The 288,358-nt window shown below is 39.0% G+C and overlaps 6 protein-coding genes and 59 non-coding genes across 65 annotated transcripts; 51 read left to right on the top strand and 14 right to left on the bottom strand.

The window, feature by feature from the left end:
* Positions 1 to 3,754: 3,754 nt before the first annotated feature.
* On the bottom strand, positions 3,755 to 24,308 carry LOC117303721 (S-adenosylmethionine synthase-like). The gene is made up of 9 exons (XM_033788019.1): positions 24,131 to 24,308; positions 18,414 to 18,491; positions 17,668 to 17,790; positions 15,493 to 15,605; positions 13,007 to 13,150; positions 11,889 to 12,096; positions 11,124 to 11,317; positions 7,401 to 7,534; positions 3,755 to 6,834 (listed from the first exon to the last, which is right to left on the bottom strand). The coding sequence occupies exons 1-9, from the start codon at positions 24,228 to 24,230 to the stop codon at positions 6,735 to 6,737; spliced, it is 1,194 nt and encodes a 397-aa protein (XP_033643910.1). The 5' UTR covers positions 24,231 to 24,308; the 3' UTR covers positions 3,755 to 6,734.
* A 565-nt stretch (positions 24,309 to 24,873) lies between these two features.
* LOC117303898 (UBX domain-containing protein 8-like) lies at positions 24,874 to 36,116 on the top strand. Its single transcript, XM_033788346.1, has 8 exons — positions 24,874 to 25,060; positions 26,901 to 27,038; positions 28,067 to 28,140; positions 28,498 to 28,617; positions 33,037 to 33,207; positions 33,706 to 33,747; positions 34,025 to 34,099; positions 34,922 to 36,116. Exons 1-8 carry the CDS (start codon positions 24,967 to 24,969, stop codon positions 35,078 to 35,080), a joined length of 873 nt encoding a protein of 290 aa, XP_033644237.1. The 5' UTR covers positions 24,874 to 24,966; the 3' UTR covers positions 35,081 to 36,116.
* Positions 36,117 to 53,602: 17,486 nt separating this feature from the next.
* On the bottom strand, positions 53,603 to 77,919 carry LOC117303794 (MOB kinase activator 1B). Its single transcript, XM_033788156.1, has 5 exons — positions 77,759 to 77,919; positions 61,630 to 61,796; positions 59,797 to 59,890; positions 59,190 to 59,323; positions 53,603 to 57,563 (listed from the first exon to the last, which is right to left on the bottom strand). Exons 1-5 carry the CDS (start codon positions 77,770 to 77,772, stop codon positions 57,325 to 57,327), a joined length of 648 nt encoding a protein of 215 aa, XP_033644047.1. The 5' UTR covers positions 77,773 to 77,919; the 3' UTR covers positions 53,603 to 57,324.
* Positions 77,920 to 80,588: 2,669 nt separating this feature from the next.
* LOC117303641 lies at positions 80,589 to 211,664 on the top strand. The gene is made up of 29 exons (XM_033787871.1): positions 80,589 to 80,775; positions 101,887 to 102,038; positions 103,662 to 103,738; positions 113,931 to 114,035; positions 121,246 to 121,530; positions 122,413 to 122,600; positions 124,458 to 124,779; positions 130,472 to 130,624; positions 139,027 to 139,214; positions 140,527 to 140,602; positions 142,387 to 142,425; positions 143,914 to 143,973; positions 145,067 to 145,105; positions 146,809 to 146,866; positions 147,729 to 147,843; positions 148,285 to 148,331; positions 149,672 to 149,796; positions 153,382 to 158,007; positions 162,811 to 162,954; positions 179,124 to 179,212; positions 179,842 to 180,012; positions 180,640 to 180,689; positions 181,177 to 181,291; positions 183,327 to 183,446; positions 184,212 to 184,326; positions 201,497 to 201,723; positions 203,195 to 203,226; positions 205,187 to 205,352; positions 207,371 to 211,664. Exons 1-29 carry the CDS (start codon positions 80,680 to 80,682, stop codon positions 207,377 to 207,379), a joined length of 7,989 nt encoding a protein of 2,662 aa, XP_033643762.1. The 5' UTR covers positions 80,589 to 80,679; the 3' UTR covers positions 207,380 to 211,664.
* Positions 211,665 to 218,544: 6,880 nt separating this feature from the next.
* On the bottom strand, positions 218,545 to 229,276 carry LOC117303640. Its single transcript, XM_033787870.1, has 2 exons — positions 229,006 to 229,276; positions 218,545 to 221,834 (listed from the first exon to the last, which is right to left on the bottom strand). The coding sequence occupies exon 2, from the start codon at positions 221,777 to 221,779 to the stop codon at positions 220,658 to 220,660; it is 1,122 nt and encodes a 373-aa protein (XP_033643761.1). The 5' UTR covers positions 221,780 to 221,834; positions 229,006 to 229,276; the 3' UTR covers positions 218,545 to 220,657.
* A 4,993-nt stretch (positions 229,277 to 234,269) lies between these two features.
* Positions 234,270 to 250,277, bottom strand: LOC117303976 (synaptopodin-2-like). Its single transcript, XM_033788445.1, has 6 exons — positions 249,954 to 250,277; positions 241,981 to 242,132; positions 241,124 to 241,251; positions 240,414 to 240,485; positions 238,570 to 239,214; positions 234,270 to 237,937 (listed from the first exon to the last, which is right to left on the bottom strand). Exons 1-6 carry the CDS (start codon positions 250,275 to 250,277, stop codon positions 236,622 to 236,624), a joined length of 2,637 nt encoding a protein of 878 aa, XP_033644336.1. The 3' UTR covers positions 234,270 to 236,621.
* A 5,125-nt stretch (positions 250,278 to 255,402) lies between these two features.
* Trnap-ugg lies at positions 255,403 to 255,474 on the top strand. Its single transcript has one exon. It is a non-coding gene; the product is annotated as a tRNA-Pro (tRNA).
* Positions 255,475 to 255,553: 79 nt separating this feature from the next.
* Trnap-ugg lies at positions 255,554 to 255,625 on the top strand. The gene has a single exon. It is a non-coding gene; the product is annotated as a tRNA-Pro (tRNA).
* Positions 255,626 to 255,706: 81 nt separating this feature from the next.
* Positions 255,707 to 255,778, top strand: Trnap-cgg. Its single transcript has one exon. It is a non-coding gene; the product is annotated as a tRNA-Pro (tRNA).
* An 80-nt stretch (positions 255,779 to 255,858) lies between these two features.
* On the top strand, positions 255,859 to 255,930 carry Trnap-ugg. Its single transcript has one exon. It is a non-coding gene; the product is annotated as a tRNA-Pro (tRNA).
* Positions 255,931 to 256,018: 88 nt separating this feature from the next.
* On the top strand, positions 256,019 to 256,090 carry Trnap-agg. The gene has a single exon. It is a non-coding gene; the product is annotated as a tRNA-Pro (tRNA).
* Positions 256,091 to 256,172: 82 nt separating this feature from the next.
* On the top strand, positions 256,173 to 256,244 carry Trnap-agg. The gene has a single exon. It is a non-coding gene; the product is annotated as a tRNA-Pro (tRNA).
* Positions 256,245 to 256,326: 82 nt separating this feature from the next.
* On the top strand, positions 256,327 to 256,398 carry Trnap-cgg. The gene has a single exon. It is a non-coding gene; the product is annotated as a tRNA-Pro (tRNA).
* Positions 256,399 to 256,480: 82 nt separating this feature from the next.
* On the top strand, positions 256,481 to 256,552 carry Trnal-cag. The gene has a single exon. It is a non-coding gene; the product is annotated as a tRNA-Leu (tRNA).
* Positions 256,553 to 256,633: 81 nt separating this feature from the next.
* On the top strand, positions 256,634 to 256,705 carry Trnap-ugg. The gene has a single exon. It is a non-coding gene; the product is annotated as a tRNA-Pro (tRNA).
* Positions 256,706 to 256,782: 77 nt separating this feature from the next.
* Trnap-agg lies at positions 256,783 to 256,854 on the top strand. The gene has a single exon. It is a non-coding gene; the product is annotated as a tRNA-Pro (tRNA).
* An 80-nt stretch (positions 256,855 to 256,934) lies between these two features.
* On the top strand, positions 256,935 to 257,006 carry Trnap-agg. Its single transcript has one exon. It is a non-coding gene; the product is annotated as a tRNA-Pro (tRNA).
* An 88-nt stretch (positions 257,007 to 257,094) lies between these two features.
* On the top strand, positions 257,095 to 257,166 carry Trnap-agg. Its single transcript has one exon. It is a non-coding gene; the product is annotated as a tRNA-Pro (tRNA).
* An 82-nt stretch (positions 257,167 to 257,248) lies between these two features.
* Positions 257,249 to 257,320, top strand: Trnap-agg. Its single transcript has one exon. It is a non-coding gene; the product is annotated as a tRNA-Pro (tRNA).
* Positions 257,321 to 257,402: 82 nt separating this feature from the next.
* Positions 257,403 to 257,474, top strand: Trnap-cgg. The gene has a single exon. It is a non-coding gene; the product is annotated as a tRNA-Pro (tRNA).
* An 82-nt stretch (positions 257,475 to 257,556) lies between these two features.
* Trnal-cag lies at positions 257,557 to 257,628 on the top strand. The gene has a single exon. It is a non-coding gene; the product is annotated as a tRNA-Leu (tRNA).
* An 81-nt stretch (positions 257,629 to 257,709) lies between these two features.
* On the top strand, positions 257,710 to 257,781 carry Trnap-ugg. Its single transcript has one exon. It is a non-coding gene; the product is annotated as a tRNA-Pro (tRNA).
* A 77-nt stretch (positions 257,782 to 257,858) lies between these two features.
* Positions 257,859 to 257,930, top strand: Trnap-agg. Its single transcript has one exon. It is a non-coding gene; the product is annotated as a tRNA-Pro (tRNA).
* An 80-nt stretch (positions 257,931 to 258,010) lies between these two features.
* Positions 258,011 to 258,082, top strand: Trnap-agg. The gene has a single exon. It is a non-coding gene; the product is annotated as a tRNA-Pro (tRNA).
* An 82-nt stretch (positions 258,083 to 258,164) lies between these two features.
* On the top strand, positions 258,165 to 258,236 carry Trnap-cgg. The gene has a single exon. It is a non-coding gene; the product is annotated as a tRNA-Pro (tRNA).
* Positions 258,237 to 258,465: 229 nt separating this feature from the next.
* Positions 258,466 to 258,537, top strand: Trnap-cgg. Its single transcript has one exon. It is a non-coding gene; the product is annotated as a tRNA-Pro (tRNA).
* An 82-nt stretch (positions 258,538 to 258,619) lies between these two features.
* Positions 258,620 to 258,691, top strand: Trnap-agg. The gene has a single exon. It is a non-coding gene; the product is annotated as a tRNA-Pro (tRNA).
* An 89-nt stretch (positions 258,692 to 258,780) lies between these two features.
* Trnap-agg lies at positions 258,781 to 258,852 on the top strand. The gene has a single exon. It is a non-coding gene; the product is annotated as a tRNA-Pro (tRNA).
* An 82-nt stretch (positions 258,853 to 258,934) lies between these two features.
* Trnap-cgg lies at positions 258,935 to 259,006 on the top strand. The gene has a single exon. It is a non-coding gene; the product is annotated as a tRNA-Pro (tRNA).
* Positions 259,007 to 260,177: 1,171 nt separating this feature from the next.
* Positions 260,178 to 260,249, top strand: Trnap-ugg. The gene has a single exon. It is a non-coding gene; the product is annotated as a tRNA-Pro (tRNA).
* A 78-nt stretch (positions 260,250 to 260,327) lies between these two features.
* Positions 260,328 to 260,399, top strand: Trnap-agg. Its single transcript has one exon. It is a non-coding gene; the product is annotated as a tRNA-Pro (tRNA).
* A 239-nt stretch (positions 260,400 to 260,638) lies between these two features.
* On the top strand, positions 260,639 to 260,710 carry Trnap-agg. The gene has a single exon. It is a non-coding gene; the product is annotated as a tRNA-Pro (tRNA).
* Positions 260,711 to 260,790: 80 nt separating this feature from the next.
* Trnap-ugg lies at positions 260,791 to 260,862 on the top strand. Its single transcript has one exon. It is a non-coding gene; the product is annotated as a tRNA-Pro (tRNA).
* An 82-nt stretch (positions 260,863 to 260,944) lies between these two features.
* On the top strand, positions 260,945 to 261,016 carry Trnap-ugg. Its single transcript has one exon. It is a non-coding gene; the product is annotated as a tRNA-Pro (tRNA).
* Positions 261,017 to 261,096: 80 nt separating this feature from the next.
* Trnap-ugg lies at positions 261,097 to 261,168 on the top strand. Its single transcript has one exon. It is a non-coding gene; the product is annotated as a tRNA-Pro (tRNA).
* Positions 261,169 to 261,247: 79 nt separating this feature from the next.
* On the top strand, positions 261,248 to 261,319 carry Trnap-ugg. Its single transcript has one exon. It is a non-coding gene; the product is annotated as a tRNA-Pro (tRNA).
* Positions 261,320 to 261,407: 88 nt separating this feature from the next.
* Positions 261,408 to 261,479, top strand: Trnap-ugg. Its single transcript has one exon. It is a non-coding gene; the product is annotated as a tRNA-Pro (tRNA).
* A 421-nt stretch (positions 261,480 to 261,900) lies between these two features.
* Trnap-agg lies at positions 261,901 to 261,972 on the top strand. The gene has a single exon. It is a non-coding gene; the product is annotated as a tRNA-Pro (tRNA).
* Positions 261,973 to 262,211: 239 nt separating this feature from the next.
* Trnap-agg lies at positions 262,212 to 262,283 on the top strand. Its single transcript has one exon. It is a non-coding gene; the product is annotated as a tRNA-Pro (tRNA).
* Positions 262,284 to 262,363: 80 nt separating this feature from the next.
* Positions 262,364 to 262,435, top strand: Trnap-ugg. Its single transcript has one exon. It is a non-coding gene; the product is annotated as a tRNA-Pro (tRNA).
* Positions 262,436 to 262,517: 82 nt separating this feature from the next.
* Trnap-ugg lies at positions 262,518 to 262,589 on the top strand. Its single transcript has one exon. It is a non-coding gene; the product is annotated as a tRNA-Pro (tRNA).
* Positions 262,590 to 262,669: 80 nt separating this feature from the next.
* Trnap-ugg lies at positions 262,670 to 262,741 on the top strand. The gene has a single exon. It is a non-coding gene; the product is annotated as a tRNA-Pro (tRNA).
* Positions 262,742 to 262,820: 79 nt separating this feature from the next.
* On the top strand, positions 262,821 to 262,892 carry Trnap-ugg. Its single transcript has one exon. It is a non-coding gene; the product is annotated as a tRNA-Pro (tRNA).
* Positions 262,893 to 262,980: 88 nt separating this feature from the next.
* Positions 262,981 to 263,052, top strand: Trnap-ugg. The gene has a single exon. It is a non-coding gene; the product is annotated as a tRNA-Pro (tRNA).
* A 421-nt stretch (positions 263,053 to 263,473) lies between these two features.
* Positions 263,474 to 263,545, top strand: Trnap-agg. The gene has a single exon. It is a non-coding gene; the product is annotated as a tRNA-Pro (tRNA).
* Positions 263,546 to 263,624: 79 nt separating this feature from the next.
* Positions 263,625 to 263,696, top strand: Trnap-ugg. The gene has a single exon. It is a non-coding gene; the product is annotated as a tRNA-Pro (tRNA).
* Positions 263,697 to 263,776: 80 nt separating this feature from the next.
* On the top strand, positions 263,777 to 263,848 carry Trnap-ugg. Its single transcript has one exon. It is a non-coding gene; the product is annotated as a tRNA-Pro (tRNA).
* A 205-nt stretch (positions 263,849 to 264,053) lies between these two features.
* On the top strand, positions 264,054 to 264,125 carry Trnap-ugg. The gene has a single exon. It is a non-coding gene; the product is annotated as a tRNA-Pro (tRNA).
* Positions 264,126 to 264,359: 234 nt separating this feature from the next.
* On the top strand, positions 264,360 to 264,431 carry Trnap-ugg. The gene has a single exon. It is a non-coding gene; the product is annotated as a tRNA-Pro (tRNA).
* A 78-nt stretch (positions 264,432 to 264,509) lies between these two features.
* Positions 264,510 to 264,581, top strand: Trnap-ugg. The gene has a single exon. It is a non-coding gene; the product is annotated as a tRNA-Pro (tRNA).
* A 242-nt stretch (positions 264,582 to 264,823) lies between these two features.
* Trnap-ugg lies at positions 264,824 to 264,895 on the top strand. Its single transcript has one exon. It is a non-coding gene; the product is annotated as a tRNA-Pro (tRNA).
* Positions 264,896 to 264,975: 80 nt separating this feature from the next.
* Trnap-agg lies at positions 264,976 to 265,047 on the top strand. Its single transcript has one exon. It is a non-coding gene; the product is annotated as a tRNA-Pro (tRNA).
* Positions 265,048 to 265,128: 81 nt separating this feature from the next.
* On the top strand, positions 265,129 to 265,200 carry Trnap-cgg. Its single transcript has one exon. It is a non-coding gene; the product is annotated as a tRNA-Pro (tRNA).
* Positions 265,201 to 265,280: 80 nt separating this feature from the next.
* On the top strand, positions 265,281 to 265,352 carry Trnap-ugg. The gene has a single exon. It is a non-coding gene; the product is annotated as a tRNA-Pro (tRNA).
* An 80-nt stretch (positions 265,353 to 265,432) lies between these two features.
* On the top strand, positions 265,433 to 265,504 carry Trnap-agg. The gene has a single exon. It is a non-coding gene; the product is annotated as a tRNA-Pro (tRNA).
* Positions 265,505 to 266,035: 531 nt separating this feature from the next.
* On the bottom strand, positions 266,036 to 266,107 carry Trnap-ugg. The gene has a single exon. It is a non-coding gene; the product is annotated as a tRNA-Pro (tRNA).
* An 81-nt stretch (positions 266,108 to 266,188) lies between these two features.
* Positions 266,189 to 266,260, bottom strand: Trnap-agg. Its single transcript has one exon. It is a non-coding gene; the product is annotated as a tRNA-Pro (tRNA).
* A 93-nt stretch (positions 266,261 to 266,353) lies between these two features.
* Positions 266,354 to 266,425, bottom strand: Trnap-cgg. The gene has a single exon. It is a non-coding gene; the product is annotated as a tRNA-Pro (tRNA).
* Positions 266,426 to 266,661: 236 nt separating this feature from the next.
* Trnap-agg lies at positions 266,662 to 266,733 on the bottom strand. The gene has a single exon. It is a non-coding gene; the product is annotated as a tRNA-Pro (tRNA).
* A 79-nt stretch (positions 266,734 to 266,812) lies between these two features.
* On the bottom strand, positions 266,813 to 266,884 carry Trnap-ugg. Its single transcript has one exon. It is a non-coding gene; the product is annotated as a tRNA-Pro (tRNA).
* Positions 266,885 to 266,964: 80 nt separating this feature from the next.
* Positions 266,965 to 267,036, bottom strand: Trnap-ugg. The gene has a single exon. It is a non-coding gene; the product is annotated as a tRNA-Pro (tRNA).
* A 79-nt stretch (positions 267,037 to 267,115) lies between these two features.
* On the bottom strand, positions 267,116 to 267,187 carry Trnap-ugg. Its single transcript has one exon. It is a non-coding gene; the product is annotated as a tRNA-Pro (tRNA).
* A 78-nt stretch (positions 267,188 to 267,265) lies between these two features.
* Trnap-agg lies at positions 267,266 to 267,337 on the bottom strand. Its single transcript has one exon. It is a non-coding gene; the product is annotated as a tRNA-Pro (tRNA).
* Positions 267,338 to 267,417: 80 nt separating this feature from the next.
* Positions 267,418 to 267,489, bottom strand: Trnap-agg. Its single transcript has one exon. It is a non-coding gene; the product is annotated as a tRNA-Pro (tRNA).
* Positions 267,490 to 267,567: 78 nt separating this feature from the next.
* Positions 267,568 to 267,639, bottom strand: Trnap-agg. The gene has a single exon. It is a non-coding gene; the product is annotated as a tRNA-Pro (tRNA).
* Positions 267,640 to 288,358: the final 20,719 nt, after the last annotated feature.

Genomic DNA, 288,358 nt, shown 5'->3' with positions numbered 1-288,358 from the left:
TGTACTGGGTCAGTGCAGTACTGGGTCAGTGCAGTACTGGGTCAGTGCAGTACTGGGTCAGTGCAGTACTGGGTCAGTGCAGTACTGGGTCAGTGCAGTACTGGGTCAGTGCAGTACTGGGTCAGTGCAGTACTGGGTCAGTGCAGTACTGGGTCAGTGCAGTACTGGGTCAGTGCAGTACTGGGTCAGTGCAGTACTGGGTCAGTGCAGTACTGGGTCAGTGCAGTACTGGGTCAGTGCAGTACTGGGTCAGTGCAGTACTGGGTCAGTGCAGTACTGGGTCAGTGCAGTACTGGGTCAGTGCAGTACTGGGTCAGTGCAGTACTGGGTCAGTGCAGTACTGGGTCAGTGCAGTACTGGGTCAGTGCAGTACTGGGTCAGTGCAGTACTGGGTCAGTACAGTACTGGGTCAGTACAGTACTGGGTCAGTACAGTACTGGGTCAGTACAGTACTGGGTCAGTACAGTACTGGGTCAGTACAGTACTGGGTCAGTACAGTACTGGGTCAGTACAGTACTGGGTCAGTACAGTACTGGGTCAGTACAGTACTGGGTCAGTACAGTACTGGGTCAGTACAGTACTGGGTCAGTCACTTCAGTTCATTCTTTCCCTCGTGTTTGGAGCGGTCTGCCAACAAATATCTGCCAACAAATATCTGCAACTCCCTCACCCTAGATTCATACAATTGTTTTAAAAGATACCTGTGTCAGCACTTCCAGAACCTGTAGAGTTTTTCCAAATTGTTTTTAATTTATCTGTTGATAAAGATTGGCCCTTTTCTTAATTTCTATATTTTTATTTCCTCATTTGTTCATTGTTTTTAGATCAGCTTTTTTTAAACTCAAATGTGCACTTCCAAATAATCTTGCTACATATAAATAGGTTTTTCTTAACATATACATATTTATTTTGTTCTTAATATTTATTATATTTTCCAAAGTTTATCTTTACTGTTTTTAAATGTTTGTTAAAGATTCTATTCCTATTTTAAGATAGGATTGATAGGCTTTCGAGTCACAGTGGTTAGGTTCACTTTTATTAATCCTGGCCATCTTAGAATGGGCTTGTCCTGTCTGTTTTTATAATTGTCTTGCTTGATTGCCAGTGCTCTGTCTCACTCAATCATTGGTTTACAATTGTTCTAGATGTCATAAGTTTACATTCATTTTTTCTTATACTGTTATATTTCTTTATTTATATTTCAATATTGTATCTTGTACTGTTTGTTGAAATCTTGGCCGAATAAATAATAATAATAATAATAATAATAATAATAGTATAACGGAGAGTAATGGCACTGGCCCATTCAGTGTTGTAGGTCTCCCCACTGGTCTCAGTCTCCCCACCGTCTCAAGACCTTTTTGGGGTCTCGGATGGGGAGGTCTCCGGCTTGGTCTCGGACTAGAGGTCTTGACTACAGCTGGCATTATTTGCAGGCATAACCAGACATTTTCAGTGCGGGGGGGGGGGGGGGGGGGGGGGGAGGAGGGAGGGATGACACTCCCGGTTATGCCACTGGTGTGGGGGGAGGGATGTGTGGGGCAGGGTCTACTAGGCGGGAGGGGGATAATTCAGTTTCTTTCTGAAGTCACAAGTGTGCATGGACGCTTCACAACGTTGAATCTTTATGCACAGTGAAGCCTCATTTTAAGTACATGGGCGTACTGTTCTGCCTCACAGCATTATTCACTCTATGTGAAGGAATCACACTGACCTTGGAAAGTATCATCCTAACTTTTATACAGAAATAGTATTATTATATTTATCAACAAGTAGCGCTATCGGTCCTTAATCCCTATATAGTAAATACACAAACAGAAAACAAGTCAATATTTTGCTGTCAAACTGGATCAAGATCTGGCTCAATGAATCTAGCTGATAACAAACATAATAATAATCCATCTCCAAGAAAACATCGGCTTTGTCCTAAATAAGAACAATGGTCCTTAGGGATTATTATGTAACATGAGATAGTGGTAAAACCCTGATATAAAGCTGTAATACCCTGTGGAATGTATTGCATCTGTGTAAACAATGAATGTGCGTATTAAAAAACATTTGAACAAATCAAGCGTAGCATCAATGTTGGAGTTATCGCCCGAGGTCTCAGTTTCGGGAACATATTTTGTCAGGTATGGACAAGTTTGAGGTCTTGTATGAAGGGCTTTTCAATGTGCTTCCAACATTATTACCCCATGTCACTGGGCCTTAAATCATTCATTTAACCATCTCAGCTCCAAGGGGAGCATACAGCCTGTGCAACATGCGCTACTCGGCTAAACCAATCACAAGAACCATCTCTGCCCTCACAGGTACCCATATAACCCTGCGTGGAGAGAAGCAATTATAGTCAAGTGTCCTGCTCAGGGAAACCACGACCGGGATTCGAACCCACACTCTGCTGAACAGAAGCACCATAGCTTGAGTTTGGTGCTCTTATTCCGTCAGCCACGAACCCCTACATATCTGTTCGGAAGGGGGAAGGCAAAGACAGATAGGGTAATTAGTCTTGAAATGTTAAGGTCTTGGTCTACGTCTTGGGCAGAGGTCTCATATCAGGCCACATTGAGAGGACCCCATACATGTATATTATATTCATTCAGACTTTGCAAATCATTCTTCAGTTGTTTAAATTATGAGCCAGACTTACAAACCTGGGCAATTCTTTATTATGAAATACCATCTCATTTATAACATGCAACAAATCAGAAATATTCAGAGGCATTACAAATTCACATCGAGTTTGTATTCATATTTCATAAGAAGAAAAAAAAGTTTCATCACCGAGTAATTGCTTTCTTAATACATAAATTACTAGTACATTTGAAGAAAGAAATATGGAGTTAAACATAAATTAGGTAGGTTTAAACTTGCAGTAAATACCATCTACATATGTATTGTAATTCTATTATTAATAGTACAGAGTATGTCAATAGAAGTTATTAAAGGAATTAAAACTTATACAACCTAAAAAATAATTGAGCGAAATAAGATGCTCATTAGAATGATTTAATTTACATACATTGTTGAGACCTGGGCCTAATTTCATAGAGCTGCTAAGCATAAAAAATTGCTTAGCAGGAAATTTTTCCGTTGATAAAAACAGGATTACCAACAAAATGTCCACGTGATTTTCAGGATAAGCAAACAACAGATGAAAACCAGTAACAAGCAATATGCAACAAGTAAAAACTTGGTTGGCAATCCTGTTTTCATCAAGGAAGAAATTTCGTGCTGAGCAAATTTTTGTGCTCAGCAGCTCTATGAAATTGGACCTTGGGCACAGTTTCATGGTTCAGCTTACCACAGAACTAGCTCTGCAATAGCCAAGAATTTGGGCACAGATCCTCTAATAACAAATTAACAATCATCAGCCTTTTTGTATTAATACAACATTCACCTTTTTAAAATTGTGAAACTTACAAAGTTTCCCCAAGATCAGTTTCTTTTTACTAAATTATTTTATAGTGCTTGTTATTTGTTACCTTGAAAATTGCTTGTACATGTACATGTTTTGAGATACATGTATTGATATTAATGTAAAAGCTTGTAAAGCTGCTATTTTACAACTGCCTTTTACAATGAAGCCTGTAGAGACGCCATTTTATAAAGATAGGACAACACTGTGCACAGGACATCAACTCAATGGTGCATTATCTACAGACATGAAGTAAATGTAATATGTACTTTTTAAAGGTCAAGACTATGCATATTCCGTTTAAATAAAGATAAACATGTACAACATTCAATAAAAAGCCACAAAGCGGTGAAGTTAAATCATTGCATTTTGGTAGCCACAAAAACAATCGGTAAGTACTCCTCAAACATAACTTATTTGCTTTTTAGGTCAACATTCGTAACATTCGTTTTTTAACTGAAATTTCTTTTAAAGAGAATTTATTATTTTAAGACTGAACCTCAATATTTCCTAAAATCAGGAAAAATCGCACACCTTTATTTCACAAGACAAGGTCATGGAGTACAAGTCTGCCATCATTTATGAACTCAATACTGCCAGGGTGTACTGGGTCCAATTTCACAATGCTGATTAACGTCTTTTTGTGCTTACAGCACGTGTTTCCATTTCACATTGCTGCTGACTGTAGGCACTTGGAAAGCATACTCATTGTATGAAAATATTGACTAAACAACGCAAATCTATAAGAACAAGCTAACGAGTGCACACTGGCTGCCAAGTTTTCTTTTCAACCTGTGAAATACACTTGCGCTTCAGCACATTTTTCTGCTATAGCAAGCAGGGAAATTTCCTTACCGTTAAGCAGGGCTATTGGCCCTGATCTCAACACAGCACATTAGGAATGTCATATGGAACGGCACAAAGTCAAACAGAATGAAAGGAAATCAAACCCAAGCAATAATCAAATACTGAAAGAGGCACTACAAACTATTTTTTACATCGTAGGCGATAATTCTCCCACCATATTCATCGATGTTGTAAGCATTTTATTCACAATACAATTTCATGAGGTTCCAATTGTTAACTTGGAATGTTGTTAATTTCATTACTACATCAAGACAAAATTTGTACAGTTTTACAATGTATAAAAATCCCGCCACCATACTTTCGTGTTAGACTAGGCAGCTGGAAAATAAAGGCTTTGAACAATTGACATGGGAAGAAGGATTCAGCTGTTTTCAGTATAGAAGAAAAAATTAGCAATGTAGCATCACTCATCTTCTCTTAAAGGGATTTGCGATAGTGTAACATTTGTTTAGCCCAGTCCCATACTTGGGCCTGGGGTGGTGCAGGGATATTCATTTACCTAAAGTGGATTTCAAACTTGACTTCTCCTTTAACATAATCCTTAACAGCAGTTGACTTACAGGGTACAGAAGGCAAAACAACACATATTTGGTCATGAGTTCGGACAGATTAATACAACAGTAATATCAAACCTAAATCCACTTCTGGGTGCAGAGAAGTAATTATGATGCTCAAGGGCACATGTAGCCAGGAAAGCTTTAAACCAAGATTTGAAACACACATTCCACAACACATCACAACACCAGTTGGATGGCCAAGGCACTTGCGTCACTAAAATGTACAACTAACAATGACTAACCTCTGCTGTCACCAACTCCTTCTAAACAATTGAAATACTAGAAATACTACTCATTGCCTTAGCAATCCACTAGTGTAACTAGATTGCCAACATACACGATTGCCAATCTGATTGTCACCTCCAAATCACATTTGCCTAAAATCTTTTGATTCTATTAAAAATAACACAACCTTCCACCACGTTTTTTTCAAGACTTCAACCTTTGTGCACACTTTTATGGAAAGTAACTCTTCCAAAAGTGGGAAACAAAAACCCCACTAGTTGGTTCAGTCCGCTAAAATTAATGGACAAAAGGGATCAGCATGGTGTACCTTTGGTAATTACTCAAAGATACTAAAGACCGTATGAAACTAACTTGGTAACAACTAACTTGGTAACAAGCACTGCAGCTGCTGATCGTGTATAGCATTTTAGGCACAATTTCCTTCTAAAAGGAATGTGGTTTAAGTAAAAGGGATTCAAAAACATTTCAATCCGCGAAATGTTTCTGCATGAAACATTTCTCAGATTGTTTATTCAAATTATGGAGTATTCTTTTCTGCATGTACTTTTCACTATCCAATCCCAATTCTCGGCCAAATACTCCTTTTAAAATGAAATGTTCACGGGTTAGGTTTATTGTATATATCTACATTTTTATAGGATTAAAACACTGGTTCCAAAAACCAAAGGTATACTTTGCCTACAGTTAGACATGTTTCTAACAATTACTTACAAGTCCCTTACACCCTTGTGCAGATACTTTTTGTTTTCTACCAAGTTGATCAAAACTGTCCTCATTTACATAATTCCAAAGGTAAGTTTAAAAACCACAACTCGGACACCATAAGCTGATTTCACAAAACTTTACGCAACTGCGTAAGTCCACTTGTGCAATGTTTATGGCGCAAGTTGCTCCATAGTTGTTGCGCAAGTGAAACCGACTGCAGCTTGGATAGAACTCAAATGCGTACTTTCGACACCAGTTTTAGAAAAGTCGAGACTTAGCGCCGAAGCTGTGGTTTTTTTTTTACAACCAATGTCCGTACATGTTTCAGAGTCCATTTCTCCATCCAGTTAATAAGTATTTTAGCCTTGAATATAAATTACTCCTGCCACCAACTTTAATATCACAGAATCAGACGTCCATGAATTAGGATTTGCCTGATGTAACATTAGAGGATTTCTTAATTAGATAAGCGATTGTTTGCTTTTGGTGATATGCGCTCAACAGAATAATTCCCCTTTGATAGGGTACAGATCTGCTTTGGTCAATTTAAAAAACAAAAATACCCCTCTTGAGACCTTAATGCTAGTTAATATAACAGAGGCATGTGTGCGAGCTAACAGAATCACCCGTGGGCTCCTGGTACATTAAAACTCACAAAACGGCCAAGAAGGGTAAAGTCTCCAGTTCATGTAGATGTCCCGCAGAGATACGTTTTAGGTCCTCAAGTTAGATCCGTATACAGCAAATAACATGGGATGAGGCTGCTTGAATAGTCCCGCTCTTGTGACCGTCACAAATCTCCACCGAAAGTCTAAAAAGCTGACTGTAAGATATATATTTAGTTTTGTTTCTCAGATTCGGAGAAAGTAAAAAGACTCTTCATGTCATGTCCAATCGTTGAGAAACCAACAGTGTCCAGTTCCTTCAGAGAAGTTGATTATTTACAAGACAAGTTTCTTGGGCACTTCCCATGGGAACCCTTCCTTGAAGTGGCCGTAGGATGCCGTCTTGAAGTAGATTGGGCGACGAAGGTCAAGCTCCCTGATTCATAAGAAACACAATTAATTTATCATTAGAGAGAACTTCAAATTTGTTAAAGTAATACATTTGAAATCTAGAACATTTAATAATGATGAATTTGATCTCCATATTGAATTGGTGCATTTTTCTGACAATGCTCAGGTAAACCAAACAACAAAGTGGCAATGTATTGAAATATGGTTCAAAGCGGGCTCTTACATGTAGGTCAAATTCAGTTTTGTATTCCCTTAAAAGATAAATGGTTTGGACAATTTTTCACCTCTCAAAAATTGGATTTTGAGAAATGACTCATGCATGATACATTTTTTTCTTCTTAAGATTTCTGAGGTTTGTGAATGTTGTGGCCTTGCCTGCCACCAAGCTAAATGTGACTGGATTTGCATTCTTGTGAAAATACAGGTAGACAGTTTTTATTTGTCGTTTTCTCAGAGGCACTGTATTCAGCTGAACACATTAACAGCCGACTTTACTGCATCTTTCTTGATTATGTTGCTTGTATATAAGCATTGCGTTGACAAAAACCAATGTATGACCCTCCTTTAAGCTTCTAAACTAATTATTCTTACTTGATGATGGCGCCAGGGCGCAGATCAAAATTGTCATTGATGATTTTAAGTAGCTCCTTCTCCGACTTGTCAGACGTTCCGTATGAACTCACAAAGATTGAAAGAGGTTCCGAGACACCAATTGCGTAGGAAACCTTGAGAAACAAAATCACAAGAATATTCTTTAGTTTAACAAGTACATGTATTTCACACAAATGCAAGGGAAATGACAAAAACAAATATTTCTTGATGTTCAGGACTCGGAAAGTTTTTTCTTGTTTTGATTATGGTCTTGTACAAACATTTCAGTTCAAGTAATTAATTTTTGCTTTAAAAAAAAAGCTTGTGGACTTTCCCTCAAATTTAAGCCCTGCCTAATGTATTTTTCCAATCCTAACCCTAACCCATACCCATGAGGGTTTATCGGAACATAGAGCAGTCATTTGAGAAATCAGAAAAAAAGTATCTAAACAAAAACCTTTAAAGGTGAAGAAGAAAAAAACACTGCCACTGGTAGTGCTAGTTCATTTCTACGAATCCAGGAACAGATTTGTGTTCACAAGTTTTGACAACTTAATCATAATATCACAACAACCGTTCTAATCTGACCAAGCAGATGATCTCAGATTTCTCATGAACTCTGTCAGTTTCTTGAACTGACACATGGAAACTGCAAACAATTTCAACAATAGCATTCTGCTGGTGCCAATTTGCACACATAGTAAAAGGTGCACTCTACACTTCAAGAGATTATTTCATGAGAAAGAGCTTTTTTTAAGGTTTGTTTTCTAATCAGGGAGTATCTGATGTTAAGCAACAACCACCCATCAATTAAATAAATTTAAAAAAGTTTTGTTGTTTGTTAAAATAGAAGTTCTTCAAAAGCGCTACCCAAAGACTTGATATTTGACCAGGAAAATTGCAGGCTAGTCAACGAAACCAAGCAGTGGCTCAAAGAAGAATTTTGAATTAGAACGCAGGAGCAAGACACTAACAACATGGACAGGGAGTGGGGGGTTGCAAACAACCAGAATTCCTGGGCCAACTTAATGGCACCTTTATGTACATTTTGAAGGTTTTAGTCAATACTATTGTAGTTTACTGTGTATACCCAAAACATACTCGATGTACATAGTAAGACACCAAGTAACAATGGGTAGAGGGGTGGCTTGTGCCTACTTGAACTTTGGAGTGTTTTATTGACACTGGCCAGAATCTTATCAACTGATTAGGCAACATGCACCCACACAAACAGATGCCTTGATAGATTGATCAAATAAATAGTGATGGTGTTATGACATGTAGGAGGCGTGTCACAATTGAGTGGTGGACAGAGTTTGCATTAAACCCAAACAGGTTAAAAGTTGGGTGTCTGTAGTGTGTTGCATACGGTCCAATTCTCTAGTTTTGGCTTGCAAAAAGAACCATTTCTGAGACTCAGGAATTCTTAACGACCCTTTAAAGACACTGGACACTATTGGTAATTTTCAAAGACCCGTCTTCTCACTTGGTGTATCTCTACACACATGTATATGCATAAAACAACGAACCTCAAAAGTGAGCTCAACTAGTTGTCGATGTTGCGAGATAATATTGAAAGAAAAAACACCATTGTCACACAAAATTGTGTGCTTTCAGACATGTCAGATGCTTGATTTCGAAACCTCAAAATCTAATCCGAGGTCTTGAAATCAAATTCGTGGAAAATTACTTCTTTCTCGAAAACTACAATACTTCAGAGGGAGCTGTTTCTCACAATGTTTTAAACTATCAACAGCTCCCCATTACTCACTATCAAGTAGGGTTTTGCAATACTTATAGTTATTGTTCATTTAAGTCCATGATTTAGTACACGATTGGTTGCGATTTGTACTATTTGTGTACAATCTTACGAGGTCACAATCCGCTCTCAACTTTTGAACTTAGGAACAGCTGTTTTTTTCTTCTTCCATTTATCCTTTTTAATGGCATAAATTTGACTTTATTTTGTCCTCGTCAAGAGCATCAGCTGATGCACAACAAATATTCCCATTGTTAGAGTTGTGAGAACCAGTTCTGACCAGCTTACACCAGTTTCTGTGTGCGCACAAGATCAGTCTTGTCTAAATTATTTACCTTTGTACTTATTTGCGCCATCGTTTGTTATTTGTTGTGCCTAGTTCTTTGTGCGATAGAGTGCAGTTGCATGTTGGTCCCATTAAATAATATTCTCGTTGAGTTTAGCATTGACGAGCTGTGTCAATGTTATCGCTGTATGAACCTCATTTCATTGATTATACTTTGATTGTACACAAGTAGGTCTTGACAAATGTATGAATGAACTAACCCTTGCTTTGCAATGGAACTGGATGTAACCAGATTTTTTTCTATTTTAGGGTAGGTTAGGGGAAAACACTCCGGTGCTTGCATGACCGAGTCAATCGTTTTTCATGTAAGTTTATTCACCTGTCATATAAAGGTTCACAGTGTTGAAGGATTTGCACGGAGATTGGTGTTTTTTTTTTAGTGCAGCAGGATCTTACTCAAATTCAATGATTTGCATCAACTCCCAAACGAAGCAAACATTATTTTACAGTGATTCTATTCATATTGCTATGAGAAAGAGATTTGGAGAGCGCTATTTCATTTTATTATATATCCAGAACCGCCTAAGTTTACTAATTATTTTCAGGAGCAGTTCTCCTAAACTTATCAATAATACAGCATTTGCTCTTAGCACAAGCCGTACACACATTGCCTAAAAAATTGCCCTGTAAACCATCTAAAACTGTGCGACCTTCTTGTTCATAATGTCCATAGTCCTTGGGTTTGAATCCCACCCGAGTAAAATGCCTGTGATTTTTTTCACAGGACTCGGGAAAGTACTGAGTATACAATGCTACACACATCGGTGTATATGGGTAAAAGACCAAAAATTAATTTTCTTTATCCCCGATGCAAATTTACAGCTATTAAGTCCATAGGCCCATTTCTTCCTTTTCAGATAGGAATAATAAACTTTGCCTGTGAATTGAACTTGATAAAACTAATAAACTGGTTGTAACTGCTTCCATTACAAAGATAAAGATATGATTAAAATGTTTAAAACTAGGGCAGATTTTAGGGAGCATGTATAGTTTATGAGCTGTGGGCTTTTTTTTTTCAACAAGTTTCAGTGCATGTTGTAGCACAGTGTAAATTAGCGGAAGACTTTTAGAAAATAAAACAACTTATACCAGTTAGTTGTGCATGTTCTAATGAAATAAAATTGTCAGTAATTTTTTCCACAATACCAATACTCCATTTCCAATGATGCATTGCAGGATGTATTTTAGGAAGGTGCTTCTGCAAATGGGTTACATTTATTTTCTGTTACCAGCAAAGTGTCTCTTGACACTTCGCTCTTGTAAGGGGCACAGCAATTTTCCTCTGGTAAGGAAAACCTCTATGGAGAAAATGTAGTTCATATTGGAACCTTGCAGGGGGGCACCACAACAAAAGCACAGGGCACCACAGCAATTACTGTTGGTGCCGTGGTTTATTTCAATGCCTGTTGACATTTTGGAAAACAGGACTTACTCTAAAGCCCAGTTCACACTGCCTGCAAATTTTGACGTCACAAATTTGCAGCGAATAATTTGCATCGGTATAAAAGTGCTCAACTCCTGCGAAACATTTGCTGCGAAAACAGCCCTGTGGCGTAACAATTTGCCTTGCATTTGCATTCACAAGAAGTATGAAAAGCGATTGAGATTGAACTCTTACCTGTACAAGAACCCTTTTACACAGCTTAGCGGCTACCAGTGACTTGGCGACCCAGCGAGCAGCGTAGGCAGCGGACCGATCCACCTTACTGACGTCCTTGCCAGAGAAAGCACCTCCACCGTGGGCACCCCACCCACCGTACGTATCTACAATAATCTTACGCCCTGTTAGACCAGCATCACCCTTAGGACCACCTGGGATAAAAGATGGGTTTGGGAGAAGTGGACAAAGAAATGTCTTTATAGCGTTTGGAATATTACACACAAGGTTCATCGATTCAAAACATGAGATGTTCATCAATGCAAAGTGACAACCATGTCTCTGTTTTCAGTGGTCTCCCTTAACAGTGGTCCGATGGCATTTTTAACTGTGAATTTTTATTTATGAGACCGAACATCACAAGGTCTAATGACCACTTTAAGGCGAGGACTACGCTGATTTGGGCTTATGACCAAAATCGAATGACACCAGAGGCATGTTGCAACCTACTCGGGAGCTACCCCCTTCACAGTCTGCAAGGGGGTAGGCATGGGTATCATCAAGTAGGAGCTTGGCTGGAAGAACAGAATGCAATACCTTCCCACCTTTTAAAACACCCAAAGACCAGTCGAGGTTAGAATTTTAAAAGTGATTCCTATCATACTCTCCCTTAAATTGCTTTCAATGTCAACTTCCTTCCCTTAAACCTTAAGTAAAGGAAGCTACCTCGTCATGCCAAGACTCATCCGATTTCGTTTTAATTACAAGTCATGAATGTTGACGTACCAATGACAAAACTTCCCGATGGGTTAAGATGATACACTGTGTTGTCGTCAAGATACTTGGCTGGAATGACGGAGTCAATGACCTTGTCTTTCAACGCCTTCTGTAGCTGCTCTTGGGAGATGTCGGGGTCGTGCTGTGTGGAGATGACCACTGTGTGTACACGTAGGGCTTCTAGGTGACCCTTAATTGTCTTGTATTCAACGGTGACCTGCAGGAATGAAACAGGGAACATGTTATTATTGAATCACATTGAATTGGGGTTGACCAAAGACAAATTTATGACAGTGTGATTTGAATCAACAAACACCCGATTAATGTTCCAGCGCCCTACCAACTGAGCTATCAGTTTTTTGGGATGACCCCTAAATTTATTTATTTATTTATTTCTTCATTATCATGGGAAATCCATTCAGTAAGAAAAACTCATTGATCTCCCATGGATCCCAGCTAATAACAATCTACAGAAAATTTACACAGAAAAACATTGCACATTCATTTATAAAACAATTTAAAAAAACAAAAACAAAAAACACTAGATCCAAGCACACATTAACTACAAAAAACACATTTTCAAATAGGATGAAGAAAAATTAAAGGGAAAAACTACACATCCAAATCAGTGTAACTGCTTTCATTACAGAATACAAAAACAATTCCGTCCGAATTAAACTCGCACAAAGTGGTTCAATGACTGTCAAATCTGTCTGTGTGAGCATTGACAAACTTGTTCTACACAAAAATGAACACTCCCGTGGCCACACGCTCGATAGCCATCAGACTGCTGGAATCCTAAACCGGTCCAATAGGAGACTTTCCAACGCTAGGTGGCAGCAGACATACCGGGTAAATTTCCATTGTTTACGTAGTTCTGAACATGCGCATAATTCTGAGAACAATGGATTTACCCGGTAAGTCTGCTGCCCTCTATCGTCCCAGAAAGTCTCCCATTAACAATAATACTAAAGACCTTTAATACGCACATATAAACCCTTCAGGGTGTTCAAGGCACAGTAACTAGAACGTTCTCACTATTCCATTAATACAATTGGAAGTTTACAATTTCTGAATAATACAATAAATACTGGAAGTTTTTTAGGTTATTATTTCCCTGACCTTACCTGTGATTTACTGTCGGGCCTCAAGAAGGGTAGAGTTTTGTTTTTTCTGAGTTCAGCCATCTTTCTCGTCAACCCATGTGCGAGTACAACAGTCAGGGGCATTAGCTCTTCTGTCTCGTCCGTGGCATAGCCAAACATTAAACCCTAAATCACGGAGAAGGAAGAGAGAGAAAGAGAAACAAAAATTAAAGGCGAGTCAAAGATTCACAATAGCTTAAAGGGAAGGTACACGTTTGGTAATTACTCAAAACAAATATTAACTTAAAACTTACTCGGTAACGAGCAATGGAGAGCTGTTGATAGTATAAAACATTGTGGGAAACGGCTCCCTCTGAAGTAGCATAGATTTTGAGAAAGAGGTTATTTCTCACTCAAATAATAAAATACTGTCAGCCAGAAGTCTTTTATTCCTATCTGAAAGCACAAAAACTTGTCCAACAAGGGTGTTTTTTCTCTCACCATTTTCTCGCAACTTCGATGACAAATTTACCCAAATTTTCACAGGCTTGTTATTTTATAATGCTTATGTTGGGATACACCAAGTGAGAAGACTGGTCTTTGACAATTACCAAACATGTACCTTCCCTTTAACAAGAAAGATTTGAAACTTTGCATGGTAGAAATATTTTAACTAACAGAGGTTAGCTGTAACATGATGAGTAGTCAACCACCGGTTCTTTGAAGAACCAGAACTCGGTTCTTTTAAGAACCAGCACTACTCAAAAGAGATATTCACATGATGTTACTGCCAACCTCTCTTAGTTAATAACTTAACAAATGAAAATGAAAGCAAACAAATCTTCATGAAGTTCACCAATTTATCACTTATGCAAACTTATGTTTGGGTCATTTTCCTTTGCGTACATTTCGACTCAAAAGTTGGAGACAGGATAGGCACATGTAGTGCAATGTGCCTTGTGCAAGAGGTCACCACCCTAAACCTTTGTCAAAGTGGGACTTCCCTACTTATGTTACATACTTCCTGCAACTTACAAGGAAATGTAAAATAATACTCTCTTTGTTTATATGTACGATCTAAAAAACTGATAACAAATAAACCAAAACCTACAGGTTTCGGTTTAACTCATTACAGGTTTCGTTTTAACTCATCTACAAAAATCCCCAGAATTTTTCTAGTTGCAAAGGGAGAAAAACAGAGGCATTTGCTTTAAAGAGTTGCTGTATGGGAATGTTGGGATACACCAAGTGAGAAGACTGGTCTTTGACAATTACCAAACATGTACCTTCCCTTTAACAAGAAAGATTTGAAACTTTGCATGGTAGAAATATTTTAACTAACAGAGGTTAGCTGTAACATGATGAGTAGTCAACCACCGGTTCTTTGAAGAACCAGAACTCGGTTCTTTTAAGAACCAGCACTACTCAAAAGAGATATTCACATGATGTTACTGCCAACCTCTCTTAGTTAATAACTTAACAAATGAAAATGAAAGCAAACAAATCTTCATGAAGTTCACCAATTTATCACTTATGCAAACTTATGTTTGGGTCATTTTCCTTTGCGTACATTTCGACTCAAAAGTTGGAGACAGGATAGGCACATGTAGTGCAATGTGCCTTGTGCAAGAGGTCACCACCCTAAACCTTTGTCAAAGTGGGACTTCCCTACTTATGTTACATACTTCCTGCAACTTACAAGGAAATGTAAAATAATACTCTCTTTGTTTATATGTACGATCTAAAAAACTGATAACAAATAAACCAAAACCTACAGGTTTCGGTTTAACTCATTACAGGTTTCGTTTTAACTCATCTACAAAAATCCCCAGAATTTTTCTAGTTGCAAAGGGAGAAAAACAGAGGCATTTGCTTTAAAGAGTTGCTGTATGGGAATGTTGTACAGCAGACTACAAAGTAAAGAAATTTCATGCAAGTGGATCAATTTTGGAGAAAACTCCATGCACCCAATATTAAAATTTTATAAATTTATCGGCAAACACTAGATTCTTCTCAAAACCCTTCATCAATATGTTTGTATTAAGTCTCATCATCAAATTGAGTGCCATGCAGAAAGAAGCTTGAGCCTGCCCAGTAATTTTTGTCCAGATGTTTCGATGTAATAAGTCTGGATTCCTTTTATTTAGCAGACATCTTGCATGTAAGCCAACAATCTATTACTCAGAAAAACCATGAAAGCTTAAGGGTAAAATGGTAGAGGTGGCAGACGACATAATCTATCAATCAGAGATGAGAGTCATTACTTAACGAAAAAGTCTGAAACTTGGATACAAATTCAAAGGTATGTTGAAATGTTGGCATTTCTACTGTTTGGTAACCCCTGGGGTTATAGATTCCAAGGAGCTTTTGGAAACAGTATCCAAAGCACTAGAGAAGTAGACCAATGAGCAGGTTTCTTAATTTGTGGAAACAAATATTGTCTATTTTTCTTCACCAGGCCGACATATAAAGTCTAAATTCAGCCAAAAGTCTGAACAATCTCATCCCTGATCTATGTTCCCACTTACTTGATCTCCGGCACCAATGTCTTCCTCAGCTTTGTTGATGTGAACTGATTCGGCGATTTCTCTGGACTGTTGCTCGATAGCTACCAGCACGTTGCACGTCTCAGAGTCGAAACCTGGTTTAAAGATACAGTGCTGTTTATTAACAATTCATGTTCTCATAGAAACCAGTTTATGATGTCTACTGCAGCCCTTAAAGTTCATTCATAAATACCTCTGACAGTTTCGCTATTCCTATCGGTGGAGTGCGCGCCACATGGGGGTGTTTAAATGGTTGATAGTGACCAGCTGGAGCTCTGTTTATAACCTAGTCTTGGGGCAAGATGTTTCTTGTTCAAAACGTTTCTTGTTCAAAACGTTTCTTGTTTCGGGCGATGCGGGCGCTGTCGGTGAGTTGGCCGCGCTGTGTGTGAAGGAAAACGAGAACGTCTTGCACCTAGACTCTAGGGCCTACGTGAACGAAATGAATCCGGAAACTATCAGAAATAGGCGTCTTAGTCATAACAATGCAATACACGGACGTACAGAGCTTAAGCACATCGGAAACGGATAAGTTTTACATAGTTTCTTACTTTATCCCGCCTTTTAACCAAAAAAGCATTTATAAATGGGAATAAAAGAGTAGTAACTTGTTCTTTAACGGCTGTTTTAAACCTTGTCGTGTGGATAAAGGCCCCCGCCTTTGGCTCAAGCCTTTATCACACGGCAACGACCATGCCTGTTTTGAACGGCCGTTAAAAAACTCGTTGCTACCCTTTTATTTCCTTATTCTTGAAGGGGCACAGCAGTTCTTCTGTGGTGCGCCTTTGCAAAGGGCACCACAGAAAAAGCCCAGGGCACCATGTAAAATGTTGGGGGTTCCGAGGATTATTTTGAGGCATGCTTCTGCCTATAGCTTTCCTGTTGGATCAAAGTGTACCCGACCATGCATGATCAGTGATGCAAATCAAAGATTTGGGTGAAACAGTGAGCTCTACAATGTTAACGCATGGAGCTGGCCTAGAGACACATTACATGGAATAATAGACGCAACACAAGTAGGGGGTACTTCACACAGGCTTGGTTGGCTACGGCCACGTGAGAAAGAATGCAAACCACGCACATTTTAAATTGTTAACAACTTTAGTGCAACTCACGTGACAGCAATTTAACTTGGGTCCCTTGCTTAATTTTAGTATGGTTGTAAAATGTGACAAGATTTTGCAAAAAAACTTTGACAGTACACAAAATTGTTGACCTTTCACACAAGGGACCCTTGCTACATTTCTCTCATGTGAAAGGGGCTTATCAAGAAATAAAAAACTCTGCAAATTTTGTATGAGTTTCTCAACTTCGTTGGTGCCAGTTTGTGTTGAGTTTAGTCTAGTCAGTTTCAAATGGAATATTGGGTGCTTAATTTAATAGGTCTATACAGCAGAAACAAGATTTGCTGAATGTGAAAACCCCTGCTTATGGATTGGGGTTCCTCCCTTATTCTAGACCGAAAACCTCCAATAAAACAATTCATGAGGTTTACAGACCATGTGCATCACCAGAAATACACAACCACAGCTCTACACACAAGGTGGACTATTTCTTTGTACCATTTGGTAAACTGCTTCTAAAACTTCTTTCAAGAAATCTTGAAGGCTCAATCAGACTTTGATCAAATCCTGACATCAACAAAAATCATCACAAGGCTGATACAGGCTTCTATTTCTCTGAAATCGGGAAAGAAAAACCTCGGGAGAAAAAAACCTTGGGAAATCCAATGCCCGTAGAACTGGCCAATAAACTGTTGTTGATAATTGTGTATACACACTACCAAAATATGAACCCACACAATGCAATCTCTGTCACGAAGTAATCACATTATGCACATTAAATATAAACCGATAACAATATCAAACCAGTTGGTACAAGTTCCATAAGATAAGCAGTTTAAACAGATAACACCAAACTCCAAACAAATAAACCAGCAAGTCAATAAATCAAATAACTATTATAATGGAGTACAACCACTCGTTGTATTTTAGAGGTATTGTCCCCTCGAAATTGAAAGAAGATGACACCAAATTTCAGACCAACCTTTCCCCACCATCTTTGCACAAACAACATCAATTGAAGAACTATTGCTATGTCAAGACCACGCTTTGTCTCACCAATAAAAATGCTTGGCGACCATTTGATGATTCTTACCTTTTTCAGAGCTGTCATAGCCAATGTGCTTGACGGTGTCTCTGACAATTTTCTGGTAATCAACAACGGCATTCGATGAGATCTCTCCCAAAATCATGATCATTCCCGTTTTGGTGGCCGTTTCTGAGAGGGAGGAATTGAAAATAAAGTCAACATGTATTAAAACCATCTAATGTGGAAACTACTTTTTACCTGCTTTGGAAAGAGAATTTGTTTGGCTCGCGGGTCATATTGGGTAGTTAAATAATCCCTGAAAAATACTTTGAAAACAATAATCTCAAGCATGAAACTTAACGGAGTAAGGCAGGTGATTGGCTCCGTGCCCCCTTGGTCGTTGCCTTGATGCCGTTGAAAAGCTCCAGTAGAAATTTATAATTTCTTCAGGGTGCCCTATACCAAGGAGAAAATGCCCAAGTCCCCTTGCCCTTTCAAAAATGAAGCATACATGCCAGTGAATCTGTTAGTTAGTTAGTCACCTGTCTTCGTTTGAGGACAACGCACAGAAAAAAATAAACAAGAATAAAACAATACACTGTACAGTATATTTTCAAGATATTTGACTCTCCCTCCTCTGTACAAAAAAACTTCATTGTTTTCTACCAGTAAGTCTGTCACGCACCCTCTTCAAGGCCAGGCAAACTGTTATCAACAGGGAGTGCAAAGCAATTTTCACTCATGCCGGACGTTCAGTCATATGAATCTAATTGAAGATTACTTAAAAAATAACTTGAATTGACAGTGCTTACCACAGGCTACCTTGGCCATGGGATCACCGGCCAAGTGGGCATCCAGTACAGCATCGCTGACTTGGTCACATATCTTATCTGTGTACAAAAAAGAAAGGGTAGAGAAAATACATTATTTTCATATTCTTGCAACTGTTTACCAATGTTTTTTGTGTTCTTTTTGCTTCTGGGAGGAAGAAGATCTGCACATTTGCAACCTTGAAGCCACAATAGGTAGACTTGCCCGACTGGCCAGCCTGGAACTAAAGAATTTTGCCCAACACTCAGAGCAAAATACACTGTGCCACCCAGTACAGTTTTAATTGCACATCCACAATGACGACACCATAATTAAACATGAATTTTGTTGATCTGCTTGCGCTTGATGGACTTTAAAAAAAATTGATTCCAAGTCCACCACTCAAATTGGTCTAGCAACAACCCCAGCATACATTATTGGCAACAGAAACTGATGCATAAATCCTTTAAAAACACTTTTTCATTTGTACCAATATTGCGCACACCCTTTTAAAGCCATTGGACCCTTTCGGTTCAGAAAAAAAAAAAAGTTCACAGATTTACAAATAACTTACAGGGTTTACAGAAGGCAATGGTGAAAGGCTTCTCTTGAAATATTATTCCATGAAATGCTTTACTTTTTGAGAATACAGCAAAACAATATAAATTCTCGTTAACGAGAATTACGGATTTATTTGAAACACATGTCATGACACGGCGAAACGCGCGGAAACAAGGGTGGGTTTTTCCGTTGTTTTCTCCCGACTCCGATGACCGATTGAGCCTAAATTTTAACAGGTTTGTTATTTGATATAGAAGTTGTGGTACACTAAGTGTGGGCCTTGGACAACACTGTTTACCGAAAGGGTCCAATGGCTTTAAATAATTGAAAACTAATAACGAACCAATACGTAACGGCTGCTTTAAAAACCTGTCTGGGCAGTTTACTATCTCGGTGAGCTATAGAGCTAAAGCACTTGTAAGCATTTCCAGTGCTCTATGCAGTGTCTTCATTGATTCTTTACAGGATTTATCAGGGATTCTTAACATGATTTAATGGGGGAGGGGTACACATAATTTACTTCTGTGTACAACAAGTGTGTTAAGCTAGTGGGATTTGAAACTTTGCATGGTGGAAGTAAATTTAAGAGAGGTTAAGGGTTGATAGTATAAAACATTGTGAGAAACGGCTCCCTCTGAAGCAATGTAGTTTTAAGAAAGAAGTCATTTTCCAAAAATTTGATTTTGAGACCTCAGATTTAGAATTTGAGGTCTCGAAATCAAGCATCTGAAAGCACACAACTTTGTGTGACAAAGATGCTTTTTCTTTCATTATTATCTCGCAACTTCGGCGACCAGTTGAGCTCAAATTTTCACAGGTTTGTTATTTTATGCATATGTTGAATACACACTGTGAAGACTTAAAACTGACTAGTCTTTGACAATATACCAATAGTGTCCAGTGTCTTTAAACTGGAGGTCATTGGTTCAAGTCCTGCTCTAACAGTAAAGTTTTCCTAAGTTCAAACCATGTACTGCCAACATGAATGGAACAATTAGAAAGATCCTGGTGTATCATGACGCAACTGTATCAAATTATCAGGATGAAATGACAGCGTACCATCATGTGCAATTTTGGGGGGGAAAGTCCTGATCGGAAATACGGTGTCCAATGGTGTTGACAAACTACTCATAAATCACGATTTTACTTTCACTTCTATTTTGCAATAAATAACAGATCCCATGCAATCAGAATATCCTGCAGGCCTGATACTTCTAGGAAGTGCATTGTCGCAATAACTCCCCCAAAAATATGTTATTGCACATTGAATGCGCACACACTCTAATTGGTTGGCAAAAAAGGAGGCAACGACGTAAACACTATTATGCCTACCCCTAGTGCACAACCCATAGTGTCTGAACGCATGAAAGGAATGTAATTAGCATTATTTCATGGAAAGAGCCAATTGTCTCCATGCCCAGGAGTCTGGCCTTGGTGCCTCTTGAAATACTCAAATTTACATTTCTCTCATCCACTGATATAGGAAAACACCTTGCCCCTACAGGAGTAGAGTACATTGGGCTAGAGTAAATTGTTAATTGTAACACAAGATACAATGTACATCACACTCAAAAGTCAATACAGTGAACATCCACCAAACCAGAATTCACCATTTAACCAGCATGATGAAGCATCTGTTTATCACCAGGGCCCAATTTCATGGCTCTGCTTACCGCAAGCACAGAATCCGCACTTACGGAAGCAGGAAATTCTGTGCTTATGGCAAGCCTATTTCACGGGTTAGCAGCAAATTTTGGCTTCTGCGTGTGCGTACTCCACGTTACTAGGCATTCTACGCTTACAAGGCTAGCGTGGAAATTCAACGCTTGCAAGTAAGCGAGGAATCGTGATCGTAAGCGCAGAATTCGGCGGTAAGCAGGGCCATGAAATTGGGCCCTGTATGGTAGGCTGTCAGCGGTGCTGGGCGGGCCTGCAAAGAACTAACCAACTTCGCCAAGCACTCTGAGCAAATTACACTGTGCTGCCCAGCACAGGATTCCCAAAGCTTGCACATTTAGCCCCATATCTAATCATGAATTATTTTGTGAAACCCTCGCCCTTGCCGGACTAAATTAAATTTAAAGCCCAACACTAAAATTGGTCTAGCTACAACACTGATTATCATCAATATATCAGAAAAGCACAACTTTGAATCATACATGCGTGATTCAGACAAACCATTGTATTCATAAAGTTCACAAAGCTGTTATGTAATATTTATGAACAAGGGTGCGTGTCACTCGGGTTTAAGCTGGTTTGGTTGATAGATTGATCCGGTTTTTGTTTGGAGTAGGGGCTCAAAGGTCAAATAACTTTTGCGATCCACTCATTTTCCGAGTCCCCACAAAAGTGGGGGAAAAGTCTCCAACATCAAGTTAAATTGGTCTTAAATTAAATTTTTTCTTTGATACCCTTTCAGCGAAATTTGAAACATGACATTCGTTCGGACGTCAATAACAAATAGGTAAAAACATGGGGGCAACCCCAACCACCTCCCCTCAAAGAAATATAAATTTTACAAATAAATCTAGCTATAAAACTGTTACCAGGTAGAACTTTTGTTTCACAAATTTGTGAACAAGCGTAGTACGTTTCGCACATATTTATTTCCATCAAGAACAGAATAATCACCTTCTAAAGCCAAAAGGCAACACAAAATTTGCAAAGTCATGTCCCATTTTAAATGCCACTCCCAGGGTAGTAGGCCTACTGTTCTATAAGCCGTTAGAGTTTCCATACTGTACAAACAGAGGATCCTATGCAAACATTGAATGCTTTAAAGGGAAGGTACACGCTTGGTAATTGTCAAAGACCAGTCTTCTCACTTGGTTTATCCCATCATAACCATAAAATATCAAGCCTGTGAAAATGTGGGCTAAATTGGTCATCAACGTTGCAAGGAAATTAAGAGAAAAACACCCTTGCCTTATTTTAGTGAGAAATTACCTCTTTCTCGAAAAATAAGTTACTTCAAAGGGAGTCATTTCCCACAATGTTTTATACTATCAACAGCTCCCCAATGCTTATTACCAAGTCAGTTTTTAAGTTAATATTTGTTTTGAGTAACTACCAAACGTGTACCCTCCCTTTAAGTATTGAATAGAGCAAGAGCAATTCCCTCAAGCCAAATGGAAAACATATTCTACCTTTTTTTCACAGAAAAGGTAGAAAATGCAGACCCTGATGATATCAGCTCAGCAAATGTTAAGCTAACCATTACTCTTCCTGTTTAAGGGTGACTGGGTGTTTTCTCCATCATAACGTGGTTCTACTGGATGGCCTCGCAAGCAATAATGTATACCCAAATCATGTCCTTGACCCGAAATGCAGTGAGGAAGGGACTCAAATAGTGATATTATGGGGATTATTTTATGGACAACACAACGTCACACAACGACTGCTTTTTATTGTTACATCAGCAATGATAATGGGCAGGGTTTACCTTTAACTTTTTAAGTGACTGCACGGCACGATTAGCATTTTATTTCCCAAGTCCATCAGCTTTTTCTAAAGAAATAGGGCTGCTTTCCTACATTGAACTAGTTACTCTATTAATTATTTCCCTCTCCCTTTGGTGATTGCTTACAACTTAACAAGAATTTGCAGACTGAAGGGGGTTTGAAGAAAATCGTGACAAACGCCAACTGACATGATGTTTTTTTTAAGAGTTGCATTCAGATCTGCAATTTTTTTGAGGGGACAAAATGGGTGTGTTTCATTTAAGTCAGAGTAGAAGGCTCTCCCATTGTCAGTGCATGATAAAAGTTGTGCCAGTCATTGATTGTTTGTAGTTTCTAAGCAGGCCTATTCTACATGGAGATTATGCATGAATGCAACATGTAGTTGATTATGTTAAAGCCATTAGGCCCCTATACACTTTTGGAACAGAAAAAAATAAAAATTCACAGATTTACAAATAACTTACAGGGTTTACAGAAGGTAATGGTAAAAGACTTCTCTTGAAATATTATTCCATGAAATACTTTCCTTTTTGAGAAAACATTAAAACAATTATCAATTCTCGACAACGAGAACTACGGATTTAAAGTAAACACATGTCATGACACGGCGAAACGTTCGGAAACAAGGGTGGGTTTTCCCGTTATTTTCTCTCGACTCCAATGACCGATTGAGCCTAAATTTTCTTAGGTTTGTTATTTTATATGTTGTGATACACGTGTGGGCCTTGGACAACACTGTTTACCGAAAGTGTCCACTGGCTCTAAGCCCAACTACGCCTACTTAAAAAATGAATAGAGATTATAGAAGCAGCAAAATGCACTATTTGCTCTCAGTAATTTACACGTGTGCACACAACATTGCCACTTCTCAGATAATAATTTTCCACTGTAAACAAGTTGGTTAACAGTTCATGTTAAGGGACTGCTATGGGATTCCCCTCTTTTCGTCAAGGGTTCAAACAACATTAACCCTTTAAAAAAAAATGGTTTTGACAAACTGCAGTTTGGGAAAAATTTCTGCATCGGACTGCCATCTCATTTGGGTAAACAAGATAGTTTTTTACATTATGATGAATTCAACGTGGCAGTTGCATCAGGACATTTTACACTAGGTTCATAGTTGAGAAAAAAATTACCAACAATTTCAAGTTTGCAAGAATTCAAAAACTGTTCTTCTGTCATCGGATAACTTTCCGTATGGCGCCACCACTTTTTCACTCATTTTTACAAAAAGGGATATATCAATGAGGTAAATTAGATACTATATTATTTCATATCGGATGAAAAAGTGGTGGCGCCATGCGGAAACTTTTCCCTGTCATCATGTCTCTGCTCATTTGGACACGCCTCACTGATCAGTAATCTTCTTGCAGTGTATTCCAAGCAAATACAAACAGTTGGTCAGCAAACAACAGTACATACTCAAAATACCAACTGCAAGTGCAACAATTGTGGTTCATCAATGATGTGTTGTTTCATTTACAGTTAAAACAACACACATTGCACGCACGGAATGCATGCTCTCTAGACTTCAAGTGAGTTCACACATCATCAAATGACAATCACAAATGATGCAACTCAACTCGACACCCCGGATAGTAAAGAACTTCGCCCACTTTTTCACACGAAATAAAACGATACAGTTCCATTAAGAAAATGGACCCAGCAAATCCTTAAAGTTTAATTTGCTTGCTTACCAGGGTGTCCTTCACCAACAGATTCAGAGGTGAACAGGAAGGTGTTTGCGTCGTCTTCATTCATGTCGACGTTGTTGTGGTTGTTCTCAAGCATAGGCATTTGGACGTTTGTTGTGTTGTGTTGAACGCAACGAGCGTTGTCTCTTTTCCACGTGTGTATCGGCTGCGACCCGCTCACCAAAAGAATGATTGTCTGAGAACGGTCGATTTTTGTGGCCATGTAAAATGGGTCAGGTGCAACACGACGACGTCTCTGATTGGTCAAACGCCACACGGCGAAATTATGTTTATTTTATATTTTTATTTTCAGTATAAATAATAATAATTTAATAAATTTATCTTTAAAATATTAAAAAAATACAAAAAAATACTTTTATAATTTTGATTACAATTTAATTTTACTTATTTTTATGAATAAAGTGGTCCAACTGACTTTAAATTGTAGAAAAAGACTGGCGAAATAAATGGAAGATTCCATTATGTGACATGTGTGGAAATTTGAACACGCAGTTCTATTAAAAAACAAACTGTATTTAGCACGTGATTGTTTCAATGTAATTATAACACAAAGTTTTGGAAGTTATTTTTATAAATTAAGTTTGTCTTTTAAAACTTTTATACAGATATTTGAATAACTACTATCACACTTGTTTTATTTATCTCCCTACTTATTTCGATTATTCCTTCAATTGCAATAACAATGCAATACATTGTTTTTTTTTTATATGAGATGGTCAAGAAGAAGCACCCATCCCATCATCAGTCCACGAATAGATTGACATGCTATTTAGAATAAAAACAGTGGTAAAAGTGGTCTGTATAAAAACAAATCAGAAATGGCCCGACCTAGAAATCGACAACACGATGACGGCTGGAAGTTACTCTGCTCCTTTTCTGCAGTGATGTTCGTTTTGGTTTTGGTAAAGCTAGGTAGGTATGGTGGATTCGTGCATGTTGATGGAGGAACTCCCCCCCCCCCCCCCCCGGCCTAGCTAGGTAGTGTAGTTGCGATAACGTTATCGCAACTAGTCTTGCCCCACCCCCTCCCAACAGTCCCATCCATGAGCCATATTAAATGCATGGATTGTGCATGTTGATAGTGGGGAACATTATTAACAATCAATGGGATCAACGCTCAATTAAAACAGGTTAACCCTTTCCCTTTGCATTCATATACTAGTTACTAGTTAGTTTGTGTGCGTGGACGCACACTATTTCCTGCCGTCTTTTTGTTCTATCAAAAAAATTCAATGAATTGTGTGTGTGATGGAGGAATTTATGGTGATACTGTGAAGAAATTATTATATTCATGCAAATGCAAAATAAGACAAATGTTACATTCTGGCAAGAGTTACTATTACCTAGTACTAGTTTGAACAGAATTGAAATTGAATGATAATTTATAAAATTCACGCTTAACCTAAAGCATGCCGAAAAACATCCCAAACACCTTGGACTGTTCAACCCTCCTTGCATATAGGAACGATTCCATCTCCATCATCGAATTCGTCTCCATCATCAATAGATAATTATTGTCTGATAATATCTTGTCAAATGTCAATAGACCCTATATTATTGCCACTATCGCCTCACAAAACATCGTGAAACTCTGATTTTCCAAAGTTAGAATCTGCGAAAATATTCATTTGTTTCTTAATTATAAAAATAGAGATGCCAAAGAAAGACATTTGGAATCAGCTGATTATCACCCAGCCCTCTTTGAAGTTGAATGGCTATGAAATTGACAGACATTCTTTAATTGCAGGGTGCTGTGGCCGTGCGGTTGATAATCAATCATGGAAATAAATTCATTGAACTCAACTAGTTCCAAGAGAGGGCGCTATTCAGAATGTATACCTTGCAAGTTACTACAGCGGTCTGGGTTTGAGTCCTGGCCTTGCGAGATAACTATGGAAGGAAAAATACCCTTGTCACACGAAGTTGTGTGATTTCAGAATCTTGATTTCGAGACCTCAAGTTCTAAATTAATTTGAGGTCTCGAAATCAAATTCGTGGAAAATTACTTTTTTCTCAAAAACTAAGTCACTTTAGAGGGAGCAGTTTCCACAATGTTTTATACTATCAATCTTTCCCCATTACTCATTACCATGCATGGTTTTATGCTACTGCCTTTACTGCCTTTAAAGGCAGTGGACACTATTGGTAATTGTCAAAGACTAGCCTTCACAGTTGGTGTATCTCAACATATGCATAAAATAACAAACCTGTAAAATTTGAGCTCAATCGGTCATCGAACTTGCAAGATAATAATGAAAGAAATGCACGCGAAGTTGTGTGCGTTTAGATGGTTGATTTCGAGACCTCAAGTTCTAAGCCTGAGGTCTCGAAATCAAATTCGTGGAAAATTACTTTTTTCATGAAAACTATGGCACTTCAGAGGGAGCCGTTTCTCACAATGTTTTATACCATCAACCTCTCCACATTACTCGTCACCAAGAAAGTTTTATGCTAATAAATATTTTGAGTAATTACCAATAGTGTCCACTGCCTTTAAGGTGAGGACTACGCAGATTTTGGCGTCGAATGACACCAGAGGCATGTTGCAACCTACTCGGGGGCTACCCCCTTACAGTCCGCAACCTCTCCCTATTACTCAATACCAAGTAAGGTTTTATGCTAATAATTATTTTGAGTAATTACCAATAGTGTCCACTGCCTTTTAAACCCGATACCAAACCGGCGTGATGAGACGTATTTAGCTCGGGACGACTTCACTTTTTACTTTAATTTAAGTGCGTTTGTTCTTCAGATTTTCGCTACTTAATACGGATGGTAACACTATGTTTGCTTGTCTTGGGGTTCTTCACCTTCTTCTTGTACCTGGTTGGAGACAAACTACAGATGCTTTGGAGCTTCTTTGTGTCCAGCAATAACACACAGGGACAAGGTAATGGAGCAAATAACAGGCCTCGAAATAATTACCCATGGCTCTAAAGCAATTGCCGTGGTGCTTAGTGCTTTTGCTGTGGTGCCCTCAGCAAGTTTCCAATATAAACTTACACGGTAGTGCCCTTTACCAGAGGAAAACTAATATGTCCCTTCAAGAGCGAAGATTCAAATTCACAAGAATCATCAAGATAAAACCACAAAGAATGCCCCAAGTAGCACAGTAGAGTTTTTTAAACCAAAGATAACCACAAAGTAAAAGAGAGGACCTCATGTGATGGTCAAGTGTTCAAGCAGAGACTGAAGCTCTGGTGTTTCATGATTGGCAATGTGGGTGTCTTAGACATTTGTGTTCTAGAAGCAGGGAACACTCGACCAATATTGGGTTGCCTCCTTGGACATACCATAGATATAGAAATATGAATATAATACATAGATCGGCTGCCGCACATACATATGCGGGTTCTGGCATGGGGGCAGGTATTGGCCCATTCTCCAACGTTCATCTTCTACCAGCACGTGACTTTTAGCGCATCCATTGTGGTTAATTCCTATCTCCCATGTTCATAGTCTGTGCGTTACCAGCAGCACATGACTTTTTATTGCGTGCCGTCCATGAAAAAATAGAAATGTTTTGGTACAACATATGGCGCGTATGTACGCGTATGTACGCGCGGCCGATCTAGGTAATAAATTCTACATCTTTGGGACATATATGTACATGTAAATCCTTAGGTTTCTACTGTTGGTGTGTAATGCAAGTAAAAGTACCCAGTCACATCACCTTGTAATCGTTACATTGTTCTCTGAAAACAACTATGGGTCTTATATTTTTAACATAGCTCTGTAACTGCCCACATTGTAGTATGGGGGGAAAATGACTACATTGAGTCGCCCTCAGGTTCCATAAAGCCCTCCACAAGAACTGCGTATTATTACCATTATTCCTAGTACATGTAACTCCACTGAAGAGGGGTTTTCTGACACTCCAAGTTAATCATATTATTGTGTGATTCCCCAAACCCCCAGAATTATCAGATAAAGAGAAGGAGACTGAAAGAAGGAAAGCTCGAGAGAAGATCCAGAATGAGTACACAGAAAAGGTGTGGTATTAAGGTTTAGCTATTCCCATATTTCATTTTTTTTTTGACAGAAGCTAAGTAGTTACCTAAGAAAAAAGAAATTGTCCAAAGTAGCTTTGTATTTCTAATGATGACGATGCTTTACTTTGAGGCCAAGTGAGAACTATTCGTTGAAACTGACTGAATGCCACAATGCCTAAGTATTTTTGTATTGTTGGTGATATTATTGGGGTGTTTTTGTTTTTTGTTGGGTGGTGGGGGGTGGCATTGATACAAGAATCATTGTAAGATTAGTGAGTTAATTAGCCATGTACAATGGCTTACTATTACCAGCTCTCACTTCAAGATTTTAAAGCAACATTTTTCCTGAAATTTCAGGGCGCCAGATATGAAGAAGAAGTTCTGAAACCAAGGGAAGAGGCTGAAAAGGCTCGTTTAGAGGAAGAGTTCAACAAGTTTGCTGGACCTGCCTGGAAGGGTAAATCCAATCGGCTTGGGGTAAGTAATAATGGCCAATTTATAAATCTCACCTATAGCAACTGTAGGTTTTTCTACTCAAGAGTCTTTCCCCCAAATTACAAATTGTAGAGTGTCATGGCCGTGTGGTTGAGAGGTTCAAATTCAAATTCTGGTGGTTCTAATTATTGGAGTGTGGGTTGGTATCCTGGTCATGACACTTGTGTCTTGGAGCAAGATGCTTTGCTTCTCTTCACCCACGGGTATGGGTACCTGCGAGGGTAGTGATTGATATTGGGTCTAAAAAAGCCACTAGCACCATGGAAGCTCAGGGTTGTATACTCCACAGGGAGCTGAGAAAGATTAAAGGATTGTTATTGGTCCAATGACCAGGGCACTAATGTAAAGGGCATTGAGACGTTATTGTGACATGTGTAATATAGGACCTAGTTTTTATCATTATTAAAGAAAAATTTAACCAGGCAAAACCGTTTTTGTGATAGTCAGTGATTTAATACAACTGAAATGGGACAGGACTAAAATCATGCACATGTCATGCAAATGTTTCCCAACTTAGTGGAATGACCCAATTCCATGTACAGCCACAGACCCGCTTTGATCATGATGATACAGCCCCTTTAAAGACACTGGACAACTTTGGTAAATTTGTCAAAGACCAGTCTTGTATCTCATCAACATATGCACAAAATAACAAACCTGTGAAAAATTTGAGCTCAATTGGTCGTCGAAGTTGTGTTCTTTCAGTATGCTTGATTTTGGGACCTCAAAATCTAATTCTGAGGTCTAAAAATAAAAAATTACTTCTTTCTCAAAAACTATGTTACTTCAGAGGGAGCCATTTCTCACAATATTTTATACTATCAACAACTCCCCATTGCTTGTTACCAAGTAAGTTTTTATGCTAACAACTACTTTGAGTAATTACCAGTGGTGTCCAGAGCCTTTAAAGTGTTTTGCACTCAACAACACGCTTTGGAACAGAACCCACACTATCACAACACCATAGACTTGTTACGCTTAACAAAGCACACTATACAAAGAAATTATTCTGAAATAGATGCATGATTGTTTTCATGACTTAAAGGCACTGGACACAATTGGTAATTACTCAAAATACATTTTAGCATAAAAACCTACTTGGTAACGAGCAATGGAGAGTTGTTGATAGTTTCAAACATTGTGACAAACAACTCCCTCTTAACATAGTTTTTGAGAAAGAGGTAATTCCTCAATCAAATATTTGAATCTGATACAGATTTCAGGCCTGAATCTTTTCTCAGGCATCTGAAAGCACTCACATTTGTGCAATAAGGGTGTTATTCTTTTGTTATTTTCTTAGACTTTAGATGACCAATTGAGCCCAAATTATCATATGTTTGTTATTTTATGCATATTTTAGGATACACCAGGTGAGAATACTGGTCTTTGGTATTTACCAAAGATGTCCGGTACCTTTAATATGACAATCTTTATTGATTTTTGATATTTAGATCAGCAAAGGTAAAATCTAAGCCAGATGGTGGGGAAATGTTCAAATGTTTCTATTGATTTTAATTGTGAGAAAAAGAAAACAAAGTTGGTAAAAACAGGTGTTAGTCCAGGCCTGATATTTCACGAAGGCAAGGAATTAATAATAAATGTTTTTAACGGAAAACACTCAAATTCACTGTATTACGGTTGAAATGCTATTTGAATGAACAACATAATTTTGTTAAAGGCAGTGGACACTATTGGTAATTACTCAAAATAATTATGAGCGTAAAACCTTATTTGGTGACGAGTAATGGGGGAAGGTGGATAGTATAAAACATTTTGAGAAACGGCTCCCTCTGAAGTGACATGGTTTCCGAGAAAGAAGTAATTTTCCACGAATTTGATTTCAAGACTTCAAGTTTAGAATTTGAAGTCTTGAAATCAACCATCTAAACACACACAACTTTGTGTGACGAGGGTGTGTTTTCTTTCATTATTACCTCGCAACTTTGACGACCAATTGAGCTCAAATTTTCACAGGTTTGTTATTTTATGCATAAATATGTTGAGATACACCAAGTGAGAAAACTGGTCTTTGACAATTACCAATAGTGTCCACAGCCTTGAAGTTCAATCGTTTAAATATAAATAATAATTGTTATTAATTCATTTACAGTAAAAGTGAACCGTTAATTTTGAGAGGCTTTGTGACCATATGTTCCCAGACCTGGATTTTTAATTGTTAATTTGTTTTTTCAATTACCGTCTAAAGATAACCCCTGAGAAAATGTTATTAGTATGCCTTTAGATTTGGATTTCAATTAGAGAATGCCATTATTTATCATTGTTCAACATAAATCCTATAATTTAGCAGCAGGTACCGCAACAATGTATTTTTAAAAAGGGTATAACCAAAATTAATATACTTTGTCAGGCCTGGAATTTCATCTTTGAAAGAGCAAGGCCATTTTCATTTTGCAAAGGGCACTTCCATTGGAAAATCTTAAAATTTGAAACTTTTGAAGGGGCACCAAGGCCAAGACTAGGGGCATCATTATGCCATGGCCTTCGTGGCCTGAAGGGGCACCAAGGCCAAGACCAGGGGCAACATTATGCCATGGCCTTCGTGGCCTGAAGGGGCACCAAGGCCAAGACCAGGGGCAACATTATGCCATGGCCTTCGTGGCCTGAAGGGGCACCAAGGCCAAGACCAGGGGCAACATTATGCCATGGCCTTCGTGGCCTGAAGGGGCACCAAGGCCAAGACCAGGGGCAACATTATGCCATGGCCTTCGTGGCATGAAGGGGCACCAAGGCCAAGACCAGGGGCAACATTATGCCATGGCCTTCGTGGCCTGAAAGGGCACCAAGGCCAAGACCAGGGGCAACATTATGCCATGGCCTTCGTGGCCTGAAGGGGCACCAAGGCCAAGACCAGGGGCAACATTATGCCATGGCCTTCGTGGCCTGAAGGGGCACCAAGGCCAAGACCAGGGGCAACATTATGCCATGGCCTTCGTGGCCTGAAGGGGCACCAAGGCCAAGACCAGGGGCAACATTATGCCATGGCCTTCGTGGCCTGAAGGGGCACCAAGGCCAAGACCAGGGGCAACATTATGCCATGGCCTTCGTGGCCTTCCTCTAATTCCAGGCCTGCTTTATCCCTGAGGCAATTTTAACCTCTATCAAATTAAATGTTTTTCGTCTTTTTAATCTCATCTTTGCTGATAGACCCCATGTTTGTATTAGAATGGTTTATTTTCCAAAATTGCTAATATGCAACCGCATGCTGAATTGGACTTCAATTAACAATCTACAACCTTACCTTTAACTCAAATTGCAGACAACCACAATAGAGACGCTTTGTGCATTGTTAATGTTGACTATTTTATCATGAATGCACTGTACACTGCTGTGCAAATACAGAAATTGATTTTGTTATTAGAAACATCTGTTCGGGTAGAAAGTCAATTTTATTTAATTGTAAAAGGGTTATTGAGTGAAATTTTTTTATTAATATCTTTTGAAACCAATAACTTCAAAAATGGTTGGGATTCGGATGTTTCTACAGTGTGAGGACATCCTTGCTTTGCTTTCGTCTATAAACAAAAAAAATATTGATGTCACTAAAAAAGTTACAAATTTTGGGAAAACAGAGAGATGTTCTTGATTTACAGGGTCCACAAACATGGAAATGTGTATATTATTTGGTCACCACCCCTAAAACTAATGTCAATAAAATTACAGGAGATTTCGATCTGTAAAAAGTATTTGATAATAATTTCACTTCAAAGTGTGTTGTTATGGATACAGATGTTTTTATCCCCAAAAATAAACGTTACTGTCAGATACGATTCTCAGATTGTGTATTCCATGCAAATAATTCTTCCTGAGTACTAAATCCCACAGGATTTTCAGCGATAATATTAAAAAAACGGTACCACCTTTTGAAGAATTTTCCACTTTTATTGTGGAGTTTATATACAACCAACACTTATATCAGATAAAAGCAGTTGAATAGTTCTAAAACAAAGGTAGCCTATCTGTTCCCTTTAGTCGTTATTTGAACACAAAGTGGCATAAATATCTCCCTAATTGTTGTACAAAATCTCCCTGAGTTCAAAATGCAAGTGTAGGCAGCTCTGCTGTGTGTTTAGATCCCCCATGAACTGTTCAGGGATTACATGTATATTTTGGGCGTATAAACCGCATTAAAATTAACTGTAGTTTAATTTCAGTTGGAGCATTATGTTATTGATTTCTGTTGTGAACCAGCTGTTACATTTTCTTTTAAAACATTTTTGCTTATAGAATTATTATGATAACAAATAACCACGTTCAACAGATTTTGGGGAATTGGTTTTATGAACTAAATTGTATTTTTCAACTGGCTGTGAACAGGTGAAGGTGCAAGTCTCGTGCGTATTTGAACTTCCGCAAAAAAATAACCATCCTTTTTGTCTTTAGGATGGCAAAGAGCCAAACGAGGATGAAAGACCGGTAACTGATTCAGGAAAGCCAGTGCTAAGGAAACGAGTGCAGGGTACCAGCAAGGATGCATCAGCTGTTAGGAAGCTTCCCGAGTCCGTAACCAGACCGCCTCCTGTCGAACCAGACCAACCTAAACCACAAAAAAGGGTAAAGTGTCTTTCACTTTCTTTTTGCACCAGGAATAATTCAATATTCAGAGTTTACCCTTAGTGACAAAGCAGCTGAACTAATTAGTATGTTGAAGTTGTTGTTTGACAAGCCCATCTGCCTTTATAGTTGACCATATCCTTTTAAATAGGGATGCTTTTCAACATTGAACAATCCAGTCACAGTTAATTTGTACTAGCCCTTGAGTACCTAAACACTAGTATGACACTGGTGTGCAAATATAGTGCAATCAAAAACCTTAAAACTCCTTCATACCATACTCTGTCCATCTGCTCAATGATCAGCCCAGACGTTAATTACTTCCAACTAAGATGTTGTTAATTGACCTGATGTAAAATTCAGTATACTTTTATTTGTGTTAAATAATTTTGTATAGCATGTGTGCATGGACATTTTCCTCCATGGTAGAGCCAAAATGAACTGAATTGAATGCTCAGGCAGTTAGAGGAGAAATGTATTTTTGTTTGGATTACACAGGTAGTTATACTTCCGGAGGAGCCTAATTCAAATGAAAAAGAGGTGAGAATTTAACAGTTTATAAATTCAACTTAATTACAACAATAATCTGTCATGCTTTTTAACTACCACCCGGCCGGAAGGTATAGAAAATAGACTTGGACTACTACTTTAGTTTTTATATAGGATCGTAATTAACTGCACTGCCATGGAGTGAGTTCTTGGGTTGTCTCAACGTTTTGACTAGCTTGCTCTAGTTATTGTCAGGAGACTGTAACATTTACATGATAATAGTGGTGCTCATGCTGTTTACTCTCGTTTCCCCTTGTTTGTCCAACAGTGTATAACAATTCGCATGAGGGGTTTGCAAAGTACAATTAGGACAAGAAGATTCCTGTATATTAACAAAGTTCAGGTAAGAAACCCTTTAGAGACCATAGCGGCCACGAGTGGCTAGTCCCAAAATGCTCATAGTGGTCGCAAACGGCTGAAAGGTTTGATATACACTTCCAGTCACAGCAGGAGGTCAAATTGAAAGTCATGTCCAGAATTTACATTTTCCAAATTTTGACATGTTTGCATTTATATTTGTTATAACCACAAAGGGAATTGACTGGATAAACCTTTGAATAATTTGTTGTCGAAAACAAAGACAAAGTTACAAGAGCCGAATTTGAATCTCCAGTTTAATGTGCCAGCACTAAATGTAAGAGTCTCTACATCCTGCCGGGCACCCGGCAACACAATAGTTTGAACTCAATAATTTTGGCCCCATTCTTCTGATATCATCATCAAAATAGTCTGGGCATTGCTATTTTGAGAGTCAATGTCTCCATGGGTTATACAGTGTAGTGTACATTACAGGATCTCCCCTCAAACATACACTTTAGAAATTATATGATTCTGTGGGAAAAGGTTTATATGTAAGGATAGCTTCCAATTGTAAGATGTACATGTAGTCCCTTTGGAGCTTAATTCCTGCGCAACCTAATGTTCATACCCTTTACAAAAGTGAGCAGTGCTCACCCAAGCATGAATTATTTTCAGCCTTTTTGGTGTCATGTGAAGGTTGAGTCCATAAGCTATCCATACATAACTTTTTCTCCAAGAATCATATTCGCAGCCATTTCAAAAGTGTATAGTTTTTTTTTAGACACCAGTATAGGCACAGCATTTATGAGCTAATTCCCACAATGATAAATTCATTCTTATTACCTTTTCTCTCTCCAATGTGAAGGTTCTTTTGGACTGGATGACCAAGCAAGGATACCACCCTCAACTTTACACAGTCTGCACAACGTTCCCACGGATGGACCTGTCTGAACACGTTGACAAGACACTGGAAGATATTGAACTCTGTCGGGATGTGACGCTTATTATCGAGGAGAAACTATGACAAGTTTATGTAAGCCCAACTGTATGCCAGTCAATTGGTTATGTTAAGGAGAATGGACGCGAAAGTGTAGATTCGTGGATAGAATGTACGAACCGAAGGCGTGTACATTGTAGTCACGAATCTACACTTTAGAGTCTATTCTCTGACTTTGTCTCTGACTTAAACTATTTCCCAAAAACTTTGTACTGTGTCAAACGGCGTTTGGTCACACATTTTTTTGTTCGGTCACACATTTTATTATTCTATATTTTTTGCCGAATTTGACGAAGCATATTTGATAATGCTTGCAACAATATTGGGTATGCCTTGATGCCTTACAACGTTATGTACAATGTTTTGATCAGTATACAACTATGTTTTTACTAAAGTAAATGTTTTTGGAAATTTAAATACAACATGTTTTCAGCTGCATGTGTTTTGCACATCATGTTAATATTCAATTTGGGAAGAAAGTCATTTCAATTTGAACTATCCCTTGAGATTGTAGTAAATCTCCAAGTGAGTGTGGATTTGTTACGAATCTACAGTAACATGCAAGTGTAGATTTGTAAAAACAATCTACACTTTTATTAATAGAGTGGCGTCACAGAAATAGTTTAAGTATGATAAAGGCACTTTGATACTCTTTTAATGTACACTTCTCCAGACATACAAAGCTTTAACCAATGTAGGCAAAAGCCTTGCACAAAATTGCATGCTCTTGTCATCTTCAGGATACTAAATAGTGTGAGACATATTGGTATGTATATAAGAACTCACACCGCTGCAGTGAGGTTAATAATGATAAGCCCCCTCAAGCCACAAAAGTGAAAGTTTCCTACCCTCTAAGCAGGACAGTTCTTTTCAGCATATAATGTCTCCCAAATTCCGAAATCAACTCCGCCGCAGTAGAATAAATAGTGAGACAAATTCTCAAAGAACAAAGATCTACATGTACACAGCAAAGAAGATATGGTAACCAGTGACCTCGGCACCCACAAACACGGCACCCACAAACACGGCACCCACAAACTCGGCACCCACAAACTCAGCACCCACAAACTCAGCACCCACAAACTCGGCACCCACAAACACGGCACCCACAAACTCAGCACCCACAAACTCGGCACCCACAAACTCAGCACCCACAAACTCGGCACCCACAAACACGGCACCCACAAACTCAGCACCCACAAACTCAGCACCCACAAACTCGGCACCCACAAACACGGCACCCACAAACTCAGCACCCACAAACTCGGCACCCACAAACTCGGCACCCACAAACTCGGCACCCACAAACACGGCACCCACAAACTCAGCACCCACAAACTCGGCACCCACAAACACGGCACCCACAAACTCAGCACCCACAAACTCGGCACCCACAAACACGGCACCCACAAACACGGCACCCACAAACTCGGCACCCACAAACTCAGCACCCACAAACTCGGCACCCACAAACTCGGCACCCACAAACTCAGCACCCACAAACTCGGCACCCACAAACACGGCACCCACAAACTCAGCACCCACAAACTCGGCACCCACAAACTCGGCACCCACAAACTCAGCACCCACAAACTCGGCACCCACAAACACGGCACCCACAAACTCAGCACCCACAAACTCGGCACCCACAAACTCGGCACCCACAAACTCGGCACCCACAAACTCGGCACCCACAAACACGGCACCCACAAACTCAGCACCCACAAACTCGGCACCCACAAACACGGCACCCACAAACTCAGCACCCACAAACTCGGCACCCACAAACACGGCACCCACAAACTCAGCACCCACAAACTCGGCACCCACAAACACGGCACCCACAAACTCAGCACCCACAAACTCAGCACCCACAAACTCGGCACCCACAAACTCGGCACCCACAAACTCGGCACCCACAAACACGGCACCCACAAACTCAGCACCCACAAACTCGGCACCCACAAACTCGGCACCCACAAACTCGGCACCCACAAACTCGGCACCCACAAACACGGCACCCACAAACTCAGCACCCACAAACTCGGCACCCACAAACTCGGCACCCACAAACTCGGCTGCTACAATCTTGGTAAATGCACTTGTAAACACAAATTTGGCACCCCAACAAAAACGACCAAATAACAACTGGGTGGTACATGTAAACATGGAGGTAATTTCAGTTAAGTTCCACATGCCCATGTATACAATATATATGGGCTTCCCAATCCATTTGGGTAGCTGAAACTGCTGAACTGGATGCCATTTTGATACGGTATTACTGCATGTAGGTATAGCGGTGTGTAGAATGTTCATTATTACAACTCGGTAACTGTGAAGTTAGATTGGTCGAGAACCAATCACGTGCCCTGCAACAAATACGCATGTACCATGGCTGAGTGATGTTCACCATTGTACATTACCTTGATCGTTCCCACTGTTGGTCGATTCCTAGCTCAGTACGAAACAACAAAACAAAAAGCGATGTGGAAAACGAGCGATACGAAACATGCCAAAAAGGCTGTGGTTGAAAAACAAATTAAATACAAAATTAACAAATAAATTTGTTTTATTAGACTGTTAAACAAAACAAATTACTATGTAAACAAAATGTTATTGTTAAAACAAATATATAAATAAAACAATTATTTTATTTTAACAAAACCAAAGAAATAAATCAAATGATAACAAACATGACACATGTAGGTATCAACAACAAAATAACAAGTTCATAACATGTACTTCAGAAATACAGTTCATTTTATTACTCTTTGGTCTGTGTGCTGCAGAGCAAACACTCAATTACTCTTTGGTCTGTGTGCTGCAGAGCAAACACTCAATTACTCTTTGGTCTGTGTGCTGCAGAGCAAACACTCAATTACTCTTTGGTCCGTGTGCTGCAGAGCAAACACTCAATTACTCTTTGGTCTGTGTGCTGCAGAGCAAACACTCAATTACTCTTTGGTCTGTGTGCTGCAGAGCAAACACTCAATTACTCTTTGGTCTGTGCTGTGTGCTGCAGAGCAAACACTCAATTACTCTTTGGTCTGTGTGCTGCAGAGCAAACACTCAATTACTCTTTGGTCTGTGTGCTGCAGAGCAAACACTCAATTACTCTTTGGTCTGTGTGCTGCAGCGCAAATAACTCAATTACTCTTTGGTCTGTGTGCTGCAGAGCAAACACTCAATTACTCTTTGGTCTGTGTGCTGCAGAGCAAACACTCAATTACTCTTTGGTCTGTGTGCTGCAGAGCAAACACTCAATTACTCTTTGGTCTGTGTGCTGCAGAGCAAACACTCAATTACTCTTTGGTCTGTGTGCTGCAGAGCAAACACTCAATTACTCTTTGGTCTGTGTGCTGCAGAGCAAACACTCAATTACTCTTTGGTCTGTGTGCTGCAGAGCAAACACTCAATTACTCTTTGGTCTGTGTGCTGCAGAGCAAACACTCAATTACTCTTTAGACTCCTCTTATTCATCCTAAAATTTAAACAGGTGGCCCTGTAGGGATTTATACACTTTCCTCTGGTTTCGCGCCGGGTACTATTTGTATGATACAAAACACAAACCTCTACACATAACATTAAAACCTACACAATTTAAAGATAATGATAGAAGAAAACTTCCCTTAAAATATTAGTTGGTGAGGTGCTATAGTTCGTCCGCCTCCTTTGCCCCAAGACTGGCATGTCTTTCTGTGGGAAGTTTTCTGGAATGAAGTCTTGTCGCATGTCAAAGTTCAAGTCTTTCAGATCCCTTGGGCAATATGCGGACACGATTAGCAGCTCTAGCTAAGTTGTCTGGATTCAATCAATAAATGATGCTCTACTCTGCCTCGAACTATGTCTTTCTTAGGAAGTTTTCCGGAGTGAACTCTTCTCCCATGTCAAAGTTCATGTCTTGTGGATCTTTAGGGCACATGTTCTTGCGAACACGTTTAGCAGCTCTAACTAAGTTCTCTGGATTTGGAGGAGATGACAACAGCTGTGTCCCGACATTCTCAATAAGAACATTCTCTACAATGTTTGGAGCTGGTTCAAAGAGATCTTTTGTACATTTCGAAGCACTTATACTGCAGCTGCAGTAAAGGAACTTGAATTCTTCTTTGAATTCTGTGTCTTATGGCAAACTGCCTGTGTTCCATAATGTCTTATGCCAAACTGCCTGTGTTCCATAATGTCTTATGCCAAACTGCCTGTGTTCCATAATGTCTTATGGCAAACTGCCTGTGTTCCATAATGTCTTATGGCAAACTGCCTGTGTTCCATAATGTCTTATGGCAAACTGCCTGTGTTCCATAATGTCTGATGGCAAACTGCCTGTGTTCCATAATGTCTGATGGCAAACTGCCTGTGTTCCATAATGTCTGATGGCAAACTGCCTGTTTTCCATAATGTCTTATGCCAAACTGCCTGTGTTGCATAATGTCTGATGCCAAACTGCCTGTGTTCTAGTGGAGCACACATCAGAAGCATTGTACTCCCGGGAATACAATTGGGATTGAGGTCCAGACTGCAGCCCAGATTGAGGGGTTGTTGTCTTAGTCGTGACTTAAAGCTTTCTTGCAGCTCTTGCTTCAGCTCTGGTGATTCTTTTCTCGTCGTCAGAGCCATTCAAGCTCGTTGGTTTCATACTCTTTGATTGTTGATCAACAACTTGATGAACAACAAATAGGTATCGCGCCGTCGACTCGATGGCACACCAGAAGGAGACAGATCATGAGTCAACGTATGTATTCTTCTTCTTGAACACAACTCAATGAGATACTAGATAATATACTAGATGAACACTAATAAACGGATAAAGCACCGTCGACTCGGTGGTGCACCTGAGGGAGACAGACCATGAGTCAACATTGAATATGCTTTAATACTAAACTTATTACAAAACTTCCACCATGGTTGAACGTTATAGTAATAACTATAATAATAACTGTTATTCTAAAGCACCAAATTGTCAAAGAATACAAGAATTGAGGACTGCATTATGGCAATCTCTGAAATCTAGAAACCTGACCTGACTAAGGTTGCGGATATGCCAATTAAGTGTCCCACAGAGTTGAGTTATAATAGCCGACTTTGTCTTGTTGCGGTCAAATACAACACGTAAGTTTCCGACAGATAATAATTTTAAAAAACATTTATACAGCGCCTTATGCAACGCCTCAAAGCGCTGTACACAAATATAAAAATACATATTAAATTACAAAGAGAAAACGCTGACAAAAACTTACAATGAGCAGATAAGCAAAATACATACTATTAACAAATAGGAATTAAAAAAGAGACGATATAAAAAAATACAAGAGGAGAGAACAGCACGATTCACCCTCGGCCAAGATCCTCAGCATCTGGTTATATTATTTACAATTAAAACGATACAGCTGGGCTTACCAATATATAAACATTATGGAGAGGAACGGCCAGGTACACATAAGCGTGCTACTCACTTTACGTTCTCTGTTCTCTGTTGTCTCAACTTCTTTGCAACATATACAGTTTGTCCAGCGTTACTTCAACTGCATCTCTGCCATAATATTCTCTGTATTGAAGATATGCTGTTGCAAACACTCCTGGGTGAAGGCAGATTGTATCGAACAAGTCATGGATGGTTGGGCACTGGTTAGGATCATCAATGTTCATGTCTGGCTGTCGCATCATGCTCTCTGTTGACTCAGCTTCTTTGCAACATAAACAGTTTGTCCAGCGTTACTGTAACTGCATCTCTGGGTATGTTTAGCAGCGTACTAACTTAGACCCGAACCGGTTTAGCTTTTACGAGCAGCGGGGGGTGGTCGTAAAAATAAAAAACCCTTGCGTTCAGACAGCACTGAGTTAAACCCGATTCGGTTTATCTTCGGTTTTAAGAGGTCAAAGTAGACGCGACCCCATTGCTCTAACATCCGGTTTTATTCATCAGATTCACGTACCGAGATATTGAGTGCACTGGACCTGGACGATCAACAGAACATGTTATATATTGGATAAAAATGGCTCAATCGAACGCGAAAAACAGTTCTACCGTTGGGAGGATACGGGCACTTAAAACAAACATGAACACGACTCTTAAACAAATAATTAATACAAACAAAATATTGATACAAACAGCTGAAAAAACTCACCAAAAAATTATCCATATTTAATTCCATGTATCAGAACACGTTTTTTTTGTGTTTTATACCATCGGTTTTGATTTAATAAAAGTTTGTACCTCAATCGATTGGAAAAAGCTGGTGCCGCGATATTTATTCCGATTCGTTTACACAGCTACACACGTGCAAGTTACGTAAATATTCAGTTTTTTCCCAACCTTCCAAACAACGTGGTTATTGCTGGCCAAGGGGAATTTCCCCTAAACACAGCCTCGCACCCACGGAAGTTCATTCTCCTAATTTGAAAGTACAGCTCGCTAGTAACGGTGACGGCAATAGAAAAGCACATCCACGGGATCGGTGATGGATAACTATGGGATATCAGAGAGTGATCACTATGGGATGGCAGCGCTGTGCTGGGGAGAAGCATTACAAAATATCCATGCTTCTTCGCTGCGCTCGCAGAGTATACGCATGAAACCAGATATGCTGTTGCAAGCACTCCTTGGAGGAGGCAGATTGCATCGAACCAGTCATGGATGGTAAGGCACTTGTTAGGATCATCTATCTGCATGTCTGGCTGTCGCATCATGCTCTCTGTTGACTCAAATTCTTTGCAATATATGCAGTTTGTCCAGCGCTACTGTAACTGCATCTCTGCCATAGTATGCTCTGTATTGAAGGTATGCTGTTGCAAGCACTCCTGGGTGAAGGCAGATTGCATCGAACCAGTCATGGGGCACTGGTTAGGATCATCTATGTTCATGTCTGGCTGCCGCATCATGTTCTCTGTTGTCTCAACTTCTTTGCAACATATACAGTTTGGTAGCAAAGGCTGAATGACACAATGTCCACACTCAGTGTCTTAGCCAGGAATTTAGAAAGTGGGAGTGCAAACTGAAAAAGTGGGAGTGCAACTAAAAATCAAATTAAAAAATTTTGTGCGAAGCACACAACACGAGCGCGCAGCGCAAAGTCTTTCTCGGCCGGGTCCAGGGCTTGCTCAAGGGCCCTGGGAGCTCTGTCTATTGTAGATGCTCTCTGGTGGTTTCTGGTGCATTTCTGGGACCTATTTCTCTGGTAAATGTGTGCTATTTTGTTTAGATTTTTTCTTTTTTGAAATGTAACAAGAGACGTTATACAGCAAAAATAGATTGCAAAGATAAAAGACGTCCACTATTTTTGCTCTGTGATTGCAATAATGAACATTGTTAAAACTTACAAGGAAGAAGCAAACAATGACACATGAATCATTTCAACAGGTTACAACAAAGTCTGTTTTATTGTTAGTTGTTCTTCAACAAAGACTTTATACACAGTTAAATGTACATCAACACGATCAACACTGATGTACATTAAGCCAATCCTCAGTCAATCACTTTTTTAGTTGGATTTGGTTGGATGAACTAAAAAAAAACACAAATATAATATAAAAAACATAAATATTACTATATAAAATGTTTTCAACATAAAAATAAATAAATATAATATTAACCACTATAAAATGTTTTCAACATGTTTAAGGCAAGCCTTGCAAGGTGAAGTATATCTTTGAAATGGAAGGACAAGGTGAATTATTTTGAAATAATGATGAGCACTAAAGCTTGGTTTATAGACAATGGCCACCCTTTTGGTTCAGTGGTTAGCTTTGTGGTAAGGGTATATGTACATTATCAGACAACTCATATCATTTGTTTTTGTTTAGTGATCTCTTTACAATTAGATATTAGATGCCCTTGAGTTGAAACCATTTATCTACAGTGAAGTTTCTTATTATCACTGTGAAAATAAAAGCTGACTGAAAGTTTTACAGTTACATTAATCTTAAAATAAATTAATGAGAAAAAACTCAGTGAATAAGTGTTGCAAATGGCCACTAGTACCATCTGTGGGGTTGTTGCATGTAAATATCCAATGCACGGGCGAATGGGAATGCTGGCATTGTCTTCTTGCAGTAGGAGATACGAATAAGTTGGTCCAGTCGAGAGATTGAAAGCCTTGTCCTCAATTTGGTCTTGATCCTATTTTGTACACTAAATTCCCTCTCAGCTTCCGCATTGGATGGCATTATGGTTAGTGACAGCAGCATCAACTTGTGCATCTCTGAGGAAGGAAGTGTAATACAAACCAAAGCATTAAAGCAATTGCATTAAAGAAAAAACTATGGCATGTAAAATTAAGCAACAAAAGAGTTACATAAAGAGTTACCTCTGAATATTCTTCGGTTCTGCTGATTGGCCCCACAGAATATGACCTTGTATAACTCATCAGGATGGTTGAACTGATTAGCATCAGGGTTGGTTGCATGCTTGTTCTGATCAACCAGACGCTTGAACATCAGAAACTCGCCTCTTGCTCCATCAGCATCAACCAAAGGGTCTACCATCCTGGTTGTTGATGCCTTGCGCTGGCCATAATGAGTCAGTAGAACTTCCAGTTCATCAAGCCCCCAATAATTCAATGGTCCTTCCGGATAGGCTGCTGGCTCAAATATCTACAAAAATAAGTTATAGTTCTACATTACAATCTTACAATGGGCTTACATGTACCATGTTGTGCATCATTTGTGTGTTTGTTTTATAAATAACTAGTTTTTATTATTAAAAAAACTATAAAAAAAACTGTAAGTGTAATGAATCGATCACTCACCTTCATAGCATCTAGCATGTCCAGTTGAGGAAACCGTCCTCGGATATGTTTGATTATCTCTGTGATGATAATATGTCTATCTTCATTGAACTGCTCTTTCTTGTCCCGTTGTTGACGTCCCATAGCTCTGGTTTTCAGCTGCACAAAGTAGAAGTCACTGTTCTCGGTCTGTTCAAGGAAAGGCCTGAGAAATCATCCGTCTGTGTGACGAAACTCTTCCAAGCTGTCAACAACAGCTTGGATCTGGAATAAAAACCCAAGAAAATAAATTACTAGTAAATTCACCTTGTACTTAAAAAAAAACTGCCCAAAAGTAATTCTCATTGTTATTGAGATAACAAGTTTTACTATTACCTGGTGCTTGATGCTGTGGTAGGATATGTTGCGCTGTTGGAATGTCTTGTTCAGTTGGTTGGTCACATCCAAAACGTCACCGATGAAGTGAAGTAAAGCAACCATTCTGTAGTTGGTCAACTGTGTTAAGAGACCAATTGAAATCGGGTTGCTTTCAGGCTCAGCAGCCGCCTCCTCAAGCAGCAATACCAAAGGGTGGTAGTTCTGAATGACTGCCCTTACAGTCTCTCCCATGCACAGCCATCGGATCTCAAACAACTGAAGCGAAAAAGGGCAAAAATGTGCTTAAATAGCAGCTATGGTCCAACTCACTGCAGAAATGTTAGACAGAGAATATGCACCAAGAAGGTTTGTTTCCCTTTTTTACATAATAAGCATCGCACTTTACATTATTAATGTGAAAATAGGTCAAAGTACCTTCTTAAACTTCAAAAAGGGGTATGACGGGAGGCCAACCTCATTGTCAGCATCATCTTCAGCTTGATCACCCACTTCATTAGTTGCTTTCAAGATGGATGCGAGGTTTTTGAATTTGTCAAGGCGATTCGGGGAGTTATTGATATGCTGATAGATAGTTGAGAGAAGTGTCTGTATCTGGTTGGCACCTTGTACCTCCTTGGTTGCGTGGCTCATAGCTAAGTTCAGCCTATGGCACACACAATGTACCACAACACAGAAGGGGTTACTACGTTGTAGTAGCCCAGCTACACCATTCTGCTTGCTCAACATCACATTGGCGCATCAACACCTAATCCTTGAATCTGAAGTAAGTAATAACAGATAAAGATAAAATCAGCACATTAGTAGGTAGTATAAGGGCTACAATATTATCAAACATTTTGCCAGATTTAGATTGTCTGTTTTACCTTATTTGTTGGTATACCATATCCATTAAAAACAGCTTGCAAGGTGTTGCACACTGTTTGTGCTTTGCCATCAGGGATGGCCTCTGCCTTGAGATACGTTGTTTTGATTCCTTCAACAGAGCCGTAGCGCACTATGAACACAACATGTTTCTCAGAGGGTGCCATTTGCCACAGAGGGTGTACAAAACCCATGGACCCCAGTCACAGCGTGCAACAATTGTTTTGTTATACCTTTGTATTATTGTTATTATTATTATTATTATTATTATTATTATTATTATTATTTATTCGGCCAGTGTCAAAAACAAATACATACAAGTAAAACAAAGGATAATAAGACTTCAAAAAAGGTAACTTAAATACAGGGTAACTAGAGGAGCGGTATTAGACAAAAGGGTACAGGACAGGTACGGGATGTGGAGGAAGGAAGAGGAAGGGACAACAATCCATTCTAAGACGGCCAGGATAAACAAAAGCGTACTACTACACTATGACTCAAAAGCCTGCTTATCCAATCCTCGAATAGAGTATAAATAAAAAAATCACTATGATAAACACTTAGATACTATAAAATAAACAAATATAAATATATACTTTGAGTAAAACTAAAAAAAAATTTGAAGCACTAGATAGATATTTGATAGATTAAGAGCTGCTAAAAAACTCGACAACAATTGAAGCTATTTAAACAAGTTATTTAAAAAGAAAAACAGAATAGATAAATAATAAATACTTACATTAATACATGAATGAATGAATAGATAGATAGATAGATAGATAGATAGGAAAATAAAGAAAGAAATAAAGGAAGGGAGGAAGGAGGGAGAGGAGGAGAGAAAGAAAGAATTAATTAAAGAAAGAAAGAAATAAGTAAATAAATAAATAAATAAATGAAAAAGTAATTGAGTAAATCAATAAATAAATAAAGGAAGTTCCATTGTATCTTCAAACATTATGACGACGGACTATTCGTTGTTTAATTAGCAGACGAACAAGAAACAATTCCCTTTCGTACACAGCGCTAAATCGACCAACACTGGGAACGATCAAGGTATCACTTTTCATGTCACTCGGCTCGTAGAGCCATGTTACATGTGTTTTTGTTGCGCGTCACGTGATTGGTTCTCGACCAATCAAACTTCACAGTTTGTTACCAAGGGATAGCAAGTATCTGTGAAGGGTGATGCACCGTATTGGACACTACAAGAGCCTCGATAGACCTTTTCGCAAATACTGGGGCGCGCGCAAAGCTTGGAATCAGGTGCATTGTGATCTAGTTGGTGTCCAAATTTGATCCATATCTATCCCACAATGCACCTCATTCAACAGTTTGCGCTTGCGCAATGGTATTTGCGAAAAGGTTGTGATACTGAATGTACCATCGATGTACCATCGCTTTGCCTGAGACAGCAACTGCAATTGATTGTCAGATGCCATCAAATAAATGTCGCTGTCTGCCGCGAACAATGTCTGAGGCCTAATGATAACAATAATATTAATGACACAGTACTTATTTACATTGTAGCATATCACACAAAATTCTCATATAACAATTAATAAAGCATACAAGCAGGTAACTTTTAAGTTGTGATTTAAAAACAGTTTATGTTCTTGCAGTTTTGGTGGGATGTGGTAGTGCGTTCCATAGAGAAGGGGATGAAATCACGTATGGCCGTTGTCTGGTGGCGAGTTTGTGGGTGCCGAGTTAGCGAGGTACCGAAGTGTCCGGTATTCGTAGTCATACACAGGGTGTCAGCGCGAACCGAACATGCAAAATTAAAACTATTTGTAGAAAAGGTATTTATTTTTTAAGCAGTAGGCCTTTTCTCTGCTGAAGCAGCTCATTGAGCTTGGGCCCCCCAAAAAATTGTATCAGTTATGACATTTAAGTGCCTTTTTTACAATGTATCAATATAGATATGTGTTTATACTCGGATTATTTACATTTAAAAATATTTTTTCAAAGAAAAATTGACTAGAGTGGGGTTTGAACCAATGACTCCGGTTTAAGGTGCCGCAATCTGCCAAGTGATTTATCTAGCCCGTTGTTGGAAGTCTCCCTATTGTGTGAATATATCTTTGTTCTTGGGGTTCAACCCCTAATCATTTATACAGTACTATATTTGTGTTATCTTACAAAATTGTCAGTCTGTGAGTGCCACATACATGTAGTCTTATTTTTACACGGTGTTATGTTAAGGAGAATGGACGAGAAGGTGTAGATTCGTGAATGGAATGTACAAGCCTAAGGCAACTACATTGTTTTCATGAATCTACACTTTAGAGTCTATTCTCTGACTTCAACTTTTTCCCCCAATGGTTGTGTAAAAGCTCAATGAATTGGATTTCTCAAAAGTAACAACTAATTAGTCTATCTAATGTCATAAAGGCCTACATTATCAAACAACATTGGTCACATTTAATTATTATTATACAAAATATATAGGAATTAAACTATAAAGTGCTGGCAACTTTATTGAGTTTGATGTCAGTTTGCTCAGTTAACAATAAATTGTATACCAAAAGTGATTTTTCTAAACTGGAAAATGTTTTGTTAAGTTGAAAGATTTTGTTGCACTTCATGCTAACTTTCAGTTTGGAAAGTCCAAGTTATCTCCTTAAGAAGAATCAGTATTAAAATTGCTTAGTCGTTGACCAGCAATTCTACACAGACCCACCACATCTCACTGATATGGTAATACTAGTTTAACATAAAGTCATTAGAAATCACCAGAGCGTGAGTCCCGTGTCCTTATTCGCTCGCACACGACACGCCACAAATTATAAGAAGTTGGTGTTACTGCAGTGTTACTGCAGATAATTTGTCTAGATTATTCTCACACCATGAACAGTTTAAAAGCTCACTAATATTTTTATAATAAAACTGAAATATAATTTGACTCAGGTTTTTGTTTGTCAGTTTGTTGGTTTATTGTTTACTCTTTTTGGTTCATTAACTCAAAGCCCACAACCCATCAAAATGTAACTACAAATGTTGTTTCTGTTTTCCTGTTTTTCTGCCAACTGATTATGATTGCCTAGTTTGGATGGCGAATTTACCATATGGTGTTGGATTTAGTTAGAGTGCAGAAGCTATCAAGTTAGTATCAAGTGAATTGTGTACATGTAACATGTACATGAAGAATGGTTCCCGTCTTGATTACCGGTCTTATAATGGGAACACACCTTAGGTTTCTGGAACCATTAGATTGTTAACCCTATGAACACACCTTAGGTTTCTGGAACCATTAGATTGGTGTCCTACTACTTGCCGTCAACTCGCCGTCAACTCACTTGCGCCGTCAACTCCTCCAATATACATTTAAAATCCACAAAAGAAGCATAGAACTGTAAAGTATCAGCTCAAAGAGAATTCGCGAAAGTTTTAGGTCATATTTCGGAATAAAAATTGAGTTTTTTTCTCGTGAAAAAATTATCTCGAAACAGCAAAACCGTCGGCCGCCATCTTGCTTTTTCACATTGATTAGTCTTGGTCCAAGATGTCAATGATTGGTACTTTTTTTCTATCAACACAAAGTCGTTTTTGTGAATGATTTATTACCGAAAACCATGAGAAATATGTAGTTTAGCCCAGACTTAACACTTCCGTGTCCCATTTATAAATTTTTCATGTAAATTTAATGAGTTGACGGCACGAAAATGAGTTGACGGCGAGTTGACGGCAAGTCGGCGAGTTGACGGCAAGTAGTAGAACCGTTAGATTGTTAACCCTATACAAGTAGAAGGCGATTATGTCCATGCAGGAAAAACAATCCATACACAATCTGAGAAATGTATCTGACAGTAACGTTTCTCAGATTCAAATTTTTGTTTCAAAATCTTTATCCATTACTCTGAAGTGAAATGATTCTCAACAATGCTTTATACTATTGAAAGTAAGTTTTTATTGCCATTTTAATAGTGATAACAAAACCTGTACCTTCCCCTGGAGGCCCAAGATTTCAAGTTCAACTTGTGTCATAACCCCAAATTATTTCAAGTTTACCCAATCAGGTTCCCTGAAAATGTTATGAAAGTATTTTTAAAAAGGAAATATTTGTTTATATGTAATGACTTTAGAGAAAGAAACAATCGAGTACAAAATGTTTCTAGTTTTCTAATTCATTTATTTAATGATCCTTAATTACTGTTAATTACTGTGATAAAGGACTAGCAAGGTGGAACATGCATCAACACTCTCTGGTTAAACACCAACTATCCACAGAGTTTTTCAAAACACTTTTTTTCCAAGAGGTGGTGCAGAGTCTTAAAAATATAAGTAATAATGGAATAGTCTTATTTAAAAACAAATTAACTTTTTTTCTCTTTGCAAAAACACAATTTATGCTACTTTACAATAAAATAAATACCCACAAACAAATCTGTCACGGTTTCCACAACCTTCAAGCTTAGCAGTACTTGCTCGAATAAAATCTATAGCAACATATATACAAACAAACATTTCATAACACAACATAATATAAACATTATGCCACTTTTACCCCAAGTGAATACACATCTATAAACCTCTACAAAGTTTTCTGCCTGTGGCTGACCAAGGTCAAAGGTCATCATAAACTGACCACATTTAACGATTTATACATTATTGGTTTTGGAAGAGTATATTCATTCTTATTATCTTGCTTGTCAATAAATACACCAAACAACAACCGACATGTGAAATTTTGTTAACAGTGAGTGGTCAAACTTAAGGTAAACAATTTTGTACACATTTATGAACCAATTTGGCAAACCAAAATGAGCACTTGAGAGACAGTTTTCCCGCATGCACTGTCATAATTTCACAAGGAATATTTCTAAGGACAATTGCTACTGGTGCCAAATTACAAATGGTAAACTTTCATATTTACAATCCTCTATACATAGATACCATGTAGTTCACACTTGACATCACACAGTGTAGAGTGGGCCATATTCAAGGGCAATGACAGATCATGTTTTGAATGCACAACTATGCGTTAAGCGTGGTTCATACTTCTTGGAATTTTGGTGACGCAATTCAAATCGCACGAAGCAATCGCAGGAAGGATGAACCGGGCTTGACGCATGCGGAGTTCCCTAAAATCTCTTGCATGATTGGTAAGTGAACCACTTGGCTGTGTAGACAATTCAGTTTGCTTGACGCATCTCACAGCAGAAACCTAAGTTATCCATAAAGATGGAGTGTTTCGGGATCTATCTACACTGTCTATATTTCATGACTTTGCTTACCGAGGAATTCTGTGCTTACTGTGCCCTGTAAAGCACCAATTTAACGAGCAGTAAGCGCAGAATTCTGTCAGCCGACTTGGCCCATATTATTTGGCCCTGGTTTCGATCGTTAATAATCCTGCAGTATAGCATTTTCCACCAGTACAAGAGTTGACAGTTATCATGCTGGCTCCATCTTGGTTCCATGTATCCAAATAGGAACTAGACTAGTTTGTTTTTCCAGCCTCGGTTCCGTATTATTGACATCAGATCATTGATATGGGAGAAGTTCAAGATGGCTGCACCATGATAGAGGTCAATTGTCAAATTCAGACAGCTGGTTTCACATTTTGTATACCACAACACATGATCAAAATACACTCAATATTTGAAACCTGTACAGGTCAAAATGACATGTCAGAAAGGGGGGGGGGGTGGGGCTAAATGTAGATGTTCTGCACACAATAGCGACACATGGATGGGGATGTACCTGGGCCAAATTTCATGGCTCTGCTTACCGTAAGCACAGAATGGGCGCTTACAGAAGCAGGGAATTCCATACTTACACCAAGCATATTTCACAAGTTAGCGAGGAATTTTGGCTTTGCGTGTGCGTACTCCGCGTCACTAGGTATTCTACCCATACAAGGCTAGCGCGCAAGCGTAGAATGGTGATCGTAAGAGCAGATTTCGGCAGTAAGCAGAGTCATGAAAGAGTCATGCACCACAAGTAACTTGGGCCTTTTATACACAATCAAACTTTACATCCCTGGAAAAAAAATCTTGTTCTACAATATGTTTTTTTCCAGCACAGCTAAAAAATTATATATATTCACCATTAAGTAACCACTTAAAGCCATTGGACCCTATTGGACCCTTTCGGTTCAGAAAAAAAAAAAAAAAGTTCACAGATTTACAAATAACTTACAGGGTTTACAGAAGGCAATGGTGAAAGACTTCTCTTGAAATTTTATTCCATGAAATGCTTTACTTTTTGAGAAAACAGCAAAACAATATAAATTCTCGTTAACGAGAATTACAGATTTATTTTAAACACATGTCATGACACGGCGAAACGCGCGGAAACAAGGGTGGGATTTTCCGTTGTTTTCTCCCGACTTCGATGACCGATTGAGCCTAAATTTTCACAGGTTTGTTATTTGATATAGAAGTTGTGGTACACAAAGTGTGGGCCTTGGACAACACTGTTTACCGAAAGGGTCCAATGGCTTTAAATTGAATGGCAATTTGCAAGGATTTTATTCTAATCTTACCAGCTTAAATTCACAATAAATAATTAAAAACTCAACACAATTAAATTTTTAATTTGTTTGTTGCGAATCATGCGGGAAAAAGTATTGTCTAATTTGTTGACCCTCTTGCTTAACTGGTACCCCATGTGTATTCAAAGGCAAACATTACAGCTTATCACAGACAATGAACATACGGGTATACATAGGCTGTAGGTTAAGCGATCACATCAACATTTCAAAGCACAGACGGAAGACATTCAAAAATATTCAAAAGTTGATGATCCTTAACCAGCAGCTGCACTGGGGAAAAAATTCAATTATTTCATTTTCTCCCCTTTCAATTAAATGAGCATAATTGAAACTGGTTATCTTTGATAACTAGCACAAATTCTACAGTTTGTAGAACTCTGTAATCTAATAACCATGGTTATATCGGTAAAAGATAGAATTGAAAGGTATCGGTTTAAAATTGCGATAGTTATATGAGCAAGCAAATATAGACCCTTTGCATTACGCAAAAAGCTACACTGGCGCGCACCTTTTCACGCACAAAGAACAACTATTCTCGATCATTTATTTGCCTCCTTTCACCCCAGTGAGGGCACTTTTTGAGTGTAGTGTGACGTCACATGCAAGGGGTCTATTGAACAATTCAACTCCTGATTTCATGGCTCTGCTTACCGTGGAATTCTGCAATTTCTGGCCATAAAATTATATGTTTCATAGAGCACCATGAATGCAGAATTCTGCAGTAAGTACATGTAGAGCCATGAATTTGAAATATTTTCTAAAAACATGTGCACCTTACCAGAGAAAAACCAGTGTGTCTATTCATGAGCGAAGTTCAAGGCATGATAGATCAAGTCAGCATATTATTGATTTCACAAGCTTCACATTTGGCAATTATCATTTTAACACACTAACAATCACTTGGAAATTTGCTGTGTACGTGATTATCAAATCAGACATGATTTACATAAGTCATGTGCATAATTAGTTTTACCCAACTCTTTGAATGACAAGTAAGAACTTTGTCCCTTTTCGAAACCATGGCTTTGGCTTTGGAATCGGCTCAAGATAGCTTGGCTCCACAGTTGTTTTGACAATTGTGTGTGCTTTGCGCATATGCCCTCAGTGCTTCAGACGAGAGGACGGAGCCTGAAGCCGAATCCAAAGCAGAAACCGTGGTTTTGAAAAGGGTCTATATGCATGGTGGACGTCTGGCACCATGTCTACCCTTGGAAAGAGAAAGATAAAATAGCATCTTTTATTTTCTACATTTTTCTTATTGATTGAGGTTGGAAATGAACAATTTTAAAAAGAGGGGAAAACAAGTGGAATAATTTTGTTTTAAAGATAAAACACATTTTTGTTTCTTTAAAACAAAAATGGCTACAGTGACACATTGTTAAGCATACCCTGATTCAAGCATAAAAACATACAAAGCAAATCATCACACACATTTTGATTATGGACGATTGGGTTCCTACAAAAACACACTTTTTAAATTATACTGTTGGCTGAACTTGTCTTAAAAGGCACTTTTAGGATTGCATTTAGTTCTTTTAAAACAACACACTTGGTGCGACTTAACAAAGATCTTTTGAGCTACAGTCAATATTTGTGCACATAGTGAAAGTTACGGATCTCTAAGATTTAGCTTTGTGCCACACACATACAAAATGAGTCCCCAGAAAAATTTAGATCTCAAATCTAGCTAATGAGTTGGTTAACACCGATGACTTAATCAGGGCCAGATATCATAAAACTGCTTAAGCAGAAAATATTGCTTAACAGTTTTCTACTAAGCAGACATGAGCAGCATACCAGTCACAAATTGTACATGTGACATGGTTATATATGGTTATGTATTGCTGTGCGCATGCAATACAATGCAAAAAGATATGCAGTACCAGAAATGCATGCTGTATAGACCAATCCGACGTGCACCGGGCGCGCAAGTGTAGAGCACCAGGCGCCATTTGCTGGGGTGTATTCAATGCCGAGATTGTGCACAAAAAGACACCGCAGTAATTTTCAATAGAGGGCACTACCAATTTTGTTAAGTCGGATTGGTCTATACAACCAAAAAACACGCTCAGTTTGTTTATTTATTTGTTGTTGTTTTTTTAACGCTCAGTGACGTGCCATGACAAGGTGTAAATAATCAATGCTGCATGACATCTAATCCTCCAATCAAATGACAAGAATTTAACATTGACAAAAACAAATCTATGACCCTATCTTTAAGGCCCGTGTAGCTCCTAAATTCATAGAGCTGTTTAAATGCATAAACTAATGTATACCAGTTTGTATACTACCCTACGTCTTCCAGAGCCCATGATCCATACATATAGCATGGATGCCAGCCATTAACAAACTATGGCATCCGAAGGGGAGTTTCACACGTTGGCTGGCCAACTAACAGGGTACAAGCCACTACCAAAATACAATGAAATGGTTTCATTTGCCAGTTTTAAATTCTGCTTAGCGCAAGTGCAGAAACTTGTTAATCAGTTCATTATCCAATGAATGAGGACCCTACAAATTTATAACTTTTTTTGCAATGAACAGTTTATGAATATTCTTTGAAACTCTCTTACCAGTTACTACATTTCAAAATTGACGTTAACTGAAAAAGCAAACTACACTCTTGGGGACGTACTGCTTCCACGTCAAACAAAAACGTTCCAAGTAGAAGCGAAAAATAAAACCATGGGAAAGAAAGCTTAAGGCGTATTTACTATTTCAAAATCTGCTACTACATTGAATGTTTTGCGCAAGGTTTAAAAAACAACTACCAGCCAATACTGCATCTATTCGGGAAAAAAAAAGAGAAAATGCTAAACATAGTCTCTACGTAAAAGCTTATAATTTATCAGAATTATAAAAATGTCTAATTCAATTTACAATGGCAGTGCGTTTAGCGTCACCCTGTACACAGTGTATTATTATCTGTCTCACAGTGAATCATGTTAATACCTAGTTGGTTTTTGGAACAGTTCAATTGCTTCATACAATGAAACTAACCTGTCAAAACTTCATTTCAAGTTTTTGAGATATTGCTGAAAATCTGAAGTGGCCAGGAAGCATAATCCATAATTGGAATAAACAAACTGAGAGACATCACTGTCAGTACTGCTTCTCACATTCAGAATTTCGGGGATAAAAACTGATATTTTTTCCCATAACCACTTAAGTGAAATGACTCTCAAAATGCCTTATACTATCAAAAGCTGATGTACTTCTCACCAAAGTTTTTACTGCCATTAATTTTAAGAGTGATTACCAAATGTATACCTTCCCTTCAAGGACATCACAAACTGTCCAATGATTTTAGATCAATGAAGAATAACCAACTATAGAGGGCACTGTTCGTGTTCTTCATAGCATCATATGAGGGCCACTTCATCATTTTTCATAAATCATCAAGGCTGTTGGGGCAGGAGATTTTGTTTTTGCATTAAGGAGAAGGGATGAAGAATAGTATTGGTTTCTTTACCCGGAATGGCGTAGTGGTATAACTTGCAGATGGTAGTACGTTTTACCTACGGGGGTCGGGGCTTACATGGGTATACAGGGTTGCTCAAAACTTTGCCACAGCTTGCAAAGTGAAAATAGCTAGAAGTTAAGGGGCTTTACATGTATATGTATAGATAAAGAGTAGGTCCAACGGGTGATTTTACAACCAGCTAAGGGGTCTCCCATGAGTGACGAAATGTGTTACTGAATAAATGCACGTCTGCCAGCAGTCAGGGCCTTGCTATATATAGAGCATCAAGAAGTTATAAAGACAATAGAGCTTTGTTACAACACGAAAGCATGCCAACCTTCCTCACAGTAATCAAGAGAGATTTCTTTTAAAAACAATATATACAGCAGAAAATCTTGATTTACATTTTAAATATTAAATATAGTCGGTTAAATCACCAACAATTAGAAAACAAAGGGAAAACTTTCTGTATCCTGCCACACATTTTTCATTCGTTTTGAAATAAATTAGTATCTAATTTACTCAAATGAGATATTCCTTTTGGTAAAAATAAGTGGTGGCAGGATAAGGACAATTTTCCAAACAAAGTCTACAGTACGCCTTTTCCCTGTCAATGGCCGTTGGATATTCCTGTACGGAGTCTATGACAATCAGAATGAGGCTAGAGGTAAGTTAGACTGGTGCCTTTGATTCTACAACTCACGCTATTGCCACTGCGTGGCCATTACAGAGTACCAAACATAAATAAGTTATTGAGGGGTGGGGGATCTGAACCTAGCAAAAGACATTCTTGTTTTAAACTTTGCTTGTTCTGTCCCTCCCCGCCAGCTAATGGAACATTCCAACTTGTCAATCACATTGAGATGGATTGACGATTTAAACCACACCTTCTTCAACAACTCTCACAATGCTACATGCAACTCACTCAAAGCCCTGTGAAGCCCTTTTCACACGTTATCTCTTACTTCTGTGGAATACAGCCCTGGTGAAGCCCTGGTAAGTTTTTCACATCCCAAGGTTCAGCCCGGTTCATACTTCCTGCGAATGCGAATGCAAATGCGATGCGAATTTGACGTCACAACTCTGTATTCGCAGGGATATTTGCAAGAGAGTTAAGCGCAACTTAACTGCTGCGAATTTTTCATTGCCAATATTATGTGACGTCAACATTCGTATTGCATTCGCTTTCACAGGAAGTATACACCGGGCTTCACTCCGGCGCACTTTCACAATGCCCTGCATACGTCACTATTCCACAGGGTTTTGGTTGCACGTTTTTAGAATACCCCAGGGTTTTGTCGCTTACCCCTATTCCAGAGCAGGGGTGGCTATGCCCAGGGTATACTCATCTACCAGGGTAGAGCGATCCAAGTGTGAAAAGGACCGTACAGTATTCCCCCGGGTTGCCCTGGGGAATAGACAGTATTGAATAACCCCATTTTTTCTATGAAAGTCGCCATTTTGTAGGGCAAGCAATATGCGCATCCAAACGCGTACATCTATGAAGCAAGCGGGATTCAGTTTGATTTCTACTGCACATGCATGCACACACGCTCGCACACACGCACAGACGCCATGTTGTAGGGCAGATATTTGAACGGAGACATCATATTCAATACGGTCTATAGATTAGTGTGAAAAGGGCTAGAGACATCATGATAATACATGATGTACCAAGTAGTTTCATCGAATATCTCAGAATCGTAAAAGACAGGCAGCTGGACTAAAAGCCAAGGACCAGATTAAGAGAGCTGCAAATCAGAAAAATATTGCTTAACAAAATTACTTGCCAAGCGGTAATAACCATGCAGCCAGTCACAACAAAAGTTATGGTCGTGACCCGCAGCCAATTTCATAACAAGTAAGCAGACGTTTTCTGATTACGGAGTGGTACTTAGCAGAATGTCCATTTCATAATCTGTGCAGACAAAGCAAAAGGCATGCTTACTTGCCGACAGTTCTTGTAAGCAGAGCAAAGGACGGTTCTTGTAAAGCAGATTTGCAACAAAACAAATCCATACTTATCGCAGACAAGCACAGCCAAATCTTCTTTATCACTCATGAAACACACCCTGTCTGCTAAAGTGTATAGAAATGGCTGAACCATAACCAACTTGTATTAGTGGCCTCAGGTTTTCGCAATTTTGTGTTCTTGTCGCTTTACAAATTTGGCCCCCAATGGAGGGAAAGTGTATTTTACACGGATATTTTATGTAAATTCTGTCTAACAAATAACATCAAACTCTCCTGAAACCACAACTTGAGTTGTTCAAAAAAAGCAAATTTCTGCCAAATGTAACTTGCTCGGTACTAAAAAAAAGACATACCTTTAAAAATGTACAAATAAAAAGAACTATGGTTTGCCATTAAATAATGTGATTAGATCTTGCAGTGGAGCAAGTTCCTTGGACTCAATAAGGTTAAATTCCTGGACAAAGTAAATGAAATGTTTGAAGGACGTGTTGAGATGCGCCTCTTCCCTGAGCTTGACGATCTCTGAGAAGTGCTGATGGTAAACGTGGGCGTAGACCCGGAACAGACGCTTGAGTATCGTCTTGGCAATGGTGGAGAAATTCTTGGGGAAACTTACGCCTGGTTTGAAAGAGAGGATTCAATATTTTTATTGGTTTTAAATCTTTGGAACATCAATTCAAGAGTATATGAAAGGAAATAATGCCTGGCGTAATCTTGGGGAAGGAGGCATGCGTTTGCAGTAAAACTTGGTGCATAGTGCTCTAGATAATTTTGTCATTTCTGGACCAGCAAGCACCTAGTTTAAAGGCTGAAAGGAACACGTTGCCTTGGATCGGACGAGTTGGTCTAACACAAGCGTTTGAAACCGTTTGTTATAAAATGCATATGGTTGGAAAGATGTTTTAAAAGTAGAATTCAATGATCCACACAAATTTGCCTCGAAATTGCATGGTTTTCCTTTTGCTTTGCGAACTAACACGGTCGGCCATTTATGGGAGTAAAAAATTTACATGTGTAAATGGCCGACCGTGTTAGTCAACGAGGTAAAGGGAAAACTGTGCAATTTCGAGGCATGTTTGTGTGGATCATTGTATTCTACTTTTTAAACATCTTTCCAACCATATTAATTTTATAACAAACGGTTACAAACGCTTTTCAAAGACCAACTCGACCGGTCAAAGGCAACTTGTTCCTTAAAGGCCGAGTCACACTGCATCGATAACGAAAACGATAACGATCACAACGCAAAGAGAAAGCATTGTTTTGGTTGAATTGCTCCACGCAGAATAAGCACACGCTCATTCAACCAATAGAATGCATTCTCTTTGCGTCGTGATCGTTATCGCATGCGCAAAATATTTTGCAACCTAATCTACATGTATGTAAACCCTTGTCCTCTGAAGTAACATGTATTAGATTCTCTATGGAAAGCTACTAAGGAAGACTGCAGCCAAGGCAAAAGTGCCATGACTGAGACACGAACACACATTCTGACAAAACCAGGGCCCAATTTCATAGAGCTGCTTAAGCTTAAGCACCAAATTTCGCTTAAAGATGCTATGTCAGATTTTTTGCCGATTTTACCAAAAATTTTGATTTAAAATTCAATAGGTATTTTGATGGGGGTCGAGAAAGTTACAAGCTTTCATTTGAGCCATTGCTCGAAAAAGTCCGCCAATTATTAGAGGCAGTGAAATAAACTGCTCAAAATTAGTTTTTGTCGGGATTTCGACAATATATCACATGACCAATTCTTATGTGTTTTATAAGAAACGTTTTAAATTTTTGTCATGGTTCCTGACCATTAAAAGTAAAAGTTAACCTTTTTTTTGTTAGAGCGAGTGATACTCTTTGAAATACCATTCACTCAAAAAAATCTATTTTTTAATGTTTGGGGCAAAAAATCCGACATAGCATCTTTAAGTAAAAAACTCGTTGCCTAGTAAAATCAAATTACCGGCCAAGACTCCACTCAACTGTTATGCTAAGTAAACAACAGCTAAATACCAGTCACAAGTAACGTATATGGCATGAAATATTTGCCAGTAACATGTGTAAAATAGGCGAGCTATTTTCGTGCTTAACCAAATGTTTTGCTTAAGCAGCTCTATGAACTTGGCCCAAGAGCATGAGCTCGACCCACTTAACCCACAAAGCTTGTACACTGTAGCTCAGAATATTTACGAGACCAAAATTGTTTTTACAAGAACAGAATCAATATGAGAAACTACTCATGCTACATACCAATCTTTGATGGGAATATCATCTCGTCATCCAGCTGGTCTTGTACCCATGTCATTAAGTAATCGATATATTTAGGCGCTGAGCATTTGATGGGTTTCTTGACTGTTTGCCCATCAGCCCAATGGTACTCATATCTAAAGATGAAGAAACAATGTTGGGTAACAGTGACAAACATATCAATTGTTAACGTTTCCTCAAGTAACAACACTTTTCCTAAAATCATACACAAAGCTATAGACCATGTGAACTTTGTTTAATATGTGACCTTGTAAATTCTTTGAGTATTCTGGCAGGCAAGATACTGCACAGGTCCTATGGGAGAGTTGACATTTTGTGTAATAATTTCCACAAAACTCCAAGAATTATGAAAGTAAAAGCTGGACAAGTTTTGAGATGTGCCCCCTTTCATCATATCAAAAGTTGATAAGAATTAGACAGTGTAATCTCCATAAAATATAAGATTTTATGTTTTCTTCCTTTAGGATGTGTACAAATCGTGCCTGCAGGAAGTCCAGGCTCTGTGGCTCTTTTGTAAACATGTGATGTCACATCGTCTATACACATGAACATTTCATTTGTGTGTACACACAAGTCAAACCATACTCACTTTGGACCAGCCGACATAACAGGACATGATTCTGCTGTACAGAACTCTGTGATGGTACCGTAAAGCATGTTGATTTGATTGAAGAAGTCAACCGCTACAAGGAGATGTCAAGAAAAAGAAAATCACATATTGAAACCAGAGTAAAAGTACTCCCAGGGGAAAAAGATTGAAACTGTCAATTGTAAGATCTAACCAATTCATGCCATGAAACCCTCACTGTAAGTTTTACAATTACATGCAAGTGTAAAACTATTTTACTCCTTCATATGAAGTGTGGACCTGAGAACAAGAGGTCCCCATAATGTAGGGACTTGAAACACTCTGTGGACTTACATGGGTACACACATCCACACAGTGTTTTTTACAGTGTTGAAGAATATGATTTTCCTTGAGTGTACAGACCAAAGGAGTGTCAACACTATATGAAGTGTGGACCTGAGAACAAGAGGTCCACATAATGTAGGGACTTGAAACACTCTGTGGACTTACATGGGTACACACATCCACACAGTGTTTTTTACAGTGTTGAAGAATATGATTTTCCTTAAGTGTACAGACCAAAGGAGTGTCAACACTATATGAAGTGTGGACCTGAGAACAAGAGGTCCACATAATGTAGGGACTTGAAACACTCTGTGGACTTACATGGGTACACACATCCACACAGTGTTTTTTACAGTGTTGAAGAATATGATTTTCCTTAAGTGTACAGACCAAAGGAGTGTAAACACTATATGAAGTGTGGACCTGAGAACAAGAGGTCCACATAATGTAGGGACTTGAAACACTCTGTGGACTTACATGGGTACACACATCCACACAGTGTTTTTTACAGTGTTGAAGAATATGATTTTCCTTAAGTGTACAGACCAAAGGAGTGTCAACACTAAATGAAGTGTGAACCTGAGCACAAAAGAGGTCCCCATAATGTAGGGACTTGAAACACTCTGTGGACTTACACAAATCAACACCGTGTTTTTGTACGGTGTTAGAGAATAGGATTTTCCTTACATAGGAACATTACAGAATTGGTTTGGCTAGCCAAAACGTTGTTGTCAGTGTAAGCACTTTATGTAATCCACCATATACATAAACTGACAAACCTGTAGAAGTTTGAGATCAATCGGCCATCTGGGTCACAAGAAAAAAGTGACAAAAGCGATTACAAATTTTGCATTGCATCGATGCCAAAACAACAATGAATAAAACGCTCACTGAGCGATAAACTCCCCAAACGCGAAGTTAGATTATTTATTTATTATCAAATACGACATTGCAGACAGAAATATTTCAAGGGATGTTTTCTACTATTATCATCATTAGACCGTGCAAGTTTTATGTAAATCTGTGATCGATTTTTGTTTCTCACCAACTCTGTAACGTTCCTTCAAGTGTACAGAGCAATGAAATGCCCACAGAGTGACTGCAGCACAGAGCTAGCTGGGTGTGTGGATTTGTGTTTTACTTCACGTCCCTACAATGTGTGGACCTCTTTTGTTCACAGGTCCACACTTTGTCAAGCCTTACAACACAAACAGTAATCCAGTGAAAGTTTTGGTCCAGTGAAAGTTGAGTTCTAAGTGAAAAAATGTTGATCTTTCGGCACAATAGACCGTATCGAATAACCCCTTTGCTGCTATGAAAGTTGCCATCTTGTAGGTCTACACGCGTACATCAAAGAAACACGCCGCACGCAGCGTTCCTGGTTTGATTTCTTCGAAACAAGCACGCACACCCACACGCTCGCAGACGCCATCTTGTAGGGCAAATATTTGAACGGTGACTTCATATATTCAATATGGTCTATAATGCCACTGTCTGCAGGATACTTACTATTAACAGCGACCCATTCATTTTGGTCTTCACCATCTGGTAGGACTACTGCCAGTCTAAGGTTACCACTGCCTAGTGTGGCTTCTGCATGTTTCATCAACTCATACTGATGTGTTCCTTCTGGAATGTTCTTTTTGGGTTTGAAAGTCTTCGTCGACCGACTCCCACTGTAGTAGAGAGTAAGAGAATAAAAAGGACAGGTTTTATGATAAGTCAACAAGTGGAAAAGGTGTTGTTTGTAGTAGGGTAGTAAATTGGGTTGTTGTTCAGTGGTTTGTGCATGAAGCAATTGATGTATGTAAAATGCTTGCCATTTAAGCAGGCAATCTAACATTACAGCTTCATGCCTTTGCTGTTCAAGCATGCCTTTTACCATCACCTGAGGCAATTTATGACAACCAGTTCCAACCAATCTGAAAGAATAACGAACAGTCCAAAAATCGCAACCCATCAAAAGGTGATCACTCTGCCCTTGCTTCCCAGGTTGTGATCATAAACTTGGATGCCTCTACATGTAGCTACCTGCCAAGCTTGGGACGTGTAGCGGGCCTGGAATTTCATCTTTAGAAGGGCAAGGCCATTTTCAATTTGAAAAGGGCAACCATTAAAAATCAATGGGAAACTTTGCGTCAAGGCAAAGACCAAGGCAAATTAAAGCCTTGATGTACTCTAGTGATGATACACTGTGACATCTGCTCAAGAATGACAACGGTTGTGGGTTCGATTCCCACCCGAGTAATATGCTTTTGGATTTATTTCACACGACTCGGTGCAAGAGTGCATCACACATCAGTGTATAATGTTAAACACCAATAGCACACGTATGCACAATTTACAGTTAAAAGTACATTACCCTCTAAAGCACATACAAGTACTTGTGACAAGTTATCTAGCAGTTAATCTAAATCTATGTTTTGTTTGTTTGTGTACAAACAAAAAATGATTAAAATTGAGGGTTGAAGGTCAATTATTAGTATTTAGGTTGTGTTTGCAACCAGCAAAGTTTCGGATTTGCATGATTCAAAAAACATTTTGTTTACTTATTTTTCAAGCTAAAATATTTTCCACCATGGCAATCTTAACATCATGTTTGTAATCCACACATTGTAATCACAATCATGTGCACACCCTTTATAAATACCGCTGGTAATTTTTTCAAAAAACTAATGACCATAAAAAAACTTGCTCTTTGAGAGCTATTAATATTAAAAACATTGTAAGAAACGACCCCCTTCGAAGATATGTAGTTTTAAAAAATAAGAAGTATTCCCAGCCAAATATTTGAAATTGAGTTCTAAGACATTCGTGGCATGAAGCCTCTCATACGCATCTGAAGCAACTCGAAAGAGTTTTTTTCTTTCATTATTTTTTTTTGCAACTTTGATGAAAAATTTAGCCCAAATTTTTACAGGTTTGTTATTTCGCATGTATGTTGAAATACACAAAGTTCACCTAGTAAGGATACTGGTCTTTACAATTACCAAAAGTATATACCTTGCCTTTAAAGGCACTGGACACGTTTGGTAATTACTCAATATGTATGTTACTATTACATGTTGCATTTAAGAAGTTACTTGATAGCAAGCAACAGAGAGTAGTTGATAGTATAAAAGGTTTTTAGAAACAACTTCCTTTAAAGTAATGTATGTAGTTTTTTGAGAAAGAGGTAACTTCTCACTAAGTTTGAATTTTAGGAAGACTACAAGCCTAAAGCCTTTCTCATGCGTCTAAAAGCACACTGATTTTGCGCAACAAGGGTGTATTATCTTTCACTTTTTTCTTGCAACTTTAATGACCAATGAGCCCAAACTTCCACAGCTTAATGCATAAATTGGAGTACGCCAAGAGAGGACCCTGGTCTTTGACAATTACCAAAAGTATACCCTGCCTTTAAAGGTGAGAGAAGTTCATGAAATCAAAACTCTTTTGTAAGCTTAAAATACCAACAGGTGACCTGTATTGATTGCTTTCAGGGTATTCTAGTATTGGTTTGTGATCTTGACCCTCCAAGGGAGGTCCAATTGGTGGTAATTCAACCTGTCATCAGGAAGAAAGGTACTAGAGGCAAAGTCAATGTCATTAGAGTTATAATTGGCATTTCTACATCTTAATTATTTCCATAGGTAGGAGCAAGAGTTGAGTTAATGTAGGACCGTTTCCTATTGTGTAGGATGTGGTCTGAATAGTATCAACAAAAAATCCTAACTAAAGATAAGACAAAAACCTTGTTACTTCTGACATGAGGGAAATCAAAACTTGCCTACATGTAGATTCAAACAGTACAGACAAAAACACACAAATTTAGACGATAAACAAACTGACAGATTGAACCCATAAAAAGAAAGAATGAATACATGTACCAGAAGAAATCACTCAGGGTAGCTAGACCAATTTTAGTGGTGGGCTGCAATTATTTGTTTTTTCCGAAGTCCACGACGACGGTGAGCGGATCAACACAATTATTTATGTTTAATTATGGGGCCATCATTGCTGAAGAGCAAGCTTCAGGCATGATGCTAGGTTTCCAAACTGTTCATGTTTTGGAGGCCTTTTGACTGGGTGTTCTTTCTCTGTGACACTTGATACTCCTTTCATAAACTGAGTCTCAGATCAATGCACAGTGAAAAATATTTTGATTTGTTCTTGGGGAAATCTGTGCTGGGCGACACAATGTATTTTGCTCAGAGTTCTGAGCAAGCCTGCCCAGCACCGCCCACGATGGCTACAACACTGAATGCACTACCTTCTCAACTTTTCTCAAAGCAATCATGATTTAGTGCTTTGTCATGGGGCACAGGTGTCATGACTGGGATTCGAACCCACACTCATTCAAACCACAAATTCACATACTTTGCAAGAGCTTGAAATAAGCACAGAACCACTGGCCAGACTCTTAGCACTAGGCCAGTGCTCCTGGTTAACCCAAGACCAAAAAAAGTCTTAATAATTTTGAAGATTTGGATCAACACTTTTGGTATTGTCAAAGACCAGTATCCTCATATTGGTGTTTCATATAAGTTCAGCCATTGTTCAGCCACCATTATTTCCTTTCTTTTTTTCTCATTTTTTTTTATCGCGGATGGTCTGTTGAAATAAACACTTAGCTACACCTATGGGATATTATGCTTGTTTTTTACGGAGCACTCCTTAAAAAATTAAATTAAAAAAACATACAAAAACAAAGAGAAATGTTTTAGGTCTGGTAAAAAAAGTGTTTGTGGTCAAATGAACATTCTAAAGTACTGTAGTGTTTATGTCTAATGTAGGGTTCTTGTAATTTGAGCCCAGTGTACGCACACAATTTATATAATGGCGAGGTTCTTTTAGGAATGGTTTTGTGTCTGTGCTGTCTCCTGCTGAGTTTAAAATGTCATGACGTCTCAATCTTTTACACTCACTGGTTACTTTTGTAAACCACCTATTAATAACATGAAACCTCAACATATTTGAGCCTAAAAATACAAATTGTATCTACAACTTTTAGATTGTTCATGTTTTTGTTTTTTTTTCAATAAAAAAAACAATTTTGTTTCTTTTGTTTACATCTTGAATTGTGAAAGATACTTCTTGCCCCGAAAACAAGTCTGACCTAAAAATGTATGGCCTACAAGGCTTGTGGTCTAGTCCAGCATTTCTTGCAATTAAATCATTATTTCTGTATGCCATGCAGAGCTCAAATTTGGGATAAAATCTCACACGACTGTAGGGCTTGTATATTAGCTCAAAGAACCAGAATTTATTGTACAAGATGAAAAAACGAAACACTGCTGGACTTGTACGGTCATGAGTTTACTGGCGTTATACTAAAATATGTGGCCCACAGTAAATTTAGAGCATGTTAACAAAAAGCAGCAAGTAAAACTTCACAACAAAATCAAGCAATTGTGCAAACCGTTCCTTTAAGAGAGGAGTAGGGAACTGAATGAAAGGCTTCTTATCATGGGATAATACTGCAAGGTATAAAGGTTAGGAGTGGGCAGGTACACAATGTACAATACTCTCCTCTGTTTCCTTTTTCCTTCATTAGTAGAACCATGGAGGTAGCAATTTGGTAGATCCGTGTGGACTATGCAATCCATGAGTTCGGCCCGAGTAGTGTCAACTACAATATATGATTAGATGATTGGGGTGAATACACTGACCGCCATCATGTATGACAGCATTGTGAATTTGATAATTTGTATGATTCTAATTTTTGTAGTAACAAGGCAGGAAAAAAAAGGATGGTCCCTAGCATTGACCAAGTAGAAGTATTAGATGAAAGGTTTGCAAGGGAGCAGCGCAAAATTCCATGTGACTCTGCTTTTAATAGAGCACATAAAGTACATTGTAACTAAGCACAACAACATTATGCTTACCAGAATAAGATTACCAGCTAAACGACCATGTTAAATGTATGTATTAATGTACTGCTCAGCATAAAATGAGTAAGCAATATTTTCTGCTACAGCAGCTCTTTGAATTTCATAGAGCCTGTAAACAAAAACACTTTTGCTTAGCAAAAATAGGTTACCAGCAAGAATGCCAGACAGTAACCATTGCTGCTACTGGTACCCCAGTCACTTCTTGCTTAGCCAAGAAATTTAATAAGCAGAATTTTCTGCTTTAGAAGCAGCTCTGTGAAATTGGGCCCAGGTAGGTCAGGCACATTAGGCAGTCAGCCATTATAGGATATCTATTTCTTAGGTTCTTTGTCAACGTGTTTCCCTGGGTATTGCATTGCATCTTTGCTGCATGCTTGGCTTGGCAACAAAAGGTGATGGGATTTTATTTATTTTTGCTGTGTGAAATTCGGCCTAATCCTGCTGTTCATGCATTATTGTGAGTTTAGACACACAATAATTTACAGACGTTTTGTATAATTGCAGTGATTTGTAAGCACTGGTTAGTCTCTCACTCGGTTCTTCTCTGTACATGCCGCTTTATGGCACATCAATTGTGAAAGAATTTTATTCATTCTGATCTAGTCAAACTATTGTTGTTGTAATGCGTATGAAACAAGTTATGTAATTCGGAAATTTGCCAGAATGAGTTTTCCCACATAGTTTTGTCTTCGTCTTCATATTTTGTGTTTCGTTGCTCTTTATTCACTACTACTTCCACCCTCGAAGAGAGTGATAACGTGTTACATTTTGAGAATCAAAGGAATGTGGTTTTAGAGAAAGGGATCTCAAAACATATTCAATCTGGGAAACGTTTCATAATGCAGAAACATTTCTCCAGTATTCCAATTACATACTATTTTTCCTGCATGGACATTTATAACCACTCTAGATTTCCGGCAATATCTCAAAAATGCTACCACAATTTCAATTTTTTTTTTTTTTCAGGTTAGTTTTTCAGTTTTATCTACATCCGTATAGGATTAAAACATTTGAACCATTTTAACAAACAAAAGTTTACTTTGCTTTCAAATTCCCTTTCTAAATTTGCATATACTACTGAAATAAATGCGCGTTTGAATTATGAATAATGCATAAAACATGCACAACAAAAAAATCCAGATAAGATCCATGCACAATGCAGTACATTCACGTGTAACACATCTGGGACACACGCTGACAGTGACACACACATGTACTTTTCCTTCTAATAATATATAAAGATCAAATTGTCTGAAGCACGTATCAAAACAATGGCAAGCTTTAAGCCCCAGCTCAAACATGGAATGGAATGTCATAATTATGCACGATGATGACGAGTCTATAACTAAATAACACACCAAGGTTGGGCGATGATGCTACAAGATTAATCATTCACCGTGTGGCATAGGAAAAACAACCACACCCACATTTTAATTTTAGTTAAAGGGAAGGTATACGTTTGGTAATCACTCTTAAAATTGATAGCAATAAAAACCATTGATTAGAAGCTTACAGCAGCATTTGATCTGTTTCAAGCTTTTTGAGAAACATTTAACTTCAAAGTAATGTGATTATAATGTAAAAACTGTATTCCTCAGATATTATGCCATCTGTGTGGATCTACTCGCTGTGGGGTTTTTTTCTCGGAAATATCTCAAAAACGTGACCACCTTTTGAAATGAAATTCTAACAGGCTAACTCTCTACACATCTCTAGATTTATAAAGGATTAAAACAATAGACTGTGCAAGTTTGGCGCGCACCGGAGCGAGAAAACACGACAACTGAAGAACTTTATTTTTTATGAATCAAATCTTTGCTTTAATTTATTCTTAATGCCGAATCTGAACAACAAAAGTACCCTATAGAGCTTGTTTAAATTAGTTTCAGCTTTTTAAACAAAATACACAACTATCGGTTAAAGTCTATGTATAGACAAAAGTAAAACTCTGGGACAAGGATGTTTGTTTGATCTTAAATTTGTTGAAACCCCTTTTGTAAATCTACGCCCGAATGTGAAACTACTCAAAGCTGGTTTATACGCGGACGCACGATGGTCGCAAGGGCGTTAGATAAACGCGTGACGCAGTTTAAAGAAGAAGCCGACGCCTAAACGACCAATGAAAAGGCTTTTCACCCCGCGCGACAAAAACAAGCGTCTGCGTAAGTTTTGTGATCGGAGATGGGCACAAATTCTTAATTTTTACCAAGTAACCTGACCTGAGGTCAAGTTTAAATATCGGTTTTTCTTCGTTATTATGTTGACTTTGTTTTTCTTTTATATATGATGTTAATTAGTATTACATTTTTAACAACATATGTCATTTTTATAGTCATAAACTACATTAAACTAAAGTAATGGACGAAACAAAATCTCCCCAACGTAAAACTCCATAAGGTTGGGACCACAATGGTCCCGGATGTTCAAATCCGCGCGAGACTTGCACAGTCTATTGAGCCGTTCAAAAAAACAAAGTATTGATGTACTTTGCCTTTAAAGCAATCGCACAACATCGGTAAACAGTGTTGTCCAAGGCCCACACTTTGTGTATCACAACTTATATAAAATAACAAACCTGTGAAAATTTAGGCTCAATCGGTCATCAGAGTCAGGAGAAAATTAAGGGAAAACCCACCCTTGTTTCCGCACGTTTCGCCGTGTCGAATGACATGTGTTTAAAATAAATCCGTTACTCTCGATATCGAGAATTGATAATTGTTTTAATGTTTTCTCAAAAAGTAAAGCATTTCATGGAATAAAATTTCAAGGGAAGTCTTTCACCATTCGATCTGTAACCCCTGTAAGTTATTTGTAAATCTGTGAACTTTTAATTTTTGTTCTGTTCAGAAAGTGTCCAATGGCTTTAACTAAAAACTATCCATTTTCATTCTGGCTCTACATTTTACCACAAGCCAATATGAAATGCATTGAGCTAGCATTTCAGACTATTGAGTAAATACAATTTTGGGCAAAACAAAAGACAAATTTACAAGAACAGGACATGAACTTGTGACCTCCCGGCGCTCTACCAACTTAGAAATCTAGCCCTAATGTTGTCGGTCTCCCTTTTTTTGTAAAAATATTGACTGGGTGCCACTAGCAATGAGTTATAAATGCATTATTCGGGCAACCAAACTCACTTGCAGGCAACCTGCTTTTTCAGTTGCTGGGTGCCCTTGCCATAGAGCAAGATTAAACAAGCAAATTCTCTAAATTTCTCAACCTGCTTTCCTTACAAAAGAAGACTTCAATAGACTGCACTTAAGCCCACCTTATCATTGGCTGGTACTCAACCACGATCCCACACAAAAAAAACACTCAAGCCCAAACACTTGGCCTTTGACAATGTTTTACCATGGTTTTACAATATAATAAGTTTTGTGTACCATGTTTACTGACCATAACAAAGTTTACAGTGATTATAAAGAGAAGGCTCTGATCTTTCAAAGGGTGCCGAATAAAAAACATCCATGTAGGGTTTGTTGCTTTTATCCAATTCTCTAAAATGGAGTGGATTTTTTCCAAAAAGCCACACACCTAGGGAGCACCTTCTGTTCGTGTACAGTGGTTTACATGTAATTTACAGATTACACTGATAAATGATCAGGAAACTTCATTTATTGACCGTTCTCAATAATTTTGGGGTTGTGTAAGGGACTTCAATAATCAAGCTTAATTTTAATACTTATTTTGCTCTAAAATAAAATATTTAGAGTCACCTGGAAGTGGTATTTTTTCAAAATAAAGCTTTTGTCACTAATATATGTGTTTTGATGAGTGGAATGTGAATAAACAGTTAACTAAGGTTTTAAAAAATCAGTTCTTATGTTATTTACAAATTTAAGAGTAGACCCCAACCCGAGAGGGCGCTGTTCGTGACGTCAATCGAGGCAGACTTTGCCTGTAATGCGTAGAGTAAACACAATTGCAAAGTACATGTACGGACCAAGTCGTGAGTTTGTACGTTTTAAAAAAAAAAAAAAATGTTTTTTTCCGGCAATGCCGACCAGGTGTATTGCTGCTGAATGCAGAAAAACACTTTTTGAAATGTACCAACTCACGACTTGGACGTACATGTACTTTGCACGTGTGTTTACTATACGCATTGCAGGCAAAGTCTGCCTCGATTGACGTCACAAAAGGGGGTAGGCGGAGTCAGCCCTCCAAACAACTTTACATATTTTTTAAACATATAAATCGTGACAAACAATTACTAAAAAAATTGTTTTATTGTTCGTAAGCAATATACTCTTATGTTTGAAAGAAAAAAAATCTATTTCCAGGTGACTTTAGGGTAATGATTAGGGTGTTTTGTATTTGCCTCAGAACATGAGCCTTACGCTGTGTGAGAATGTCTGCTTAATGAATGGTCAAACAATTTAAACTGGCTGTTCATGTCTAAACAATGAGTTCAAAAAGCAGGTTTGTGGAAATGTATGCCTTAGGTTTTCACCCTTGTCACACAAAGTTGTGTGCGTTCAGATGCTTGATTTCGAGACCTCAAATTCTAAACTTGAGGTCGCGAAATCAAATTTGTGGAAAATTAATCCTTTCTTGAAAAAACGTCAGTTCAGAGGGAGCCGGTTCTATCAACCTCTCCCCATTCTTGTTACCAGGTAAGGTTTTTTGCTAATAATTATTTAAAGTAATTACCAATAGTGTCAACTGCCGTTAAACACACAGAGCTTATTTTAATTCGTTGAAGTGCTGTCATTATCTTTATTTAGACTTGATGGACTTATATAAGTGAGTTGATTATGACTCCACACAAAATGAATTAAAAACCAGGCAAGTCAGAATTGTTGCTGGTTGGTTTATACATGTATACAAACAAACGACGGACAAGCCAAATGGGCTGGGCCCATTTCCATAGAGCAACTGAAGTGCAAAAAGACGCTATCACAACATAACTTTGCTGACCAGAATAAGGTTACCAGCAAAAATACCTTGTCACATGTGCAATACGTGACCGGTATCCTTCTTATTGTTGCTTAGCAGATAAAGTTAATATTTTTTGCTTTTTTGACAACCCGTACAACACCTGAGTAACCAACTAACCATCCCTTTATGATAAACACTGAACTTTATGGATTTCCTGTTATTAATAGCATTCGAGTTATCAATAATGCATTTCAAAGATGGCTTTATAATTTGCATTGCCTGTGTGCACAGAGTGAATTCCAAATAAGAACGTCTATGAGCATTTATTAATATAAAACAAATTGACAATTCATGTTAACTTTGAAAAGCTGTAGAATGTGGGGGAAATGGAATAAGTTTATCAAGTACTAGGGCTAACCATGGGCTTACCTGCATAGTGTAGATTTTTTTGATAGACTTTTCAGGCTAACTAATCACAATTTTAAAGATTTTTTTCAAAACGGGTGATCACATTTTGTAACTCATAAATCTTTACATTTTTTACATTTTTTTATAGGAGGAATTGACAATTAAAATTGTGCCCTTTTTGTTTCAGTCTTCTGCATTGATACCACAAGATATACCACATAATATACTGAATTGTTGTTTTGCAAAATATAGATGCATATTCAATATAAATTGTAATGCTGAGTTAATCTATAATGGTCAATGTCCTTCCTCATCGCATGACCACACTATGCTACATTAGAGCACATTCTTGCATTGCGTCAAGTGTCAAGTGAATGACTTGTCATTCTTGTCTATTTTTAATCCATTGCATCCCAAAGACCTTTAGTACAAAGGTCAACGACCCTCAAGGAGAGCATCTTCACTGTACTTGTGCAAATTCTACCTCACTAGTGACCTGTAGGGATGGGTGTTTTTCTTAACCAGCTTAAATAGGGGGGTATTATAGATCATGTTGTCTAATGTGCATGTCATTTTGTATATATTGTAAGTTTTGTAAACCGTTTATACTATACATATTCCATGTTTTCTACTGTTGTTTTTCCACTTTCACTGTTGTCTTTGTGTTACTCAAAAGTGTGATCAAGTTTCCCAATTTGCACTAAGTTGTAATCTATTGTTTGAGCAGTAAAGGAACATCTTTGCTATACTCTAAACTAAATGTTGAACTTATATAGGCCTATGCAATGTAGACTGAACCAACAGAAAGTCTAAACTCAGATAAAAGTCAGAGATTTATCATCCCTGTGTTTTGTGTTGTGCTGGGACAGAGTTAAAATTCTATAAATTTTGCCAACTTCCAACTGTGAAACAAGATACCCCTTGATTTGTTTGGGGTTCAACATACTAAATTCCAAACTGCTGAAGGCATAATGTATGCACATAAATGTACTCCAAATTGGAAACACGTTTAGCTGTGTTTGCTGAGTTAATCATTTATGTAGCAAGATCTGTGGAGACATGGGTCAACAGATCAAAAAAGGTAACAATTTGACGCACCAAAGAATTGATAATAGGAAAAACAGCAGACTATGAGCTGCACCTCTTCCACATTCGGTCTTGGAATTTCACGTTTAAGCGGGCAAGGCCATTTTGATTTTGCAAAGGGCAATTTCAATCTATGGGAGCTTTTGGACGGGCACTATTGAATAAATTAAAGCAATGGTTACAAAATTCCAAAATTTCCTTCCTAATGATTTTAAAGAAGACCCCATTTTAACGGTAAAAACTCAAGGAAGTAGGCTATTTCTTTTAATTATTCCCTATTCGTATTATTACCCTTTCTTGGTGAGAATGGGCTATGAGAACTTGGTGAGAAAAATATATGAGAAAATATAATAAGCTGTTGCAAACTGCTTACCAACCAAAATGGGAAAAAAAGTTACAAACAGGCCTGATTTTTCCCACTCAACATGTAGCTCAGAGTCTTGGCTAATAAAAGAGAGAGATGTTGGACAATTCTCCGATAACAACTTGTGATATTGACGCAGGTGTAGATCCACAAACTAATTTGTTTTTCTTTGTCAGTTGGGTGGCTTAGCAGCTTTGGATTAAGTTTACAGGGGGGGGTCAAACCTGCTCTGTATCCCTACTGGATTCAATACATACAGTTACAGATTGTAAACTTCTAATTCATAAACCTTATTGTCATTTAAAACAGTGTTGATCTTAGATCAGCTCATACCAGGAAAAACATGAGATAACATGGTGTCAGGAGATTCCATAACAAAGCAATGTTTGTATCTGTTGTGTACAGAATTAATGTCTACAGTGCATGGTTTGCCCTAAAAGTAGGTAGTGACATTTCACTGGTCTGTCTGTGTTCCCCCTGGTCCATATTTGAAAGTTTTCTTTCAATGTTATCATTAGCACGCCATGGGATTTGTAATTGAACTAAATGTGAAGTGGTTTACAAGTAGCAATGAGACTTCAGCAGGACTACATGTAGTCAGGCAGAATGTTGTCTGGTCTTTGGGTGTTCTTGGCCAGTGGACACTATTGGTAATTACTCAAAATAATTATCAGCATAAAACCTCACTTGGTAACAAGTAATGTGGAGAGGTTGATAGTTAAAAACATTGTGAGAAACGGCTTCCTCTGAAGTGACGTAGTTTTCGAGAAAGAAGTAATTTTCCACAAATTTGATTTCAAGTTTAGAATTTGAGGTCTCCAAATCAAGCATCTGAAAGCACACGACTTTGTGTGACAAGGGAGTTTTTTTCTTTCATTATTATCTCGCAGCTCCGACGACCAATCGAGCTCAAATTTTTACAGGTTTGTAATTTTATGCATGTTGTTGAGATACACCAAGTGAGAAGACTGGTCTTTGACAATTACCAATAGTGTCCACTGTCTTCAAGAGAGAACACTGGTTTTCATGAATGGAGAAACATTACAAGTTTTGAAAAAAACAGACATGATGCAATGTTTAGTGGGTTTCCAAATAATTACTGTTTTAAAATTAACATTTTCAAATACAGTAAGAAAAGTAGACGTGTAAGACACAGGGTGAGATATTAATTGGCAACTTTCAATATTCTATGGAACTTAATATTATTGCAAAAATTATATTTTCATGCATCTGCAGATTTAAGTAGGCTGACATGGCAGGTTCACTTTTCAATTGAACAAAACATTCAAGGGCAAGTCCACTTTTCAGGTGCAAACAAAATATTAAAAGGGCAGCCTGGCCACTTCTCAAAGGCAGGGCCACTTTTTATGTGAACAAAAAATATTCAAGGGGCACAGCCACTTTTCAAGTGAGCAAAATATTGAAGGGCCCTCGAGACATCTTTTTCAAGTGAAAAAAAATATTCAAAGGGCAGGGCCACGTTTCAAATTAACAAAATCTTCAAAGGGTAGGGCCACGTTTGAAGCGATCAAAATACTCTCAAATTATTCATAATTCAAGGAGCAGTGCCACTCAATCACATGCTCCAGGATCACATTATGAAGCAGTTCAGTTGATTTCCCTTCGATCAGTTTACTGAACGACAACTACGTGACAATATTACCGTATACAATTAAGAGATAGAGGTATTCTAAAAGCTTGTAGAGTAGATTGCTACAGGGAAATTTTGGTCACCCTGGTCAGTCAGAAGTCATCTGTCAACAACAGACAGGAATACACTACACCTGTCATTACTTGAGTTCCAATGGATGACATTAGGAACATGGCCTGGTCAAGTACATTGCCAGCTGCGGTACTATCTCTTTAAAGGTCCTCTCTTTTAAAGGCACTGGACACCTCTTGTAATTACTCAACATAATTTTAGCATGAAAACTTACTTGGTAACAAGCATTAGAGAGCTGTTGAAAGTACAAAACGTTGTGAGAAACGGCTACCCCTGAAGTAATGTAATATTTGAGAAAGAGGTAATTTCACACTCAGTTATCGAATAGTATGTTCAACTAGCTGTGTATTTTTAACATGTAACTATTTTTGTATGTAATCTATTTTTTGTATTACATACCATGTAGGCCTATTGTAATTGTTACTGTTATCTGGCCATTGGCCACGAATGTAAAAAGGAATAAACTATCATCTATCTATCTATCTAGTATCAGGCCTGAAGCCTTTCATGAGGTATCTGAAAGCACACTTGTGCAACAAGGGTGTTTTTTCTTTCATTATTCTCTTGCAACTTTGATGACCGATTGAGTCCAAATTTTCACAGATTTGTTATTTAAATGCATGTTGGGGTACTCCAAGGGAGAGACCTAGTCTTTGACAATTACCAAAGGTATCCAGTGCCTTTAACATTAGAGCAAGCTGAACTCTAATTTAGAGCTAAGACCTTTAAGAGCAGTATCATACCAGATGTTAGTAACTGATGGACAATGTGAGTGTTGCATCAAAGAGAAAGGACTTCATCTTTAAGCCATAAGCCAGAAGTAGCTTTAAACGGTCTACATGTACTTTTTCCTAACACAAAACACAATGTCCACAGATTTATTTTAAACTTACAAGTTTGAAGATTATGATAGTAGAAAGCTTACCTTGAAATTTCACCTACTGAGGTGCTGTAGTTTTTGAGAAATGAGTAAAACAAATAATTTTCTTCTCAGTTTTAGAATGTAAAAACGTATTAACCAGTTATGCTACGGTTTTGGTATAATATGGTTAATGGGATTTTCGTCTTCCTGAGACGAAAATTATTTTATGCCTTGTTTTACTCATTTCCCCAAAACTACACGAACCTCAGCTAGTAATATTCGAAGGGAAGCTTTCCACTATCATTATCTTAAAACCCTGAAAATTTAATGTAAAAAAAAAAATGTGGACATTTTGAAATCGTACCCGAATCCTTTAAATTGCACCTCTACTGCACCAAACACAGAACAGTAATTTTTGAAGTATTTTTACCAGGCCTGGAATTTCATCTTTGAGAGGGCCAAGGCCATGTTCTATTTTGCAAAGGGCACTTTGCTAGCCTTGTTGAGGTCAAGTGGACACTAGGCCCATATGTCATGACTGTACTGTATGGTTTGGGTAATTATGCACTACATTGTAGATGCAGACAAATTTACCCAAAACTAGACCATGTGAACTTTGTTTACAATAAGTGTGACCGTGTACATTCTTTCAGTATTCTGGCAGGCACAGTACAGCACAGGGAGACTTTTGAAGGGGCACCAAGGCAAAGACCTGGGGCGGATTGCACCAAGCAGTCTTAAACAGGTCTATACGCTATAGCCGGCTAACTTGAAACGCGCTTAGACAGTCTTTAATTATAGACCAATTGCAATAGCGTGGTCTATTATAGCCAGTCTTAAATCTTAAGCCTGCTCTGAGCTGGCTTTAATCGGTCTTTGTTTTGTTTTTTAAAGATGCCGCTGCATTTGTTAGTTGTAGATGATTTTATACAAAGAGCTCTACGATGAGATTTTATTTTAGAAATAGATTACACTCATGAGAGGCATTATGATGATAATACATTGTATCGTAAATGTATAATGTTCCCAAGAGTAAAAAGATGATACAACTCACAGATTGGATATCCGATGATTCAAACCAAAGCAATAAGAACAATGCCATACCACCAGGTGCCTGCAGAGTTCTAGGTATTATGGGACATTTGTTCGTAAAATTGCATTACTTTTCGCCGACTTATCTAAGACCGGCTTATTGCAACAGGCTTAATAACTGACTAAGCTAAGACCGTCTCAGGCCGATAGCCGACTACAACTGACTGGTCTTAGACTGCTGACTAAGACCATTTTATTGCAATCCGCCCCATGTGTCCCTTCTCCTGGTTTAACCCATGGAGGTAGTGACCATGGAGGTAGTGACCAGCTATCGGATGTTATGTAATATAGAAACAAACATGACACTGACAGTTAGTTTAATGCCAGTCGGCTGTCCCAAGATGCATTGGAGTGAATGCTGGGGAAGTTGGCGTTCGATCAGCTCATTGTCAGGGGCTCTCCCAGATGAACTTACTTGGGTCAACTCAGGAAGCTATTTGAACGCAGGGTGCTCTGCAAAATCTGAATTGATCAAAGTGCGGAATCCTGCTGCCACACGTTCACTTGCTTATGAGTTACGATTGAAAACATGGAAAAGTTTCCATATGGCGCCACCATTTTTTTCATTCAATATGAAATAACATAGTATCTAAATTACCTCAATGAGATATATCCCATTTTGTAAAAATGAGTGAAAAAGTGGTGACGCCATACGAAAAGTTATCCGCAAACATCTTGGTTAGTAAGTTGGATATTTGTGTTGGTCACAATAATGAGAGAAAAGGTGACACTGTCACTGACTAACAATAAGTTTGTCTAACTGACATTTATTAACTAAATTTAATTTGACTTATTTTCCTAAATTCTTCATGTCATCCCCAACAATGTCGTCAGTGTCAACGTCAGTGTCAATGAATTGATAGTTCTCTGGCAAGTACACACAAAAATGTACCGTACAGAGAATTCTAATAAAAAGTAGCCCGAAGAAAGATCATGATTTGTTACTTCTAGAAACTATAAGGCTCCCCCGTGAGTCTTTCTATTAGTATTAGGTAGAATAGAAGTAATGATTTATGAGCTTGAGTTGAGGTCGAGTTAAACTCGATTGAACATGCCGACTGTTAAAAAACATGTAATAATACGGTTACATTTCTGAGAATGAGAGTTCTGTCCTCGCAGGTTGACGGGTCAATCAGGGCAGACCAAACATTATAACATTAGAAAGACTGCAGCGGCGAGTTTACAGCACACTACCTATACCTGTCTAGTGTCTGTTCGTTCACCGATGAGGCTTTACTTTAGCCAGTACCTCATCAACACGGAACACACACACTACATTAAATACACGCAGTCAATTACGAATGAGTCACTACAAAATATCAACTGGTAACTCCCCAATAAATACTTACAAAAGAAAGCTCATTTTCGACGCCACGATTGCTGTTGATGTTGGTCATCTACCCCGTGAAGAAACAGAAAATCGGTCGCAGTTTTCAGGAGAAAACAACAAAAATGATGGTCAGTCAGTCACAATATCGGGTGCACAAGTGCTGTTGATCGTTGATGTAATGTATTCATTTTCTGTTTGCGGTCGATTCAGAAATTCAGGGATGACTTGAGTTTTATGTAGAAAGATTTGCATACCAAGTTCAAAGGGATTTTTCCTGAAGAGTTTTGCTTTTTCTTTATTTAAAATTTTTACATTGTGATTCATATAAGTATGTCGTTGAAAAAATAAGTGATTTAGTTTTTTTTAAATGCGTTTTCAAAAGGTTCACGCATTTATATTTGTTAGCATTGACGAGAGCGTCCCGAACACCCTAAACTTTTGGCGTTGGTGGCGCGCTACTCTGCATGTCAAAAATAATTATTTCAGCTGTTTTCTTTTTAATTGTAGAGGGCGCTTGTTTCGGTACCGGTTGAGTTCGGTCTTCATCTTTTTCTCTCAATATAACAAACCCTGCCTTCCTCACACTCTGATTGTGAAAAACGCCCTTTATATGAATCCAATATATTAATCTAACGAAAGGTTTGTTCTGAACTCCCTTGTTTAGTCGATGCTTATAATGTTGGCCGACTTACCATAATGTGTAGTAGGCGTGTGGTGGGTATCCCCGCCCCCATTTCCACACACACCTTCGTCTTTCTTGCTGCGCCCGAAATAAGAAAAAGAAGGAGAATGGGGAAAATGGAATTCCTTAGATCACTGACAAAATTTACTAGCCTTGCCCTGATTATTTTGGTTTGAAGCATAAAAACAACCGGTTGTCAAAGAATTATTTCAGCTATGTTTTTTGTAAGAAACTCGAAATGGTTTTGCTGTCGGGACATCAACCATGACAGTGCGATTGTATACATTGTGTGTACCGTCCCCGTAACTGCGCCGCGCTCCAGCTGACCGCGCTGAAAGACTGTGGACACTATTGGTAATAATTGTCAAAGACTAGCCTTCACAGTTAGTGTCCCGCCCAAAGAAGGTATTATTAAAGGCAGTGGACACTATTGGTAATTACTCAAAGTAATTATCAGCATAAAACATTTCTTGGTGACGAGTATAATGAGGGGAGAGGTTGGTGGTATAAAACGTTGTGTGTGAGAACGGCTCCCTCTCTAAAGTGCCATAGTTTTCGAGAAAGAAGTAATTTTCTACGAATTTGATTTCGAGACCTCAGATTTAGAACTTGAGGTCTCGAAATCAAGCATCTGAAAGCACACAACTTCGTGTGACGAGGGTATTTTTTCTTTCATTATTATCTCTCGCAACTTCGACGACCGATTGAGCTCAAGTTTTCACAGGTTTGTTATTTATGTATATGTTGAGATACACCAAGTGGGAAGACTGGTCTTTGACAATTACCAATAGTGTCTACTGTCTTTGATAAAAGCCGTATTATGGGAAATTAACCCCACCCCACCCCGACTTAGATCAAGAACTTGTCATAGGGAACTTTGATGTGAGGTAAACTTCCAAGGGAATTTCCTCGGGCGGCAGAAGTCCCGTGAAGTCAAGATGGCAAATTCTCCAGTGGTTAGGGCGCCCTCTTTTGGCCAAGATGTTTTGGCGGACTTGTTGAAGGTTACAAACATAAAGTTATTCCATTTGAGGTATGAGGCATGCATGGATAAAACCATGGAGGTAGAAATAGTTAAACAGTTGGCCCCTCTCTGCTCTTATAATGGTATTATTCCCTTTTGTGCACATTGTAGTAGATATCAACCATGGAGGTAGAAATAGATGCGAGCTGGAAAGTCAATTATTGGGTCACAAAGTTAGACTATTCAGAAAATGGAGGCTAGGTACTGGAACTTAGACAAAAACTGGTCCTCATCTATGAAAATACATCAACAGAATAAAATTGGTTCTGTGTGATTTCTCCAAGTTTGCATTATTTAAAATATAATTTATGCAGGATACTATTTGGACAGTTGAGCACCAATTATTTTGTTATCATTTCGGGGGGGGGGGGGGGGGGGGAGGGGGTGACCGGAGTTGCATGCAATATTGCCTCTATGCAATACTATCCGGAGGACATTATTACATATGCAATAATGTCCGCCGGACGGTTTTGCATATGCAATCGTGTCTGCCCGGACCCTGCTGCATAGTGTGTCTGCCCCCGTGCAAAACCGTCCTTGCAGTAAACGCCCTTGGTCAGTACGGAACACGCTCACCATTTTTTTTTACACAAGCTATTAAGTGCATGTCAGGAATGACATGGGAAATGTTCCGCTGTTGGGTATTCGCTGCAATCATAAAATAATTTTTATGTGAATATTCATGCTGCATAATACGTAGGTTCAGTGCATGCACGCTCGCTTACGCGCGCACATACTGTACATGTACAGTCGGTTTTTGCAAAGCCCCGAACACGATTGCATATGCAAAAGTGTCCGGAGCGGACAGTATTGCATGGCGGACACAATTGCATCTGACAGGCCGGTGGGTTGAGTTGCTGGGAGGGGCTTATGATAACAAATTCACATGGATCATTGTCTGATTATGGTTGGAAATCTATTTGATAGGGTTGAAGTCAAACATTTTCTATGTTCCCATTATTTGACGATACATCATGCAACCCTACCTCCATGATGCACCCATCGATGCACTAGATCACCACACCGCGTCAAACACATTGAGCGACTATGTAAAGTTTAGTTAGTTGACGTGACCTTTGGCCTTCCACCTCTAAAAATAAACGCGCAACATGTTTATTTAGCTCGTTGCTCGCGGTGGTCGTAGAATGCACCGCTGAGTGCTCACCGAGCAAAGTCTTTCGTTGAACAAAATTACACGTTTGTGGACTTTGAAACTGAAACGCATGAGTGAAAAATGGCCAACTACACGGTTGTGTTGGAGGGTGGGTCACCCTGGGGCTTCAGGCTCAAAGGAGGTAGGGGAACAGGAATACCTTTGGTTGTTTCCAAGGTAAGTTTTGCAAAAATCACATTATTTTTTCTGTTCATTCTTCTACTTTTTGTGTGTAATTGTTTTGAGGTAGTGTTTTATGAGGACAATGAGGGCGCACCATCGAAACGGCATTCAATTTTATTGTTTTGTTGATTTGCATTTTCGGTGTTTATTTACTGTTTTATACTGTTTTATGTATTTTTTTATACTACAGTTTGCCAACTTTTGAATAAAATGTAAGGGCAACAACTTTGTGAATGTGAGGATTGCATTTTTGTAAAAAAAAAATTAGTGTGATTATAATTTTTGACAGCAGTTGTGATGAGAAGGGCGCTTCACCGTTTATTTGTCTATTTTTTTCTTATAATAATAAAGTTTGATTTTTGTTACGATTAAATTAAATGTAAGTTTGCCAACTCAATGTTTGGGCAGCAGTTGTATTTGAAACCAAGTAGGCCTACCAAGATTTCTTGCCAAATCCCAATTTGCAACAGTTCAAATATTAACAGTCATCGAAATACAAGTTTACGATTTTTAAAATTATTTTACAAGGTAACTTTTGTACCAGTCCACTGCGAGAAACATTTGAGCAAAGTTGTGATTATCGAACTACTTCCATTCCAACATGTCCAATGTTTGAAATGTAACTCATAAATAATTGAACAGTCGATATCACACAAATGGAAATGGTCTTTCAATTTCATTCTTAGAAGCCAAAATTTAAAAATATCCCCAATTAAAATAAAGAGTAAAAGTGTGTGTCAACCAAGGTTTCAGAGCATTGTGGTGGGTTTTCCTCCTGGCCCCCATCTATGTAAAATGAAACCTTCTCTTCATATACAGACTCAGTGATTTATTAAATTTGCTTTTATGCTTGAAAATGCTTGTCTTCTCTCCATGCGTTCTTGGCCAGACAGTGATTAAGTTGGTTTGTCTGAGTGTCCTTGGCTTCACAGCCACATTAGTCACTAAAGACACTGGACAAGTATTGGTAATTGTCAAAGACCTGTCTTCTTCTTACTTGATGTATGTCAACGTATGCATAAAAAACAAAACTGTTAAAATTTAAAGGTCAATTGGTCGTCGCAGTTGTGAGGATAAAAATGAAAGAAAAAACACCCCTTGTCACACGAAGTTGTATGCTGTCAGATGCTTGATTTTGAGACCTCAAAAGTAGGTCTCGAAATCAAATTCGTGGAAAATTACGATTTTCTTGAAAACTGCGTTATTTCACAGGGATCCATTTCTCACAATAGTTTTATACTGTCAATCTCTCCCCATTATTTGTTACCAAGTAAGGTTTTTGCTAATAATTATTTTGAGTAACTACCAAAAGTGTCCACTGCCTTTAAAACTTTCTCTCTTTTGACGATTCTTTTTAAAACGATTCTCTGTACATTAGTTCGGAACCTGTACACTGGCAGTTCTTGCACTGCAATATTAGATTTAATTTGACCACACAACCAGTTTGATGGAATTCAATTTTGGACGGAAAAACAGGATGTTGCACCATAGCTTTAGTGCGACAGTAGAAAAGGCACAGATTCTGTATTCGGTCTCATAGACAGAGGGTGTGCAATTGGAGAGTGCAAACAACTATTAAACTGAAGAGTACATTGGGATTTGTTTTGTTATCCTTCACATGTTCTGTAAAATAGTTTGAATTTGTACACTGGATACTGGCTCTGTCTCTAAAGTTATCACACAGTAGTGTTTTATGTTGGAATTCGATACAAAAAATAAAAAAAAAAACATAATAAGTGCAAATTACTTGTAAAATAATCCTGTCATGTAGAACTTTCTGTAGAGCGCCGATCCTTACAGACTTATCAATATTAATAAGGGTGTTTAATTTCTCTATAGATCTTTAGAAGGTGGGGTCTTTTGTAACAAAAACACCGTGCTCATATCTGCCAAGTTCAAAGTTCAATGTTACAATTGGCCAGCAGACCACTGTTATGGGAGAAGGCTATTCATGTAATTTGAATGAACATTTTGAAAACAAATTTAACGCTTTATGTATTTACCCTTTTGTGTGATTCGTGTTCCCGCAAAGCATTTTTTGTAAAGCAGCATTTTTGTAATGCAGCAATTTTTGGAATTGATCGTCTGGTAATTTGCAGTGAACACAATACACTGTATCAATGGTCCACCTACACTTGACTGAACGCTTTATTAACAACTAGTGCATGGCCTTTATGACGCGATATTGGCCGTTTGAGATCATTCCAGATTTGTCATTCAAGCAATGAATCAAATATCCCACATGGGGTACAATCAACAATAGGAATTATTCGGGCGAGACCGGTAAAACTTTATCAATAAATTAGACAGAAATAGGCTTACAATGCATTCCATGGCGGAGTATTTTTGAACAACCACCCAATGACCTCATCAAGTTTGACCTCGTTTCAATTGTTTACCGATTCTGAATCAAATTCCCGGCATACGTTGCATAGTTGTGGGTTGATTTTCCACTTCACAAAATACAAAATTTGCTTCTGAGGGAAGGTGCTGAGTGGGCAAAATAAAACAGGTTAATTTCTCTTTTAATTTGACATATTGTTACACTGAAAATGAATGGCAATACAAACTTACATGGTAAGATTTGCTTTTTTAAAATACACGAATATTAGATTTACTTACTGTACCCCCTGGCAATGCCTCAAAACTTGTATTTTAGAACTTATAATGTACGTTGTGTACATTTGATAGTACAAATAGATCTATGACTGTAAAGATCAACAGAGTAAAGTACACATTGCTCAGTTTATGTACATTGTACAGCTCCCTTTTAGTTTACATCTGAGAGTACATTTTGCTGGAGGGTTACGATCTTCAGTAGCATGGATTCATTCAATTAAAAAGAACTTTTCAAAGATCTACAATTAGGGAATAACAGTGCGAGTAACCGGTCTACACTGCGTTGTAATGACCGGGTTGGTGGCTGGCGCTGTTAACGGACCGAGCCGGATCCCATTATTAAATACTTTTTTTTGCGAATGAAACGGCTAAAATTTTCCACATTTTGTGACTTTTCTCTCGGCGGTACATCCAGACATAATCAGGGGCCATATTTGAGCTTTTCATATTTCCCATCTCTTTCGTGCGTTAATCACATGACTGATATTTGAGACCAGTGACTCTTTTAAATAATGATCTGTTCAGCGCCTTCACTGGGGTCAAAGGAGGCAAATGATTGGATGATAGCTGTTCTTTGTGCATTAAAACGCGCACATGAGCTCAGCGTCAGTTTAAACGCGCGCACATGTTACACGCGCGCACTCAAAATTATACATTTTCAGCGCACGTATTAGCAAGTGCGCGAAGTTGCAATGAAACTAACATGTATATAAATAAGTTTACACAATGTACATGTATGCTGATTCAGTGGCCACTTATTCGCTATTTTCCAAAGCCAGTCTTAATAGGACCACCGTTAACACTCCCACACGTGACCGTGTTTTGACCAATCAGAGACTTTAAACCGTCCAAGGTATTTATTAATGTAGATTAAAGGCACTGGACAATATTGTGAATTACTCAAAATAATACTTACTTGGTAATGAGCAATGGAGAGCTGTTGATAGAACTATAAAACATTGTGAGAAATGGCCCCCTCTGAAGAAACATAGTTTTTGAGAAAAAAATTAACTAATTAAAATAATTCAGGCCTTTTGTTATTCATCTGAAAGCACACAAATTTGTGCAACAAGGGTGTTTTTTCTTTCATTATTTTCTTGCAAGTTCGATGAGCTCAAATTTTCACAGATTTGTTATTTTATAATTTATTCCTCCATGATGGGATATACACGAAGTGAGAATACTGGTCTTTGACAATTACCAAAGGTGTCTGGCCCAGTGCCTTTTAAAAAGAGACAGAGAAAACATGTACAATGTATATGTGAATTTCTTCTTCCTTGTCAGCTTGTGGTGATCAATTAGCCGATTAAGTGGGACATTTCGCCCAATCTTTAAAAAGATGACCTTGAAACTATCTTTCACAATGTGTAGTTTCACACCTCTGTATACACCAGGGATGATTTATGGCTTTATAGTTCAATACCACAGTTGTTATGGCTGGCCGCTATCAGCTTTTATTCCAGGCAGCTATTGGCTTTCGTGGTCCCCCTATGGTGAAAACCAACACCAGGCCAGATACCAGAGGAATCAGAAGCGAGATGACAGCTTCTTCGTGGCCTCTCTAGAGCCGACATTCCTGGCAAGTTTGTGGAAGTATTGATCTCCTAATAAATGTTGCTGGCTTTCATGTCATCCCATTCCGATAGCAGCATTGAGGTCCAACAAGGCCTTGATTGTCTATTATTTGTTCGGAATTTGAAGGAATCATTCTCATTAAAATGACGAAACTTTATGGCATATTATATGGCTCAACTTGAAAACTATTATGGACAAGTTTCCCCTAGTGGAAGTTTTTAAATGTTCTGATATTTGAGCTTGTGAATGTGACTGATGTATGGATTTAAATATTTAACATTCAGTGTCTACTAGCTGAGAAAACTGCAAAAAATACACCAGCAAAAAACTGTCATACAGTATTTTAACAAGAAGGTCAAGATCAACAATTTTTAGCAAGGTGCCAGTAGGTACCTACCGCAACTCTGTCTGCAGCGTTCTCGAGAAACAATTCATACCTGAAATGTTTCTCAGTTTTTAAACATTTCTTTTGGTGAATATTATCCATTCTTAAATCACATTCAAGCAGAATGCGGTCTAAAAATAGTTTTAAATGCTATCACCAGCTGTGCAGTGCTTCTTCTCACCAAGAAACATTTTATCTATGACCAAACCCTTTAAAGCCATTGGACACTTTTGGTAAACAGTATTGGCCAAGGCCCACACTTCATGTATCACAACTTGTGTATAAAATCACAATCCTGTGAAAATTTAGGCTCAATCGGTCATCGGAGTTGGGAGAAAATGGGAAAACCCACTCTTGTTTCCGCACATTTCGCCGTGTCATGACATGTTTAAAACAAATCCGTAATTTACGATATCGAGAATTGGTATTGTTTAAAAAAAAAAAAAAAAGCATTCCATGGAATAATATTTCAAGAGAAGTCTATCACCATTACCATCTGTAAATACCTGTAAGTTATTTGTAAATCTGTAAACTTTTAATTTGTTTTCTGTACCGAAAGTGTCCAATGGCTTTAAGCGTGCTCCGTGGAAATTTTTGTTGGTTTTGATGAAGGGGCTTCGAGTGAAGTACAGAAGTGGATACTTACTTACCACTTGTAGAAGTGCACAATTTATCTAGGACTGTAGAGTTGTTAAACTTCTCTTGAATCCGGGCAATAAATAAACATGTTGGAATATAATGTCCTTGAAATTGCTTGTCAGAATGTTGATTTACAAGGCCAGCTGGTCCAAAAGAAACTTTGCTCCGGGGACATTAATGTGTGTGGGTTCTGAAACATGGACGTCATTGAATCTAATTTGCAGTTCATGCTTTGTTGACAAATGAGCCTGGAAGACAAAATGATCTTTGATGGTGTAAAGATATCAATGGAGAAGATATTAATGCATGTGTGAAAACTTTTTAAATTGTCTCATTGTCAGGGGAGTTGCAGTCCCCTGACTTGCAAGTTTTGGTGTCATTCTTATGAAAACATAAAAATCCATCTAAAGTTGAAAATTTGATGATTTTTTTTCTTTCTTGTTAAAATGTCGAAACGAATTGTTGATGAGTATTGCATTCAAAAAAACTGTCTTGTAGTTTTCATCAAGAATGTTGAATCCACATTTTGCAAGGTGACTACGGGTACCAACACACCTCTGGCCCCAGCATTTGTGAACAAAAACCACAAATATTGGAATTTTCATTGTAAACCCTTGGAAGTTGGAGAAACAATGTTTTGGGGTGACAAAATGATCAAAACCATATTAGTTACATACCACATACCTGATGGTTACTTCGAAGGGAATCCCTTCTTAAAATAAAGTAAGTTTTTTATAGACTATTTACAAACCACTGACCCTACCTTTAAAGCCTTGAGCAGTATCTTTACATTGTTGGATTTATTGGTATACTGGTAACTGACATACTTCATTTGCCTGTCTGTAAACTCTGTAGTACAAGTGTTGAACATCCTTCAGTGTAATTGGTTTGAGTGTTCAAGTATGAATTCCATACAATTTCACATGGCAGTAAAAACATCTGTACGTAATTCATCATGTTCATATTAGTTTTAATGTAAGAGATGAAAGACACTGAACTTATATCATTTGGAAAATATATTTGATTGAATCATGACTTGTTCAAGACTAATTAAAAACCAATCACTGTAGAGTTTACTTAATTTATTTATTGCGCTTACAATCACCATTCTCCGCTTGCCATGCAAGTGCCAAATTTTTGCGCTAGCTGTGTAAGCGTAGAATGCCCAGTAACGTGGAGTATACACGCATAGAAGTCAAAATGCCCCGCTAACTTGTGAAACAATCGCAGAATTCCCTTTGTCTGCAAGCAAAAAATCGTACTCCTACTATGGGCGTAGAAACGCTAGTTCTACCTTCCCTGCTCCTACATGTAGCTAGTCTGTGAACTTGGCATCTCTGATTTGTATGGGTTTAAAAAAGCACCTGACGTCCTTCCATAGCTAGAGCATGGAGGAAGAAACCAGAGTGACCTCAGCTTTGTTTAGCTCCATGGTCAACCAACCATTGCCCCATCTTTTTAACTGTATCATTTGAATAAACTTGTCAGAATCCTATTGTAAGACTTGTTGACTTGGCCCAATAACACTAAGACTCTATAACAACATAACTGTGTTTTAGAATCAAAGCACTGGTCCATTTCAACCACACAGTTAAGCCCCTCACAAATTGCTTGTTCATTGCAAAATACAAAAAACTTGCTTTCTTCAAGGGGGAAAGGGAGCAGTCGTTTTAGAAAAGTTTAGTTCAAGCAAAACACTGTTGACCATTATACTGTCATTCTCAACTTGCCAAATTCAAACAACAGAGGGCGCAATCATGTATGCAATTTTGTTTTGAGTTGATATTTTCTGGACTGTACATTTTACTTTATTCACACCAACCGACATCATTTCACACGTATCAACCTACTAGTAGGCCTATACAATTTGTCTGAGTTTACGATACTGTATGAATAAGAAGTGACACATTTTGTGACCAAAGAGACGGATCGCCACTCCACTCCTATTGGTTCATAGCCACCAATATTGTTTCTGAAATAGGAACTTTGATTGGCTGTTATTTTCCCGCTTCTTTCTGGATCCTTTCCTTAATCCCTTTCCCCCTCTCTTTTTCTATAAATGGATATGTATTTGTTTGTACTTGTTTTATGCCTCTGAAGAAGGTCCGGATTGGATCGAAAGCTAAGGCCATCTACCCTATTCATTATATAGTAAAACAGAAGGTACATGTATCCATGTTGTGCTCAAAATGATGAAGATGCAGAACAAAATGAATTTTAGTTTTAAAGTGTTTCGCTTTTTAAATTTTGATTTCTGATGTCAATGGATTGTGTTTTGTTTAGTGAAATCTGAACCAAATAAGTAAACTGTGAAAGTTTCAGCTGAAACCTTTGGTTGTTGAGAAAACAACAACAAACTGTCATCCAGTACAATTCATAAAGACACTGGACACTATTGGTAATTGTCAAAGACTAGTCTTCTTACTTGGTGTATCTCAACATATGCATAAAATAACAAACCTGTGAAAATTCGAGTTCAATCAGTCGTCGAAATTGCGAGATAATAATGAAAGAAAAAACACCCTTGTCACATGAAGTTGTGTGCTTTCAGATGCTTGATTTCGAGACCTCAAATTCTAAATCTGAGGTCTCGAAATCAAATTCGTGGAAAATTACTTCTTTCTCGAAAACTACTCCACTTCAGAGGGAGCCATTTCTCACAATGATTTATACTACCAACCTCTCCCCATTACTCATTACCAAGAAAGGTTTTATGCTAATAAATATTTTGAGGAATTACCAATAGTGTCCACTGCCTTTAAGAACATGGAACCCATCATCTTTTGCGAGGGGACAGCGGGTGCCAACAAATAGACACCGCTGAAATTTGCATATCAAAAATTCACTTTGGGATGAGTTTTTTTGATGATTCAATTTCTGGCATACATAAAGTATTGATTTCTTATCAGCAAAGCATTCCAGCAAAATAATTTCACATGATGCTTAGCCACCATTACAATATTAATAACAAGTAAGCTTTCAAATAAAAGTTACACCCATTTTTTTCCGGGGTCATTACCAAAATATGACCCTACCTTTAAAGAGCTTAAAACAGATCATTTCATTGATGATTGAGCCTATTACTACCCACGCGCCACAACGATTCACCGAGAAACAAGTTTGATTTGCTCAGCCAAGGATAATGTTAAAACCGCTAGCATCCCGAATTCTTCAGAGTAAAAGAGCTGGCATGCCACACATACCAAACTTGTTTTCCATGGTGTATGTGTTATAACAGTCAGTGGAGCAGAGATTCTTCAGGGCATGTTGGTCATCGCCGCCTGCTGGATGATTTGTGTTGAATAATCTGATAACCTCATTCTTGGTTGGTTTATTACATAATCGGCACAATTTCATCTGTTTCTAGAGTAGTAGTGCCAAGATCAGTAAGGCCACACACCACTCACAGTGTGTTTGTGTGCTCTCACAGTACAAGGAAATTGTATGGTTTTGTTGATTGCCTGCTCACAACAAGACAACAATACCCTGTAAAGCCATCAGTGCTTCACTGATGCAAAGCGCTTCCATCTATTCACTCCCTTCTTGGATCACTGTATTAACTTAGCTCACCTTTTGGAACAATTTGTTTTGGGGGCAGCCTCATCTCGGACCTCGGGTTGACGCCCACCTTTTCACAGAGGATCACCTCTTGTTGTAAGTCTCCATGTTTGAAACTCGTCGTCCCTAGTGAAGTGGATTCATCAATGCCTACATGTACATGTAGTAACGCAGGATTGGTGTAAGCAATTTCAAACGTGTAGCTGTGGTGTTTTCTCTGATGCCGACTCAACTCACTGCCGGCTAGGGTCAGTGGTAATTAAAACCAGAGGATTCAATCATACCATCTGCGGTGACATTGAGGCTACTGCTCATTAAGAATACGTGACAGCAGCCGATACTGCATCTGTAGAAGTCCTGGCCTGTGGAATTGTTGTTTTAAAGCGCTTTGTGCGTTAATTATTGGTACCAGGATAATTCTCCGGGATTGGAATTTTTGTTGTGTTGAGCATTGTGTTTGAGTCAGGATAGAGACATTCTTTCTATTTGCCATAATAGGTAAGTACACTTAATAAAATATAAGAGTAAACATGTCTGTCTGTTAGTCTGTGCACTATGACTGTACAGTATTATATCGAACCATTCTCTGTGAATTCTTGGGATGTTCTTGTACTATAGGTTGTGAGTTGGAGATATTAAATTCTTTCAGATGCTCTGTTAAATAATTTCCTCAGAGAAATGGTGGGTCTGTCTGAGCCTGTTAGTTTAAATACTAATTAAACATATTTTATGACATTTTCTCTCTTTTTTATAGTGATGATAAAAATCGCAATGTTTTAGCATGGAGGAGGAAAATCAGATCAAATTTTCTTCCTCCGTGGTGTTAGTGAGTATGGGTAGCGTGGCACAGATAAATCCACCATTTGAGATAAATTCAAAGTCTGCAAATAAAAACAAATAACCAAAATGCCTCCTGCTTCATTTTTGAAAGGGCAAGTTTAGTATTGCATTTTCTCTTGGTAAAGAACGAAAGTATAACAATTTTAACTTCTATTGGAACATTTCATGGGGCATCGTCGCAATGACAAGGGGTATTGGAGGCAATTGCATCACGGTTGCCTCTCTGTGAAGTATACACAAGGCCTGTGCTTGAAAAGCTTACAGTTTGTGTAGGCCCTCTTTATAGGTCAATTAACAAAATAAAGTACCGTTTGTAGAATCCATTTTATATAGCTACATGTGTAGAATGTGAACCTGTAGCATAAACAGGTAAGGTATTCTTACAACTTTGGTTGGCCCTCTAAAAAATTGTGAATAAAAAATAGCCTGAAAAGTGTATTCATTTCAAGCATGGAGGTAACAAGTCAATACCGTATATCCTACATTATCTTGTTCTCAGTCTGTGTACTCAATAGTTGTCCAACCTTTTCCCACATCCAAATATCATCGGATAAAAAACAGACATGTTGCTGGTATAATTGACAGAAATGTCTTTCAGAAGTATGTAATATCAATTGACATCCATTAATTTAGAAATAATTTATTGTTTTGATCCCTACTAGTACAGTGCAAATGTACTTGCACATGTTGTACAGTTAAATCTGTAAATCTTTAGTGAATAAAATACAATGTCCACCAGCACCAATACACTCTGTAAATAAACTGACATTTTTAGTGCTGTAACCCCATGGTTCTCCCCATGCACAAGCTATCGTATTGGGCCGATGCACACCATTTACAGCCTACATGTATACATGTACATGAACATTTCAACAGATGTTAGTTTCTGTTTTTTATATAATTATAAAAAAAAACACCAAAAAACATTAAGAGTTAAATCATGAATGCTCCAGATTGCAAAGTAGGGCTTTTTAGAAACCAAGATAAACACCAAGAAAACATTCCGAAAACCTTATTTCAATTCAGCGTGCTTCAGCCGAACGTGAATCCCGAAATTGTGGGTCCAGAATGCCCCCCAGTTTTGGAAAACCTAGAGAGAACCCTGAGCCTGAATTGTCATTCATATTTCACACATCATTAGGCTTTTAAAAATTATGGAAATCCAACCTTTTAAATGGTGTGCCATGTTTTTCAATGGGAATCGACCCATGTTTTCTTTAATGAGCATTGAAGCATGGACCTCCAGCAGCTCGATCTGCACCATTCAATAGTGCAAGTTGTTCATTTTAGTATCTGTGAAATGTCAAGCGTAGAAAGTGTTTTGACGTGCAATGTAACATGATGTTATGTGGTTGGGTGTGCAAGAGATGGCAGAACTATTAGCTAGATTTGGCAGTAAACCATTTCCCTTGAATAACAGAGCAAAATGCTACGCAAAATGGATCAGGTGCTACTCAAAGATTTATCAACATTTGGGTACTCAATACTAGCATTCAATGTGCACAAAATCTGTTTGTTCTAAATATTTGACCATGGAAAAGTGCTGGATGAAATCATTCCCTCTTAAAATTAATGGCAATAAAAACTAACTTGGTTAGAAGTACAGTAGCTTTCAATAGTAAGCATTTTGAGAATCCATTATTTTGAAGTAATGTGGTTAGTATGAAAAAAATATCAGTTTTTATTTCCCAAAATTTGAAGGTGACAAACGCTACTGTCAGACAGGTTTCTCAGATTGTGTCTTCAAACTACGGAGTTGTTCTTCCTGCGAGGACAAAATCTCTGGATTTTCAGCAATATCTCGAGAACGCTACCGCCATTTTAAAAGAAATTGTATCAAATTCAATATGATTAAGGTCAAAGGTCATGGTTGGACTACATGTTTTAACCAAACATATGACACTTTAGAACAGTACACAAAGTTCACAATTTACTAAATAAACTGGAATATTGATTACAATCACAACATTTAATGCACGCTCCTTATTCTTTGTCAATATGGGCACATGTTCTTGTTGACGTTATTTTTGATTGAAACCATAGCTAACAAAGCAACCTATATTTGTGGAGAATGGCCTACATTTTCACATTGGATTAAATTTAATTAACGCAGAACAGCTGCTTGTTCTGATGCAGGAAAACAGTCAATGATTTCAGACCTCCAAATAACCCGTGGCACCCACAGCAATTGCCATGGTGCCCCATGCTTTTGCTATTGACTAAATTCACCCGGTAAGCAAATTTGCGTGCTTACTGTAGCAGAAAAAATTGCTTAAGACTTAGCATATTTCACAGGTTAGCAGAAAAATTGGGCGGCCATATTGCGTGTTTACCGTGGATTTGCATTGTGACGTCATTTATTTTTGTGCGGTAAGCACCGGAAGGTTAGCATGCCTTTTCGTGTGCTTACGGTTAGCAGCGCTATGAAATAGAAATTGCAAAGTAAGCACAAAATCGGCCGCTAAGCAGCGCTATGAAATTGGGCCCTGACGTCATCTTGAGAATAATCTTGGATGCACCATATTGGTGGGCAATGTCACTGTGCGTTATTTAATATAAAGTGCGCATTTTAGGCGATGCTGCCTTGACACGTAAACCAATTGACCACCAAAATGGTGAGCAAGGCACAGTCAAGAGTGCCTTGTGTAAGGTTCCAATACAAATTAACAACCCCATAGAAGTGCCCCTCTTACCAGGGAGGAAAGTTGCTGTGCCCCTTCAATTCAAGAGCAAAGTTCAAGGCCTTGCATTATGCATGCGCAATGTAACATTGTACATCGGACATTCATGTCACACATTATAATGTCAAAACACTATAGGTTGTGTGTATTTAACCAGGAATGATTTCATCCAGCAGTTTGCATGTAGCACAATATTTACACTGTTGTTTGTGCAAATTGAATGTTTTCTTAGAGCCAAATTATGATTTCCAGCAGGTCACATACAATATTGTGTCACTTTGCTATCATGCAATGCGAGGGAATCGTTCACTCAGTATCCATATTGAATATTTTTGTGTTTGTCTTCATATAATAGGCATACATTGTTGAAAATTGCAGAGAATTATCTTTCCACATTTACATAATGGGTAGGTCCACTTAGCACTTAATGAATTAAGATCCATTAAGATAGGCTTACACACAGTGGCGTACCTATTATACATTTTCATTGGGGGGGGGGGCAAGTAGGGGCAAAGATTAAATTGGGGGGGGGTAAAGAAGTACAAGATTGTCATTAATCATGTTTTACTGATTGTTGATACAAACCAATCAGTTCCAAAACTGTCTACATTGTAGTCTACATGTACATAGTTTGCAGGTAACAAAAAGAAGATTTTTATCCACTTTCAAGCTGCACACCAATTATTTGTCACTGTGCGTTACATGTGTGCCTTGTATTAGATTACTAAAATACTTTGTCAATAAACAAAGTATGCCATTATATTATGTACATTTACACTGTACCTTGCTCACCAAACATTGGTCACTGCTTATGTAAAGTAAGTATAGACGATGTGACCTCTGACGTCACTCGAAAACCATAACATGATTCGCGCGCATACCGCTGGGCAAAACCTTTGTGATTTGGCAGCCAGCTAGAAAGTGTATGCCATCTTACCATGACTACGCATCTTTTTGCCCAGTGAAACATGGCGGACACAGTGTTTTGTCAACAAAGGACCGTTTGAATGTTAACATGGGTCACACCGTCTATACTCAAATACTTTGTAAATAAACACAAGGTATGTCGTGTACATTGTACCATAGACTTCTACGACTGTACTGTACAATACTTAATGGTTTTTTGCAAATACACAAAGTATGCCATTACATTTACATTAAATATCTTATACACTAACGTTGATCACTGCTACAAATGTAAAGTAAGTATACTCAAATACTTTGTCAATAAACACAAGGTATGTTGTGTACATTGTACCATAGACTTCTACGATTGTACTTCTCAAATTCTTTGCAAATAAACAAAGTATGCCCGTTCACAGTGTACAACAACGCCGTGCTATGGTTTACATGGCATCATTCTGTCCCCACCTGCAAGTTTCTCTTTACTAAGCCCACTCAAACGATTTATACAGTCATCATTACCACAGTGCAATATCATAGCCATATTAAGCCAGCCCCTTGCCATATAGATTACACTGGGCCATCCAAGTGCAGTTTGACTCACGGCAGATGCATTGCTCCCTGGCCCGACCTCCAACTGTTCTCCGGTCTCTTTATACAGCAGCTAGAGCAGGATTGTTATATTTTTAACCCTGGTTGAGTTCGATTTAGGTTTGAGAATGGGACTGATTCAGCGATGGGGAATTTATTTATCAGTGTCTGGGGTATCAGTCACACAGACTGTTGCCATTACATGAATGGCATTGTTGACTGGCTGTGACATGAAATGATAAAAGTGTAGAGATTGTGTAAGGAATTTTTTGTTGTTGACTTGGATTTGTATCATGTCTGAGTAAGAAAATACCCAGGGAGGTTAAGGGAAGGCACATTGTGAAAAAATGCTCAATCATCATCATCTACTGTTTTTGGATATATTTGGCAGTTTGCTTTCCTTGTAAGAAACCATGGAGGAAGATGAAACTAACCTTGCATTCTGCTGTTGGCCTTCCTTGCATTTTTAAAAACAGACAAAACAGTCTGGTTTAATCACACAATCACATAAACTATCAAATTTAACTTTTACGGAACATGTACGATTGATCAAGGCTTAAACCAGGATTTGTTTTAAAAGGTGTTAAAACTTGCTGGAATTTTTTTTTTTAAACTGGGTGTCCAATTTGTTCGCTTGTTTCGCCAGTGTACATGTACATATGGTAGTAATGTTTTCCAGTGTATCTTGTCTCAAGCACGTTTTAGTATCGCACTCGCAGTCTGAAGAAAGGAAACGATGAATCGTGGTTCAGTGGGTATTTTGGGCCCAGGTACATGTCTTGTGTGCTTTCCAGTGCTTTATCCTGTCTCAAGCCTGGTTCATACGTGTACTTCCTGCAAATGCGAATGCGATACAAGTATTCGCGTCACAAATTCACAACAAATATTTCGCAACAGATGAGCTCTGTTCAGCTTCTGCGAAACGTTCCTTTCAAAAACTGCCATGTGACGTCAAAATATGCTTCGCGTTCGCATTCGGAGGAAGTCTGAACCAGGCTTCACACCAAATTCACAACAAATATTTCGCAACAGTTGAGCTCTGTTCAACTCCTGCGAAGCATTCATTTCAAAAACTGCCATGTGACGTCAAAATATGCTTCGCGTTCGCATTCGGAGGAAGTCTGAAACAGGCTTCACTCAGAGCCTAAGGCCTTTTCACACTGTCCAAAATCTCAGGGTTGGAACGGTTCCAAACAGGAGATTTTGTTAACCCGTTTCACACTGTACAGTATGTAAACATTTCCAACTCGTAGCATGCTCTAGCCGGATAGAAATCAACCCTGACAGGGAAAATCTCAATTCGTATCGAAATTGCATTTGTTTTTTAACGGTTCACGCATTAGCCGGTTATCGTAAAGACGAGTGTGAATGTTGCTTATCTCTGATCCGTGCTGAAAAGAAGCGAGGCTGAACCGGAGTGGACCCGGGTTTCAACATGGTTCGAAATGGAGGTAGTGTGAAAAGGCCTGTAGAGTAAGGACCTTTTTAAAACTATCCACGTCAATCAGGTTCTGATGATGTTTACATTTTGTCGTCCTGATTCCCTTGATATGTTCCATTGAGTCCAACCACATACTGTAATCATCAGAATTCATGGTCTTTACATTGTAGGTATCAGTTTCAGGTTTGATAGGGGAGGGGGTTGCAGAGAGGGGGGGGGGGGTAGAATGGATGACAATCACTCAGAAATTGCAGAACGCTGATAATTTTTTCTCATAAATTAATCACACATGATGGATTTATCAGCTGTCAGTCAATAAATTAACCTACTTCAAGAAGTGAAGGTCAAATCATTTGGCTATATGTTCATACAAGATAACTGTACACTATGTATTGTGAGTGCCCGTTTACAAGAAAAATCAACACTTAGAGGCACTGGACACTATTGGTAATTGTCGAAGACCAGTAGTCTCACTTGGTGTATCTGAACATAAAATGCATAGCCTAAAATAACAAATATGTGAATTTTTTTACTCATTTGGTCGTCAAAGTTGTGAGAGAATATGAAGAAAAACACCCTTGACGCACAAGACGTGTGCTTTCAAGATGCCTTGAATTTGAAACCTCAGCTGAGGTCTCAAATTCAATTCAAATATTTTAGTGTGAAATTACCCTTTTCTAGTCTTTTTCAAAGGCGCTGGACACTATTGGTAATTACTCAAAATAATTATTAGCATAAAACCTTACTTGGTATTGAGTAATGGAGAGCTGTTGATAGTATAAAACATTGTGAGAAACGGCCATCTCTGAAGTAACATATTTTTTGAGAAATAAGTAATTTCTCACTAAAATATTTGAATTTGATTTCAAGACCTCAGAATTAGATTTTGAGGTCTCGAAATCAAGCATCTGAAAGCACAGAACTTGTGCAACAAGGGCATTTTTTCTTCCATTATTTTCTCGCAACTTCGATGACCAGTTGAGCTCAAATTTTCACAGGTTTGTTATTTTATGCATATGTTGAGATACACCAAGTGAGAAGACTGGTCTTTGACAATTACCAGTAGTTAGGACGAGTTACTCGACCTAGCTTAGGACCCGCCTTAAGTTTTTAATATCTCCTAAACTCTTTGTGAAATCGACCCCGGGCCTGACCTTTTGTAATCCAGTTACTGTCACACACTTGTTTTTAAGTAATAGGATCAGTGTTTTCCCCCATATTGACCAATATCACACTTTTTAATAATAATGTCAGGTAATTTTGAGTACACTATTTCATCCCACTTAGATCATGAAGATTGGGACTCCATCTTTCACATGCAATATGATTTTAGTATCTGTAGTAGATTGAAAAAAAAATGCAAGCAAAACAAAAAAACGTGCCTCAAATTCCACATGGCTCTTTTTACAAGAATGTCCAAATCTGTGAGCGGAGTTATTTTTGTCTCACTCACAAAAATGGAATCAATATTCCGGACAATATTATGATGAATGATAAAAGAGATATGATCAAACTACTGAGGGTCACGTTACACGGTCATTGACCTTTGACCTCTGCCAAAGGCCTGGATGGAATTCCGGGCATGTCACCCATTCCTGTGTACATGTTGTACTTGAGGAGTATCCTTTGCATAGTCTTCGATTCAAGCTGGCGTTATGAATTGCTCTGCAGATGTTTGCTCCAGTTCCCCTGGACCAAGGAGGTTGCACAAATAATTCTAGCCTGGAATTATTTTGTTGCTTCTCTCTCTAGGATGGAAAGGGTACTGGGTCAGCAGTTAGGAAAATGTTGAAGTAAACACTCTATAGAGTTCAGTGTTAGTGCATGACTTTGAGCGGTTGGCGTGTTGATTGAGCAGGCCCTAGGGTCAATAGATTGGATTGAAATTGAGGGCTGGATTTACTTGGTATTGTTAGTTTTTGTTATTGTTGAAGGGCGGGTTATTGGGGAGGATTATGATGATAAAGGAATGCTGAAAACTTTAGTCTGTAAATGACCTCAGGGAAGTCAGACCAAAAGATGAGGAAGTCCTTATAAAAACCCCTGGAGTTTTGGTACTTGAACCCATTGTATATTGTGCCTAAAATGGGGATTTAAATGGAGTCAGAAATGTAACTTACATTTGTACCATGTATCTTAAAGGTTTGTTCTTCAGAATGTTCCCAGTAAGACTCTGTTTACAATTACTTGTATACGTTACAAAGGCAAAACATGGAACTTTCATCCCACTTCTCAATGGTTTCCTGACTTTGTACTGTACATCCTAAGAAGTAATTTCTTTAAATAGTCAACTTGTGAAGTCTTTTTTTTGGAGGGATGTGGATCTAAAAAGAGCCAGTTTAATGGCTCTGCTTACCAAAATCAAAGAATTGGTGCTTACAAAAGCAGGGAATTCTGCGTTTACATCACGTGATTTCATCAGGGGTTAGCAGGGAATGTTTGCTTGTGTGCGTGCATACTCCACACTATCTAATAGGCATTCTTCGCTTACACAGCTAGCGCAGCACAGTAAGCCATTAAACTTGGCCCAGTACTCCCAGCTTGACCCAATTTCATGGGTCTTCTTACGCAAAGAATCAGCGTTTACGGAAGCAGGGAATTATGCGCTTACGACAAGCGTATTTCACAGGTTAGCAGGGAATTTTGGCTTTTGTGCGTGCATACTCCACGTTACTAGGCATTCTACGCTTACAAGAAATTTGGCCCTTTGCCATGCAAGCGGAGAATGGTGATTGTAAGCGCAGAATTCGGCAGTTAGCAGAGCGACATACCCTGATATCAGTCAACTTCCTGATTCGCATTTCTTTTAGGATTTCGATGTGTCAAAATAATTGTGCATGACAGATTGTCGCACATTACACTGTATTTAATTCCAGTATATGAACAGGTGTACAATGTAATACAATGGACTTGCCTCAAATGTATCAGGAATGAATCATTGATGAATAAGGGTAAACTAATTACAAGGTTATTTGTTTTAGTGTTTGCCTATTTGATGATCTCTTTTTATTCTGTATGATTAATTGCTTAATCATTGTTCAGGCCTGAACTTTGGAATAGTGTGCCATATTCTGCTTATTAATTTTGGCCCTCAAAAGTGTTCCTGCTGATTATATGCCCGGGCTGCTCAGGGGCCATTCAGCATAGTAAATTAATGTTCAAAAATGTAAATTTATATTTAGTGGCTTCATACATGTTATATTAATCTCTGACACTGAAGAACAAGGTTATAAATGCCTTAAATTAACCAATTATTTTTCAAAGGTCTCCAACATACAGTTTTCAATGGCTTTTCCTGGCTTAGACCATGGAGGAAAAAATTAGACAAACAACTTTGTTGTGTAATTTAAAGGCAGTGACAATATTGGTAATTGTCAAAGTCTAGCCTTTACAGTTGGTGTATCTCAACATGCATAAAATAACAAACCTGTGAAAATGTGAGCTCAATCGGTCATCAAACTTGCGAGATCATAATGAAGGAAAAAACACCCTTGTCACACAAAGTTGTGTGCGTTTATGGTAACCATTGATTTCAAGACCTCAAGTTCTAAATCTGAGGTCTCAAAATCAAATTCGTGGAAAATTACTTCTTTCTCGAAAACTATGACACTTCAGAGGGAGCCGTGTCTCACAATGTTTTAAACCATCAACCTCTCCCCATTACTCGTCACCAAGAAAGGTTTTATGCTAATAATTATTTCGAGTAATTACCAATAGTGTCTACTGCCTTTAATCAGGGATGAAATTTACTATTTTGCCCAGCTGGGTAGTTTTCTTTTTTGTTTGTGGTTTATTTGTTTTTTAAATAAAAATTGAAGTTTGACCTGCCCAAAACTTCAACATTTTTTTACTATTTCAAATGGACCATTTAATGTTGACATTGTTTAAAGGATTTCGGTACTTTTTGTATATCAAAACACAATGTACACAGATTGACATTAAACTTACACGGTTTGAAGATAATGATGGTAGAAAGCTTACATTAAAATATTACTTGCTGAGGTGCTGTATTTTGTGAGAAATGAGTAAAACAATGTCACAAAAATATGTTTTACATGCTAAAATAATTTCATTAGGGTTAGCACAGATTCTTTCTGTTGATTCTAGGCCTAATGAAGGCAGCACCACAAAACTTGGCCTTGGTTTGCAGAGAAATAGACTAATAAGCTCTGCCAGGCGCCTACCATAGCAACTGTATTTTACCAATGTCCACTGGGGAATGAAGTAAGATACCTGCTTCTTGCCACACACAAAGGGCACAGCGCAATTAATATTTTCACGTCCAATTGACCAATTAAAGTTTGAATTGGGGCATAAGGGTGCACCGTACTAAATAGGGAAAAAACAGCATCGGCCTCATTAATGTTTTGTAGGCCCTTTAAAATGTTCTATTATATCAGCCATTCCATTGTGACTCGCGTGACAATCTCACTGGTTTTTCAACTTTTGAAAGATCTATACTCCAAAATATAACACATGGCTCTCATTTAATTCAATTTATATAAACTTAGTGAAGAGCCCTATAATATACCACAAAAAGGAAAACAAATTGTGTAGGTATCATGTTTTTTAAAGGAGTTCCAAAAATGTGACTCGCGTGACTGCCAAAAAATTAAAGGTGTTTCATCCCTGTATTTTGTTGCCCAGTCGTGAGAACTCAGAGGAACTTTTTAGTTCCGGATCACTTTTTTTTTAAGTACAAGAGAAGCACTATATTATACAATAAAAAGTACAAAATAAAAAGTTAAAACATTTTAGAAAGTTTGTTAAATACAACGTGACTCGCGTGACAGAAATTTGTGACAAGTGAGAAAATATACAATAACTAAACAGGATACTGCATAACAAGAACATTTTATTTCATTCAGAACACCTGAAGCAACATTTAAAGGAAAAATAATCTGAACAGGCTTTGACTAAAACATGGTAAAGTTGGGGTGGTTCTGATAAGAATTGGTGGTTTAACAACACTGTCTGGTCGAAACGTTGAGTTGTTAAACCACCGGTTCTTTTCAGAACCACTCAAACCCATAGAGAGAACCCTTACTAGAAATTATTATACTGTTTTGTGATAGGGGAAAGGACTTTTTTCTGATACAGTGTAAAAATGTTGCCCAATGGTGACCTGGGGTTGTTGACTTTATAGACAGTGGACACTATTGGTAATTGTCAAAGACCAGTCTTCTCACTTAGTGTATCTCAACATATGCATACAAATAACAAACCTGTGAAAATTTGAGCTCAATTGGTCGTCAAAGCTGCGAGATAATAATGAAAGGAAAAGCACCCTTGTCACACGATTTTGTGTGCTTTCATGCTTGATTTCGAGACCTCAAAATCTAATTCTGAGGTGTAGAAATCAAATTCGTAGCAAATAACTTCTTTCTCAAAAACTACCTTACTTTAGAGGGAGCCGATTCTCACAATGTTTTATACTATCAACAGCTACCCATTACTCGTTACCAAGTAAAGTTTTATGCTAATAATTATTTGGAGTTATTACCAATAGTGTCCACTGCCTTTAAAAGATACATCACAGATCTAGCTTACACCAGTGTTTTATTTAGAGGGAGAATAACTTGATGACCCTTGGGACTCCCAACATATAAAATTTCAAGAGTCTCTTAACATTACAATTTCCCCATTACTGTAAAAAGCTGCGAGTAGCTTTGTGTATTTTTGAATATTTATCATTTTGCACTGTTATGCTATGGGAGTTTATTTAGTGGGGCGCACCCTAAACAGGGGTGGAGCTTAATGGAGGATGTAGGCCTATTCGGTGTAAATCCAAACGTTTAAACCAAGTCAAAGTTTCTGGTTGTTTTAGAAAACTTTTCAGAACTAAATTTACTATCTTTGGTTTCTTGTCACAGATCAACCCTGGTAGTAAAGCGGCAGTCGCTAGCATCCACATCGGTGATTCATTAGAGAAGATCAACGGGCAACCAACCTACAAGCTTGACCAGCATGATGCATTGAATCTTATACGCAATACAACCGCACAACTGGCATTAGTTCTTTCAAAGTGAGTGAACCCTTTTTAGTTTTAACATTTTCAGGATTGTAACTTTCCCTTGCTGCATCCTCAAACCTCTCTTGCTCTTTAATATACTATTGGTTAACTTTTAAAAGAGGTTGTGTCATCATGGCACTCCTACATTATCAGTTATTCCTGCAAGATGTTGTGAAGCTCATTTTGAAGTATGATACCTTTACATGTCAAAATACAGCCAACCAAACCAGGGTGAACCCCATATCTTTACGATAAGTGCACTGGGTTACATTGGACCACACACGGAATGTATACAGATTCTTCAGCTTTACATGATGTACGTCATTATCCGAAGGACGAAGCAAAGTAGCATTTTGCTTTTGGACTCAAGTGTCACAACCAGGACTCGAACCCACACTCTGTTGGTCAAAATCATCAGAGAATGAGTCCATTTCGCTTGACCGTTCGGCCATGACACATCGTTGGGTATGGGCTTCAAGTACATGTATTTTGCTATGAACAAGGCCGAGCACCAAAAACGATCTATTCAAATTGTGTTTGATTACGAGTACCAAGTCAGAGTACTACATCACTGGTATTTTCCAACAGTTTAAAGCCCCAAACTATGTAATCTTACTTTTAACATGTATCTTTAAGGGAGTGGACACTATTGGTTGGTAATTATTCGAAATAATTGTTAGCATAAAATCTCACTTGGTATCGAGCAACGGGGAGAGAGGTTTGAAAACATTGTAAGAAACGGGCCCCCTCTGAAGTATCGTAGTTTTTTAGAAAGACATAATTTTCCACGAATTTGATTTCAAAACCTCCGATTTAGAATTTGAGGTTTCAAAATCAAGCATCTGAAAGCACACAACTTTGTGTGACAAGGGAGGTATTTTCTATCATTATTATCTCGCAACTTTGACGACCAATTGAGCTCAAATTTTCACAGATTTGTTATTTTATGTGTATTTTGAAATACACCAACTGTGAAGACTAGTCTTTGACAATTACCAATAGTGTCCATTGTGTTCAAGACTAATGTCAAGAGAATAGTTGAAAGTAGTTAGTCGGTAATTGTGGACACTCCAGCATGTACGTATGAAGCTAACCTTCAGATACTGTATACAAGAAGGACATTTTGTTTTTTTAAGTGTCCTTCTTCATGTGGAAACAAGCCGTAGGATATTGAAAGTATGCGAGGATTTCTGTGAATGTTGTGTTGATAAAGGTATGCCGTTGATGCATTAGGCATATAGTCTGTGGACAATTCACCATCAGAAACATATTGTGACCTGCTTCAGCAAATGAGAGTAAATTATTGCGATATTGAAAATTGAGAGAGATGAATGGTTAGCCATTGTGTTCTAGTAAAATTCCAAATTGATGCAGATTTAAATGTCTGCCATGACTTTACGATTAAAGTACTTTTTGTATTTTAGTACTTTTTGTAACACAACACACAATGCCCACAGATTAATACTACACTTCCACCATTGAAGATAATGATAGTAGAAAGCTTCCCTTTAACTATTACGTGCTGAGGTGATATAGTTATTGAAAAATGATTAAAAAAATGTCACCCTCTAAATAACCCGTCTTTGGAATTACACAAAAACAACCATATCTTTTTCGGGACATTTTTGTTCACAGACCACCTCCATTAAATGGTCCACTAATCATCAACAACAACAACAACATGTCGGCGCAGACCAGTTCAAATGTTACAGGTAAGCCTTGAGAATTACTCTTACTTGTACACCATCGTTCCGAGCAAGGAAACCTTGGTAGACTGTTCAAGGAGAACGTTGCCTTTTAATGAGATTTGAAAATCGTTAGAGATTGGATTGTAATGAGGTCTGTGTACTAATTGGATAATTTGATATTCCTTTACAGATTGGGACCTGGCGAAGTTCCTTTTTCATTAACTTTATTTTATCAATCATGTTGACCATCATTTCATTGTCAAAGCAGCTAAATAACAACTGAGAAATTCTTGAACTTCTTATTCAGGTTTGGTTGATTATGTGTACAGACAAATATTTTATTTGTTCTAAAATTGTACATAGATGCTTGTGTAAAATCAGGTTTCCCAGTTTGTTCTCTCTTTCTTTTCAGCTGGTTTGTGTGATCATCTTTCTTGTCAGCAAATCTTTATAACAATATATTACAGTCTGCCATTTTTGATTTTTTTTTTCAGTTAGTTTGTTTAGAGCTAGTTCAACAACAAAAAAGGTGTTCGTTTTAAAGTGTGGCTGAGCAGCACATGATGTACTCCCATTGAAAAATAAAATCTTGTTTAATAGTTTTGTAATATTTCAGTTTCATATACAGTACACCGATTTCTGATTAGACTGTTTACTCGGTGCTTATCGAGTCCTACAAAACAGATTAAAGGAACACGTTGCCTTGGATCGGTCGAGTTGGTCTTTGAAAAGCGTTTGTAACTGTTTGTTATAAAATGCATAGGATTAGAAAGATATTTTAAAAGTAGAATATAATGATCCACACAAGTATCCTCGAAATTGCGTGGTTTTCCTTTTCAACCTCGTCGACAAACACGGTCGGCTATTTATGGGATTCAAATTTTTGACTCCCATAAATGGCCGACCGTGTGAGTTCGCAAAGTAAAAGGAAAACCAAGCAATTTCGAGGCAAATGTGTGTGGATCATTGTATTCTACTTTTTAAACATCTTTTTAACAATATTTATATGCATTTTATAACTAACGGTTACAAAGGCTTTTTAAAGACCAACTCGACCGATCCAAGGCAACGTGTTCCTTTAAAATCTCTAGACTACATGTACTCACTTAGGTGGGATTAGAACTTCTAACTTGACCATACACAGTGATAAGAGGGAGGCAAGTCAGAATCCTACATGTTTGTTGTGAAAAAGCACTTTTTTTGGTGTCCAGACCAGTCCCATGTACTGTACCATGGAGAATATCCAAATGTTTGGACAATTTAACATACTCTGAGTTTAACCAAAACAGGGCAACAGAGTGTAAATAACTTCACAGTCGATGATGAGACTGTTTCCGTCGATGGAGTAACCTTCCACGGTTTCTCCCCGAGTAACGTATCGGTGACGCGTACGACAACAACTAAAGTTACCAAGACGACAAGAAGTCGTTCCCCCTCACCCTCCAGAGGGCAGAGCGGCTCGTCCGAAAACCTCATCGGCTATCCGAGAAAGATGGCCGTCCGGTACGATTCGGAGCCTGAGAGTGAGGCTCCGGTGAAGTTTATGTCAGGGGTCATGTGGACGCCACCATCCAGCAAAGGTCAGTTGGTATGACCTGTGAACTTTGACCTTTAAAGTGCAGCATGCCAAAAAGAAATGTGACTATACAACATGGTGCCAGCTTAACAATAATACTGGTTATTGCAGGCCTGGAATTTCACCCTTGGTGAGAGGGCAAATCAAATGGTCCCAATTGGGATTTGAACCCAAGACCCCTGACATAACGGGCAGATGCTTTGCTCACTGAGCTTTGAGGCACTATGGTGAACTCCCTCTGGTTTGCTCTTAAATACACATTCCTGTCTCGGTTCTTTGGGAAAACCTGAAGAGTAAACCACTGTGCCTCATAGCTCAGTTGGTAGAGCATCTGCCTGGAGTAGCAGGGGTCTTGGGTTTAAATCCAAATGAGGACTATTTGATTTGTCTTTCATCTCATGTTGGGTTATTTCACTTCTATGATGATCAGGCAACATACCAAATCAAATTTTGTGTTCATGTTAGAGAGTGCAAGGCCATTTCATTTTGCAAAGGGCACTTGCATTGGAAAACCGTGAAGTCTGTGGGAAACTTCTGAAGGGGCACCAAGGCCAAGACCATGGGCAACAAAGGCCACGACTGCTGCGGCCTTAGTGTCATTCCAGGCCTGTTAAAAAGTTTTACTACACTCACAGCTGAGTTGAATGACTTGAAAGTGAATTGGAAGAACAAATCTGCTGTATCTCCAACTCCAACCCCTTTAATAGTGATTGAAATTTTCATCAAGATTTTATTTGAAGCTAGTGATATGTAATTAGAATAAGACTGGATTAGGGCAAAGCCTTTAAGCTGTTTCCCAGATGAGTTAATGGTCCAACTACAGCAAAATCTGGAATCTCCGTTTTACTTGTCATTTTAATATGAAATTTTTTATACTTAGAAATATCTGAGGCCAACAATAGGATGAAAACATATTTTATATCTGAGTCTGGAAAATAGTTTAAACCAAAACAAAGTAAACCAAATCCTGGAGTTAAAATTAATTTGTCATTATTTTTCATAATTGGTTTTGAATCAAATCCATATAACATAAACCATATAATTTATTTTAATACCCATTGATTGACCTCATTAATTTCCTATTACTCTATTTATTTAAATCTGTGCATCGATTACATATTTTCATTTCATCCCTCACCCTCCTCCTAATTTGCATATACAGGGATGTACCATCCACATTCGGTTGTCATCCCTGTCAGATCAAATGGTACGGTCGATTAGCATGAATGCTCGCTTTGAATTCGCTCTATCAATTGCGCCATTATTACCAGAGCCCTGTGTGATTTTGTGTTTTTCTCATTATGAATGGCGTTGATTTGGTTTTAGTTTTCGATTTTTGTATGCAGTTTCACCCGTCATTTTTATTTTCTGCGGTGCATTATAATTTGATATCACTTTTGATTTTGGTTTTGTTTCTTTTGCCTTTTGGTCCTGCATGTCCCTCCCTCCCATCTTGTGACTCTGCTCTTACTTTGCAATCCATTACAATTGTACTCCATCTTTCATTTTCTAACTACCCGGTTTGTTTGATCCTTCATCATTTACATCATGCCCTTTGACCCCTGACCTTTGTTGCCGACCTCTGAACCCCGTCTTTTACCAGCTCAGATAGTTACTGTACATGCGAAGATCAACCTAGGTCATCATCTTCCCCCTCCTTTACCCGTTCAACCCCTAGTCATGTGACCAAAGAGTGTGACCCAATCACATCCCTGCCACCACGCCCAGGGGAACCAGCCACACGACGGGAACCAGCCAATCCAAAACGGCACCGCAGCAGTTTTTTCATTCGACCCAGGTCACGAAGCAGCGATGGTATTTTTTGTTTTCTGTTTTTGAAAAAGTAGTTTACAACTTGCACTTTTCTAAAGTACAAAATCAGAACGGAGTTAGAAGATAAATTTAAGCTTGCCTACAAATTATGTACAATAGAAAACAAATGACTGATGTACATGTACACGTACATCATAGTCGGGGATCAAGTCGGCTGAGAAGCATACACAAAATATTCAAACTGAAAAAATTTACAGTATGTGATTTTAATTTGAATAAAGAGATAAACAATAATAATAATAATAGCTAGTTCTTATAGCACTGCTTTACATATAGTGCCCTGGGCCCAATTTCTTAAAGCCTGTAAGCACAAAAATTTGCTTAGCATGAAATTTCTTCCTTGATAAAAACAGGATTACATGATTTTTAGGATAAGCAATCAACAGCTGAATACCACTAACAAGCAATATGCAACAAATGGAAATTTGTTGGTAATCCTGTTTGTTTCAAGGAATAAATTTCATGCTAAGCAAATTTTTGTGCTTGCAGGCTTTATGAAATTGGGCCCTGATCATTGCGCCAATATCATTCCTTTAATCTTTCTCAGGATTCCCTTCTAAGGGTTGTGGCTCAAGAGAGAGGGATTAAAAAACATTTTCAATCTGAGAAACAAATCTGCATGAAATATTTCTCAAATTGTGTATTCTAATTTCGGAATTATTCTTCCCATTATGTACATACATTAACCGCTCCACATTTTCGGGCAGTATCACAAACCTTTTGAAATGAAATTGTCACAGGTTAGTTTTATTGTTTATAATCTAAATTTCTAGAGGATTAAAACAGTTGCTCTGTTCCAAACCACAAAGGTATATTTTGCCTTTAAATTTCTGCGGCAGCATTTCCCAGAGCATCACTGTATGCTTTTTGAATGAGTTAGACTGCCGCTGACAATTAGGTCAGGTTGGAAGGCTCCCCGAGGAGTACACTTGAAACTTGAGCTTGACCTTTGCCCCCAGCTCTATCAGTATCATCAAAGTCAAGAACAAAAACCCTCCCCTCCAATATCTGGGTGCTAGGGTTTTCTTTCATGCATGCTGTGTGGTTTGAAATTTCATGATTATGAGCATGTTATGTTGCCATGGTAACCATTAGTTGCCCAATTATCACATTCATACCTTTGGCTCGGTTTTTCACTTTCATAGTCTGCAAAACTTTTAAAAAAAATAATATTGCGTAATTTTTTCCTATCAATACTTCAAAAGTTTTTGTGTCAAATATATAAGGAATTAAATTGTATCAATTGAAGCATTGAACAAAATAATGTGATCCGCAAGTCAAATTACAGAATAAATTATTTTGTTTTGTTTGATTGGGAGATGCATGGTTAAAAGTCAGCATACGGTCCCTTAGCAAGTTTTGGTTCATAACATTGCCTAACAGTTTCGTTTAAAATGTTCTCAAAACTACCCCCAAAGTATGTTGTATGCTTTGTCAAACCTGCAAAGAATTCTCCTTTATTCCAATATTCCGATGTGTAATTGACAAATAATGCAAGACACTCAGCACAAGGGCTACTGCAGTTTTCTATATATATAATCGTCTGCATACATGGAATTCATGTCATTATTGTGTGGTGTGTGGAAAGTGGTGCGTTTTCTCTCAGGAGATACATGTATTACTGGGACATCGTTGAGCATTGCGTCACTCTTTTTCATAGAATACTTGTAACACTAGTATTTCTTCATACTTTCTCACTTGTACACATGCTCTTACAGTACTTATGAAAACATTCTTGCCTCTGACTCACAGAAAAAAAATTATTGTACAAGTTTTCTATCATGAAAAATAAAACTGTTTCTTGTAGTCAGGGGAAAATATTCAACAACAAAATTTTCAAACTTAAAAATCACCTTCAACAACCAACTGATGTGTAATTGACAAATAATGCATTCACTCAGCTCAGAGAAACATTTTTCCTTGAGGCTGTTTCAGACTTGGCGGCTCAACTATGATAGGACGTTCATTGCAGCACCCTAAGCAACAGCCATAGGCACTTATAGAGATAGGGCCTTACATGTAGACTTGTGGACAAGTCATTAAATGCAGTGGTAGCGAAATAATTTTTTTCTGCGAATCTCACGCACTGGTGATCATCTCATGATACTGCTGGCTTTTGCAAAACTACTGCTCTTGTGATTACGCGCAGGAGTAGTAGTCAGAGAGCGACAGCAGGGCCCAATTTCATGGCTCTCCTGCTTACCGTAAACAAAGAATCTGCACTTGCGGAAGCAGGGAATTCTGCACTTACTTCAAGCATAATTCATGGGTTAGCAGGTACTCCACTCTATTTTGCATTCTTCGCTTACACAGCTAACGAAGAAATTCAGAAAAGTAAGCAGAGAATGGTGATCTTAAGTGCAGAATTTGGGGGTAAGCAGAGCCATTGGGCCCAGTAGTCTTGGGAGAGCATCCCCAGAGATAATTGCAATTGTTGCAGGAGAGCTGTTTCGCTATCGGCGTGACTAACATTTAACGACTTGTCCACGAGTCTTCTTAACAATCTGTCAAGTGGTGCAAAATGTCATTTTACATTTTGCTTTTTGCGTGAAGTATGAACATAAAGCTGTAAAAGAATTGATGTCACCGATACTGTAAAAATTATGCAAGAAAGCACTTTCTTGGGTGCAAGAAAACACTTTCTTGTTAACTGTTGACTATAGTATGGGTTTCGACGCCTGGGGATCGACAAGCTTTATCCATTATATCATTAGTTGTGGTGGAAATTTAATTGGGCCAGTGGGGATGGCTAATGAAGCTTGAGGTTGGAACTTTTTTGTTAGAAGAGAAATCTTGCTGGACAGAGGGATCTTTGTCGTCTTCATGATTGGAGAGTAGATAACCGAATCATGGATTAGTCTGGTCATGTGTTGTAACGACATCTATGCAAGGTTGAATTGCTACGCAGTCTGGAATATTATACAGAATGGCTGAATGAATTCCACTCTACATACTGCATTTTTAGTCTCCAAGTACACATACAGATGTGATTATATGTAGACATTTTTGCATACAGATGATGTCACTCACAGGGTACGTTTTACACGCATACGCCTCTCGTAATACTTATGCATGACGTCATCATTGTTACCCAAAATGAGGCTATGGGCGCACGTCCCCAATCACTTGCAGTGGCTGCGCCCATCGCCTCGTTTTGAGTTAGCATTGTGACGTACCTCATGCATAAATATTAAGAGAGGCGTAAGAGCCCGCCCACAGGACTGTGTGGTCAGGTTGGCGTAGTGGTAGCTTTCCTCGCCTTCCACCTCTATAAGAGAGGCGTAAGAGCTTGCCCACAGGACTGTGTGGTCAGGTTGGAGTAGTGGTAGCTTTCCTCGCCTTCCACCTCTAGGACCCTGGTTCGAATATGTGGATTGGGTTTCAGTCCCTACCTGACTGTGTGGGTTTTTCCCCGTGGAATAACTCTCTGGGGTTTTCCCCAACATCTAAAACTGAAACTTCCTTCCTTGTCATCTCTCCATTTGTGTTTCTTGACAAGTTAAAGCATAGAGCTCTATGGTCGCAGTGATAAAGTTTGCTCTTCTGAGAATCCGTGGCTTCACAACCAGATTTTTTGTTTTGAAAATATGCATAAAAATGTTGCTATGGGTGTTGCTATGGGTATCTTATGCTGTTACGCGTGTTAGCGATAATCCTATAGATGTAGCTACCAATTCAAAATTGAGCCGAGAGCATTTTGTGGCAGACTAGAATCATTGTATACATGTAATATAATTTTATAAGGTATTGCACCCTTTTCCTCTCATCTACAATAACAATTATTTATGATGAATAACAACAAATTTGTTTTTAGGTCTAAAGGATGAAACTGAAAAAACTAATTCTAAAAAATAATTATTGGATTACAGCTTCTAGGAAAGGCGTATCACCATGGCGACCCGTTGCTTTCCAACCTCGTTCGAAGGACGACACAGCAACCTATGCCTTCTCCTCACCCCCTGTCCCTCCCCCACCCCCAGAGTCCGACACTGAGGATTTCCCCCCTATGGTCCCCCCTAAGCCCAAGGTGGTCCGAAGGAAGCTGTATCTGTCAGCCAATCAGCCGCAGTCTGGTAATTTGCATAAAAAGTATCTGTAATAACTCACCTGCATGTTTGATTTCTTAGGGGACCAATGAGAGATGAGTACGTGTCCCTTATTTGCATGGAGAAGAATACTTGGTGGTGGTGATTGCACGGACTGCCCTGGACTTTATCCAATCAACTGTTAGCATGACACAAGGATGTGCATGCTTGGATGTCTCTCAAAGTTCAATTTTTTTCTTTTTGTGCGAATGTAGTGCATGTATCATTTTCTCCAATCATTTACTTGTGTGATTTGTATTTTTATATTGCACTGCATTTGACGTTCCTTAGTTGATTGATTTGTGTTATGCCTGTTGCATTTTTGTATTAACCTACTTTTCTCCTTCGTAGTTTTTTCATACCTCTATCTGTATTTTTTCAAAAAGCGTTGACATGCTCGAATGTTTGTTTACTGTAAGTAGAAGTGTACTGTTTTCTGACATGTTTGTATACGTGGGTTTCACAACTTCAAATTTGTTCGGCTACAGCATTACATCAGCCAAGATTTGGGTTGCACAGTTTGCAATATTATTATATAGGCCTGTATGCTTTAAAAGCTTTGGAAGGGCAAGGGCACCAATGCATTTTCTCCTTGGTAAGGGCATCCTATGAGGAAATTGTAACTACTGGAGAATTTCAAGGGCACCAAGGCAATGACATGGGGGCATGGAGGCAATCACCATCGTTGCCTCCATGAAGTATCAGCACTGAGTTTACACTGCTTTCCAGTCTGAGTTTATTTTGTTGCCAACCCAATAGAGGAATTGGTACAGATAATAATAGAATAGTTGTTTGTTAGGCCTTCCTGACGAAATGTCCTTCAACATCTCTGTCTGTCTATGGAAATCCTCTTCATGTTGAGGCCATAGAGTTTTAAAAATGCCAGACTAAATCACATGGCTTTCTGAACATACTGTATCCAAAGAGGTAAAGATGTCTGACGCTACACTAAGCAAATCAAAGTGGTTGCGAGTGGTTTATCGTTAATTTAGTCTAAGCTTCTTGCGAACCATACACACTTCTGTTGTCACAAGACCTTATAAATGAACATAAAATATTCAAATGGCATTTGTGATTAGGTGTTAATGATCTAGTGCTCACATTGTACACTAAGTAATGATCTCTCTTTTGCTGAAGGTGTTGCTCTAAAAAGACCAGCCGTCGATTTCACAAAGAGTTAGGACTCGTCTTATCTCGAGTTAGGACGAGTTTAGGATTAATCTTAAGGTCTGCATGCTACAGTGCAGGGTTGGGACTCGTCCTAAGTTGGGACTCGTCCTAAGTCCTAAGATTACTCTTAAGTTAGAAAGAGTTTTGTGAAATCGACGGCTGGGCCCAATCTCATAGAGATGCTTAAAAAAAAAGGTAGAAAGCACAATAATCTAAGGGCTGTAAGCAAGTAAGCACAGCTTTGACATTTGTCAGAGGGCCCAATTTTTGTAAAGCTTTCGAAAAAGCTTCCATGTGGCAAGTCGATACACACACATGGTTTTACCGCAAACCAAAGCTACATGTATATTGACACCACATCATGCAATGCCTCAAATTATAGGCCCCCCTACATGTATATATTATTTTATAAAGCGTTTTAGCAGAAAATGCTGCTCAACAATTTTCTTTGAGGTATGAGTGGGGTATCGGTCGCAACAGTATAAACTAACAGGAATGTTAACTGGTAACCTGTTTTTGCTAAGCAGGATGTTTCTGCTAAGCGTTTTTGTCTGTGCTTAGCAAGATTTTGTGCTTACAGGCATTTTGAAATTGGGCCCTGCTTTTTGAAGAGCTAATACCTCCAAAAAAGAAGACTGTTACATGGTGTACCCAAAAGAACCATGCAACACTATGACACTGTTTCTGCTCAGCTGGATTTTTCTGTGCTAAGCAAGATTTTGTGCTGGGCATGAAACTGGGCACAGCTCAGCTAAAAGAGATAACACCTCAAAAAGAACACCACTCCATAAGATCTAAGAGACTGATTGATAACTCCACCATGCAATGCCTAGCTGTCAATTTTATCCGCAACACATTGACTCTCGTTTAATGTCTGACCTGGTGTAGCCAAGCTGGCAGACTGCCAGTTTTGACGACTCAAAACATTAGTTAGATTCATTTGTATTATGATAATGTCTGGCATAACTTAATTACATGTAGGTACTTGTTCATGTATACACACTGTGTGGCTACAGACAGATGGTTGAGAGTGCAGATCTTTTTTCTTTTTTAATCGTCAAATTTGTTTAAGAGAAATAATGGAACAATTTGATAGCTATGGTTATTAATTTTAATATCAATCACCGACCATCCATTTTAGGATTAGAATCTTGCACTTTTTTCAGGAAGCTGCGACAGCACTATGGGAAAAACTTACTGTTTAAAAGTTGTTCTTGATTAATTTTGTTCAGCAGTGTGAACAAAATTGCTTAAAATTTATAATGTTGTGTGAGAAGTTACCACTTTCAAGTTGTTAACCAAAAGGGAAACTGACTGGGTAATTCTAAAAACAAAGTATACAATTTTATTACTTGGTGGTATCATTCAACGTTAACTTTGTCACTTGTAAAATGTTCCTGTATTTGTACAAATGTGATTTTTTTCATTATGTCTTGTATTTGATAATCTTCCATGAAACATTCCTCTGTATTTTGCACTTTTTCGTTGATGTTATCCCCTCTTTTTTTTCTGCCTGCTCGTTTTGTTTATCTCGCATGTGTGTTGCCTGCAGAAATCCCAGCCAAACCCGTTGGTATTGGCCGGGTGCGTAAATCATCACGAGGGGCGGAGATGTTCTTTGCACGTCAGGCCGAGCAGGGTATTGCGAGGGACCCAGGTATTAATAAGCTTTGCATGTCATGCATGACTGTCATACAGCACTCTCACCAACCCATCACAGAAAAGTTTGTCCTCATCTCTAACCATGTTGGATCACTACGTTGTTACATCATATGTTTTCACCGTTTTAATATTAGTAAATAATTTTGAATAATTGTTTTTATATACATATATCTAACATTAATGAAACTTGAACCATTTTAAATTTGGTTGATCCTGCGAATTTGATACAAGTTTGGATGTTACAAATTTGCAATGAATAATTTGCATCAGTTGACTGTTCTCAACTCCTGCAAAGCGTTCGCTGCAAAAACAGCCCTGTGACGTCAAACTTTGTATTGCATTCGTAGGAAACATGCACTGGGCTTTAGGTGCCATGACTCCTTCTTAGATTTGCTGAAGGCCCCTACAGTGTAACCATAGAGCTATGGGTTTCAATGTACCTGTCTGTACAAATTGTGTAACATATTGTCAGTGTTGGTCACGCCATGAACTGGCGTAGCGATAATAAATCAAAAAATTCTGCAAATTGGTTTTTGTATAAATTGTTGATAAATTCATTACTTTTAACATTTTCATGCTGAATTTCTACGAAGTGGCATCACGATACACCACTTAATCAATTGAAACACGTATAGCACAAGCACAGTGCCAACCATGCATATTATGACTTAAAATAACCTCGCCCCTCCTTTATTCCTAAGGTGTGGGAAATCGGCAAACAAGAACTTGTTTTTAAGTCCACTGTCCATTCTTATGCATGAATTTCTCACCAAGTGGCAAGAAGAAGTCAGAAATAAAAGAAGTTCCGAATCCACATACACAAAAGATCTGACCATGGGACTCATGAACTCATTGCTCTATGGTACTTCTAGATGTAAATCTGCTCCGTCCCAACTTTAGAATTGTCCCAAATTGACTGTTACAGTTGGGACGGCCCAATTACACTTGGGACAATTCTAAGGTTGGGCCAGATGATCTATTTCTACAACTCTTGATGACACATCATCAATAATTTGGCCAGCTTCCATTGTAACACTCAAGTTGGGACGGCCCAACTACACTTCGGACAATTCTAAAGTTGGGACAGAAGATCTATTTCAACACCTCTTGATCACACATCAATCGTTTGCCTACCTCAGGCCCCTTCCATTAAACATGTCATTGAAACCAATGGGCACACATAACTCATGTTTCATGCATGCCTGCTTCCATGTTTCATGCATGCCTACTTCCATGTTTCATGCATGCCTACTTCCATGTTTCATGCATGCCTACTTCCATGTTTCATGCATGCCTACTTCCATGTTTCATGCATGCCTGCTTCCATGTTTCATGCATGCCTACTTCCATGTTTCATGCATGCCTACTTCCATGTTTCATGCATGCCTACTTCCATGTTTCATGCATGCCTACTTCCATGTTTCATGCATGCCTACTTCCATGTTTCATGCATGCCTACTTCCATGTTTCATGCATGCCTGCTTCCATGTTTCATGCATGCCTACTTCCATGTTTCATGCATGCCTACTTCCATGTTTCATGCATGCCTACTTCCATGTTTCATGCATGCCTACTTCCATGTTTCATGCATGCCTACTTCCATGTTTCATGCATGCCTACTTCCATGTTTCATGCATGCCTACATCTATGTTATGTTAGATTAGAGGTGAGAATGTGACATTGGAATACTGTGGCAGAGTGATTTTCCAAGGTTAGTTTCTAACCTGAAAGACTCTGGGCTTCCTCCATGGGTACACCACATCACTACACTCACTAGAAAATGGTTGTCACATTTCAATGTCAAACCTAGTTGAAATGTGGATTTATGAATTGCGGAAATACTTCCAATGTTGATTTTACGTAGTTTGTCCCACTCTACTTATTGCTTCGGAAAAATTTGTACTAAGCAATAACGAAAGTTTTATGAAAAATTATCTTTAACCATATTCCCAGTGTCACAGCCCTACCTCATTAAGTGTCCAAGTCATTAAAAGTTAATTAGTCATAACACCATATGTGAGAAATGTTATTGTTAATTAACATGTTTAGTTCCATGAAACTACTAAAATCTGTTCCATGTGTTTGTTTAGTTACTTAAGCAGTTTAGTTAATAGTCTCACAAAACTACCCAAGTAATTTACCCACAGATAGAAAAAGTGACTCTGATTTGCTGAGTAAAAGCCCCGTTCCTAGTTGCTGCGTATGTTAATCCTGCGTATGTTAACGCTAAGTGCAGTTGACGTCACAAATTTGCACTGAACAATTGTGCTATGCTCAGCTTTTGCAAAACATTCACAGCCAAAACAGAGCTGTGTCATCAACTTTGCAGAAAGAATAAAAGGGCGTTAGTCTGCAAATTTTGGGCACTCGGTAACAATCTAAAGCTCGGTTCATATTTCCTGCGAATGCGTGACGTCACAAAATTTGCATCGAATAATTCCCAACAGTTAAAATGGGCTCAACTCCTGCAAAACGTTCTTTGCAAAAACAGCCATGTGACATCAAAATTCGCTTCACATTTGCATTCGCATACTCAGGAAGTATGAACCAAGGTTAAGACTAGCAAGCTTTCAGTGTAAATAAAAGAAGACCATGGTATATTTCTAGAAATCGAACATAATAATTCTGTCATTTCTTTCTGCTAAAAATTGTGGCCTTCCAAAGCAACAACGACTGGACATTGCAAGGTCACATTCCTTTAAGTTCCTCTGTACTTTCCCCAAGGATAAAAACCAGTCGAGTGTATTCATTGAAAAGCTCATCAGCTGTCCGTCCGTGTTATGAATATCACTTGAGATGAACGTTGGGATTTATTCTTAGATGATGGGCTAGATTAGAGATAGTACACTATGTAAACCTGAAACGGCTGGTCATCCCCACAAGCCAAATACATCTATAATTATCATGCAGTAATATTTTAATCCACATTTTTTGAACTATATTTTTGTTTCTGCTGGTATAAATGAGAGAATTCACAAGTTATCACTTTAAAGGCAGTGGACACATTTGTTATTGTCAAAGACCAGTTTTCTCACTTGGTGTACATGTATATCCCATCATACGTAAGCATAAAATAACAAGCCTGTGCAAATTTGGGCTCAATTGGTCATCGAAGTTGCGAGAAAATGATGAAAGAAAACACACCCTTGCTTGGACGAATTTGTGTGCTTTCAGATAGGAATAAAATACTTCTAGCTAGAAGTCTTTTATTATTTTAGTGAGAAATTACCTCTTTTTCAAAAACTACAATACTTCACAGGGAGTCGTTTCCTACAATGTTTTATACTATCAACAGCTCTCCAATGCTTGTTACCAAGTAAATTTTTAAGTTAATATTTGTTTTGAGTAATTACCAAACTTCCCTTTAAAGGCACTGGACACCTTTGGTAATTGTCAAAGACCAGTTTTCTAACCTGGTGTATCCCAACAATGCATAATATAACAAAGTCTTTGAAAAGTTTGACTCAATTCAACATCAAAACGAAATGCAGCCTGTGAAACTTTCTAATCATTTTGGTTTATTTATGAAAAAATAGACAGATTGATTCTGTGCATGTTTCAATGTTGACAGTGCTCCTTTTACATAAAAAACCCTCAAAAATAGCAACACGTGGGCCAAAATAACTTCTCACTGTGGTTTTATTGGTCGTTATGTCAGTCATGCAAGGTTTTTTGTTGACAATAAAAAGTATTTTGAGTAGAACAGCTGAGCGTTAAAACATTTTTCTTGTGACGTTTTGTTAGAAACATAATATAGAGGGGGCATGTACCACTTAAAAGATCTGATGCATGATGGTTACACTCGATCAAGTTGCACTAACATAATGAGACTGATTATTAAGTGCACTTGTTTTACTGCAAGCATGTATTTCTGTGTTGTTACTTGTTTTAACTCGTATTCAGTTTCTCAAATGTTAACCAATAATTGCTCCATTTTCATTCAGTTGTACCCATCATAACCTTGTACTTAACCAATTTCACTTTTGTTGTTCCTATCTTTGTTGTTACAGGAAATAACCATAGTTTTCTCCTTGTTAAACCATAAACAATTGATCATTTATTGTTATATCTTAATAAGATTCAAGTTGATGTACAAATGTTGCATTTCACCCTGTCAAATACCCTGACTACTTTACTATATGAAACTATTGTTAAAGTGTTAAGGTACCATGCTGAGGCGACCATTTTGTTCGGCATGGTAGAGTGCTCTCCACCGTAGGCGCAAATTGATTCCCATGAAATATAATTTGACACTGTATATGAATACAAAAAAATAATCCTCTGATTTGTGTTCAGTGACAGAGTTTGCTTTCCCTTTGTGGGCAGGAACTCAGCTTCATGGAAGCATATACCTCCACGACCCAAAGCGTTAGCTAGAACTATTATTCATGTTTATCCTTTGTGTATATTTACATGTACCTGTACATTAATCTTAACAAACAGTAATCTAACATAATGAGTTTGTACTAACATTTGTTGAACCTTTTCCCCCATCACTCACAGTTTGACATGTCCATGTTTGTTATGCCACCAGGTTTTCCATCGGAGGTTTAACGTCCTTCATGATGTAACATTTTATTTGACAGGTCAAACAATAACCACTACTATTGTTACTTTTGTGTGATTGTAGCTTTAGTTATAGATCTCATTTTAACATTTATTAACAGAAGCTTTTGACATGCATTTACATGTGAGAGATTTTACAAAACATTCGGCTTTAAGAGAAGTTAAGTAGGATTTGAAACCTTGCATGGTGGAAATACGATATGGAAAGGTTTGCGGTAACACCATATGTAATGACTATCTCTTTGAGTTGGGGTGGTTTCTGAAAAGAACCATTGGTTTCAACTCGAAGTTTAGAGAAGTTGATAATATTACTATTGTGAATTCTATTGTGACACCGCACTTTGCTTTGCATTTAATCAGATTGATATGCGTTGTAGTATGGCCCTCTGTTGTCCTGATATTGGCCTACTTGGCCTTGGTGCCTCTTCTAAAGTATCCCGTAGACTCTCAAATTTCAAATGGACGTGTCCTTTACAAAATGAAAATGGCCTTGCCTGATAATAACTGGTCAAGTTTCTCAGAAGCACAACTACTCAAAAGAGATTTTTACACATAAATCCTTTTTTTTATTATGTCACTAGTCAATACAAACCTCACCTTACCTACATTGTACATATATGTTTATGTCAGGCCTTGAATTTTTTATCTTTGAGAGGGCAAGGCCACATTTTGCAAAGGGCATCATTAGAAAATTGGAAAATCTTGAAAGTCTATGGGAACCTTTAGAAAGGGCATCATGCCGAAGACCTGGGGTCGATTTCACAAACAGTTAAGACTAGTCCTAACTTAAGACTAGTCCTAACTTAGGACTAGTCCTAGGAGATACTAAAAACATATGGCTAGTCCTAAGTTAGGATGAGTAACTCGTCCTAACTCGAGATAAGACTAGTCTTAAAAGAACACGTTGCCTTGGATCGGTCGATTTGGTCTTTGAAAAGCGTTTGTAACCGTTTTTTATAAAATGCATATGGGTAGAAAGATAATGTAAAAGTAGAATACAATGACCCACACAAACATGCCTCGAAATTGCACGGTTTTCCTTTTACCTCATAGACTAACACGGTCGGCCATTTATGGGAGTCAAATTTTTGACTCCCATAAATGGCCGACTGTGTTAGTTCACACAGTAAAAGGAAAACCACCCAATTTGGAGGCAAACTTGTGTGGATCATTGTATTCTACTTTTAAAACATCTTTCCAACCATGCATTTTATAAAAAACGGTTACAAACGCTTTTTATAGACCAACTCGTCCGATCCAAGGCAACGTGTTCCTTTAACTCTTTGTGAAATCTACCCCAGGGGCAACAGAGGCCACCTCCGGCCTTCATGTTATTCCAGGATTAGTTTGTACATGTACGATCTCCTGTGATAGATTTTCCATCGGAGTTCAAAGGTGGCATCTCTTCATGATCGTCCTAAATTAATCAAATCACTGAAGAAAAAAGAAAGAAAAAAAAAAACTCATCAAGAAATGCATCAAATGTACTAATGAAAATATTCACGATTCGGGAAAAGGCCTGTCACGATTAATTGTCCATTGGATTCAATTCAATTAATATCGGAGTCACTCTGCCTTCCCTCTAACCACAGACAGTAATCATGAATCCTGGTTACCGTAGTATGCCTTGCTGAATTAGAAACTCTCTCATTACATGCTTGCTGGGAAGCACTCCAAAACCACTTACATGTATACATTAAAATGTTATATGAGTTATCTGGTAAAGATAGATCGGCCATTTTGTTTACTGTGTATGATGGATCATTGAATCATGAAATCCTCTTTCAAACACAAAGTGCAATTTTGACTGAGGAATTTGTTAAATCACAACTGACTTGAGTGCATTACAGTAGTTTCCGGTGATTAAAATCCAATCTCACTTTATGTTGCAACACATTATATTGGAGTAAAAATGAAACCTGTCAGTCGAAAATTGTTTGGTTTCTTGTCAAATGAGCTCTATCCTAATTTAAACAAACAGACAGAAAACAGCTTTGAAAACCAGTCCTCCAGAGCATGGTACATCATATGGAATCTTTCTGCAGTATTATATCAAACTTCTGCAATCTGATGATGTTATTACTCATCACACACTCGCCCGAGTGGATTACGGAAAACATAGTGCTTCTGTATCCCATATTCAATGAGGCTGAAGGCAGAGTTGGATTGGGGACACAGAAGCGCTATTTTTTGCATTCTACGGGTGCGCATTTACAAACCTAACATCCACTAACATTTTCTAATAAGCCATGTGCGAGTTAGATTTGAAAATTGTCTGGTACAATGACTTACTTATTTACAAGGTACTGCTTACATTTTGATTCCTCAAACCATAAAGACAGTTGCACAGCAAATGGTTCGGGCAGGCGTTTGTATAACAACTTCCAGATGAGCAAACCCTGGTACCATTTTGCCATACACATCCATTCAGAACTGCGTATGGCTGTTAACCGTCTCTTACAGTACTACCAACAGCTTGCCCGAAACATGTGACTGTCTCTGTATTCAGAGGAATTGAAATTAAAGTGGTAACTTTAATCAACCTTATCATTGTACCGGACAATGTTAAAATCTCACACAAATGGCTTTTTGTCACAGACATATTCCTGCAATAACTGAACTTTTTTCTTGTTTGACAGATTCACCCGATGAGCCGCCACCCCCACGGATGTTGACCAACAACAACCAGTACCCTACCTCCCCAACGTCCCCCACCAAGCACCACCCCAACAACAACAACCCTACCTCCCCTAAGCACCAGAACTACTCGCAGTCACCCCCGAAGCAGGACACGTACTACCAGCCGGTGCGGCCGCAGAGAGCAGACTCCGGTCCTGATCAAGATTCCTGGCCGGCACCTCCACCACCGCTGACTAGTATTGACAGTAAACCTCAATATGCTGGGGCACCACCGCCTAATCCAGGTATTACTCTACACTAAGTCCTGTTTCAGTATTTTGCAGCGATGCAACTCTTCCGTGAAAGAAAAAAATGATCGGCGCTAAAAAGAAAAGAAAGAAGAAATTTTATTTTTTTTTTAAATTAATTTTAGATATTTTTTTTAAGCCTAGTATATGCTTGGCAACAACAATGTAAAAAACTACAATAATGTAAAATAAGTCTAGTACATGCTAACAATGCACCTTAGAGCATAATAAACCTCAACATTTTCTAGGGTACCATTGTGGGTCTCATGTCCCGTGGCGTTTTCGAATTTTTTATATTTTTTTTTACGGGCATTTGCATGCCTGATTTTGGGTATAGCGAGTTGTCGTTGCAGGATCAAGTAAAGAAGCTGACTACACTTGAACTTAATGATATTACAGGGATGCCTTTTGGTGGAATTCCCACTTTAAAAAAAAGTCTTTTGTTTTCAGTTCCGACTTTTTAAAAATCTCTTACTTCAGCAAGTTCACTTTTGAGCCTTTCACTCTCCAACATTTAAAGTGACAACAGCGGCGAGTGTTTCATAGTCCGTCGGGCGAGAAAAATTCATACAACAGTTTTGAGTCCTAAAATACAGTTAACACAGGGCTAGTTAAGATGACATTTGCTTCAAGGCATAATTATTGTCAGGTGTTTTCTTATAAAAACAATAGAATTAGCTGTTGGAAACACTAGCTTACCAGCAAAGGGGACCCACGGTATAAATGCAAAATGACAAGTTGGTGGCCTGACATTTCGACCCTAGCAGAGTCTTTCTCTTCAGCCTTCCAGAAAGACTGCTACATGTAGGTTTGAAGCGTCACGCCAATTATTTGTTTTGAGTTTACTAATAATGACAATTATATTATACATGGCTTTAGGTTGGTCACCACCAATGCAGCCCAACCCAGTCCTGTACCAGCCAACAGAGAACAAGAGTCCATCAGCGTGGACCCCAGCCTCACCCAACATCAAGCCGGTCAAGGAGTTCAGACCGGTCAAGTTGGACCTCAATTCAGCTCCTAAACCATGGAAGGCTGCTGGTGCACCTCAGATTGAGAGAACCAATGTAAGTAAAGCATTGTTCCAAGAAGCAGCCTCGTTTCCAGAGGTAATCGCTCTTGCAAAGCCATTTTTCCCCACAATACTCAAGCTTAACCCCTGGAAGTGGTTCATTGAAATCTGCCAAAATCTGGCATATTTGAATAAGACCTGTGGCTGATCTACACTGGGTGCATTTGATTAGCTTCCCTGTGTCGACCCCGCGGTGCTCATTCGGGTGAGCTCCTGACAAGAGCTAATCAAATGATCACTCACCCTATCGTGGTGACGTTGGCACCTCGGGCAAGCCCCAAGTGACCCGTTCCACAGGCAGGGCACTTGGGCCTGACCCGAGTGAGCCCCTGGAATGACGTCAAAGCTATTCGAACGTACCGGGGGCAGATCGGGTCGAGTCAAAGAGCAACTAGTTCCCTCTAGTTCATCATTGGATTTTGTGATGTTTCTAAAGGTACGCAGTTTTGAGTGACCTTGCAAAAAACATGACTCAATTAAAAAGGAATCGCGTCGAAATAATTGCATTTTGACATGCGTGTACTAAGCACCCTACAAACGCTCAAAAGTTGTTGATGCAAAAGCTTGCCCTGAACCAGTCGTACAGGGTAGCAGCACTATCTTTAGTCATTTACACAATACACAGTCCTCTGCTGTCTGACCATTCAATATCAATCAGTGTGGTTTTGAATGATACCCAAACTGTGCCAGCCTGCAATATGACACTATGTGGGGTGGTGATACAAGTTTACAGTACACAGTCATGTACTTGAAACATTTAGTATCAGCTGTGGTTTTCAATGATAGATAAACTAGGCCAGCCTGTGCAATATGATATCATGTGGTCAAAGCATCTGTACACAAGGACAGTCAACTACTGGTTGACCATTCAGTATAATTCACTGGTTTGAAATGATAGCCGAACTATGCCAGCCTGCAATGTGATATCATGTTGTCAAAGCATCTGTACACAAGGACAGTCAACTACTGGTTGACCATTCAGTATAATTCACTGGTTTGAAATGATAGCCGAACTATGCCAGCCTGCAATGTGATATCATGTTGTCAATGCATCTACACAGACAGTCGACTACTGGTTGACCATTCAATATAATTCACTGTGGTTTGAAATGATAGCCGAACTATGCCAGCCTGCAATATAATATCAAGTGGTCAAGGCATCTACTCATCAGACAGTCAACTACTGGTTGACCATTCAATATAATTCACTGTGGTTTGAAATGATAGCCGAACTATGCCAGCCTGCAATGTGATATCATGTTGTCAATGCATCTACACAGACAGTCGACTACTGGTTGACCATTCAATATAATTCACTGTGGTTTGAAATGATAGCTGAACTATGCCAGCCTGCAATGTGATATCATGTTGTCAATGCATCTACACAGACAGTCGACTACTGGTTGACCATTCAATATAATTCACTGTGGTTTGAAATGATAGCCGAACTATGCCAGCCTGCAATATAATATCAAGTGGTCAAGGCATCTACTCATCAGACAGTTGACCATTCAATATAATTCACTGTGGTTTGAAATGATAGCCGAACTATGCCAGCCTGCAATGTGATATCCCGGTCGTGACACTTGTGTCCTTGAGCAAGATACTTTAATAGAATTGCTTCTCCTCACCCAGGGGTATGAATGGGTACCTGCGAGGGTAGAGGTTGATATTGTTTATGAAAAGCCACAAGCGCCTTACAGGCAGCTCAGGGCTGTATACTCCCAAGGGAGCTGAGAAAGATTAAAGGGATGTTATTGGCCCTATGACCAGGGCACTAATGTAAAGCGCATTGATACGTTTAATGTGAAATGTGCTATATAAGAATTTGTTACATGTATTATTATTAAAGGAACCAGCGCCGACCTCCTCAAGCCAACCATCAACCTGGCAATCCCCGCTGCCCCAACGGTCTACCCAGCAGATCGGACCAGTAACAAATGGTGAACTGCACCCTAGTAATGAGGCATTGGGTAGCCCCTATAGGCCAGGCGACCCTCAGCATGACCAGGATAGATACAACCCTGGCTACCGTCCCAATGAACCCCAGCAACGTCAACCCCTTAGCCCCCAGGAGTCCAGGAGGCCCGAGTTTAGACCCGCTCCGGAAGGGTATAGCAGCGGGCTTCCACGGTCAGTCAGTCCAACTGTGACATTACTGCAGTACCAGAGAGGTAGGAACAAAATTGCTCTTGTATATTTGAGAAAACAAAAATTGTTTTCTTCACGTGTGGTTTTCTTGTGTGCAGCACTGTCACGGCAGAAAGAATTTTTATCTCAGCAGCTGTTTCATAAAGCCCGGTTCATACTTCCTGTGAATGCAAAGTGATTTTTGATGTCACATGGCTGTTTTCACAGTAATTGTTTTGCAGGAGTTTCACATAGTTCAACTGTTGCAAATTGGACTTGTGTCCAAAATTTGTATCGCATCGCATTCGCAGGAATTATGAACTAGGCTTAAGTAGTCTTAGAAGTCCATTGAGTGCTTAGAGACTTTCTGTTGGAGGTGTTACTAGGCGCTTTATAAATGCAGTTGTTATTATTATTATTATTATTATTATTATTTCATTTAATCACAGCATGCAAAAGAAAGATCTCATTTTCCTTTGTGCCGGTAACTCCTCGAGCCGGGCTACGTCCCGTAGCCTTAGATCTCAAGGGTCTTTCTCAGGATCCTCGCTGTTCCCAAAAGCGCTGCCTTCTGTAATAGATCTACCCTCACATTTGTCCCTATTTCATCTAGATGTTTCCCCAGTGCTTTGGGAATGGTGCCAAGTGCTCCAACCACCACGGGGACTACTTTTACCTTTACCTGCCAAATCTTACGAAGTTCCCTGGCCAGGTCCTGGTACTTCTCGATCTTTTCCATCTCCTTCGAAGCTACCCTTATATCACCTGGCACCGCTATGTCAATGAGATGACACATCTTCTTCGTCTTATCTAATAGCACAACATCCGGACGCCTATGTTGTATAACATGATCGGTCTGAATGTTAAAGTCCCATAGGATCTTGACCTGGTCGTTCTCTACAACTTTCTCCGGAACATGGTCGTACCATTTCGCAAGTACTTTGACACCATACTTCTTACACAGATCCCAGTGAATCACCTTGGCCAGCTTGTCATGTCTTCCTTTGTACTCCGTCTGGGCCATCTTACTGCATTCGCTAACAATATGAAATACAGTCTCCTCTGCTTTATTGCACATTCTACACATAGGAGAGACGTTTGCTTTCTCTATCCTTGCCTTCATTACATTTGTCCTTAGAGACTGGTCTTGCGCCGCAGTAATCAAGCCCTCTGTTTCCTTCTTTAGTTCTCCACTCTTTAACCAATTCCATGACTTGCTGCTGGCCACTTCCTCAGTACACCTCAAGAACCGGCCATGAAGTGGTTTGTTCCTCCAATCTTGATGTCTTTCCTCCTTCCTTTCCCTCTTGTACTCTTTCGGCCCAACTTCGTCTGCCCTCGTGTACCTTTGTGCAACTTTCAACAAGCTCTCCTCGGTCCTCCTGACATGACAATGCAAGCTTCTGCGCTCGATGTTAACACTGTCCGCCACGCTAAGCAACCCCCTTCCGCCCTCTGACCTCGGAAGATAGAGTCTACTAACATTTGACCGCGGGTGTAGCATGCCATGCATGGTCATTAGTTTTCTTGTCCTCCTGTCAGTGACATCTAGATCTTCCTTAGTCCACTCGACAATACCCGCACTGTACCTCATCAAAGACACGGCCCATGTGTTAATCGCCTTAATCATGTTCCCCCCGTTTAGTTTAGACTTCAAACATTTCTTTACACGCCTGATGTATTCTGCCTTCAGCCTTACCTTTGATTCCTTGTGAAGGACATGGTCCGATTCAAGTACACCAAGATACCGATAACTCTCCTCCTCACCCAAAGCCCTCAACTGTGCACCATCTGGCAGAGCAATGCCATCGGAATGTACCCTCTTCCCCCTCTTCATGGTTATTGAAGCACATTTCTCCAGACCGAACTGCATCCCAATGTCATCACTGAAAATCCTGACGGTCTGCACCAAAGAGTCGATCTCGGCCTCATTCTTCGCAAACAACTTCAAATCGTCCATAAAAAGCAGATGGTTGATCTTACATCCGTCCTTCTTCATTACATAACCTGCACTCACCTTCCTTAGAATCATCGACAGGGGCATCATCGCAAGAACAAACAGCAGCGGAGACAGAGAGTCACCTTGGAAAATACCTCTTCTTATGCATACCTTGCCCAGATTATCATCGTTGGCTGTCAGATTTGTTCGCCACGTCTTCATGCTCTCACCTAAAAGACGTTTTACTGCATCAGCCACTCCAACCATATCCAGACATTCCATTATCCATGTGTGCGATACCATGTCATACGCCTTCTTGTAGTCAATCCACGCCATTGCCAAATTAGTCTTTCTGCTCCTGCAGTCCTTCAGTACAGCCTTATCGATGATAAGTTGATCCTTCGTACCTCTGGACCGCTTCTTACAGCCTTTCTGCTCCTCTGGAAACAACTGCTGGTCATCCATATGGCGATATAGGTCTTCTGCAATCATACTGGTCAAGAGTTTATACATCACAGGTAAGCACGTGATTGGTCTATAATTACTGGCAATGTTACCTTTCTTGACATCCTTCATGATCAGCACTGTTTTTGCCTCAGTCATCCAAGATGGGACCTTACCCTGTACAAGACAGTCTTGCAATTGTAGGGCCATTCGCTCATGCAAACTACGGAAGTTCTTCAACCAGTACCCATGCACATGGTCCATACCCGGGGCTTTCCAATTTGGCACCTTCTTTATCTGTCTCTTAACCTTGTCCACGTCAATCTGGAACCCTTCTTGCTGTTGTACCCCTCTCAATTCATCTTTCACATCTGTTAGCCATTCCGCTTGTCGGTTGTGTTTTACTGGTTTGTCCCAAATACCACCCCAGAAAGTTTTTGCCTCTGTTGGTCTCGGAACCGCTTGCGTGCTGTCGGCCTTCCCATCCAATTCCTTAAACAACTGACGCTGATTGGTGTTAAATAATCTATTCTGGTGAAATTGTCTAACCCTGTCGTCATACCTCTTCACTTTTGCAGCCTTAGCCTTAACCCTTTGCTTAATCTCCTCTATTACAACACTCACACCCTTACGTTTGACGTTGTACTTTGTCATAATTGTATTCCTTAAGTCTGAACTATTCAATAAACCCTTATTCATTTGTTCTATTCTACTGAGATCTCTTCGCAAATCTTTAATTTGACCCTCCAGCCGACGTTTCCACCATGGTGTACTGTTCCCTTGTTGAGACACCTCTACCCCTAACTTTTCCCCTACTACAACTGCCCCTGCAAAAATAAGACGGTTAGTTTCCGATAAATTATCCGTACTTACCGACCCAAGGACTTTACTTACCACGGCTGACATTTCTGTCAGCCTTTTCCTTGGGACCCGGCGCAAAGCTGGAATACTCCACCCGTTTGACCCCTTCGCCGCTTCCATCACCTCTTGAAGCCTAGCCTTAATCTGCACTTCCTCCTCCGTGAACTCTACGCCCTCCTCATCGTCGATGCCATCATCATCCTGACCATTTCGCAACCCTGGCTGGTTCACCTCATCTTCACTCTGTGAGCTAGCAGCAGCCGCCTCCTCCGGTATTTGGTGGTTAACAATATCTGTTCCATCACTTTCAGCTTGTACTATCCTCCTCATCTCCTCAATTTCCACATTGGTTAACCACTGGTTCCGTTTGATAGTACTTATCTGGTCTGCAAGACGCTGCTCACTAATCTCAAACATTCCTTTATCTTGCCATAGGCTTATCATTCTCCTTCTGTATCCTCTCTTGTCCGGTTCACTCTTAATATAACAGTCCATCGCAATTTTGTTATCGTTCTTACTCCATTTTCTCCTGGTTCCACCACGAATCCCGTTGTGAGCAGTTTGGATACGATCTGGTAGCACCTGCTCAGGCATACCAACCAGATCGGGTGAAGGACTTCCTCTCTGGGAGTTTGTCACTCTTTCACCGTTGAATTGATGCTCCATAGCACTCATTATTAACATCACAAAATCGTGAGAAAGTTTATAGTTTCAGGGAGAATTACACACAGCTACGCTGTAGAATATCCAACCCTACGAAGACTTAACACTGGTTGTAATCAAGATGTTCCAAAGGACGCGGATGATGCGCGCGTCCGTTCACTGATTCAATGCACACGGTGCGGTCTACGTTGTAGAAAGTTTTCCGAATACGAAAAAAATCCAACCTTTTTCCACCAAAAATAGCAACAAGGTATTAACTAGTTGCCTTCAAACTTACCCTGCGGTGTCTACCAAGTAGTACCAACAAGGAGTTAACTTTTGGTGCAAAACAAACAGCGGGAAACAATATTTATCTTCTATAGAATCGAGAGCCGATCTGAAGCAGTGTTCCTTGTCTCGTCGCCATTTATTATTATTATTAGTATTATTATTATTATTATTATTATTATTATTATTATTATTATTATTATCATTATCATTACTATTACTATTATTATTATAGATACAGTGAAGAGACAAAATGTGCTGTACAAATTATAGATTAGTTTTTCCAAGCAGACTTGAGAAAACCTGGATGACCAGACCTTGGCCCTTTTTGAAATCACGTCTCACACTTCAGGCTCTAGTTGAGGCTGAGGCTTTGTCTCCTCTCTTTTGGAGCCCCACACTGGAAATGCACATTCACCTTTAGCTGGACTCAAAGCCGAAGCTGTGGTTCCGAAAAGGGCCTATAACTTTGGAAGTTGGAGGATTGTCATTTCTGTCCGTTAGGTTTCAGGAAATGTATTCCATTTAACTAACCTGTAAACATCCGGGCCCAATCTTATAGAGCTGCTTAAGCACAGCAAATTTGCTACGCACAATAAATTCATGCTTACCAGAATAAGGTTACCAGCGAAAGTACCATGCAACGTGTACCATTTGTGACTGGTGTCCTGCTTGTTTTTGCTTAGCAGAAATATTTTCTGCTTAAGTTGTACTGAGAAAAACCAGAAAGCCAATATCATAACTTACATTGTGTGTGAAGGATTCTCTGCTTAGGTGGTTTTTATTGGGACTGCAGAATTTTCTGCTGCCAGTGAGTGAAGTATATGGAATTGGGGGCTGGGCTGGTTCCATTTGAAAATGTTTACCTGTCAAGGTTTTAACCCCCACCGCTCTGTGACTCAATCACCCTGATTGTTCAACAATCATTTGACTCAAACCGCAGAGACTGATGTCTTGTCTCAGGGGACCGATAAAGGCATTGCCCTCCAACCGTAGGTATTTACGGGTGAGTTGAAGTACGACATATGTCTTCCTTCAACCGAGTAATTGCTGTATAAAAAAAAGCATGTTTAGAGGCACTGTAAAAATAGTTTTTATTGGGGATTTGGGTTTAGATTTAGTTGTATCATGGAGGTAGTTTATGAAAAGTTATTCTATCTTTGGCATCATGGACATTTTATGAGGAATTTCACAGGCAAGCAACTTTTTACTCTATTGGCTTAATTCCTTTTTATTTAACCATGACCAAAGAAGAATAAAAAAATTCAGAGGGAAATAAGTTACTTCCGAAACTGCAATTTTTTTCTTTAAATTTATAGAGTTGATAACAAAACAGTGTAAATCATTATGGAAATAGTTTCATCTCACAAAACAATGTAGACCATTTTTGTTATCAACAAATAGTAACCTCAGATAAAAGACTAATTGAGGAAGTCTATATTACTGGAGTTTATTTTACCAGCCATTTAGATTGAAGTTGGTTTTAAAAGCCATCAACCACTGTGTGCTGTGTTAACACATTCTGTATTATTACAACTCAAATCATGGCTGCTCATATGTAGAGCGTGACAAGGATGGACGGAGCCAGGCTGATTACATCCCACCAGATAAATCTCTCATGCCGCCATCATCTTTATTAGCGCCCTCTGCTGTGGCAAAAGAGCCAGCCGTAGCCAAACCCTTGCATGCTGGCTCGATCGTGTCAGTCGTTACTGGTGAGCTGATTGCACAAAACTAATGCATTATTGACCTTTGACCTCCAAATTCATGCATGTCATGGCGGCTTTTGTTTTTGCATGATGGTATGCTGGTTAAGTTCATATTGTATAAATGTATGCTTCATTTGTAATATCTTGTTGCACGTACATGTATCAGGCCTTTCACAATTTTTTTTTCTTGACTAGCACGCCTGGGGGTCGATTTTACAAAGAGTTAGGTTAGGACTAGTCCTAGGAGATATTAAAAACTTAAGGCTAGTCCCAAGCTAGGACAAATAACTACTCGAGATAAGACTAGTCGTAACTTTTTGTGAAATCCACCCCTGGTTAGTCATCTGTATGATTGACCAAATGCACAGACAGTCAAATCATGTTGTCTTGTTAGTGTATACAAATTTGGAAATACGTAAACTGTCAAATAGAATTCTGATACATAGTTATGTACAACTAATTTGTCTGTGCATGCCAATGTGCAAATGTCCCGGGTTGTGAGATAAATGTCGAGTTGCTGGCAGTATGCATATAAAGGAGCATGGTTCATTCTTTTACCCCTGAGGAACAAGTGAAAATTTGTGATAATTGTCACTTTTTAGAGAAAGAAATTGTAGCAGTTTTTGCATATCAGTCAATCAAAATGGTAAATTTTTTATTAATTGGTTATCCAACAGGTGCAAATGAAATGGGAGACAATTCACACAAAAAAAACAAGCTTTGAATTTTTACACATTTGTGTAAAATATATTGGATGATCCTAAGTACTGCATGGACCATGATGGCTGTCTTTCTCTTGGGTTATAGAATGCTAATTTAAATTTGCTGTCAACTACATGTATGGAAGTACAGTATCACTGTTCACCCATGTGCAATGCTTTTCATACTGCACAATAATTTCTTCCTTAGAAAACAATTTTTTTTTCCCCTTGGAAACATTTGTCTGAAAGTAAAGATTCAAGAAAGACATCTGAGATAGAGCCATTTGCAGTCTTGATATTATCATATTTTGATTGGATTTCCGAGAAAAAAAAATCAAAGCCAAGGGCATGTGTTGGGGGGGGGGGGGGAGGCGGCGGAACACATGCCCCCCTGTGCCACCATGTATCTCCTGTGCCCCCATCTTTAGTTATGCCACCGCGCCCCAAAGTGAACGGAGCAAATAGCATTATTTATCCCCAGTGGTAATACTTAATCTGAATAATGAACGGAGCAAATAGCATTATTTATCCTCAGTGGTAATACTTAATCTGAATAGTGAACGGAGCAAATAGCATTATTTATCCTCAGTGGTAATACTTAATCTGAATAGTGAACGGAGCAAATAGCATTATTTATCCCCAGTGGTAATACTTAATCTGAATAATGAACGGAGCAAATAGCATTATTTATCCTCAGTGGTAATACTTAATCTGAATAGTGAACGGAGCAAATAGCATTATTTATCCCCAGTGGTAATACTTAATCTGAATAGTGAACGGAGCAAATAGCATTATTTATCCCTAGTGGTAATACTTAATCTGAATAATGAACGGAGCAAATAGCATTATTTATCCCTAGTGGTAATACTTAATCTGAATAGTGAACGGAGCAAATAGCATTATTTATCCCTAGTGGTAATACTTAATCTGAATAATGAACGGAGCAAATAGCATTATTTATCCCTAGTGGTAATACTTAATCTGAATAGTGAACGGAGCAAATAGCATTATTTATCCCCAGTGGTAATACTTAATCTGAATAATGAACGGAGCAAATAGCATTATTTATCCTCAGTGGTAATACTTAATCTGAATAGTGAACGGAGCAAATAGCATTATTTATCCCTAGTGGTAATACTTAATCTGAATAATGAACGGAGCAAATAGCATTATTTATCCCTAGTGGTAATACTTAATCTGAATAATGAACGGAGCAAATAGCATTATTTATCCCCAGTGGTAATACTTAATCTGAATAGTGAACGGAGCAAATAGCATTATTTATCCCTAGTGGTAATACTTAATCTGAATAGTGAACGGAGCAAATAGCATTATTTATCCTCAGTTGTAATACTTAATCTGAATAATGAACGGAGCAAATAGCATTATTTATCCTCAGTGGTAATACTTAATCTGAATAGTGAACGGAGCAAATAGCATTATTTATCCCCAGTGGTAATACTTAATCTGAATGTGCTCCTTTACAAATGTAGTCAAAGACCAGTCGTCTCACTTGGTATATCTCAACTTATGCATAAAATAACAAACCTATGAAAATTTGACCTCAAATATACCATCACATTGCGCAGTCACGCTTTGGCATGTTTGGTCACGAGACAAAGTGCACATGTTTAACCCATCAGCAAGATTTTCACCATTTTATTTGCGTCGCTGATTTAATTTAAAATCTATGCACACGCCCCATGTGATGCTCATTCAAATTAATTTGTTGTTAGTATTTAATGCACATTATATTCACAAGTTCTTTTTACAGTGTATTGTGCAAGTATCTTTCTGTGATAACATGTATAAAAATTGTTTTGATTTAATTTTGTTTTACATGTAGACCATTGCACACATTTGGCTGATAACCAGTACACATGTAATTGAAAAAAGAGGTCCAATTTCATTAAGTCATTTGGAATTCTTGTTGGTACTACGCAAACCAACTATTACAATTTGGTTGTGTGTGTTGAAGCCACAATACGTTTGGCCATATGCCTAAGAGTTATGTAATATAATTAGAGGGAGCACCCTTGTTAAACGCACGTAACTGCTCTGGCCCACCATGTGAGTTCAAATCCCTATGTCATATGGTTTGTACGCCCTTTTGTTATTTTATATGCTAAATGGATGCCAACTCATGCCAAATGCACAGGTGCCAGTTTAGGATATACCACAATTCATATGTGGAAACTAAGCATGATTGAAGAACTAATCCAAGCTGCCAATGGGGAAGCCATGCTGTTGTTTACATGCACTTACGCCAGGTGTTATATCTGTGTACCGCATTTGCATCAAAATCAGTTTTGCTGATATGTAAACTCGAATCTCACCCAGAATCCTTTGCGCGCCAATCATGCATATTAGTACATATGTATTGGTACATGCATGTTGGCTAGATCAGTCTGCCAACAAGATTTCTTTCTAAAAAGATCTGACAAACATTTATACACAAAAAATGGTTTCATATCAGTCTGTTCCTTAGTCTAGGTTCCTAGACCATTGGTGTTGCGTGGTCACACACAACCAACGTTCCGATTATGCACGGCAAAAACTGTACACGCTTGTAATAAACGAACGCTAGCGGGCGCTTTGTTTCTCTGATTTCCGGATCTCCCCATGTCCTGTGCTCACCAAGGTCTAGGACATTTGCAAATTGAAGGCGTGGCCAGACTATGCAAATGACTCGATTATTCATATCACGTGACGGGTTGAAGATGACTATTCAAACTAGACCGAGTCAAAGGTCAATGTGATCGGCGCGCTATTTTTAATAATCTTTGCTCAAAGAGTAATTCCGTGGTCATTATAGGCCTATTAAAAGGAAAACAGTGAAATTTTAAGTATATACTACCTATTCAGATTACGGATACGTGACGATTTGAAATCGTAAATAATGGTCAAAAATCGAACGTAAGATTAGCATTCAGAGCGTCCGTGTAACGGACGCTTGTAATGGCCCCACGGCGTGGAGCAATCGGAACGTGAAATAAGCCTTGTGGAATATCACGTACCGCCCATGCCGTGTCTCGTGGGGGTTGGAGGTGTTAAATCCCGGGCGCTATGAACTCCCAGCTTGCGGGTGTCGACTCCGTTGTTTCTTATGATCGCAACGTTCCAATATGCTCCATTTTGATTCATGGCCCCCTAATTTCTTTTTGTTATGAGTTTCAGGTAATTTTGATGATGTCAAAACGTAGGATATCGCATCTACCTACATGGTTATATCATGGTTATATTGACAGTGTTATTGTGTGAGTAGCTTAAAAATATTATGAGAATTTTTTATAAAAGGTTGAAATAAAAATAATGCTAAAACAAATTCCCTCAAAGCATAATTTTGTCAAACAAAGTATTATTTTTTAATTCTGTGAATGAAGAGTTATTTTTGAGGTAATGATTAAACTGGGCAACTAGTGGAATTTATGACCTGACTATTCGCCTCAAATAACTGGGAGTTGAATAGCAGTAGTCGCCACCCGACAAGCAATCAAAATTCGCAATTTCTCATGAGTTGTTCCAAAAGATATTGTTACGACTACATTCCAAAAAATATTATATGGTTACGTTCCAAGCTGCGCAGCTACTCGGCTACGTTTACGTTCAAAGATACTCTTAGGTCTACATTCCTTCAAGTTACACTATAATATCAAAAGGTATGTTTTCAAGCCCGAGTCAAGCTACGCTTACATTCCAAGATAGGCAGCTACGTTTACGTTCCAAGATACGCTTAGGTCTACGTTCCTTCAAGTTACACTAAAATATCAAAAGGTACGCTTTCAAGCCCAAGTCAAGCTATGCTTACGTTCAAAGATACGCAGCTACGTTTACGTTCCAAGATACGCTTAGGTCTACGTTCCTTCAAGTTACACTATAATATCAAAAGGTACGCTTTCAAGCCCGAGTCAAGCTATGCTTACGTTCAAAGATACGCAGCTACGTTTATGTTCCAAGATGCTACGCTTCAGTCCAAGATATGCTTACGTTCCAAAAGATGTCAACGTTCCAAGCTACACAGCTACTCAGCTGCGCTTACAGATCTGCTTATGTTCCTTCAAGTTACGCTATAATATCAAAAGGTACGCTTTCAATCCCATGTCAAGTTACGCTTACGTTCCAAGATACGCAGCTACGAATTACGTTCCAAGATACGCAGCTACGAATTACGTTCCAAGATATGCTTACGCTCCAAAAGATACTGTTACGTTTTAAGCTACGCAGCTACTCAGCTACGCTTATACACTCCAAGATACGTTTAGGTTACGCTACAATATCAAAAAGTACGCTTTCAATCCCGAGTCAAGCTACGCTTACATTCCAAGATCTGCAGCTACGGTTACGTTTCAAAATACATTCTCACAAAGACGCTTTTGAATCCCTCAAGATTTCCTTCCCCCAAGATTAAAAAACTTTCACTGTGAATAACACTAGTTAATATCTGTTTGGCAGAAAATACTGTACAAAATTTCTTTACTATCCAAAAATTTAGGTGGGCACTAGGCATAAGTCTACAACATTTCAAATTTAATTAAAAATTGGCTGGTAACCAGTTTCTGCTAAGCAATACTATTTTGTGCTAACTATAAGCAAATTGTTTAGCCAATACAGGCTTCATCAGTGTGGGCCCTGCCACGATCGCATTTCAAGCTGCATCATGGCAATGCAGTAGTCTGGATCTGGATATTATACATAGAAAGGTTTGTGGTGGTACCGCAAACCTTTCTTTATCGTATTTCCACCATGTGGCAAAGTTTCAAATCCTACTGATCTGGACATTATTATACTCCGATAAAAACATATACCCACACACACATGCAGAGTAGTATAGCAAAAGTCATGCAACGCATTACTGCATGCATTTACACTGCATGCACAACACTGATGAATTATTCATGAGCCAACCGCAACGCAGCCTCTGATTGGCTCCACTGGAAAGTCGGGGGAGATTTGCCGAAAAACAATAAAAAAGTTAAGACCCGTCGTTGCAAATGTCCTAGACCTTGGTGAGCACAGGAAATCAGAGAAACAGAGCGCCCGCTAGCGTTCGTTCATTACAAGCGTGTACAGTTTTTGCCGTGCATAATCGGAACGTTGGTTGTGTGTGACCACGCAACACCAATGGTCTAGGAACCTAGACTATCTGGTCCTTTGTACTTTGCCATTGGTCCAATGGGATAACCCGTTAAGACTGATTCCCCGTAGCATTCCCAGAAGTCTCCCATTGCGTTCAGATACAAAGATGTGAACAAATCCCATCCACCCTGGAGACTAGGGTAGAAATACATGAAGAAAAGACACATCAAACAAAATATTCTTTAGTGCAGCTCAAGACAAGACTACCTCCCTTCCCCCACCACCTCAAGCCTTCCCCATGGGTTTCATCATTGCAGTGCCCCCTATTCATTATACCCTTGAACCATTGAGTGCTTTGAGCCCATCAATCATGTATCCATTGATCCTGTTGTGATTAAAAATACTACAGCTTGATGTGGGAACCATTGAATTTGACTTGTCTTTGCCATTTTATATTATAAACGATTAAGAGTTGAGCAAAGACGAATTGAGTAAAGTGGGATTTGAACCAACGACCTCAGGTTCAAAGTGCGGGCACTTTAGCAACTGAGCTATCAAGCTCTATGTTGGTGGTCTCTATAGTTTATTAGCTCAGTTGGTAAAGCGCTTGCTTGTTAAAGGCAGTGGACACTATTGGTAATTGTCAAAGACTAGTCTTCACAGTAGGTGTACATGTATCTCAATATATGCATAAAATAACTAACCTGTGAAAATTTGAGCTCAATCGGTCATTGAAGTTGTGCGATAATAATGAAAGAAAAAAACACCCTTGTCACACGAAGTTGTGTGCGTTTAGATGGTTGATTTCGAGGCCTCAAGTTCTACATTGTAAATCTGAGGTCTCGAAATCAAATTCGTGGAAAATTACTTCTTTCTCGAAAACTACTCCACTTTAGAGGGAGCCATTTCTCACAATGTTTTATACTATTAACCTCTCCCCATTACTCGTCACCAAGAAAGGTTTTATGCTAATAACTATTTTGAGTAATTACCAATAGCTTTTAATCCGGAGGACATTGGTTCAAATCCTGCTCTTATAAATGTTCAACCCCAAATCATGTAAAATTTACCCAGTCAGTTTTCTTTGTGGTTTTATTAAATTTGTGTCATAAACCTATACAAAAGTGATTTGTGTTATACTTAAAAACTGCTCAAAAGCCCAAACTCCCAGCCTCTGAAATGTGTAAATAGTTGTTTCGCACTTCTGCACTGTTAAAGCCCGGTTCATACTTCCTGTGAATGCGAATGCGAATGCGAAGCGAATGTTGACGTCACAAATTCGCAACGAATAATTAGCAGCAGTTCAGTAGTTAGCAAAAGGAGATTTGTGACGTCACATTCATGTCAAACTCGCTCCGCATTCAGATGAAGTATGAAACGGGCTTAATTGTTTACCCAATATTGTAAAAAAAAATGTTCATTGTGCTTCACATTTTCCTTTTTATGTAAATGCTCATTGAATTTCCTGCACTTTTGTAGCACATTCACGGTCGCACTCTCAGGTTTGATACTTTATTCTTTGAGGGCAAGGTAGATTCTTGTGAAAATTGTTACTTATTTTTTAGCCAATCATGTCAGTCATGTGAAAATAACTGTGCTGTTTGTGAACATTGGAAGTTTGCTTGGATGTTTCATCTCAAGCTGTATACTTGCAAAAAATTTGTTCATCAGTGTTGTCAAATTGCTGTCACAACTGTCCCGCCAAATTGGTTTGTGTAGCGTTGCTGTCTGTTAATTTGCACCGTTTAATGTACAAGTTGTAAAATGTACAGTTCGTCGGCTCAGGACTATATTGCAGTTTGTATGAATTTCATAAAATTACTTTTACACAGTTTGGAGCTTCTGGTAAATGGAGTTCATTTATCTTCAAAGTTAGTGATTTGCAAAAAAGAAACATTCATTTTCGAAGAAAAACAGTGTGTGTGCCTCTGCCCTTTTAATCGTAAAGGAAATGAAATTGCAAATAACTGCCATAACACTTACACAACGAAGTATCCTGTTTGTACACCCTTGAAAATTGTGACAAAAACTTCAAAAAGCTGGGTTCAATTTTTTTAGGTTCATCTCGAGATATGTTGTCAATATCACCTTACTGCTTTGTTTTTTTGACATCACGCTTTCCTTCTTGGCAATTAAGATCGATACACATCTAAAAAATCAGTCCGAAACTCTTTTTGAATTTAAGCCATATAATATAAACGTTTAAACAAAAATGTCCACCTCATTACAAACTGTACTTTCAGAGAAATGGTACGGTACACTGATATTTGGTTTTATCTGAACAGGAATTAGTTAAATTGTAAATTTGTAGTGTAGTGGCAATACAGTAGTACATGTATAACAAGGAAAACATAAATCAACAAACCCCAAATTCAGGTTGGAGTACTTAGTCTCAATTTTGACTCTGCTGAATGAACGAGCAGTAGTATAAAAGAGGAAAACAGATCCAAAACCACAAATTCAGTTTGCAGTTTTTGGTCACAATTTTCACTCAGCTGAATGAATCGCTGAAGGTTTTGTTTAAAGATGTTATAACTAATTATTGATTGATTGATTGATTGAGTGATTGATTGATCGATTGATCGATTGATTGGTTGATAGCTTGATTGATTGATTATTGCTTTTCTTCAGATCCCAATGATCTTCCAGAAGGAGCGGTGTACCAGAAGCAGATCGTCGACGGTGACGTCATCCACACGGATACCTACTACCCGGTCAAGACTAGAGAAGTCACCAAGAAGACCACTCATAAAGAAGCACCCCACTATGAGGGCATTGGACCCCAGGATGAATCTGGACTGCCTGTTGGACTCAGAGCGGTAAGGTCAAAGGTCACTCTCTCCCGCTTCAAAACTAACTCGAAAACGCACTTGTTATTAAGTATTAGCTTAAAAGTATCGCCATTAGTAAAGTTCCTTTTTCTATGGGCCAGGAGTGTCTTTCTGATAGACATGGCGCACTACCAATATCAATTATTGTTATTTATATTGGGCAGAGGCAAAAATATATCAGCGTAGTGAATGCTTTCGTAAAAAGTACCCCTATGACAGCAATATTGTGTCAGTTAAAGTTCCCGGAGACAGCAATATTGCTCCAATATTGCTCCATCCTGGCATTTTAACAAGTTTCGCTGGTTCCCATATAGTCAAGAGCTCGCGCTCACTGTTGTTAACCAGTGAACGGAGCTACAGATAATACTCAACAACAATGGCTGCTTCTACTAGCAGCGTGAGATTCACTTCGGTTTCCTATGCGGATTTTGAAGAACGTTTGAAGAACAAAGACGCAGAAAACTCCTTAAGGGCCACAAAACAAGCAGTACATGTTCTTGAACCACTTCTGAATTTTAAATATTTGAACTTAAGTGGAAACTTGTATGTTGTATCAGAAAAAAACATAATAAAATTGAATTTGAAAATCTGGAATCAGGTGAGCCAAAATAGTGTTGCTTTGATCAAGTCCTCAGCCTGAGGGGATACAAGAATATATTGCACTCGCTGTGACAATATATTTTTGTATCCCCCTCAAAGCCATCCAATATTATATAATTATTGTTATTAATACTGGGAAAGATTAAAGGTCACTTATTACCATTCAAGGTCAAAGGTCACTTGTTACTGGTGAAAGATAGTAATATACACATATTGACTGGCAACGAGGTAACTAGTATACATGTACGTCTATTCCCACGAGTGATTTTGAGTGACCAGAAGAGCGACCTACTTCCCGAGGCCGAAGGGCGAGGAAAATAGGCCCCTCTTCTGGTCACTCACGTACACTTACCGAATAATGCCAGTCAATATGTGTTTTATAACACAGCTCGGTCTTAAATGTCAAATAAGAACAGAAAAAGGAATTTTGTAGTTGTTGTTCACGGTTCAAGTAGAGAGAGGACGCTGTTACCGCGGGCACTATATATTCAAAGACTATTGCCCGCTCTGGTACTCCCACAAAACATGCGCGCGCGATCACTAGCCTATATTAGTTCATCCCACGTGACCGTGTTTCAGCCAACCAGAATACAAAACACGCAAGAGGTGTGTTATACAAATATTGACTTTGTTTTGTTAGGGTCAAAACTATTTCTTCTGAGTCTGATGATATTTCATGACATTTTCTCTTTTGTTGCAGCATGTTAAGGAGGAAAACAGGCACGACTGGTATAAAGAGATGTTCAAGACCATCCATAAACAGGATAGGCCAGAGGGTAAGGTCAAAGTTTAAAGGTCAATAAGTAAAGTTCAATTTGCAGTGTTGATTTATACAAACCCTAGTTAGTGTTACTGCATTGCAACACCATTTGGGGTGTTTAGCTGCATACTTTTTTCATTTGAAAAGGGCTGAATGTTATTGCATACGTTCGAAATGTGAAAAGCAAATTCCTGCAGCAAAAACCTTCGCTGGTTACAGCTAGTCAAAAGTGCTAATACTTTCAAAGAAATAAAGCTTTTATTTAGCACAACTGGAAAAGTGCTAAGAGTATACTGCTAAGTACAAAATAACTTTTCAAAAACGATGCAGAAATTGTTGCTGCACATTAGTGTGTATGCTGTGATTTTTTTTGTGTTGAACTTTGTTTTCTATAAAAAGAAATCATAAATAAAATGGATTCATGTTTGTAAGAATAATAAAACAATCCTGAATTTTTTTTAAGATTGAAAGTTGAAACTCTGGAATTGGCAAAACTCTTATCGCTCAATATATTTCAACTTGTTTCAATTGTGATACAAGTTCATTATTTGATAGTTTATGATAGTTTATCTCAAAAGTTGATTGTATTCCACCCAACTGCACATGCATAGTTCTTATACAGAGCAATGTTTGTAAAACTTTAACCAAATTCTGTGTAGCTTGACTAATAACAACCAATTAGCTACTAAGCTGATGCAACAACCAATAAGCTAACACCATTTGCTTGCTGACCACTACAAGTGGGTTTGAAACAATTGCAGTCACATGTTTTAACCGTTAATAACTAGCAGACAAATATAGATCAAATCAGGCTGGAAAAACCACTTGAAGATTAAAATGATGGATCAACAGTCATATGCAATATGAAAGAAACATTTTCATTTTATATTATGGAAACTATTGTATTTCACTTACTGAATGGCCATATCATAAAGCAATATTGTATTTGAAACAAATTATCAGAACTTGCTTAAACTGTAGCAAGTTGTGGTGAAACTTCTTTGTTTATCCAAGTTTGGATTACTGTTCCATTTAAAACACATCAGTAAGTTTGAAGAAAACCAAATCGACTTGCATAAAACTCACCCTGATATTCTGAGAACAGTTTTACAGCCAGAATATATTGGATGCAAAAGTAGATTTCTGTTAAAAGTAACAAAAAAAGGCTTGACACCATGTTGTTAAACTCTCTTTTGGTATTGGTTGATTCCTGGTGACCACACATACTCAAAAGAGAGGTTTAATAACTTCTAGCTGTCAGCACGAATTTCTTAACTTAGAATTAACAACTTGTAGTAATTTTCTTGCATGTTCAAACACACTCAAAATCTGCGCCATGTAACAAATTGCATAATGTTAAAGGGAGGGTACACGCTTGGTAATTGTCAAAGACCAGTCTTCTGAATTGGTGTATCCCATCATAACCTAACCATTAAGTAACAAGCCTGTGAAAATTTGGGCTCAATTGGTCATCAAAGTTGCGAGAAAATGATGAAAGAAAAAACACCCTTGTTGGACGAATATGTGTGCTTTCAGATCAGAATAAAAGACTTCTAGCGAGAAGTCTTTTATTATTTTAGTGAGAAATTACCTCTTTCTCAAAAACTACGTTACTTCAGAGGGAGTCGTTTCCTACAATGTTTTATATTATCAACAGCTCTCCAATGCTCGTTACCAAGTCAGTTTTTAAATTAATTTTTGTTTTGAGTAATTACCAAAGGTGTACCTTCCCTTTAAACCATTACTAACCTTCATTTGTTTTTCCCTTTTTCTTTGTATTTTTCTCTGTTCTTTCATCAGATGATATAGACCTATGTTACATGGATGCCTTGATGAAAGGTTAATCAATCACTGAATTCAATTTTTCGATTTGTTTGTTTCTCTTTCAATACTTACCCCTCACCCTTTATATGGTGCAAATATATTAAAGAGTGCACATGGTGTGGCATTCATTAAGAGGCTACTTTGGCTAGTGTCCTGTTAAATGTTTCCCCCATTGATCAAGAACAAAGTTTAGCTTGATCCGTTCCGAAAAATGCTGTCACCCTGTCATTCTTTGTGGGACATTTCATCGTCCGGGAAACTGACTAAGAAACACAAGGGAAACTGACTGTTCATTTAATTTATACACGTGTAAGCTATGTCTTTTGTTTTAAGTTTGATTATGATGTGTACACTGTAGTTTGTGTTCCCTTGTCTGTCAATCACGTCTTTCATTTCAATTCAGTTCATTGCATAATAATTTATTCAAATCACAGCTAAGACCGAATTCCTCATGAATCACAAATAAAACAGCTACATGTATAGGGGGAATTGCATCAGTTTATGTTTGGTGACCAGAATTCATCAAATGCCAAATCAACTAACATTTGAACCCGGTTATGTGACCAGCCCTGTTTTGCCAGTAGAGTTAGCGACCTTATTTTCACTGAGTCCAAGATTTCAAAGACCTTATCGTAATTACTCGGTATGCGCGCTTTAGGCATTGAATGAGGTACATGCTGGTCTAGCTACAAGTAGCGCTCAAATTTGATCCCTAGCTAGACCGGCATACCCCTCATTCAACAGTAAGCGCTTGCACAATGAGTATTTGCGAAAAGGTCTGTTGTGAAGGCGTCTAATACTGCCCTCTATGCTGCGATATGAAGCCTGTTTGTCGTTAACCTCGTTGTTGTTTGTTATCTTGAAAAGTCTCTTGCTGTTTTGTCAAACTCATAGCATTAATCCCATCCCTAATGGCTAATAAGTCACAATTTGCTTGTTTGGCAAACCTTGACCCTACCCCAGACCCCCTACCTCCCCCTGACCAATCACCCCTTCAATTGGATACTTTGGAACACTAGGTGGCAGCAGACTAACCAGGTAAACTTCCATTGTTTACAAAGTTTTGAGCATGCGCCTGATACCGAGAACAATGGATTTACCTGATAAAGCCCGGTTCATACCTCCTGCGTATGCGATACAAATACTTGCAACGAATAGTTCGCATCAGTTGACTTGTGCTAAACTCCTGCGAAACTTTCGCTGCACAAACAGCGGTGCGACGTCAAAATTCGTATCACACTCTTATCGCAAATGCATGGAATGAGGTGCATGCTGGTCTAGCTAGGGATCCAGCATGTACCTCATTTAACAGTTATAGCAATGGGTATTTGCGAAAAAGGTGTATGAAGCATGAACTGGGCCACATACATGTAGGTTCCTAAAGATCCCCATTAACCATCACCCTGACCAGTACACTGCGGTGTATAACAATTGAGTGTACGTGTCAGCCCCTAATTCCCATACTAACAACCACTTGATCTATTTCTGTGTCTGCCCATGCAGAAGCTAATACGTATGAACCAAGCTACCATTTCCCGGATGAAGTGGCTTGCAAGGACAATGGTAAATAAATAGCTCAAGATGTTTACGTTGATTTTCTGTTGGGGTAGTTTGTACTATTGTAGCGGATGTCCACTTTTTCAGTCATTTTCACATGGCAGCTGCCTTTTTCGCAAAACTTTACACAACTTGCATATAAATAGCGGTCTAGTTCACCAGTCCAAAGCTCTGGTGTTGTTAGCAGCAGAGTGTGGGTTTGAATCCTGGTCATGACGGTTGTTCCCTTAATCAAGGCACTTTTAAAACCAGCTGCCTGTTTCGTGAAACTTTATGCGATTCTGTCATTCCACTTTCGCAACTTGTAGAAGTAATGCACTAACCAAAGAAATCTTGCTCAAATGGACTTAAAGCAGCAGTGTGAATTTTTGTGAAATCGGCTGCAGGAATTGTCTCATACGGGAATGTAATTAAATGACTTAAAGGTGGATTGGCCCATTAATAATATCACTGCATGAAACTTGGAAAATTGTCACCATGCATGATCTTTAGCCAACATTTTGCACGAATCAGTGTAGAAAGATTTGACGCATTGCTTCCAACTGATAAACTATTGATGTTACTTGTAAACAATCTTCAAACTAAAACCTTGCATAACAACTGTGCTAACAAATTGTATCATTCCTTTTTTAATAAACTATTGTTCAACTCCTGCGAAAAACAGCGCGGTGATGTCAAAATGTGCTTCGCATTTGCATTCGCAGACAGTTTGAACCAGGCTAAATGTACTATTTTTTCTGCCAAACTAATCCACTGCCTTCAATAATGTGAGATGAGTCTGTGATACTGTATGTGAATCTGAATTTTTGCATGTAGCCAAACTTAAGTTAATTTAAAAATGAGGGCACTGATTTGTTGATTGCGTTTTGTTGAAAATCTTATTTTAGTTATTTTCTTTGGTTGATTTTCTGTATTTTCTTTTGCTTTCTGCTTTGCATGGCTTTTCTTTCGGCACGGTTTTCCTTTTTTTTTTTTTTCTTCGCTCCGGTTTTCTGCCTGCACCACCAAATCTTGTGCTTGTTCTACTGTGGATTCTGCAATGCCACTCTGCACATGTCTGGTCCCCCGACCCCCCCTCCATATGTATCATCATGTGTAGATGATAATGTCTTTGAAGAAGAGAGACCTCCTGGCAAAGGTAATAAAGACAACAGCGCCCGAGTGGATAAGAGCACCAGACTCAAGCTCTGTTGGTTCTTATCAGCAGAGTGTGGGTGCAGGTCCCTGTTGTGACACTTGAGTCCTTAAGCAAGACACTTAACCATTATTTCTTCGACCTCGTGGGGCGTAAAGCCATATTATGTCCTGTGTGTTGTGTATAATGCACGTAAAAGAGTCCTTTGCATTTATCGTAAAGAGAAAGGTTTGCCCCGTTGTTCTTGGTTTTATTGGCTGCATATTGCGCCACAGCACCTAGTACACCAATGGTGCTATTTTATGGTTTACAAGGTGCTGTGGTGCAATACATGTATGTAGCCAATCAAACCAGGGACAGCGGGGCGAAACCCTTCCTTGAACGATAAGTGCACTGGGTTCTTTTACTTACATTACAGAACACTTGGGACCAATGCCTTTATGCCCTATCAGAAGGACGAATGAAAATCTATTAATGATGTTTTTGGAATACCTTTGCAAGAACCATATCATTAAAGGAACACGTTGCCATGAATCGGTCGAGTTGGTCTTTGAAAAGCGTTTGTAACCGTTTGTTATAAAATGCTTATGGTTAGAAAGATGTTTAAAAAGAAGAATACAATTATCCATTCACATTTGCCTCACAATTGCGTGGTTTTCTTTTTACTTTGCGAACTACATGTAACACGGTTGGTCATTTATGGGAGTCAAAAATTTGACTCCCATAAATGGCCGACCGTGTTTGTCGACGAGGTAAAAGGAAAACCACGCAATTTCGAGTGATACTTGTGTGGATCATTATATTCTACTTTTAAAATATCTTTCTTATCATATGCATTCTATAACAAACGGTTACAACGCTTTTTAAAGACCAACTCGACTGATCCAAGGCAACGTTTTCCTTTAAGAGGCTAGCATCCTTTTGGAGCTTGCTCGCAATTGCAGAGCAGTTCACCAAAAAGTTAAATTCAGCATATATGTTTACAAAGACTTGTCTTCTCATGTTATTGTTTGAAGCTAACATAGATTTTCACTTAAAAGGGCATGATCACTTGCTGTGGGATTGTGAGTAAATTGAGAATGACAGTTATATTATTAGTGCGTTTTACTTCATGTAAATGAGGTGAATTTTGGTGTTTGTTTTTATGCACGAATTGCATGTTTTAAAATTGTTAAAGGAAACCCTCAAGTGTGGTTGAGGTTTAAACAATGTATTTCAAACCCACTTTCTGAGATAGCAGCTCATATGATCGCATCAAAGAATGAAAAATTTCATGTTTCGTTTGTTATTCTTTTGGATACTCAAAAGTTCACGTCTTACTTGACAACGAAGTTCAGCACTATGCTGCAATATGTGGATATAGACCGTATTGAATATGACGCCGCACGGCTCAAATATCTGACCTACAAGATGGCGTCTGTGCGTGTGGGTGCGTGTGTGTGTGCATGTGCCGTAGAAATCAAACCGGGAATGTTGCGTGCTGCGTGTTTCTTTGATGTACGCGTTTAGACGCGCATACGGTTTGCCCTACAAGATGGCGACTTTTCATAGCAAAAAGGGGTGATTCAATACGGTCTATTGTGCAAAGAAGTATCTGCCTCTCAGAAAAAGAAGAAAAAAAAAAAAAGTCTTAAGAGAAAAACCTACTGAATAGCGACTGAAATGTTTGAAATAATATATTCTTCTTTTTAATTTAATTGCTACAGACCAGTGGAGTCATGACCCGACTGTGAATTCATCACCTCCAACATCACCCCCACAAAGGTGAGCCTTTAGTAACAAGACCAAACACATATTCCAAGGCGCATGATCAGCACAAAAAGGATCATGGTTGAAATCCGAGTCCTAGCAACACCGGTAACCATCATGGCGTGGAGATTTGGAAGCAATCCCAGAGTAGTTGACCTGGCACAGTTGCATGTTAAGTACAGCATGACATCAATACTGCCAGCTTGATATATTGTCACCTAATGTCATCATCAGACTAGTCTTGGATGCGCCTTTTGGGTGGTCAATGTTACTGTGCGTTATTCAGTGAAGTGCGCATTTGAGGCGATGCGGCGTTTACGCGTAAACCTATTGACCACCAAAATGGTGAGCGTGACACAGTCGCCACGAGTGACGTGCGTGCAAGGGGTCAATGGACCTTTCTATTGCAACGTCACAGCCCAAGTTCTAAGATGCGCCCCCTTTCTTCATATCAAAAGGTGTCTGAAAACAAACAGTGCCATCTCCATAAAATAAAAGAAACAATGTTTTCTTCCATTGATGTACAAATCATACCTTAAGAAAGTCCTGGCCCTGTTGCTCTGTTGTGAACATCTGATGTCACAGACTGGAAAGTGTGAAAGGGAAGCAAATTTTCTGTACTAGTTCAATCTGGTTGTCTGATTTGTTGGCCTTTAAGCAAAAATTCAGCAAAAGTGTTCTTAAATAATCTAAAAAAGCATTCAAAGCCTATGATACTTTTTTCCAAGAGTCAAATATTATCCCTGAAAAATGACTTTCTTTCGTGAATGGGCATGCATTTTTTTTTAGCTGATTGGCAGATTTTCTGTTTTTTTCTTTGCTTATGCCATACATGCACGTCATGATATCTGTTCTCATTCTGTATGTACATGTACAGACATGTCTCACCAAACACCAGTGCTCGCAATACTATCGATCGTTACCACCAGCAACCTCGCAGCATTATTGACTACGAACCAGGCACTTCATCACTGGCTGAGAGAGATAAATCGGTAAGACCTTGGCCCAATTTCATAGAGCTGCTAAGCACAAAAATTTGCTAAGCATGAAACTTCTTCCTTGATAAAAACAGAATTACATGTACCAACCAAATTTCCATTTGTTGCATAATGCTTGCATAATTGTTGCATAATGCTTGTTACTGGTATTGCTTGCTTATCCCGAAAATCAGGTGAAAATTTGGTCGGTAATCCTATTTAATCAAGGACGAAATTTCATGCTAAGCAACATTTGGTGCTTAGCAGCTCTATGAAAGTATGCGAAACATTGGAAAATGTCAATTCATTTGCGGATATGATGTTCACCACAATGTTTGTGTGGAGCATTTTTAAGCGAGATACGATATTATTGCAAAATCGTGAAACAACGTTTTTGTTTGCACCGTATTTGATGCAACTATTTGATTAAGTTTTGTTGTTTTGTCTCCTTTTCAGCCAACTTCTCACTTGTATAACCCACCAGTAGAACCAATAACTGCTGTGTAAGTACCACATGTCATTGTTTAAAAATAGTTGATATATAAAAGTGTACCGATACAACTTTATAAATTAATTTTCTATAAAACACAGCCAATTACTTACCTAGTTTCGTTTACAGTTTGACTAGTTTCACTAGTCATCCTCAGAACGAAGCACCACTAGTCAGTTAGTGGCGCTGTTTCCTGCTACGGCCACTAGATGGTGGTCTGGCCGCTTGTGTACTCCCCTGGGGTGGTACTTAGGGTATAAGTGGGTCCCATATGGGTTTGGTGTTAACTTTTTTTTAGCAGGACCAGTTAGTTTGTAAGTGCACTAGTCCATCACCTTTTTTCACTTCTCCATATTTCTGATGAAATACGGATGCCTTTCAACACTGAACTAGCCAGCCAATGCTGATAAATACAAATAATTGAAATACACTTTCACTTTCAGTTTGAAAACAAACCCATACTATCATTAAATGTTTTGAAAAGAACATTTTCAGAATGATTGAATCTTTTACAACTATAAACTAAGCTTTGAAGGTGTATTTTGTATTATACCTCGTATCTACATGTAGTTTATCGAACATAATAGAGAGGTTTCGCAAGCGTGCGGATACAGATACAGATACCGTATCCGTTAACGTCAGCCGTGTGTTGGATTTTGTTTCGCAAACTATAGGTATGTTTCACTTGAGTGCGCTCGCATTCATCTTGAGTGTTTTTCTGACAAACATGACCGATAGAGACCCCGTGTTTTATACACTGCATTTTTTCATTGTTTTGCTTGCAATGACTAATCAATCTACATCAAGCATGATACCAGTGAAAGCAATTCCGTGGGAAATGTTTTTGATCAGGGACAAAAATTCAACTAAAAGTCTGCAAAACAGTATTCGTTTTTCTACGACGTATTTGAGCTCCCGTTTTCGTTGCTTACGTGTATGCAAAATACGATAGACCCGGATACGCGTCACGTGAACACACAAAGTGTTGACGTATCAGTATCTGTATCTGTATCCGTACGCTTGCGTAACCTCTCTACTGTTTATATAGTGACATCATAGAGTTATATATAAGAACTAGAGGTCGCACTGGCCTACAGTGTATATACACGCTCCGGCATGCGCGCAGGCGGCCATTTTCTAAGTTGACAAAACTGGCATCTCACAGCGTGTGTTTGTGCGGCCATTTTGTAAGTTGAATAAACAGCATCGCGTGAGCGTTCAATAAAAAAAAAACTCAAACGTGTATTTCATATTCAACGCCCGTGCAAAATGACGCGCTTGTCATCTTGCGGTCCCGTGGCGTTCTTATATATAACTCTATGAGTGACATGGATCTCTTTATCATTTGTCCAGACAAAATACAAAGAGGAGTACCACCTTACCGAGAGATTTTGCTTCCTTTAATCAAGTACCAGCTGAGTCTCCGTCATCGAGACACGCCTCCTACAACGAACCCCCTTCCAGAAGCCCTAAACGAGGTAGGTGACATAGCCTGTATCTGTCTGTGTTAAGGGTGTAGTCCTGTCACTCTAAACCCCTTCCTCCCACAGGTAAAAGCTAGTAGCGGAGTGGCAGACAGTTGCATTAGGGTTTTCCCCTTACTCCCACAGGTAAAAGCTAGTAGCGGAGTGGCAGACAGTTGCATTAGGGTTTTTTCTATTGGAAGAAGATTAACTTGAAGATGAAATGCTGTATTATCCAAGGTGGATCAACAGAGGAAAGACAACCTGATGACACAAAATGCTGCATGGTTGAAACTAGCTAGTCCAACTGGATCAAGCAGGCTCCAGAGAACTGTTTCTCTAGTCAACTAGCAAAGTTTTTATCATGGCAGTTTGGTTATTCAACAAAGAATGTTTTGTTAACATTTTTGCAAGACACAAAAAGTTGATTTAACCATAGCTGGTAACTTTAAATATTAAGATCATACTTATTATAACATTATATTTTGCAAGTAATTTTTTTAAGAGCCAAATACATATTTTTCTGTTTGATATGTCGTTGCCTTGTTAGGTTGCTATGTTTGACGAATTAATTATCAGAATGCGTTTCAGTGAACAACAGACCATGTATGTTTGATTCAATGGCAAATTGACTAAAAGGTTGGCGCTCAAATTGCTCATTGAGTGTGGTTTGCTTAATTAGTTCAGTGTCTGGTTGTTGGAGTTCATATAGTTATTTGTGTGCACAATTCATGGAGACTGTAATGTTGTCATTACATTAAACATAAAGTGGTGACCATGACTGTATGAGTGTGTTTCCAACACTTATGTTTGCAGTGTTTAGTTTTAAGCATTGCAGTGACTTTTACATAACAGGGTGCCAGTTACCATCAAGAGTTACCATCAAACATAGGCCACGAATTTGTGGCTATGGTTAGGCCGAGTAAAAAAAGATACATGATTAGCACCCAGGTTTGTCAAAAAAAGGAAGGAGGAGGGGCTTTTTTTTTTTTTTTCAAGATGGCCGCAATTTTCTTTAAAATGTCAATATATCCATTGTTTTTTCTACTGCTCAAACACAATACATAAATGAAACATGTTGGTCAAGACATTCAGACCAGACATTCAGATTGTTTTAGCTGAGATCGTTTTAAATAACCCTTCCTTTTCTTCATTAAGAAAAAAACAAATGTGCAAAACAAATTTGCAAAACAAATAAAAAATAAATAAAAAAGGAGGCAGCCTCTGAAGAGAAAGCGGGCGGGGACGCTAAACATGTTCCTTTTTTACTTGGCCTTATGCAGCTGGACATCTGCGTCATCATATGTGGAAGTGTTGTTCATCTTTGCAACAACCCTAACAACAGTCGTAACCATAGCTGTAACCACCAATTTGGAAACGGCTGAACATTGTCTGCTTCTCTACTTTTTGGCGGACAATTCTCAAACTCATGAATAGATGTCCGAACTCCAAACTTTTAATATTTTTAGAAGAAAAGTTCATCCTTTCCATGGGAGACTTTGGAACGCTAGGTGGCAGCAGACCTACCAGGTGAAATTTCCATTGTTTACGTTCTGAGTAAAGGTACATTACTGTGAACAATGATTTACCTGGCAAGTCTGCTGCCACCTAGCGTCCCTAAAGTCCCCCATTAAACTGTTTGGGAAATTAAGCACATTAAGTGCTTATTTTTTGTAAGACTTTTTGAAAAAAGATCAACAAATTTAAAAGAAATCTTGTAGGAGTTTGAAACAAAACAATTACCCCACAAGTCAATTCTGTATAATCAAAACAGGGAAATGAAAACTCAAGACAAATTTGCAGAATGCCATTTTCAATCCATTTCTCTACATTTATAATTGTTGCTCACTTCACTTTTCCCCTTTAACATTTCCTCTCACTCTCTTCAGTGTGATCTAAACTGCAGTGTGTGTATTCGATTGAAACATGACACGCTTGAGTGTGTTTTGAGTAGAGGTAACAAAGCATGATAGATCTGCAAGATGATATCTGCTAGAAATGAAAACATAACAAACAGAATGCCATTTGCAAATTCATGACATGGGAGGTTTAGCTACACATATTTACCTGAACATGAATGTTAGCGTGTGAACCAGTTTTCAATTAAGTCAGGTACAAAAATTGCTGCCATATCAAACTTGCCCTTTGTCAGGTCAAAGCGTTTGTGGTTGACTGTACGCAAGCTGGAATGGGCAATAAATATGACGTCATCTGGTACAACCTAAATGCATTCATGTTCACGGTTTTCCTACACTAAGGGTGCAGCTAAACCTCCCTTATGTTACCTGTGAAATATCAAAATGTGTATATACTCATTCTATCGTCATGATCAAGAGTTGACTCAAGACTTCCCAACAAAAGATTAAACAGTTATAATTTTACCGCTACCAAAATCTGTACCGGTTTTAATTTACAAATTTTGGCTGATCAGTCAGTTTTGTTTGATGAAGATACAATGCCAGCCAAAATGATGGCGTAGTGGTGAGTGCACATTAACAATTACTTGTGCAGTCAAATTCACAACATGGCAGTTTTGGATGGCAAGAATAAAACAAAAAGGGATGAGACTTTATAGCAGTCATACTGGTTTTGGAATCCTAGCTCATGGTGGGCAAACTTGAATAAAACAAGCGCCATTAAACTAGAGCTAGGGTAATACAAGTTTAGAAACATTGTGCCCAATTGTTTAAAGGAACACGTTGCCTTCGATCGATCGAGTTTTTGAATCTTTGAATAGCCTTTGTAACCATTTGTTATAATATACATATGGTTAGAAAGATGTTTTAAAAGTAGAATACAATGATCCACACACATTTTCCTCAAAATTGCGTGGTTTTCCTTTTACTTTGCAATCTAACATGGTCGGCCATTTATGGTTGACTCCCATAAATGGCTGACCATGTTTGTCAAGTGATACTTGTGTGGATCATTATATTCTACTATTAAAATATCTTTTTAATCATATGCATTTTATAACAAACGGTTACAAATGCTTTTCAAAGACCAACTCGACCGATCCAAGGCAACGTGTTCTTTTAAAGAATGATGCAAAAGTTTAGGTAGACAATTTTGATAGTTTCCCTCGTTGGAATTTCACAACAGCATCATCAATTTGCAAAGTTTCTGTTTTTAAATGCAATAACGTTAATTTTTTAACTGATCAAAAAGACCTTTTGTGATGATACAATAATGACACATATTACAATATATTTTTATACAAAGAAATGTTTATATTCAAAATAAAAGCAGTTTCAAAAAACCAAAAAGAAAAAATAAGAATATATGTTTTTATAGTATGACGCATTATTGCATTAATTGATTTCACCACAAGGAATAAATTTCTGATTTCATTTTGCCTAAAGAAACTACAGCTCCATTGACACTCTAATTTCAATGAAAAAGATCTACAAATTTGTTTTATAAATTTACACTTCAAGTAATTTTTATCTTAAATCTTTGAATAGAATCTGATTAAAATTCACTATTCATTTCATAGTAGGCGTCATATGTGTCATTACTATATTTTTCAAATAAATTGCTTTCAATTTTGTTTATACTAACCCCATCATTTTCCATCTTTCCTCTGTTTTCTTACAACAGGCACGAACGCAAGCGTTTTCTCTACTAACCCTAACCCTAATAACCAATCTGCATCGGATGATTGCTTATTCAGACTAGGCTATTCAGCCAGTCAGAGCATATTTTCTCGTAGATCTGTACACCATTTACAAAAACCACCCTGTCAGGATTTGGTCTTGGATAGCAACACAGAATTTCCCCCTAAAATGTTTGCTGAACAAAAGATAAATGCTTGTTCAGGTACAGAAACTATTCATACAGGTTTCTTGAACCAATCATCTCAAGTCAACCGAACCCCAAAACAGGAAAAAATCAGAGTGAACACATTCATAGATGAAGGCTATAACTACAAATGTTTCACTGGCACTTCCTCAAAGAGTAATAATGAAATGTCACATTCCAAGCCCTGCTTTAAGCCACCACCTGGCGTCTTCAGAAAGCCCCGTTTAGATTTAGGAGGTGCTCCCACCCCTGTGCGGCCAAATGGAGCAATCCAGTCTGAACCAGAAGCCAACAGCAATGTGTTGAGCCCATGTAGACATTCCATTCAACAGCAGGTAGATAATAATGACAATGAAGGAAGTAACCAGTCGCCTTCAAGGTTTGGTCCTAGAGGAATGGCAGATGGATGCCCAGGGGTTGAGCAGACTATCCATTCTGGAACAGCTTGTGTTGTAAATGATGACAATCAGGTGAAGTGTCTTGACGATGATACTGGAGAGATTGTTCAGTCTCGTTGCCTTCCTCGCCCTACATCATTATTTGAGCCATATTCATTAGAAAGGGAGCAGAAGCGAAGTTCCAACCAACCCTCCTCTGCCTCGCCAAGAAGTGATGGGTTTACTCCCGACCTTTCATCTCGCCCCAGATCGGATGTGAGATCAGCAAGTGATGCAGAGAGGAGTTCATTTTCAATGGACTCTCAGAGTGATCGGTCAGGCCGCTCTGGCGACGATGATGAATGGGGGGCACACAGACCAGGATCCGTAAGCCCAGACCAGCTGGTTGCAGAAGGGGAGCAGAAACACAAGAGAAGTAGAGTGGAAGTCAAGCATCAGAAACTCAAGCACATCAAGAAGCATCGCTCAGAGAGACGTTCACCGAAGGATGATCATGAGGATATGGTTCCATACAGTGAGAGGCCCAATGCCAGGAACTTTGCACCCATGGAGAATAGACGGGCCATCTCGGCTGAGAACCTCTCCATGGCTGTTAAGTCCCCCGCTTTCAACCAGGAGTCATACCAAAAGTACGCCACAGGACTCAAGAAGGCCAGTCAGCAGTCAAAGACCTATGAAGACCTTGTCCAATTCTACTCCAAGATAAAACAGCACCTAGAGAGTGAGGAAAAGGCAAAAGTAGAATCCATGAAAGAAAAATACATGCCTAAACCAGCTCAACTGGAAGTGTTTTACAGAACTCTGCAGTACTACTCAGAGCTGGAGATGGCGATTGAGTGTGGAGAGGATATGACTGATAAGGCAAAGCATGAAAGCTTCCGCTGGAACATGGGAAGCGATGTAGGCCTCAAGAAGAGAGAAAAGGACATCTTTGAGTTGTATGACTTTTATGAGAAGCTAGAGCGTGGTGCAATTGGGACACCTACAGGTGAAGAAAGGTTAGAGCAGATACGAATGAAGACATATCTTCAGAAGGCCAAAGAACTAGAAACAAGACAGCTACGGGTGGGCCAACTCTACAGCTGGTATGAAAATATGGACTCCAAGGGAAGCACTACACCGTCCTTTGCTAACAGTCAAGTTGCATCTCTAAAAGATTTTGATAGCACAGATGGTCAGTCTGAAGAGGTTGGAGGTGGATTACCCACAAGTTACTCTCCCAGCAGCTTTAAAACTAACGTCACAGAAAGTCGAGTGCCAAGCCTAGATCCCAGCTTAGCAGATCTGGAAGCTCTTATTCCCAGGGTTCCTTTAGTTGATCCTCCTTTGGAGAGCTTCCAAAACACACATCAACCACTAGGAAAAGCAAGTACACTGCCGCGCTTGTATTCCAAGAAATCAAATCGCACCTATTCTCCTGTCCCGATGCCGTCTTTTGAGCTGAGCAAGTATGAAAAATCAAAGGCAGATGACCAGATGGACATAACGAACAGCGAGGCAGAAGTGAAAAGGGAGGAGTTTAATTCAAGTCTCTCTGAGCCCCCAAGAAGCTGGGACAAAGGAGATACTCTACCTGGTCGTAAAACTCCACCGTTTATGGTTACCGGTAGACCAACACCAGTCACACGTAGGAAGAGTTTTGACAAGGCAATTGAAGGCAAAGATCAACAGCAAGAGGAAGTCAAGAGGACAGGTATTAATGATGGTCCAAGTAACAGTGTGCGGAAAGGACCAGGACATTTGAGTGATCTTGCAAGTGTACCTGTAAATTCAAGTCATGAGGGTGTAGCAGGCACTCCTCCTGCCTCTCCAAGAGAGGAAGTTGTGAGACCCGGAAGCCCTGAAGCAAGAGCCCCTCCAAAGCTTCCTGAGAGGTCAATGTCTACAGGTGTCCTTGGGATAACACATGTCATTGGCCCAACTTACAACCCAGGCCTTGGAAGACTTCAACGATGGAATAGGGCAGACCTGTCACAGATCGAAGATGAGGACTTAACACCAGTCAAGGAGGTTCCATCACCTGCAGAGTCAAGAAGTAGGGCTCCCCCAATAGGCAAAGTAGGGAAAATGCAGTCGGAATCATCCCTGCCAACGGCTGCTAGAGGTGCTGGGAAATCACTTGCAAAGAACGGCATGAAGAAATTTGCAGAGAGTCAGAATGAGCTGAGTTCAGGGCCTAGTTGGGGAGATTTCAATTCGAGCCCACAGCCGTTTAAGCCTGTGGGTCATTTAGGCTGGCAGCGGGATGACACTGATCGGGAATCTAGTCTGGCTTCCTTTGACCTGGAGCCGATGGACGACCTTACAGAGAATGATGGTGTTGATACCCGTTCTATGACCTTTGACCCCTTTGGTAGAGTTTCTCATCGTGATATGCCGACACCTGAAAGGATTAACACGCATCAATTTCATAGTGCGGCAACATCTGAAACATCTTCTGATCAACAGTTCAAAGGGCAATCTTTGAATGACTCTTCCTCGTTGCTTGACCACAAGTCTAAAATTCAGCTGTTTGAAGAGAAAATTGTTGAGCAGAGCAGTGGAATTGAGCATCAACCCGTACCGACTCGAGAGTTGAGGAATTTTCGCGATGATGTCAAGCCACAACCATCACTAGTTATCCCTATAAGGACCACAAGTGAGAATCAGGTCACTAAGGTGTCCAGCAAGGCACATGGTGGCTTGGTTATTGGAATCTTCAGTAAACCACAGCCTAAACAAGAAGAGCCTAAACAAGAGGAGCCACCAACCATCTGGCCACCGACTCCGTCACCTCAGTTGGGATTTTACACACCTCCTGGAGAGTCCAGTTTGACCCAATCACTGCCCCGGAACTTCCAGTTATGGAGTGATCAGAGCAAGGGCAATAAGATACCCTTGGAGGGTGCAAACCTCCTTCGTAATACCTCAGCCAGTGCTGACTGTGCTGGAGTTGATTGGAGTACAGGCGAATCTTTGAAAGTCATCAAGAGGTACGCCTTCTCAACAGATGAGGTTTACGAGGAGCACACACCTGTTGTGTCAAGAAATGTCAGCCCTGTGCCTCCGAGCATGCTCAGGAATTACTTGGTTAGTGATTCTCTTGACTCGACTGTTAGTGACAGAACCAGAATAGCCTCACCTGATAAACCACACCAGTACACTACAGAGGAGTCTACTTACTACCACAGCAGCCCAGTCAACAGGCACAACAGGGACTCTGAACAAGCTAGGCAAACTCAAAAAGGACAGAATACCCTCTTAATGAATGCACTCCCTCTTCAGAATCTGGATGCGATCAAAGACGATCGCTCTGAGTCAACACAAGATGCTTACACTCCTTCTTGCTCCTACTCGCCAAGTTCTACCCCTAGCCAGGACTACACGGATGAGATCTCCTTCACGCTGAATCAGTTTTACTCTCAGAATGACACCTCACAAGGCAGCACTCAAAGGTCACAGTTAGATGCTACTCCAGGCAACTGGGCAGAGCCAGAATCAGAGAATGTCTTCTTCTGGGATACGTACATTCCTGAGAAGTATGACAGTAAAACAGCATCGCCTAAACGCAGCCAACAGCAGAAAATGAGAAACTTGGATTCTACAGAACATTCACGGACTGGTAACCGCACCCCAACAGGGGATTGGGTGGAGTCTTATAGCACCCTTCAGGCTTTGTCCCCTGAACCACCTGAATGTGAAGATACATCAAGTCCCTACTATCAGCCACACCCTAATCCTACCAAATACTCCAATCACACAACTTCCGAACATCCACAACAAAACAAAAACACCAGGTCAAAAGTGGTTACACACAGGACAGATTCACCTTCCCAAGGGAAAGTGGCCACAATACCCCAGTCAAAAAAAGCCTATCCAGTTCCCCCTCCCAAATATCCACGGGGACACCCTGTAGATAAATGGCACAATCCGGTAGTTGCAAGCGGGTATCAGAGTCCCAGGCCACCTCCATTTTATCAAGGGGACGCTTTGGCCCCTCAAAAGTCTTCAACCTTGCCGCAGCAGAGGAAAAGCCCTAGAATGAAAGGTTAACTACTGATTCATTTTCCAGTCTAATCACATACGTGTTCTCTGTGGTGACGTGTTTCTTTCTCTGTGTAGTGTTTCCTGCTAAAACCGTTAATTTTTTCATTTTGGTTGTCGGTAATTTCCATCCACATTTTCCTTCTATCGCTTTTTGCATGTCCAGTCATATGCTTCATGTACATGCATGATTATATTATATCCGTGTTGTTATTCTGTTGCACGGTTAATTTGCATGGTTATATATTAGAGCTTCTTGTTTCAACTGCAGCAATATTGAGGTAATTGTATTGTCTCCCTTGTCGCCCACTTTATAACTTCAGAGAGAAAAATAATGTACAATGGTGAAATTCACATTCCTCTCACTCAGTTTTAACTTTGTGAATGAAGGTTTTCAAAAGTTGGTTTTGTTATAGAATGTTTTGCCCATAATATATTTTTGGGAGTTTCTTTAAATTGAAAATGAAAGGATACTGATACTTGTCAAGTGAAAGAAGTTGGAAAGTTAAATTTTCACAAACGGATGAAATTCCAAAATGTCCTTACATGCAGTGGGGATTTTGTTTTTGGTAGTTCAATTGAAATTTTTGTATAGAACTGCAAATTGGTCAATCAAGTAAGTACCAAACATAACGTCAAATTAAGATGTTTTATGTAAGGTATTTGTTGCATGTCTTTGTAATCTGCCTGGTTTGGGAGTTAGGTACACCTTGAACTTATACCAAATAGCAAAACTTTTGTTCACCAATTCGGGGTTTGAAACTGTGTTCACGGCCTGAAATTTGTGCAGTTGATGTAGATGATTTATTAACACAAATAAGACAAAGCTACAAATGCTACTGCTACATCTTATCTTAAAGCCCAAACTTGTTGGTACTTTTGTTCAAATTGGGCAGAGTTTCACACTTTTTTTGCGAGTGTGTGGTGTCTGCCTGGTTGCAGGGCAAGTTCTAGTACTTGCTTTAGAAAAGTGAAAAAGCCTTCATGTATACAATGTTTGGGTTTTTGGTGCAGTTTATGGCAATTATGTTCAAATTCTTTTGCTTTGTTGTTAAATGCTGCCGAACTGATGAGTTCTTGAAATATATTGTATAATTATTTTGATTGCTATATTTTACCTTTTTATTTGTAGTTGGGTATTTAAAGGCAGTGGACACTATTGGTAATTACTCAAAATAATTATTGGCATAAAACCTTACTTGGTCACAAGTAATGGGGAGAGGTTGATAGTATAAAACATTGTGAGAAACGGCTCCCTCTGAAGTGACGTAGTTTTCGAGAAAGACGTAATTTTCCACGAATTTCATTTTGAGACCTCAGATTTAGAATTGGAGGTCTCGAAATCAAGCACTCTGAAAGCACACAAGTTTGTGTGACAAGGGTGTTTTTTTCTTTCATTATTATCACGCAACTTAGACGACCAATTGAGCTCAAATCATCATAGGTATGTTATTTTATGCACATGTTGAGATTCACCAAGTGAGAAGACTGGTCTTTGACAATTACCAATAGTGTCCACTGTCTTTAAGCAGCAATGTGCCTTTTATTTTGTTTCATGCCATCTACAAACAGCAACGTTTTCCCAGTCCAATCAATCACACTGATAACCAATGTACACCTTTGGTTTAATCTTATACAAATGTACAGACAACTCTTGTTACAAGATCCCTGGGACTGGCCAAACAAACTCTTTATAACAGAAACCTTGAAAGGGCGGTATAGCATATTGACCCATTTCACCTGACATCATCATCAAACAAATCTTGAATGCGCCATACTGGTGGGCAATATCACTGTGCGTTTTTATTACACGCGCACAGACGCCATCTTGTAGGGCAGATATTTGAACGGTAACGTTTCAATACGGTCTATACAGACCCTTTATGTAGATTTTTAAATTATAAAACTGTAACATTGTTTATGACGGACTTGTTTGTTCGTTGCGTTTGTTTGGGTTGCAGAACTCTTGACAAACTCTGTTTGAAATAGATGGCATGAAACGCTATTATCAATGTGTTATTTTACCATGCATGTTTTCTCCTATTCAGCTGTGTCAGTGTGGGGTCATCTTCTCTCTATCTCATTTGCATGAAACTGTTTCTTGTACCCCAATAATGACTGTTTCTTAGTAACCCCTTATTTTTGAATGTGGGCAAAGTTTTGTGGTATATTGCTATGTGATAATGGATGCATGATATGATTTGACTATTTGATTGTACGATTGACAAACCATGCAAGTGTAGATAGAAACCCAGACGACGTACCTCTTTGAATGCCAAACCAGAACTAGAAAATTCAAACTCAACTTAATTTATTGACGTTTTAAGTTTTTTTATACAAAATGGTAAAAATATTTCTGTTCACATGGAGATGGAATCTCATACATTACAGGAGATTTATTCTCAGGTATAAGAACAAAGTATGTCTAAATTAAAACTGTGGCCAGTCAGTATAAATTGTGGAGGGGCTCTTCGGAAAGGTGTTACGAATGTCGCTTAAAACAGGACGAGCATCAGGCTCACCATTTGTTTTTTAAACAACAAAAATTTAATAAAAACGTTTTGTTTTTTTCACACAGAAATATTATCATTTACATCTTCCTCAAGGGGTGCTCTTAACTGGTGCTCTTGTAAAAGAAATTTTCACAGAATTGTTTTTATCAATTTTGTGAAGTAGTAGCAAACCTATATCATTTCTTTGAGTAGTTGTGTAACTTATCAAGACTCAAATTGAAAAAAAAATGTTGCCTTCCCTGTCATCGAAAATACCTATAGAATGGTTGATTGTTGACAGTCATTTTCTTGGGCAAGTTGACAGTTGTTGGTTACTAGTCACCCCATCTGGTTCATTGCTTGCCCTTTGATCCCAAAGGATTTGGTGTAATTTCTCTCATTTGGTTCAGAGTTTTATTTGTTTTCTCTTCAGTTGTTGCCCTTTTCAATCTTTTCAGTTTGTTAGATATCTGTGTAATTCTCTTCTTACTTGTTAGGGGAGGTACAACATTGGTATTTAAAGACATACATTGGACACTTTTGGTAATTGTCAAAGACCAGTCTTATCACTTGGTTGTTTTCAACTTATGCATAAAATAACAAACCTGTGAAAATTTGAGCTCAATTAGTAGTCGAAGTTGCGAGATAATAAAAAGGGGGGGAAAAAAACCTTGTGACACGAAGTTGTGTGATTTTGAGACCTCAAAATCGAATTCTGAGGTCTCGAAATCAAATTTGTGTAAATTTACTTCTTTCTCAAAAGCTATGTCACCTCAGAGGGAGCCGTTTCTAACAATGTTTTATACCATCAACCTCTCCCCATTACTCACTACCAAGAAAGGTTTTATGCTAATGATAATAATTATTTTGAGTAATTACCAATAGTGTCCACTGCCTTTAATCAGTATCAAAGCCTTTGCAAGCTTTCTGGGACATTTTTTTAAGTTGGGGTTAAATCATGAGAAAGGGAAAGTGTGCACTCCTCACCCAATTGCAAAGTAAAAAAAATAAACTGTTTTGCTGATGATGTTTTTTGTGGAGTGTTTAAAGGCAGTGGACACTTTTGGTAATTACTCAAAATAATGATTAGCATAAAACCTTTCTTAGTGACAAGTAATGGGGAGAGGTTGGTGGTATAAAACATTGTGAGAAACAGCTCCCTCTGAAGTGCCATAGTTTTGGAGAAAGAAGTAATTTTCCACGAATTTGGTTTCGAGACCTCAAGTTTAGAACTTGAGGTCGCGAAATCAACCATCTAAACGCACACAACTTCATGTGACAAGGGTGTTTTCTTCTTTCATTATTATCTCGCAACTTTGATGACCAATTGAGCTCAAATTTTCACAGTTTTGTTATTTTATGCATATCTTGAGATACACCAGCTGTGAAGGCTAGTCTTTGACAATTACCAATAGTGTCCACTGCCTTTTTTGAAAGCCTCTACTCGGCATGTTGCATTCTCCAAAATCTTTGACCAACCAAATTCCTTTTTTGCACAACATTTTACCTTGCTGGCTTTCGGGACATTCACTCTTGTGGACATTTTAATTTGTGTTATAAAAAGTACCAACATTCTTTAACATTTGAGGGGAAAGATTCTATTTTAAGGATTCGTTTTATTTTATGGGAAAAAAAATCCATGAAAATTAAAATGTAGCACTAAGAAATGTGTGACTTCACAGAAAATGTTAGCAAATTAAGTCATGGTTAAACACTGTTTTCACAGGACTAATGTGTCCACTAAGATAATTAAGATAAAAACCATTCTTGGTACTTTTCTTTTGAAACTAGGAAATGGAGACAGATATTCTTCTCTTAATACCAGTTGGTGTACCCTCCCTATCATGCAAGAGGCTTAGATATGATGTTTGAAATCTGTGACTTCCATTATCAGATATTGGACATTTTAAGAGAGTTGAACAAAATAGTTCCAGTGCTGGGAAAGGTCAAAGTGCAAATTAGGAAATATCTACAATATTGATTGGCCATAAGTAACCTCAGGTCTCATAGGGGTTTCTTTATCGTGAAGTCAAAAAGAGCGCAGTCTTTAAAGATGGTGGCATTGCTGGGACATTTGATTTCCTGGGTAGGGTTTGTTAGGGGTCTAAGACTTAGGCATGGTTTGTGAATCAGTAATAAAGTACGACAAACTTTACAAATAGTTTGTATCGACCAGACAGAATACATGTACAGATTAACTCACAAACATTTTAACAAACACACCCGACAGTACAACTCTCTAACAAACATGTAGCTGCATGTAACCAATCACACTCCTCGTTTCATCCTCCTCTCCCATTCTGCATATACAACAGAGGAGCCCATTCGTTCATCTAGCAGGCCACAGTCTTCTACTTTGCCTAGAGCAAAGAGCAAGCCTCGTCCCGATAGTAGCGGTCTATCCGCGGCCGAACGCCTAGGCATCAAGAGTCCACCCCCTCAAAGGACTCAATCAACAGGTGCATATATTTACATCAATTTGCATAAATTTGAATAGCTGAGTGCTTTCTGCTTCTTCTTTTTTTATGGAACCTCGGCTGTGGTTTCGCTTGAAAGCTTATTGACAAAATTTTCTTTTTATCGCTGCTATGGCTAAAAACTCGCCAAATTTCTTTTATGGTTAAGATTCCTTTATACAATAAACCTTGTCAAAAAAAAACTTACAAATTAAATCCCTGAAAACCAAGTTAATTCCTGAGAACCCTTTCAAAAGCCTATCCAAGACCAGCCTGCTAAGTTTCCTTTTCCCTTTTTTCAACCACTGAAATTTTCCTTCCTAACTCTTTCCCTCTTGCAACCTTGATCTTTGAAGATGCCTTGCCCGCTTTCTTGCCTAAATGATGATAGAACTAGGAAGTCGAGGAAGTTACAAACCTTTGAGATACTGAATGAAAAGTTCTTAAAAGAGAAGTAATACTTGATCAAAAGTTACAACCAGGTTTTGAGGGCTCCCATCATTATGTCATACTATATCAGCTATGACAAATAATTTTCTTGTTAAAATTACTTGGTGCATTGTGCACGCACTGCTAAAAAAATGGTCCTTTCTAAACAAAAAACAGTCTTATGTCAAGAAAACTTTTTGTTGTGACTCCATGAAATCTTAATTTAGAAAAAAAATTCCAGTGTGACACCAGAAATGTTTTCCTGAAATAAGGTTCTTTAGCGATGAAAAAAACCCATGTCAAATTGTACTTTTATAAACTGTCATAACCTTAAAACTAAAAACCACCCTCTTTCGATTTTCTAGAATGAGTGTTGAGCTTTCGTTTGGTGTGATGTTCAACAGGGGGTGCTATTGAACCTTTTTGAGAAAAACCGCGGTTGAACTTGTTATTTTTTTGCTTTAAAAAAATGTATTCTGTGTACCAAATGGTTAAGCAGTGTTGCATACGTGGATGTATTTTGAAATAACATCAACTGTCAAAGTTAATTCTAAGAAGAAAAAAAGAAAAAAACATTTTCTTGTTTTGGCAAAATATTAGGCGATGCAACTTCAAACCTACATGTATGTTCACTATTAATTCTGTCTTGTCTAACGCTCATTGCATTTCAAAACGTTTTTCTCCCCAGCAGAATTGAAACAATTAACAAACTTAGAAATTAGTTAGATATTAACTTTGAGAATTAATGATACAGCTTTTTACCTTGGAATTAAATTCAAGCTTAGTAAATCTTAACATTAAGCAGATTTTAGTAGCCCCCTGAAAATGACATTTAGTTTGTTTTTCCCAATGAAAGGGTCTGGCAATTTGCTGAACTAACACACTGTTTGTGACATAAGAATGCTTTGGTATTAAAGAGCATGTAAGGGATGCATTAACCTTCTGTTTCAGTAGAAGTGCATGATGGAGCAGTGACCAGTGTGACATTTCTGTGGGCACTTGTAATTGCTTTATCTATGTCTGGAATGGCACAGAGTTCACGGTTGGCCTTTGGGATGGCCTTTGTTGCCCCATTGTCTTGGTGTCCCTTCAAAAGTTTGTAAGGATGAAATTCCAGGCCTGTTTATATCTACATATGTCAGCCCTGACTGTGACTTTGAAGCTTTTATCCTAAATTGCCGGCTTAAAGGCAGTGGACACTTGGTAATTACTCAAAATAATGATCAGCATAAAACCTTACTTGGTAACGAGTAATGGGGAGAGTTTGATAGTATAAAACATTTGTGAGAAACGGCTCCCTCTGAAGTGACGTAGTTTACGAGAAAGAAGTAATTTTCCACGAATTTGATTTTGAGACCTCAAGTTTAGAATTTCAGGTCTCGAAATCAAGCATCTTAAAGCACACAACTTCGTGTGACAAGGGTGTTTTTTTTTCTTTCATAGTTATCTTGCAACTCCGACGACCAATCGAGTTCAAATTTTCACAGGTTTGTTATTTTAGGCATATGTTGAGATACAGCAAGTGAGAATACTGGTCTTTGAAAATTACCAATAGTGTTCAGTGCCTTTAAATTAGTTGTTATTAATAATAGTAATAATAATACTGGGTTCTTATAGCACTTTATCACACCCCTACATTTAGGGGCAAATCAGAGCGCTCGTTTTTTTCCTGCAAGGTTTACAGTGCTATGGTTTGAAGTATAAGAAATATTCCGTTATATAGCGTCATGCAATGGTTTAGTGCTGTGGCGCAATATGCTGCCAATCAGACCAGGGGCCGATTTCACAAAGCAATAAAATTCATCGCAAGACAAATTTTCAGTATCACCATAGAGATTTGTATTGTGACATCACACTTTACTTAGCAACTACGATTGATTTGAAGTTACGATCAATTTGAGACCTTTGTGAAATCGGCCCCAGGAAAACTGGAGCGAACCCCATCTCTTTACTATAAGTGTACTGGGTTCTTTTATGTGCAATACACATTACTCTTTTGAGAGACATCATGGCCTTGTTTGTCTCTGCCAGTTGAGGGCGGTATTTCACTTGTACCTGAACAATACTGACAAGGGCGAGGTCGACTAGGCAACCCTGAACAGCTTGGAATGCACTGTTCGGTCGCAGTTAAAGGGACAGTGGGATTAAGACTCGCACTTCCTTACTGAAGACAAACAGTTTAAACATTTCTGTAATGTTTTGAAACACCCCAAAGCTGATGAGACATGTTTTATGTGATTACTTGGTTTAGTTTTCAGTCGCTCTGTCATGATGGTGACTGCTATGTTTTGACACCCCTATTTTTGAGACACCCCTATATTCCAACAATCCCTCATGATTTACATCGTCGGTTTGGGGTAAGGGTTGGGGTTAGGGTTGGGGTTAGGGTTGTTGTTAGGGTTCGGAATAGGAAAATACACCATGGGTGTCAGAACATAAGGGTGTAACTGTCATGATTACCCTTTATGCATGAGGACTTGTACTGTGTGCAAAGTTGCAAGTCATACGCAAAAGCTCAAAGATTTTCCACACTGCCAATTAACGAAAGCAACCTGGCAACCAGGACCGAAAAATTTCCACTGCAAATTCTTCGTACTTGGCACTCCCAAGCATTGCGAAAGCTGGAAATTCAAGTGTTACAAACGATAGCTTAACTACATGCAATCATGACTGATAACCTGGAGGTCCTGGATGGTATGTGATTTCACATATTGAGTTTATGTATTGAGGTACCAGGGGTCGATTTCACAAACTTGTCCTATGCCTAGTTAGGACGAGTAACTCATCCTAACTTAGGACGCGTCCTAGGAACGATTTCACAAAAGATAAGGAGGGTTCAATGCCTCTGACCACATAGGCTGGAACTCGTCCTAAATTCTAGGATTGATCCTAAGTTAGGAAGAGTTTTGTGAAATTGACCCCAGAAATACAAAGTTCAGTGTGCAGAAGTCATGGAATGCAATCTGTACGCAATTTTTGCATGCCCAATTCTCGATCTTAAAATGTAGTTATGCAAATTAGCATACATATGGTCAAGCGATTGGCAAGATTCTAGGTGCTGGGTTTAATTTCCTAAGATCATCGGAATGATACGTGAGAGTGGAAATATTTGAAATGGCTTCATTGAATACCAGTGTTCAGCAGAAATGTTTGGTTTGCAAATGAGGCGGCCACATATGCGGTTGGTATGCACTGCCACCTCGCTATTTGTGGATGACTTTGACGTTCTTGTGAAAATATTGTGACAGTTTTTTGTTTGCCTTTTTTTTAGCAGGACACTATTCAGCTGAAACATTCTCATGTTACTTTTATTGGATGTTTCGATATAACAATCAAAGTGGTCAATTATCTTGCAAGTGGTACATGAAATGCACCTTTAAGTTTATGGTTATTTTAATCAGTCATTACTGTGCTTTACCTGTTAGTAGTTTAATTTGTTTAATTTTCCTTATTATGACTGATGCTTATGTTTTTTTAAAGAAAGTTTGTAAATATTTACTGCATTCCAAAATGATTAGCACGGTTTCTAAAGGCACATTGGCCCAATTTCATATTGCCTGTAAGCATGAAAACTGCTTAACATGAAATTTCTTCCTTGATAAAAACAGGATTTACCAACCAAATTTCCAGGTGATTTTTAGGAAAAGCAAACAACAGCTGAATACCAGTAACAAGCAATATACAACAAATGGAATGGTTGGAATGGTTGGTAAGCCTGTTTTTATCAAGGGAGAAATTTCATGCTTAGCAAATTTTCGTGCTTACAGGCTTTATGAAATTGGGCCATGGACAGTGGATAATCCTGCGAGTTGGCATACATGAAATAACTGTTTAATACAGTCTACCTCAGCATACATGAAATAACTGTTTAATACAGTCTACCTCAGCATACCTTACTCAGTTGGGACACTATTATCTCTAGAAATTGAACAGGTCAATGCTATTTTAGAATTGAAGAAGTGGAAAGGTTGAGGATGTAATTGAACTATAATGTGAGTGTTTTGAATTGTTGGATTTTTTTTTTCTATGAGGTCAGGCGTTGAACTTGATTGAGAGCTGTTGAGCAAACCCCTTGTTTTTCTATGGATTTTCTGTAACCTAGTTACAAGTACATCTAATGCCTTGAAGAAGGGTGTTTAAGGCTCTACACCCTTTTACATGTACATATAATGCCTTGAAGAAGGGTGTTTAAGGCTCTACACCCTTTGACATGTACATCTAATGCCTTGAAGAAGGGTGTTTAAGGCTCTACACCCTTTTACATGTACATCTAATGCCTTGAAGAAGGGTGTTTAAGGCTCTACACCCTTTGACATGTACATCTAATGCCTTGAAGAAGGGTGTTTAAGGCTCTACACCCTTTTACCAGACACACAAAGTACCCTTTTCCAAACAGATTTGCATTACTGTATTACATTTTTGTTGCTAAAATTTACCAAAGAGATGTTTTCCTGTTTCATGCAGAACTTAACCTTCCTATTTTTTGTAACACAAAGCACAATATCCACAGATTTAAATTAAACTGACACAGTTTGGAGACAAGAGAGTAGAAAGCTTCCTTAAAATATTACTTGCTGAGGTGCTGTAGTTTTTGAGAAATTAGTAAAACAATGTCACAAAAACATTTTTTGGACATTGTGTTTGGTGTCCTACAAAAAGTACCCAAATTCGTCAATAGTACAACATTCAGTTGGCACATGTCTTTCAGTTGCCACTTATTTATCAGTGAATGCCGTTTTGCATTTGATATCTTAAAGATTGACTGTGGTTAATGGACAATTCATTCCAATCTGGCTTATTTCCACTCAAGAGTGGGGTCACTGACTCCGATAAACCTGTCAAATGATGGAATTCCCCCTTATCGCAATCCACTCCTTACTGAGTGACCCAAAATCCAACCCTGATAAGTCCGTCAAACTCTCTCCTTTTCTTTCATTGTTGCCGTTAATTTGTTTTCTTGTGGAGGTTTAAAAAAAACGCTCGGTCTACGCCGCCGTCAATAGACCACCAACTTTCTCAATTACCAATAGCAACACTCCACCAGCAGGGGCCTAGCATTCTTGAGGTTGATAAAAGCAGTGGCCCCACTGATCTTACCGAGGGTTTAAAAAAAAAGGCCGTTGAGGAATAGAGGTGAACTTTGCTAGGGTGAGAGTTTAAAGTCGCTTGGATTCATTTGTTGATGTGCTAAATCCTCTGGGTGCTTTTAAGGTACTGCACAGTTGTTGAGATGATGGTTTGTGGATTATGTTGTGGAGCTGATACGGACTTAATGCGAACAGCCTAAGGCAATGATGTGGTGTTGACGTCAACTGCCCGTGGCAGATGTGCATGAATGAGGAGAAAAACTCATGATAGAAGGAAGAATTATTTTTAAAAGTGATTCAAGATGTTGCGATTGCATCATGTATAACTCGGTGGGCGTTTATTCTGCTGACGATGAATATTTTTCAAATTAGATTCTTTGCATAAGAAGTGTATTTTGTGAATCAACGTGTCAGCTGGATCGGACTTGGAGTTATCTGAAGTGTGAATTCTTTATTGATGATTTGCTGATTATTTGACACACAATTTGATGCATCATCGGAACTACCAAAGTCAATTGATCATCTGAACTTGGGATCAAGCTGCAAGACGGTCGGTAACTCAACGTACAAAGACGTGAATCTCCAGCATGAGTTGATCTGAACTTTAAAGCCCATACACCATCCTCCGAAAACCAGTTCTTGAATCTGCCCGCGTCCCCAGCGGACTTAATGCACTCGTGATGTCTAGGTTTAGAGTTTGAACTTAAGCTGTTGGCAGACAATAACAACTGTGAAGTCATATGGTGGGATGCAGCCGATGATGCCGATGATAAAACAAGCACTGGATGATGTTAATGTGAAACTGTAAACTACAATACCGTGTGTGTGATGACTTAAGAATATCAAGAAAGACTCTGCTAGGGTCGAAACTTTAGGCCATCATCTATTTTTTTTCCTCTTAAGAATATCATCAACCTTGGGTGTGATGACTGTCTTAAGTTAAACTGTAACTTCGATCAGAAATTAATCTGATTCTTTTGATAGTTTTTACTGTGGTCATCTGAACAAGTTGAAATGCAATCCTGGATGAGGTGTTTTGTAACTGCAAGGAGCTATATAATCTGTAGTTTGGAATTTGTGTGAGATTCCTTTTATTCAAGTATTCCATGGCTGTAATGGAGACGGTGCTTCACCTCAAAACAGTTGCCAGCAAATCTCATATCTAACTTCACTGTCCAGTTCTGATTTTGACAGTATGAATACATTTTGTGGACAAAGAATTCAAACCATCTTTTTTTGTTAATGATTCTTTTGAATGCTGTGTAGAAAGAATAATTGGATAAAAAAGATCCACATGTGAAAATTACTTGACATCTAAATGGCTCAAACCTAATTGGGATTGAAACTAGAGATCTTCTATCTGAATTTTGTGGACAAAGAAATGACACCTTTTGTGGACAATTCTTCTGAATGTAATCGAGAAAGAACTGGAAACTTGTCTGAATTGTTTTGGTTTTAGTCTTGATGAGAAGTTTCTGCACGAGAAGAAAATGCGTACAATGTGTCTTTTTACCTTCAACTTCTCATAGGCAGTGGAGACATGCTTGACCATGCATAGGATTAGCAAATAGAGAATGCACAAATTGCATTAGGTCAATAATCCTGCAAGGCTACCCTGGAAATGAGGTCACGTAACTTCAGCACCTGCACTCTGTACGTGTTGTTTAACTTAATCATCACCTTTGCGGTAACGTTATCGCCACCTTCGGGTTAAGCATTTTGATGTTGATACATGCTTAATACCTGAACGATGTAGTTGTTTGTTTCATCCAGGGAAATATTTCTTTTGAATGTTCATCAAGGACGACTCGGTGCTACTGACCCCAGATAAAGAATTCAATATTGAGGTCAACTTAGTGTCACATTGCAATCAGAGTCGGCCTGGCACACTGACTTGGTATCTGCACTTCTTTTCTACACTGAGGGAGTATTCTCTGTGAAAGTTGTTGTCGGACTCTGCCAGTTCACACGTTAACTCATCGACAGAGGCGGTAGTGTAATTCTCTTATCGCCGACGAACCAATTACTGCGAGGAAATCGCTTATTATGAAATCTTGTCGCAATTGAATTTGTGCGGATTGTGCCCGCAGCGCTATGGATTTACCTGAACAAATCCCAGCTGAGTGGTTCACTCGCTAATGTATAAGTTTAATTCACTTGTACATTCATAGCTAGTTCTTTGTTTTGCTATCAGCTGGAACAAGTAATAAGAACACTGAACTTTCTGGAGGTTAATTTTGTTTTGAAAGTGTTTCTCCTGCATCGACATTGCATTCACCAAAACGTTTTACGAAAAACTTAAAGCTGAGATGGGCAACTTTCTATTCTCCTTGCTTAATATATTTCCCTGTTCTGTGCCTCATTGATTTGTTTGCAAAACCTATTGCGAGACCTAAAAAAAAATGTAAATGTCACCATGTTGTGACCATTTGGATCGCTACTTACCCCCCCAAAAAAAACACAGACTCTTGTCTTAAGTGATCATCAACTAATTCACCTTAACGAATTAACAAGATGCTTATCGTTTGATCGTAGAGCCGCCAAAGAATTTACTGACATTGGTCATCAACATTCTCAGCGTGAATCAACAACAAGTGCTTATAAATCTTCACCGCAAAGCTTCATCAGCTACCGAGATTTCTTAGCCCCTAGATTGATAGGAGGTAAGAATCTTCTAAAGTGGAGCATATAAACTCCTGAACTCTTTTTCCCAAGGACATTATGCTTGGATGATAGTGGTGTAATATCTCCATGTCCAAGGGATAGATATCTGTCAACATATACCGGCTGTTCATTTCTTCAATTGCCCTAGAGCTTGAGTTTCAGGTCAGTTTGGGCAGAGCACACATGCAGATATCAAACAAGTGTGAAGAAGCGGGAACGAGTCGACAAGATGATTTTCATGCCGGATTTGCCGTTCCAAAGGCACAAACGTGGCCTTTTTTGTAACAATCCCAGCTTTGAGATGGTCCAGTATGCTGGAAAGTATCCCAGCACCGAGGACCTTCGATCGCAGAAATCACCAAAGAAGAACAGAAACGAGTGTCGGAACCGTACGGACCCTGATGTGAAAACGCTTGAGAATCTCCTAAAAGATTTGGAAGTTGGGAAATTTGCTGACGCAAAGAAGCAGAAGAGTTCACCGGTGCCGGTGTCAAAGGTCGCAACTTCTGTACCATCTGGAAATCCTCGGGTATCGTCACAGTCTGGTGGGCTTTCTATGAATCATGGAATACCTGCCGGGAGAACACCGTCACAAAGTTCTAAAAGTGGTTCACCCCCGAAACCAGCAAGAACAGCGGAATCATATGATATGCCATGGAACACACAACCTGTGAAAGCTCAGCAGCAGAGGGCGACAGACACCCACAGACACCCTGTGTCAAACAGTCTGCCCGAGGTACGCGCAAGGCAGGAAGGTAACCTACCCCCACAGGAACCAGCACTCGGTGTAGTACATCGGCAACCACTGGTACTCTCAAAGGGGCAACATTTTCCGGTACCTCAGGGCAAACATGTGCCTGCGCCTAAACATGTACCTCAAAACTCCCAGGTGGTGAGACCTATCTCATTACCCGCCGCGGGGCAGTATGTGAATAAACCTCAGGGGCACCAGGTGCCAGTACCGCATCACGGGCAACAGGTGCAAGTACCTCATGAGAACCACGTGAGGCTACCCCAGGGGCATAACATGATCTCCACCCACGGGAGGAGTGGTGCAGTCCCACAACGAGAGGTCAAACCAATCAGGATATATGAAAGGAATTCTCCGGTACCAGTGTCATGGATGTCGTCCGAACCCACAGATTGTTTTTCAACGCCCCCGGTACACCCAGGTTGCCCTACCCCATCCCCTGGCCACCCCACTTCACCCATGGGTTGCTATCAACCACATCAGAGTCAACCATCAACCTCGAAGAGCTACTCAGCAACACCCCCTGCTCGCCCATCTACACCCCTTGGTTTCTCTAGAGTGCCCCAAGGGTGCCCATCTGTACCCATTGGCTGCCCTGCAACACCTCCGGGTCGCCCATCTACACCTCTGGGGTTCTCGGCACCATTGCCATGCTGCCCAGCTACACCCCAGGGTTTTCAAACAATCACTCAGGATCAGACGGTGGTATATGCAAACGGAAAACCAGTGAGAATTGACACAGAAAGAAGCGCAAAATATCAATGTAAATATATCAAACCTTTTTTTCTAATTTCTTGACAATGCCACACATTAGTGTTGTAGGAAGCTTTGCATGGTGTGGAAAATCAGATGAGGATTAACTATAAGTGTTTAAAATGTCTTATGTAGTCACACATGTTTATCTTGAATGCACATTCCCGTAAGTTAGATATTGTTAGTTTTTATTCATGGATTTTATTTATTTTATTTTCTTAAGGATTAGATTTTACTATTTTTATGGTCCACAAAGTACTGTAAATTAATACACCAAGTTGCTTGCACATTTTTAATACATTTTTTAACACTTTGCTTTGATTTGTTGTAAAAGACAACTTCACCCAACTTGTCTAACTTCATGTAACACTGATAAAAGTAAGCAGTTGCAAACTGTTTACCAATACCTGAAGGACCTTATTGTATAAATGCAAAATGTAGTTAATATCCTGAGGTTTCTCTGTTATACCCAGAACTCTGAAGAATCCCAAATGGTTTATTTCTGGTTTATTTCTGACAATGGCAGCTGATCTAAACTAGTTCATTCAATTACTCCATGGTACTTGTTTTATATCAGTAGCTGTCACTTTCTCTGAGCCTCAAACTTTAGCCAAGTTAACTTGAAGTCCACTTAGCCGCAAAACCTACATTAATTGACAGCGCTATAGCCGCTGAGAGGGGAAGGGACAAGTTAATGGAGGTAGTTGGAAGCACATGTGTAGTTTAAAGGGCAACTACATTATTTTGTTCTTAAAGCATGCTGTGTATCACCAAATTTTAAAGTCTGTGAAAATTTTCATGAACTTGTGTTTTTTTAGAAACTTTTCATAAATACTGCTTATAAGCTTTCTGCAAAAGTCTTGAGCAGGAAATCAGTCACAAAGGGTATGGCATTTTGGCTTGTAACTTTATTCTGGTTAGCAAAATATCCGTAAATATTTGTTATGCTTTTCGGTTCTGTGCAATATAAATTTTGGGTTGTGGCATTTTGGCGATCAAATTCTTTGTGTGTTAACTTTTGTGCACTTAGATGATGCGCGTGGGGTTAGTTGCACACAATGTGCTTGGCAGACCCTGAACCGAAACTGCATCTTATGACGTCATAGCAAAGGGTCTAAAAGGGTTAAATTTCTATATCTTGTAACTTTTTTAATAAGCTTTTTCCAGAAGGAAATTAGTAATAATGCGATCACAGAAATGAAATTTTAGAGGTCAGAAATATTACCTCAGTTTTGCTTCTGGAAGTAATATGAAAAATACTAGGTCATGCTATTTAAGTGAAAGAACAGAGACTGTTCTCAAATTGTGAGGGGAAAGTATTGGAAAACTTGTGCCCAATTTCATAGCTGCTTAAACCAGGCAAGTTACATGTACTTATTTTCTATTAACAAAAATTTAGCAGGATTCCTGTCAAACATCGTGCAAATTCAACACTGTTTTTGAATAGTTGTGTGGCATTGAACAAACACAGTAGCTATCCGTTTAGTTTTGCATTCATGGCTTTCCATAGTTTTCCAACCGTTGGAAAACACTCGGGCTATGACGTTGAAATAGAAAGGTTTTGGGGTACCCCAAAAATTCATTTCAAAATTTACCCAGTCAGCTTCCCTTGTGGTTTATATTGAAATAGAAATTGGTATATACAGCCAATGGGAAAATCCAAGATGGCCGCACAGTGGTATAGACCTATTGGCAGGAGCATGTACAAGTTAGCTGGAATAATAAGATGACTAAATGTCAGCGCTTCTAGTATTACATGTACCAACAGCTGGGATTGGAGGGATGCGCTTATTGCAAAATGTCAGAGTGTACTGCCCGATATTCTAATATTGGCATCTGTCATGGTTGATCAGTCATTGGGCAATTGGTTAACCATGGAACCATATTGAAACACTAGAGATTGATGCTACATGTATATCATATTGAAACACTAGAGATTGATGCTACATGTATATCATATTAAAACACTAGAGATTGATGCTACATGTTCAGGTGTGAACTGAAATTTTTATATTGGAATACTTGTATTGATTTAGTGAGATTCTTAGCACCGTCTATTCTGTTGTTTTTTATTCAGAATGTACTGGATACTAGAAGCTATAGTAATACCAGATATTTATTTTAATCTGCGAGAAAACTGTATGGCTCTGCTTTCTGTAAGCATTGAATAGGTGCTCACGGTAGCAGGGAGTTCGGCGCTTATGTCATGGGTTAGCAGGGATTTGTTGCTTGTGTGCGTAGGTATTCCATGATACTAGGTATTCCATGATACTAGGCATTCTTTGCTCACGCAGATAGTGCAGAAAGTTAGCACTTGCACTTGCCATAAACTTGGGCCCTGATGGTTTACCAAGAGCAACAGGAGAGTTATATTACACATTTTACACATTATCACACGCGCGCAAGTGGAATACGGAAAAATATAGCGCTAACTGCGTCCCATATCAAACGAGGCTGAAGGCCGAGTTGGATATGGGACGCAGACCATTACATTTTCCGTATTTCCACGAGCGCGCGTGTAATAACGTATTTATCTTCAAGCAAACTTGGCGCAAACTTGGCGTGTAAAGATGACATACATGTAGAACACACGAGTCGCAGGTAGTGATATTAGCCGTGCAATATGGGTTTTTATCACCACTCCATTCTGCCAATCTGATTGGAGGGTTAGCGCGTTCTTGAAGATAATAGCCTATGTTGTGCTGCCCATATCCAACCCTGTTGTAATTGTAATTACGCACCTGCTATTTTAAGCTCAAGTTTGCTTGAAGATAATTTTGTTGGATGTAGGATGCAGAAACGCCTCATTTTTATCCTATTTGACCCTCTTGTGTGGTCACTAATGTATAGGCGAGCAGAAGATGGCAAATCATTGTTAAATGATATGTGTCTACATCTAACTTGTTCAAATGCTGACCGGTCGCTAGCATACTAAACTTATATGCGACTATAAAAAACTGGCAGCATTTATTGATAGCCAAAAATACTTTATTGGATAATGACAGTAGTAGCCATTATTGATAGCAAATAATACCATATTGATAAGCCATTTGAAAGCACAGCATGGTTATAAAATAGAGCAAGGTTTGCTTTAGGGTTATAGTATAGTAGTAGTAATTCAAACTGTGTCAATGCTGCAGCGCAGCCGCTTTAGAGCCATATTAGTGTAGTGGCCGGTAGCAAGCAGCAGGGATCTGTGTCACCCACGCTCTGGGTCATCACACGTCTTTTTATTATCTACAGCACATGTACTCGTCACACGTTGGACTTGTATCTAGCGTAGTACCGACCACCCTCCGCTTTATCAATCAGGTTATGGAAGCTGTTCCGTAGTGCTTGGACTGGTTACCAATGATCAATTAATTTGCATTTTCTTCCCCACTATGTCATCGTGGTTGGATTTCTCAATGTCTATGTGGCAAATTACATGTACGTGCAGATTGGGACAAATTTACGCTGATTGAATGTTAGATGTTAGTATTGATCATTTTGCAAGGAGTCAACTGCAGTGTTTTGTAGCCTGCATTATGTGGAACTGTTTATAAGAATTAATTAATTAGCATTTTGTTCTTCTACATTTTGGTTGTGGAAGTTTGTGGAGTCTTTAACATTGTTGAACTTTAGATGTCAGTTCTGTGTATTCCTTTGTGACGAGTGATCTCACATGATGTTTTTCTAATCAGCAAATTGTCTGACTGGTAACCAAGGATCGACAAAGTTTTTTTCTTGTCTTGGGTCGGATTTCTCCATGTTGTACTGGAAAGATTTACGTGGATTGTGTCTGTTGAACTGTAGACGCCAGCTTTGTGTGTTCCTCAGAGAGTTGTCGCCTGTGATGTTGTCACAGCCAGTACCCGACTGATTAGCATGGAACCAATTAAATGAGTGGAAAGTGATACTGTGAAAGTGACGTTTTTCTGTGTAAAGTCCAGATGCCAGACTTTGAAGTCAACACTTGTGCCTGATCGACTAGCAGGGTTAACTTCCCCACAGTAGATCGTGGACTCAAATATCTTTTGGGGCAAATTTAACTGTGTGACAGTTCTACATGCTACGTTTTTAAAAGGCTGTTATGGTGGTGTGAGTACTGTGTATTTTCTTGTGAAGTATCATCATCTTCTCTTTTTCTGCACTTGAAACTCAAGAGAAATTGAGTCGCCGAACCGAGACACTGCCAGCCTTAGTGACATCTTGCATCGATCATTTATAAACTGATTTAATGAGAGTTCTTGCAACGCTCAACTGATCCCAACTGAAAGCTTTAATTGTGTGGGTGAAGACCTTCAGAGTCATTCATTCCAATGTTGAGGGCGCTGTTTTAATGCCAGAAGCAGTTTGTCATTTTTGAGACCTTAGAAACTATCCTTGGCTAGAATGTGCTATTGAAGCTGTTAGAATGTAGGATTCAGAGATAGATTGCCTGCTGAATATTATGGACTTGAAGCAGAAATAGGCCAAGTGTGAACCACAAACAGTATCATATTCTGCCCTGGGCTCAGCAACTTGGAGCTTTTTCACCAACAGTAGAGGGCTATCGGTGTCAGTAGGGTTAATTAAGACATGTGACCAGTTTATTTCTGATGGTGTCACTTCAGACTTGGCAAGTCATCTAATGTATACCTTATCATGTCTTCAGTCTGTTACAACATTTCCAGTGAAGCACAGCTGATATTAGTGGATGCCTGGAACATAGTTGCTTACCACAGACATACGTGCTTACCAACTAGCTTAGCAAGATGCTAAGCATGATGCTTGACTATCTGAAGAATGTTCACCAAGGGACGTGCCATTGATTTTCCCCTTGAACATTACCTGTTGTTTTGCCTGGAGTTTGACCGGAAGCAGAGGAAAGCATGTAATACTTTGTGATTAGTTTAGGGCAAGAGTAACTTTTTTTTTAAGGTGCGCCGGCACGCCGCCCGGGTACATTTTTGAATGTTTTAGGGTTTACTAAGACAAAATTACTAAAACGAGATTTGACTTAACAACCTCCAGTTAGTGCCAGTGCTCTACTATTTGAGCTACATGTATCTACATGTACATGTAGCCCTATTTTTTAGCAGTCTCTTTATTTTGTCAATATCTTTGTATGGGGGTGCCAGTCAGAAGCCATTCAACCATTACATGTAGCTGCTGTGTAGCCAGGGGATATACATGTACATGTTTGTAGGAAGATATTATTGCTGTTTTGCATTGGAACTATGTATTTATATCATAACTGTGAATATGATTCTTGCATAATGAGTTGAAGCATTTTGAGATATAAGAGATGTTAAATTTGCATCAGGGATAAAGAATATTAATTTTGGTTTTTACCCATAAACCGCACTGTATACTAAGTACTTTCCAGAGTACTGTGCAAATATACCTACCAGTAAGTTTCTTTGGGTTTTAGTTCTGTCTCCTAAATCAAGTTTTTATTGTTAACTTTTGAGCATTAACTGTCTAAAAGCCTTACCATTTTGCTTTTGCTTTTATCTTTCATTTTTTTGGTGTCCTCAGATACCAATTCAAATCATTTTCCATTTAATTTCTATTCAGTTACAAGATTGTTGCACATGTAATTTTCACATCAAGCATAAATATATATATTTTTCTTCCCTTATACTTATTGTAATTTCTCATCAAATTCTAAGGAGCTGCCCTGCGAGTCTGCTCTCTACTAAGCATTTAACAACCTCCCACTGCTGAAAATGCTATGTTTAATCTCATTAAAGACACTGGACACTATTGGTAATTGTCAAAGACCAGTCTTGTAACTTGGTGTATCTCAACATATGCATACAATAATGAATCTGTGAAAAGTTGAGCTCAATCGATCATCGAAGTTGCAAGATAATAATGAAAGAAAAAACACCCTTGTCACACAAAGTTGTGTGCTTTCAGATGCTTGATTTTGAGACCTCAAATTCTAAATGTGAGGTCTCGAAATCAAATTCGTGGCAAATTACTTTCTCAAAAACAACGTCACTTCACAGGGAGCCGTTTTATACTATCAACAGCTCCCTATTACTCGTTACCAAGTGAGGTGTTATGCTAATAATTATTCTAAGTAACTACCAATAGTGTCCACTGCCTTTAATTGCTTTATGTTCATTTATTTCACTTTCAGTCTAAAAACTACATTACACAAGATAATAAAGGTATTTTATCTTATACGTGTAGGCAACTTACAGCCTAATCATTTGTTATGAATTTTGATAAGTTTTACTCCAAATTGTTCCTTTTCACGAACTGATGAATTCGCTACTAACAGAACTTCTTGCTACATCTGGCTAAACCACCTCATGTAAATCAACTAACTTCTCAACCTGTAAAATTAAAGTGTACTTGTGTGTGTCCCAGCTTCGGGTGTTGGTTTTATTTATGTCACTTCTCAACCTGTAAAATTAAAGTGTACTTGTGTGTGTCCCAGCTTCGGGTGTTGGTTTTATTTATTTTCAAGTCAGTTGTTTTAATATTTGATGTTATTTGTGGTTTTGTTTCAGGGTCTAAACCAACGAGACACTCATCTGGAAGTGATAAGATTTATAACTACAGGGATCCACCTCCTACACTAGACAAGACAAAAGCAGAGGTCAGAATAGTATTCAAGTTTAGCAGTTTTTTTACAACCATAAACCTTGGCATATTTTAAAAACAGTTATGAGATATCATCCAACTCACAATACAGGATGACCACTTCTAAGGTGAGGGCTACACTTAAAGACAGTGGACACTATTGGTATTTGTCAAAGACAAGTCTTCTCACTTGGTGTATCTCAACATATGCATAAAATAACGAACCTGTGAAAATTTGAGCTCAGTTGGTCATCAAAGTTGCGAGATAATAATGAAATAATAAACACCCTTGTCACACGTAGGTGTGTGCTTTTAGATGCTTGATTTCGAGAACTTGAGGTCTCGAAATCAAATTCGTGGAAAATTACTTCTTTCTCGTAAACACTTCACTTCAGAGGAAGCCGTTTCTCACAATGTTTTATACTATCAACCTCTCCCTATTACTCATTACCAAGTAAGGTTTTATGCTAATAATTATTTTGAGTAATTACCAATAGTGTCCACTGCCTTTAACTGTTTTGGGCTATCTACATGTAGATCACAAAAGAACTTGGTATACAGTGCTAACACATATTGGTGTAAGGGTAAAACCAACTAATGTTCTTCATCCCGGATGCAAGTTAAATATTCTATCTTTTTTTGCAGAGATTGATTGAGGAAGAGAGAAAGAAGAAGGAACGTCTGCAGCTGGAGGATCAGCAACACAGACGACACTCTGACTACGCACCGATCAAATCACCAATCATTACTAACGAAAGATTCAACGATCCAATCATCAGCTCCAAGGAAGGCCCTCAACCTGGACGCAAACAAGAGGTGAAGATTGGTTTGGAGGGTTCCAGTCGTTGAGTTCACCATTTTCTTTCTAATTTAGGATTAATCTTAGGACTTAGGGCGAGTTCAGTTCGGTATCATAAGACCTTGGGACGCATTGAACCCATCCTAAGTTCAGACGAGTTACTCGTCCTAACTCGAGAAAGGATTAATCCTAGTGTGTTGTGAAATCAGCTGCAGGGTTTAGGAAGTTCAGTGAGTTCCTATTTTTAATTGACCCATAAATTACAATCGTCATTGTATTTTTGGGGGTCAATGTTAATACATATATTATTTTTTTTATTGTGGGGAGGGGTATGGTGGCAGCAGACATCTCCTTCTTTCCATTCTTTTTTGGTCATCGGAAAGAAAATTATTATTTTTTATTGTGGGGTGGGGTATGGTGGCGGCAGACATCTCCTTCTTTCCATTCTTTTTGGATCATCGGAAAGAAAACAAAATATCGTTTCAGAAAGAAACGCCTAGCGAAACAAAAGAACATTTTTCAACAGGCAGGGAAACATGTGGATGATGAAGAGTTGAGGAGCATTTGAGACTTGTTATGATCCCTTATCTTTCCAGGACATTTTATTGATTCTGTTTCTTTTTTTTCCTCTCCAATCTTATCAGGTCAAGGCGTGTGCTTTAGCTTTATATCCATTCAAGGCTCAGTCCCACAAGTGAGTATAAAAATAAAATAATTAAGAAGCACTTGCTTCTTATGTTCTACTGACCCAATCCAACAGGGCCCAATTTCATGGCTCTGCTTACCGCCAAATTTATGCTCTTACTATCACCATTCTTTGCCTACTGTGCAAGGGAAGAATTTCTGCATGAGCTGTGAAAGCAAAGAATGGGTACACATGCGAGCAGGCAAAAATTTCCTGCTAACCTGTTAATAATCAGTTGACCTAAGCTTGCAAGTTCCTGCTTCTGCAAGCACCACTTTTTTTCTTACAAAGGATGTTACCAAAGGCCAAAAAGTAATAATAAAACAAGCATTACCAATACTTGAACACCGATGATGGCAAGCAAAGTACCAAGGACGCACCTTTTGAAAATTCAAAAGGGGAATAGTTGATAGTCAAATGGTTGATGTAGGTTGATTGTTTAATAGTAAATTTATCAGCCTTCTGTTGCTTAAGTTTTATGTTTTTGCTTCGACAGGGAGTTGAGTTTCGATAAAGGAGACACAATTTACCTTCTACGGAAAATTGACAAGAATTGGTACGAGGGTGAGCACCATGGCCATGCTGGAATCTTCCCATCCAGTTATATTGAGGTGAGTTGTAACACATGATAATGCTTAACTGACTTTAGTGTTATATCATGCAAAAAAAAACACTTACATACAATGCCTTTTCAAAGTCATTTTGCTTGCCTGGAAAGTTATAATTGGTAGGGCTCCTCCATATCACAAGAAATTCTCTCACCATACATGTATACCCCAACTCGCAATCTTCAATTTTTGTTTACCTACACGTTTATGTTATTTATCTGTTTTATTCAATGTACTCTTATTGCTTTCCAAGCTACGTAATTGTTAATCGGAGTAAGTTAAAGACAGTGAACACTATTGGTAATTGTCAAAGATTAGTCTTCACAGTTGGTTTATCTCAACATATGCATAAAATAACAAACCTGTGAAAACTTGGGCTCAATTGGTCGTCGAAGTTGCGAGATATTAATAACAGAAAAAACACCCTTGTCGCACCATAGTCACACGAAGTTGTGTGCTTTCAGATGCTTGATTTCGAGACCTCAAATTCTAAATCTGAGGCCTCGAAATCAAATTCGTGGAAAGTTACTTCTTTCTCGAAAACTACGTCACTTCAGAGGGAGCTGTTGCTCACAATGTTTTATACTATCAATCTCTCCCCATTACTCGTAATCAAGAAAGGTTTTATGATAATAATTATTACCAATAGTGTCCACTGTCTTTAAGTCTTAGATAGATGGCGCTTTATAAGTTTTAATCATTATTAATAAATACCTTGGACGGTTTCAAGTCTGTGATTGGTCAAAACCCAGTCACGTGGGGGAGTGTTAACGGTCGGTATAAAGACCGGCTTTGGAAAATAGCGAATAAGTGGCCCCTAGATCAGCATACATTGTGTAAACCTTGCGGTTGCACTGTATCGCATGCTTATTTATATCCATGTTAGTTTCATTGCAACTTCGCGCACTTGCACGTACGCGCGCGAAAAATGTATCAATTTTGAGTGCGCGCGTGTAACAGGTGCGCGCGTATAAACTCATTTGTCCATAAATTGTCTTGTTTACAGCGACATGCTACATGGACGCTGAGCTAATGTGCGCGTTTTAATGCACAAAGAACAGCTAACGTCCAATCACCCCAGTGAATGCGCTGAACAGACCATTATTTAAAAAAGTCACTGGTATCAAAGATCAGTAATGTGATTAACGCACGAAAGAGACGGGAACCATCAAAAGCTCAAATATGGCCCCTGAACATGTCTGGAAGTATCGCAGAGAGTAAAGTCACAAAATTTAGAAAATTTTAGCCGTTTAACTCGCTAAAAAAGGTATTTATTAATGGGAATAACAGTGTTCGTACCCGAGCTTCTCTGCGTGGTAATGATCTTGGTTGGTGGCTGGCGCTGTTAACGGACCGAGCCGAGCGCCAGCCACCAACCCGGTCATTACCACGCAGTGAAGACCGGGTCCTCGCACTGTTATTCCCTTATTATTATTATTATTATCAAGGATGGAACAGTGTACTTACCCTAGAGAGACCATAGCGCCTGCAAGCGGCTTGTACCTCAATTATCATCAGGACCACAGGCAGCTGAAAATTTACCTGTTTTCATTTAAGTTCACAGCCACAATCATGGATACACATTTTGTTGTGTCAATTTCATGAGCAACAGTTTGATAATCACTGTTGTAGCAGTTGCTTATACATCAATTACCAATTGTTGTATCAAAGATGAATAAAAAGTGCTTGTGTTTGTTGAATACAAAACCTGCAAAAAGTTACTGAATATTTGTCTATTGCTCATTTGGTGTCTTTGTAAAAAGCAAGTTTACCCATGATTGTGGCTGTGCATTTAACCGAAAAGGTTGTTGTATGACGGTCATTTCTCGATTTACAATGTCTCGTGTTTCCTAACTTCATGCAATATAGATAAAAAAAATTTTTAGTAAAAGAAACACTTCCAAATCAGACATGCCTATAGTATGCTGATATGGTTAAAGTTGCACGATATGCAGGGTTTGTTAGTCAGGGTTAAACTTTCTCTCTGTGTTTGCGTAGTGAGACTAAAATTTTGAATTTTTCTTATCAATTTGTGTAGGTTGTCACATCACTTGAAGATGCCAAGAAGGCCCAGCTTCAGGGTCCAGGCCTGGAAGGTAAAGCTAGAGCCAAGTATAAGTTTTCGGGAGAAACACAGACGGAACTCAACTTCAATAAGGTCAGTTTAGGATTCGTGGTACATGTATCTTCTTATAAAATGGTTTGGGATCAAAACATTTACTCTTTAGTAAATTTGTAAGATTTTTAACAAGTTTGCTTCGGAGGAGATGATAACAAGCAAAAATACTATGCAACACACCATGGCAAGGTAATCAACTGGCATTTAGGGTGTCATGGCCGAGTGGTTAAGAGCATCGACTTTAAGTAGTGGTGATTTAAGTAAAAGGAAAGAGTAAGTGGCATGGTGGAAATCCCCTGTAAGCGTTTGCTTGATTTGTGGATCCCATACAGGACAAAACAGACTCAAAAGACAAAAAAGTTTACAGACATATGGACAGACAAACAAGAGGGCAAATTTGTTTTTATCAGAAATAAGAATTTACATGAGTAGATAAATTACTAAAATAAGTAATGATACAATGAAAAACATAATTATCTTCAAGTACACGCTAATCCACCAATCAGAATTGCAGAATTGACTGTTGATAAAAACCTATATTGCACGGCTAATATCACTTCCTGCGTCTCGTGTGTTCTATGTCATGCGCCAAGTTTGCTTGAAGATAAATACGTTATCACACGCCACTCATGGAAATACAGAAAATATTGTGCGTCTGCGTCCCATTCTCGGCCTTCGGCCTCGTTGGATATGGGACGCAGAAGCGCTCTATTTTTCCATATTTAACTCGCGCTTGTGTGATAACTTATATTACAGTACAGACAAATGTATTTATTGCTATTTATTTGTTGTATTTTATGTCAGGGAGAATACATTGAGCTTGTCAAAAAGATTGATGCTAATTGGTGGGAGGGGCGTATTGGAAATAGAAAAGGAATCTTCCCTTCTGCCTACGTGGAAGTACTGCGAGAACCTACTGGTAAGCTATTATTGACATACATGTACATGTAGACCTTTTCATTTTAATAGGGGGTGCGTTTTAGACTATTTACTCGGCAAATTTGCAACAAACGCTCAAATACAAAAGAGATTGAAAACAGCTTCAACAATTCAGCACCACATTATAACTATAGTTCATGACTTTGTTAGTATGAGTCAATTCAATGATGGCTTGCTTTTTGGTATATTGTTGGTAAACCAACATGTGTTCGTCTGTCCTTGTTGTCCCATGTCTGTGTCTTTGTGAGTCTTATATTCAGTGTTAGTCTGTCAATAGGTTAGGGTAGAAAAGCCAAGGTTTCACCCAATCCTAAGTATTGCCCTTCTGACTTGTTAATGTTTTTTTTTGTCTTATGGTGCAAAACGGTTTTGACTTAAAGTCACCTGGAAGTGGTATTTTTTCAAAATAAAGCTTTTGTCACTAATATATGTAGTTTGATGAGTGGAATGTGAATAAACAGTTAACTAAGGTTTTAAAAAATCAGTTCTTATGTTATTTACAAATTTAAGAGTAGACCCCGACCCGAGAGGGCACTGTTCGTGACGTCAATCGAGGCAGACTTTGCCTGTAATGCGTAGAGTAAACTCTTTTTATCTCTGCCAAGCCATTAAGTCTTGGAACAACCTCCAGCTGTCAACAATTACTTAATCCTGTTCAACTACATTTAAAGCTGCTGTTCTTAACGAAAAGTCTATTCTTCATTAGTCCACCCTTTGCAAACTCATTCAAAACTCTTTCATGGAGTATTCTGGAGGAAACCAACCATAAACCAAAGAAAGGCTTATAAGTGTTGCCTGAGTAATAATTTACACGGGGAACTAACCTGGTACATTTTGTAATACGATTTTGGGTTGAGCAAAGACAAATTGAGTAGGACAGGATTTGAACTGGCAATCTCCAGTTAAACATACCAGAGCTCTACCAACTGAGCTATCTGGCCCTTTTTAGTAGTTTTATTTCTTAAAGATAATTCAAGGTTTTTGACAAGTTTGGTTTTGCCTTTGTTTGTACTTATAAATAGCTCTTATCTCAAGAGAAATGCCAAAATGTGTCATCACTCCTTTTCCCTAAACTTGACAGTTCCTGCAAAAAAATCTAAACTAGGTTCATTCGATCATCAAATACTTGTGAATATGAGCTTTCAAATAACACCTTATTTGGTCATAGAGGGTAGTGAGTTTTGCCAATTTTGGAAGAGCTGTACATCATCTTGATTCATAGAAAGTAAGCTTACCCTTTATAGCCAGGACATGCCCAATAAGCTCAGTATAAGTTTTACATATTAAGTGCATTTATGGTTTTTTTTATACCTGAAATTCCGCAACGTTTATACTGAGTTGTCCATGAAAGATAAGTTAATGTAGAAAAGTAAGTGACCATAATGGTGGCTGGCCTGGCAGACACAAGTGTTCTTCACTTGTAATGTATGCAAAGTACTGTAGCATTTGTCGATAAGGTTAAATTTCAAACATATTGTATGGAAAGGGTTGTGGTAACACCATGTAATGACTATCTCTAAATGAGTTGGGGTGGTTTTGAAAATAACCATTGGTTTCAACTCTACGTTTCGATCAGAACACTCTGATCGTCTTCTTCCTACTTCAATTTGAAACTGTTAACATCCCTTTAAGAGGGTATTTGGATAATGTTAGACACTACATGATGTACATTGTACTACATGTACTGTTTCACAGACTTGATAATAAATTAATAATATTTATAAAAATTAGTGGTAATTTTTTTTCTCTGAAGTCCGTCCCGCATTATCGCTCATGGCCTTCAAACATTATTACCGTGGTCACTGGGCCATTTATTTCATTATACAATGTATGATCATATCAGCTCCCTGGGGAGTACACAGCCTGCGGTATTACATGTGAAGGTATGTTAGTACACTAAGCTAAATCAATCACATGAACCATCACTGCCCTCACACCCACTTACTGCTGGGTGAGAGAAGCAAATTAAAGTCGAGGGTCTCGCTCAAGGACTCAAATGTCATGAAGAGGATGCAAACTCACACCCTGATGACTTAGCCACAAGAAATGAGACGAAATACAGGCAACCTGAATGCCAGGCAACCTCTAAGAAGAAAAGGCAATCACAGTTGATGTTTCTTGGGGATTGGAAGACACCGTTTAAAAAAATTAGTCAGGTGCTACCAAAGTGTTCCATTTTCATGTACTGCAGTTGGTTGCCTCTAAGTTGCCAGTAAAAGTTGCCTCATTTGACAACTTGACAAGGCGCTGATGTACGAGACTGCTCTGCCACAACCACAACTTTGCTCTCAGTATTTCTTTGCAAAGTACAATGCATCACCAAAGGAAAGTTTTGACCTGGCCATCTTGCACAAGTCTTGTCTGACTCACCATCAACATAAAAGTTAATAGTTTACACCTTTCAGACTAACATTTCTGGGTCTTCAAAACCATTGTTTCGATAAATTCTTTTTATCACCACATCGTGGAAATTGTGTCAGTTCCTCCCCAAAATAAAAGCCATGATTTGATTTCCTTTTACCGAGGATGTGTTTTGTTAAGTTCTGTTGCAGAAATTCCTGTGACAATACCCTCAACTCTTTTGTTCTCTGTGGAGTTGTGCCATCAAAGATTCCCAGGAGGTGCTCTCGTTCTCCCAGAGTGGATTGTTTTTAGATTCCGTTGGATTCCCTCCATTTCCCACTCTGTGCCGACTCATTTCCCCTCCATGATTGATCTGTAAATCGTTGCTTTGAGGTTTTCTTTGTTGACAGTTCTTTGAGTGATGACTTCTCTCACTGTATTAAAGGGTCTGGGTACTTTTTGTAACACAAAATGCAATGTCTGCAGATTTACATTAAACTTACATAGTTTGAAGATAATGATAGTAGAAAGCATACCTTAAAATGTTAGTTGCTGAGGTGCTGTTGTTTTTGAGAATAGAGTAAAACAATGTAATGAATTTTTTTTTACCTTTATCTGAATTTTGACTTCTTGAAGTCTGCCCGGACAAATAAATAATGCAGGAATTTCTCCATGATTACAGTTAACCTTACACTTTGATCTACTTATCTGGCGCTGAGGTTATTGTTCCTAGAAGCTCCTTTGTATCTATAATTCCAGGGGTTACCAACAAGTGGAAATGCCATTATTTAAACAATACCTCCTAATAGATAACGTGTGTTATTGTGCATGGCCTTTGTGAGGCGATGCACACACAGTTAGATGTGCGATATACATGTACATTGTACCTTCACAAGCAATTTGAACTCCAAAATGGCAGACCATGGGGAGACAGTAGACGTTAGCAATTGCTAAAATAAATCTCAAAGTACGTGTGTTCATACAACTACTTAATTCCACTTGACATAATTCACTTATAAATGGCTGTTAAACAATTAGACTTTCCAACTCAATTGTTTCAGAATACATTGTTACTCATTCAATTGCTTTCAACCTTCTGCCAGGTTGAGCTGTACAGTGTATATCGCCTCTGCCCGGTGCTGTACAGCTTCACTACCCCCTTGTGCTAGGCACTGTAGGAGCCTGGCATACGTCCAAATGTTTGACGACTTTCTTAAACCACTGTAAGAGCAGGGGGTTTCCTCATGGGTCTATCATGTTCACTTCTCGTTGATACGTCCCCACGCCTGTCCGAGGGCACTCACTTCCTTTACAATTATCCATCGTTTCACCAGGGATGTATTCAGTTAGAGATTTCTTTGACAAGTTCTCGCATTAAACTACGATTCATTTCAAAGTTGCGCTTAATGTTAACAGCCTCGAGAGATTTTGGTTTCTTGAGACATTTATGCCGATGTTTTTTTTAATTTCCACTTTTATTAGGGCCAGGGATTTTATTTTTATTACACAGTGACTTGTCTCCTGGTGGTTTATTGGCTGAGTGGGCTTCCTTTCCACCTGTTGGAAAGCTAGTTGCTGAGAAACTGTCTGTTTTATCACATTGGACACTTTATAAACCAGTGGGTCCCTAGCTCCATGACTTTCTTCATAACCAAGTCCGTCTCTCCAACCAGTTACATGTCCATCCAAATAGACCACCGACAACAAGAATAACTTTGTTTATTCCAGGGCCTTTCTGTTGGGCAAGATACTACACTAGTTACATGGTAAATTTTTACATTTGAAAAACATTTTCCATATTGATTCAAGAGTTGTAAAAGTAAATATCACCAGTCGTGACACTTGTGTCCTTAAGCAAGACATTAAAGGGAAGGTACATGTTTAGTAATTACTCAGAACAAATATTAACTAAAAAACTGACTTGGTAACGAGCATTGGAGAGCTGTTGATAGTATAAAACATTGTGGGAAACGACTCCCTCTGAAGTAACATAGTTTTTGAGAAAAAGGTGATTTCTCACTTAAATAATAAAAGACTTCTAGCTTTTTATTCTTTAAGTCTTTTATTCTTGTATGAAAGCACACAATTTCGTCCAACAAGGGTGTTTTTTCTTTCATCATTTTCTCGCAACTTCGATGACCAATTGCGCCCAAATTTTCACATGTACCTTCCCTTTAAAGCCATTATACACTTTCGGAACATAAAAAAAAAAAAAAGTTCACAGATTTACAAATAACTTACAGGGTTTACAGAAGGTAATGGTGAAAGACTTCTCTTGAAATATTATTCCATGAAATGCTGTACTCTTTGAGAAAACATTAAAGCAATGATCAATTCTCGATATCGAGAATTACGGATTTATTTTAAACACATGTCATGACACGGTGAACGGGCGGAAACAAGGGTGGGTTTTCTCGTTATTTTCTCCCGACTCCGATGACCGATTGAGCCTAAATTTTCACAGGTTTGTTATTTTATATATAAGTTGTGATACTCGAAGTGTGGGCCTTTGGACAATACTGTTTACCAAAAGTGTCCACTGGCTTTAACCATTGCTTCGTCCTATGGATGGGACTTAAAGCTGTCGGTCCCATGTGTTGTGTAACGCATGTAAAAGATCCCAGTGCACTTATCGAAAAGAAAAGGGGTTCGCCCCTGTGTTCCTGGCTGTGGCTGCTAAATGTACGTAGCACCTTGTAAACCATCTACATAATTGGGTCTCAGAATTCATAACTTTCAATAACCTCTCGTTCTGTATAAAGATATATACTAAGCGCCTTGAGTACCTTGTTGGTAGATACATGCCCTATATAAGACTTTGATATTAAATGCTGAACATGTTTTGAGCTGTGCGCCCCTTCTTTATATATCAAAACTTGATACAAATAAGACAGTGCATTTGCCGAAGATTTAGTTTTTCTCTCCTTGAGCTTTGTACAAAATCATACACGTGTACCTCAGGAAGTTGGGGCTCTGTTTGTAAACATGGTGTTACATGTACATGGTATATAATAGCATAACAAGTTGTAGCTAGATTCATTAAGACATTTGTTGATCTGTAATCGGTACAGATTACCCGCTGCCAAAACATAGGATTCAAACTGCCTCTAGCTACCAGGCAACCTCGGTAGTCTAGCTGGTAAGACACTACTCTAGAATTGCAAGGGTCGTGGGTTCGAATCCCACCCGAGTAACATGCCTGTGATATTTTTTCATAGGACTGGCTGGGGAAAGTACTGAGTATACAGTGCTAACACACAGCGGTGTATGGGTAAAAACCAAAACTGATATTCTTTATCCCCGATGCAATTTTAACATCTCTTAGATCTGTAATCAGTCAAGCCATTTTGCAAATAACAAGAAGGTGTCAGTCTTGCAATAATATCACAAGTTTTTGGTCAAGAAAATGAAGGAAAATTTAGGTTTTAAGCCATTTTGAATTTAGCAGGTTTTGAAAAGGTTTAATACACATCAAAGATGAATGACGAAAAGTTTGTTTCATTTTTCTTTTGACACCGTCCACAATTGAAGAAAAGATTGAACGGCCATCTTGGGTGTACACTACTTTACTATTATCCAAGTGCACAAGTTTGTCGCTTAGGTAGTAAATTGGAAAGGAATATTGAAGCTCATTGATAAAGGTCTTCTGAAACCGGCTGGTGGGTTGAAGTCCCTAGAGTATTGCACCAGATGTAGCCTTTGTAATTTACAGGTTGTCAGTCTAGACTAGGGTTTTAAAGTCAAATGAAAAACAGTGAGCCCTCGTGTGATAACAACTCCCCAATGTCCTGACCCTCATGAAATTAGAACACTGCCCTCATATGCTCAGTGAGAGCCAGCTCTTTGCATACTCGGCAATCTTGGGGTGTTTGGCATTCCGGAGGTAGAGGGAATGTACAGGGATGGATGCTGGCTGTTATGTGGCCATAAACAGATGTTGCAGCCTTGGAGATGGTCTGATAGCTTGATTAACTTACAAGGGATACCTACATGGGGGCTTGGTTCTCCACCAAGGCCAAATCTTGCATTAACTGGTTATTTTATTCATTTTGTAGTATTAGAATAACGACCAAGGCAAAACGCTGCAGGATGTAGATTTTTGTTTTGGCTTCATTCACCGTCGTCTGAGATGCGTAATAAGATTGAACCGACCAGTACATGTAGTTAATAATGTCTTCCTACATGAGCTTTGTCAATTTCATTGCCATGTATTAATTTGTTTTGACTGAGTTTGTTTAATTACTTCAAGTCATGCGTTGCGACACACCATGGGCTCATGGTAATGAACAAAACTGTTCATATCGATTTGGACAGAAATTATTGCTTCTATTTTTGAAAGGTTGTTTTGCATATGAGTTAGTATGTTTTTTCAAGAGAAAAAATTTAGGCCAAGGTTATTTCAGAAAGCAAACATAAATTCTTGAACAATCTACTCCCAGTAACGGCGATAAAACAAAGTTATTGAAGAAAACATATTTGAGAACACTAGGGGCAGTAGACTTACCAGGTAAATCAATCGTTCTCAGAAGTGTGTGCATATTCAGAATAGCCCAAAAGCTCTGCCCCATTGCATATTGACCAATCACAATGCAACGAAGGTCCGACAAATAAAGTCTGACATGTGTGCGCGTATGCTTGGCACGTGCGACAGAGTTGTGCACAAAGGCATTGAAGAGGCGCACGTGTTCTTGCTCACGCGTCGTGGAAGGAGCCTAATGGATCAGTATATTTAATAGCCAACCGGAAATAACAAAAAGTCTCCCATTGGTCTCTGAATTCATACTTTTAATTCATTTGGGAAAAATAACAGATAGTGTACTGTAGCCAAAAATCTCAACAAAATAGAGACATGTAAGTATCTTTAAGGTGTTGACATTGTGTGGAATGGTAGACAGTGAATGGCGTTAACATGAAGAACTTAGGGTAATTGCAGCAGTGATGGATGTAGCAATGATGTGGGGAGAGTTCATAGAGTGCTGATTGAGCAAAGAAGCAACTGGCCATGGGAGATAATCAATATAGAATGCTTTAAATTGAATACCCTTGATGAAAAAAAATACCTCACACATTTATAAAATGCACTGGATACTATTGGTAATGACTCAAAGTGATTGTTGGCATACAAACTTACTTGTTAACAAGCAATGTTGATAGTATACAACATTGTGAGAAAAGGCTCCCTCTGAAGTAATGTAGTTTTTGAGAAAGAAGTAATTTCTCACAAAAATATTTGAATTGAAATCGAGACCTCGGCTGAGGTCTCGAATTCAAGGTATCTGAATGCATACAACTTGTGCAACAAGGGTGTTTTTCATCCACTATTCTCTTACAACTTCAATGACTAAATGAGTTCAAATTTTCACAGCATGGTTTGTTATTTTATGCTTAATGTTGAGGTACACCAAGTGAGAGGACTGGGTCTTTGACAATTCACGTCATTGATGGTTGCTGGTTTTGTCAAGAAAATGTGGATTTGTCCAAAGACTTTTTTTTTTAAACATTTGTCAGTTCATGACGGCTAAGAAAAATGTGAACAAATTGTGATGTTTTTAAACTGTCTGACAGAACTTGTTGTAAAAAAAAACTCTTGAGTCAATTTGTGTTTGTAATTAATTTTTTGTTGTAGTTATTCTTAAAAATGAAATGACCCATGACAAAATAATTGCACCAGATTCATATTTAAAACAATATCCAATGGTCATCCACTACTGTGATGACTTGGTGAGCTGTGCCCATCTGTCTCTATCAAGCAAGAGAGAGATGGATCGCGTAGACCAGTGTCAGACGGGATGGAAAGACTTGAAGGTCAAGTTGGGATGACCTCTATGATGAGAGGCCTCAGGATTCCAGAGAAGGGCACAATTAAAGGTTCATTATTGCAGAAAACATGACTAGGCAAAGGCGACACTGTCTTAGTCTGATCATGGAGTAAGATCCTCCACGGTCTGATGGTGGTGGAAATAAGGGGAACGGCACCATGAATAGCGGAGCTAAGGAGATGTTGTTGCCAACAGATATTGTGCACAGCATGCAACATTTTTGTGATGGTGCCATTGATGGATTTAGTGATCTGATCTGGTTGATAATTGGTGCTTTCTCAATGAAACTGAAATTATCGTATAGGTCTTATGGGTTGTTTGTTTAGTGTAGTCGTTAACCATTGCATACAAGTATAGCAGATGCTCATTAAAACAAATATGTTAGAAGGAGATCCCCAGGATAAAGGTCATTGGATTGACCTCCTTTTGATGGATTGAACATCTTATGTCAAAAGCATGTAGCATTGTTCAGTGCTAAGCAAAATAACAGGGTACAGGGCAATGCTCACACATGATAATATGGTAAACCATGATTCATTTTTACTTGGTACATGTACATGTACTTCACCGAGACAATGGAGTTAAATACCTTGCCCCTGGTCTTTGCTTACATGCCCCTGGTCATTACCAAAGTGCCCGTGGTCACTGTCTTCTTGCCCCTGGCCATTGCCTGCGTTCCCTTGCCACTGGTCACTGCTCACATACCCCTGGTCAATGCCTCCATGCCTCTGGGTCGTTGCTTACATACCCCTGGTCAATTCTTCCATGCCATTGGTCATTGCTTACATGCCCCTGTTCAATGCCTCAATGCCCCTGGTCATTGCCTCCATGCCACTGGTCATTGCTTACATGCCCCTGGTCAATGCTTCCATGCCAAATTGGTCATTGCTTACATGCCCCTGGGTCAATGCCTCCATGCCACTGGTCATTGCCTCCATGCCCCCGGGTCATTGCTTACATGCCCCTGGTCATTACCTAAGTGCCAGTGGTAATTTTTCTTCTGTTCCTGGTCATTGCCTGCGTTCCCTTGGTCATTGCCACATGCCACGGGGTCATTACCTCCATGCCACTGGTCAATGCTTATGCACATGTACATACCCCTGGTCAATGTCTACATGCCCTTGGTCATTGCTTACATGCCCCCGGTCATTACCTAAGTGCCAATGGTCATTGCCTCCGTGCCCCTGGTCATTGCTTACATGCCCCCGGTCATTACCTAAGTGCCAATGGTCATTGCCTCCGTGCCCCTGGTCATTGCTTACATGCCCCCGGTCATTACCTAAGTGCCAATGGTCATTGCCTCCGTGCCAATGGTCATTGCCTCCGTGCCCCTGGTCATTGCTTACATGCCCCCGGTCATTACCTTAGTGCCAATGGTCATTGCCTCCGTGCCCCTGGTCATTGCTTACATGCCCCTGGTCAATGCCTCCATGCCCTTGGTCATTGCTTACATGCCCCCGGTCATTACCTAAGTGCCAATGGTCATTGCCTCCGTGCCCCTGGTCATTGCTTACATGCCCCCGGTCATTACCTAAGTGCCAATGGTCATTGCCTCCGTGCCCCTGGTCATTGCTTACATGCCCCGGTCATTACCTAAGTGCCAATTGTCATTGCCTCCGTGCCCCTGGTCCTTGCCTCCAGGTTCTTCAGAGCAGTTTCTCACTGTTTACGGTGGTGCATCCCTGTGTTTGGTGTGAACGCCCAAAATGAATGTTAAGAATTTTTTTTAACAGTTACAAATTAAGTAATAAAAGGCACTTAATTTGAATGCAATTTTCTTGATCGATCTTTGCTTTTATCTAGAGCTCCGTTTTCAAGAAAATAATGTTCTTGAGATCCCTGAACCTAGAGTTATTTTATCTGGATATCTTTTTAGAGTCCGAGCTTGAAGGTTGAATCAATGAAATGTCCAATGCACAGTATGTGACAGCCATGACGTGTGCTATGTTTTTTTTTCATCTGGGTAAGAGTATAGTATGCAACCAAACTGCAGTGACATTTTCCCTCCATGATCTATCCATGAGATACTCCTCACTTTCTAGAAAATTTGATCGTCTGACATTTTGGTTTTGCTCCAGTTGGCTGAAGCAGAAAGCCAAGATTCTATCTGAAATTAATTGTTGGGATATTATGTTATGCAGGCAATCAAGTGCACTGAGGTAAATCCATGTTTAAGGAAGTGGAAATGAAGTTTGTTTTGGTTTGATTAGGGGACTATTTAATTTGCCTATGGGGAGGAAAAAATGTGATATGATTGCCAGTTACAGACATAACAAACCAACAAAAAGCAGCACGGGGTTTACAAGGTGCTTGGGGGCATACAGCAGCCAAGCAGCACGGGGTTTACAAGGTGCTTGGGGGCATACAGCAGCCAAGCAGCACGGGGTTTACAAGGTGCTTGGGGGCATACAGCAGCCAAGCAGCACGGGGTTTACAAGGTGCTTGGGGGCATACAGCAGCCAAGCAGCACGGGGTTTACAAGGTGCTTGGGGGCATACAGCAGCCACAGCCAGGAACACCGGGGCCAACCCCTTCTCTTTTCGATAAGTGCATTAGGGTCTTTTACATGCGTTACACAACTCATGGGACCAACAGCTTTACGTCCCGTCCAAAGGACGAAGCAATGATTAAGTGTCTTGCTTAAGGACACAAGTGTCACGGCTGGGGATTCGAATCCACACTCTGCTGACCAGAAACACCAGAGCTTGGGTTTGGTGCTCTTAACCGCTCTGCCACGACACTTCCAGTTGTAGCCGTAGCTGTAGTCTCAAACTATCCCCAAAGCTTTAATCACAGCACCTCACATTGTCATGCAGCTGCAGCTCAACTTGCCGTTCTGCAAAGCTACTCAAGTTCAACTATGTAGGAGAGACTCGCGGGCTACCTTTGCGCAAACTTTTCATATGCTTTTGGCTAAGTAGCGCTCTGTATACCGCTGGCACTAATGCGTTGGAAGTTGGGTTATAGACCTTTATCACGCTGTCACCATCTTGGTCATGTTCCCTGTTGCCAATAACAGTAACGAATGCTAACATTCAATGCGCATGGCACCAGACTATTATTTCGTCCAGGTTACAGTGAGTTGGAATGGAGTAAAATCAAGATGACCACACCGTGATAAAGGTCTATAGTATAATGGGGGTGAGGTAATACATCATGTGATTATGTCTAATCTGCTGTGCAGAAATGTTCTTACAAGAAGTTGTTTTTCTAAAAACCGGGAGACTAGGTAGTTGAGATAAGAACTTATCCTACTGTTCATCTACTGTCAAGGAGTAGATTGGAAAAACTGGGAGACACTCAGTTCTTATAAGAACTTATCCTACTGTTCATCTACTGTCAAGGAGTAGATTGGAAAAACTGGGAGACACTCAGTTCTGATAAGAACTTATCCTACTGTTCATCTACTGTCAAGGAGTAGATTGGAAAAACTGGGAGACACTCAGTTCTGATAAGAACTTATCCTACTGTTCATCTACTGTCAAGGAGTAGATTGGAAAAACTGGGAGACACTCAGTTCAGATAAGAACTTATCCTACTGTTCATCTACTGTCAAGGAGTAGATTGGAAAAACTGGGAGACACTCAGTTCAGATAAGAACTTATCCTACTGTTCATCTACTGTCAAGGAGTAGATTGGAAAAACTGGGAGACACTCAGTTCAGATAAGAACTTATCCTACTGTTCATCTACTGTCAAGGAGTAGATTGGAAAAACTGGGAGACACTCAGTTCAGATAAGAACTTATCCTACTGTTCATCTACTGTCAAGGAGTAGATTGGAAAAACTGGGAGACACTCAGTTCAGATAAGAACTTATCCTACTGTTCGTCTACTGTCAAGGAGTAGATTGGAAAAACTGGGAGACACTCAGTTCTGATAAGAACTTATCCTACTGTTCGTCTACTGTCAAGGAGTAGATTGGAAAAACTGGGAGACACTCAGTTCTGATAAGAACTTATCCTACTGTTCATCTACTGTCAAGGAGTAGATTGGAAAAACTGGGAGACACTCAGTTCTGATAAGAACTTATCCTACTGTTCATCTACTGTCAAGGAGTAGATTGGAAAAACTGGGAGACACTCAGTTCTGATAAGAACTTATCCTACTGTTCATCTACTGTCAAGGAGTAGATTGGAAAAACTGGGAGACACTCAGTTCAGATAAGAACTTATCCTACTGTTCATCTACTGTCAAGGAGTAGATTGGAAAAACTGGGAGACACTCAGTTCAGATAAGAACTTATCCTACTGTTCATCTACTGTCAAGGAGTAGATTGGAAAAACTGGGAGACACTCAGTTCAGATAAGAACTTATCCTACTGTTCATCTACTGTCAAGGAGTAGATTGGAAAAACTGGGAGACACTCAGTTCAGATAAGAACTTATCCTACTGTTCATCTACTGTCAAGGAGTAGATTGGAAAAACTGGGAGACACTCAGTTCTGATAAGAACTTATCCTACTGTTCATCTACTGTCAAGGAGTAGATTGGAAAAACTGGGAGACACTCAGTTCTGATAAGAACTTATCCTACTGTTCATCTACTGTCAAGGAGTAGATTGGAAAAACTGGGAGACACTCAGTTCTGATAAGAACTTATCCTACTGTTCATCTACTGTCAAGGAGTAGATTGGAAAAACTGGGAGACACTCAGTTCTGATAAGAACTTATCCTACTGTTCATCTACTGTCAAGGAGTAGATTGGAAAAACTGGGAGACACTCAGTTCAGATAAGAACTTATCCTACTGTTCATCTACTGTCAAGGAGTAGATTGGAAAAACTGGGAGACACTCAGTTCAGATAAGAACTTATCCTACTGTTCATCTACTGTCAAGGAGTAGATTGGAAAAACTGGGAGACACTCAGTTCAGATAAGAACTTATCCTACTGTTCATCTACTGTCAAGGAGTAGATTGGAAAAACTGGGAGACACTCAGTTCAGATAAGAACTTATCCTACTGTTCATCTACTGTCAAGGAGTAGATTGGAAAAACTGGGAGACACTCAGTTCAGATAAGAACTTATCCTACTGTTCATCTACTGTCAAGGAGTAGATTGGAAAAACTGGGAGACACTCAGTTCAGATAAGAACTTATCCTACTGTTCATCTACTGTCAAGGAGTAGATTGGAAAAACTGGGAGACACTCAGTTCAGATAAGAACTTATCCTACTGTTCATCTACTGTCAAGGAGTAGATTGGAAAAACTGGGAGACACTCAGTTCAGATAAGAACTTATCCTACTGTTCGTCTACTGTCAAGGAGTAGATTGGAAAAACTGGGAGACACTCAGTTCTGATAAGAACTTATCCTACTGTTCATCTACTGTCAAGGAGTAGATTGGAAAAACTGGGAGACACTCAGTTCTGATAAGAACTTATCCTACTGTTCATCTACTGTCAAGGAGTAGATTGGAAAAACTGGGAGACACTCAGTTCTGATAAGAACTTATCCTACTGTTCATCTACTGTCAAGGAGTAGATTGGAAAAACTGGGAGACACTCAGTTCTGATAAGAACTTATCCTACTGTTCATCTACTGTCAAGGAGTAGATTGGAAAAACTGGGAGACACTCAGTTCTGATAAGAACTTATCCTACTGTTCATCTACTGTCAAGGAGTAGATTGGAAAAACTGGGAGACACTCAGTTCTGATAAGAACTTATCCTACTGTTCATCTACTGTCAAGGAGTAGATTGGAAAAACTGGGAGACACTCAGTTCTGATAAGAACTTATCCTACTGTTCATCTACTGTCAAGGAGTAGATTGGAAAAACTGGGAGACACTCAGTTCTGATAAGAACTTATCCTACTGTTCGTCTACTGTCAAGGAGTAGATTGGAAAAACTGGGAGACACTCAGTTCTGATAAGAACTTATCCTACTGTTCGTCTACTGTCAAGGAGTAGATTGGAAAAACTGGGAGACACTCAGTTCTGATAAGAACTTATCCTACTGTTCATCTACTGTCAAGGAGTAGATTGGAAAAACTGGGAGACACTCAGTTCTGATAAGAACTTATCCTACTGTTCGTCTACTGTCAAGGAGTAGATTGGAAAAACTGGGAGACACTCAGTTCTGATAAGAACTTATCCTACTGTTCATCTACTGTCAAGGAGTAGATTGGAAAAACTGGGAGACACTCAGTTCTGATAAGAACTTATCCTACTGTTCATCTACTGTCAAGGAGTAGATTGGAAAAACTGGGAGACACTCAGTTCTGATAAGAACTTATCCTACTGTTCATCTACTGTCAAGGAGTAGATTGGAAAAACTGGGAGACACTCAGTTCTGATAAGAACTTATCCTACTGTTCATCTACTGTCAAGGAGTAGATTGGAAAAACTGGGAGACACTCAGTTCTGATAAGAACTTATCCTACTGTTCATCTACTGTCAAGGAGTAGATTGGAAAAACTGGGAGACACTCAGTTCTGATAAGAACTTATCCTACTGTTCGTCTACTGTCAAGGAGTAGATTGGAAAAACTGGGAGACACTCAGTTCTGATAAGAACTTATCCTACTGTTCGTCTACTGTCAAGGAGTAGATTGGAAAAACTGGGAGACACTCAGTTCTGATAAGAACTTATCCTACTGTTCATCTACTGTCAAGGAGTAGATTGGAAAAACTGGGAGACACTCAGTTCTGATAAGAACTTATCCTACTGTTCGTCTACTGTCAAGGAGTAGATTGGAAAAACTGGGAGACACTCAGTTCTGATAAGAACTTATCCTACTGTTCATCTACTGTCAAGGAGTAGATTGGAAAAACTGGGAGACACTCAGTTCTGATAAGAACTTATCCTACTGTTCGTCTACTGTCAAGGAGTAGATTGGAAAAACTGGGAGACACTCAGTTCAGATAAGAACTTATCCTACTGTTCGTCTACTGTCAAGGAGTAGATTGGAAAAACTGGGAGACACTCAGTTCTGATAAGAACTTATCCTACTGTTCGTCTACTGTCAAGGAGTAGATTGGAAAAACTGGGAGACACTCAGTTCTGATAAGAACTTATCCTACTGTTCGTCTACTGTCAAGGAGTAGATTGGAAAAACTGGGAGACACTCAGTTCAGATAAGAACTTATCCTACTGTTCGTCTACTGTCAAGGAGTAGATTGGAAAAACTGGGAGACACTCAGTTCTGATAAGAACTTGACTGCTGTTTACATATCTACTCCAACCTTGGAGCAGATAGGAATGGGGGGGGGGGGGCTTTCACTTTCACTTGGTGGATCAGGGGACTTCTGGTAATTAAGTTCACTGTGGCAGAGTGCGGTATAACCATGTCTAAGCGATCCTGTTCTTATCATCATAGTCTTCAAGGAAGCTGTATATAGTTAACGCTACTCGAGCCAAACTCGGCTCGAGACGTTGTGACCCCAGGTTTTTTCATATAAATTGGTTTGTGCCATCCAGGCTGATCCTTGGCAGCATGAACAGCCTGGTCATATTGTAAGCCGAGAGCGTTGAGGTCATCTTTAACCTGTGATATGTAGATGCAGCGCAGGCTTCCACCACCCTGTGACGAGTTCAGATGGTTGGTTTTGTTTATTGAAGAAGGCAGTGATGGAAACTATCATCCTAAGATTGTTGGCGTTGTACAGGCCGTTGTATTTGACCTTGTAGTAGTACATGTAATGGAATGATTTATAAGCGAAAAGTTTTTGTGAAAAGTGTTGCGTGTCAGAGAGAGAAATATCTCTACAGGAAATTTAGATAAGCTTTAAATAACGATTTGTAAGAAACATTTACTGTGACTACACAAAATTTACTCAAACTTTCAGTAGAGACTAAGTGACTGAAGTTGCAATGCCAAGGTCAACTTTCTGTAGGGTACTTGTTAGAAGTTGTTTTGTGGAGACTTTTATTCAGTCTAGGTCATATGAACGTTATTTTTAAAACCTAGTCTCACTTAGAATGTAATTGAGACAAGATATGAGCTTGAGTTCAATAAGATTCATCTTAAAGACACTGGACACTATTGGTAATTGTCAATGGTCAAAGACCAGTCTTATCACTTGGTGTATCTCAACATATTCATAAAATAACAAACCAGTAAAAATGTGAACTTGATTGGTCGTCGAAGTTGCGAGATAATAATGAAAGAAAGACCACCCTTGTCACACGGAGGGAGCTGTTCACACAATGTTTTATACTATCAACCTCTTCCCATTACTTGTTACTAAGAGAGGTTTTATGCTAACAATTATTTTGAGTAATTACCAATAGTGTCCATTGCCTTTAAGATGAGTTGTCAGTATCGCCATAGTGATTTGTATTGTGACATCACACTTTGTCCAGCAAAGTAAGATTGGAACACATTTTAAAGCACACATGTCACATTATTAAAAATACTAAAGACCAGTATCCACACTTGTTGTGACCTAACATATTCAATGGAGTAACAAACCTGTGAAAGTTTTTGTTGTGGACTTAACTATTTTGAAGTACATAAAACTCCAGTGCAAAATCAGTTCTTTGGGGATCAAAAACATGGTTTAATTTTTTGGGGGGAGAGTTTCTCTTATGCTTTTGCAAACCTCCTCTGAAAATGGTTGTTGCAAATATCATGCCTTATAGACCTTTATCACGATGTGGCCATCTTGATTTTACTCCATTCCAACTCATTGTAACCAAACTGAGGATGGACGAAATAATGTTCTGGTGCCATGTTTGCACAATGAATGTCAGCATTCATTACTGTTGTTGGAAACAGGGAACATGACCAAGATGGTGACAGCGTGATTAAGTTCTATAGAGCAAGTCTTAAAGTAAGCCACTCTTCTCAATTTTTGTTTAATTTTAGATCAACTCTTATTTACATTGTATGGTCATAAAGAAACCATCACAGATTGACCTTGCTGGATTTTCTTACATTTTCACACCTGCTCCAGCTGCCCCTTCATCCATTGACTTTTTGTTTGTAGTAATCAGGTGTCATTTCTGTAGTAATCGGGTGTCATTTCTCTCATGATATTTGTTCTTCTAGGTGCTATAAGTCCACCAGCTGTAAAGAGCCCCCCTCCCACTGGCCACGCCCCGATCCAGCCCTTCAGCCAACAACCGCTTAAATCCAGTCCACCCATCCAGAAGATGGCCCAGACTCTCCCTAGTAAAGGAAGTGGGAGGTCATCGTTGGGGTCAGCAGGAAGTCAAGGGTCATACGGGAGCAGCCAGAGACAACCTGACCGATACTTTGAACAGCGATCTCAAAAGGTAAGATTGCTAAAGAATTAAGATTGATCTTAAGTTCAAATCAATCTTAAAGGGTTTGGGTACTTTTTGTTCAACGGAAATTATTTTTGTATGTACAACAGATTTACGCGACTCTCCTGAAAGTATTGCTCTGTGTTTTTCACTTTTTTTCCCCTCAAAATTCCAGAAGGAAACTGCTAGCATTGATTAGGTATCCACTTTGTTTGACTACTTTCCATTCCCAGTGGCACGTTTGATTGTAAATAGGGAAGTGTGTTGTGACATATTCATTCCGTTGGCGTCAGTACAACCGTACCTAGTCAGGTCTCTCTGTTAGTGTCCTTAACTCTTACTCATGTGGACTGTATGCTAGACTCATAGGATATCATCAATTTGGGCAATGAGACACCTTTTTGGTAGGTCTTGCAAAAAAAATTGGGGGGGGGGGAGGTATGCTAAACGAATATATTTATATGATTTGTGTGACTTTCTGAATAAGAACAGGCTGAAACGGCATTGTGACTCAGTAGTTCGTAGTTTTATTAGAATCTGTGAATCTGTTGGGTGAAGACGAACAAAGACGTCAGTACCGGTCTACGGCCTAAAACAGAACGATTATAAGCAGGAAGCAGCCTGCTGAGGGCGCTAGCCATGTGATTCAAAGCAAATGATTCCGTAACCCCAAAATAAAGGTGGGGGGTTTGCATCGCACGCATGACATCACTGATGAAAATTTTGGGGTTTAGCTAGCAGCTTTATGACACAATGGTGGTTAGGTTAAATCCATACATTTGTTGTCATTCGTAAGTGTTTCGTAGTTGTGAAGAAAAGACAAGTGTTAGTGTTTGGGGCTGTTAGGTTTGGGAGGGGGCTGGAGGTGAGTGTTGGGAGGGGGCTGGAGGTGAGTGTAGGGAAAGAACGAGTGATTCAGTAAGGGAGCAGACATAATATTCTTCCTACCTTAGTCTGGTTTCCAGCTTGTAATGCCCTTCGGAAAATCTGGAAAATTGTCATGAAATAGCTTGAAGAATCTTTTAAAGCCTACGCCGTGTGTAAATGTAGGCAAGCCCTTGTGCTCAATCAAATTTTCCTTCCTGCCCCATGGACTAAATATCACATCTGATTGGAGGTTAGTTAATTTAAATGTGTACATTTTCAGAGCACACGTATTTCTGAAGAATATTAAAGGTGAACTGTCATCTCGATCATAGCAGGCCCGATGTCTTACTTAGATTAATGAACTCTAACCCAGTTGCCCGCGCCTGCTGACCGTCATGTCACAGTATGATAATGACAGCGCCGTTTGTGATGTGACTGCTAGGCAGTAACTGGGTCAGAGTTCATCCATGTACAACCACAGGCCTGCTGTGAATCTGACGATAACCCCCCTTTGACTTATCTTTGGGCTGGAATATTTTAGAAGTTTCTACCTTTGTCTGTGACTTCTAACATACTTGGTCTGACTGTTTTTTTAATCTTTTTTATCTTACAGCCAAGTAAGACCCTCGCAGCCGGCCAAGATTTGTAAGTGTTTTATTTATTTATTTATTTATTAATTTGGATCAGACATCAAACAGCACCATTTGTGCCAATAAAAGGATGAATAGGAAATGAGAAGAAATGCTCAGTGTCGAATGTGGGAGGAAAACCCGGAGGGGGGAAAAATGCATTCATGTAGAGACTGATGAAACACAATTCACTTGCAAGGCTTCAGTCTCAGGTGTGATGCGAACAGGGGTCCACAGAGTTAAAAAGGCAGGGGAAAAAACCACAGAGCCAACCTGATCTCTTGGGAACTAAGTACACTAAGTTCTGGCTTGGAGAGGATAACAATATTTATTAAAATCAAAGCGAGAAATTACATGCTTCTCCTAGTTCTTGTGGAACTCATCATTATTATATTATTATATATTACTTTTAGTTTTTAAGCAGCTTATTCAGGGTCAAATGTGCATTTTGTGGTCGTAACCAATAACTGTTTCAGTCAATGACCAGTGATCAACCAATGGCAAGTTCAACCGAAACAGTTAATGGTTGTGATCATGAAAATGCTCCCAAGGTGCAAATAGAATTTGACAAATTCCAAAGTTGATGGTGGTGTCAAACGTCTTTTTAAATATCTTTGTGCTATAATTCTGTACATTTTATAGGGAAAAGCTTGTTTCCCCTGAGACACCAGTAAATGTCTGATCTTTACAAAAGTGGATCTGGACAATTTGTCCGACTTGGAAAGGAAAAGAAAAGGCTACACTATTGAGTGTTGCAGACAGTCCTCACAGGAGCTATTATTTGACCTACTTCAGTATAATCGGCCATTTGACATCTCCCTGTGTTCAATCTCAATCTCAGGCCGTAGTATTTAGGTCATCTCTAGGCAGGTGGTATTCTTTAGTCCCTTGGTGTGGAGGGGAAGTGTGCTTAGAGTAATGTAAAGTGACGGGAGACAAAGTCAGCTGTCATTGGTCATCTAGTGACCTCATAGTTTCACCTCGTTCTGGCAACCAATCACTAAGCAGCTCAGCGAAAATAGTAGATGGATTTTCTTTTGCATTGTGGATAAACAAAAAAAAGAAAAATGTTTTTTTTCACAGTTGCATGTACACCAAGGTGTATTAAGCACTGTATACTCAATACTTTCCTGATTTTTGTGAAAAAAAGAACACAGGCAAATCACAGAACTTTGAAAAAAGTACCGAGTATACAGTGTGTAGTCGCTGCCAATAGCTTGTGCCAAAATCTCCAAAGCGGCCACAACTGGCTGCTTAATATTAACTACTTTCTCCTGCTCAACCAAAGTAAAGGTCATGACCTGAAGTGACATTATTGTTCACATAGTATCTATGCTTTTCAAGTCAAAACAACATTTTCTCATTTATATTATCTTTTCCTACACATTAACAAGAAAAGAATTGGTCAACAAAAATCAACAACAAAACCATATATGGGCGCTTGGTGATGATTATACAGAATATACAGAAATGAATGGCCCATCACACTGAAGCTCTGGTGTTTTAATCAGCAGAGTGTGGGTTCGAGTCCTGGTTGTGACACTTGTGTCTGTGAGGGAGACATTTGATCTTTATTGCTTTGTCCTGCAGATTGGATGTAAAGCCAGAGGTCCGATGTGTTGTGTAAAAGAACCTTGTACTGCAGTCTGTTTTTCTAGCATGTAGGCTACAGGATGCCACACAATACCTTGTACTACACAATAAAAATCTTGTTATAAATTCTGCTTTTGCATCACAGTATCTTTTCCAGAATGTCTAAGATAAAAATAATGGCTTCTTGCAATGTAAATAGCGCGCATGTTGGTCACTCAGTGACCCTCAAGGCGCTGTAACATACAGTTTTCCCTGCAAGGTATGTGGGACTGCATTTGAATTATGAAACCTTTTCCTTTTTAGCACCATGTAATGTTTTGCAAGGTTTAGCAAAATTTTTTTATTTGAGTATTTGCTTTTCTTGTTTTTTTCCCCCCTTGTAGCTTTGTTGCTTCCTTTGCCTACGCACCCCACAATGAGGATGAAATTGAACTGCAGGAGGGGGACTTGGTGAACGTTCTGGAGAAATGTGACGACGGTTGGTTCGTCGGGATGTCGGAACGCACCGGAATGTTCGGTACATTCCCCGGCAACTATGTGTACAAATATGTAAGTTGACTATCAAGATCTCTGCATGTTTATTGATACATTTATAGACTTGTGTAATGGGGGTATTTGATCCAATTTGGGTAAGGTCATGGAAATAGAGAACGCTGTGCTTGTTTTTTTATTGTGTCTGCTCTATACGCCCCCAATGTTACAGGCAACTTTTTATTGTGTCTGCTATATACGCCCCCAATGTTACAGGCAACTTATCTGCTATATACGCCCCCAATGTTACAGCCATGCAACTTTTTATTGTGTCTGCTATATACGCCCCCCAATGTTACAGGCAACTTTTTATTGTGTCTGCTATATACGCCCCCAATGTTACAGCCATGCAACTTTTTTATTGTGTCTGCTATATACGCCCCCAATGTTACAGGCAACTTTTTATTGTGTCTGCTATATACGCCCCCAATGTTACAGGCAACTTTTTAGCTGATTTTCTTGTGCTTCAGGTTGTCAGCTATGCCAATGAAATTTTTTAAAAACACAGTACAAAGTGTTGCTTTGACTGTTTCTTGCTGTAACTTTCCTGTTCCTTTGAAAATCTGCACTGGGGTAAGAAACTCGCACAAATTAACAGTACTTTTGTGACAAAAGGCATTACTTGTATATGGAAAACTACCAGATTGACTAGGGGAAGCTGTGATATGCCAGACGGCCAAAATGGCTGCGCATAAGAATTTTCGCAATGAGGACTTCAGTCACTGCCAGAAACATTGGGGAAACCATTCTCTCAGTGATTAAAGGCACTGGACACTATTGGTAATTGCCAAAGACCAGTCTTGTCACTTGGTGTATCTCAACATATGCATCCAATAACAAACCTGTGAAAATTTGAGCTCAATCTGTCGTCATTACCAAGTAAGGTTTTATTCTAATAATTATTTTGAGTAATTACCAAAAGTGTCCACTGCCTTTAATGTAACTGGGTTCTTTCACATGCATTACACATTGCATGAGATCTACAGCTTAAAACCCTATCTGAAGGATGAAACAATAATGGTCAAGAAGTGTCTTTCTTAGTATACAAGTATCAAGACCAGGAATGGAACTCACACTGTACTGATCAGAACTCCAAAGCTTAATAATAATAATAAGCTTGAGTCTAGTCTTTCCCTGCCAACCCTCCTTCTAGAATGGCATTGACAGTATCTGTAGAAAGTGCTGATTTAACCCTGATTTTGAAAGTAGCCCCTTTTTGAAAATTCACATCTCTATCACCGTTGGTGAATAAAGTGCCCCTAGCCACCTTGGTCTGAACCTCTGACAGTGATCCTTTATGAATCTGGTCATAATCAAAATTGACAACTGACAAATAAGCCCATAATACTTGGCCCAAACTCCCCAAAGAGTCTGCAGTTGCTAGAAGTATTTTCTCATGGTCATCTTCCCTCATGGGTGGCAGTGAGCTTGTCTGATAACCAGACATAATACCTGGATTTGTCCCTTTGATGCGTGTGCTGTTTCTATCGGTGCTAAAGTCCCCTGACCTCCCTTCTTCCTGACCACTGGCAGTTATGGCTACGTGATCTATGTCCACAATTTTGATTGACCACAAGTGTCTGAGTTACTCTCCGATACTGCCTTTACACTCAATCCAAAAAAGTGATTTGAGATCCTGCATTTTAATCAAGACCACAGATCAGGGCGGTCCGGTTGGTGTAGTGGTGTCTTGCCTCGCCTTCCACCTCTGGGACCCTGGTTCAAATCCTACTACGGGCACTATGTGGACTTGGTTTTTAGCCCCTAGTTTACTGCGATGGTTTTCCCTTGAATAATTATCTGGGGTTTTCCTCCCACATCTAAAACATTTGTCTCATTCTGGCTTTTGCTTGTCGAAAGAAAAATAGCACAAGAACATGTAAAACTCGATATGGTTGGGGCCATTATTGTCCTGAAAGCTCAAAACACATAAGACTTGCACAGTCTTTACTAATAACCTGAGATACTATTGGATTACTGAAAGCTTTGGAAAGTTTCTGTAAAATGTGTCACTCTGTTTCCATTTTTACTCTCAGGAATCATGAGGAGATTGTCATCCCTAATGGTAGACTAGAGAGAACAGCGTCTGAATGTTGCACAAACCATAAAGGACAGACAAACCCACTTACTCATCCTGAAATGAAATCAGCATTACAACATGGGAGTTCAAAATTCAAGGGTCACATAGAAGGAAATCATCCACACCTTTTAGAATGTCTGCAACGGTTAACTGGTATTCTGGGTCATAATGTGTATGATATGTGTTTTGAGACTTGAGTACCGGTGCATCGCCCCCATGTGGACATCCAGTGACCTGCCGGTCCCAGTCAAGTTGCAAGTCTACAGATAGAAATCAATCGCTGTTTGACATTCAGCATCACCTTCGACGTGTTAATCATTTAGTGATACAATCATCCTAGGTGTCCCATGGGTGTTTGGTACAAAAGATGTTTGCAGGCAGAGACTTGGGTTTCATCCTTAAAGTAGAATTATTATAGGAAATACTGATGATTCAAATATTTGCAACTTATGGAAACTAATCTCTGTATGGGACACTGACTTGGCCAAAAATTGCTAAGCACAATATGAAATTAAGCAGAAATACCTGAAAAGCATTCAATGAATGACAACCAGTCCCAAATTTCAAAGAGCTGCGTAAGCATACAAAGTTTCTAAGCGAAACAAAATTATGCTTTCCAGAATAAGGTTACCAGCCAAATTGCCATGCCACAAGTACAAATTGTAACTGGTATCCTGCTTATTTTTACTTAGCCGTATTTTCTGATTAAGCAGCTCTCTGAAGTTGGGCCCTGATGTAGTCATCCAATTTTTGAAAGACACCAAATCAAAATTATCTGTTGGACAGTTTTGTATCTTTGACATTAAGTTTTGATATGAAAAAGATGCAAAACTGATTTCTGGTGGAAACTTTCTCAACAGGAATTGTCTGTTAAAATGACTGCTGAGAATTCAATATGGTCATTCCATCAATTAATTTATAAGATTCAGGTTGACCCATGACCTGGGTTCAATTTCATCTTGCTGCCTACCACAGCATTCTACGCTTTGATTCTCTGGCCACGAGGTCAGCACTGAAGACCATAGAAAGGTCTTGTATGAAAGTAGAGGTTTTAAAAGACGCTGACAGTCTGCTCGGGGTAATTATTCAGATGTGTTGTACATTTGTAATTTTAACGACCTTCTGTTTTTGTCATTTGGATTAGCTGTTGTCGAGTCCAAGCTGCGTGACTTCCGTTTTTCACAGGTTACTTATGATGAAGTGCCTTACTGCGTGTGTGTGCTACAGTTTAAAAAAGAAAAATGAAGAAGAAGAAAAAAGGCAATGCCAAAAATATTTTAAAATTAACAGTACAGATGAAGGAATTTGTTTTGGTCAAATGGGAAGGAGGTAGAGTTTATCATCAGTATGTATATAGCATGACATTTGTAGCCGGATTTCTGCTAAAAAAAATAGACTTAATCTGTTTTTAGGACTTTTCTTCTGTTACAGAAGTGTAAGGGTTCACTCTCAAATTGAGTGTTAATTAGTAACTTTATCAGAGTTCGGCATCTTTATGCTTCCAAGTGTGGTTCGGCGGTCAATATTTTCTTGTGCAGCATTATGTCATGGGCACTTTTGCGAAAACATTAAAGAAGTAAACATTTAAGAAGTCTATGCGAATTAACACAAGTAATTTAAAATAAGTTTAATGCTTTCAAATGAAGAACACTGCACAAAATATAGAAGAATTTAATGAAACATATATTTAATATAAATTAATGGCTAGATAATTTTCGTTTTTAAACCAGTTAGTGTATTCACAGATATGAAATATAAATTTGTTATTTACTAACTGAGATTTAATGTTGTATATTGTAAACAGGAGGGGAGGACAGATAGTTTAACTTTTTTAAAGTGGAAAGAAGTTTGTGTTACAGATATGAAACAGATTATGCTATAGATATGAGACTAATTTGAACACTAGATGGCAGCAGACTTACCAACCAAATGCATTGTTCTCGGAGTGCATTCGTGTGTGTACAGAATGACATGAACAATGAAAGTTACCTGGGATGTACTCTGCCACATGAGCAATGTTTATGTAACTGAATGGGAGACAGTGGAAATGTGAGATGACAAGAATTTCACCATGTTTTGTAGTTGTTTGTAAAATCCTTTGCGAGCAATGAAGTGTGTAGACAATGTGAAAACCAGGTATATCTTCTTGGCATTAAAGACACTACAGTATCGAGAACGTCTGTAGATGTTAAATTCAGTTAACATAGTGCAGGAAATCAACTTGAGACAAACAATTGCAAACTTTTAACAAGCGAACTTTTAGAAAAAGGAAAAATTCATGGCGACCTTTAAACAAATTATCTTCAGAAAAAGGACAAATTTGTGGCGACCTTTTAACAAAGTATCTTCAAAAAAATTACAAATTCGTGGAGACCTTTTACCAAATTACTTCAAAAAAAAAAAAAAATTCGTTGGGAAATTAACCCACCCCTAATAAGGGCTTATGCTCCTCATCACTTGTACTAACCATTTCAAGGTGAATGGAACAGATTTGAAGGAAGTACATATATAAACACCACCATGTAAAACTTTCAAGACGTTCCTAAAGCAATCAGTCAGCAATTCTGATTTCTCGTGATCAACACAGCTGGTGAAATTGTTTCAGACGTTATCAGCCATATGTGTTTATTTGTGTGAGATGATTCAGTGAGAGCTGTAACCGCAAGCAGAACGCTATCACTTGGATCTTACTCGAGGATCGCTTTGGAGTTTGATGATAGTAGGTTCGGACAGTTCTTATTAGCATCACTTGTTATGCTTTATTACTTTAGCTGGTTTCGACTTGGAAGAAAGGGTTGAAGTTCAGCATTTATGGGGTAAACCAAGATTTCAGAACTGAATGGGATTTGGCAGTTGATTAGGTGAAAAATTGCAAGGAATACAAAGCTTCAAGTGATTCGGATTATTTGAGGACTGGAAATTAAATGCTTCAGTACAGATTTATTGTTAAAATGATATTTCAAATTTACTTCTCTCATTTCATTCAGTTTTTCCGGCATTATACCACTCCTAAGTGAATGGACATAAATTAATTTCAAGATACTTCTCAAGTCTTGTTTTCACAAGCTGTTGTTTTTCTATAGCCACATTGACACATTTGTGACGCGTCCAACAAATGGTTCCTTTTTAAATTAGATGTCTGGTGCCCTGCTAAAAGATACATAGAATGCTTATTGATTTTGGCAGGTCATCATATGATGAAGTCTGATAAAGCAAGATGTTCTCTAGTTAGAAGGAAATGGCTTCTGGCTTAGCATATCATGTGAATGAAGAGATACAAGGAGATGGCAAATTGCATCAAGCAGTCAAAGACCTAAAATTCATCTTCACTTGCGTCACGTTATGAATGTACTTCTTACCAGGATCACTACATATCCTTAAATCTACAAATGGCTGTTAACCTACAAAACCTACACAGCTGGTAAAATGTTAAAAGTTTAATCGTGCTAAGCATGTTTCCTGGTAACCTGGAAAACATCATACAACTTGCGCACTATTGCAGGTTTTCTAATTAAAATTGCCCAAGAGAGCAGAGTTATTTTCGTCTTTAATATTTTTCTCCTTTTAACCCCTAACCAAGAGTTGGGGCAATATTGCATGTTAAAAATTGAAGGAAAAAATTAAGGTATTTGCTTAGCACAGTAATGTGGTCCGACTTCTTTGAAATTGGCACCTGGTGTTATCCATGGGTTTGACATTCAGTTGTAACACTTTGACATTAAGATAGACGGTATGTCTTGAGTTCAAGCACTGCTGGGCCTCGCTAGGGATCAGCCCTGCATACCCCGTTTATCATCTGTGTTATACAGATGGAAAGCTGGCAGATGTTATACCGTGTCAGGAATGGATATGTGATAAGCCTACACACGACATGAGAGATGGATTTCCGCTATCTTTTACCCAAATGTTTCCAGCGTACAACATACTCCAACTCAAGACTCGTTGAGTGGATTTGTTCTTGTCCATAAAACATATTCGTTCTGCTCAACTGCAGTACAGTCTTGAGCTTCCTTTAAAGGCACTGGACACATTTGGTAATTTTTAAAGAATAGTATTGCTTTATTCAAACACATGCATAAATCAACAAACCTGTGAATTCGGCCATCAAAGTTGCAAGAAAATAATAAAAGAAAAAAAACCATTGTTACTCAAGTCTGTGTTCTTTCACATGCCTAATGAAAGGCTTCAGGCCTGAAGTCTCAATATTTCAGTGAGAATTTGCCCCTTTCTCAAATACTACATCACTTCAGCTCACAAAGTTTTATACTACATGTATCAACAGCTCTCCATTGCAAATTACCAAGTAATTTGTTATGCTAACAATTATTTTGAGTAGTTACCAATAGTGTCCAGTGCCTTAAAGTCATGATCATGAATGTATAATCTGGATAAGATACAAACACATTGTTTGTAATCTAGGACACCCATATGGTCAGACAGCTTTTTCTTTTGTAGTAGTATATTTGCATTAGTCTGAGATATTTTGTAGATCTATGTGACCTGGATGAGAAATCAAACAAATATTTATTCTGGTTCATATCTGTTAACATGAAATTTAAATAGTTTGAATTTTGTTGATGTTGTTTTTGTCTGTTTTTTTTTCAAAAGAGAGGATGCTGTGTTGCTGCTTTGTAAATATTAATAACAGAGTATGTTTATCGCAAGAATATGTTTATGGGTTGTTATAGATAGCAGTTGTGTTTTGTCACAAGTAGATTGTATTTCAAAATGTAAAGTACTAATTATATACTACTACAGCATGGTCATGTTATATGACATCTGTATAAAACCAAATTAGATGATTAATTTAGAGAGAAAAAAAAGGTGCAGTAGGCTAATAACACGGGTTATTATTGTTGAAGATTTTTGGTGTTGTTTTTCTAACTTTATTTGGATGCTTTTTAAAGAATTTGAATATATAGTGTGGCTGGTACTCCTAATATTACAAGGAAAGTGAGCAGGAGTTTAATAATGTGGCTTCCGGAGTCAGACATTTTAATAAGTCATTTTGTAAGTCAGTTCTGGTTTGCAGATGTTTATGTTGAAGCAATGGTAAGTTCTGTGGAAACTTTGCATAACCTATATAAAGGGGCTGTGTGGTTGCCCAATCCATATGTCTTGTGAAGTAATAGTCAATTAAGTTTGTTTTCTAATAACTGTCAAAGCATGGAGCAATTTCTCCATGGTCAAAGGCATTGGAAGATTTTGGGACACTTGGTGGCAGCAGACTTACCAGGTAAATTTCCATTGTTTACGCAGTTCTGCGCTCATTACCAAAAACAAAGGATCTACCTGGAAGTCTGCTGCCACCTACATGTAGCACCCCCAAACGTCCCCCATTAATTTGGTTAAGTCAAACTGAGGGTCTGTCCAACTTTACCTGTTTTGGCTTTGGCTACGTTACAACATTGCATATAATACTCACCCCTAGGTGCAGTAGCCGGCAGCTTCATCAGACGTAGCCAGGGAGGTTCTGTTTAATAACAGTCTTTGAGTGGCTCTGGCTATAAGGCGGTTGGCTACAGTGAGAGACCTTTTTTATGGTGCAGCCATCTTGAATTTTTCCCATTGATGTCAATGTTACCAAACCAAGGCTGGAATAAGAAAATAGTCTGGTTCCTATATGCAAAATGAGTATAAGCATTCATTATTGTTATCCGATACAAGGAACATGACCAAGATGGATGCAGCGTGATAAAGATCTATAGACCTTTCTTTTGCAACGTCACAGCCCGAGTTTTTGCCAACCCAGATTGGAAAACTATGGAAAGCCATATGTGCAAATCAAGAAAAGATCGTTATTTTTTGTAACAATGTAACAAAATTTGTCGATTTTGTTTAAAACAAAACAACTAATTATGAGAAGTACTTTATTTAATTGAAAGTTTGCAGAAAATGTTGAATTTTGTTAAAACATCTGTTTTTACGATTTAGTGTTTTACTAACATTCGGCCGACCATGCCAACCAAGGCGGTTTGTTGATCAACAAAAGAAAGGTCTATATGGCAGATGCAGTGACCTTAACAACCTTAATCACAGCTTGAAGTCAATGTATGGTCATGTAACAAAATTGTATATAAGTTTCTGCTTGATATTCATTTATTGTTGTTCAGTTCATTATTGATAGGAGAGAATTGAGTTGTATTCAGCTTGGCTCATAAAATTATAATATTGCTTTTCGTTAAATATTGTGCTAGCACTGTGCTTGCAATTAGTTGAACACCTTATTTGAATATAATTTAGTACTACTATTGTGGTAATCTTCTAATGAAAGTTAATTTTTAGTTTTCATACTGAATCTAATTCTGACAATTTTGTATTCGGTGAAATAGATTTAATTTTCAGTACCATTGTAGTTAACCAAGTTACCCATTTCAGTATGTCTTTATATTGGAAGAACAACCAAGACGTCTACACTGTGGGGCACATACATGTTGCAGTGAATACATGCCCAAGTACAAATGGGGCTCATAGTGGAAGAACAACCAAGACGTCTACACTGTGGGGCACATACATGTTGCAGTGAATACATTCCCAAGTACAAATGGGGCTCATAGTGGAAGAACAACCAAGACGTCTGCACTGTGGGGCACATACATGTTGCAGTGAATACATGCCCAAGTACAAATGGGGCTCATAGTCACAAGTCAGCTAATGATGTGATATAAAAAAAAACTTGTATCTGCCCAAAATATTGGTACCCTAACAAGTGAATACTTATAGTACATTTTGGCCCAGAAACACTACATTTACAAATTCAGTATAAGATGAACTCTTTTATGTTGATGTTTAAGTACTATTTTGATATGATATGAATTTGAGAGATGATGGAGAATGCTGTGGCTTTCTGAAACATGCCGTAGATTTACTAAACTTACGGAGCATTTTATTGTTTTTCAAGTGCTGTTCATTAAAATGCATGAACTTTAGTTGACTATACATGAGTTTGATTTTTTTAATTATTTTTTTTTTGCACTGAACTTTTTTGATTTTTTAAAAACCTGTACATGTATTCAAAATGCCCTCCTAATGGTTTAAAGTCATCTGACTAGATTGATTTGCATGTTTTTGAATATTTAATACGACTTGAGCATTTTGTACATTATGTATGTTTTGTGTACTAATTATAAATTACAGGAAGTACTACTAGCAAAGTATCATTTTTTAAATGTTAATTATTGTGCAGCACGCGTTTTTTCTTCAAATATTGCAGCTTTTGATTTCATTCAAGAAATAATGTGCTATTTTAATCAACCTTTATACTTATGGCTTGTTGGAACATTGAAATGAGAAAGTGTTGTTTGGAGTCCAAGAAAAAGGTTGTACATTTCTCATTGTCCTGTTTTGGCCCTATTTGTGAACCCTTTTATGACTAGAAGCAGTCTTTTGAATATTCAAATACGACTTGAATATTAAACTAAGAGAGTTTTACATGAATATTTATAGCACTTTAAAATGAAATGAGACTTGTCTCATGATCTTGCACAAAACAGATATAGGCTCTAATAATGGGAGAAGCTGAATTATGGATAAGCAGGGGATGCATTAGTTTATGTATCCCATTAATGAGATGTTTAAACATGAATATGTAAAGCTCATTTTGATGAGTTTAGTACCCAGAATTCTAGAGAGAGCTTGTGAAGAATGTTTTTTTTATTGATTTGTTATAAATAACCTTGTCACATGCACTTCTTGTATGGAATTGGGTACAAAGTGGAGGGAAAGCACTTTCACTGCCCCTGTCCCAATTCAGAATAAGTAATGTATCCTCTCTTAATAAAGGAAGTAGATTCTCAGTTGGGACACTTTACCCCAATTGGAACAGTTTGGCAATGGGTTACAATTTTAGATAGATTGTTATCCCATTGGGTTAGTACTGTTGTTTCGAGGCGACCCCTTTGACAAAAATGATGTCACCCTGATTTCTAAAGGTGGATCAATTCATTTGGACGTTCAATAGTTCCAAATTTAAACTAACAATCCACTAGTTTGGGATAGTGAGAGCCGACAACTAGATTCTTGAAATTAGGAAATACTGTTTTTAATTTGATAATGTTTAACCGGAATGTCGTTGTGTTAATAAATACTAATTAATTTGATAGCATGCTTTGAATTCTGCTGGCGTTGTTAAGTTGTAGACCACGCCAGACTACTCTTAGGTTGCTTGGCCACCGATTAGCAATTTAGCTTCATTCAGTTTTTAATATTAAAACTTTAAGTTTATTCGGAATGTTTGGAGTCTTTAACTTCAGTAAGTTTGATATTGGCAGAATGTAAACTACAGATTTAGCAAATTGCAATAAAGATTGAAATATATACTGAACTTTCGAAGAGTGGTCTGGATCTGTTATTTCAATGTTTGTGTTTTTCTTTTAGTACTTTTTCTCCGATTGACATGTAAACAATTTGTTTGTTTATGTTTATTTGATCATTCATTTATTTGTTTATGTATTTAAAGACACTGGACACTATTGGTTGTCAAAGACCAGTCAACTCACTTGGTGTATCTCAACATATGCATAAAATAACAAACCTGTGAAAATTTGAGCTCGATTAGTCATCGAAGTTGCGAGATAAAAATGAAAGAAAAAACACCCTTGTCACATTAAGTTGTATGCATTCAGATGCTTGACTTCGAGACCTCAAAATCTAACTCTGAGGTCCCGAAATCTTTTTGTGGAAAATTCTCGAAAACTATATCATTTCAGAGGGAGCCGTTTCTCACAGTATTTTATACTATCAACATCCCTCCATTGCTTGTTGCCAAGTAATGTTTTATGCTAATAATTATTTTGAGCAATTACCAATAGTTTCCACTGCCTTTAATTATTGTATTATTATTGATAAAGTTTTTTACGCCCAATCGAGCTGCTCTAAGAATATAATTTTTTTCGCATTTTACGTTGACTGGCAGACACAAGGAAGACGAATAATTTGTTGTAAGGCGCCTTCGGTTATATTGCGAATGTCACTTCTTATAAGTTCTTATAAAATTTTCTGTGGATGGATGTTGAATCCATTTCTAAATTGGTCAAGTAATAGTTTGCACAATATTTGCCATGTGATTTGCATATGCTGCCACGTATAAGGAACAATACAAGAAAGACCCCAATCTAAATTTTAAACTTTTTATACCACTTTCAAAGGGCATTCACCACAGATGCAATCGTTCTTAACGAGATAATCGAAGTCAAAAATCGCCATTATATAGATTTAATCTGTAGCAGGCGTTTTTTTTTTTTTGATCTCTGCGCTGATTGGCTGCTCAGACAACTTGCGGTAAAATAAAACAATATTTCACCTATTGCATTGTGGGATACTAATGCAGTATTCGGTAATTTTTCCATGCAATGGGAAGGCATGAAGTTTTGTCCACGTGTTTTAAAATCTTTTTATAATGCTTGGAAGACAACGTTTCAAGATTTTGGTGTTGAGTGGTTGACCGGAAGAAGGATGCGCGACACACCTGTAAAAACAACAAAAGCTGACAAGAAGATGCACGAATGAGTATTCAGTGATAAAAGTTCTTCTTCGTTGGACACAGACACTGAGCAGCCATGCTGCAATGACAACACATACGTTCGTGATATATTTTCTTAGGCCTATAATGGACGGGACCAAATTACTGCTGTATTTCGAGGTAATTCCCTGTGGAAAAATTATCTCTCTATACGCGGAAGTTATACAAAGGCCTGGATAGTATCTGAGGAAAACGCAGTAGGAATATTATGTGACGGGAAAACAAGTTTTCTTTACAACACAAGTCGGACGTGTCAGGGATGCTCTGCAGGTTGTTCGACGGACATGACGGAAGATGGGGTTGATGCACCGGCCGAGGTTCTACCCCTGTGTTTACGTAAGGCAAGCTAATTTGTAAACTATTCTGCACACATTGTTCACATGCTTCCAAAATGGCATAATAAGGACAGAGTTGTAAAGAAGTTTCACAGACTGGAATTGGTCAAGTCATTCGGGTATAAACAAAATATGGCAGCAGGAAACAGCGTGTCAATGTTGAACTTGAAGTTTTTAATGTTCTGTTCCAGTAAATGACGAGTGTCATATTATAATGTATATTTGCAGTCGGTTTATGGTCGGTTTATTGTCGCTCTAAACACTACTTTACTGCTCTCCTAGATTGGAGGTAATTTTTTTCTCAGCCTAAACTCTAAAAATGCCGGGTCATAATAGTATCACCCGTATCCACGGACCTGACCCATTCCCGGGCATTATAAACTAGAAACTGTGTCACAATGACCCATAAATGAGTCAAACTGACACAGAATCCGAGTTTAAATTATACTTAAACAACTCTCTGGGTCAGCTTGACACAGAAATGCCGGGGCCTGGAATCCAGGTCAATTCTGACCAGGGTCAAAACGCTCGGATAATTCTCATGCCGGGGTTTTCTTTTCTGGGCTCTCCACATGGTTGTCGGAAATACACGGAGCTAAGCATGCATACTCTATTAATAATGTGATTTGATATCATGTTGCATTAATTATGCTGTATAGACGTTCTAACCACCGGTATTGCATTTACCAGTAAGAAAAGGAAGAAGAAAAATCTTTTGATGATTTAGGCCTGCTTTAAGCATTTATTGTAATGGCATAAGTTCATTGTAACCTTTAAATTTCGCTAATATGCCCTTGAAGTGGTTGTGAGTTAAAGGCAGTGGACACTATTGGTAATTGTCAAAGACTAGCCTTTACAGTTGGTGTATCTCAACATATGCATAAAATAACAAACCTGTGAAAATTTGAGCTCAATCGGTCATCAAAGTTGCGTGGTAATAATGAAAGAAGAAAACACCCTTGTCACACGAAGTTCTGTGCGTTTAGATGGTTGATTTCGAGACCTCAAGTTCTAAACTTGAGGTCTCGAAATCAAATTCGTGGAAAATTACTTCTTTCTCCAAAACTATGGCACTTCAGAGGGAGCTATTTCTCACAAATTGTTATACCACCAACCTCTCCCCATTAATTGTCACCAAGAAAGATTTTATGCTAATCATTATTTTGAGTAATTACCAATAGTGTCCACTGCCTTTAATGCGGTTGGCGGGGCTTAAGACAGTTTTTACAAATTTAAGTGCAAATGTGCGTACACAAAACCACTTTCTCACAAGACTTTGTGTTTACACCATGTAGGTTTTTGTTTATTTCACTTTAGAACTATTTGTTGATCAACAGGATAATAAAACATTGGAGGAAATTGTTAATTTCAAATCTTTGTACAAATTGTTTGTAATAGGCTAATGGACTTTTGGTACAAAATATATAGAACTGATTTCGTTGAGGGCTCGATCGAGTGATTTTTCACAGTTGCTCTGCTACAAATTGAATCTGTATTTTTTTGTTTAAATAGTACTATCAGGTATTTCCGTGTATATCTATGTTAAGACATTTATAGTTGCGCAAAATCTACTAACTATACTTTGCAGCCCTAAATTTTACAGTTGAGTGGTGGGCCATCGTCAAAAGGTATTTCTGATAGACAAAGTATTCTTCTGATACACGACTACATAAATATGACATAGCAGAAAATTGAACTTTAATATTGTAATATCAATGACGAGCCCATGTTGGCCAGCATGATAATATCAGAAGTGTACATGTAAACATCTAAATTTGTATAACTTCAAGTGTGTCTATACAAAAATACCTTTGCTGTATGACAGAAGGCGAGTCTTGTCCAACAAAGACAAATAATTGTCCGAACAATTTTGATGTTTTCGTGTGTGATCTATCAAAGTTTTACAAAATGTGAGGTTTGATGGAGACTGAACTTTTTAAGTTCTACTTGGCATGTTGCATAAAAATGCTCTTCGCATTCAAAATAACGATAAAGTAAGAGTCAGTTCTGAAATGATTTTATTTTGGTAATTGTATTGAATCTTGAGTTTTGTTCTTAATTTTCGAGTGAAAGAGACATTCTGCGACCATTTGATCTGAACTCAACAAATTGTTGCAATTTCATTCAAAAAGGGATTTACATGTATAAGGATTTGTCAATCCTGCAGTTGTTTTAAAATAAACACTCCCTTATTTATCTGTTTATATCACTATACTATCCTTCATACAATCTATAAACTCAACCGAGAAGTTCGAAGCAGTCCTTTCTTTGGGCGGTTCACCTCTCACCCATTGTATGCAATGGGGGACGTTTTTAGATCATAATGGTGTGCGAGAAAACTGACCCACACCAGCTTGGTCCGTTGTGACACTATGGTAATTCTACGGCCATTTACGTGCAATCTCCCATTGATTTCAAATCCTTTCTTTCCATTTCTTCTTATTTAATATTTACTATAATGACAGTTAGTAACCATTACCATCCTGCACTCTTGTACTATTTCTAACAATTATTACCTAATTTTACACGTAGGTAGTTTTAGTTTACTTAATATTCAACACAAGAAGAGGTGAAACATGTTTTTTTTCCACTTCGATTATACACTGGAAATTAAGACACTGGTTTGCAAATGAGTTTAAAATAATTCAGGAGGATTTACGTGCCCTCCGAATTTAACGTCTGCACCCATCAAGAACAAATCCACCTTGAAGCCAATTTGATTATTCAGAAATATTTCTGTGAATTGGATTATATCTTGACCTATCTAAAGACATTTATAAGTATATATAATTATGTAATACATAGAAGTGTGGTAGCCCGGTTCATACTACGTGCGAATGCGATGAGAATGTTGACGTCACAGCTTACAGCCAACAGGGCAACTAATTTATTGTCCGTTAAGATTTTTTGACGCCAAAAATTCGTATCGCATTCGCAGGAAGTATGAACCAGGCTAAACCATTACTTTAGATGAAATATTTGTACATGCAGGATTCGAACCAGCGACCCCTGTCTAAATAGTTTGTCTCTACAGGAGTCTCAATGAGGCTTCGATTCGTACATAATTTTCGAAATGACTTTTTTTTTCTTTCTGTTTCTTGAGAACAGGGATCACAGGCCCTACTTGTAAAGAGATCCTATACGAGTGAAGCTACAGAGCAACTTGTATTGCAAACACTGTCGTTGAATACATCATATTCCAATCAAAATACAATAATATGAACACAGCAAGATAGTCTGGCATAAGTATTTCCTAGTTGGCTTCTCGAGAGGTCACTTTTTTACCACAGGTGAACTTTTAAATATCAAGAAAAAAAGTACTGGATGAAATAGTTCAAAGTCAAAAGACCATTCAAAGTCAACTCCAAAATAGCTAAATACAAAAGTGTCATAAGTCATCGCTTTCATCTCTCCGAGTCTTAGGTCCGACCACGTTCCGTACCATTTGCCTTGAACGAGCAACATCATTAGCTCTAGGACGACCCTGATGGTGGTTGCCCTGTCTCTCTTGCAGTGGGGTTCTATAGTCATCTTCATGTTGTTGCCAAGATTTCGGACGAGTGTTGAAATCACTGAAACCACCCTGAGGGCCGATCTTCTTAGGGCTTCTTGGGTCACCTCTGCCTCCACTCCAGGAATCGGCCTCGTCGTACTCGTTACTCTGATCGGAGTAAGATGCCTCGGCGTCGGACTGAAATTGATTTGGGTTCCATCCCTTTGCCGCCCGGTTGTAATTCATGTAGGGTTGAACCCCGCCATGGAAACGTGTGTTGTCGCTGCCCCTTTTCCAAGTGCAACCGATTTTGACGGGCTTGGTGTTGGTTTGTCTTGGACCCTGCTGACGTTGGCGGATCGAGTCGACCTCGTTGTACCCGGGCGGCCCTCTTTGTTTGACTGCAACTGGATTCTGCAGCTTGGGCTTTGGTTTTGCTTTTGGTATCGGTGGATGGAAGGCGTCATCAGGGAGACCGAGAGGGTGTTCAGCAGCTGCCTCCCACGGACTCCTCTGCCACGGGCGCCCTCTCTCTGCATAACCTTGGTCATAGGGGTCATGATGAGGAGCGGGCACGGTGCTCTCATCAACTACATACTGATCAGATCTATCCTTCATCCTCTGGAAGAGGGTTGCCGCTCGACCATCCCTTCTTCCCGTCATCAGCTCACGGCTTGACATGGCTCGACCGGGATGATATCCTTTATTGAGTTGACGTTGTGACGGTCCTATAACCTCTTTCGCCCTCAGACGTAAATTTCTCCCAAAAGGTGGCTGAACCTCTGGATGTCTTGTGACTGGACCAGTGTAGAAATCGTGCTCAATGGCCCTGACGAGGTTCTTCAGGGGTCCTCTATGCGGCCCGATTTCTGCGAAGTGAATTGAGTCAGCTGGTATACCCCGCTGTTTCAAGTACATCAACGTGCCCCTATGAGATGGGCGTGTGCCTGTCAGTTCTTCCAAGCTAAGCTCGTGAAGTTGTATCGGGTGAATCTCTTGTGCGTGCTGGGGCCACATGCAGCTAGATGGCCGGTGTCTTGTTGTGAAGGAACAGGTGCACCTGTTACACTATCTGCATACAAAGAAAGAAAAAGACAAGACAAATGAATATATTTTGTATATAATTAGAGAGATTGTACAGGCTGCATTTAAGTTTCACAAAGGGGAGAACGTTTTAATTTATATTAAGTTTACATCGGAGAACGTTTTAACTGTTTATTATTGAGGCAAGCATAGTTTTCCCGACAACGAGATTGAAGTCTACCCATGTGTACATGGCATGGCAAAGATATGAGCCATAGTTTCATTTTCGGTGTTTATCTTTATTGCATTCTTTCAAAAGGAGACGCCGCAACTTTTCCTTTTTGTTTTAAAACATTTCAAAAATACAAGGTCATCAGAATTTGTCAAACTTTCTACATCAGTCTTGCATTTACAAAAATTCAGTAATAACAACATTGAACATGGGAAGAGTTCGCGACCTTCTTAGCGGTCATTGATAATTAACTATGCAATGATGCTGACAATGGCAGAGTACTATATTCTGTTTGTGAAAAGTTTGGTTGGAATTATGTCCTGCAGTGCGACGCCGTTTTATAATTTTTGGGTGACAGAACTTAGTTCAAACAAACGAGGATAAGTTATTTTCGTGGAATGGCTCAATTTATTTTTGAACACGTACACTAATTGGGAGGAATTTGGAATGGTAGGGTACTTAATAGTGGGGAAACAAATTTACAAGTCTCTGAGAAAATAAATGCAGTGCATGTATACTTAAACGAATATATATCCGTACATGTACATTATGCACGCACTACGATCTGTACAAAATTGCCCATGCGATTTTAGCCATTTATTTTGTATTTTTTGGTGGGCGGGGAAGTGGGTGCCAGTACATAAGAGAGGGGCTTTTTCATGTACAAAACCAATCATTGTTGATCTAATTAGGAGGCTGCCCGCGCCCCTCCCTATGGCATTTTGAACACACTCATTCGAGTTGTGCAGTGTTTGCGGATCGAAGTAAATAAACTGCGCCAATAAAGTATCTAAACACTTACAAATGGTCAGATATATCGGAACCTGAAACAGTATGCCAAAAAATAATTATTCATTTCGAGTCACCGTTAATTTCTGCACATTTTGACACATCTTGTGTTGCGCTACGATGTTGTTTGGTGGATTTACGGGCACTCGAGTGGCTTAAGGTCGAATTTCAAAAGTTGCAAAAGCCCCTATTCAAGCTAAATCGTTGTATTGTGACGAGTAAGATCGGCGTTTCTTTTGCCCGCCTTTTATAAATGATTTTTTGGGGTCGCGTTTTGGATAAATCGGTTGCGATGAACATCAGCAATAACTGTCAGTAACCAAGCAAAGGGGTCAAAGATGGGAGGCATACAACAATGGTAAGCAAGGAAAGGTGTTTCAAGATAACAGGAAAGATGGCTCAAACGACCAAACAGGAAAGAGGACGGACCGTTGGTTTGATAGAAGCCGGTACGTCGATGCGAGCTGCAGCTCATCAGGTAAAAACGTCACCAGCGACGGTCAGTAAATGGTGGAATCGCTACCAAGCTCAGGGAAATGTGGACGACCTGAAAAGGAGTGGCCGTCCGAGGGTGACTTCTGCAGCAGAAGAAGAAAGTGAACAAGTCCATAAAGCCTGACACCACCCCGACGCATCCTGATCAGGAAATGGCAGGGGATTGACCAGGGACAGATCAGAGGTCTTATTGAGAGTATGAGAAGACGACTCCTTGCCGTTCAGGACAGTGATGGAGGACACACCAAGAATGGGGACAGGATAACAGCAGTTTTAGAGTTAAAGATACGGCAATTAATTTCAATAACGAAACGAGTTTGTGTCTTTTGTCTGAGTGTGATGCTTATGTGAGTTCCCTTTTGGAATTGGGGTGAATAGGGGCTTTTGCAACTTTGAAAATTCGACCTTCAGCCACTCAAGTGTCCATAAATCCACCAAACAACATCGTAGCGCAACACAAGATGTGTCAAAACGTGCAGAAATTAACGGTGAATAGAAACGAACAATTACATTTTTGTATACTATTTCAAGTTCCGATAAATCTGACCATTTGTAAGTGTTTAGATACTTTATTGGCGCAGTTTAGTTGGCAGACGTCTGTCGCGGACGACAATGTAAAGTTTAGATGCATCCATGCAATGACATCTTCCTCTCCTTATCTTGTTGTCAGTTTGTTGGTGATCGTGTCTCATCCCATAAGTAAAGTAACCATAATATAATGTATCAATTAATGTTTAGTATTTTGGTTCTTGGTTTAGTCATGTAAACAATATTTCTGAAGCCATGGTCAATATCGTTGCATGATGGATGCTTCACGGTCATCGGAGTCGGGAGATAATGGGGAAATCCACCCTTGTTTCGCCGTATCATGACATGTGTTTAAAATAAATCTCGATATCGAGAATTGATAATTGTTTTAATGTTTTCTCAAAAAGTAAAGCATTTCATGGAATAATATTTCAAGGGAAGTCTTTCACCATTACCTTCTGTTAACCCTTTGAGTTATTTGTAAATATGTGATTTTTAAATTGTTGTTCTGTTCAGAAAGTGTCCATGGCTTTAATAAGAAACATTTCATAAAGTAAAGTTGAGGATCTTTTCCAATAGAGATACACAGCACATGTTTTGTTTTTCCTCTTTGGATTCGGTTCTTTAAAGACACTGGACACTATTGTTAATTGTCAAAGACTAACCTTCACAGTTGGTGTATCTCAACATGTATAAAATAACAAACATGTGAAAATTTGAGCTCAATCGGTCGTCGAAGTTGCGAGATAATAATGAAAGAAAAAACGCCTTTGTCACACGAAGTTGTGTGCTTTCAGATGCTTGATTTCGAGACCTCAAATTCTAAATCTAAGGTCTCGAAATCAAATTCGTTGAAAATTACTTCTTTCTCGAAAACTACATTACTTCAGAGGGAGCCGTTTCTCACAATGTTTTATATACTATCAACCTCTCCCAAATACTCGTTACCAAGAAAGGTTTTATGCTAATGATTATTTTGAGTAATTACCAATAGTGTCCACTGCCTAAATCAATGGACAATCCCTCATGTTTGATTGTCAAACCGCTTCCCCACCACAGTGTTTAAAATAACTACATATCAGGAGTGTTCAGAGGAAGTCCTTGGACGGAAGTTTACGAATAACACCGACATGCAATCATAGGAAGTGGCTATGATTTACAGGCTCCCGTGAGACTGGTCAATGACACTCGCAATTACTGATTTTTTTAATCAAATTAATCCAAATTGGGGAAAGTCCTTAATTAGAAGACGGTTCCTACGGATGGGACATTTTCATCCAATGCAATGGTGTGAAATAATCAGCACACTTCAACGTTTTATAAGCAACACCCTCTTTTTTAGTGTGCGATTTGACCTAAGACCTTTTATAACAATTCGTACTATTTATTATAAGCAGTATTAAGACCAACATTTTCATGCGAAAATACCCACTTGTTTAGCGGCGATGTGACCTAAGACCTATTTTAACAATTCGTAACTATTAGGTATAAGCAGCATTGTTAAGAGCAACCTTTAAATGAGAAAAAAAAATCGCCATGTAAACTTGCACAAGAGGAAACAAAAACTACAAAAGCAATGCTGAAATGAATAAAGAAAACGTGGTGGAAAATCTACCTTAAAGAAAAACATCTTTGGGGGCAGGCCTATAGACCTATTTGTTGTTTTTCTTATTCATTTGCCGAATCTAAAGCTTCACTCATTCACATGATTTCAAGGCGGTCTCTAGGCGCACACATACCAAGAGTATTACCATGGCATATCCCCCAACCCTCTCATGACATTCACAAAGCTCCCCAGGCGCTCCTTACAATCCCACCCTTGATCTTTCTAAACCACGATTCAATTACTACTTGAAATGGGGGCACATTTTTCTTCCATGACCAACTCTGAACTAAAAAATCCGAAGTGAAAGGCCTCTTTGTTGTCCAGCAGAAACAAGCCAGCCGTTTATACCTTGAATACGAAGTGCATTTCTTAGAAATATAAATCTGGAGTTATGATGGTTCTAATTACTGTGTTCGTGCTTGATCGGAAACTGGCGGCTACTTCGTCCTTGCCTCTTATTAGTTTTATTCTTAAATATTTTGACTTGAGTCTGAGGTTTCACCATGAGACCACGAACTTTCTTCTCCAGTTTAGAAGTTGAATTGTAAGGCAGCAACCCTGTAACATTTAACCTGGCTCATGATTGTGACCGGAGGGCGGAGACTCCCTCAAATATCCCATCCATGTGACATAATTGGATAAATGTTATTCAAATTTTAATAATCGATTAATCAAATCATGATGGACTACTAAGTCTATGTAGCTTCATTTTCGACTAGATTTTGAAAGACTTCACATAAGTGTTTGTGTGACCCAGTAACCTTTTCAATATTGAAGAACGAATTTCCGCTCCATTTGTGTAGTTTTTTAAATCAAAGTTCTGCCTGCAGGGCTGATTTAATTAAGAATGCGTCTGACAGCGAACAATTTAATGACATTGATAATAATATTAGGCCTATCCGTGTTAGCTGAAATGGGATTGGCATGGCGTCTGAAAACACATTATTTGTGTTTATAAAAGGACTAATTGAGCTAACGTGACAGCGTTGACTTTCAGCTCACCCTTTTAAACTTTGTAAGTAAATGAAGTTAAAACAAATCATTAGTTCAAATCGTCAAGTCGAAATTACGTCAAAAGGATTTTATACGTCTGTTTGAGTCATATCTCTCCTGTCGTGCATGCTAAAATCAAAATGTACGGTAACAAAGTATGAACAACATTATTTTCCCCTGAAACATTTTGAACTGTTAGAAAAGTGAAAAATTTAGCGATGCATGTGGGACTGCACGTCAACAACCACATCTGAGGCTATTTGTGCAGTAAAGTATCAATTAATTTGTTCACGAGTTATAGCAGTTTGTCCTGAATCTTGTTCTTTTAATTGCCAGGAGTAATTGGTACTTATATATTGTACATGGCAGCTAAGTTAAAAACAGACATCTCATGTTCACAATACCAATACTACCAAGACTACACCAAGACTAATAATATGTCGATGTAGTTCAAACAAAAAAATGCAAAAGAAGAAATAGGTAACTAACTTGACGTCATGCAATTCACGGTCACAATGTTTATTATCGCCGTCATCGCTTACATCAATCGAAACTACAAACCAAGTATGACGGTAGTTGTCACTTGATACACCCAGTCGGTAGTTATATGCCCTTCTAGGGTCAAGCCCCGGGTGTTCTGTAAATTAATATTCAATTGAAATTAACAGTAAAGGTGATGAATGTACTTTGTGTAACTCCCGGTTGAACTGTCTGAAGTTCAGAGGGAAGATGATCGTTGCAGCTGCGTCGTTTGAAGCACGCAATGTTTATGTAACGGAGATATTAATGTTGGGATATTAGCTTTTAAAGGCACTGTACAGGTTTGGTAATTGTCAAAGACCAGTGTTCTCACTTGGTGTATCCTATTAAAAGCATAAAATAACAAACCTGTAAAAATTTGGGCTCAATCGGTCATCGAATTTGCAAGAAAATGATGAAAAAAAACACCCTTGTTGGACGAATTCATGTGCTTTCAGATAGGAATAAAAGACTTCTAGCTAGAAGTAATTATTATTTTAGTGAGAAATTACCTCTTTCTCAAAAACTACGTTACTTCAGAGGGAGTCGTTTCCCACAATGTTTTATACTATTAACAGCTCCCCAATACTCGCTCCTTGTCAGTTTTTAAGTTAATATTTGTTTTGAGAAGTTACCAAACGTGTACCTTCCCTTTAAAGGGGTTTAATATCCTTTGTAGAACACGTTTGGGGGCATGACTCCCTCTACTCACTGAGAATGAAGATATGTAATGTAACTTACATTTAGAAGTTTCAGTTTCATTAGTCGTAAAACTTTAAGAAAAAGGTGAAAAGTTACAGAGCAATGTTTTCAGGAGAGTCGCGTAAATCCGTTAATCCGTTAATTAATTTTCGTCTCACTGAGAAAGACAACAAATATTTTTGTGAAACTGTTTTACTCATTTCTGAAACACTACAGCATACCGGGCAATTAAAATTTGAAGGGAAGCTTTCTACTATCATTTTCTTTAAACCGTGTAAGTTTAATGTAAATCTATCGTGTTTTGTGTCGCACATACAAACCTAAACCCTTTAATAAGAATTGTTCGTTTCGTTTACTTTCTTATGGATGCGGTTCCATTTTCTCAATATGGTTTTGGAGTTATAATGATGTTGGTTCATTAAATATACGTAGTGGAGCACATCGAGGAGTACCATCTGGGAGTGCAATTAAATCTCCTAACAGATAATATAGATAACTTTTCTGTTTGAGGCAGACTATAGTGTTCAGTAAAAATGAAGTCAGAGTCTTTGTGTTTGCTCTGCCGCATTTAAACGTCACATTGATTTACACCAAAGATCTGATGTAGAAGGAGGAATGTATAGATGGCTTTTTGTGAGTTTCATTCTAACTATCCCCATATACATCTTTATCAATGTTGGTATTTAAATTATAAGCAGCATTGTGCACTTTCTGCTGGATCGTATTGCCTATACCCCGAATCGTATATTAGGCCTACTTCACTAATTAGTGAAATACCTTGTGTGTTGTGACGAGTCAATTATTGGATCATGTGATAACTAGATAAACATGCACATTACTATCGGTGATATATGCCCCATATCTTCAACACAAATATTCGTTTTCGTGTTATAACACTTTGTATTTGTTTCAAAGAATTATGTACATCAGGTGTGTTTTTTACCAGTCAATAAAAAGAGTTAAACCTTTCTTCCTCCAAATTCCTCTGAGGCAAACACTCCCATACGACCGATAAGCAAACTTGATGTTGAAACAAATATGATATTACCTTTCGCACTTCGGGCTAAAATTTGGTAAATAATTTTCCCGCGAGAATAAAACCCTTGTTTCAACATCGGCTACTTGTAACTTGAGAGAATCGTAGTGTCTTTAAATTCTATACGAGTCATTTAAAAAAAAAAAATCGTATAGTGAGCTGTTTCGACATCCGTTTTAATGCTATTGTTTTGAGGAAGGAAACATGTTTGACAGTATATGGCACGTGGCAAATGCAAGGTTTTAAAATACATCGTTTGTATGAGGTTCCATAACTGTGGCAGACAAAGTATTGTATTTAATTATACAAATTCAACCTACCTTTACGGGTAAATTATGATCCAAGATTTCCCCCCAAACTGTCGTCCTTCCTTTCCCTTAAATTGAGGGAAGCCAACACAATTAAGATGGACCCCCAAGGTCCGAACGGTCAGAAAGACAGATCAACAGACGGACTGACCGACAGTGGACCTTGAGGATCGTATGTTTGATGGGGGTTATCCGTCTGCTCTTTGGCTCCACACCGATCTGTACCAAAGTTACGTCGCAGTACACTCTCTTCACCAACCATGCAGCGATGCGATCTTGCAGAATGCTGGGTATTTTTCAGGCATCGGGATGGTGGTAGTGGTACCTGGTAATATATGCATGGTGTGGAATCCAAATAAGGGCATGGGCTGGTTCGCTCTGATGCGGTCGCACTATGTTATCACTGCGCTAGTGGATGTATCAGTTGTGGTGTACCGCTTTATCTGTCTGAGGTATATCACTGTTCGGTGTCGAGTTTCCTTTTTTCTTCGCAAAGATGATCTAACTACACTTAAAGTTGGTGTTTACGGTTTCCTTACTCATATATTCTCGTACTTTGCGGTCAGGTTTGTTGAGAACACAAAACCAAACACTATCAGTGACTTTAAAGTTACACTATCAGCATTGTATTATTTTTTTAATTCGAAGCCAAAATAAAAAACAACAACTTCAAAATTTGTTGATTGACCCCAATTAATCCCCCATATCCTTGCACTGTTTTTGCTTTTGTTCACGTTAAAAAGTGTCAATTTCAAAATCTGCCGATAAGTTGTCTCAGCTATTTCAGACTTCCACCGTTCATCTCCTTTTCCGTGAATACCGTTACTTGTTTAGGCTCATCCTTGTAAATTATTCTAAGTTAAATCAAGCCCTTGCAATTAAATACTTTACCAATCTTTGTATCTTCTTCGATGTGAAAAGGGGGACGTGTACTTGCTATCTCGTGTGTCCCGCGGGAGTTCATAATCCGACCAGCCGACTTCATCAATCGGAAGTATTCGGGACGTAGAGGGTTAACTGATCTGTTTTCTTCGTTAGTTTCCGGCTGCCCACACGTTATGTTTACAAACCACGCGACCTTAACATTCCGCGAAATATTTGGGGCAATCACGTGTCACGGTATATCACATAGCATCCATTATTGTTACCTTCAAAACTTAAAGCTCAGTGCAGTTGAAGCATAACAACAAAATAAAAAGCGAATTTTAAAGGTAGGCGTGAATAACTCGACGCGATATTACTTTTTAATGTGCCATTTATTACTGATGGACCTCACACGTCTCTATTAGTCGAGACACATTAAATATAACAAATCCGTAACAGTGGTCCGCTGGCCAAAGGTAACAAACCGAGGACCAGTCGAAATTCACCTCCGGTGGTCAGCTGGTCCGACATGTCAGTGTTAAAAAGCCTCCATTTCATCATAGAGTGATTTCATTAATGTGGACTATTGAAAAAGCTGACAGACTATATATAATGACATGACAAGCTACTGTACTGCTGGCTAGTCACTGAAAAACACGTTTGTGGAGCATCTCGAAAAGCTCAAACATCGAGACCAAGATACAAACCCAATTGTGTTCATAACGCGTGTAAAGAATATAATGTGGATTGATAACTGCCCCTCCCCTACATTTTGAACTGTGACGGGATTGAACTGTCTGCCCTAGACTGTATACAGCAGTGAAATTGACGTGAATTAAGACACGGCGCAAATACTTGTAGCCCCCCCCCCCCTCCTGTCCGCTTAGAACCCTTGCAGCCTTCTTGCCCACCCCAGCCCCCCAAAAGTACAAATTAAAGGCTTAAAATAATATTAATAGTCACACAAGTATGTCTTTGGCCCAGCCTGTCCCCCTCCTCCAAATAAAAATGAGTTACACCACTATATCCCATCCCATAAAGACTAATACTCTATAGTACTATTCTTATTGTGTACTCAAAACCATGCATGCACAATAATATGAATTTATCAATTTGGTGTTCTGTAATAACTTGTTTCTGGGTTTGAAGTTAAATTTGCACCAGCCTCTCAACCATAGAAAGCCGAATATTTTGATGCCAAAATCATCCCAAATAAGTTCCAAAAACATTTACGTCACTGGTATTACGAAAAACAAGGCCAGATCATATCTTGCCACCAGAACACCAGCGACGTTCAAGCGTCATTCACTGACTGTATATATACCTTTTATGATTGTTTTTAACATTTTATACGATAGTGATTTTCTGGTATGCGGTAAATATCAAGGGATTTCAACCACCACTGGTGAGTGGATTGCATACCTCCAAAATGATTCACAGGACGGGGCGTCAAAACAGGTAATAGGATTTTGCACATTCGTGTAAGCTGAAGAGATTGTGTTCATTTAATGAATGTATTAATTTTAGATGAACGTAGTTGCCAGCTGTAAGATACCCCTCGCAGTTGTTATGATTAAAGTGGTGACGCCGACGTACGAGGGTGACAATGAGGGCGTTTGCGCGGCTGATAGGCCATCGGAATGAGCTCAGAGTCATTACATTACTGACAAGGTTCGTTTTAATGACATTGAAAAGGTCCAACTTGAAATTGCTAATTTTGCACACACAGCCTCCACACTGCCGAACGAAAAAAAAATTATATAATGGCTTATTTCGCTGGGAAAGGTCCCCCATTTGACAATTAATGTCATAGACCTTTATCACGCTGTGGCCATCTTGATTTTACTCCATTCCAACTCATTGTAATTAAACTGAGGCTGGTCGAAATAATAGTCTGGTACCATGTTTGCAAAATGTTAGCATTCATTACTGTTCTGGAAACAGGGAACATGAACAAGATAAGTGACAGTGTAGTAATATTACAGGCCATTTCAGAGATGGTACTATATAAAACAAAAATCATAAGTATACCATGTTTTATGCTTGTTCTACAAAGTGCACGAAACTTCCAAATGATTGCTGGACTTTATAGTTTCGTGACACAAAATACCGAACAAAAACCAAACTTTGAACCCACTGCCTTCGAAATACTCACTTGCACCACTTCATTCATTGTCACTTGTGCTTTATGCGTGTTTTGTTTTTACCTTTTACCTCTGTAGAATGATATCCTTCCCCCTTTTTCAAGGGACGCAACTACGGATATGGGTGCATATAAAATCTATTAACTAGTCTTCGGAAATCAAATTACACCAAACACAGTTTTGATTCAAAGCAAACTGACTTCGATTTTATTTCCTCATTGGGTTTTTTGGTTGTTAATTTCCTATCATAATCATTAATCACACAATTCTGCAAGCAGAATATAACTCGAAAATCTAAACACCCAGTAAATTAAATTCTCAATAATTACACACAACCGTTTACTCAGCGATATACATGTCTATTATATATTAGAATTTTCATCATAACTTGTAAACTTTACAATCACTCTTCATTGTAAAATATCATGCAGTTAATGTTCGACAGAAAACCATTCTACTGCACTCTAAAACCTCCTGGGTCAGTAATAAGTTGACCCTCTTGTGGTCGATATTTACCCTTTTGGGATCAGTGTTGATCCTTTTGGGGTCAGTATTGACTCAGATCCATCCGAGTCCCGTAAGGGTCCGACTCTTGTATGAGTCAGTATGACCCGAAAACTGTGTTAAAAGTACCCGGAACTCGGCCATAGTTTTTGATCAGTTTCTGGGTTAAGCCCGACCTAGAAATGGATCAGGCGCCACTGGAACCGGCTGGAATCCAGGTCAACTCTGATCCGGGAGTGTTTTAGAGTGTATTGTTACCAGAAACACGTGCCAATCAATGGCACGTTTTCAACAATCACTTCTTTTGGCGGATGCTTAATTTATTATTTTAATTAATACAAATTCAACCCGTCCAATATGTGTATCTTTTTTACCAATAAAGTATCCAGTGTTTTCTTTCTGCATCCAAAGAACAGTTACATCATTTTTTTCTTTTTAGATTTTTGAAATGAATTGACAAATTTGTATGGGTTTGCAAAGTTCCCAAGTAAAGGCACCATAACGTAGTATTATTGTTTCTTCCCGAATATGAATACGCAAATTAGTACAGGGGTTTCATATTCTAAACTTTTCAACATAAAGTGACTAAATAGATCTCTACAAAGCCACACGTGTTCATATTATAATGATCAATAAGATAAATCGTTTGCATTAACTTTTGTTAGAAATCACAGTTCAATAAAGAATGATTAAAATCTTTCATTAATTCACAATTAACATATATAGTTAAGAAAGTAATTTTTAAATAAAATTTCACAAGTCACTGATCACATCAGTCTGTCACTTGTTACTGAAGATTGTCTCTATATGGTGGCTTCGGGCACAAACATGCCTTATTTACACACTTCAGTACATGTCGTTCAAGACTTTTTTAAATACTTTTTATACAGTTGCAATACAAGGTAAATGCAATGTCTAAGAATATAGTAGCATGTCAATGACATATTATGTGCACACTTCAAGTACTTCCGGGGCAAAAATTGTGACCTTTCCCTCTGAGGGAACCAAATAAATGAATACAGTTTTTTTTTAAATGGCGTCTCCGGCTGGGATGGATAAAAACTAAATGCAGCAATAAAGGCACATCTGGCCTCTATAGCAAATTCATTACTGCAGCCTCATTCGCAGATGTCAATTTGGACACGTATACTGAGTCACGCTAAACTGCTGCATGGTCTCAACTTAAACACAGCTGGTAAATTTAAATAAAAACTCGAAAATGACATTCAAACAATTTCGTTGATATCATACGTTTCTCCGTAGAAGTCTATTAAAAATAGTGATGTACGCTTTGAGTATACACTGCAAAACTGAGGTGTCAAAATTGACACCATGGGTGTTGCCACATGTAGAAACCGAACAGAGAATCAAAATTATCACCATATAGGTTGTTAAAAACAGTGAAGTTTCGCACGCGAGCGGATACGCATACGTTTAGCTATCCGGAACCTACTTACGTGTAGCGAGCAGGAAACCAGTGTCGTCTGCACGTATAGACCTTTCTTTTGTTGATAAACAAACCGCCTTGGTTGGCATGGTCGGCCGAATGTTAGTAAAACACTCAATCTTAAAAAACAGATGTTTTAACCAAATTCAGCATTTTCTGCAAACTTTCAATTAAATAATATACCTCTCTTAATTATTTGTTTTGTTTTTAACAAAATCAACAAATTTGGTTACATTGTTACCAAAAATAGCGATCTTTTCTTAATTTGCACTTACGGCTTTCCATAGTTTTCCAATCCGGGTTGGCAAAAACTCGGGCTGTGACGTTGCAAAAGAAAGGTCTATAGCGGATAGCGAGTAGCGTATGACGTCATAATGATGACGTATCCGTCACACTAACCGTATCCGTTCGCGGCACGCGAAACCTGGATTAACACCCATGTAACTGTCTTTAAATAATATTGTGTTATTTCATCACCCTTACTTGTTGATTCTTTTTTTGGTATCTATATACGACAACACCCATGGTGTTAATTTAACACCTCAGTTTTTTGCAGTGTAGCTGGTTCACATCTCATTTTTCGGAGTGACCTTTTTTTGAGCAATCTTTGTCTCATAATTATATGACAGCTCATATAAATGTGGCCATGGTTTAACAACCCGAGTTTTCTCTTGGTGCTTTTCAAATGGGTCCTGCACAAGGCTGTCAGTTCCATATACATTCGGGTGTCCATCAAGACTCATTATGAACTCAATTTGACCCAGATTATGTGCCATTTTTAGACGATCATCAATCTGTATACATTTTTTGTCTCAAAATTTCACAGGTCGGTTATTTTATGCTTATGTTGAGATACGGCCAAGTGTGAAGACTGGATTTTGACAACTACCAATAGTGTCCAACGTCTTTAATCATTAACGAGCTTTGAGACCTGTCTGTGAACTTCATCAGCGAGCCGTATTCCTAATCACCATACTACAGAATCACGTTTAGGACTATGTAATCCTTATACGCCCGATAGCTGCTCGCGCTTCTTCTTCTTCCGTTCCTTCAAACAATCCTCTGTCACCTTCTGTAGAAAACTGTCCAATCAGGGATGAGTTGTCATGGTTGGTTTCAGGAAATCAACAAGAATTTCACCTTTTTTCATTGATAAAACACCTTTCCTATAAAAAAAGCACACTTTTACCGTGCAGCGAAACAGCTATCCAAGCCTACGATCTCTACATGTATATGCAAAAATCAGGGTTGAACATTTAACAGCATAGGCTGTTTTGGTGACTTCAACTGATCTGTCTGGGTCACATAAACAAACCTTTTTTATTGTTATTGTCCAAACACAAAGCCGAAGTCACTAGTTCATTCACAGCCCGACTTTTTTTCATACCACGGCTGTGTCATTTTTATCTCGATCGTAGTTCATGATCATCTCTTATCACGCTGTGCCATCTTGGTTTATCATAGTCCATGAGGCTCGATCAGTTTATGGTCTGGTACCTGTGACGTATGACCCACTTCATAATGACTTATGCACGACCTTCAGGGAACGTGACAATGTCTCCCAATTGCATCCTGCCTGCAGCGTAATGTGTTTTTTTTTTTACAGAGACGGCTTAGCAGGTTTCATGCATTTTCTCTTCGTCTTCTGTCATCATTATGCAAAGAAATATCTCCATTCTGTGAAGTTCCGTTGGCTTCCAATTCCCCTTCCAATAGCCGGACTTTCTCGTATTTCATCCCACGAAAAGTCATTCTGTACACAGGTTATGTAACTGGTTTTCCTCAACGCAGCATGCTTCACTACAAACTACTATAAGGGCATCGGTGCAGCTATTTGTAAAAACACAAAGTCAATTTGGTGGCAACATTCGGCAAGACACTATGTTTTATGTCACAATCATTATTTATCTTGGCTTATTAGAGACAATGAGCCAATATTAAGCAGATGAACAAAAATATTCCTATAAAGCGAGTTGAACATTCCGTTGCTATGCTTCGTCAACCATTAAAAGGTAAAAGCTTGTCGGATACCTGACAATTTTTGTGTGATAGACACACATACACACACACTGAACTCAATCAATAATTTCAAGCTATTATAATGTACAAAACTTGTAAAATCTACTTAGAGGTCACGCGAAAATTTACTATTAACAGAAGGAACAACTGTACAGCTATTATTCATACACCCCAACCGAGCATTTTCCAAACTAATTTGATTTGATATGACACAAAGCTCAACAAATAAGTTCGATGTTTAAAACATTTGTAAAGTTCACTGAAGATGACGTTAAATTGTGAAAATGTGTTTTTGAACATAGTTTTATGGACTCATAATTTGTCATGGTAACCAAAAAGGAAAAAGTATGGCCCTCCAATGGGAAGCAGTCTAGAATCTTAATCACTGACGTCACCACAGACACTAAATAATAAGGGTTTGTGCTCTTTGTATAGTGGTCTAAAACACACGAAGACCTGATGCACATGACGTCATTTGGGTGGGGCGCCCTCGCCTAGAGGTCAAAACATGGTGCTTCATTTACCAATCTCTGTGCGCCGCACGTACAAATCAGTGCATTTCCATTGGTGCCTTTAACCCTCTAAGATGGCGGCTGTATGACGTCATTTCATAAGATTCATTACATGCGTAAGTTCTTAAGGCGAGTGGATCAAAGGTTACCCGAGACACGCCCCGAATGAACGCTCATTGGAGAAGGCTTTGAACCATAAGAATAGCTGGCCGGCCTGCCGTTGGTGGCAGCATTGGGTTGTGGCTCATCGGAGTTGCCCCATCCGCGCGGTTTTCGGTTATAGTCACTGAAGCCTGTGCTGTACTTAGCTGGCTTAGTCGGGAAGATTGAGCCCAGGCCTACGTGGGTATCTTCTGCCGAGTTCATTGACGTTTGGGAGGTAGGGGTCGTCTCACCAGAATTTATTGGAGAATTCCATCCCCGTGGTTTGGGGTTAAAGTCTTGAGATTTTGAATCGATTGAGTGCTTCTTGGCATTAAACGCAGGTTTGGAGATTGGCGAAGCAGTCTGCTGCATGGACTTGGGATCGTTGGCGTTGAACTTGGGTTTGATTTTGGGTGGTTCAGACAAAGCTTTTGATTGTACATCAGGTACGATTTTTGAAGTGGTCATCCAAGCTGCTGGTGGTTTAGGTTTAGGTTGTGGAGCTCCGTGTCCCTTCGTTGTCAAACCATCTACCTGCGTCAGGGATGGTCTCTTCGGTTTGATATGATGAAAAGCTTCGTCACAGTTACCCACAGGTGATTCCATTGCTGCTTCCCAGGGTGATTTCTTAGGGACAATCATTGGATTATCTTGCTTCATCTTGATCTGCGCGGAGGAATATCCCTTGGGCTTGTCTGGCTTTTTCAATACTGGTGGCGGCTTTGCGTTGGTTTCGTCGATGACAAACTGATCTGAACGTTGGCGGCGCCTCTCAAACATGTTAGCTCCGCGACCGGTGGCCGATTTCAAGTCCACAACCAGACGGCCCATCTCCTCCGGGCTCACGATGTCATGGGCGCACTTATCTTTACTCTTCAAGTTCACCTTGAAGTTTGTGGGCTCCACTTTCAGCCTGTACTTGGTGCCTGGAGGAGGAGGTGGAGGTGCTACGGGTATATTACTCTTTCCAGGTTCCGGAGGAGGGGGTGGCGGGGGCAGGGGCATCCCAATTGGCACAGCACCAGGAGGCAATGGCTTCCTCCCTGATGACACTAAGGTGATCTCCACGGGTGGGGCTTTCGGCTCGTCGTCTTCATCATCCTCATCGTCTGGCTTTTGACCCTGGCCCTCTACTGACCAACGGTCGCTACGCTTGCGTCGTTTGGCAAACATCCTGGCACCTTTGGCGTGCTTGTCCGCCGGGAACATGAGGAGGTCTGCAATGGTCTTGCAGGCTTTCATTCTCATTTCTGTTGAGATTTCCGGGTCATCCTCGGAGTGTTTTCCAGGGTATGAGTAAGGACGCTTATCTGCAAAGAAACAAAGTATTGAGAGAAATTAGTATCAGATTATCTGGAAAATGTTGATAGCTTTAACTGGTGTCTACAGTTCGTCATTTCGTCATTATGAGTCACCAAATGCCCTGGTAGGGCCTGATCCATTTCTAGGTCAATATGACTCCGAATCTGGGTTAAACTTACCAGTAAATGGTTCAGTCTAAGGCAGCATCTTAGGTTAAAACTAATTTTTTAACCAGTTTCCGGGTCAGCCTGACCCTAAAATGTGTCAGGATACCTGTAACTCGGGAATCCGGGTAAATTCTGACCAGAAGCCTTTGGCATGCATTCTTTCCAAACAATAAAGTTTCTTTTGGGAGCAATGTATGGTTTTTTTTCTCTTGCGTTTGTATTGCCAGGTACCAAAAAGGTTAGGGGATGATCTAGCTGTAAGAAAATGAGCACCACCCAACCACCAGTCAAAATAGCTCAGATGGCTCAATTAAATGCGGGTCGTCAAAATGGGGTCTGCCATTTTGAAGTGATTGTGCATTCAAGTTGTCAGAGCCGGCGGTTTACAGATAGTGCTGTTTTCAAATTGTATTATAAATGTTTTTTACTGTTTTGTTAAGAATTTAATGGACGGGTTAGGGGGGTAAACTTACATTCAGTTTCTGGTTTGAGTCTTCTTTTGCCGTCAGTTGAGTCTGTTGATGGTGCTGCACGTCTCAAGATTACAGTCGGTTCTTCCTTGATCTGTACTGGCATTTGCGGCTTGTTTTGAATCTGTGCTCTGGAAGTAATCTGGATCGGCTCTTCCTTTATCGGTGACGGTGGCACACCGCTGTCTGTTGAGAGCCTCTTCGATTGGGAGGGTAACTGAGGTGCAAAGGTGATGGTGACCTCCTTGCCGACAGATGTCCTCCTCGGGCCAGAGACGTTGCCAGACCAAGTTGTCGTTGAGGATGATTCCACCTCCTTCCTCGGCTTATTCGAAACTTGAATCTGTGGCTCCCATCGAACTGGCTTAGGAGATGCATTCTGTTGGCTCTCCTGGAAAGGGGTCTTCGTCTTCGGCAATGGAGCTGACATCAGTGGGACTACCTTCCGAAACGTGGGCTGGTTTTCCTGGTCCCCTTCCACACCATACTGCACATGCGCTGAAGTGGTGTGCGCCGGCGCACTGGTTGAATATGCTAATGGTGCTTTCTTGGCGGGTTGTGTTTGGCCACCTGGGGACCAAACGGCTGGTTTGGCAACTACGTTGATCTTTGGAGGGTTGAAGGAGACCGTGTTGCCTCTCCGCATCCCTGAAAAGTGTGAAAATACTTAATTATAAAATCTCGGCTCAGGTGTCTTCTCTTATTATCATTAGTAGTTAATATGTTTTTGCCTTCAAATTGCATACTCGGTAATATGTACAACAATGAAAAACCTTTGATAACACTATTAAGTCACTTCAAAGGCAACAGGTTGACCAGGGCGGAAAGTGCCACTTTCAACTTGGATTCTAATCGAAAAAGATTAAGAAATCTTTGTAAGGTGAGCTTGAAGCTTGACAATTGTTAATGGGAGCCAGGAAAGTTGTTGTCCTATTTGCATACAAGAAGACACACAATGTAGTGAGGTGGTGTTTTGGAAGACATTATTTATGTAAATCCCATTCGTTTTAAGAAACAATGTCTAAAATATTAATGAATATACTAGTGTCTGGGGATTTTTTTTATTATAAACGATTTAGTCACATTGGGAAGTTATGTAGCCCTTCATAGACTATGCCGTTCGGGCCAGATGGGACTCTACTTAGGGGCGTTATGTCACCTGCTCATTTAATGCCCTTAACAGTTTGAAGCAGTAATGTTTCTCTGTAGAATAAAATTGTAAAATAACTATTTTTTAACAAGCAGTGGACACTATTTGTAATTACTCAAAATAACTATTAGCATAAAACTTTACTTGATAATGAGTAACGGGGAGAGGTTGATAGTGTAAAACATTTTGAAAAACGTCTCCCTCTGAAGTAGCGCAGTTTTCGAGAAAGAAGTAATTTTCCTCGAATTTGATTTCGAGACCTCACATTTAGAATTTGAGGTCTCGAAATCAAGCATCTGAAAGCACACAACTTCGTGGGCAAGGGTGTTTCTTCTTTCATTAGTATCTCGCAACTTCGAGGACCAATTGAGCTCAAATTTTCACAGGTTTGTTATTTCATGCATATGATGAGATACAGCAAGTAAGAAGACTGGTCTTTGACATTTACCAATAGTGTCCACTGTCTAACCCTTTCGTACACACATTCTATTTGTTGTATTCTTTTGAAGGCATATTTTGTTTGATTTTTTTCTTTTCTCTCTACATTCAAGAGTCTCCCAGTCTTTAGAATTCTCCTTTGAAGACATTTTGTGTTCCCCTCCCTGTTTTGTTGTCAGTCTCCGTATTATGGCAGTGAATATGAAAAAAGTGCTAACTTGTTGTGTGTGAGTATAAAACACACACATAGTCGACTCACCTTCATTTTCTGCCGGTTCATCTCTAGTCTGCACGTGTGTAATGCTTGGTACAAGCTTCTTTTGTGGAGTCCCTGTAAAATTGTAAATGTATTGAGTATTACTAAATTGAGATAGGACTGTTTTAGTCCGTACCGGTATGGGTCATATAGACAACTTTTGTGTGTTAGGAAAGGTTTGTTGCTTTGTGGATCATCAGTAGGATTTGAAACTTTGAATGGTGGAAATACGATATAGACAGGTTTGCGGTAACACCATGTAATGATAATCTCTAAATGAGTTGGGGTGGTTCTGAAAAGAACCGTTGGTTTCATCAACTCGACGTTTCATTCAGTTTGTTCTGATCATTTTCTGGAGAAAATTTGACTCTGGTGCTGCATGCTGCTTCAGTACGTATACTGTGCATGCAGCATCAGGGTCCAGCTTTCTCCAGAAGACGGTCAGAGCATACTGATCGAAACGTCGAGTTGAAAACAACGGATCCTATAAAACCACCCAAACTTATTTAGAGCTTATCATTACACGGTTTTACCGAAACCTTTGTAAATTAAAGGTTGTTTACAGCTTCATTAATTCTACTTGTAAAGGGTAATAATACATTAAAATCAATTAATTTTGGTCAACTTGTAGCTCATCAATGTCCACACCATTCCGTACTGGTATCATTGGTTTCATGATAAACACTGCAAAATATACATATAATATATTCTACCTTGTTGTCTCTGCGGCTGCGCAGCAGGTGATATCTGATAGGTTGGTACCCTGCGGGTCTCTGCACTGCCGTTCACGTGTTGTGTAGATGAGGCGTTGATAGGTATGGACTGCCCACCGTTACTCCGTCTATAACAGTCACAAGTGATATTAAAACTTCCTTCACTTTATTTGTCAGAAAACATACTCATTACAACAGCAAAAATCTACCGCAACAGTGGATCTTTATTTGAATAATTACTTTAAAAAGTTACAAAATCGTTTGTTATTCGAATGAATTTGGGTTTCGAGTCACGCTGTGCTTAACCTGTTTCTCTGTCATAATGACCCTGGACACGGGGGGGGGGGGGCACGCAGGAGCTGAATAAAGTCAAAACAGTTTCCGGGTCAGAATGGCCTTTAGAAACGGGTCAGGCTCATTGACCCGGAATTTGGGTGAACATATGAATCACGAATGGTTGAATAAGAAGACGCTGTCAAGATCATTAAGAATACACACAAATGGAAGAGGGACAGGCAAGCACCTTTCATAATCACAATTCCTGAATGGTATGATAAAACGAAGTAACGTAATTTGAGACAATTTCACAAATGACTTGCAATTCATTGCATAACAGATGACGGGCATATTCTATGCACCATCTTTGTCCATGGAATAATTGTAATGTAAACTTACTTTCGGGGCCTTCGTGGAGAAGCAATAACAGTTACATTTGTAAACTTTTTGGAGGAATTTGTTTTATTGTTTAGTTTCTCTTTGTCAGAAGAGAAGATTGAAATGTGAAGATGAAGTGTATAATTATTATAATCGTGTGATTTTTGTCACCGCCGTAATGGCCGTTTGAGGCTATACCGTACCTAACAATTTCCAAGTCCAGTGTATCCACGGTGGCGTCCACGTAACCCATGGCAACATCCCGTCCCACGTTGCGGACGTTGTGGCCGTTTACACTGATTACTTCATCTCCTTCCTGCAGCTTGGCGTTGAAGGCCTTACTTTTCCTACGGATCTGAAAATAAAAGAAAATGAACGGATAACTGTTAAAAGACAGTTGTAAATCAATTAGGGTCGTATTGACGAATAACTCAGGTTCATCTAAAGAAGAATTGTCATTAATTGTCCCATCGTGGTTTGTATATTGACAACACATTGCCAAATAATTAATCAGATTGATACACATCTTATATACGACACATCACATCTTAGTAAATTCGAGCCCAAAACCTGTCAAACAATTCCACGCAAGGTTTCAATCAGTGATGTTTGTAAACAGTGAAGTAAAAGTTTCGAAGCTTTCAGTTTGTTGGAGTATTGAGCTTTTATTTTTTATTTTTTTATATTTTCCATTATCGGCTGCCATAGGGCAGAAAAACCGTGATTTGAAGTCAGGTTACCGATTATCTCTTTTGAATCAACAAGTTTATGGATACAATTTATACACTTTTAAAAATGCAAAACAAAAAGATAGTTAATGGCCTGACGTTTCGACCATTATGTCCTTTTAGTTGCTAAGCAGTTTGGAACTTCTAATGTTTCTCACTTTTGAAAATAATTTTAACAGCATATTGCATCACGTCCGCGACTGCTTTGTCACAGACTAATGTCTCTAAAAACCTCCTTAGTGTTGCAATTTAAGTGGCTCTCTTGGCACCAAACATGGCGCCGCCCCAAGCTAATGCAAATATAGGAATTGTGGAGCGCCTTTCCGACTCAAATCTCATGGTGAGTTGATTCTAGTAAGGCAGATGAAATGCTTATCCACCAAAGAGGTGTACCCTATGGTGTAGAGGGGAAAGAAAAGGAAGTGAGTTTTTCGACAGAAATGTCGAAGTAAATGCCAGCTCCCTTGACACTACAGCACTGTTGTTGAGTTTTTTTGTAAACAAACACCAATATCTCACGACGCAGTCAAATGTTCAGCACTATAAGCGTCCCTGGTTCGACTACCACAAAATAAAGATTTAAGAGGTGCCTGGTAATAATACAAGCCGTAACCCTTGGTGCTGATGTGCCAAGTTTATCAAAATAACTTCTGGAAAAGGGGGTTGGGGAATATGCCACATGAGTCACAACAAATCCCAGGTTGGTGTTTGATTAATAGTTGGTAAAATGCACGTAACGTACGAGAAACTGAACACAAACTTATTAAAGACACTTGACACTATTGTTAATTTTCCAAGAACAGTCTTCTCACTTAGTCTCTCAACATATGCATACAATAGCAACCCTGTGAAAATTTGAGCTCAATCGGTCATCCAAGTTGCGAGATAATAATGAAAGAAAAAACACCCTTGTCACACGAAGTTGTGTGCTTTCAGATGCTTGATTTCTAAACCTCGAAATCTTATTCTGAGGTCTTGAAATCAAATTCAAATATTTTAGTGGAAAATTACTTCTTTGTCAAAAACTACGTTATTCAGAGGGAGCCGTTTCTCACAATGTTTTATACTATCAACAGCTCTCCATTACTCGTTATACCAAGTAAGTTTTTATGCTGATAATTATTTTGAGTAACTACCAATAGTGTCCACTGCCTTTAAGATAGCTGTGTGTTCTTCTGGGCTTGATCTTTAAGATGACGCCACACGCATCGGGCCCATACTGCAACTTCATGTTTTCTTACACAATTTCCACCTCCGTCAATAACGATAATTTCTAACAAATGTAAAGAGGAAATGTCCATCAACAAGGTTTCTTGGTCATACCTAAAACCAGAAACAATTGAGGCTTCCCTTATAGTATGAACGCAAACTCTCATTCTGACAAGTTTTCCGTTTTTGCTGAGGTTTTTTTTCATCTCCTCGGGACACCTGCGACCGGTACAGTCATTGCCAAAACCGAGGCCTCGATGGGCACGTTTTAGGGCATGCACTTGCACCTTATAGCAGCAGACACGAGCGGTGAATTGGGTATACTGTGTCAACAGCTGAAAAGGAATTTTAATCGTGATTCACACCAATACTCTGATCATGATTCGGCAAATAAGTTTGAAAACCTTAACTTAGCAAATGTTTATATGTCTGTATTCCTTCTTTGAATCCAAAATAGAGAATAACCCTGAAATAACACAGACCATTCCAAGTTTCCCTGACTACCCGCAAAATATTTCTGTTTTTCTTTTACAGCTACTCGCGATATAAACCAGGGGCCCAAAGAATTGCCAAGAAATTTCAACTTCCTCCATCAAAGTGAGATTGTTTGATGAGTAAACACTCAGGGATTCCCACATGACTTGAAACTGAGTCAAACTGTCACTGGGAGTGAAAATATTGAGAAGATAATCAATTTATTTATGACTTTTTCGTGATGGCGTGGTGTGGTTCTAAGTGATTGTTTCCTTGCTAGAACTGGATGGGAAAAAAATTCCCAAATCCACGGGGGACGTTGAAAATGAATGGAACATTGTCCGTCTAAACTATGTTAAATAAAGCACTACAAAAGCAGGTTATTTGCTACCAGTTAAACATTTCCCGCTCCTTTAAAGTAAATCGTGTGTGTGCACGGGAATAGTTTAATATATGAATATAAAACCGACTGTTGTTTATGGTTTTTGCCTATGAAAAACAACAGATGTATCACTTAGTGGGATTCGAATATTATACGACCTTTGTCTGGCTAGCGCAGATGTCTAATCACCAGATCACCGAGCTAGCCTCTGAGGCGGTTCGATTCCTATATTTTATATTTTAAAAAAAACCAGCTTAATACAAACCAGTGAAAGGCAAAACCAAATAGTTTCATTTACCCTTTTATGCAACCAACAGCAGCAGCAACACTAAACAAAACCAAAACATTCAGAGTAAACATATTTGTTACACACTAAATATTAACCACTCAATAAAGAAAAACAACCAGCATTCTAAAAGTCAGGGGAAAAAATCCCTTTCTGACAAATTTCGCTTGAAACTTTTTATTGTAGACACCTAACCGGATATTTGTAAGTTTGACGCATACATTTCCAGAGGGCGTTTCTCAACCTATGGGACAATACATGTCCCCTCTGGAAATCAACTGTTTTTAATCTGTTGACACATACCTTGGAAAATATATGCATTGACAGCGATGACATAAGGGAAAACACGGTGTGCCTACAAATAAACTGGTACATAAATGATATTTCTTTTAACCCCTCCAATTTGCTTTCGACCATCGAATTAAAAGTAAAAAATTTAGCGCTTGGATTGGTAACTGGAGGGCCGGCTTTGCTGTAGTCGACCTCCACCCACTTTGAAAAGGATTGGCCTAACTTATCCAAGACAAGGTGAAGCGACAATAACTCTTTACACGCCTTGTGTTATAATATGAAGATTCGTTACCTGCTTAAAGCTTTCCGTCCATGCGTGTTAATGTGTCAGATCACTGTTTGCTCGGCTCAAGCAGTCAGGTCTATCAATGACCGCTGGGATGGCCAATCAGCTTGCACAGATTCTAATTGTTCATAAAGTACTTCATGTGTGCAGTGTGAGTGATGTGAGTGTGGTGTGAGTGTGATGCATGATGGGACTGAGCATTAACCAATGAGCGTGCTTGATACGTTTGCCCATCCCAGCGCTTTTGGTTAAAGGCAAGGCGCTGGGGACGAGCGAAAAATCACTGTTGCCCACTCAGGAAATGGCAGCTTACGCGGTAAAGTTCGCACGCCCTCTAGAGTAAAAGGACGGGTTCAGGATAGGATAGGTCACCGGACGGGTGGGTCACCAGGAGGACCTCCTTAAGGTGACACTTTGAGTGGCCAGACGGTGTCAACACAGACCCCGGGGTTATAAATATCTTTTTAAGATGTTACCTGGGGATTGTTGGAGCAGTCAGTAGGGAGGTATAACATGACCGTCAACACGTGTACCAACTAATTTTTTTTATTTTAGATTAAATTACAATGACCAATAGCCGGGGACGGGGTCTAGGGGCAACGACTTGCAGCTTGAACGAGGAGACGGGGCGAAAGGGTTGACAATGTGTCAATGGTCAATGTAATGACCGGTTTGAACTGCTGTAAATATCATCAAAGAACAGTAAAAGTTGGTTTCAAACTTAATAGAAATCGTAAAAAGTGGTTTAAGGGATCAACCCGTAAGTATTTTGCCTCCCCGATTCCTATAGCTGAGTGTAATGGTTGAGCTGTATACGTGTTTTTAGTATACGGTTCGTGTCCCGTTCGTGGCACTTAAGTCCCTGAACAAGACACTTGGGTTAATGTTCATAGGCGTATGACCTAGTTCGGGCAAAATATTGTGGGAAAATCTGGGCACAGAAAGAAGAAAACACCTGGACAGAGAAAGCAAACAGACTTTTGACCCGGTATCTAAGTTGGTATTATACTTGTGTAACGTTTCAGATGTATACGCCAACTGCTGTGAATTAACCATAGTTCAACTAACTTATACCTATAACTTTAAATATATATCTAGAAATATCTAGCTACAAAGCATGGATGTTTTAGTCCCACATGTTTTGGATAGAAACGTTGAACCACTATACTTCTTTACAAGAGGAGAATTATTGCAGCTGCAAGCCATCAATGCTACAAGGAGTAACTAACGATGAAAGATCCAATAGATGTTTCAATAGGCTTGACAATTAGCTTAATATACATGTATACCCTTGCGAGTTTATATCGGCACTTGGTAATACATTGTAAAGCGCGGAAGTGGGAGCTACAGTCTTTTCCGTTAACTGATGGCCGGGGATGGGACGGGGGCTATTCCACCCAAAATACTGGTGAGATAAAAAAGTTTTATTTTGAATTTTTTTTTTATAAGGGTTATTTTGTTTTTAAGCCATTGGACACTTTTGGTAAACAGATTGTCCAAAGGCCCACACTTTGTGTATCACAACTTATATAATATAATAAAACAAACCTGTGAAAATCGGGGTCATCGGAGTCGGGAGAAAATAACGGGAAAACCCACCCTTGTTTCCGCACGTTTTGCCGTGTCATGACATGCGTTTAAAATAAACCCGTTGAGAATTGATCATTGTTTTAATGTTTTTCTCAAAAAGTGAACTATTTCATGGAATAATATTTCAAGAGAAGTCTTTCACTATGACCTTCTGTAAACCCTGTAAGTTATTTGTAAATCTGTGAACTTTTATTTGTTTTCTGTTCCGAAAGTGTACAATGGCTTTAAAGGAAGATAGGCCTACTTTTGAGAAATTGTTGTCCGGGTGAGAATATTTATTATGATCAGCTCTTACAACGGATTTACGCGACTCTCCTGAAAATATTGCTCTGTAAATTTCAATTTTTTTCAAAAACTTGACATCTAATGAAGCTGAAACGTCCACAGATAAATCGTATTATATACATCTCATTCACAGTGAGTAGGGGTTCACGCCATTGCTAAAAACTTGATTGATCTACTTAAGCTGAGTGTTCAATCAATAAGTCAATAAGGAAAATTAGTTCACGGGGGATTAAACAGATTTTGATTGTGTGAAACACAATCATTGTTTATACCCTTTGCCTGGGCTTTTCAGAAAGATTCGCGAAAAGTCCTGTTAAATTATCACTCATGTTGCGTAATATGAGCTCCATTTTGTATAGCCGCTTTGTTGAAGCATGGATGTACAACATAGCAACATCCAACACATAGACGTCAAAGTATTGTCATTTTAATGCAGTGTTTTTTAGTTTTTCGAAACCTTCATACAGGTTTGTTTTATTGATAAATACGACAAAATCACAAGTATACGAATATAAACAGGATTTTAAATGATAAACAAACACATTACAAATAGGGTTAAATAGCGTCCCCGTTAAAAAATATTCGCCCATGAAGCTGTATCAGCTACGTCACTGGCTACTTTCCAAACTAAGCTGATACTTCCAAGCTCAAAAACATGCAAAAGGTATATGTTCACTGTACACTTTTGCAATGATTTTCTTTTTTCTGTTAATCTAACATTCAACCCATTGACCGTCGATTGATGCGAGAAAGAGTTAATAGAAAAAGTTAATACATTTTCCGATTCGGATTATTGATTTTAAATTAATTGTCATCATCTGAGATCGATACAATAAGTTGGTTGATCAGCTATTAATGACGTTGAGTTTCTTGACATATAGGCCTAGGCCTTTTCGAAAATTAATATGAATGGTCACTTGAAAAGCTTGTTTGTTCGATGGCAATATTATAATATCCTTTAGTTTTTAAGAGTTCCTGTGGCAACGTGACGGAGCGTTGCCTGAGTGAACCACAGTGCCAGTAATTGCGCGGATTAACCAGGCTTCAAAATCCTGTCAGATCATAATTGACTAAATCATATCTTTCCTGAAGCTGTCTACCCGAAAGTCATCTGTGTTGTGTGTGAAATACTGCCTTTTTTTCCTTAGGAAGTTCTTATTGTTTTTGTGCATTAATTTAATAAGGATAACATTTCTAACAAAGCCATTGGATCGTATTGGCTCGGGTGGGGCTTGTTAGTGATTGACCAGAAGTTAGAAGGCGACCACAGGAACATACATTGGTGTTGCGGTTGGAAACTTTTAACTTCCGTCAGGAGATCATTATGTCATCAATGAAACTCAACTGTTACCCTAAAATTCCTTGAACTTGAAGGAAGTTCCTCGGATTGTAATTTGTTTAAGATGCCACTGCACCTGGTGGGTGTGCCCCGCCTGCAAGTACACAAATGCTGGCGCCTTTGAATTAAAAATGGTGGGTCAGTTTGTCCTACTATATTCCAGTTTAACGCAGTGAATATTTACTGTATAAGAAAACAATGATATAACTCATTGGCGTCAGTTGATTTTGGCCTTCTATGTCTGATAAGTAACGAAAGGGATTAAGTTTGGCTTTGACTTTAACATTCGGTTAAAGTTTGCAAGTGCCACACATCCCTTTAACTTTCTTTAGGGTTTATGGGCACCCGTGAATAAAATCACGTTAAAACTTAGGACACCATAAAATGATTTTATATGTTTGATAATTGTTTCAACCCTAAAATCTGGAGCGGTTGACCACGCAGGAAGAATACATAATCTGAGAAACGTTTATCCAGTTACGTTTTTCTGATTCAAACATGTACAGATAACGTTTCTCTTTCCATAATCACAGTACTTCGGAGTGAAACAATTCTCAAAATGCATTTCACTTCTTGCCAAGTAAATTTGATTGCCATTATTTTGAATGTCATGCCAATTGTATACAGACCCTTTAAAAAAAGCACAAGGTTATCACAGCAGCAACAGCACGATCTGTTCTTATAACAACTATGTTTAATACCATCTTTCGAGTCATTTTTTCGGATATTTATAGACGCATTAGCAAAATATGAATATAGGCCTAGATCCAACGAGCTCAGTGGTATTAACTTCTCGGGGACCTTGTGTACAACGTCATGTGATTTGAAAGCACGAGTGACAGAGTGAGCACCAACGGCAAACACGGTATTCCGTTTCATTTCTTTTTCTTTTTTTGTGCAGCCAAGGACTCTCAGAAATTAAAGTGAACTCAATCACTGCACTAACCAAGAACCCAAGTGGAGAGAAGACAAAGGAACAAAGTTAGATGTGGAAGCCAGGAAAACCGTAGATAATTATTCCAGGGAAAACCCACGCAGTAAGGTATGGGCTGAAATCCCCATTCACATAGTGCCCCTGGCTTGATTGGAACGAGGGTCTAGAGGTTGAAGGCGAGGAAAGATACCACCATGCCAACCTGAATACACAGCATCTTGCCAGCAACTTTACGCAAATCATCAACAAACAAATAAATTAATACAAAGAGCAGCGTCAATAAAATTATAAAAGAACAAGCAGCAAGCATACTTGTCTTTTAAATGGCAACATAAGAGGCAGTCAAAAGTTTTACTTTAATTAATATCTTACGGGTGACGAGTTGCCTCCATGTCGGACCTCAGTATCTGTACTCGGAAGCCGCACAATTAAAGTTGTTACAGCCCTGCACGGTGGGACAGTTATAACAGCCCCACTCCGGCCAGTCTCATCCCCCGGTAACACGGCGATCTCGACCCCCTCCTGGTCCGTCAACACAGACGGCACACCGGTCGTAGCAGTCTTCGGTATACGGGTCCCTAGGAATAGCTTTGCATTGTTGTCAACCTGTTTGACAAACTGCAGAGGGTGGCTGTATTTGGAGTACACTGCAGCCCGGGGTTGGCCGAGTACTGGTTTAGTTGCAAATATTGGCATTTTCGGTTCGAGGCTTCGGTTATCCTGAGGTGTCTAACTGTGACTGAAATTTCGGAGTAAACTCACTTCTGGAAACTTCTTGGAAGCAGTCAGTAACCCATGCAACTGGTAGTAATTTCCAAACACACTGACGGTGATCTATTGGGTAACAATGTGTCTCAAATTTGAAGCAGTCACAAAGAACCTATTTTACACTTGATGTAACTCGAGGACATCCAGTACAATGAGCTTGATGGAGACCATAAATCAACTATAATCCTTGTGAAATGATGCCAAGTCACATTTTTCCACTGCTCTGACAATGTTCAGTGAACGACGTTGGTGAAATCCTACGATTGCTAATCCACTTCTCATAAAGGTGAGAAAACTTCAAGGGCACCAGAGCTTCATCAACTGGGCTCTTAAATTCTCCGTCGCCCCGTCGTCCCTCATAAAATATTCACATCCCAAGGATGTACACTGGTGCTTCAATTGCCCTCATCCCGGAATGTAATTTAAAGATTTGCTTGTTCTTAAAACGTTCGTTTTTGGGACGCACTCCAGTGCTGACAGAATTAGGAAGTGAGAGCAAACTGGCCCTCGGCTGGCCGCTCCTGAGGTACCACCGCGCAAACCCCATTCCCGGTGCACTACCGGACATGACATCATTAGCCCAACGGGCTGCGGCTAGCTTGACTCACTTGTAAACACACAGCACGTGTTTCGGTGCCCCCTGGAAAATGGTCTCGGAAGTAAATAGTTCTGGCACTCGAAATCTGCACTTAATGAATTTGAACATATTCAGGCGACAAGCTGTAAATGCTATAATGATGTAATGCGACAAAAGTGTGCTTTATTCTACTTGGTGATGGAATGCTCTACTTAAAGGGCAGGTACGAAATCAACTTTGAAGTGCTGCTTTTCCTCTCTCTCTCGAAAAGATGAACCGATCCTTGATTTATTACAATGTTTTGCTACCATTTAAGCATAACCTTCAACTATGTATCAACTAACGTTCAGAAGTCATTAACTTGATATAAAAACGTACAGGGGTCACCGACTTCAGTCCTCATCTTGATTAGTTGATGGTTAGTAATCAATCTTTACGTTACTCGGATAAACATTAATAATATGTATCCAAGCATGACAAATATAATGACCATAGTGGAGAAAAGGTTTAACGAACAAGGTTCCAATGTTGCTATATTTAAAAAAGTCGCCACAATCGCTGTCATTTTTAATAGTGCGCTTATGTTCACGCATATTTCGACGCCCTCGGGCAAATTTGCTCTTTTTGTAAAAAATGTTTGATTATCTATTTTTTGGAATTGTAATGTTTTTCAAAATCGTAAATTCGGAAGGTAATTCGGTCGTTGGACCGCAAGTTTGTGAATGCTAACCAAATCATAAACACATAACATTTACCTCTACAGATGCTTTACCGAATGTGTAATCCACATTGGTGTCCGACGGAGCTACAAATAGACAGACACCGAAGGATTACATAAGCTCAGCATCCTCTAAAACATATAGTTCGCTTGGCCTTTCTTAAGAAAAGTTAACTGAAAGTCTTCTATCCATTTGAGTGAGAAATTACCCCTTCTCCAAAACTACGCAACTTCAGAGGGAGCTGTTCCTCAAAATGTTCTATACTATCAACAGCTCTCTAATGTTCGTTGCCAAGTAAGTTTGTATGATAACAACTGTTGGAGATAATTACGAATAGTGTCCAGTGCCTTTAAAGCGTAAATGAAGTTCTTTGAAGATACAGTTTTAGGAAATGCAAACCACACTATGTGGCGTCAAAGGTCGCGTCAGAGGTTCAGGTTCCTTTTATAACATTATTGTCTGAAACATTAGTCATGTTGTAGAAAACAATTTAATCTCTGAAAACAGCTGTTTCAGAGTTGGACTATCATTATATAATTGTTCACATCGGCTGAGCATTCACAGACGTACACAATCGATGCTATTCAAGAAATTCCCCATAAAACGCTGTTATTTAATTATGATAGTGACTGTTGTTACAAAGAAGCAACTAGGCCTAGAGTTAAAGCTGTCTGAAGTTCCCTGATACACATGTCTCGGTGATACCATGGGAATTTAAATATCGAAAAGGCTAGAGACCCTCGGTCCATTGCTTCGGACGAATAGGTGCAACAATTAAGTTTCAGGGATAGTCCGGTGGAAGGAAAGCTGTGTCTGTCTGGGCATGCACGTCGACGGGGAATATTTCTCGTTCTCAGACCCATCAGGGACACTGAAGCCAAACAGTCGCGGTCAGACCTGATTGTCTGTCATTGACGACCATACACTCATTCGTCAACGTGTTCCTTACTTCCCTAGACAAATACACGATAAAATACCAACTTGTTCAAAGTGAATGACCAGTCAAACATTATTCATACAATTATTTTCCGGTAGTTACTTTGTCCACGATCACCTTTGCCGGCGTAAAAAAAATTGGGAGGTCCGCGGAACTTGATTGGATATAATGTGGTATCCCCTTTAATAACTTAATGTGCGCAGATTTAACCAAGATGTGGATCTTTCATTGGGAGAGTTGAATGAAAGCGTTTGCTGTTAATGTCCAAGTCACAGTATTATCCGGTGGGAAGTACGGTAACTGACTGCACAAAATCGTAGGCCAACCATCTAAGCCCCGAAGCAGTGATAGATAGCTGCAACATATCTCGGCAGTCTTGATCTATAGATACGTTCACCAGTTAATAATACGAAGAAGAGGACACAAATTTACAGTCAGTCGTACCCTTTGATGTCCCGACAGGAAAACTCAATTTCTGAGCATGAAGTATCGTTTTTCTGGTCAACCTGCGAGTTTAATGAGCTAAACAGCAATGGTATACTTGCAGAACTGAGGGCGCTATATACGTTTGTCAATGCTAGTTTTCTTGGTACAACAGTGTTATAATATGTATAAATTACTGGCGGGTCAGGCAGTTTCTCACCATTAATTACCAGCCAGTTGTCCAAACATCTAATGGTAATTGATTTAAATACAATGTTGTTGTAGAACATTTCGTTTTGGTTATTTAAATCTTCAAAATGAAAAAAATTGAGCAATGGTACCGACAGGTGACGTGAGTTACGGGGCACAAGGGGTTTATCCCCTTTTCTAAGGGCACTTCTGGCCAACTAAAATTAAATTTGTTGTTTTCGTTTGAATGTCTTTTAAACAATCCCCCTTTTAGTATTCTTGCTATGCCAATTACTGGCGGTTTTGCTTTTAAAGGGAAGTACACGTTTGGTAATTACTAAAAACAAACAAATATTAACTTAAAAACTGACTTGGTAACAAGCATTGGAGAGCTGATAATAGTATAAAACATTGTGGGAAACGACTCCCTCTGAAGTAACGTAGTTTTTGAGAAAGAGGTAATTTCTCACTAAAATAATAAAAGACTTCTAGCCAGAAGTCTTTTATTCCTATCTGAAAGCACACAAATTCGTCCAACTAGGGTGTTTTTTCTCTCATGATTTTCTCGCAACTTCGATAACCAATTTAGCTCAAACTTTCACAGGTTTGTTATTTCATGCTTATGATGGGATACAGCAAGTGAGAAGACTGGTCTTTGACAATACCCAAACGTGTATTCCCTTTAAATATAATCTTACGTGAGTGTAAAAACCAATATATTGTCCGCGTGTAAAATTTAAAAGTAATCACATTTTAAAACTCATAAATGTAACATTTTACTTTGGAAATGTTTATTCTAAAAAGTCAAGATATCAAATGAAAGGGGGAGGGGGGTCCGATTTCGGGGCGTTATGAGCATCACAGAGAGGGAGAGGAGCACACGTAAGCAATTTTTAATAATTTAATTAACAAATAAAAATAAAACCAAAACCTGTGAAAATTTCAGCATCCAAGTTAGATTTTATTTATTTTTTATTTGTTAATTAATTTTTTTTATTATTATTCTTTACTATGCTCTCTTGTTGCTATTACTTATAATAAACTTGAGGACTACAACTTGAATAATTTAACTGTACAAGTACAGCTGATTTGGTGTGGACAATTTCAATGATGATAAAGCAAGTCTTTAGACATTGGATTTTGATTTCGCTTATACTCGAACAAGATGTAAATGTCAGTATTTGCAGTCCCCTACATAATTGGTTTTCTTTATCAGTCACAGTAACCTCGATGTGTAAAATTATGTTATTGTTAGTATATGTAGAGTAAACATGTGATATAAAACTCAGAGCTGCCGATGTGAAATCGAAAACAAAAAAACGGTACAATGTGTGCCAGAGGGAACCTATATCACACAAGTACAAAAGAGTCCACGGTTCGGGAAAGGTTTACAGTCGGATACCGTATACAAAACCAATAGGAGCTGTTGCAAAAAAAAACGTTTCGAGTATAAACAAAAGAGGGACAACAGGAGGCCCACGCAGGCGTATTCTAGCTTGTGTATGTGCAAAGGGAGAGGGGTTTTCGGGCAGCTATTTCCACGCAGCTATTTCCACGAAGTTCCCCCGACACTGGTCTCATTCTTACCCCTGTTAACGGCAAAAGTCCGCCCCTTGTGAGGAAGCAGAGTTTCTTGACTGAAATACCAACACACTGTTGACCTACACAGTGACTTGTCCATTGTCCTTATATGGACCGACGCCCTTTCACAGCCCGGCAGTTGGTCCTCGGGTTAGGCGATCAAACGGTACCGGTAAAGCGATAGACTTAGATTTGATTTCAAGTATGAGATCGTGGTTATTCCTCTGCATCAGCCACGAAAAAAATGCCCCTGCGTTATTAGGTATCACACGTGCTCTAACTCGCAATCTCACGACGGAGGTTTATTGCAAGAGGGAGCTTTTACAGCCAATAATGTAGCGGCTATCAGGACGACTAAAGACTTGGAACCAAGTCTACAATAGACCGAGCATGAGTCTCCCGCGTTTCAAAAACAAGAAAACAACTTGCGCATAAATTAAATGGTATGAAGATGGGTCATGGTTGAAAACTTGCTCTTGAAATGTTGTTGCTTGAAATGCTTTAGGTTTCTCGCAGAGGTCCCGGGTTCAATTCTCGGACAAGCCCTATGAGTTAACAATTGTTTTGTACTCACTTTGCACCCCCATCAGGTTAGAGAAATGAGAACAGTCAAGGTCAAAATACATCGGCTTGTTGGTCTAGTGGCATGATTCTCGCTTTGGGTGCGAGAGGTACCGGGTTTAATTCCCGGACAAGCCCTTTGAGTGCAATTGTTTTGTACTCACTTTGCACTCCCATCAGGTAAGAGAAATGAGACCAGTCAAAGTCAATATACTTCGGCTTGTTGGTCTAGTGGCATGATTCTCGCTTTGGGTGCGAGAGGTCTCAGGTTCAATTCCCGGACAAGCCATTTGAGTACAATTGTTTTGTACTCACTTTATTACCCCCATTAGGTTAGAAAAAAAGAGAACAGTCAAGGTCAATATACATCGGCTTGTTGGTCTAGTGGCATGATTCTCGCTTCGGGTGCGAGAGGTCCCGGGTTCAATTCCCGGACAAGCCCTTTGAGTGCAATTGTTTTGTACTCACTTTATTACCCCCATCAGGTAAGAGAAATGAGAACAGTCAATGTCAGTATACATCGGCTTGTTGGTCTATTGGCATGATTCTCGCTTTGGGTGCGAGAGCTCACGGGTTCAATTCCCGGACAAGCCCTTTGAGTGCCCCCTTTTTTTTTTACTCACTTTGCACCCCCATCAGGTTAGAGAAATTAGAACAGTCAAGGTCAGACTCAATATACATCGGCTTGTTGGTCTAGTGGCATGATTCTCGCTTAGGGTGCGAGAGGTCCCGGGTTCAATTCCCGGACAAGCCCGTTGAGTGTACAATTGTTTTTGTACTCACTTTGCACCCCCATCAGGTAAGAGAAAAGAGAACAGTCAAGGTCAATATACATCGGCTTGTTGGTCTAGTGGCATGATTCTCGCTTAGGGTGCGAGAGGTCCCGGGTTCAATTCCCGGACAAGCCCGTTGAGTGTACAATTGTTTTTGTACTCACTTTGCACCCCCATCAGGTAAGAGAAAAGAGAACAGTCAAGGTCAACATACATCGGCTTGTTGGTCTAGTGGCATGATTCTCGCTTCGGATGCGAGAGGTCCCGGGTTCAATTCCCGGACAAGCCCGTTGAGTGTACAATTGTTTTTGTACTCACTTTGCACCCCCATCAGGTAAGAGAAAAGAGAACAGTCAATGTCAATATACATCGGCTGGTTAGTCTAGTGGCATGATTCTCGCTTCAGGTGCGAGAGGTCCCGGGTTCAATTCCCGGACAAGCCCGTTGAGTGTCTATTGTGTTTGTACTCACTTTGCACTGCCATCAGGTAAGAGAAAAGAGAACAGTCAAGGTCAATAGTCATCGGCTTGTTGGTCTAGTGGCATGATTCTCGCTTTGGGTGCAAGAGGTCCCGGGTTCAATTCCCGGACAAGCCCTTTGGGTTCAATGGTTTTTACTCACTTTTGCACCCCATCAGGAAGAGAAATTAGAACAGTCAAGGTCGAAATACATCGGCTTGTTGGTCTAGTGGCATGATTCTCGCTTAGGGTGCGAGAGGTCCCGGGTTCAATTCCCGGACAAGCCCTTTGAGTGCAATTGTTTTGTACTCACTTTATTACCCCAATCAGGTTAGAGAAATGAGAACAGTCAATGTCAATATACATCGGCTTGTTGGTCTAGTGGCATGATTCTCGCTTAGGGTGCGAGAGCTCACGGGTTCAATTCCCGGACAAGCCCGTTGAGTGTACAATTGTTTTTGTACTCACTTTGCACCCCCATCAGGTTAGAGAAATTAGAACAGTCAAGGTCAGACTCAATATACATCGGCTTGTTGGTCTAGTGGCATGATTCTCGCTTAGGGTGCGAGAGGTCCCGGGTTCAATTCCCGGACAAGCCCGTTGAGTGTACAATTGTTTTTGTACTCACTTTGCACCCCCATCAGGTAAGAGAAAAGAGAACAGTCAAGGTCAATATACATCGGCTTGTTGGTCTAGTGGCATGATTCTCGCTTAGGGTGCGAGAGGTCCCGGGTTCAATTCCCGGACAAGCCCGTTGAGTGTACAATTGTTTTTGTACTCACTTTGCACCCCCATCAGGTAAGAGAAAAGAGAACAGTCAAGGTCAACATACATCGGCTTGTTGGTCTAGTGGCATGATTCTCGCTTCGGATGCGAGAGGTCCCGGGTTCAATTCCCGGACAAGCCCGTTGAGTGTACAATTGTTTTTGTACTCACTTTGCACCCCCATCAGGTAAGAGAAAAGAGAACAGTCAATGTCAATATACATCGGCTGGTTAGTCTAGTGGCATGATTCTCGCTTCAGGTGCGAGAGGTCCCGGGTTCAATTCCCGGACAAGCCCGTTGAGTGTCTATTGTGTTTGTACTCACTTTGCACTGCCATCAGGTAAGAGAAAAGAGAACAGTCAAGGTCAATAGTCATCGGCTTGTTGGTCTAGTGGCATGATTCTCGCTTTGGGTGCAAGAGGTCCCGGGTTCAATTCCCGGACAAGCCCTTTGGGTTCAATGGTTTTTACTCACTTTTGCACCCCATCAGGAAGAGAAATTAGAACAGTCAAGGTCGAAATACATCGGCTTGTTGGTCTAGTGGCATGATTCTCGCTTAGGGTGCGAGAGGTCCCGGGTTCAATTCCCGGACAAGCCCTTTGAGTGCAATTGTTTTGTACTCACTTTATTACCCCAATCAGGTTAGAGAAATGAGAACAGTCAATGTCAATATACATCGGCTTGTTGGTCTAGTGGCATGATTCTCGCTTAGGGTGCGAGAGCTCACGGGTTCAATTCCCGGACAAGCCCGTTGAGTGTACAATTGTTTTTGTACTCACTTTGCACCCCCATCAGGTAAGAGAAAAGAGAACAGTCAAGGTCAATATACATCGGCTTGTTAGTCTAGTGGCATGATTCTCGCTTCGGGTGCGAGAGGTCCCGGGTTCAATTCCCGGACAAGCCCTTTGGGTTCAATTGTTTTGTACTCACTTTGCACCCCCATCAGGTATAAGAAAAGAGAACAGTCAAAGTCAAAATACATCGGCTTGTTGGTCTAGTGGCATGGTTTCGTTTAGGGTGCGAGAGGTCCCGGGTTCAATTCCCGGACAAGCCCTTGAGTGCAATTGTTTTGTACTCACTTTATTACCCCCATCAGGTTAGAGAAATGAGAACAGTCAATGTCAATATACATCGGGTTGTTGGTCTATTGGCATGATTCTCGCTTCGGGTGCGAGAGGTCCCGGGTTCAATTCCCGGACAAGCCCTTTGAGTGTACAATTCTTTTGTACTCACTTTGCACCCCCATCAGGTTAGAAAAAAAGAGAACAGTCAAGGTCAATATACATCGGCTTGTTGGTCTAGTGGCATGATTCTCGCTTAGGGTGCGAGAGGTCCCGGGTTCAATTCCCGGACAAGCCCTTTGAGTGTAATTGTTTTTTTTGTACTCACTTTGCACCCCCATCAGGTTAGAGAAATTAGAACAGTCAAGGTCAGACTCAATATACATCGGCTTGTTGGTCTAGTGGCATGATTCTCGCTTAGGGTGCGAGAGGTCCCGGGTTCAATTCCCGGACAAGCCCTTTCAGTGTACAATTGTTTTGTACTCACTTTGCACCCCCATCAGGTTAGAAAAAAAGAGAACAGTCAAGGTCAATATACATCGGCTTGTTGGTCTAGTGGCATGATTCTCGCTTCGGGTGCGAGAGGTCCCGGCTTCAATTCCCGGACAAGCCCTTTGGGTGCAATTGTTTTGTACTCACTTTGCACCCCCATCAGGTTTAAGAAGTTAGAACAGTCAAGGTCAATATAAACTGCTCACAAAAAGTAAGGAAACTTTTTTCAATCCAGTTTATTTGTTATTATTTAATACTCTCTTTGTATATGGTATATATCAATGCAAAGCTGAACTGTTCCTCTTTAAAATGATACCACGTTTGCAACGATTACATGTTGCTGGACTTGACCACGTTAATGAGAATGAGACGAAGTCAAAAATCAAATGTGCCAAATTTAGCAATTTCGTGTTACTGTGTGAGCAATCAATTTGACACTGTATTTCAAACAAGCAAGACAACGTATACTGATCTTAATCCACTTTATTGGGACAAGAAGTTTGGTATAGAGCAAGAACATTTTTAATACACTTTATTGATACAAGAAGTTTAGTAGAGTGGATGATCCGAAGGCGTTGGTGACAGCCTGGCACCTTCTTCTCATGCTGCACACAAGTCTTGTGATGCGCTGCTGAGGGATGGTGTTCCATTCTTCATTAGGGAACCTGGTTAGGTCAGCCACAGTTGACGTGTCGGTGGTTCTGGTGCGGACAGCAAGACCAAGCTGGTCCCACAGATGTTCCATGTGATTCAGGTCTGGACTGTTAGCGGGCCAATCCATCGGGTGGACCCCAACATTATTCAGGTTGTAGCCAGTCACCAGTCGGGCTCGATGGGGGCGAGCGTTGTCCTTTTGAAACATGGCATTTGGTCCAAGAGTCTGCAAGTATGGGACTCCAATCGGCTGTAGACATCGTCTTCCAAATGCCCATCAAACAAGGTTTTTTCAAGAGGTTAGGGTTAATTCTGTCTGGTGGAGCTCACCGCTGCAAATCTTTGTGTAAACCACTGCATTTATGGTTCTGAAAAGCTCGATCAGTTTCATCACCTATTGACCATTTTAGCACAAATAACGGTAATTTTGGCACATTTGATTTGTGACTTTGCCTAATAGTTATTCGTGTAGCCAAGTTCAGCAACATGTGAAACTGGATTGTAAAAAGTTTCCTTACTTTTTGTGAGCAGTTTACATCGGCTTCCCGGACAAGCCCGTTGAGTGTCTATTGTTTTTGTACTCACTTTGCACTGCCATCAGGTAAGAGAAAAGAGAACAGTCAAGGTCAATATACATCGGCTTGTTGGTCTAGTGGCATGATTCTCGCTTTGGGTGTGAGAGGTCCCGGGTTCAATTCCCGGACAAGCCCTTTGAGTGCAATTGTTTTGTACTCACTTTGCACCCGATCAGGTTAGAGAAATGAGAACAGTCAAGGTCAAAATACATCGGCTTGTTGGTCTAGTGGCAGGATTCTCGCTTAGGGTGCGAGAGGTCCCGGGTTCAATTCCCGGACAAGCCCTTTGAGTGCAATTGTTTTGTACTCACTTTATTACCCCCATAAGGTTAGAGAAATGAGAACAGTCAATGTCAATATACATCGGCTTGTTTGTCTATTGGCATGATTCTCGCTTTGGGTGCGAGGGGTTTCGGGTACAATTCCCGGACAAGCCCTTTGAGTGTACAATTGTTTTGTACTCACTTTGCATTCCCATCAGCTTAGAGAAATTAGAACAGTCAAGGTCAGACTTAATATACATCGGCTTGTTGGTCTAGTGGCATGATTCTCGCTTAGGCTGCGAGGGATCCCGGGTTCAATTCCCGGACAAGCCCTTTGACTGTACAATTGTTTTGTACTCACTTTGCACCCGATCAGGTTAGAGAAATGAGAACAGTCAATGTCAATAGACATCGGCTTGTTGGTCTAGTGGCATGATTCTCGCTTTGGGTGCGAGAGGTCCCGGGTTCAATTCCCGGACAAGCCCTTTGAGTGTACAATTGTTTTTGTACTCACTTTACACCCCCAATAGGTGAGAGAAAAGAGAACAGTCAAGGTCAAAATACATCGGCTTGTTGGTCAAGTGGCATGATTCTCGCTTTGGGTGCGAGAGGTCCCGGGTTCAATTCCCGGACAAGCCCGTTGAGTGTACAATTGTTTTGTACTCACTTTGCACCCCATCAGGTTAGAGAAATGAGAACATTCAAGGTCAATAAACATCGGCTTGTTGGTCTAGTGGCATGATTCTCGCTTTGGGTGCGAGAGGTCCCGGGTTCAATTCCCGGACAAGCCCTTTGGGTGCAATTGTTTTGTTCTCACTTTGCACCCCCATCAGGTAAGATAAATGAGAACAGTCAAGGTCAATAAACATCGGCTTGTTGGTCTAGTGGCATGATTCTTGCTTTGGGTGCGAGAGGTCCCGGGTTCAATTCCCGGACAATCCCTTTGAGTGCATTTGTTTTTTTGTACTCACTTTGCATTCCCATCAGGTTAGAGAAATTAAAACAGTCAAGGTCAGACTAAATACACATCGGCTTGTTGGTCTAGTGGCATGATTCTCGCTTTGGGTGCGAGAGGTCCCGGGTTCAATTCCCGGACAAGCCCTTTGAGTGTTCAATTGTTTTTGTACTCACTATGCACTCCCATCACTCCCGGGTTCAATTCCCGGACAAGCCCTTTGAGTGTAAAAACTTTTTTGGTACTTACTTTGCACTCCCATCAGGTTAGAGAAATGAGAACAGCAATGTCAATATACATCGACTTGTTGGTCTAGTGGCATGCTTTTCGCTTTGGGTGCGAGAGGTCCCGGGTTCAATTCCCGGACAAACCCTTTGAGTGCAATTGTTTTGTACTCACTTTGCACTCCACTCAGGTCAGAGAAAAGAGAACAGTCAAGGTTTTGGGTGCGAGAGGTCCCGGGTTCAATTCCCGGACAAGCCCTTTGGGTGTACAATTTTGTTTTACTTCCTTTGCACCCCCGTCAGTAAGGTTAGCGAAATGAGAACAGTCAAGGTCAAAATACATCGGCTTGTTGGTCTAGTGGCATGATTCTCGCTCAGGGTGCGAGAGGTCCCGGGTTCAATTCCCGGACAAGCCCTTTGAGTGCAATTGTTTTGTACTCACTTTATTACCCCCATAAGGTTAGAGAAATGAGAACAGTCAATGTCAATATACATCGGGTTGTTGGTCTATTGGCATGATTCTCGCTTTGGGTGCGAGGGGTCACGGGTACAATTCCCGGACAAGCCCTTTGAGTGTACAATTGTTTTGTACTCACTTTGCATTCCCATCAGGTTAGAGAAATTAGAACAGTCAAGGTCAGACTCAATATACATCGGCTTGTTGGTCTAGTGGCATGATTCTCGCTTAGGCTGCGAGGGGTCCCGGGTTCAATTCCCGGACAAGCCCTTTGACTGTACAATTGTTTTGTACTTACTTTGCACCCGATCAGGTTAGAGAAATGAGAACAGTCAATGTCAATAGACATCGGCTTGTTGGTCTAGTGGCATGATTCTCGCTTTGGGTGCGAGAGGTCCCGGGTTCAATTCCCGGACAAGCCCTTTGAGTGTACAATTGTTTTTGTACTCACTTTACACCCCCAATAGGTGAGAGAAAAGAGAACAGTCAAGGTCAAAATACATCGGCTTGTTGGTCAAGTGGCATGATTCTCGCTTTGGGTGCGAGAGGTCCCGGGTTTAATTCCCGGACAAGCCCTTTGAGTGTACAATTGTTTTGTACTCACTTTGCACCCCATCAGGTTATAGAAATGAGAACATTCAAGGTCAATAAACATCGGCTTGTTGGTCTAGTGGCATGATTCTCGCTTTGGGTGCGAGAGGTCCCGGGTTCAATTCCCGGACAAGCCCTTTGGGTGCAATTGTTTTGTTCTCACTTTGCACCCCCATCAGGTAAGATAAATGAGAACAGTCAAGGTCAATAAACATCGGCTTGTTGGTCTAGTGGCATGATTCTTGCGTTGGGTGCGAGAGGTCCCGGGTTCAATTCCCGGACAATCCCTTTGAGTGCATTTGTTTTTTTGTACTCACTTTGCATTCCCATCAGGTTAGAGAAATTAAAACAGTCAAGGTCAGACTAAATACACATCGGCTTGTTGGTCTAGTGGCATGATTCTCGCTTTGGGTGCGAGAGGTCCCGGGTTCAATTCCCGGACAAGCCCTTTGAGTGTTCAATTGTTTTTGTACTCACTTTGCACTCCCATCACTCCCAGGTTCAATTCCCGGACAAGCCCTTTGAGTGTAAAAACTTTTTTGGTACTTACTTTGCACTCCCATCAGGTTAGAGAAATGAGAACAGCAATGTCAATATACATCGACTTGTTGGTCTAGTGGCATGCTTTTCGCGTTGGGTGCGAGAGGTCCCGGGTTCAATCTCCGGACAAACCCTTTGAGTGCAATTGTTTTGTACTCACTTTGCACTCCACTCAGGTCAGAGAAAAGAGAACAGTCAAGGTTTTGGGTGCGAGAGGTCCCGGGTTCAATTCCCGGACAAGCCCTTTGGGTGTACAATTTTGTTTTACTTCCTTTGCACCCCCGTCAGTAAGGTTAGCGAAATGAGAACAGTCAAGGTCAAAATACATCGGCTTGTTGGTCTAGTGGCATGATTCTCGCTTAGGGTGCGAGAGGTCCCGGGTTCAATTCCCGGACAACCCCTTTGAGTGCAATTGATTTGTACTCACTTTGCACCCCCATCAGGTAAGAGAAAAGAGAACAGTCAAGGTCAAAATACATCGGCTTGTTGGTCTAGTGGCATGATTCTCGCTTTGGGTGCGAGAGGTCCCGGGTTCAATTCCCGGACAAGCCCTTTGAGTGTACAATTGTTTTGTACTCACTTTGCACCCGATTAGGTTAGAGAAATGAGAACAGTCAATGTCAATAGATATCGGCTTGTTGGTCTAGTGGCATGATTCTCGCTTTGGGTGCGAGAGGTCCCGGGTTCAATTCCCGGACAAGCCCTTTGAGTGTACGATTGTTTTGTACTCACTTTGCACTCCACTCAGGTAAGAGAAATGAGAACAGTCAAGGTCAATATACATCGGCGTGTTGGTCTAGTGGCATGATTCTCGCTTAGGGTGCGAGAGGTCCCTGGTTCAATTCCCGGTACTCAATTTGCACCCCCATCAGATAAGAGAAATGAGAACAGTCAAGGTCAATATACATCGGCTTTTTGGTCTAGTGGCATGATTCTCGCTTTGGGTGCGAGAGGTCCCGGGTTCAATTCCGGGACAAGCCCTTTGAGTGTACAATTTTGTACTTTCTTTGCACCCCCATCAGTCAGGTTAGCGAAATGAGAACAGTCAAGATCAATGTACATCGGCTTGTTGGTCTAGTGGCAGGATTCTCGCTTAGGGTGCGAGAGGTCCCGGCTTCAATTTCCGGACAAGCCCTTTGAGTGTACAATTGTTTTGTACTCACTTTGCACCCGATTAGGTTAGAGAAATGAGAACAGTCAATGTCAATAGACATCGGCTTGTTGGTCTAGTGGCATGATTCTCGCTTTGGGTGCGAGAGGTCCCGGGTTCAATTCCCGGACAAGCCCTTTGGGTGCAATTGTTTTGTACTCACTTTGCACCCGATTAGGTTAGAGAAATGAGAACAGTCAATGTCAATAGACATCGGCTTGTTGGTCTAGTGGCATGATTCTCGCTTTGGGTGCGAGAGGTCCCGGGTTCAATTCCCGGACAAGCCCTTTGGGTGCAATTGATTTTGTTTGTACTCGCTTTGCATTCCCATCAGTTTAGAGAAATTAAAACAGTCAAGGTCAGACTAAATATACATCGGCTTGTTGGTCTAGTGGCATGATTCTCACTTTGGGTGCGAGGGGTCTCGGATTCAATTCCCGGACAAGCCCTTTGAGTGTACAATTGTTTTGTACTCACTTTGCACCCGATCAGGTTCGAGAAATGAGAACAGTCAATGTCAATAGACATCGGCTTGTTGGTCTAGTGGCATGATTCTCGCTTTGGGTGCGAGAGGTCCCGGGTTCAATTCCCGGACAAGCCCTTTGGGTGCAATTGTTTTGTACTCACTTTATTACCCCCATTAGGTTAGAGAAATGAGAACAGCCAATGTCAATATACATCGGCTTGTGGGTCTATTGGCATGATTCTCGCTTAGGGTGCGAGAGGTCCCGGGTTCAATTCCCGGACAAGCCCTTTGAGTGTACAATTATTTTGTACTCACTTTGCACTCCCATCAGGTTAGAGAAATGAGAACAGTCAATGTCAATAGACATCGGCTTGTTGGTCTAGTGGCATGATTCTCGCTTCGGGTGCGAGAGGTCCCGGGTTCAATTCCCGGACAAGCCCTTTGGGTGCAATTGTTTTGTACTCACTTTATTACCCCAATCAGGTTAGAGAAATGAGAACAGTCAAGGTCAATATACATCGGCTTGTTGGGCTAGTGGCATGATTCTCGCTTTGGGTGCGAGAGGTCCCGGGTTCAATTCCCGGACAAGCCCTTTGGGTGCAATTGTTTTGTACTCACTTTATTACCCCCATTAGGTTAGAGAAATGAGAACAGTCAATGTCAATATACATCGGCTTGTTGGTCTATTGGCATGATTCTCGCTTAGGGTGCGAGAGGTCCCGGGTTCAATTCCCGGACAAGCCCTTTGAGTGTTCAATTGTTTTTGTACTCACTTTGCACTCCCATCAGATGCATATGTTGAAATACATCAGTAAAGAAGACTGGTCTTTGACAATTACCAACAGTGTCCAATGTCTTCAAGAGAACATTTTATTATGGTAAAGAAACAGTCACACATTTAATGCTTGGGCACAATATAAAGGTGCAGATATCATTATAATGAACATTTATAAACAGGACTTAAAATGAGATTGAAGGGCCAGGACATAAAATATAAAGTATCCCCCCCTTTTTCTCGTTTTGTTTGTTTGTATGAAAGTCAAATAAAGGACCAATCGTGAATAGTCAACTGAACAAACAAACGAAGAAAAATGTTCAACGTCAAAATGAAAGAAAAGAGCAAGCTTGGTAAAAACACAAATATTTGGGACCTCTCGCACCCAAAGCGAGAATCATGCCACTAGACCAACAAGCCGATGTATTTTGACCTTGACTGTTCTCATTTCTGTAACCTAATCGGGTGCAAAGTGAGTACAAAACAATTGTACACTCAAAGGGCTTGTCCGGGAATTGAACCCGGGACCTCTCGTACCCAAAGCAAAAATCATGCCACTAGACCAACAAGCCGATGTATATTGACCTTGACTGTTCTCTTTTCTCTTACCTGATGGGGGTGCAAAGTGAGTACAAAACAATTGTACACTCAAAGGGCTTGTCCGGGAATTGAACCCGGGACCTCTCGCACCCTAAGCGAGAATCATGCCACTAGACCAACAAGCCGATGTATATTGACATTATTGACATTGACTGTTCTCATTTCGCTAACCTGACTGACGGGGTGTAAAGAAAGAAAAACAAAATTGTACACTCAAAGGGCTTGCCCGGGAATTGAACCCGGGACTTCTGGCACCCGAAGCGAGAATCCTGCCACTAGACCAACAAGCCGATGTACATTGATCTTGACTGTTCTCATTTCGCTAACCTGACTGACGGGGTGTAAAGAAAGTAAAACAAAACTGTACACTCAAAGGGCTTGCCCGGGAATTGAACCCGTGACCTCTCCCACCCAAAGCGAGAATCATGCCACTAGACCAACAAGCCGATGTAAATTGACCTTGACTGTTCTCATTTCTCTAACCTGATCGGGTGCAAAGTGAGTACAAAACAATTGTACACTCAAAGGGCTTGTCCGGGAATTGAACCCGGGACCTCGCGCACCCTAAGCGAGAATCATGCCACTAGACCAACAAGCCGATGTATAGTGACCTTGACTGTTCTCATTCCTCTAACCTGATGGGGGTGCAAAGTGAGTACAAAACAATTGCACCCAAAGGGCTTGTCCGGGAATTGAACCCGGGACCTCTCGCACCCAAAGCGAGAATCATGCCACTAGACCAACAAGCCGATGTCTATTGACCTTGACTGTTTTCTTTTCTCTTACCTGATGGGGTGCAAAGTGAGTACAAAACCATTGTACACTCAACGGGCTTGTCCGGGAATTGAACCCGGGACCTCTCGCACCCAAAGCGAGAATCATGCCACTAGACAAACAAGCCGATGTCTATTGACCTTGACTGTTCTCATTCCTCTAACCAGATGGGGGTGCAAAGTGAGTACAAAACAATTGCACCCAAAGGGCTTGTCCGGGAATTGAACCCGGGACCTCTCGCACCCAAAGCGAGAATCATGCCACTAGACCAACAAGCCGATTTGTATTGACGTTGACTCTGCTCATTCTCTTACCTGATGGGGGTGCAAAGTGAGTACAAAACAATTGCACCCAAAGGGCTTGTCCGGGAATTGAACCCGGGACCTCTCGCACCCTAAGCGAGAATCATCCCACTAGACCAACAAGCCGATGTATATTGACATTGACTTTTCTCATTCCTCTTACCTGATGGGGGTGCAAAGTGAGTACAAAAACAAATGCACTCAAAGGGCTTGCCCGGGAATTGAACCCGGGACCTCTCGCACCCTAAGCGAGAATCATGCCACTAGACCAACAAGCCGATGTCTATTGACCTTGACTGTTCTCATTTCTCTAACCTGATCGGGTGCAAAGTGAGTACAAAACAATTGCACCCAAAGGGCTTGTCCGGGAATTGAACCCGGGACCTCTCGCACCCTAAGCGAGAATCATGCCACTAGACCAACATGCCGATGTATATTGACCTTGACTGTTCTCATTTCTTTTAAAAATAACAAATCTGTGAAAATTTGAGCTCGATTGGTCGTCGGAGTTGCGAGATAACTATGAAAGAAAAGAAAAACCCGTCTCACACGAAGTTGTGTGCTTTCAGATGCTTGATTTCGAGACCTCAAATTCTAAATCTGAGGTCTCTAAATCAAAATCAGGAAAAATTACTCTTTTGTTCTTTTCGAAAACTACGTTACTTCAGAGGGAGCCGTTTCTCACAATGTTTTATACTATCAACCTCTCCCCATTACTCAATACCAAGTAAGGTTTTATGTTAATAATTATTTTGAGTATTTAACAATAGTGTCCACCGCCTTTAAAATATTATCATAAATGTGTTTTAATCTTTTGAAGAGATATATTTCGATCTGGTTAAGAATTCTGTCACCTAGCGATTTTCTTATGTCTCAAGTTGAATGTCAAACATAATCCATCATAAAGGTCATGGCACCGTCTCTGCTATTTTTACCGGGCGAGTTTTTATATTAACGACCATTCGTATTAAGGGACTTACTCGGGTATCACACAGGCTATCTAAACAAATGCTTTATCGCCCAAGGACTCAAAATGAATGGTATGGCTTGACTCTTTGATAGGATTCGGGCTCTATTTACTTGTAAGAAACATTCTGTTGGTTACACGTGAGGGTTACTTAGAGGGATGAAAAATGTTGAACTTTTGATTAACACTTTAACCTATTAATTTTTGGGATTAATATCTTAACCTTTTCTGTTTTCTTTGAGCTTTTTCTTGATGGTTTACATTTTAAACTATTGTCAGTTCATGTGTTTACACTTACTGTATACATGTATTTGATTGCAGTGTTTTGTGAATATTTGACGTAAACGGAAGGTTATGTTTCGCAATCGCTCCTTTTAAAAATTCATTCATATCCGCAAGTTGCTGCGTTTGTCAATAACTTATTACCAACCGTAAAATGCAGAAAAGTCAACGATGTTATCCTATCCTCACAAAAAGAAGTAAATAAGAGCAAATAAAAAGTTCTAAGAAAACAGTTGTGATTATTTTATAAAAGTTTAAATATGGAATTAAAAAGGTGTCATGTCGGACGGATTGCAATTAAACATACCAAAGGAAAAGTAAAAATTGTTTGTGTTGGAGAGGCTAGCTGTAGCTGTTGCAACCTCGCTAATCCAGTAGTCTAAGTCTTTGCCTCATGGACATGATGGCAAGTTCCATTTTTAAATTGTCTATTTTTATACCCATCTACCACACACCATCTCTCTCAAATTTACCAGTGAGCAGTCATTCACTTAAGGCAAATATCCAGAAAATTCCAAAACTTTTAGATAAGGGGGTGATACAGTATACGATCTTAAAACACACGACGTCAAAGATAAGGTAGACGACGTTGGAATATGAAAGAATTGACGTAAATCTTACTCCATAAACTTGTATAATTGAAGCAGTTGGAAATATTTGTAGATAAGACGCTGTGTAAGACTCGCCCGTAGCAAGAGAAAATTAAACGGAGACTATCAATTTTATACATGTTTATATGACTTCAAGTCTATATACTGTGAAGGGCCTACATGTTTTTGATTTTATCCATAGATCGATCGATGGATGCAAGAACTTTATACTCAGTACACTCTGATGAAAACTTGACTTCATATGTTGAATCAAATCTTCTTTATTAATTATATGATTCATTACCCATAGTAAATTGTTATAAAAGAAAAGTCGTTTGTTGTGTATTACAAATGATGTGTTTAAAATTATCATTGCATTGGTGCGACTATGTATAAACATGAATGTAAGTCTGCTGTGTACTGATTTAAAAATTGTTTGTCTTTCATATAATATTTCAGAGGAGTTATTTGTAAACCGTTTTCCTAAGTTTTTTCTTCTATTTCACATGGCAAAACGTTCACAAACAATTTGGTATCCCTATGGAGCCCTGAGAATAAACAAGGCAGAAAACAAAGATTCACGGAGTAAAGGAGCCAATAAACAATAACTGAAGAAGAGACAGTCCCTATACGATGAAGAAACAAAAATCAAAAATAAAACAAACATTAAAATATATACCATTATACCAATATAACCCATTGTTTGATTAAAAGCTTTGATTGCCCACAATTCCCCCGCCCCTTTTCAGGATGACTTCCCATAATTCTTTGCTCCTCTTTTTGTTAGAAATGGATATGATTTTTGTTTGTATTTTTTCATGCCTCTGACGGTGATCCAGTTTGACCATCTCCCTTCTTCGTTTGATTTATTAACTTGTGTATACATGTAATCTAAACAAGTATATATTTATTTGTACATTTTATATCAACAGTTCACCCGAAAGATACAAAATGGAAGGTAGTTTAAAGATGCTATGTCAGATTTTTGGCCGACTTGACCCAAAGATTTTGATTTAAAATTAAATAGGTATTTTGATGGGAGTCGAAGTTTTCATTTGAGCCATTGCTCGAAAAAGTCCGTCAATTATTAGTAGAAGTGAAATATCACGTGACCAATTCTTATGTGTTTTATAAGAAGCGTTTTAATTTTTTGTCATGGTTCCTGACCATTAAAAGTAAAAGTCAAACTTGTTTTTAATGTTTGGGAAAAAGAATCTGACATAGCATCTTTAAAGGCAGTGGACACTATTTGTAATTACTCAAAATAATTATCAGCATAAAACTTCACTAGGTAACGAGTAATGGGGAGAGGTTGATAGTATAAAACATTGTGAGAAACGGCTCCCTCTGAGTGACGTAGTTTTCGACAAATTTGATTTCGAGACCTCAATTTTAGAATTTTGAGGTCTCTAAATCAAGCATCTGAAAGCACACAACTTCGTGTGACAAGGGTGTTTTTATTTCAATCATATCTCGCAACTTCGACGACCAATTGAGCTCAAATTTTCACAGGTTTTTAATTTTATGCATATGTTTGGATACACCAAGTGACTTTGACAGTTACCAATAGTGTCCACTGTCTTAATAAAAGCCTTTCAACCGAATCTTGTTATTTTCTTTGTTGGATGATGACCCCGCAACCATCTCAAACTTTGACATATATTAAAAACTGCAACGCCCAGGCAGTCAAGGGGTCCCGACTGCATCTAAGCCTCCATCAACTTATTAAAGGCACTACATACACCTTTGGTGACTGTCAAAGACAAGTAGCCTCACTTGGTGTATCAACACGCACAAAATAGCATATCTTAAAGAGACTGGACACTATTGGTAATTGTCAAAATCCAGTTTTCTCACTTGGTGTATCTCAACATTTGCATAAAATAACAAACCTGTGAAAATTTGAGCTCGATTGGTCGTCGGAGTTGCGAGATAACTATGAAAGAAAAGAAAAACCATTCTCACACGAAGTTGTGTGCTTTCAGATGCTTGATTTCGAGACCTCAAATTCTGGTAAGCTTGATGTATCGAAATCAAATTCGTGGAGATTACTTCTTTTTTGAAAACTACGTTACTTCAGAGGGAGCCGTTTCTCACAATGTTTTATACTACCAACCTCTCCCCATTACTCGTTACCAAGTAAGGTATTATGCTGATAATCATTTTTAGTAATTACCAATAGTGTTCACTGCCTTTAAGTTGCCTCGTGTGCCAAGTAAGAATCCCCTTTAAAGCGAACGCATAGGCCAGGCCATACGCATTATTTATGATACATTTATCATATTTTGAACTCGACAGTTTGACGAGGATGACAGGATTAAACGCCAGGTACAAAATGAAAGCTGAAATGTGTTTCTTATTTCCCTAGGAATCTCAAACTCATTGCCAAGTTTAACCTCTTAACGTACTTAATTAACGGGCGGGACACTATTGTTAATTACGTAAAATAATTTTTGGCATAAAAACTTACTTCGTAATAAGCAATTGAGCACTGTGGATAGTAAAAACCATGGTGAGAAACGGCTCCCTCTGAAGTAAAGTAGTTTTCGAGTGGTCTTTGACAATACCAAAAGTGTCCAGTGTCTTTACAGTACCAGGCACAAAATGAAAGCTAAGACGTGTTTCTTATTTCCCTAAGAATCTTAAACTCATTGCTAAGTTTAACCTCTTACTTTGTACGTAGACTCCTAACTTTTATACACGGAAGGATCATACTGCGTTGTTTTGTTGCAACGTTATGTTAAGGTAAACAAAACAAGCATGTTTTGCAACGCCAGAGGATATGCATTAAACAAAACCTTAATCTTCGACCTACTGCATCGTTCAATCTGACCCACAGGCCCTTTTGCTTTCTTTGGAACTGACTGGGGAAGACATTTCTCTATTTTCGTCGCAAGTTATGAATATTTTTCATAAAGTATGTCCCCCTTAAGAAACAATCTTCGAGAGAGGTGTCATTTGAAACCGAAAACAGCTGGGAAATGGGCCGTGGTATTTCAAAACAAACATTTCCAATATTTATTGCCCTTAAACATTTTGTTGACGTTATGAAAATGGCCCATAGTATGTCAGATGTTCGATTGCAGTGACTCAGCTGGGCCGGCATTAAAACCGGACCACAAAAACATAGTGTAGGAAAGGATCCGAAATAGATGTAAAATTAGTTGTTCTGATTTATGACGAAAATGTCCTTCAAAGTTATGCTGAGTAAAATATTCAACGCCGATCGCCCCGATCTGAAATTAATTGCGATGATTTTTCGGAATTTTTGTACATAACATTTGATTAATCAAAACCTGTGTCCGAAAAAAAAGACTTTTGAGAAAGCTAGGTTTATCACCAAACTTACAAACAACATCAGAAAGCTCGGAAGTGTGCGCATGCTCAGTGAATAATAACTATTCGTTGTATCGAATGCTTCCAATTATCATAAACTCTCCAATTCTCGTAAATGTTCACACCACTTTGCAGTATAAGATTAACCCTGTGCAATAAGGAACTGTTTAAACACATCTGCAATAACATTTCATGTAAACTTTACTCAAATTGATTCACTCTGTGTCTCCATTCGAGCATATGCAGCATCCGCCAAAATGTTTTAGTCTGGAGTCATCGGAATGTCGGCCGTAACATTTAAAGGCACTGGACACGTTTCGTTAGTGTCAAAGACCAGTTTTCTCGTTATAACAAACCTGAGAAAAATGTTGAGCTCAATTGTTCGTCGAATTTAAAAGAGAATAATGAAAGAAAAAACACGCTTGTTGCATTTCTTTGTGTGTGTTCAGACGCATATCTTATAAAAAGTCTTCAGCTGAGTCGTTTATTATTATTTGAGTGAGAAATTACCCCCTTTCTCCTCCTACTACGTTACTTCAGAGGAAGCCGCCTATCGCAATGTTTTATACTATCAACAGCTCCCCGTTGCTCATTGTTAAGTAAGTTGTTATGCTATAACACATATTTTGAGTAAAAAAAACAATATTGTTCAGTGTAGAATAAAATTAAACTGTTCTGTATAATAATATATGGACACAGCGTAACAACTCAACCTGCCATAAATTCGTGGATTCAATTCAATGACTCAGTTGAGCTGGGGAGGCTTATGGAAGACGTTAGCCTACATCTTCATGATAGGTGAGGAGTTTAGTCTTGAACTCGAAAGTGATGATCTCAATATCCATCATCAGATACGAGTTAATTCTTACGTAAAGACTTGTAATCAAACAAAGTTGTTTTATTTCATCAGATGATCATAAAAAGGTAAATTGCACTTCAGGTCACCTCAAAACTATTCGAACACATTCATAAAGAATAGTTACATTTTAGGGGAAAATTTGCATAATCAATTGTGAAATGGTTTAAGTTTGAGTTTGTGCATTTTAGGTTTTTTTTTTTTCAATAGCCATATTATGTTTTTACGAATTGGAGTCGATTCAAATGTATTTCTCTCATAAAATACAGTAAGTGGGAAACTTGGTTTCAAGATTGGTGGTACAGGTCCAATTTAAGCTAAACTTTTAACAAATACCAACTAACAATATTTTGTCTAATGTCTTGGTGATGCGGGTCTGATAAATGAAGGGACCATCTTGTGAGTAAATATGAACTGTGATATTTCTAACGTGTTTGAAAAGGACAAGTTGGAGTCCATGCAAACTGATTTCGCATGTAGACTACGCGCAGGTGAAAGCTTTGCATTGGACACGCCACATGAAGTCCTTGATGCGTGTCATCGCAGAAACATCCACGTTGGTATCTCTGGTATGTGGTCTCTTATGTCTAGGGCCGGCATACACGGAGAACTTGATCATGTTCCCGGCATGGTATCATCATCTTCAAGCCTGGTTCTTAGCTGTGTCATATCAACACCCGTGTAATTTATTATCGTCTATAAAGGCGTACAAAATGTTTGATGGAATGCGGTATGCATGCCAGGCTAGTGTTTGTTGCGTTTTTGTCAGTATTTGGATTAAAGCATTAAAGCAAGTGTAAGTAGAATTGCGTTCACAATAACTCCGTTACACAATATTGCTAAAATTCAGCACCTGCGGGACCTACAAATAGGGTATTCGTAATATTGTATGTTACATGTCATATTTCGATCATGTCATCGACAAGGGTATAAAATGAGTGATCTGTCGACACAATCGTACACCTAATTACAGGATGTACAAATAACAATTTGATAGTTCCGAAACTACCGTTGTTTGGTACATTAGGCCCTAACATAGTGAACGATTTGGCGCCATGAATGTAGTATCATAAAAGGTATAGTATTTTTTTTAATATCAGAACAACGAACTAATAACCGTACTAAGAACTGTCGAAAATACTGCCGTCTTTCAGATTTTGTTTATTTCCCGTGGCTGTAAAGAAAAAAAGTATTTCTGGGGTAACACCAAAGAACATGAAGCACATAGAATTTTTCGCGCTTAAGTTATTCTCCATCTTGCGTTTAAACGGAATTATGTACAGATCATAAAAGAAAAGCAAAGTCTGCTATAAACCCAGGTGTGTTTAAACCATTCCCCCAATAAAAGATGACTCAAACCATGTTTTTCATAGTCTACTTTTGTGATTTATGTACAGCGTTCTCGATAACTTATGTCTGTGCATGATGTGGACATTGCTGGACGTCGCCTCCCGGTTCATGTAAACTTCAAGTTGCATTGTAATTGTAGCAGTTCTAGCATACAGCACCAACAACCATCCATCGACAGCTTACAGTTGTAAACATTAATACAGCAAACAGCGAGGAACATTATTTCAATAATCAACTAGGTAGTATCGTTAAAAGGTTTAGATACAACAGAACTGTATAGGTTTGGTACTATGTTGCTTCAAAATAATAACAGTCTGCAATTTTTGTTTGGTAATTGATGTACAAACGCTTGAAGGTAGACCCGTGTGTCTGCAGTATTTGACCCGTAAAGAGTTTTCCTCCTTTGTTGACCTATGATTCTTTAACCCCAGTACGTGATGCAGATTAAAAAGGACTTAATTTGGTCCGCCCGCTGTGTGTAGGGTTTGATAATAACACTTAATATCACAGTATTATGAAAAGAAGTTGTCCTTAATTGTCTATTGTGTGTTTATTGATGCTAAAGTGACTTTATGAAGCTGTGCTGTAGTCTTAGTGTGGTTAATAATCTTCGCACCCATTATGAAGGAGCAACGCACTTCTCCAAGAGGAGATTGACAATCTTAATTTTGTTTTTCTGGCAAACTTCCAAAAATACTTCTTCATACTTCAACTTGTTGTTGTAGCTCTTTTAACGTTGCTCTCTTTAAAGAAAACAGCTAGTCTTAATATAAAGATTTATGAATAGGGGCAGGCATCATTAATGACAAATTCTGTTTAGAAAGTAATAATAGGTAAATAATAATAGTCATTAGAATGTCATGCTATTCTGAAACGCCACCAATTTACTGCATGCTTCAACCAGCAAGAATTTTGAAAAACATGGTCATTCAAAACCTTGCATTTGGTATGATACATTTTGAAGAAAACAAGAGCTTAACCAAAGAATGAATTTCCAGAATCGGTGTTGCAGACTTCACTTGATGATGACATCCCCAAGTTGTGATTTTTTTTTTATATATATATCGATTTTGTAAAGGTAATAAGTGGAACACCATTACACCATGATAATAACACCAAATCATATATATGGCGCAACTTATAACAAGATATGTTAAATTTGCATTGGGGATAAAGAATATAAATTTTGGTTTTTACCCATATACCACATACCGATGTGTGTTAGCACAGTATATAAATATACTTAGTACTTTCCCGAGTCCTGTGAAAAAAACATCACAGGCATGTTAATCGGTGGGATTCGAACCCATGGCGCATCTTGTTGTAGTCGTCTGTTAATTTTGTTGGGTAGAATGTCTGAACGCGCCGTCTTCACTTAAAAGAATCGCAGATCCCAGAATGTTAAGAAAATACAAACAATACTCAAAAAATCTCATAAACTATTTGGTATCAATATTTTGTCACATCAGTGATCATTGAAGTTGTAACACCTTTTTCAATGACATGTCCGGCCGAGATCCGATGAAACTAGTGACATGAGTAATTTTTAGAAATCAAGTTAATGTAGAGCAATTAGATTTTAAATTTTATGGAATCAAACGAGACGGTGGGAACGCCCTCATTTCTAGCACCACGGAAACATACCGAGATGCTAACTGTACGCATTGGTGTCACAGAAAATAATGTACATAAAAAACATAATATAACGTGTTTTACCTTTGATATGCATACAGGAGAACCGCCACCTCCCAAGAACCGAAGTCCAAAGGGAGGGCCTCCTGTCATCCTCACTCTCAGCAGCACACCTTGTGTCGTCATGATGACGTCAAATAGCTTTCTTGCAAATTAATATACCGTCCAAAGCATGCCCAGTATTCGTTCCACTTCAAGATGCGGGAGAAATCTTCCAAGAAGGATTGCGAATGGATGTCTTGAGATGGTCGGTAAGCTGGGCTTTCCTTGTGATTTTATTCTGTATTTTCAAACAAATCAAATTCAAAACTCCAGTTCTCAAAGCCCTGTCGCAAAATCCTGTCCACTCGGTCAGAATTTACCGAGGTAGGGGCTCAAAGTTGGGGCTTGCATGGCGCCGATAGGATCGTTTCGCAGAGCGGTCGCCATTCGGATCGACCGATCCGACAGATGCATGAGCCCAATGGGTTCGACCTCTCTGGAATGCCAAACTCGCTGCCCGTGACCCGACGCACGCGGCGTAGTCTGTCTTCGTCATTTGCTGACTTATAATAGCCATGTAGTCATCACGTTACAATCATATTATACCTATCTCATCATCTTGCAGTTGCCATCTTTGTTTGGAACCCTGTACGATCTCCGTGTGTGTGGTCAATTTGATAACTGATGAGCCAGACTACGAAATCAATTTTTATTCAAATGCACTGAAAATATTTCCTTCTTATATAAATTATTAAATGGATAGGAAATGTGTATAAAAACGTCACACTTCGTAACTTAGACTTGTAAAAATTTAGCATGGCATAAAACAACAATTGATCCACAAAACAATTCATAGTGAAACAAAAATAAGTTGTTAAATATTCACACAATTGCGTATCGAACACTCAGAAATTGCATCTGACGGGAAAGCATGTTTATATGAAAAGCAGCGTTCTTGAGTACAACCTTGGATATCACTATGTTATTGTTTAGGTATGAGCAATATGTAAGGGGAGACTTTGAAACGCTGGGTGGCAGCAGACATTAATAGGTATGTTTCTATTGTTTAAGTAGTTCTAAGAATGTGCATAATAACGAAAAAACAATGGCTTGACCTGGTAAAGTCTGCTGCCACCAGCGTTACAAAAGTTCCAGTATTACGAATAGGACCATAACTTGTATTTGCAAAGTAATGAGTAATGAGTAATGAGTAATGAGTAATGAGTAATGAGTAATGAGTAATGAGTAATGAGTAATGGGGAAAAAATCACTGGGCAGGCTCCAACTTCTACATGGCGCTCGACTTGATGATGATGATGAATGAGTTTTGCAAAAGCGTGACATTTATCAATAACATTTGAGACAAATCTAATAATAAGGCAATAGGAAGAGTATGCAGTTTACATGTTTGCTTAAATAACACCTTGCGAACAATTAAACTTAATTGATAATCAGACACATTTAAAATAAAAGATGATTTTTAAATGTTAAAAAAAGTTCAAGCCGGTAGGAGGCCGGTGTCACATGCAATTATGTCCTCTATGCAATACTGTCCGGAGGTAAGTATTGCATATTCAATACTGTCCGCCGGACGGTTTTGCATATGCAATTGTGTCCGCCCGAGCGCTGCTGCATACTGCAATTGTTTCCGCCCGGACACATTTGCATATGCAGTGGTATCCGCCCCCGTGCAAAACCGTCCTTACAGTAAATTAAACGCCCTTGGTCGGCGGAACACGTTCACCATTTTATTACAAGCTAAGTGCATGTAATGAATGACATGGGAAATGTTGGGCCGTTGGGTAATCACTGCAATCATAAAATACGTTAATATCATGATGCATATAATAATCATGTAGGTTCAGTGCATGCACACTCACTTATCACGCGCACATACAATCCCATGTACAGTCATGTACATGTCCGCCGGACGGTTTTTGCATGGCCTCGGACACGATTACATATGCAAAAGTGTCTGGAGCGGACACGGTATTGCATGGCGGACACAATTGCATCTGGCACCGGTCTCTGTCGTTATTGTCGTGCCTCGAAGTGTGACGTCATATGTTCAGGCTAGGCGTACAGCTACTGTTGAGCAGTACACTAGCATGGCGATATGAACCAGCGGTGTAGGTTATAGTTTGGATCAAACTCCGATTCCATAAAGCAAGTTTGATGAGTTCTAAAAATACACCTCAAATATTTTTATTTTTAAGGCCTAATAGCATCTGTCATTTATAAATACATAGGACAGTTTATCCATTGTGACTGGTCGAGAGGGCATCACGAGGGTTTGTTTGAACGGATGATATTACACCAGCAAAAAGTGTTGAAACATGGGTGTGACACGCGAGCTTGCACCTGTGCCTGTAAGACAGTTTCTTCATTCCTATTGGTCGAGCGCAACGGCTGGAACAATATTGTGCCACATACGCGATACGCGCGACGCGCACAGCATTCCCTTACCCGAGGGCTATAACATCATAGCTGGAGGGGTGTTGTGTTGAAAGAAATCATTGAACAATTATAATTTTTGCATTTATTTTACTTTTTTTACCAAAAAGTGTTGATGTTTTTTGACCGAGCGGTGTATTTATGAATGGGAATCAAAGTGTGTTGAATCGGTTTTCAACTAGCATAGTTTAAACCCGCCGAGGCCTGATTCTTGATAATTTACATCGACTTCGTCTCGGTAAAATTATCAAGAACCAGGCCTCGGCGGGTTTAAACCACTAGTGGAAAACCTCTTCACCACACATTGATTCCCTTGTTGCAACGAGGGTCGATCTTCGAACGCAGTATCACACGAAAAGTCACCTGGTTATTTTGAACTTGTCTTGTTATGTAAATAATACACGATTGGGCGGCCCCTTGAAGACATACTGTTCCAGATACCTTTACAATAGGGATGGGGTTCTTCCATATACCTAAAGACACTGGACACCTTTGGTCATTGTCATAGATCAGTCTTCTCACTTGATGTATTTTAGATAATGCATAAAATAACAAACCTGTGAAATGTTAACTCAGCGAAGTTGTGTGCTTTCAGATGCTTGATTTAGGACCTCAACATCCAACTCTGAGGTCTCGAAATCAAATTCAAATATATTAGTGGACAATTACTTCTTTTGTCGAAAACTACGTGATACTTCAGAGGGAGCCGTTTCTTACAATGTGTTATACTATCAACAGCTCTCAATCGCTTGTTTAATACAAAGTAAGTTTTTATGATAAGAATTATTTTTAGTAATTACCAATAGTGTCCAGTGCCTTTAACGTATAGGCCCTATTATGCGAGATAGACATGATGCAATATCTGCGAACGTCATATTATTATACCATCTCTAGCATAAAGACTCGCGTCTGCTCAGAATAATCTTACGAACGGTCGCTGCACTATTATACCATAATAGACACCAATCAAGCGAGTATTTCAAACCAACTTTCATTTCCAGCCGGCACTGTTCCCCCCGTCTTTTCTAGCTCACTGGTTTAAAAGTAATAAAACAATGATCAGTAATTATTGTAAAGTAAATTTGGGTGAAGAAATAAGCCGAAGCAACAGGTGATAGTACTATGAATGATTGTTATACACCGATCCAATATGTAGACATTATTTTGTAGTTGATCTCACACAATACCCAAAAGGGGTACAGAAGTTATCATTTATACAGGGCGAAATTCCCTCTTCTTTGGTTTTAGCGGCGGTAGTATTGTCTTGTTTCGCGTCGCATTTGAGCCAACTTGCCATTGAATATTAAGTGAAGTTGGGTGTTGACCATCAAGCTCTGACGTGTTTTAACAAGGGAATGAAGCGACGAGTTCTCAAACTAATCTTTTATTCCCATTCATAAATGCCTTTTTTGTTAAAACGCGTAATAAAGTGATCCTCTTTCAAACTTATCCGTTTTCTTACGTCCTTGACCTCTGTACGTGTGTTGCATTTTTATGACTGAGGCAGTCTGTTTTCGGATATGCATTCGCGCGTAGGTAATCTTGGTGCTAGACGCTTCTCGTTTTCCTCCAGCTGGCCTTTATACACCCGCACGTGCTCTCAACAAACAGGAGTAGCGAAACTGTCTGAGGTATTTATGAATATGACATAAACTGTAGCTATACGCTCACAAAGCACAACATATCTGTCCCAAAACGAAATTTAAATTTTCTGACTGATAGGTGACCACTGGCCCAAATGCGTCTACACTCCTAAAGGGATTCAAACCACTGAACATTGATATGTTGCAATCAATTAGGGGAGAAGAAGCATTTTGTAAAATATCTATAAAATGACCAATGATTACCAATAAGTGATCACTGGCCCAAATGCACGTGCACTCAAAATGACCACTACTGACTAACACCAAATGACATATGGCAAAATTGTATGACATCTCGTAGGGCAGATGGCACTGTTATTCTGACCAACCTAGTAAGGATAGCGCGACCTCCGTCCAACATCCTGGTCGCGTCCACGGTCCCTCCACAAGTTGGGGGGGGGGGGGTTATGTGGCCACCGAGCGCTGATAACTCAGCCTGGTGTTGGACGCCGAGCAGTTCGTTGCACGTTTCCGTGCCAACCTCCCCCCTACCCAAAAAAAAGAAGAAAAACGGCATTTAAGCGCAATTGCTGCTATTCTTGACACGACTGATAATTTGCGTTATGTCAAATTGCCTGCAGAGCGGCTGACTTAGCCCATGATTTTACGTTTATTGCATATACGTATATATAGCATTTCCGCACAATTTGTTGCTGCTCTGTTTTTGTTTTATCTGTTTCCGATAGATGGTTGGCACTCTCTCAATCAACAACCGACCCGAAACTAAAGGAACTTGCCCTTGGAGCCCTACCAAAACTACTGATGTCATCAAGAGCAAACTCAACAACAAAGAAATACAGCAATACTTGGAAACGATGGGAATCGTGGGCTTCATCCAAGACCAACGTCAAGTCGTTTCCCGTCAACCCTACTGATTTCGCCCTATATTTGTCTTCATTTTATTCATCTGGTCACAAAACGGCAGCAGACTCCGCAGCAGCCGCCGCTCACAGCGTCGACCCCAAATCGGAAGGAACCGGTAACACCCGAAATCATGGCAAAACTTTACAATGCTCACGGGCAACCCAGTGCAGCATTAGACGATTTACGCATCCTATTCGTATGCTTTGTTTGTTACGCAGGTTTCCTTCGTTTTAATGACATCAGCAATGTAAGACGCATGGATTGTAGCATACTTAGTGACAGACTCGTCATACACTTATGCAAGTCAAAAACCGACCAATACCGTCAGGGCAACGATATAACCATTGTTTGATTATTGTAATTCTCTCTTCTGTCTTCTACAACAGAATCAAATCTCTCGTTTGCAACGACTGCAAAACACTGCAGCTCGGCTGGTCACTTTGTCCTCCAGGAGAACCCATATCACTCCGGTTTTAAATGCTCTTCACTGGCTCCCTGTTCAATATCGCATTCAATACAAATTACTTCTGCTTGTTTTTCATTCTTTACATGGTTCTGCTCTTCAGTATAATTGTCAATTAATTACCCGTTACAATCCTTCCAGATGTCTCAGATCATCCACTTCGTCATTACTGGTTGTTCCTAGGCCTGGGCGAATTATTCGAATATCCGGTTAATGACGTATAGGTTTTCCTATCCGTAACCGCGAGTGCCTTTTTTTTCTTAACCGGATACCCGCATAGGGCGCGAATAGCTATTTATAAACCGGATAGTTCTGTATTTACAACCAAGTAACCGGATATTCTTTAATATCCGAATATCCGCGGACGTCGGGCGACAACTGATATGAATGTTTTGTCTGAATCCTTATGAAACTTCTATTAAGACAGCATAAAACAGCATAAATTAAGTATTTAACTATGCTCACCTTCGTGAAGAGTTAAAACAATGACATTTCTGACGTAATTTTTTTTTTTTAATAGCTCCCTCTAGCGGAATATCCGGTTAATTTCGGATAGTTGGCCAGCGGTATCCGAATAACAAAATTTCACTATTCGCCCAGCACTAGTTGTTCCCCATACCCACAACAATTGGGGTGACAGGGCTTTTTCTCATGCTGGTCCTTTACTTTGGAATAGTCTGCCTCTTAATATCCGTAACATGTCCTCTATTCATAAGTTCAAAGAGGCCCTCAAAATTTTGAGTTTCTTCCTTGCGCCATGAGCATCACTTGTGGTGGATACCGGCGCACTATAAGTGTTCATATTATTATTATTATTATTATTATTATTATTATTATTATTATTATTATTATTATTATTATTATTATTATTATTATTATTATTATTATTATTATTATTATTTTATTATTATTATTATTATTATTATTTCATTTTATCACAGCATGCAAAAGAAAGATCTCATTTTCCTTTGTGCCGGTAACTCCTCGAGCCGGGCTACGTCCCGTAGCCTTAGATCTCAAGGGTCTTTCTCAGGATCCTCGCTGTTCCCAAAAGCGCTGCCTTCTGTAATAGATCTACCCTCACATTTGTCCCTATTTCATCTAGATGTTTCCCCAGTGCTTTGGGAATGGTGCCAAGTGCTCCAACCACCACGGGGACTACTTTTACCTTTACCTGCCAAATCTTACGAAGTTCCCTGGCCAGGTCCTGGTACTTCTCGATCTTTTCCATCTCCTTCGAAGCTACCCTTATATCACCTGGCACCGCTATGTCAATGAGATGACACATCTTCTTCGTCTTATCTAATAGCACAACATCCGGACGCCTATGTTGTATAACATGATCGGTCTGAATGTTAAAGTCCCATAGGATCTTGACCTGGTCGTTCTCTACAACTTTCTCCGGAACATGGTCGTACCATTTCGCAAGTACTTTGACACCATACTTCTTACACAGATCCCAGTGAATCACCTTGGCCAGCTTGTCATGTCTTCCTTTGTACTCCGTCTGGGCCATCTTACTGCATTCGCTAACAATATGAAATACAGTCTCCTCTGCTTTATTGCACATTCTACACATAGGAGAGACGTTTGCTTTCTCTATCCTTGCCTTCATTACATTTGTCCTTAGAGACTGGTCTTGCGCCGCAGTAATCAAGCCCTCTGTTTCCTTCTTTAGTTCTCCACTCTTTAACCAATTCCATGACTTGCTGCTGGCCACTTCCTCAGTACACCTCAAGAACCGGCCATGAAGTGGTTTGTTCCTCCAATCTTGATGTCTTTCCTCCTTCCTTTCCCTCTTGTACTCTTTCGGCCCAACTTCGTCTGCCCTCGTGTACCTTTGTGCAACTTTCAACAAGCTCTCCTCGGTCTTCCTGACATGGGTGTAGCATGCCATGCATGGTCATTAGTTTTCTTGTCCTCCTGTCAGTGACATCTAGATCTTCCTTAGTCCACTCGACAATACCCGCACTGTACCTCATCAAAGACACGGCCCATGTGTTAATCGCCTTAATCATGTTCCCCCCGTTTAGTTTAGACTTCAAACATTTCTTTACACGCCTGATGTATTCTGCCTTCAGCCTTACCTTTGATTCCTTGTGAAGGACATGGTCCGATTCAAGTACACCAAGATACCGATAACTCCCCTCCTCACCCAAAGCCCTCAACTGTGCACCATCTGGCAGAGCAATGCCATCGGAATGTACCCTCTTCCCCCTCTTCATAATTATTATTATTATTATTATTATTATTATTATTATTATTATTATTATTATTATTATTATTATTATTATTATTATTATTATTATTATTATTATTATTATTATTATTATTATTATTATTATTATTATTATTATTATTATTATTATTATTTCATTTTATCACAGCATGCAAAAGAAAGATCTCATTTTCCTTTGTGCCGGTAACTCCTCGAGCCGGGCTACGTCCCGTAGCCTTAGATCTCAAGGGTCTTTCTCAGGATCCTCGCTGTTCCCAAAAGCGCTGCCTTCTGTAATAGATCTACCCTCACATTTGTCCCTATTTCATCTAGATGTTTCCCCAGTGCTTTGGGAATGGTGCCAAGTGCTCCAACCACCACGGGGACTACTTTTACCTTTACCTGCCAAATCTATTATATTATTATTATTATTATTATTATTATTATTATTATTATTATTATTATTATTATTATTATTATTATTATTATTATTATTATTATTATTATTATTATTATTATTATTATTATTATTATTATTATTATTATTAAATCTATTATTATTATTATTATTATTATTATTATACTTATTATTATTATACTTATTATTATTATTATTATTATTATTATTATTATTATTATTATTATTATTATTAGTATATTATTATTATTATTATTATATTATTATTATTATTATTATTATTATTATTATTATTATTATTATTATTATTATATTATTATATATTATATTATTATTATTATTATTATTATTATTATTATTATTATTATTATTATTATTATTATTATTATTATTATTATTATTATTATTATTATTATTATTATTATTATTATTATTATTATTATTATTATTATTATTATTATTATTATTATTATTATTATTATTATTATTATTATTATTATATTATTATTATTATTATTATTATTATTATTATTATTATTATTATTATTATTATTATTATTATTATTATTATTATTATTATTATTATTATTATTATTATTATTATTATTATTATTATTATTATTATTATTATTATTATTATTATTATTATTATTATTATTATTATTATTATTATTATTATTATTATTATTATTATTATTATTATTATTATTATTATTATTATTATTATTATTATTATTATTATTATTATTATTATTATTATTATTATTATTATTGCAAGAACCTTTGAACCAACCTGCCCGGTTGCAATCACAGAACGATATTTCCAAGCAATGGCCGACCCCAACATTTCCCCTTTACCGGTACTTCGCAGAATCACACGGTCCAAAAACGGTTTCGCTTCCACACCTCACGGGCTAAGCTACACCAGAACCAGAGAGATCATACTACAAGCCCTCCGACCATTCGTTCCAGACATTCACAAGTTCGACCTCCATAGCCTGAGGCCAGGAGGGGCAACCGCAGCTTCAAAGGCCCTACTTCCATCTCACTTAATATCCATGCATGGGAGATGGAAGACCGAAAAGGCCAGAAACGCATACATAAAAACTGACCCACAAACACGTCTCCTCCCTTCCTCGGTACTCTTCCTTTAATTTTGAATTTATTTAAATGAGATTATGTGTACAATTGGCCAGTTTAGCCGATTTATAATGAGTTGAATTGAATTGAATAAATGAATTGAATAACGCAAGTATGTTATAAATGAATTGAATGTTATAAATAAATAATGTGCGAGGCGAGTAGCTCCGCCATACCATTGTTCACCAAAACATTACGTTTGTGTTGTTTTTTCTTGCTAATTCGTGTATATTTTACATGAAAACAAAATTAGAAAAGAAAATGATTTTCTAACGAAAGAATGGAGTGAGAAAAGTGCAAAATGCTAAATATTCAAAAATACACGAAAAATAATTAAAAGTCTAACAGCTTTTAACTTGAAAGGGAAAATTATTGATTGACTCTTGAACTTTGACTCTCAGCTCAATTTTATAAGGGGAGTCCCTGGGCCCGTCGAGTTATTCTTCCCTCCAAGTAAAAACACCCCTTCACAGGTCTATTTTTTAAAACATCCGAGCATCAATCTTGAAAAATGTCCCTACACCTCTGAGCAAATAGGAGTCGGACCATTAATTTCAGGGCCTATGTCATCCAAAATACCTCAAGCTGGAAGTCAACATTCCCCAGGTGACAATTGGGCAACATTTTTACACTGAAACACTTTCTAGGGGCTCTCAAATCTGTCTAATATTATCGAATATTTTCAGGGCCTACAAAATATTAATGAGCTCGACGCTCTGTTTTCTCCGAATTGGTGAGGTGCACCCATATTGCTTGATTTTTGCCCTAATGCAGCATTTTGAATTACTTGCAGGTGTTCGATGGTAACATTGATGATATTACAACCCCAGTCACCAATATGTTTGATCAGAGCATCATGGCTACCATAGTGCGTGTTTGTACCTTAGAGTGGATAGACGGCATTGCCCTACGATTGGAGTTGCTGTGATGTTACACTGAAGTTGAAAAATGATAACAGCTAATACTGTTCTGTTGCTAATCCATGCATGGTGGACTCATCAGGTGTCACTTTGGAGCTTTGATTGATATTAAGTACACAGCTTATATTGTTGTACTACTTGTTCCTAGTATAATGGTGGAGTCTTTAGATAGCATGTAATCTTGGTGCAAGACGTTTGCAGTGAGTGGGCTAAGACAGCTGAGTCGATGCGGGCGCTGTTGGTGAGTTGGTGAGTCGGTGAAAGGGAAACGAGAAACGTCTTGCACCAAGACTAGATAACAACATTTTGTTTGACAGCAAAATGTACATTATAGTTTAAATGCACCCGATAAAACACTGTTGATAAAACATTGTGAGGAACTTTTCCACGATTTGATTCCGAGACCTCAGAATTAGGTTTTGGCGTCTCGCGAAATCAAGCATCTGAAATCACACAACTTCGTGTGGCAAGGGTGTTTTTTCTTTCATTATTATCTCGCAACTTTGACGGCTGATTAGGTTATTAAAAAAATTAACAGGTTTGTTATTATTTTTATGCATATGTTGAGATACACCAACTGTGAAGGCTAGTCTTTGACAATTACCAATAGTGTGCAGTGTCTTGAAGCAGAATCAAAACAAGTTTTTTTTCGTGTATTATTTACTGAGTGTTGCTGTAAAATTAAAAGCTTGATGCGAATATTATATTATAATAAAGAGAGCTTAAAAAGTGTGTTTGTTCTGTTTGTAGGCATAATAAGAATGTTTGATTTTAACCCCAAAACGGTTGGTGCTTCGCTAGACCCCACAAGGGAAAGAAGGCCGGAAATTATGTCCCCCAATAGGGCGAGCGGTTTTTTCCCCCTGCACATCAGAATTGCCGTCCACAAAAAAACGTCTGTTTTTTGTTTAAGGATTCCTTTTTTTAAGTCGATTTTAGGGGAAAAAAATCCTCATTAAAAAGCACTATGACAGTGGCAATTCTACTGTGCAGAAACAAAATGCTTTGAAAAAAAAAATGATTGGTCCGAGGCGACGACTGGCAGCTGCACCTAAATCTAGGTGGAAGTTGAAGATGGACGAAGATTGACCTAAGCAAGAGGCCACTCTCTGGCGTTATTCACGAGCCTCGAAGTGACGTCAGATGGACGGGGCTAGCCCCCCCCCCCCCCCATTTGCCCTCGTGATTCATAACCTCGTGGTGGCGCAATTCTTCAACCTCGAACCAACTATTACCATTGTCCACTGCAGTTAATATTGAGTTGGGTTTTGAAGTCAAGATGTTTATAGTGGGAAGAGCGAAATAATACATGCAGCCGTGTGCAAGCAAGTTTTTGGCCTCGACAAATATTTCGATGGATACAAGATGTAAGCTTCGTATTGTTAAACTATAACTATGAGATGTCATAATATGCAGTCATCGGGGGCAGTGCACTGTCCCATCCAACCAGTTGCAGCGAAAAAATGATGTGTTACTTAATGATTGTGCGGGACATTTGAAACTTTTTCCGGCAGGTGCGCAACCAGATTTCTGTTGTGTTTGTGGGTGAGGTGTGTCACAAGGCCGCCAATTCTAACCTGATTTGTACTACTCGTGTGGTGAATTAACGGGGGGGGGGGACCTTCCAGTTAGCGAAGTCTTAGTCAGTACTTGATTGATAGCGCCCTCCCTGGTTTGTTGCTATTTTGTATGGCGCGAGGCATTTCTTTTCAGTTTGCAAATTTGTCTGACAAAAATCATTAAGCAATTGCCAACCAATTCTTTGCATTCCAGTGGTTCCTTTTGTTGATGAAGTGCTCTGATGCTTTTGCTTGTCAATTACAGAGTCGGTGTTACAAGTGACAGTATATCATCTCTTAGCTTTTGCTCAAGTCAAATTTGTCTCGTAAAATATCAACGTTGCACATCGTGTTAACGTTATAGCATGGAGGAAGAATAAGGTATGTTTTCCTCCATGTTTATTAGTAATACT

The sequence above is a fragment of the Asterias rubens genome, chromosome 20, assembly GCF_902459465.1.
Source record: "Asterias rubens chromosome 20, eAstRub1.3, whole genome shotgun sequence".
NCBI lineage: Eukaryota > Metazoa > Echinodermata > Asteroidea > Forcipulatida > Asteriidae > Asterias > Asterias rubens.
The sequence above is the reverse complement of the archived record's forward strand: the minus strand, read 5'-3'. Positions and strand labels throughout refer to the sequence as shown.

Excerpts from the sequence above, each read along its gene's own strand:
- LOC117303976 (XM_033788445.1), bottom strand. The coding sequence starts at position 250,277 with ATGCCAATATTTGCAACTAAACCAGTACTCGGCCAACCCCGGGCTGCA. Across the intron at positions 241,252-241,980 it reads CTGGACTTGGAAATTGTTAG|ACGGAGTAACGGTGGGCAGT; the intron begins GTACGGTATAGC and ends TGACTGTTATAG. Across the intron at positions 240,486-241,123 it reads GCAGCCGCAGAGACAACAAG|GGACTCCACAAAAGAAGCTT; the intron begins GTAGAATATATT and ends ACAATTTTACAG.
- LOC117303640 (XM_033787870.1), bottom strand. The coding sequence starts at position 221,779 with ATGTGGCCCCAGCACGCACAAGAGATTCACCCGATACAACTTCACGAG.
- LOC117303794 (XM_033788156.1), bottom strand. Across the intron at positions 59,891-61,629 it reads TGAATGGGTCGCTGTTAATA|CGGTTGACTTCTTCAATCAA; the intron begins GTAAGTATCCTG and ends ATCTCCTTGTAG. Across the intron at positions 57,564-59,189 it reads GATATTCCCATCAAAGATTG|GCGTAAGTTTCCCCAAGAAT; the intron begins GTATGTAGCATG and ends CTTTCAAACCAG.
- LOC117303641 (XM_033787871.1), top strand. The coding sequence starts at position 80,680 with ATGGCCAACTACACGGTTGTGTTGGAGGGTGGGTCACCCTGGGGCTTC. Across the intron at positions 124,780-130,471 it reads ATTACTGCAGTACCAGAGAG|AGCGTGACAAGGATGGACGG; the intron begins GTAGGAACAAAA and ends GCTCATATGTAG. Across the intron at positions 143,974-145,066 it reads AGTGGCTTGCAAGGACAATG|ATGATAATGTCTTTGAAGAA; the intron begins GTAAATAAATAG and ends CATCATGTGTAG.
- LOC117303721 (XM_033788019.1), bottom strand. The coding sequence starts at position 24,230 with ATGCCTATGCTTGAGAACAACCACAACAACGTCGACATGAATGAAGAC. Across the intron at positions 17,791-18,413 it reads CATGGCCAAGGTAGCCTGTG|AAACGGCCACCAAAACGGGA; the intron begins GTAAGCACTGTC and ends CCTCCCTCTCAG. Across the intron at positions 13,151-15,492 it reads ACATTGGTGCCGGAGATCAA|GGTTTAATGTTTGGCTATGC; the intron begins GTAAGTGGGAAC and ends TCCGTGATTTAG.
- LOC117303898 (XM_033788346.1), top strand. The coding sequence starts at position 24,967 with ATGGCCCGACCTAGAAATCGACAACACGATGACGGCTGGAAGTTACTC. Across the intron at positions 28,618-33,036 it reads GTAAATCCAATCGGCTTGGG|GATGGCAAAGAGCCAAACGA; the intron begins GTAAGTAATAAT and ends TTTTGTCTTTAG. Across the intron at positions 33,208-33,705 it reads AACCTAAACCACAAAAAAGG|GTAGTTATACTTCCGGAGGA; the intron begins GTAAAGTGTCTT and ends TGGATTACACAG.